General features: G+C 44.8%; 2 protein-coding genes across 3 annotated transcripts; one reads left to right on the forward strand and one right to left on the reverse strand.

The window, feature by feature from the left end:
• The first annotated feature begins 23,511 nt into the window (after positions 1-23,511).
• LOC137299309 (WD repeat-containing protein 48) lies at positions 23,512-152,589 on the forward strand. The gene is made up of 19 exons (XM_067967965.1): positions 23,512-23,585; positions 67,301-67,441; positions 76,867-76,945; positions 77,753-77,835; positions 79,189-79,318; positions 83,056-83,144; positions 83,695-83,796; positions 87,022-87,246; positions 89,043-89,117; positions 95,116-95,218; positions 100,571-100,668; positions 102,916-103,023; positions 109,142-109,238; positions 133,263-133,358; positions 139,318-139,423; positions 139,847-139,934; positions 141,385-141,461; positions 144,131-144,323; positions 146,719-152,589. The coding sequence occupies exons 1-19, from the start codon at positions 23,538-23,540 to the stop codon at positions 146,812-146,814; spliced, it is 2,034 nt and encodes a 677-aa protein (XP_067824066.1). The 5' UTR covers positions 23,512-23,537; the 3' UTR covers positions 146,815-152,589.
• A 22,479-nt stretch (positions 152,590-175,068) lies between these two features.
• Positions 175,069-243,436, reverse strand: LOC137334569 (centrosome-associated protein 350-like). Of its 2 annotated transcripts, XM_067999341.1 has the most exons (11): positions 243,171-243,436; positions 221,787-221,925; positions 203,024-203,171; positions 198,807-199,038; positions 198,564-198,652; positions 196,043-196,326; positions 188,783-188,944; positions 186,249-186,385; positions 183,542-183,648; positions 178,646-179,049; positions 175,069-175,392 (listed from the first exon to the last, which is right to left on the reverse strand). In XM_067999341.1, the coding sequence occupies exons 1-11, from the start codon at positions 243,277-243,279 to the stop codon at positions 175,386-175,388; spliced, it is 1,818 nt and encodes a 605-aa protein (XP_067855442.1). In that variant the 5' UTR covers positions 243,280-243,436; the 3' UTR covers positions 175,069-175,385. The 2 variants fall into 2 exon arrangements, with proteins under 2 accessions (XP_067855442.1, XP_067855451.1); XM_067999350.1 differs by lacking the exon at positions 188,783-188,944.
• Between the last annotated feature and the right edge of the window lie 357 nt (positions 243,437-243,793).

Raw genomic sequence — 243,793 nt, forward strand, 5'->3', positions numbered from 1 at the left:
ACAGCGCAGAGCGAGCGGGAGTTCAGTCAGTGAGCGGCGGGAGAGAGCGAGACCAGAGCGGGGATAAAAACAGCGCAGAGAGAGCGGGAGTTCAGTCGGTGAGGGGCGGGAGAGAGCGAGACCAGAGCGGGGATATAAACAGCGCGGAGAGAGCGGGAGTTCAGTCGGTGAGCGGCGGGAGAGAGCGAGACCAGAGCGGGGATAAAAATAGAGCGGAGAGAGCGAGAGTTCAGTCGGTGAGCGGCGGGAGAGAGCGAGAGTCCAGTCGGTGAGCGGCGGGAGAGAGCGAGACCAGAGCGGGGATAAAAACAGCGCGGAGAGAGCGAGAGTTCAGTCGGTGAGCGGCGGGAAAGAGCGAGACCAGAGCGGGGATAAAAACAGCGCGGAGAGAGCGGGAGTTCAGTCGGTGAGCGGCGGGAGAGAGCGAGACCAGAGCGGGGATAAAAATAGAGCGGAGAGAGCGAGAGTTCAGTCGATGAGCGGCGGGAGAGAGCGAGACCAGAGCGGGGATAAAAATAGAGCGGAGAGAGCGGGCGTTCAGTCGGTGAGCGGCGGGAAAGAGCGAGACCAGAGCGGGGATAAAAACAGCGCAGAGAGAGCGAGAGTTCAGTCGGTGAGCGGCGGGAGAGAGCGAGACCAGAGCGGGGATAAAAATAGCGCGGAGAGAGCGAGAGTTCAGTCGGTGAGCGGCGGGAAAGAGCGAGACCAGAGCAGGATAAAAACAGCGCAGAGAGAGCGGGAGTTCAGTCGGTGAGCGGCGGGAGAGAGCGAGACCAGAGCGGGGATATAAACAGCGCGGAGAGAGCGGGAGTTCAGTCGGTGAGCGGCGGGAAAGAGCGAGACCAGAGCGGGGATAAAAACAGCGCGGAGAGAGCGGGAGTTCAGTCGGTGAGCGGCGGGAAAGAGCGAGACCAGAGCGGGGATATAAACAGCGCGGAGAGAGCGAGAGTTCAGTCGGTGAGCGGCGGGAAAGAGCGAGACCAGAGCGGGGATATAAACAGCGCAGAGAGAGCGGGAGTTCAGTCGGTGAGCGGCGGGAAAGAGCGAGACCAGAGCGGGGATATAAACAGCGCAGAGAGAGCGGGAGTTCAGTCGGTGAGCGGCGGGAAAGAGCGAGACCAGAGCGGGGATATAAACAGCGCAGAGAGAGCGGGAGTTCAGTCGGTGAGCGGCGGGAAAGAGCGAGACCAGAGCGGGGATATAAACAGCGCAGAGAGAGCGAGAGTTCAGTCGGTGAGCGGCGGGAAAGAGCGAGACCAGAGCGGGGATAAAAACAGCGCGGAGAGAGCGGGAGTTCAGTCGGTGAGCGGCGGGAAAGAGCGAGACCAGAGCGGGGATAAAAACAGCGCGGAGAGAGCGGGAGTTCAGTCGGTGAGCGGCGGGAAAGAGCGAGACCAGAGCGGGGATAAAAATAGAGCGGAGAGAGCGAGAGTTCAGTCGGTGAGCGGCGGGAGAGAGCGAGAGACCAGTCGGTGAGCGTCGGGAGAGAGCGAGACCAGAGCGTGGATAAAAACAGCGCGGAGAGAGCAGGAGTTCAGTCGGTGAGCGGCGGGAAAGAGCGAGACCAGAGCGGGGATAAAAATAGAGCGGAGAGAGCGAGAGTTCAGTCGGTGAGCGGCGGGAGAGAGCGAGAGTCCAGTCGGTGAGCGGCGGGAGAGAGCGAGACCAGAGCGGGGATAAAAACAGCGCGGAGAGAGCGGGAGTTCAGTCGGTGAGCGGCGGGAGAGAGCGAGAGTCCAGTCGGTGAGCGGCGGGAGAGAGCGAGACCAGAGCGGGGATAAAAATAGAGCGGAGAGAGCGAGAGTTCAGTCGGTGAGCGGCGGGAGAGATCGAGAGTCCAGTCGGTGAGCGGCGGGAGAGAGCGAGACCAGAGCGGGGATAAAAACAGCGCGGAGAGAGCGAGAGTTCAGTCGGTGAGCGGCGGGAAAGAGCGAGACCAGAGCGGGGATAAAAACAGCGCGGAGAGAGCGGGAGTTCAGTCGGTGAGCGGCGGGAGAGAGCGAGACCAGAGCGGGGATAAATATAGAGCGGAGAGAGCGAGAGTTCAGTCGGTGAGCGGCGGGAGAGAGCGAGACCAGAGCGGGGATAAAAATAGAGCGGAGAGAGCGAGAGTTCAGTCGGTGAGCGGCGGGAGAGAGCGAGACCAGAGCGGGGATAAAAATAGAGCGGAGAGAGCGGGAGTTCAGTCGGTGAGCGGCGGGAAAGAGCGAGACCAGAGCGGGGATAAAAACAGCGCAGAGAGAGCGAGAGTTCAGTCGGTGAGCGGCGGGAGAGAGCGAGACCAGAGCGGGAATAAAAATAGCGCAGAGAGAGCGGGAGTTCAGTCGGTGAGCGGGGGGAGAGAGCGAGACCAGAGCGGGGATATAAACAGCGCGGAGAGAGCGGGAGTTCAGTCGGTGAGCGGCGGGAAAGAGCGAGACCAGAGCGGGGATAAAAACAGCGCGGAGAGAGCGGGAGTTCAGTCGGTGAGCGGCGGGAAAGAGCGAGACCAGAGCGGGGATATAAACAGCGCAGAGAGAGCGAGAGTTCAGTCGGTGAGCAGCGGGAAAGAGCGAGACCAGAGCGGGGATATAAACAGCGCAGAGAGAGCGGGAGTTCAGTCGGTGAGCGGCGGGAAAGAGCGAGACCAGAGCGGGGATATAAACAGCGCAGAGAGAGCGGGAGTTCAGTCGGTGAGCGGCGGGAAAGAGCGAGACCAGAGCGGGGATATAAACAGCGCAGAGAGAGCGAGAGTTCAGTCGGTGAGCAGCGGGAAAGAGCGAGACCAGAGCGGGGATAAAAACAGCGCGGAGAGAGCGGGAGTTCAGTCGGTGAGCGGCGGGAAAGAGCGAGACCAGAGCGGGGATAAAAACAGCGCGGAGAGAGCGAGAGTTCAGTCGGTGAGCGGCGGGAGAAAGCGAGACCAGAGCGGGGATATAAACAGCGCGGAGAGAGCGGGAGTTCAGTCGGTGAGCGGCGGGAGAAAGCGAGACCAGAGCGGGGATATAAACAGCGCGGAGAGAGCGGGAGTTCAGTCGGTGAGCGGCGGGAAAGAGCGAGACCAGAGCGGGGATATAAACAGCGCGGAGAGAGCCGGCGATCAGTCGGTGAGCGGCGGGAAAGAGCGAGACCAGAGCGGGGATAAAAACAGCGCGGAGAGAGCGGGAGTTCAGTCGGTGAGCGGCGGGAAAGAGCGAGACCAGAGCGGGGATAAAAACAGCGCGGAGAGAGCCGGAGTTCAGTCAGTGAGCGGCGGGAAAGAGCGAGACCAGAGCGGGGATATAAACAGCGCGGAGAGAGCGAGAGTTCAGTCGGTGAGCGGCGGGAAAGAGCGAGACCAGAGCGGGGATATAAACAGCGCGGAGAGAGCGAGAGTTCAGTCGGTGAGCGGCGGGAAAGAGCGAGACCAGAGCGGGGATATAAACAGCGCGGAGAGAGCGAGAGTTCAGTCGGTGAGCGGCGGGAAACAGCGAGACCAGAGCGGGGATATATACAGCGCGGAGAGAGCGGGAGTTCAGTCGGTGAGCGGCGGGAGAGAGCGAGACCAGAGCGGGGATAAAAACAGCGCGGAGAGAGCGGGAGTTCACTCGGTGAGCGGCGGGAAAGAGCGAGACCAGAGCGGGGATATAAACAGCGCGGAGAGAGCGGGAGTTCAGTCGGTGAGCGGCGGGAGAGAGCGAGACCAGAGCGGGGATATAAACAGCGCGGAGAGAGCGGGAGTTCAGTCGGTGAGCGGCGGGAGAGAGCGAGACCAGAGCGGGGATATAAACAGCGCAGAGAGAGCGGGAGTTCAGTCGATGAGCGGCGGGAGAGAGCGAGACCAGAGCGGGGATAAAAACAGCGCGGAGAGAGCGGGAGTTCAGTCGGTGAGCGGCGGGAGGGAGCGAGACCAGAGCGGGGATAAAAACAGCGCGGAGAGAGCGGGAGTTCAGTCGGTGAGCGGCGGGAAAGAGCGAGACCAGGGCGGGGATATAAACAGCGCGGAGAGAGCGGGAGTTCAGTCGGTGAGCGGCGGGACAGAGCGAGACCAGAGCGGGGATATAAACAGCGCGGAGGGAGCGAGAGTTCAGTCGGTGAGCGGCGGGCAAGAGCGAGACCAGAGCGGGGATATAAACAGCGCGGAGAGAGCGGGAGTTCAGTCGGTGAGCGGCGGGAAAGAGCGAGACCAGAGCAGGGATATAAACAGCGCGGAGAGAGCGGGAGTTCAGTCGGTGAGCGGCGGGAAAGAGTGAGACCAGAGCGGGGATATAAACAGCGCGGAGAGAGCGGCAGTTCAGTCGGTGAGCGGCGGGACAGAGCGAGACCAGAGCGGGGATATAAACAGCGCGGAGAGAGCGAGAGTTCAGTCGGTGAGCGGCGGCAAAGAGCGAGACCAGAGCGGGGATAAAAACAGCGCAGAGCGAGCGGGAGTTCAGTCGGTGAGCGGCGGGAAAGAACGAGACCAGAGCGGGGATAAAAACAGCGCGGAGAGAGCGGGAGTTCAGTCGGTGAGCGGCGGGAGAGAGCGAGACCAGAGCGGGGATATAAACAGCGCGGAGAGAGCGGGAGTTCAGTCGGTGAGCGGCGGGAAAGAGCGAGACCAGAGCGGGGATATAAACAGCGCGGAGAGAGCGGGAGTTCAGTCGGTGAGCGTCGGGACAGAGCGAGACCAGAGCGGGGATATAAACAGCGCGGAGAGAGCGGGAGTTCAGTCGGTGAGCGGCGGCAAAGAGCGAGACCAGAGCAGGGATATAAACAGCGCGGAGAGAGCGGGAGTTCAGTCGGTGAGCGGCGGGAAAGAGTGAGACCAGAGCGGGGATATAAACAGCGCGGAGAGAGCGGGAGTTCAGTCGGTGAGCGGCGGGACAGAGCGAGACCAGAGCGGGGATATAAACAGCGCGGAGAGAGCGAGAGTTCAGTCGGTGAGCGGCGGCAAAGAGCGAGACCAGAGCGGGGATAAAAACAGCGCAGAGCGAGCGGGAGTTCAGTCAGTGAGCGGCGGGAGAGAGCGAGACCACAGCGGGGATAAAAATAGCGCAGAGAGAGCGGGAGTTCAGTCGGTTAGCGGCGGGAAAGAGCGAGACCAGAGCGGGGATAAAAACAGCGCGGAGAGAGCGGGAGTTCAGTCGGTGAGCGGCGGGAAAGAGCGAGACCAGAGCGGGGATAAAAACAGCGCGGAGAGAGCCGGAGTTCAGTCAGTGAGCGGCGGGAAAGAGTGAGACCAGAGCGGGGATATAAACAGCGCGGAGAGAGCGAGAGTTCAGTCGGTGAGCGGCGGGAAAGAGCGAGACCAGAGCGGGGATATAAACAGCGCGGAGAGAGCGAGAGTTCAGTCGGTGAGCGGCGGGAAAGAGCGAGACCAGAGCGGGTTATTAACAGCGCGGAGAGAGCGAGAGTTCAGTCGGTGAGCGGCGGGAAACAGCGAGACCAGAGCGGGGATATATACAGCGCGGAGAGAGCGGGAGTTCAGTCGGTGAGCGGCGGGAGAGAGCGAGACCAGAGCGGGGATAAAAACAGCGCGGAGAGAGCGGGAGTTCACTCGGTGAGCGGCGGGAAAGAGCGAGACCAGAGCGGGGATATAAACAGCGCGGAGAGAGCGGGAGTTCAGTCGGTGAGCGGCGGGAGAGAGCGAGACCAGAGCGGGGATATAAACAGCGCGGAGAGAGCGGGAGTTCAGTCGGTGAGCGGCGGGAAAGAGCGAGACCAGAGCGGGGATATAAACAGCGCGGAGAGAGCGGGAGTTCAGTCGGTGAGCGTCGGGACAGAGCGAGACCAGAGCGGGGATATAAACAGCGCGGAGAGAGCGGGAGTTCAGTCGGTGAGCGGCGGCAAAGAGCGAGACCAGAGCAGGGATATAAACAGCGCGGAGAGAGCGGGAGTTCAGTCGGTGAGCGGCGGGAAAGAGTGAGACCAGAGCGGGGATATAAACAGCGCGGAGAGAGCGGGAGTTCAGTCGGTGAGCGGCGGGACAGAGCGAGACCAGAGCGGGGATATAAACAGCGCGGAGAGAGCGAGAGTTCAGTCGGTGAGCGGCGGCAAAGAGCGAGACCAGAGCGGGGATAAAAACAGCGCAGAGCGAGCGGGAGTTCAGTCAGTGAGCGGCGGGAGAGAGCGAGACCACAGCGGGGATAAAAATAGCGCAGAGAGAGCGGGAGTTCAGTCGGTTAGCGGCGGGAAAGAGCGAGACCAGAGCGGGGATAAAAACAGCGCGGAGAGAGCGGGAGTTCAGTCGGTGAGCGGCGGGAAAGAGCGAGACCAGAGCGGGGATAAAAACAGCGCGGAGAGAGCCGGAGTTCAGTCAGTGAGCGGCGGGAAAGAGTGAGACCAGAGCGGGGATATAAACAGCGCGGAGAGAGCGAGAGTTCAGTCGGTGAGCGGCGGGAAAGAGCGAGACCAGAGCGGGGATATAAACAGCGCGGAGAGAGCGAGAGTTCAGTCGGTGAGCGGCGGGAAAGAGCGAGACCAGAGCGGGGATATAAACAGCGCGGAGAGAGCGAGAGTTCAGTCGGTGAGCGGCGGGAAACAGCGAGACCAGAGCGGGGATATATACAGCGCGGAGAGAGCGGGAGTTCAGTCGGTGAGCGGCGGGAGAGAGCGAGACCAGAGCGGGGATAAAAACAGCGCGGAGAGAGCGGGAGTTCACTCGGTGAGCGGCGGGAAAGAGCGAGACCAGAGCGGGGATATAAACAGCGCGGAGAGAGCGGGAGTTCAGTCGGTGAGCGGCGGGAGAGAGCGAGACCAGAGCGGGGATATAAACAGCGCGGAGAGAGCGGGAGTTCAGTCGGTGAGCGGCGGGAGAGAGCGAGACCAGAGCGGGGATATAAACAGCGCAGAGAGAGCGGGAGTTCAGTCGATGAGCGGCGGGAGAGAGCGAGACCAGAGCGGGGATAAAAACAGCGCGGAGAGAGCGGGAGTTCAGTCGGTGAGCGGCGGGAAAGAGCGAGACCAGAGCGGGGATAAAAACAGCGCGGAGAGAGCCGGAGTTCAGTCAGTGAGCGGCGGGAAAGAGCGAGACCAGAGCGGGGATATAAACAGCGCGGAGAGAGCGAGAGTTCAGTCGGTGAGCGGCGGGAAAGAGCGAGACCAGAGCGGGGATATAAACAGCGCGGAGAGAGCGAGAGTTCAGTCGGTGAGCGGCGGGAAAGAGCGAGACCAGAGCGGGGATATAAACAGCGCGGAGAGAGCGAGAGTTCAGTCGGTGAGCGGCGGGAAACAGCGAGACCAGAGCGGGGATATATACAGCGCGGAGAGAGCGGGAGTTCAGTCGGTGAGCGGCGGGAGAGAGCGAGACCAGAGCGGGGATAAAAACAGCGCGGAGAGAGCGGGAGTTCACTCGGTGAGCGGCGGGAAAGAGCGAGACCAGAGCAGGGATATAAACAGCGCGGAGAGAGCGGGAGTTCAGTCGGTGAGCGGCGGGAGAGAGCGAGACCAGAGCGGGGATATAAACAGCGCGGAGAGAGCGGGAGTTCAGTCGGTGAGCGGCGGGAGAGAGCGAGACCAGAGCGGGGATATAAACAGCGCAGAGAGAGCGGGAGTTCAGTCGATGAGCGGCGGGAGAGAGCGAGACCAGAGCGGGGATAAAAACAGCGCGGAGAGAGCGGGAGTTCAGTCGGTGAGCGGCGGGAGGGAGCGAGACCAGAGCGGGGATAAAAACAGCGCGGAGAGAGCGGGAGTTCAGTCGGTGAGCGGCGGGAAAGAGCGAGACCAGGGCGGGGATATAAACAGCGCGGAGAGAGCGGGAGTTCAGTCGGTGAGCGGCGGGAAAGAGCGAGACCAGAGCGGGGATATAAACAGCGCGGAGAGAGCGAGAGTTCAGTCGGTGAGCGGCGGGCAAGAGCGAGACCAGAGCGGGGATATAAACAGCGCGGAGAGAGCGGGAGTTCAGTCGGTGAGCGGCGGGAGAGAGCGAGAGTCCAGTCGGTGAGCGGCGGGAGAGAGCGAGACCAGAGCGGGGATAAAAACAGCGCGGAGAGAGCGGGAGTTCAGTCGGTAAGCGGCGGGAGAGAGCGAGAGTCCAGTCGGTGAGCGGCGGGAGAGAGCGAGACCAGAGCGGGGATAAAAATAGAGCGGAGAGAGCGAGAGTTCAGTCGGTGAGCGGCGGGAGAGAGCGAGAGTCCAGTCGGTGAGCGGCGGGAGAGAGCGAGACCAGAGCGGGGATAAAAACAGCGCGGAGAGAGCGAGAGTTCAGTCGGTGAGCGGCGGGAAAGAGCGAGACCAGAGCGGGGATAAAAACAGCGCGGAGAGAGCGGGAGTTCAGTCGGTGAGCGGCGGGAGAGAGCGAGACCAGAGCGGGGATAAAAATAGAGCGGAGAGAGCGAGAGTTCAGTCGGTGAGCGGCGGGAGAGAGCGAGACCAGAGCGGGGATAAAAATAGAGCGGGAGTTCAGTCGGTGAGCGGCGGGAAAGAGCGAGACCAGAGCGGGGATAAAAACAGCGCAGAGAGAGCGAGAGTTCAGTCGGTGAGCGGCGGGAGAGAGCGAGACCAGAGCGGGGATAAAAATAGCGCGGAGAGAGCGAGAGTTCAGTCGGTGAGCGGCGGGAAAGAGCGAGACCAGAGCAGGATAAAAACAGCGCGGAGAGAGCGGGAGTTCAGTCGGTGAGCGGCGGGAGAGAGCGAGACCAGAGCGGGGATATAAACAGCGCGGAGAGAGCGGGAGTTCAGTCGGTGAGCGGCGGGAAAGAGCGAGACCAGAGCGGGGATAAAAACAGCGCGGAGAGAGCGGGAGTTCAGTCGGTGAGCGGCGGGAAAGAGCGAGACCAGAGCGGGGATATAAACAGCGCAGAGAGAGCGAGAGTTCAGTCGGTGAGCGGCGGGAAAGAGCGAGACCAGAGCGGGGATATAAACAGCGCAGAGAGAGCGGGAGTTCAGTCGGTGAGCGGCGGGAAAGAGCGAGACCAGAGCGGGGATATAAACAGCGCAGAGAGAGCGGGAGTTCAGTCGGTGAGCGGCGGGAAAGAGCGAGACCAGAGCGGGGATATGAACAGCGCAGAGAGAGCGGGAGTTCAGTCGGTGAGCGGCGGGAAAGAGCGAGACCAGAGCGGGGATATAAACAGCGCAGAGAGAGCGAGAGTTCAGTCGGTGAGCAGCGGGAAAGAGCGAGACCAGAGCGGGGATAAAAACAGCGCGGAGAGAGCGGGAGTTCAGTCGGTGAGCGGCGGGAAAGAGCGAGACCAGAGCGGGGATAAAAACAGCGCGGAGAGAGCGGGAGTTCAGTCGGTGAGCGGCGGGAAAGAGCGAGACCAGAGCGGGGATAAAAATAGAGCGGAGAGAGCGAGAGTTCAGTCGGTGAGCGGCGGGAGAGAGCGAGAGACCAGTCGGTGAGCGTCGGGAGAGAGCGAGACCAGAGCGTGGATAAAAACAGCGCGGAGAGAGCAGGAGTTCAGTCGGTGAGCGGCGGGAAAGAGCGAGACCAGAGCGGGGATAAAAATAGAGCGGAGAGAGCGAGAGTTCAGTCGGTGAGCGGCGGGAGAGAGCGAGAGTCCAGTCGGTGAGCGGCGGGAGAGAGCGAGACCAGAGCGGGGATAAAAACAGCGCGGAGAGAGCGGGAGTTCAGTCGGTGAGCGGCGGGAGAGAGCGAGAGTCCAGTCGGTGAGCGGCGGGAGAGAGCGAGACCAGAGCGGGGATAAAAATAGAGCGGAGAGAGCGAGAGTTCAGTCGGTGAGCGGCGGGAGAGATCGAGAGTCCAGTCGGTGAGCGGCGGGAGAGAGCGAGACCAGAGCGGGGATAAAAACAGCGCGGAGAGAGCGAGAGTTCAGTCGGTGAGCGGCGGGAAAGAGCGAGACCAGAGCGGGGATAAAAACAGCGCGGAGAGAGCGGGAGTTCAGTCGGTGAGCGGCGGGAGAGAGCGAGACCAGAGCGGGGATAAATATAGAGCGGAGAGAGCGAGAGTTCAGTCGGTGAGCGGCGGGAGAGAGCGAGACCAGAGCGGGGATAAAAATAGAGCGGAGAGAGCGAGAGTTCAGTCGGTGAGCGGCGGGAGAGAGCGAGACCAGAGCGGGGATAAAAACAGCGCAGAGAGAGCGAGAGTTCAGTCGGTGAGCGGCGGGACAGAGCGAGACCAGAGCGGGGATAAAAATAGCGCGGAGAGAGCGAGAGTTCAGTCGGTGAGCGGCGGGAAAGAGCGAGACCAGAGCAGGATAAAAACAGCGCGGAGAGAGCGGGAGTTCAGTCGGTGAGAGGGGGGAGAGAGCGAGACCAGAGCGGGGATATAAACAGCGCGGAGAGAGCGGGAGTTCAGTCGGTGAGCGGCGGGAAAGAGCGAGACCAGAGCGGGGATAAAAACAGCGCGGAGAGAGCGAGAGTTCAGTCGGTGAGCGGCGGGAAAGAGCGAGACCAGAGCAGGATAAAAACAGCGCGGAGAGAGCGGGAGTTCAGTCGGTGAGCGGGGGGAGAGAGCGAGACCAGAGCGGGGATATAAACAGCGCGGAGAGAGCGGGAGTTCAGTCGGTGAGCGGCGGGAAAGAGCGAGACCAGAGCGGGGATAAAAACAGCGCGGAGAGAGCGGGAGTTCAGTCGGTGAGCGGCGGGAAAGAGCGAGACCAGAGCGGGGATATAAACAGCGCAGAGAGAGCGGGAGTTCAGTCGGTGAGCGGCGGGAAAGAGCGAGACCAGAGCGGGGATATAAACAGCGCAGAGAGAGCGGGAGTTCAGTCGGTGAGCGGCGGGAAAGAGCGAGACCAGAGCGGGGATATAAACAGCGCAGAGAGAGCGAGAGTTCAGTCGGTGAGCAGCGGGAAAGAGCGAGACCAGAGCGGGGATAAAAACATCGCGGAGAGAGCGGGAGTTCAGTCGGTGAGCGGCGGGAAAGAGCGAGACCAGAGCGGGGATAAAAACAGCGCGGAGAGAGCGGGAGTTCAGTCGGTGAGCGGCGGGAGAAAGCGAGACCAGAGCGGGGATATAAACAGCGCGGAGAGAGCGGGAGTTCAGTCGGTGAGCGGCGGGAAAGAGCGAGACCAGAGCGGGGATATAAACAGCGCGGAGAGAGCCGGCGATCAGTCGGTGAGCGGCGGGAAAGAGCGAGACCAGAGCGGGGATAAAAACAGCGCGGAGAGAGCGGGAGTTCAGTCGGTGAGCGGCGGGAAAGAGCGAGACCAGAGCGGGGATAAAAACAGCGCGGAGAGAGCCGGAGTTCAGTCAGTGAGCGGCGGGAAAGAGCGAGACCAGAGCGGGGATATAAACAGCGCGGAGAGAGCGAGAGTTCAGTCGGTGAGCGGCGGGAAAGAGCGAGACCAGAGCGGGGATATAAACAGCGCGGAGAGAGCGAGAGTTCAGTCGGTGAGCGGCGGGAAAGAGCGAGACCAGAGCGGGGATATAAACAGCGCGGAGAGAGCGAGAGTTCAGTCGGTGAGCGGCGGGAAACAGCGAGACCAGAGCGGGGATATATACAGCGCGGAGAGAGCGGGAGTTCAGTCGGTGAGCGGCGGGAGAGAGCGAGACCAGAGCGGGGATAAAAACAGCGCGGAGAGAGCGGGAGTTCACTCGGTGAGCGGCGGGAAAGAGCGAGACCAGAGCGGGGATATAAACAGCGCGGAGAGAGCGGGAGTTCTGTCGGTGAGCGGCGGGAGAGAGCGAGACCAGAGCGGGGATATAAACAGCGCGGAGAGAGCGGGAGTTCAGTCGGTGAGCGGCGGGAGAGAGCGAGACCAGAGCGGGGATATAAACAGCGCAGAGAGAGCGGGAGTTCAGTCGATGAGCGGCGGGAGAGAGCGAGACCAGAGCGGGGATAAAAACAGCGCGGAGAGAGCGGGAGTTCAGTCGGTGAGCGGCGGGAGGGAGCGAGACCAGAGCGGGGATAAAAACAGCGCGGAGAGAGCGGGAGTTCAGTCGGTGAGCGGCGGGAAAGAGCGAGACCAGAGCGGGGATATAAACAGCGCAGAGGGAGCGGGAGTTCAGTCGGTGAGCGGCGGGAGAGAGCGAGACCAGAGCGGGGATAAAAACAGCGCGGAGAGAGCGGGAGTTCAGTCGGTGAGCGGCGGGAGAGAGCGAGACCAGAGCGGGGATAAAAACAGCGCGGAGAGAGCGGGAGTTCAGTCGGTGAGCGGCGGGAAAGAGCGAGATCAGAGCGGGGATATAAACAGCGCGGAGAGAGCGGGAGTTCAATCGGTGAGCGGCGGGACAGAGCGAGACCAGAGCGGGGATATAAACAGCGCGGAGAGAGCGAGAGTTCAGTCGGTGAGCGGCGGGCAAGAGCGAGACCAGAGCGGGGATATAAACAGCGCGGAGAGAGCGGGAGTTCCGTCGGTGAGCGGCGGGATAAAGCGAGACCAGAGCAGGGATATAAACAGCGCGGAGAGAGCGGGAGTTCAGTCGGTGAGCGGCGGGAAAGAATGAGATCAGAGCGGGGATATAAACAGCGCGGAGAGAGCGGGAGTTCAGTCGGTGAGCGGCGGGACAGAGCGAGACCAGAGCGGGGATATAAACAGCGCGGAGATAGCGAGAGTTCAGTCGGTGAGCGGCGGCAAAGAGCGAGACCAGAGCGGGGATAAAAACAGCGCAGAGCGAGCGGGAGTTCAGTCAGTGAGCGGCGGGAGAGAGCGAGACCAGAGCGGGGATAAAAATAGCGCAGAGAGAGCGGGAGTTCAGTCGGTGAGCGGCGGGAAAGAGCAAGACCAGAGCGGGGATAAAAGCAGCGCGGAGAGAGCGGGAGTTCAGTCGGTGAGCGGCGGGAGAGAGCGAGACCAGAGCGGGGATATAAACAGCGCCGAGAGAGCGGGAGTTCGGTCGGTGAGCGGCGGGAAAGAGCGAGACCAGAGCGGGGATATAAACAGCGCGGAGAGAGCGGGAGTTCAGTCGGTGAGCGTCGGGACAGAGCGAGACCAGAGCGGGGATATAAACAGCGCGGAGAGAGCGAGAGTTCAGTCGGTGAGCGGCGTTAAAGAGCGAGACCAGAGCGGGGATAAAAACAGCGCAGAGCGAGCGGGAGTTCAGTCAGTGAGCGGCGGGAGAGAGCGAGACCAGAGCGGGGATAAAAACAGCGCAGAGAGAGCGGGAGTTCAGTCGGTGAGCGGCGGGAAAGAGCGAGACCAGAGCGGGGATAAAAACAGCGCGGAGAGAGCGGGAGTTCAGTCGGTGAGCGGCGGGAGAGAGCGAGACCAGAGCGGGGATAAAAACAGCGCGGACAGAGCGGGAGTTCAGTAGGTGAGCGGCGGGAGAGAGCGAGACCAGAGCGGGGATATAAACAGCGCCGAGAGAGCGGGAGTTCAGTCGGTGAGCGGCGGGAAAGAGCGAGACCAGAGCGGGGATATAAACAGCGCGGAGAGAGCGGGAGTTCAGTCGGTGAGCGGCGGGAAAGAGCGAGACCAGAGCGGGGATAAAAACAGCGCAGAGCGAGCGGGAGTTCAGTCGGTGAGCGGCGGGACAGAGCGAGACCAGAGCGGGGATATAAACAGCGCGGAGAGAGCGGGAGTTCAGTCGGTGAGCGGCGGGACAGAGCGAGACCAGAGCGGGGATAAAAACAGCGCAGAGCGAGCGGGAGTTCAGTCGGTGAGCGGCGGGACAGAGCGAGACCAGAGCGGGGATAAAAACAGCGCAGAGCGAGCGGGAGTTCAGTCGGTGAGCGGCGGGACAGAGCGAGACCAGAGCGGGGATAAAAACAGCGCAGAGCGAGCGGGAGTTCAGTCGGTGAGCGGCGGGACAGAGCGAGACCAGAGCGGGGATAAAAACAGCGCAGAGCGAGCGGGAGTTCAGTCGGTGAGCGGCGGGACAGAGCGAGACCAGAGCTTACTCTGAGACCGACACTCTGAGACCAGCGGCAGAGTTCGGGGTGATGTCACCAGTCAGAAAGTGACGCGGCACAGGGGATGCAGCTGATTGGTGAGTAGGTTCAGGTGAGTATTTCTGCCGTTTTACTGTAAGTAAAGTAATAAGAAAGGGAAGATCTGCAGGTTTTATAGCAGGTAGTGTGCTTTTTTAGTGAACCTCGGCCCCGAGTATTTCAACGTAATTTAAAAGGGGTAACTAAGCTCAGGCAAGTCATGGCAACAGACCTCGCACCCGTGATATGCCCCTCCTGCAAGATGTGGGAAGTCATGGACACGACCAGTGTCCCTGCCGACCATGTGTGCAGGAAGTGTGTCCACCTGCAGCTACTGACCGATCGTATCTCGGAGCTGGAGCTGCGGGTGGATTCACTGTGGAGCATCCGCGATGCAGAGAAACTCGTGGATAGCACGATTCGCGAGTTGGTCACACCGCAGGTAAAGGGTATACAGGCAGGAAGTGAATGGGTGACCACCAGGAAGAGTAAGAGGTGCAGGCAGGTAGTGCAGGGGTCCCCTGTGGCCATCCCCCTCTCAAACAGATATGCCACTTTGGATGCTGTTGTGGGGGATGACTTATCAGGGGAAGGCAGCAGCAGCCAACTTCCTGGCACCACGGGTGGCTCTGCTGCACAGGCTGGGAGGAAAAAGAGTGGAAGAGCGATAGTGATAGGGGACTCAATTGTAAGGGGAATAGACAGGCGTTTCTGCGGCCGCAACCGAGACTCCCTGGTGCAAGGATCAAGGACGTCTCGGAGCGGCTACAGAACATTTTGGAGGATGAGGGCGAACAGCCAGCTGTCGTGGTGCACATTGGCACCAACGATTTCGGTAAAAAAGGGGATGAGGTCCTAAAAGCAGAATATAGGGAGTTAGGAGGTAAATTAAAAAATAGGACCTCAAAGGTAGTAATCTCAGGATTGCTGCCAGTGCCACGTGCTAGTCAGAGTAGAAATAGGAGGATATTTCAAATGAATACGTGGCTAGAGGAATGGTGCAAGGGGGAGGGATTCAAATTCCTGGGACACTGGAAACGGTTCTGGGGGAGGTGGGACCAGTACAAACCGGACGGTCTGCACCTGGGCAGGGCCGGGACCGCTGTCCTAGGAGGAGTGTTTGCTAGTGCTGTTGGGGAGGGTTTAAACTAAAGTGGCAGGGGGTTGGGAACCTGAGCAGGGAGACAGAGGAAAGCGTAACAGGAAGGGACAGAAGGTATGGAGTAACAGGTAAAGTGTTAAAAAAGGAAAAAGCAGGAACGAAGCGTCACAAAACAGATTTGAAAGTTCTTTATCTGAATGCACGTAGCATTCGTAACAAAATGGACGAGTTAACGGCACAAATAACTACGTATGGGTATGATCTTGTGGCCATTACAGAAACATGGCTGCAGGGTGACAACGACTGGGAATTAAATATGCCAGGGTATTTAACAATCAGGAAGGACAGGCAGGAAGGAAGGGGAGGTGGGGTGACTCTGTTAATAAAGAAAGGAATCACTGTAATACAGAGAAATGATATTGGGACAAAGGATCAGGATAATGAAACAGTTTGGGTAGAGATAAGGAATAATAAGGGGGAAAAAACACTAGTGGGCGTAGTATATAGGCCTCCTAATAGTTGCAACTCTGCTGGAAGAAGTATTAATCAGGAAATAGTCAGGGCATGTAATAAGGGAACAGCTATAATTATGGGGGATTTTAACTATCATATTAACTGGACAAATCAAATTGGGCAGAGCAGCCTTGAGGAAGAGTTCATTGAGTGCATCAGGGATGGATTTCTTGAGCAGTATGTAACTGATCCTACAAGGGGGCAGGCAACCCTGGACCTGGTCCTCTATAATGAGTCAGGATTAATTAATAATGTCCGAGTTAAGGATCCCCTTGGAACGAGCGACCACAACATGGTTGAATTCCATATCCAATTAGAGGGTGAGAAGGTTGATTCTCAAACAAGCGTACTGAGCTTGAATAAAGGAGACTATGATGGTATGAGAGCGGAATTGATTAAAGTGGATTGGGAAAATAGATTAAAGGGTAAGACGGCACATGAGCAGTGGTGTTCATTTAGGGAGTTATTTTACAACTTTCAAAATAAATATATTCCACTGAGGAAAAAAGGGTGTAAAAGAAATGACAGCCATCCGTGGCTAAGTAAAGAAATCAAGGATAGTATCCGACTAAAAACAAGGACATATAAGGTAGCCAAACTTAGTGGGAGGATAGAAGATTGGGAAGTCTTCAAAAGACAGCAAAAAGTAACTAAAGGATTGATTAAGAAAGGGAAGTTAGATTATGAAAAGAAATTAGCAAAAAATACAAAAACAGATAGCAAGAGTTTCTACAGTTATATAAAAAGAAAAAGGGTGGCTAAGGCAAACGTAGGTCCCTTAGAGGACAAGACCAGGAAATTAATGGTGGGAAACATGGAGATGGCAAAAATGCTGAACAAATATTTTGTTTCAGTCTTTACGGTAGAGGACACTAAGAATATCCCAACACTGGACAAACAGGGCACTCTACGGGGGGAGGAGCTAAATACGATTAAAATCACTCAGGAGATGGTACTCAGTAAAATAATGGGACTCAAAGCGGATAAATCCCCTGGACCTGATGGCTTCCATCCTAGGGTCTTGAGGGAAGTGGCAGTAGGGATTGTGGATGCTTTGGTGATAGTTTTCCAAAATTCCCTGGACTCAGGAGAGGTCCCGGCAGATTGGAAAACTGCGAATGTAACACCGTTATTTAAAAAGGGTAGTAGGCAGAAGGCTGGAAATTATAGACCAGTTAGCCTAACATCTGTGGTGGGTAAAATTTTGGAGTCTATTATTAAGGAGACAGTGACGGAACATTTAGATAAGCATAATTTAATAGGACAAAGTCAGCATGGCTTTATGAAGGGGAAGTCATGTCTGACAAATTTGCTTGAGTTCTTTGAGGATATAACGTACAGGGTGGATAAAGGGGAACCAGTGGACGTAGTGTATTTAGACTTCCAGAAGGCATTCGACAAGGTGCCACATAAAAGATTATTACTTAAGATAAAAAATCACGGGATTGGGGGTAATATTCTGGCATGGGTGGAGGATTAGTTATCGAACAGGAGGCAGAGAGTTGGGATAAATGGTTCATTCTCGGACTGGCAACCAGTAACCAGTGGTGTTCCACAGGGGTCGGTGCTGGGTCCCCAACTCTTTACAATCTATATTCACGATTTGGAGGAGGGGACCGAGTGCAACATATCAAAATTTGCAGATGATACAAAGATGGGAGGGAAAGTAGAGAGTGAGGAGAATATAAAAAACCTACAAGGGGATATAGACAGGCTGGGTGAGTGGGCGGAGATTTGGCAGATGCAATACAATATTGGAAAATGTGAGGTTATGCACTTTGGCAGGAAAAATCAGAGAGCAAGTTATTTTCTTAATGGCGAGAGACTAGAAAGTACTGCAGTACAAAGGGATCTGGGGGTCCTAGTGCAAGAAGATCAAAAAGTTAATATGCAGGTGCAGCAGGTGATCAAGAAGGCCAACGGAATGTTGGCTTTTATTGCTAGGGGGATAGAATATAAAAACAGGGAGGTATTGCTGCAGTTATATAAGGTATTGGTGAGACCGCACCTGGAATACTGCATACAGTTTTGGTGTCCACACTTAAGAAAAGACATACTTGCTCTCGAGGCAGTACAAAGAAGGTTCACTCGGTTGATCCCGGGGATGAGGGGGTGGACATATGAGGAGAGGTTGAGTAGATTGGGACTCTACTCATTGGAGTTCAGAAGAATGAGAGGCGATCTTATTGAAACATATAAGATTGTGAAGGGGCTTGATCGAGTGGATGCGGTAAGGATGTTCCCAAGGATGGGTGAGACTAGAACTAGGGGGCATAATCTTAGAATAAGGGGCTGCTCTTTCAAAACTGAGATGAGGAGAAACTTCTTCACTCAGAGGGTGGTAGGTCTGTGGAATTTGCTGCCCCAGGAAGCTGTGGAAGCTACATCACTAGATAAATTTAAAACAGAAATAGACAGTTTTCTAGAAGTAAAGGGAATTAGGGGTTATGGGGAGCGGGCAGGAAGTTGGACATGAAGCTGAGTTCGGATCGGTCAATGCCCTGTGGGTGGCGGAGAGGGCCCAGGGGCTGAGTGGCCGGGTCCTGCTCCTACTTCTTGTGTTCTTTAGATTTGTGGTTGGGATCAGATCAGCCATGATCTTATTGAATGGCGGCGCAGGCTCGAGGGGCCGATTGGCCTACTCCTGCTCCTATTTCTTATGTTCTTATGTTCTTATGTTTATAATAAACTCTAGCATTTTCCCTTCTAATGATGTTAGGCTAACTGGTCTGTAGTACCCTGTTTTCTCTCTTCCTCCTTTTTTAAATAGTGGGTTACATTTGCCACCCTCCAATCTGCAGGAACTGTTCCATAATCTATAGAATTTTGGATGATGACAACCAATGCATCCACTATTTCCATGGCTACCTCTTTTAGTACTCTGGGATGCAGATTATCAGGCCCTGGGGATTTATCGGCTTTCAGTCCCAATAATTTCTCCAGCACTATTTTTTTACTAATACTAATTTCCTGTAATTCCTCCTTCTCTCTCGTCCCTCTAGCATTTCTGGGAAGTTATTTGTGTCCTCTTCCGTGAAGACAGAACCAAAGTATTTGTTTAATTGCTCTGCCATTTCCTTGTTCCCCATTATAAATTCTCCCATTTCTGACTGTAAAGAACCTACATTTGTCTTCACTAATGTTTTTCTTTTTACATACTTGTAGAAGCTTTTACAGTCCACTTTTATGTTCCTTGCAAGTTTACCCTCATACTCTATTTTTCCCCTCTTAATCAGTCTCTTGGTCCTTTTTTGCTGAATTCTAAACTGCTCCCAATCCTCAAGCTTGCTGCTTTTTCTGGCAACTTTATATGACTCCTCTTTGGGTCTAATACTATCCTTAATTTCTTTTGTTGACCATGGTTGTGCTGCTTTTCCTTTTGTATTTTTGCACCAGAAAGGAATGTATATCTGTTGCAATTCATGCATTTGTTCTTTAAATGTTAGCCATTGCCTATCTACCATCATGCCTTTCAATGAAGCTCCCCAATCTATCATAGCAAACTCACTCCTCATACCTTCGTAGTTTCCTTTGTTTAGATATAGGACTCTAGTTTCAGTTTGGACTACTTCACTTTCCATCTTAAATGAAGAATTCTATCATGTTGTGGTCACTCTTCCCTAAAGGACCCCGCACAACAAGATTATTAATTAACCTCTTCTCTTTGCACAATACCCAGTCTAGGATAGCCTGTTCCTTAGTTGGCTCCTCAAGTACTGGTCTAATAAAAAATCTCGTACACACTCCAGGAATTCTTCCTCCACATTATTATTGCTAATTTCAGAACAGATCTAGCAGCTCAAAACTGGGCATCCATGAGGCGCTGTGTGCCATCAGCAGCAGCAGAAATGTATTCCAGCACAATCTGTAACCTCATGGCCTGGCATATTCCTCACTCTACCATTACCAACAAGCCAGGGGATCAACCCTGGTTCAATGAGGAGTGTAGAAGAGCATGCCAGGAGCAGCACCAGGCGTACCGAAAAATGAGGTGCCAACCTGGTGAAGCTACAACTCAGGACTACATGCATGCTAAACAGCGGAAGCAACATGCTATAGACAGAGCTAAGCGATTCCACAACCAACGGATCAGATCAAAGATCTGCAGTCCTGCCACATCCAGTCGTGAATGGTGGTGGACAATTAAACAACTAACGGGAGGAGGAGGCTCTGCAAACATCCCCATTCTCAATGATGGCGGAGTCCAGCACGTGAGTGCAAAAGACAAGGCTGAAGCATTTGCAACCATCTTCAGCCAGAAGTGCCGAGTGGATAATCCATCTCAGCCTCCTCCCGATATCCCCACCATCACGGAAGCCAGTCTTCGGCCAATTCAATTCACTCCACGTGATATCAAGAAACAGCTGAGTGCACTGGATACAACAAAGGCTATGGGCCCCGACAACATCCCAGCTGTAGTGCTGAAGACTTGTCTCCAGAACTAGCTGCGCCTCCAGCCAAGCTGTTCCAGTACAGCTACAACACTGGCATCCACCCGACAATGTGGAAAATTGCCCAGGTATGTCCTGTCCACAAAAAGCAGGACAAATCCAATCCGGCCAATTACCGCCCCATCAGTCTACTCTCAATCATCAGCAAAGTGATGGAAGGTGTCGTCGACAGTGCTATCAAGCGGGACTTACTCATCAATAACCTGCTCACCAATGCTCAGTTTGGGTTCCGCCAGGACCACTCGGCTCCAGACCTCATTACAGCCTTGGTCCAAACATGGACAAAAGAGCTGAATTCCAGAGGTGAGGTGAGAGTGACTGCCCTTGACATCAAGGCAGCATTTGACCGAGTGTGGCATCAAGGAGCCCTAGTAAAATTGAAGTCAATGGGAATCAGGGGGAAAACTCTCCAGTGGCTGGAGTCATACCTAGCACAAAGGAAGATGGTAGTGGTTGTTGGAGGCCAATCATCTCAGCCCCAGGACATTGCTGCAGGAGTTCCTCAGGGCAGTGTCCTGGGACCAACCGTCTTCAGCTGCTTCATCAATGACCTTCCCTCCATCATAAGGTCAGAAATGGGGATGTTCGCTGATGACTGCACAGTGTTCAGTTCCATTCGCAACCCCTCAAATAATGAAGCAGTCCGAGCCCGCATGCAGCAAGACCTGGACAACATCCAGGCTTGGGCTCATAAGTGGCAAGTAACATTCGCGCCAGATAAGTGCCAGGCAATGACCATCTCCAACAAGAGAGAGTCTAGCCACCTCCCCCTGACATTCAACGGCATTACCATCACCGAATCCCCCAACATCAACATCCTGGGGGTCACCATTGACCAGAAACTTAACTGGACCAGCCATATAAATACTGTGGCTACGAGAGCAGGTCAGAGGCTGGGTATTCTGCGGCGAGTGACTCACCTCCTGACTCCCCAAAGCCTTTCCACCATCTACAAGGCACAAGTCAGGAGTGTGATGGAGTACTCTCCACTTGCTTGGATGAGTGCAGCTCCAACAACACTCAAGAAGCTCGACACCATCCAAGATAAAGCAGCCCGCTTGATTGGCACCCCGTCCACTACACTAAACATTCACTCCCTTCACCACCGGCGCACTGTGGCTGCAGTGTGTACCATCCACAGGATGCACTGCAGCAACTCGCCAAGGCTTCTTCGACAGCACCTCCCAAACCCGCGACCTCTACCATCTAGAAGGACAAGAGCAGCAGGCACATGGGAACAACACCACCTGCACGTTCCCCTCCAAGTCACACACCATCCCGACTTGGAAATATATCGCCGTACCTTCATTGTCGCTGGGTCAAAATCCTGGAACTCCCTTCCTAACAGCACTGTGGGAGAACCGTCACCACACGGACTGCAGCGGTTCAAGAAGGCGGCTCACCACCACCTTCTCGAGGGCATTAGGGATGGGCAATAAATGCCGGCCTTGCCAGCGACGCCCACATCCCGTGAACGAATAAAAAAAAATTTAAAAAATTTGGTTTGGCCAGTCTATATGTAGATTAAAGTCACCCATGATTACTGTGGTACCCTTATCACATGCATCTCTAATTTCCTGTTTGATCCCATCCCCTACAATACCACTACTGTTTGGAGGCCTATAGACAACTCCCACCAGTGTTTTCTGCCCCTTGGTGCTTCTTAACTCCACCCAGATTGATTCTACATCATGATTTTCTGAGCCAATATCCTTTCTCACTACAGCTCTGATTTCATCCTTTACTAACAAAGCCACCCCATCTCCTTTTCCTTTCTGCCTGTCCTTCCTAAATATCAAATACCCTTGGATATTCAGTTCCCAGCCTTGGTCACCTGCAACCATGCCTCTGTAATTGAAATTATATCGTATCCATTTACATCTATTTGCGCTGTTAATTCATCTACCTTATTACAAATCCTTTGTGCATTCAGATACTGTCCTCTGGTTACCGACCCTTCTGCCCCTGGAAACAGTTTCCCTTTATGTACTCTATCAAAACCATTCATGATTTTGAACACCTCTATCAAATCTCCTCTTAACCTTCTCTGCTGTAAGGAGAACAATCCCAGCTTCTCCAGTCTCTCCACATAACTGAAGTCCCTTATCCCTGGCACCATTCTAGTAAATCTCTTCTGCACCCTCTCCAAGGCCTATGACATCCTTCTTAAAGTGTGGTGCACAGAATTGGCTACAATACTCTAACTGGAGCCTAACCAATGTTTTGTGATGTGGAACTTGCTACCACATGGAGTAACTGAGGTGACTAGCATAGATACATTTAAAGGGAACTAGCTAAGTACATGAGGAGGAAACGAATAGAAGGATGTGTTGCATTGAGTGTACAGCACAGATCAGGCCATTCGGCCCAACTGGTCTATGCCGGTGTTTATGTTCCACACAAGCCTCCTCCCTCCCAACTTCACCTACCGCTATCAGCATATCCTTCTATTCCTTTCTCTCTCATGTGTTTATCTAGCTTCCCCTTAAATGAATCTAAGCTACTTGCCTCAACTACTCCTTGTGGTAGCACGTTCCACATTCTTACCACTCTTTGGGTAAAGAGGTTTATTAGTGACTATCTCATATTTATTAGTGACTATCTCATATTGATGACCTCTAGTTTTGGACTCCGCCACAAGTAGAAACATTTTCTCTATGTCTACCCTATCAAACCCTTTCATTACCTTAAAGACCGCGCAACAATAGCCAGACAGGAGGGTTCCCTCCCAGTCGGGGAACACTTCAGCAGTCAACGACATTCAGCCACCGATCTTCGGGTAAGCGTTCTCCAAGGCGGCCTTCGAGACACACGACATCGCAAAATCGTCGAGCAGAAATTGATAGCCAAGTTCCGCACCCATGAGGACGGCCTCAACCGGGATCTTGGGTTCATGTCACGCTACACATAACCCCACCAGTGGAAAAAAAAGTTATCTGTTTTTAATACAACTGGTCATTCTCTCTCTTTCTCTTCCTTTTGGATGTTTCTCTCTCTCTCTCTCTCTGTCTTTGGTTCTGGCCGTTTGTATATTCAGTCGTCTAGTATCTAATGTCTCTCTGTCTGAACACTATTCAATTCCTTTGATTGCCTTAATAACGGGCAGTTGGAAAGATTATCTGTAATCACCAGGCATTGTTCTCTGTCTATATATGCGATAAATTTCAAGGAATCCCACACACACCTGACGAAGGAGAAAGCCTCCGAAAGCTTGTGATTTTCAAATAAAACTGTTGGACTATAACCTGGTGTTGTAATATTCCTTACATTTGTCCACCCCAGTCCATCACCGGCATCTCCACATCATGTCTATCAGGTCAGTCCTCAGCCTTCTCTTTTCTAGAGAAAAGAGCCCTAGCCTGTTCAGTCTTTCCTGATAGGTAGAACCTCTCAGTTCTGGTATCATCCTTGTGAATCTTTTTGGGGTTTTTTTTTAGAAGGATATTTGAATAAGGTTAGATGAAGTAAGGTAGGAGGAAGCTCGTGTGGAGCATAAATACCAGCATGGACCTGTTGGGCCGAATGGCTGTAGATTCTATTTAATTCTGTGTCAGGTCTGGTTCTGTATGAGTTACAGAGGTTGCACATCTGGCGAGGGTGGCAAGATGTTCATCTGCTGACTCCACCCCCCCCCCCCCCCCCAACCTTCATTAGTCCCGCCCCCTCCGCCCTCTCTGATTGGTGGATTCATACTCCACTCCTCACCCCCCCCCCATCCTTTGTCGTTACAGGAAATGACGTCGGGCTGTCAACATGCAAAATGGCGGCTCATCATCGGCAGAACACAGCGGCGCGAAGGAAAGTTCAGGTAAGGATGCGCCGCCTTCCCGGCCAGCCGCTTCCTCTCCCCCACATCCCCCCCCCCCCCCCCCTCCTCTCCCTGTCGGCTCGGACCCGACTCATTCTCCTTCCCGCTTCCACCACCTCGCGTCTGATCGCCCCGGCACTGGCTGCTCGCAGTCCCGCCGTCCGCCCCGCTCGCTCCTCCCCGGGGCCTCTTTGCAGCCTGTTTAAATTCAGCGCCTACAGTCACACCGTGCAGCCGCTGCCAGTGAGAGTGGCCGGGAGGAGGCGCGGGGGCTGAGGGCTCGACTCGCGCCATCCGTTTATCGGGTTTTAACGTTAAATTTTCATTAAAAGAAACGTATTTTTAAAAAATAAAACCCTCTCCTAAGCAATCTATAATTCCCCTTCTGACTTACTATTGGGAATTCTTTCAGCTCACTTACATTTTCTGATCCATTCATTGATCTCATTTATTTTGCAGTTTTGCAAAGTATGATAACTCTTGACTTGTGATCTTCAAATTTATGCTGCAGGAACTGTGCTGCAGTTATGTTTGCAAATTTTAAGACATTGTCAGCAGGCTCATGCTGTTGGGGGAGAAGACACACTTAAAGCTATGTTTTATACGCTTGTAATGCATCGCCTCAAATTACCTACAGCACTACCCCCACCATTGACAGTCCTGGAGTTGTTACTTTACTCTGGTCTTCTGCTCACAATGCCCTCTAAGGACGCAACTGAAGTTGTGTGTTTTTAGTTATGTGGCCCATGGTATGAAAAATTCATATGTCCAATATTATGCTCTACTGTAATCCTAATGGCACCATGTGCTGGAGGAATTTTTTTTTTGGTTTTGTATTTCAAAAGATCTGACACCCTCTCCAAAAAAGGCCAAATAATATGCAAAATGCTTGAATAACCCAGTGGTTTAATATAATGTGCAATCACAAATGTTGCTGTCTTTGGTCAACCTTTTATACAAAGGGTTGTTGGAATGATTTGCTGCAAAAAGTGGTTGAATCTGAGACTCTTTCATCTTTTAAGGAAAATTTGTACCAATCTTTGCAGCTGAGTAAGATACATGGCAATGGGGAGAGAGTCTTCCACTGATTAGTTTTAAATTGCTCTCACAAAGAGCCAGAATGGATGGGCCATATGGCCTCCTACTGTGCTGTAAACTTCTATAGTTCTTTTCCAGCTGCATGATATAGAGTTTTGTAAAGTTTGTACAATGATGTCTGGGTGACTGGTCTTTTGAGGCTGACCTAATGTGGGGACTAACTTTATGGTTTGCTTTTCTATCCACTTAAGTGATGATGTATAAAAATAATAGTTATTTTGTAGTGAGTTATAGGTTGCACAAGATCCTGTGGGTTCCAGTGACATTCAGAAATCCTTGAGCTCTTGTCAAGTGGTTTGTGATTTTATCTGTACCTATTGATTTTTGTTGCAGTCAAGAAAGCTGCTAACTGGACAGTGTTTCACATTCAGAAAAATCACTTTTGTACTATACGACCATAACTAGAACTTAAACTAGCATCTTTTAGGCAATCTAAATAGTGTAGATGGGAGCAGAAAGTTGCAAAGGAACATTGATGGATTAAGTGAGTGGGCAAAACTGCAGCAGATGAAGTTTAATGTGGGAAAATGTGAGGTCATCCACTTTGGACTGAAGATAGATCAGAGTATTTTCTAAATGGTGAGAAGCTAGGAACTGTGGATGAGCAGAGAGATCACTAAAAGCTAATTGACAGGTACAAAATATAATTAGAAAGGCTAATAGAATGTTGGTCTTTATCTCAAGGGGGCTGGAATACAAAGGGGTGGAAGTTATCACAGCTGTACAGAGCTCTAGTAAGGCCCCATCTGGAGTACTGCATTCAGTTCTGGGAACCGCACCTCAGGAAGGACATATTGGCCTTGGAGGGGGTGCAGTGCAGATTCACCAGAATTATACTGGGGCTAATAGGGTTAAATTTAAGAGGACAGGGTGCATCGACTAGGCTTGTATTCCCTTGAATATTAGAGCTAGGCTGTTCAGGGGTGATGTCAGAAAGTGCTTCTTCACACAAGGGGTAGTGGAAATTCCCCCCCTCTTTCCCCCCCCCCCCCCCCCCAGCAAAAAAAAGCTGCTAAGGCTAGAGATCAATTGAAAATTTCAAAACTGAGATTGCTAGATTTTTGTTAGGTAAGGGTTAGGGAACCAAGGCAGGTAGATGGAGTTAAGATACAGATCAGCCATGATCTAATTGAATGGCGAAACAGACTCGTGGGGCTGAATGGCCTAGTCCTGTTCCTATGTTCGTATCAAAACTATAGATCTCATTATGCACCTGTTTGTGACATTGTCCTTTATTAGCTGTGTGCCCTGTATTTTAACACCCCTAGGTTTAGGTACCGCTGCGATATCTGAAACTTTTGGAGTCTGAAAGTTTGTGGTAGCAGAATTTTCATCCACTGTTATAGTGGCAAAACTGTATATCACTACAGAAAACAGCCTTGCAGTAACCTACTTCTTGTGACATTGTATCACCTTGTTTTGTCAGTGTGCTGCTTGCACTACTCAGAATGCAGTGCTACTAATCCAGCACACGAAGATGCATGCAGTTTAGGAATGTGTTAATTGTGCCTTTGCTTTGTTTCTTTAAAAGAAGAAATCTGCATGGATTTAGAGGATGCATTTTGGAAAAAATTGTTAGGAGTAAAATTGCTGTTTTACTAATTTCCCACAGAGACAGCTTCAACACCTTGTTACACAAGAATACTAACATCTAATACAACAATGTGAATGAAGCCCAGTTTAAAAAGCTGAGGACATAAGATAGTTCACTGATGTAATTTATACAGTATTAAAGAGTGGAAAACTGGAAGGTCAATTTAAAAAGAGCACCCAACAACACTTATCTCGGGGTGTACTATTATTTTTCATCTTTCTGAAGTGAAGCACACTTTATTTATTTAGTTGGTTAAGGTAAAGATGGGTAAGTTTGGAAGATGTGACAATTATTGGAAAATGTGATTGTGATTAATTCTGTTGTGGAATGGTAATCAAATTAGGATCGAGGTTTTGTATGTTTTGCTTTGAATTTGCCAAAATATTATTGTTTAGTAAAAATTAATTGAGGTGGGAATGATTAGTGCAAACCTATTTCTGGCTGTTCAGCTAAATCAATGTATGGTACAATCAAGCTGCTGGCCTTTCTGTTGTTGTAAAAAAAATGTGTGCACTAACATGTGATTATACCGAAAACTGCTTTCTCTCAAAATGTCCCAGCTCTTCAAAGTTGTACTGTGAAATCCAGAATGCATAGAAAATGTTAGAATGTCATGTTATTGAGTTAGTACAGCTCTTCGATCCTGAACTGCGCTCCAAAAAGAAACTTCAAACCATAATGAGGAATTTGGACCAAGCTTAAAACTCTGGTGTTGCCTTAAAGATCATGGATAAGGTATATCAGTTACACAGGATGATCCTGTAAAATTTGTCAGGTAGCAACACACACACACACACACACACACTTTGAAGCTTAAGGAATTACAAAAAAAAAAGCACTCGGGATGGAATGGGCTCAAGTTTAATTCTTGTAAAAGATTTGTTAAGATAGGGTATGGATAAGAATTATGATGCTTCTCTGCAGTTTTTAATGGATCCGCTTGATTTTTTTCCCTCTTTAAATTCATTAAAACACTTTTAGCTGAAATAGGTTGCTGATAAATGGATGGACATTTTAGAATCATAGAAAGATTACAGCAGGGAAGGAAGCCATCCGGCCCATCGATTCCACACCAGCTCTATGCAAGAGCAATCCAGCTAGTCCCACTTCCCCGCCCTATCCCTGTAGCCCTGCAAATTTTTTTGCTTTCAAGTACTTATCCAGTTCCCTATGACGGCCATGATTGAATCTGCCTCCGCCACCCCCTCAGGAAGTGCATTCCAGAACATCACCACTCGCTGTGCAAAAATGTTTTTCCTGATATCACCTTTGGTTCTTTTGACAATCACCTTAAATCTATGCCCTCTGCTTCTTGACCCTTCCGCTAATGGGAACAGTTTCTCTCTATCTACTCTGTCTAGACCCTTCATGATTTTGAATACTTCTATCAAATCTCCTTGCAATCATTTCTGTTCCAAGGAGCACAACCCCAGCTTCTCCAGTCTATCCACGTAACTAAAGCCCCTCATCCCTGGAATCATTCTAGTAAATCTCTTCTGCACCCTTTCTAAGGCCTTCACACTTTTCCTAAAGTGCAATGCCCAAAACTGGACACAATACTCCAGTTGTGGCCGAACCAGTGTCTTATAAAGGTTCATCATGACTTCCTCACTTTTGTACTCTATGCCTTTATTTATAAAGCCCAGGATCCTGTGTGCTTTTTTAACCGCTTTCTCCACCAGCCCTACCACCTTCAACGACTTGTGCACATATACCACCAGATCTCTCTGTTCCTGTACCCCTTTTTAGAATTGTGCCCGTTAGTTTATATTTTCTCTCCTCGTTCTTCCTACCGAAATGTATCACTTCGCATTTTTTTGCATTAAATTTCATCTGCCACGTGTCCGCCCATGCCACCAGCCTGTCTATATCCTCTTGAAGTCTATCACTATCCTCCTCACTGTTCATTACCCATCCAAGTTTCATATCATCTACAAATTTTGAAATTGTGCCCTGTACACCGAAATCCAAGTCATTATTATATATCTAGACAAGCAGTGGTCCCAGCACCAACCCATGGGGAACACCACTGTACACCTCCCTCCAGTCCGAAAAACAATCGTTCACCACTACTCTGTTTCCTGTCACTTAGCCAATTCTGTATCCATGTTGCTACTGCTCCCTTTATTCCATGGGCCGCAATCTTGATGACAAGCCTACCATGCGATACCTCATCAAATGCCTTTTGAAAGTCCGTATTGACCTCATCTTTAGGGTACCATTTTTGGGTTCCATTATGAGGGTACGGTAGCATAGTGGTTATCTTACTGGACTAGTAATCCAGAGGCCTGGACTAATAATCTGGAGTTATGAGTTCAATTCCCACCACGGCAGCTGGGGAATTTAAGTTCAATTAATTAAATAAAATCTGGAATTTTAAAAAAACTAGTATCAGTAATAGTGGCCATGAAAATACTGGATTGTCGTAAAAACCCATCTGGTTCACTAATGCCCTTTAGAGAAGGAAACCTGCCGTCCTTACCCGGTCTAGCCTATATGTGACTCCAGACCCACAGCAATGTGGTTGATTCTTAATTGCCCTCTGAAATGGCCTAGCAAGCCACTCAGTTGTCAAGAAGGTGGCTCACCACCACCTTCTCAAGGGCAATTAAGGGATGGGCAATAAATGCCGGCCTTGCCAGCGAAGCCCACATCCTGTGAACGAATTTTTTTTTAAAATCTACCCCCTCTGTTACCTCATCAGAAAACTCTTTTCATATGTTCCAGTTTTGATGCAAATAGTATTTGTTGTACATGTTTATTTTTGCTTAGTCCTAAATAGTTTAAAAATACCACACTCATTGTTACTTGAGTCTTCCCAAGGTTTTGCTGCAGGAAGACTGGATGTTGGACAAGCAGTTTGACAGCACAGAGCCATTGGATGGGTCAAGCAAGGTGGTGGAAAGGTAGAGATGAGTGTCATTAAGCACACACGTGGAAGCTGACCCCCATGGCTTCGGACAGTGTTGGCAACATGTAGATAAGGAAGAGGAGGAGACTAAGAATGGATGCTTCTGGTGGGATGGGGGGGGGGGGGGGGGGACTAGAGGTGATGGTGTGGGGGTGGGGAGAGAAGCCATTGCTAGAGATGCTCTGGCTATGATGGGATAGTGAAGAGTAGAAGCAAGCAAGGGCAGTCCCATAAACCTGGACAAGGACAATAGAGGAGAAGTGTTGGAGGAAGATCATATGATCAACTGTGTCAAAAGTTGCAGAGAGATCAAGGAAGATGAGAATTATAATGCACCATAGTCACATTCAGAATGTTGTTTGTGACTTTGGTGCTTTGGGATGGGGGGCGCCTGATTGGAGGTATTCAAACAGGAAGTTGTAAAAGAGATCTGGAAGGGGCCAATGTGTTCAAGGACCTTGGAGATGAAAGGGAGGTTGGAGATGGGACAGTAGTTAGCGAGGACAGAGGCAAGTTTTATTTTTTGAAGAGGTGCTGATGAAGGTGGTTTTGAGAGCTAGGGGGACAGTGCCTGAGGAGACTGAACCATTTACAGTAATAACTAAAATGGTGAGGGGGGGGCAGGAAGGAAAGTTGGGTAATTGGGAGTTTAGTGAGAATGGGATCAAGGGAGAAGGAGATGGGTCTCGTGAATAAAATGAGGTTGGAGGGGAGATGGGTGAAAAATTGGAGAGATTGAGACCATTTGTTCAGCTGCCTCGTCTGCTCACCACCCCCCCCCCGCCCCCCAACCAGTCCTAGCTCTGAATCCACATCTTTCTCTAGTATCTCCCCTAATTTTATCTCCCCACACGTGCTCTCATCTTTTCTATGAGATCCACCTCCCGCTCCCTTGACTTCGTTCCCATTAAACTGCTGGCTCACATGCTAGCTGACCATGTAAATGGTTTCCTGTCCTTGGGTATTGTCCCCTTCCTTTCATCACCTCTCCTCAAAAAAAAAAAATCTAGCCTAAACCCTTACTTCCCATCTCGAACCTCTCAAGTTCTTGAACATGTTATCATCTCCCAAATCCGTGCCCATCTTTCCAGCAACTCCATGTTTAAATCTCTCCAATCAGATTTCTGTCTGGAGTTCTGCTGTTAGCACTTTAGTGAACCGTGTGCGTTACTGTAGACACCTCCAAAGATTTTGACAGAATCTGGCACTGTAGATCTAAATACTGTGAATTACCTTCCGATACCCTACCTCCAAACTATGTTCACGGCCATCCACCCTCCTCTTAAAATCGCTCCAACTGTTCGGTTATTGCCATATCCTGATTTTCCCCCTCCCCAACTTAAGTCATATTCCTTATGGTTCCTCCTTTTTCTCCAACTCTTCCTTTTTCTCCAACATTGTTCAGATTGCCTACCTGAATGGTAAAATTGCTAACTCTTTTATGTCCCCTGTGCACTTCAGTGGAACCCTGAAAAACATGCTTCTTTCACATAAGACTATTTTTGTGTCTTTCAAATCTAACCCATCAGCTGCCACCTCTTATTTTTGATGGCTAGGCCCTTTCACCTGTAGATAGTCTTACTTTCACTGTCTCTGTAACATCCGACGGACCTGTTACATCATCTCTGTTGCTAAGGCTGCCTCTTAGAATCTTGGTTTCCTTTTTTACGACAAACGCTTTTTATCTTCAACCATCAAATCTTTCTGAAGCCATGTCCCTCCGAAACTTGAATATCATATCCATATTTGGAGAGGCTCTTCTAGCGCACCTGCAGAAAAGGCTTATCTAATGGGGTATCCCACTTTCACCCCCACTATCTAAATTTTCTCAGTCCTTTATTGTGTTTATTTTAATTTTTATTGATATTTACTATGATCAATGTTTCTTTGAACTTTCATGTTCCTTCTAAGTTCCAAATACGCATTGTACACATTCTTCCTCTTCCCTACATCACCACTGTATTGAAATCAAGACTCGTCTCTCACTAACTTATTCTTTCCTAGGAACTACTTATTCTCAGGCTTTTAAAAACCCCGACTGGGCATCACCTAATTGCTAATTCCTGATTTATCCAGTCATTTTTCACTTTCTTTCACCTTGCTGGTGTACTACACTGAGTGCATTGGCGCTGTCAGTTTTAAAGAAAAACCTCAGATATTGAACCAAAAGTGAGCTTGAATGCGGAAAGTTTGGTTATTTGTTTTCTGAAATTGAGTCCCACATTATAGAAGAAGGGTTGAACATTGTAAATGTCATTTTGATTTAAATATTATCTAAGTTTTGCTTTGATGCACGTTGGAATCGAAACATAGGAGCAGGAGTAGACCCTTCGAGCCTGCACCGCCATTCAGTATGATCATGGCTGATCCTCTATCTCAATACCATATTCCCGCTCTCTCCCCATACCCCTTGATGCCTTCTGTGTCTAGAAATCTATTATCTGGCTCCTTCTTAAATATATTCAGTGACTTGGCCTCCACAGCCTTCTGTGGTAGAGAATTCCACAGGTTCACCACCCTCTGAGTGAAGAAATTTCTCCTCATCTCAGTCCTAAATGTCCTACCCTGTATCCTGAGACTGTGACCCCTTGTTCTAGACCCCCCCCACCAAGCCAGGGGAAACATCCTCCCTGCATCCAGTCTGTCTACCCCTGTCAGAATTTTATACGTTTCAATGAGATCCCCTCTCACTCTCCTAAACTCTAGTGAATACAGGCCTAGTCGACCCAATCTCTCCTCATACGGCAGTTCTGCCATCCCAGGAATCAGTCTGGTGAACCTTTGCTGCACACTCTCTATGACAAGTATATCCTTTCTTGGGTAAGGAGACCAAAAACTGCACACAATACTCCAGGTTTGGTCTCACCAAGGCCCTGTAAAACTGCTGTAAGACATCCTTTCTCCTGTACTCAAATCCTCTTGCAATGAAGGCCAACATACCATTTACCTTCCTAACTGCTTGCTGCACCTGCATGTTTCCTTTCAGTGACTGGTGTACAAGGACACCCAGGTCCCTTTGTACATCAACATTTCCTAATCTATCACCATTTAAATAATACTCTGCCTTTCAGTTTTTCCTTCCGAAGTTGATAACTTCAGATTTATCAACGTTATACTGCATCTGCCATGTATTTGTCCACTCACTCAACTTGTCTAAATCGCTATGAAGCCTCTTTGCATCCTCCTCACCACTCACAATCCCACCTAGTTTTGTATCGTCAGCAAACTTGGAAATATTACATTTAGTTCCCTCATCCAAATCATTGATATTTATTGTGAATAGCTAGGGCCCAAGCACTGGTCCCTGCGGTACCCCACTAGTCACTGCCTGCCACCCCGAAAAAGACCCATTTATTCCTACTCTCTCTTTCCTGTCTGTTAACCAATTTTCAATCCATGCCAGTATATTACCACCAATCCCACATGCTTTAATTTTGCACACTAGCCTCTTATGTGGGACTTTATCAAAGGCCTTCTGAAAATCCAAATAAACCAGATCCACTGGTTCTCCCTTATCTATCCTACCAGTTACATCCTCAAAAAACACCAGTAGGTTCGTCAAACATGATTTCCCTTTCATAAATTCACGTTGATTTTGTCTAATCCCATTGATATTTTCTAAGTTTCCTGTTATCACATCCTTTATATTAGACTCTAGCATTTTCCCTACTACTGTTATTAGGCTAACTGGTCTGTAGTTCCCTGTTTTCTCTCCCTTTTTTTAAATAGTGGGGTTACATTTGCCACCCTCCAATCTGCAAGAACTGTTCCATAATCTATAGAATTTTGGAAGATGATAACCAATGCATCCACTATTTCCATGGCTACCTCTTTTAGTACTCTGGGATGCAGATTATCAGGCCCTGGGGATTTATTGGCTTACAGTTCCATTAATTTCTCCAGCACTTTTTTTTTACTAATAATTTCCTTTAATTCCTCCTTCTCACTAGTCCCTTGGTTCCCTAGCATTTCTGGGAAGTTATTTGTGTCCTCTTCTGTGAAGACAGAACCAAAGTTTAATTGCTCTGCCATTTCCTTGTTCCCTATTATAAATTCTCCCATTTCTGGCTGTAAGGGACCTACATTTGTCTTCACTAACCTTTTTTAGTACATACTTGTAGAAGCTTTTACAGTCTGCTTTTATGTTCCTTGCAAGTTTACCCTCATACTCTATTTTCCCCCTCTTAATCAGTCCTTTTTTTGCTGAATTCTAAACTGCTCCCAATCTTCAGGCTTGCTACTTTTTCTGGCAACTTTATATGACTCCTCTTTGGATCTAATATTATCCTTAATTTCTTTTGTTAGCCATGGTTGTGCTGCTTTTCCTTTTGTGTTTTTGCACCAGAAAGGAATGTATAATTGTTGCAATTCATGCATTTGTTCCTTAAATGTTAGCCATTGCCTATCGACCGTCATGCCATTTTAATGAAGCTCCCCAGTTTATCATAGCCAACTCACTCCTCATACCTTCGTAGTTTCCTTTGTTTAGATTTAGGACCCTAGTTTTGGATTGGGCTCCTTCACTTTCCAACTTAATGAAGAATTCTTATCATGTTATGGTCACTCTTCCCTAAAGGACCCCGCACAACAAGATTATTAATTAACCCTTCTCATTGCACAATACCAATCTAGGATCGCCTGTTCCCTAGTTGGCTCCTCAAAGTACAGGTCTAAAAAACCATCTCGTATGCACTCCAGGAATTCTTCCTCCACAGTATTATTGTTGATTTGGTTTGGCCAGTCTATGTGTAGGTTAAAGTCACCCATGATTTCTGCAGTAGCCTTGTTACATGCATCTCTAATTTCCTGTTTGATGCTGTCCCCTGCATTACCACTACTGTTTGGAGGCCTACAGACAACTCCCACCAGTGTTTTCTGCCCCTTGGTGCTTCTTAACTCCATCTAGACTGATTCTACATCTTGATTTTCTGAGCCAATATCCTTTCTCTCTGCAGCTCTGATTTCATCCTTTACTAACAACACCACCCCACCTCCTTTTCCTTTTTGCCTTAATATATTAAAAATTCACTACCATGGAATTAAAAGCTTTCAGTAGCTCCATGATCAATAAAAAAAAAATTATGGGTATAATCTGCCATTTGACTTTGCAGAGGATTCACGTTGTAACAGTAAAGAAATGGTGTTTGGTCTTGGGTGTTTTGTGAGACATTTGACATATAGTTGAGCTGAGGTGTAATATCACTGTGAGGTCGCAACATCAGGAATAAAGATGTAACGTATTCCGTACACTGCAAATATCAATTTGACGCCTGTACCTGCTTTGAGAGTGATGTGAGCGGATAGCAATGTATTATACACAGCCTCTGTACAAGCAAAGCCGAGCTCAGAGTATCCATATTTAACGTGCGGGTGTACAGAACTTTACTCACTGGCATCTGCGAATTTTTAATGTTGAAGGGCTAACTGTTCTGTTGGATAATAAAAATGTAAATGTGGCCCAGTGGACCACCTGGCATCATTTCAGACTTTATAATTTTTGAAGTTTTAAGCAGTTTGCTTCACAAAGGTTTAGCTTTGAAATATAACTGTAACTGATTTGAAGTCAAAACAGTGTGAGACTACCTTTGATTGATTAGTTGCAGATTCTGTCAGCGCAATGTGAAAACTGTTAAAATAGTGCAACAACTGCAGGCCCTTCAGTTTAGAAATGTCAGTTTGACATTTTTTTGGAAACATTCTGTATTCATTACTGAATATTCAAAATTTGTTTTGAAAGTGGTGAGAATGTGGAACTTGCTACCATATGGAAGTGGTTGGGGCGAATAGCATATGTGCATTTAAGGGGAAGCTAGATAAATACATGAGGGAGAAAGGAATAGAAGGATATATTGATAGGGTGGGAGGAGACTCGCGTGGAGCATAAACACTGGCATAGACCTGTTGGGCCGAATGGCCTGTTTCTGTGCTGTAAATTCTGTGTGATGTGAATTGTCAATGTACATCAAAATAATTTACACCGTGCTCCTATACAAAAAAGTTTGTACATGTAATGGCATTCTGCAGCTTGCTGCGGTACTGTGGAGACCAAAACATTTTGAGTCCTGGATGAACCACCTACCATCGCCAAAGCTTCTAAGAGTGCAAAAATACTTTTGAATAATTTTATCCTTTAGAAATATCAAGAAATCGGAGGTGCCTTTCAGTTACTGAAAGGATAGGAAACAATCCTATCAGCACAATGTAGAGTATAACATGCAACTTACCAATAAAAATAAACAAGCGAGTGATTATTGGATGTGTAATTCCTAAGCCTGAAGGGCAGGTAAGTTGTATAGTATCAATGCAATTTTTTTTTAACATCCCATAATTGTGTCCTATGCTGCAGGTGGTTTACATCACACGTTCATTGATTTATTTTAATATATTTTAGGTTAATTTTTAAATCATGTTATGACAACATAGTAAGTGTCCTTCTGTGGATCTTTACACAGTGAAGAATAGTTAAGTGCTCCATTAATATGAAGTGTTTTTTAATGTAGCACTTGGTTGATGCATTGTAAAGTGGAAAATATAATGGTACCCTTTAAGAAGTGGATGATTTGTTGAAGGTTAAATCATTTTAATTCATTTACAAGCAAAAAATGGTAGGTGGAAGGATTCAAATGCTGTTTTTTGGGAGTCAGAATGCCAATTTTGGAAACAATCCACAAATTAATTTTCAGTTCATATAATTTAATATTGAAATTTGTACTTGTTTCACTAATTACACAATGCCGCAAGTAACATTAGTACCAATATGCTATGCTCCAACATAGGTGGCAGCAATGGGATCAACGAGGGAATGAGAGAGAAGTTGTATAGTATCAATGCAATTTTTTTTTAACATCCCATAATTCTGTGTAATGGGGGAATGAGAGAGAAGCTTTTTATTTCGAATATTCTGCATTAATTTCTTGGGCAGTCACAATATTTTTTGTACCTTGAAGTTTTTTTTACGTATAACTTTGCTTTGATTCTCACAATTTAGTTTTAATATTGTGCAATGCTCTGAATTCTTCACCACCTCAATCTGCTATCACCGGTAGTGACAAATCTAATGAGAAAATGCTGGAAATACTCAGCAAGTCAGGCAGCACCTGTGGAGAAAGAAATAGAGTTAATGTTTCAGGTCGATGACCTTTCGTCAGAACTGGAAGTAGTTAAAGATTTTACAGTTTTTAAGCAAGTACAGAGCCAAGCAAAGGGTGGGGGGGAGGAGAGGAAAGAACAAAAGGGAAGGTCTGTGTTTAGGGTGGAGGGCAGGAGTGATTAAATGATAAAAGGAATGATGGTGCAAGGCAAGGAGGGTGGTAATGGGACAAGTAAAGAAACAAAAGATGGGTCTAGAGGAGCTGCAAATGGCAACAGCACAACCATTACCACCCTCCTTGCCTTGCACCATCATCCCTATTGTCATTTAATCACTGCTGCCTATCACAGACCTTCCCTTTTGTTCTTTCCTCCTCCTCCCCCCCCCCGACTTTGCTTGGCTCTGTACTTGCTTAAAAACTGTTAAATCTTTAACTACTTCCAGTCCTGACGAAAGGTCATCGACCTGAAATGTTAACTGTTTCTTTCTCCACAGATGCTGCCTGACTTGCTGAGTATTTCCAGCATTTTCTGTTTCTTTTTTCAGATTTCCAGCATTTGTACTATTTTGCTTTGTAGCTAGGTAGCTCCCAGAAATAGCCCATGATTAGAAGGACACAATCTACAGCTTATACTGCAGTCTGTTTTTCATAATTTAAGCAGATGTAGTACAGAGATTCCACAAGCCCTCCAGTACATTTTGCAGAAATCCAAGAAACAACAAAAGTTATGTTAAACATAAAGGACATAAGAAATAGGAGCAGGAGTAGGCCACACGGCCCCTCGAGCCTGCTCCGCCATTCAATAAGATCACGGCTGATCTTCAACCTCAACTTCACTTTCCTGCCCTACCCCCATATCTCTTGATTCCCTTAGTGTCCAAAAATCTATCAATCTCAGTCTTGAATATACTCAATGACTGAGCATCCACAACCCTCTGGGGTAGGGAATTCCAAAGAGTCACCACCCTCTGAGTAAGAATTTTTTCCTCATCTCGGCCCTAAAATGGTCAGCCACTTATCTTGAGACTATGACTGCTAGTTCTAGACTCTCCAGCCAGGGGAAACAGCCTCTCAGCATCTACCCTGTCAAATCCTCTCAAAATTTTGTACGTTTCAATGCGATCACCTCTCATTCTTCTAAACTCTAGAGAATATAGGCCCATTCTTCTCAATCTCTCCTCATAGGACAACCCTCTTATCCCAGGAATCAATCTGGTGAACCTTCATTGCACCCCCTCTAAGGCAAGTATATCCTTCCTTAGATAAGGAGATCAAAACTGTACACAGGACTCCTGGTGTGGTCTCAGCAGAGCCCTATATAATTATAGCAAGACCTCCTTACTCTTATACTCCGACCCTCTTGCAATAAAGGCTAACATAGGATGATAGGAACAGGAGTAGGCCATTTAGCCCCTTGAGCCTGTTTCGCCATTCAATGAGATCATAGCTGACCTGTGACCTAACTCCGTATGCCCGCCTTGGCCTCATATCCCTTTTAGTTAACAAAATCTATCAATCTCAGATTTAAAATGAACAATTGAGCTAGCATCAACTGCCGTTTGCAAAACAGTTCCAAACTTCTACCACCCTTTGCATGTAGAAGTGTTTCCAACTTCACTCCTGAAAGCCCTAGCTCTGATTTTTAAGCTATGTCCCCTAGTTCCTAGACTCCCCAACCAGCGGAAATAGGGTAAATAGTTTCTCTCTATCAGTTCCCCTTAATATCTTGAAAACTCCAATCAAATCACCCCATAATCTTCTAAATTCCAGGGAATACAACCGTAGTTTGTGTGATCTCTCCTCATAATTTAACCCTTGGAGTCCAGGGTATCATTCTTGTAAATTTATGCTGCACTCCCTCCAAGGCCAATATATCCTTCCTAAGGTGCATTGCCCTGAACTGAACACAGTACTCCAGGTTTCATCTAACCAGGGCTTTGTATAGCTGTATCATAACTTCTACCCCCTTGTATTCTAGTCCTCTAGATATAAAGACCAGCATTCCATTAGCCCTTTTGATTATTTTCTGCACCTGTCCATGATATTTTAATGATCTATGTACATGGACCCCCACTGTTTCGAGCTTTTCCCCTTGGGTCCAAAGTGGATGACCTCACACTTGCCTACATTGAAATCTGTTTGCCACAGTTTTGCCCACTTCACTTAATCTGTTAATATCTCTTTGCCTTTTGCTATCCTAATTGCTGTACCTGCATGCGAACTTTGTGATTCAAGTACAAGGAGACCCAAATCCTTCTGAGTAACAACAATTCATAGTACTTCACCTTTTAACAAATATTCTGCTTTTCTATTCTTCCTACCATAGTGGATAATTTCACATTTCCCCACACTATATTCCATCTGCCACCTTGCCTACTCAGTTAACCTGTCTATATCCCTTTGCAGCCTCTTTGCATCCTCCTCACAGTTTACTTTCCCACCTAGCTTTGTATTGTCAGCAAACTTGGATACGTTAAGCCTGGTCCCCTCATCCAAGTCATTAATATAGATTGTAAATAGCTGAGGCTCAAGCACTGATCCTTGCGGCACTCCACTAGTTACAACCTGAAATTCATCCATTATTCCTACACTCTTTTCTGTCCGTTAACCAATCCTCAATCCATGCTAATATATTACCCCCAATCCTATGAGCCCTAATCTTGTGTAACAACCTCTTATATGGCACCTTATTGAATGCCTTTTGAAAATCCAAATATACTACATCCACCGGTTCCCCCCTTATCTACCCTGCTAGTTACACTCAGAAAACTCTAATAGATTTGTCAAACATGATTTCCCTTTCATAAAACAGTGTTGACTCTGCCTAATCATATGATTTTCTGAGTGCCCTGTTACGACATCTTAATAATAGATTCTAGCATTTTCCCTATTACTGATGTCAAGCTAACTGGCCTGTAGTTCCCCGTTCCCTCTCCCTGCTTTCATGAATAGCGGGGTTACATTTGCTACCTTCCAATCCACAGGGACAGTTCTAGAATCTAGGGAATTCTGGAAGATCAAAAACAATGCATCCACTATCTCTGCAGCCACCTCTTTTAAAACCTGAGGATGTAGGCCATCAGGTCCAGGGGATTTGTCGGCTTTTAGACTCATTAATTTCTCCAGTACTTTTTCTTTACTAATCTTAATTAATTTAAGTTCCTCACTTTCATTAGACCCTTGGTTCTCCACTGTTTTTTGTGTTTTCTACTGTGAAGACAGATACAAAATATTTGTTTAATGTCTCTGCCATTTCCTTATTCCCCATTAGAATTGCTCCTGTCTCAGCCTGTAAGGGACCCATGTTTACTTTTGCTAATCTCTACCTTTTTACATACTTGTAGAAGTTCTTACGATCTGTTTTTATATTTCTTTCTAGTTTACACTCATTCTATTTTCTCCCTCTTGGTCATCCTTTGCTGATCCTCAGGCTTACTACTTGTTTTGGCAACATTATAAGTCTCTTCTAAACTAATTCTATCCTTAACGTTTCTAGTTAGCCATGGTTAGATCACTTTTCCTGTGGAGTGCTTATTCCTCAAGGGAATGTATATTCGTTGAGAATTATGAATAATTTCACTAAATGTTTGCCATTGCTTATCTACCATCATATCTTTTAATTTAATTTCCCAATCTATCATAGCCAACTCGCCCCTCATACATACGTAATTGACTTTGTTTAAATTTAAGACTCTAGTTTTGGACTTAACTACATCACTCTCAAACTCAATATGAAATTCTATCATATTACGATCACTCTCCCCAGAGGATCCTTTATTATAAAATTACTAATTAATCCTGTCTCATTACACAACTTGATTAGAACACAACTAGAATCTTGATTAGACCACACTTGGAGTACTGTGAACAGTTCTGGTCTCCATATTATAAAAAGAATATAGAGGCAGTGGAGAAGGTGAAAAAAAGATTTACAAGGATGATACCAGAACAGAGAGGTTATACCTTATCAGGAAAGATTGAGCAGGCTGGGGCCCTTTTCTCTGGAAAAGAGAAGACTGAGGGGTGACCTGATAGAGGCCTTTTAAGATTATGAAAGGGTTTGATAGGATAGGCTTGGAGAAGATGTTTCCACTTGCGGGGGAGACCAGAACTAGGAGCGATAAATATGATCATAGAATTGTACAAATTTACACCACAGAAGGAGGCCATTTGGCCCATCGTCTGTGTTGACTGCAAAAGAGCTATCCAGCCTAATCCCACTTACCAGCTCTTGGTCTGTAGCCTTGTAGGTTATGGCACTTCAAGTGCATATCCAAGTATTTTTTAAATGCGATGTGGGTTTCTGCCTAGCCACCCTTTCAGGCAGAGTTCCAGACCCCCACCCCACCCTCTGGGTGAAAAAAAATTCTCCTCAACTCCCTTCTAATCCTTCTACCAATTACTTTAAATTTATGCCCCCTGGTTATTGACCTCTCTGCTAAGGGAAATAGGTCCTTCTTATCCACTCTATCTAGGCCCCTCATAATTTTTCACACCTCAATTCAATCTCTCCTCAGCTTTCTCTGTTCCGAAAAAAAAAACCAGCATATCCACCCTTGCCTCATAGCTAAAATTCTCCAGTCCTGGCAATATCCTCGTAAATCTCCTCTGTACCTTCTCTAGTGCAATGACACCTTTCCTGTAATGTGGTGACCAGAACTGTACGCAGTACTCGAGCTATGGCCTAACTAATGTTTTATACAGTTCTAGCATAACCTCCCTGCTCTTATATTCTATGCCACAGCTAATAAAGAAAATATCCGCCTTAACCACCTTATCTACCTCTAAGATAGTTACTCCAACAACTTGCATTTAAATAGTGCCTTTAACATAGTAAAATGTCTCAAGGCGCTTCACTGGAGTGTTATCAAACAAAATTTGACGCATCCAATCGGGATTTCAGGAGAAACATCTTTATCCAGAGAGTGGTTAGAATATGGAACTCGCTACCACAAGGAGTATTGAGGCGCCTAACATAGATGCATTTAAGGGGAAGCTAGATAAACATATGGGGGAGAAAGGAGTGGAAGGATATGCTGATAAGGTGAGATGAAGTAGGGCAGGAGAGGCTTGTGTGGAGCATAAACACGGCATGGACCTGTTGGGCTGAATGGCCTGTTTCTGGGAAATACATTCTATGTAATTAACTTTTGCAGATTTGAAAGCAAAGGTAACCGATGGTTTATATTTCTCTTGTCTGCAGGTTGCCTTAGTGAGCAGCAGCTGGGGGTATGGCACTTTGTATAAATAGCTAGAGTGTGTTTCTTAAACAAAAAAGAGAGGCTTCCTTACCCGCTTGTTTTCTTTGGCTCTGACCAGAAAATTAGGTTCTGCTGTCAGCTTTTAAAATAAAAATCCTGTGCACAACAAGACCCTTTCTTGCACCACCAAGATATCATGCGGTTCAAAAGAACTCTTTGTTGTGAGTCAAGTAGTATATAAAAATTAACTTTTCTCTGTAGTTTGTATTCTTGTCAACAACTGGAAATCCTTATATGAAATTTGCAGCAAAGCTTTCAGCTTCAATGAAAACATTAAAAAATTAATGAGGATGACAGCACCATGGTTTTTCAGTTCCCGCATAATGCATGACTATGCTGGGTGGATGATACCATAGAGCGGATACTTCAAAATGATATTCTGTGCTAACCTGTTGCACAGGCTTACGTTTATGCATGTTAATTTGACTAGAACAAATTGCCAATGTCACTTTAATATTAATATCTTTACAAATCTATGCTGAGGATAGGCTTAGCAGAAGGATTACAGTAAATATTTCTGTAGAGAATATGTATTTACTTGTGGTTAAAACTGTTTACATAATTTTAGAATTGCACGGCAAGTGTACTGTGAAAAACTTTTTTTTTCCCTTTTGTACTTCCCAAATATACAGTGTTCAGATACAAAACGTTAGTACTTTATACTTGGACCTACAGTGGGAAGAAAAAGCGCTTGGGTAATAAGCGATCTAGCAGCAGAGCTAATGAGCATTCAATAAAGAAAGAATGAATTGCATTTATACGGTGCCTTTCACGATCTCAGGACGTCCCAAAGCGCTTCACAGCCGATGAAGTACTTGTGAAGATTAGTCACTGTTGTAATGGGGGAAACGCAGAAGCCAAATTGCGCACAGCAAGGTCCCACAAACAGCAATGTGATAATGACCAGATAATTTGTTTTAGTGATGGTTGAAGGATAAATATTGGCCAGGACACCCAGGGAGAAATCGCCTGCTCTGGTGCCATGGGATCTTTTACGTCCACCTGAGAGGGCAGATGGGGCCTAGGTTTAACTTCTCCTCATCCGGAAGACAGCACCTCCGACAGTGCAGCACTCCCTCGGTACTGCATTGGAGTGTCAGCCTAGATTTTGTGCACAAATCTCTAGAGTGGGACTTGAACCCACTACCTTCTGACTCAGAGGCAAGATAAAGCTTTACAGTATTGAAATCTTGTTACAGCCCAAATCATTAGTATAGAGTTAAAGGGGGGGTGGGGGGGGGGGGGGAGAAGGGGAAATGCTAGTGGTACAAATAAATTGTTTTCATTTTTGGCACTCAACTAGGAATACTTGGTACCAGCACTGAAATATGGGGTATTTGGTACTAGCACTGAGGTACAGCCTGCGATCTTTTAACTATGTGCCTGAATCTCCAATCTCAGAGTTCCCTCCACATCTCCCTCCTCTCAACTGCATAAGTTTCCGTTCTTATGCCAGCCAGCCAGCCAGCGACCTTTTTTTTTTAATCGTTCATGGGATGTGGGTGTCGCTGGCAAGGCCAGCATTTATTGCCCATCCCTAAATGCCCTTGAGAAGGTGGTGGTGAGGCGCCTTCTTGAACTGCTGCAGTCCGTGTGGTGAAGGTTCTTCCACAGTGCTGTTAGGAGGGGAGTTCCAGGATTTTGACTCCGTTCCTTCATCGTCGCTGCGATATATTTTCAAGTCGGGATGGCGCGTGACTTGGAGGGGAATGTGCAGGTGATGTTGTTCCCATGTGCCTGCTGCCTTTGTCCTTCTGGGTGGTAGAGGTCACGGGTTTGGGAGGTGCTGTCGAAGAAGCCTTGGCGAGTTGCTGCAGTGCATCCTGTGGATGGTACACACTGCGGCCACAGTGCGCCGGTGGTGAAGGGAGTGAATGTTTAGGGTGGTGGATGGGGTGCCAATCAAGCGGGCTGCTTTGTCCTGGATGGTGTCGAGCTTCTTGAGTGTTGTTGGAGCTGCGCTCATCCAGGCAAGTGGAGAGTATTCCATCACACTCCTGACTTGTGCCTTGTAGATGGTGGAAAGGCTTTGGGGAGTCAGGTGGTGAGTCACTCGCCACAGAATACCCAGCCTCTGACCTGCTCTTGTAGCCACGGTATTTATATGGCTGGTCCAGTTAAGTTTCTGGTCAATGGTGACCCCCCCCCCCCCCTCCCCGGGATGTTGATGGTGGGAGATTTGGTGATGGTAATGCAGTTGAATGTCATGGGGAGGTGGTTAGTCTCTCTCTCTTGTTGGAGATGGTCATTGTCTGGCGCGAATGTTACTTCCCACTTATCAGCCCCAGCCTGGATGTTGTCCAGGTTATGCTGCATGTGGGCACGGATTGCTTCATGATCTGAGGGGTTGCGAATGGAACTGAACACTGCGCAATCATCAGCAAACATCCCCATTTATGACCTTATGATGGAGGGACGGTCATTGATGAAGCAGCTGAAGATGGTTGGGTCTAGGGCACTACCCTGAGGAACTCCTGTAGCAATGTCCTGGGGCTGAGATGATTGGCCTCCAACAACCACTACCATCTTCCTTTGTGCTAGTTATGACATCAGCCACTGGAGGTTTTCCCCCTGATTCCCATTGACTTCAATTTTACGAGTGCTCCTTGGTGTCACACTCGGTCAAATGCTGCCTTGATGTCCAGGGCAGTTGCAGTTACTCTCTCCTCACCTCTGGAATTCAGCTCTTTTGTCCATGTTTGGACCAAGGCTGTAATGAGGTCTGGAGTCGAGTGGTCCTGGTGGAACCCAAACTGAGCATCGGTGAGCAAGTTATTGGTGAGTAAGTGTTGCTTGATAGCACTGTCGACGACACCTTCCATCACTTTGCTGATGGTTGCGGGTAGACTGACGGTGCGGTAATTGGCCGGATTGGATTTGTCCTGCTTTTTGTGGACAGGACATACCTGGTCAATTTTCCCCATTGTCTGGTAGATGCCAGTGTTGTAGCTGTATTGGAACAGTTTGGCTGGAGGCGCGGCTAGTTTTGGAGCACAAGACTTCAGCAGTACAGCCGCGATGTTGTCGGGGCCCATAAGAACATAAGAAATAGGAGCAGGAGTAGGCCAATCGGCCCCTCGAGCCTGCTCCGCCATTCAATAAGATCATGGCTGATCTGATCCTAACCTCAAATCTAAATTCATGTCCAATTTCCTGCCCACTCCCTGTAACCCCTAATTCTCTTTACTTCTAGGAAACTGTCTATTTCTGTTTTAAATTTATTTAATGATGTAGCTTCCACAGCTTCCTGGGGCAGCAAATTCCACAGACCTACTACCCTCTGAGTGAAGAAGTTTCTCCTCATCTCAGTTTTGAAAGAGCAGCCCCTTATTCTAAGATTATGCCCCCTAATTCTAGTTTCACCCATCCTTGGGAACATCCTTACCGCATCCACCCGATCAAGCCCCTTCACAATCTTATATGTTTCAATAAGATCGCCTCTCATTCTTCTGAACTCCAATGAGTAGAGTCCCAATCTACTCAACCTCTCCTCATATGTCCACCCCCTCATCCCCGGGATTAACCGAGTGAACCTTCTTTGTACTGCCTCGAGAGCAAGTATGTCTTTTCTTAAGTATGGACACCAAAACTGTATGCAGTATTCCAGGTGCGGTCTCACCAATACCTTATATAACTGCAGCAATACCTCCCTGTTTTTATATTCTATCCCCCTAGCAATAAAAGCCAACATTCCGTTGGCCTTCTTGATCACCTGCTGCACCTGCATACTAACTTTTTGATTTTCTTGCACTAGGACCCCCAGATCCCTTTGTACTGCAGTACTTTCCAGTTTCTCGCCATTAAGATAATAACTTGCTCTCTGATTTTTCCTGCCAAAGTGCATAACCTCACATTTTCCAATATTGTATTGCATCTGCCAAATCTCCGCCCACTCACCCAGCCTGTCTATATCCCCTTGTAGGTTTTTTATGTCCTCCTCACTCTCTACTCTCCCTCCCATCTTTGTATCATCTGCAAACTTTGATATGTTACACTTGGTCCCCTCCTCCAAATCATTAATACAGATTGTAAAGAGTTGGGGACCCAGCACCGACCCCTGTGGAACACCACTGGCTACTGGTTGCCAGTCCGAGAATGAACCATTTATCCCAACTCTCTGCTTCCTGTTAGATAACCAATCCTCCACCCATGCCAGAATATTACCCCCAATCCAGTGATTCTTTATCTTGAGCAATAACCTTTTATGTGGCACCTTGTCGAATGCCTTCTGGAAGTCTAAATACACTACGTCCACCTGTTCCCCTTTATCCACCCTGTACGTTATGTCCTCAAAGAACTCAAGCAAATTTGTCAGACATGACTTCCCCTTCGTAAAGCCATGCTGACTTTGTCCTATTAAATTATGTTTATCCAAATGTTCCGTTACTGTCTCCTTAATAATAGACTCCAAAATTTTACCCACCACAGATGTTAGGCTAACTGGTCTATAATTTCCAGCCTTCTGCCTACTACCCTTTTTAAATAAGGGTGTTACATTAGCAGTTTTCCAATCTGCCGGGACCTTTGCCGAGTCCACAGAATTTTGGAAAATTATTACCAAAGCATCCACAATCCCTACTGCCACTTCCCTCAAGACCCTCGGATGGAAGCCATCAGGTCCAGGGGATTTGTCCGCCTTGAGTCCCATTAATTTACTGAGTACCAATTCCTTAGTGATTTTAATTGTATTTAGCTCCTCCCCCCCCCCTCGAGCCCCCTGTTTGTCCAGTGTTGGGTTATTCTTAGTGTCCTCTACCGTAAAGACTGAAACAAAATATATGTTCAGCATTTTTGCCATCTCCATGTTTCCCACCATTAATTTCCCAGTCTCATCCTCTAAGGGACCTACGTTTGCCTTAGCCACCCTTTTTCTTTTTATATAACTGTAGAAACTCTTGCTATCTGTTTTTATCTTTTTTTGCTAATTTATTTTCATAATCTATCTTCCCTTTCTTAATCAATCCTTTAGTTACTTTTTGCTGTCTTTTGAAGACTTCCCAATCTTCTATCCTCCCACTAAGTTTGGCTACCTTATATGTCCTTGTTTTTAGTCGGATACTATCCTTAACCTCTTTACTTAGCCACGGATGGCTGTCATTTCTTTTGCACCCTTTTTTCCTCAGTGGAACATTTTTTTTGAAAGTTGTAAAATAACTCCTTAAATGAACACCACTGTTCATGTACCGTCTTACCCTTTAAACTATTTTCCCAGTCCACTTTAATCAATTCCGCTCTCATACCATCATAGTCTCCTTTATTCAAGCTCAGTACGCTTGTTTGAGAACCAACCTTCTCGCCCTCTAATTGGATATGGAATGTAACCATGTTGTGGTCACTCATTCCAAGGGGATCCTTAACTAGGACATTATTAATTAATCCTGGCTCATCACACAGGACCAGGTCCAAGGTTGCTTGCCCCCTTGTAGGATCAGTTACATACTGCTCAAGAAATCCATCCCGAATACGCTCAATAAACTCTTCCTCAAGGCTGCCCTGCCCAATTTGATTTGTCCAGTTAATATGATAGTTAAAATCCCCCATAATTATAGCTGTTCCCTTATTACACACCCTGACTATTTCCTGATTAATACTTCTTCCAGCAGAGTTGCAACTATTAGGAGGCCTATATACTACGCCCACTAGTGTATTTTTCCCCTTATTATTCCTTATCTCTACCCAAACTGTTTCATTATCCTGATCCTTTGTCCCAATATCATTTCTCTGTATTACAGCGATTCCTTCCTTTATTAACATAGCCACCCCACCTCCCCTTCCTTCCTGCCTGTCCTTCCCGATTGTTAAATACCCTGGCATATTTAATTCCCAGTCGTTGTCACCCTGCAGCCATGTTTCTGTAATGGCCACAAGATCATACCCATATGTAGTTATTTGTGCCGTTAACTCGTCCATTTTGTTACGAATGCTACGTGCATTCAGATAAAGAACTTTCAAATTTGTTTTGAGACACTTAGTTCCTGCATTTTCCTTTTTTAACACTTTACCTTTCACTCCATACCTCCTGTCCCTTCCTGACACGCTTTCCTCTGTCTCCCTGCTCAGGTTCCCAACCCCCTGCCACAGCTTTGATGCTGGGTTAATCACCATACACCTTCTAGTTTTTATTTTATCTGTCGTGCCTGAAGTACACTTTCTTTCCGCTGCTCTACGCTTTTCCCTTTCACTTGTTCTTGAACAACTGTTTGTACTATTTGTATTGTCGATTTCCCCTGGTTCTTCCCCTCTCTTGCTGCTCTCAACTTTATTCCCTTTGCTGTATCCAGAGCACTTAGCAGTTTCTTGATATCACGTGGAGTGAAACAAATTGGCTGAAGACTGGCTTCTGTGATGGTGGGGATATTGGGAGGAGGCCGAGATGGATCATCCACTCGGGACTTCTGGCTGAAGATGGTTGCAAATGCTTCAGCCTTGTCTTTTGCACTCATGTGCTGGACTACGCCACCATTGAGGATGGGAATGTTTACAGAGCCTCCTCGTCCCGTTAATTGTTTAATTGTCCACCACCATTCAGGACTGCAGAGCTTTGATCTGATCCGTTGGTTGTGGAATCGCTTCACTGTCTATAGCATGTTGCTTCCACCTGAGTTGTAGCTTCACCAGGTTGGCACCTCATTTTTAGGTACGCCTGGTGTTGCTCCTGGCATGCTCTTCTACACTCCTTATTGAACCAGGGTTGATCCCCTAGCTTATTGGTCATGGTAGAGTGAGGAATATATCGTGCCATGAGGTTACAGATTGTGCTGGAATACAATTCTGCTGCTGCCGATGGCCCACCGCACCTCATGGATGCCCAGTTTCGTGCTGCTCGATCTGTTCTGAATCTATCCCATTTAGCAGGGTAATAGTGACACACAACACATTGGATGGTGTTCTCAGTGCGAAGACGGGACTTCATCTCCACGAGGACTGTGCGGTGGTAACTCCTACCAATACCTGTTATAGACAGATGCATCTGCGACAGGTAGATTGGTGAGGACAAGGTCAAGTAGTTTTCCCTCGTGTTGGTTCGCTCAACACCTGCCGCAGGCCCGGTCTGGCAGCTATGTCCTTCAGGACTAGGCCAGTTCGGAGTTAGAGTAGCAGTAAATGCCAGACTGTGGACAGCTTTGCACTGTAGTGTTGAAGCCAGTAGAAATTGAGTTGAGACTGCCCAAATTTATTCAACCTAAAACCTTCAAGGACACCAGAGAGGAGGTCAGCCTTGGCTGGATTCAAACCCAGGTCCCCAGAGGTGAACGGGTTAAGTTCTAAATCGTTGCATTTCCTCAGCCTACTCCCCACCTATACAATCTGCCACTGACAACAATGTAGAGATATCCATAGTCCATATACCAGATCATCCTGCCCGCCTGCCTGAAGCTTTAGACTATCACACATAGAGTAGTGTTGTAATGCCGTAGTGTCCGGGTACGGCAGCATAGTGGTTATGTTACTGGACTCACAATCCGGAGTCGTGAGTTCAAATCTTGTCACGGCAGCTGGGGAATTTAAATTCAATTAATTAAATAAAATCTGGAATTAAAATACTAATGTCAGTAATGGTGGCCGTGAAACTACCAGATTGTCGAAAAACGCATCTGGTTCACTAATTTCCTTCAGGAAAGGAAACCTGCTGTTCTTACCTGGTCTGGCCTATATGTGACTCCAGACCCACAGCAATGTGGTTGATTCTTAATCGCACTCTGAAATGGCCTAGCAAGCCACTCACGACACGACAAAGGCAAACCGAGCCCAGTCGACCCTGCAGAGTCCTCCTCACTAACATCTGGGGACTTGTGCCAAAATTGGGAGAGCTTAGCAACAGCCTGACGTAGTCACACTCTCAAAATCATATCTTTTAGCCAATGTCCCAGTCTCGTCCATCACCATCCCAGAGGTGGCGGTACAGTGATGTACAGTCAGGAGGGATTGGCCCTGGGAGTCCTCAACATTGACTCCGGACCCCATGACATCTCATGGCATCATGTCAAACATGGGTAAGGAAACCTTCTGCTGATTACCACCTACTGACCTCCCTCAGCTGATGAATCGGTCCTCCTCCATGTTTACCACCACTTGGAGGAAGCACTGAGGGTAGCAAGGGCACAGAATGTACTCTGGGTGGGGGACTTCAATGTCCATCGCCAAGAATAATTCGGTAGCACCACTACTGACCGAGCTGGCCGAGTTCCGAAGGACATAGCTGCCAGACTGGGCCTGCAGCAGGTGGTGAGCGAACCAACACAAGGAAAAAAATCGACTTGACCTCGTCCTCACCAGTCTACCTTTTGCAGATGCATCTGTCCATGACAGTATTGGTAGGAGTGACTGCTGCACAGTCCTTGTGGAGACGAAGTCACATTTTCACACTGAGGACACCACCCAGTCTGTTGTGTGGCACTACCACCGTGCTAAATGGGATAGATTCAGAACAGATCTAGCAGCCCAAAACCGAGCATCCATGAGGCGCTATGGGCCATCGGCAGCAGCAGAATTGTATTCCAGCACAATCTGTGACCTCATGGCCCAGCATATTCTTCACTCTCTCCATTACCAAGAAGCCACGGGATCAACCCTGGTTCAATGAGAAGTGTAAAAGAGCATGCCAGGAGCAACACCAGGCGTACCTAAAAATGAGGTGCCAACCTGGTGAAGCTACAACACAGGACTACATGCATGCCATAGACAGAGCTAAGCGATTCCACAACCAACAGATCAGATCAAAGTTCTGAAGTCCTGCCTCATCCAGTCGTGAATGGTGGCAGACAATTAAACAACGGAAGGAAGAGGCTCTGTGAACATCCCCATTCTCAATAATGGCAGAGTCCAGCACATGAGTGCAAAAGATGAGGCTGAAACGTTTGCAACCATCTTCAGCCAGAAGTGCCGAGTGAGTGCATTAGATACAGTAAAGGCTATGGGCCCGCCACAACATCCCGGCTGTAGTGCTGAAGACTTGTGCTCCAGAATGAGCCGTGCGTCTAGCCAAACTGTTCCAGTACAGCTACAGCACTGACATTACCCGACAATGTGGAAAATTGCCCAAGTATGTTCTGTCCACAAGAAGCAGGACAAATCCAATCCGGCCAATTACTGCCCCATCAGTCTACTCTTAATCATCAGCCAAGTGATGGAAGCTGTCGTCGACAGTGCTATCAAGCAACACTTACTCATCAATAACCTGCTCACCAATGCTCAGTTTGGGTTCCGCCAGGACCGCTTGGCTCCAGACCTCATTACAGCCCACGTCCAAACATGGACAAAAGAGCTGAATTCCAGATGTGAGGTGAGAGTAACTGCCCTTGACATCGAGGCAGCATTTGACCGAGTGTAGCACCAAGGAGCCCTGGTAAAATTGAAGTCATTGGGAATCGGGGGAAAATCTCCAGTGGCTGGAGTCATACAGAGTCACAAAGGAAGATGGTAGGAACAGGAGTAGGCCATTCAGCCCCTCATGCCTGTTCCACCATTTGATAAGATCATGGCTGATCTGTGATCCAGCTCCATATACCTGCCTTTGGCCCATATCCCTTAATACCTTTGGTTGCCAAAAAGCTATCTATCTCACATTTAAATTTAGCAATTGAGCTAGTATCAATTGCCATTTGCGGAAGAGAGTTCCAAACTTCTACCACCCTTTGTGTGCAGAAATGTTTTCTAATCTTGCACCTGAAAGGTCTGGCTCTAATTTTTAGACTGTGCCCCCTACTCCTAGAATCCCCAAACAGCGGAAATAGTTTCTCTCTATCCACCCTATCCGTTCCCCTTAATATCTTATAAACTTTGATCAGATCACCCCGTAACCTTCTAAACTCTAGAGAATACAGCCCCAATTTGTGTAATCTCTCCCCTCGTAACTTAATCCTTGAAGTTCGGGTAGTAGTTGTTGGAGGCCAATGATTTCAGCCCCAGGACATTGCTGCAGGAGTTCCTCAGGGCAGTGTCCTCGGCCCAACCATCTTCAGCTGCTTCATCAATGACCTTCCCACCATTTTGTGGTCAGAAATGGGGATGTTTGCTGATTGCACAGTGTTCAGTTCCATTCGCAACCCCTCAGATAATGAAGCAGTCCGTGCCTGCATGCAGGATGACTTGGACAACATCCAGGCTTGGGCTGATAAGTGGCAAGTGACATTCGTGCCAGACAAGTGCCAGGCAATGACCATCTCCAACAAGAGAGAGTCTAACCACCTCCCCATGACATTCAACGGCATTACCATCGCCGAATCCCCCGCCATCAACATCCTGAGGGTCACCATTGACCAGAAACTTAACTGGACCAGCCACGTAAATACTGTGGCTACAAGAGCAGGCCAGAGGCTGGGTATTCTGTGGCAAGTGACTCACCACCTGACTCTCCAAAGCCTTTCCACCATCTACAAGGCACAAGCCAGGAGTGTGATGGAATACTCTCTACTTGCCTGGATGAGTACAGCTCCAACAACACTCAAGATCGACACCATCCAGGACGAAGCAGCCCGCTTGATTGGTAGCCCATCCTCCACTCTAAACATTCACTCCTTTCACCACCGGCGCACCGTTGCTGTGGTGCGTACCATCTACAGGATGCACTGTAGCAACTCACCAAGGCTCATTCGACAGCACCTCCCAAACACACAACATCTACCACCTAGAAGGATAAGGGCAGCAGGCACATGGGAACAACACCATCTGCACGTTCTCCTCCAAGTCACACACCATCCTGACTTGGAAATATATCGCCGTTCCTTCATCGTCGCTGGGTCCAAATCCTGGAACTCCCTACCTAACAGCACTGTGGGAGAATCTTCACCCCACGGACTGCAGCGGTTCAAGGCGGCGGCTCACCACTACCTTCTCAAGGGCAATTAGGGATGGGCAATAAATGCTGGTCTTGCCAGTGATGCCCACATCTCATGAAGGAATAAAAAAAAAGTTTTTGAATATTTGTTCTTCCATTGCAGGGAGTTTGCTTTGAAGTCACATGATAGATACAAATGAGGAAGTTCCATCTTAGCTCGTCCATCTGGAAAGGCCCCTCAAGGATATCCTCTCTCTCCAGCACTGCAGTGTTCTCCTTAATCAACACTGCCACACACCCCACCCCTCCCCAACCTTCCTTTTTTTCCCTTCCCTATCTTTCCTGAACTCCTTGTATCCAGGAATATTTAGTACCCGATCCTGCCCTTTTTTGAGCCAGGTTTCCGTTATCGCCACTACATCATGTTCCCATGTGGCTATTTGCGCCTGCAGCTCACCAACCTTATTTACTATGCTTCGTGCGTTTATACACATGCACTCTAAACCTATCTTAGACCTTCTCGTATTCTCTCTATCTGATCCCACCTAAAACTGTACTATTTCTTACTCTAGTGCTGTCTGTCTCTCCCAATCCTTTGTGCACCTTGTTTCTCCTTTCTAATGCTATGTCCTGGTGCCCATCCTCCTGCTAAATTAGTTTAAACCCTCCCCAATAGCACTAGTGAACCTCCCTGCTAGGACATTGGTCCCCGCTATGTTGAGATGCATCCCATCCGTCTTGAACTGTGATATTAGATTTGAAACTCCAGCTTTAAATACTTTACAATCTGTCACTGCTGTGAGATTTTATATACACTAAGTACTGTGACTCAGTGCTTTACCTTTGTTGGTAAATGCTATTGCTGTATAAACTATTGCTTACTGATACAATAATGTAGACAGTATTGAATAATAGAGGGGAACGGTCTAGATTTAACAACTGTTTTCTAGCATCCAGTTTGTATTTGTTTTCAAATTTAAAAATCATTTTTAAACATTTTACCCCATTTTAGGTTCCCTGTTTTTCTCCCCTCGTCATCTCTTTTGCACAATCGTCCAGCTGAACAGGCAGCCAAGCAACTAACTCCCAGAGCTCTTGGGTGCATTAGTCTGTTTATTTTTCAGAGTGGGGTCTCGGTGCCCTAAAACAAGATAAATCAGCACTCTTATTTAGCAAGTGCAACTGGTGGTGGCAGAACTGCACTTTTGCCTTAATTAGCTACTGGAAGATGTGACAACTCCTGCTTTCTGTCCCTCCCCTGTGAGGAAGTATTTAGTCTTTGCACTGTGCCTGTGCTTGGCTGCACATCGAAGGATTGCTATATAGGTACAACCTTGAGCCCTACCATTCTGGTGTTCTAATATGCTGCACCATCGTGAAATCAATATCTATATACTTTTACTCAAATTGAGCCTTTGGTTTACCTGTCTGGCCATTTTACAGATCAGTTTGTATTTTTCCTTATCGTCCTTCACTGTGTTTGTTCATCTTCAGTGATTTTGTTGAGATAACAATCTAGACTTGGGCTTCTCCACAGCTGACACCAGTGCTGCTCTGTAAAGGAGATGTGCTTAAGGAGGGTGGGCAGTCTTTCTTTCTCCTTTTCCTCTCTTCCGCCCCAAAAAAAACTTCTGGAAAGTTTCAGTGGAGTAAGGAAAACAGTTACATCTAACGTTGGCCCTAGTTGAGTTACGGTGCCACGTTAAAGTTAACTTTCAGTGTTCAGGATCTGCTCATCAACTAAATAAGGGGACAATTACATCTACCTTAGGTTAACGTTATTTGATTTCTACCTTCTATTTTTTTTCTGCATTATACACCAGAGCCTTTGTGGCCTGATGCAGGTTTCCCCACCCCCCCCACCAACGGCAAACTCTTCATCTATCTATACCAAAGGATATTTTATTTTTATAGGATTTATTTCCTTTCATTCCTCCTTATTATCTTGTAATGCGAATCAATGTCGATAATAACAAAAATTGTTTCAAATTATAAAATACTTACGAAGAATATTGACAGGTTTTTTTTATTGTAAATAGTGGAAGCAGTTTGCTCTAATCATGGTGGTACTAAAACAAAAGTTGCTATCAAGAATGAGAAATCCTCGAGTAGTTAAAGACAGATTCTCTTGCGTTTAGGTTTGGCTTGATAAAACTAATCTAATATATAATGTGCATTGACCAAGGAATTTAGGTTATTCCTCAAGTCTTGATCCGAGAAAAGATTGCTGCACAGTCCAAATGCTCACTTGATTGTTAACCAAAAACCTACCTTTCATTTCCAGTATAAATTGTGTTTGCAGGTTTGGTTCTTTGGAAATGTCGCTGGTCCCGTTGATCAGACTCAGACGTTTCGTTGCAAAAAAAGAAGCCCTTTCCGATTCGAGTGTGTGCTTGGTGTTAGCTTGCATGTACCTTTTCTACTCTGTGCTGTCTGTTTATTGTCAGATGCTAGGTTGGCATTGGTATGCTGCCTCTGTGTCTGCGTAGCGTGAAGTTGGCAGCATTGTGTTGACATTTCCACGTAAAAATTTCAGGATGTGATTTTTGTTTTATTATCGTCCTTTCCTTCCTGTAGGATCTGTGTTGCTTCTGGCCAAGCCTGTTTCACTCTTCTTTGATTATCTTGATCTCAGTAGGATTTTAATACGGTACAAAAAAAATCACATACTTTATCAACTTGAACTGTGGAAAACACCTTGGAATACAATTATAGATTTTTTTTTCAAACTTGATTTGTGTTTGGAAGGAACACAGTATAAGTACTGGTGATGGTAGTGGTGGGAACAATTTGAGGTGATGAGCTAAGTATAACATACAGTGTATTGGGACAACATTAAAGTCTGTTGGCTTGGGTGCAATTTTTTCCTATTATGTATTGTTGCTAATGCACCAAAAAGATGAGTGACACTTCTATTTACATAAGTATCAGGATATTTGCAAGACTATTTTTACCATTGTACATTTACATAGAATCATAGAAAGTTACGGCACAGAAGGAGGCAATTCGGCCGATCGTTTCCGTGCCAGCCAAAAAAGAGCTATCCAGCTTAATCCCACTTTCCAGCACTTGTTCTGTAGCCCTGTAGGTTACAGCACTTCAAGTGCACATCCAAGTACTTTTTAAATGAGTCGAAGGTTTCTGCCTCTGCCACCCTTTCAGGCAGTGAGTTCCACTCAACTGGGTGAAAAAATTGCTCCTCAGCTCCCGTCTAATCCTTCTACCAATTACTTTAAATCTATGCCCCCTCGTCACTGACCCATCTGCTAAGGGAAATAGATCCTCCCTATCCACTCGACCTAGTCCCGTCATAATTTTATATATACCTCAATTAAATCTCCCTTCAGCCTCCTTTTGTTCCAAAGAAAACAATCCCAGCCTGTCCAATCTTTTCTCATAGCTAAAATTCTCCAGCGCTAGCAACATCCTCATAAATCTCCTCTGTGCCCTCTCTAGTGCAATCGCATCTTTCCTGTAATGTGGTGACCAGAACTTTACGTGGTACTCAAGCTGTGGCCTAACTGATGTTTTATACAGTTCTAGCATAACCTCCCTGCTCTTGTATTCTATGCCTCGGCTAATAAAGGAAAGTATTCCATATGCCTTCTTAACCACCTTATCTATCTGTCCTCCTACCTTTTAGGGATCTGTGAACATGCACACCAAGGTCCCTTCATTTCTCTACACCTCTCAGTATCTTCCCATTTATTGTGTACTCCCTTGCTTTGTTTGCCCTCCCCAAATGCATTACCTCACACTTCTCTGGATTGAATTCCATTTGCCACTTTTCTGCCCACCTGACCAGGCCATTGATATCTTCCTGCAGCCTACAGCTTTCCTCCTCACTATCAACCACATGGCCAATTTTTGTATCATCTGCAAACTTCTTGATCAAGCCCCCCACATACAAGTCCAAATTATTAATATGTACCACAAAAAGCAAGGGACCTAGTACTGAGCCTTGCAGGACCCCACTGGAAACGGCCTTCCAGTCGCAAAAGCACCCGTAAACAATTACCCTTTGCTTCCTGCCACTGAGCCGATTTTGGATCCAACTAGCCACTTTCCCTTGGATCCCATGGGCTTTTACTTTTACTGCTATGTGGGACCTTGTTAAAAGCCTTGCTAAAAATCCATGTACACTACATCAAACGTGCTACCCTCATCGACTCTCCTTGTTACCTCCTCAAAAATTCAATCAAGTTAGTCAGACACGACCTAACTTAACAAATGCTTGCAGGCTGTCCTTGATTACAGAAAATAGGAGCAAGAATAGGCTATTCGGGCCTGCTCCGCCATTCAAAATGATCATGGCTGATCGTCTAAATCAGTACCCTGTTCCTGCTTTTTCCCCATATCCCTTGATCCCGTTAGCATTAAGAAATATCTCTATATCCTTCTTGAATGTATCTAATGACTTGGCCTCCACTGCCTTCTGTGGTAGAGAATTCCACAGGTTCACCACCCTCTGAGTGAAGAAATTTGTCCTCATCTCGGTTCTAAATGGCATACCCCGTATCCTGAGACTGTGACCCCTATTTCTGGACTCCCCAGCCATCGGGAACATCCTCCCTGAATCTAGTCTGTCTAGTCCTGTTAGAATTTTATATGTTTTGATGAGATCACCTCTCGTTCCTCTAAACTCTAGTGAATATAGGCCTAGTCGACTCAATCTCTCCTCATACGTCAGTCCTGCCATCCCAGGAATCAGTCTGGTAAATCTTTGTTGCACTCCCTCCATGGCAAGAACATCCTTCCCCAGATAAGGAGACCAAAACTGCACACACTACCTCCAAATGTGGTCTCACCAAGGCCCTGTATAACTGCAGTAAGACATCCCTGCTCCTGTACTCAAATCCTCTTGCAATGAAGGCCGACATACCATTCGCCTTCCTAACTGCTTGCTGCACCTGAATGCTCGCTTCCAGCGACTGGTGTACAAGGACACCCAGGTCTCGTTGCACCTCCCCTTTTCCCAATCTATCACCATTCAGATAATCTGCCTTTCTGTTTTTACAACTAAAGTGGATAACCTCACATTTATGCACGTTATACTGCATCTGCCATGTTCTTGCCCACTCACCCAACTTGTCTAAATCACATTGGAGCCTCTTTGCATCCTCCTCACAGCTCACATTCCACCCCAGCTTTGTGTCGTCTGCAAACTTGGAAATGTTACATTTAGTTCCCTCATCCAAATCATTGATATATATTGTGAATAGCTGGGGCCCAAGCACTGATCCCTGCGGTTCCCCACTAGTCACTGCCTGCCACCCGGAAAAAGACCCGTTTATTCCTACTCTCTGTTTCCTGTCTGTCAACCAATTCTCAATATTCCTATGTGCTTTAATTTTGCACACTAACCTCTTGCGTGGGACCTTATCAAAAGCCTTCTGAAAATCCAAGTACACCATATCCACTGGTTCTCCCCTATCTATTCTACTAGTTACATCCTCAAAAAAACTCCAGTAGCTTTGTTAAGCATGATTTCCCTTTTATAAACCCATGCTGATTTTGTCCAATCCCGTTAATGCCTTCCAAGTGTTCTGTTATCACATCTTTTATAATAGACTCTAGCATTTTCCCCACTACATTAGGGTTAGGGTTAGGCTAACTAGTCTATAATTCCCTGTTTTTTTTTTCTCCCTCCAATTTTAAATAGTGGGGTTACATTTGCCACCCTCCAATCGGTAGGAACTGTTCCAGAGTCTATAGAATTTTGGAAGATGACCACCAATGCATCCACTATTTCCAGAGCCACTTCCTTTAGTTCTCTAGGATGTAGATTATCAGGCCCTGGGGATTTGTCAGCCTTTAGCCCCATTAATTTCCCTAGCACTTTTTTTTATTAATACTGATTTCCTTTAATTCCTCCCTCTCACTAGACCTTTGGTTCCCTAACATTTCTGGGAGGTTATTTGTGTCCTCCTTTGTGAAAATAGAACCAAAGTATGTGTTTAATTGTTCTGCCATTTCTTTGTTCCCCTTTGTAATTTCCCCCATTTCTGACTGTAAGGGACCGACATTTGTCTTCACTAATCTTTTTCTCTTGACATATTTATAGAAGCTATTACAGTCAGTTTTTATGTTCCCTGCTATGCTCCCTCTCACATTCTATTTTTTCCCTCTTCATCAATCTCTTTGTTCTCCTTTGCTGAATTTTAAACTGCTCCCAATCCTCAGGCTTGCTGCTTTTTCTGGCCATTTTATATGTCTCCTCTTTGGATCTAATACTATCCCTAATTTCTTTTGTAAGCCACGGTTGAGCCACCTTTCCTGTTTTATTTTTGCACCAGACAGAAATGAATAATTGTTGTAATTCCTGCACACGTTCTTTAAATATTAGCCATTGCCTATCCACCGTCATCCCTTTTTAGTAAAGTTCCCCAATCAACTTGCACCTCTTACTTTCGTAATTTCCTTTTTAGATTCAGGACCCTAGTTCCGGATTCAACTACTTCACTCTCCATCTTAATGAGGAATTCATCATGTTATGGTCGCTCTTCCCTAAGGGACCCCACACAATAAGATTGTAAATTAATCCTTTCTCATTGCGCAATACCCAGTCTAGGATCGCCTGTTCTCTAGTTGGTTCGTCAACGTATTGGTCTAGAAAACCATCACGTGTACACTCCAGGAATTCCTCCCCCACGGTATTATTGCTAATTTGGTTTGGCCAATCTATATGTAGATTAAAGTCACCCATGATTATAGTTGTACCCTTCTTGCATGCGTCTCTAATTTCCTGTTTAATGGCCTCCCCTACATCTCCACTACTGTTTGGGGGCCTATAGACAACCCCCACCAACGTTTTCTGCCTCTTGGTATTTCTTAGCTCCACCCATACAGATTCCACATCGTGATTTTCCGAGCCAATATCCTTCCTCACTATTGCATTGATTTCCTCCTTTACTAACAACGCTACCCCACCTCCTTTCCCTTTTTGCCTGTCCTTCCTAAATATTGAATATCCTTGGATGTTCAGTTCCCATCCTTGGTCACCCTGCAGCCATGTCTCCGTAATCGCAACTATATCATAACCGTTAATATTATCTGCGTTGTTAATTCATCTAGCTTATTGCGAATGCTCTGCGCATTAAGACACAATGCCTTTAGACTTGTCTTTTTAAGATTGCTAGTCATCTTAGTGCAAAATAAAACTATGACCCTATTTTTGTTTTTTGCCCTTGTTTTCTCTGCCTTCCACTATTGCTTCTTCCCTTTCTATCTTTTTTGTTTCTATCCTTGTTTTCCCCTCCTCTGTCTCCCTGCTCAAGTTCCCATCCCCCTGCCGTTCTAGTTTAAACCTTCCCCAACAGCACGAGCAAACACCCCGCGAGGTCATCGGCCCCGGTCCTGCTCGGGCATAACCCGTCCTGCTTCGACAGGTCCCACCTTCCCCAGAACTCGTCCCAATGTCCCAGGAATCTAAATCACTCCTGCCTACACCGTCCCTGCAGCCACGTATTCATCTGGTCTATTCTCCTGTTCCTATCCTCACTAGCACATGGCACCAGTGCCTTTCTAAATGACGATTTATGCTGTCCCTCAGAATCTATTCCAATAATTTGCCCACCACCGAGGTTAGACTGACTGGCCTATAATTACTTGGTCTGTCTCTCCGTTTTTAAAAAACGGTACAAGATTAGCAGTCCTCCAATCCTCCGGTGCCTCACCTGTAGCCAGGGAGGATTGGAAAACGATGGTCAGAGCCTCCACTATTTCCTCCCCTGCTTCTTCTAACAGCCTGGGGTATGTTTCATCCAGGCCTGGCGATTTCCCTACTTTCAAAGACCATCAGCAGCAGCAGAATTGTATTCCAGCACAATCTGTAACCTCATGGCCCGGCTAGCATGTGGCACCAGTGCCTTTCTAAATGACTATTTATGCTGTCCCTCCGAATCAATTCCAATAATTTGCCCACCACCGCGATTAGACTGACTGGCCTATAATTACTTGGTCTGTCTCTTTCTCCCTTTTTAAACAACGGTGCAACGTTAGCAGTCCTCCAATCCTCCGGTACCTCGCCTGTTGCCAGTGAGGTGGCCTTTACTCTGCCATTACCAACAAGCCAGGGGATCAACCTGGTTCAATGAAGAGTATAGAGGAGCATGCCAGGAGCAGCACCAGGCATACCTAAAAATGAGGTGCCAACCTGGTGAAGCTACAACTCAGGACTACATGCATGCTAAACAGCGGAAGCAACGTGCTATCGACAGCTAAGCGATTCCATAACCAATGGATCAGATCAAAGCTCTGCAGTCCTACCACATCCAGTCGTGAATGGTGGTGGACAATTAAACAACTAACGGGAGGAGGAGGCTCTGTAAACATCCCCATCCTAAATGAGTCCAGCACGTGAGTGCAAAAGACAAGGCTGAAGCGTTTGCAACCGTCTTAAGCCAGAAGTGCCGAGTGAATGATCCATCTCTGCCTCCTCCCGATATCCCCACCATCACAGAAGCCAGCCTTCAGCCAATTCAATTCACTCCACGTGATATCAAGAAACGGCTGAGTGCACTGGATACAGCAAAGGCTATGGGCCCCGACAACATCCCGGCTGTAGTGCTGAAGACTTGCGCTCTAGAACCAGCCACGCCTCTAGCCAAACGGTTCAGTACAGCTACAACACTGGCATCTACCCGACAATGCGGAAAATTGCCCAGGTATGTCCTGTCCACAAAAAGCAGGACAAATCCAATCCGGCCAATTACCACCCCATCAGTCTACTCTCGATCATCAGCAGAGTGATGGAAGGTGTCGTCGACAGTGCTATCAAGTGGCACTTACACACCAATAACCTACTCACCGATGCTCAGTTTGGGTTCTGCCAAGACAACTCTGCTCCAGACCTCATTACAGCCTTGGTCCAAACATGGACAAAAGAGCTGAATTCCAGAGGTGAGGTGAGAGACTGCCCTTGACATCCAGGCAGCATTTGACAGAGTGTGGCACCAAGGAGACCTAGTAAAATTGAAGTCAATGGGAATCGGGGGGGAAAACTCTCCAGTGGCTGGAGTCATACCTAGCACAAAGGAAGATGGTAGTGGTTGTTGGAGGCCAATCATCTCAGCCCCAGGACATTGCTGCAGGAGTTCCTCAGGGCAGTGTCCTAGGCCCAACCATCTTCAGCTGCTTCATCAATGACGTTCCCTCCATCATGAGATCAGAAATGGGGATCTTCGCTGATGATTGCACAATATCCAGTTTCATTTGCAACCCCTCAAATAATGAAGCAGTCCATGCCCGCATGCAACAAGACCTGGACAACGTCCAGGCTGGAGCTGATAAGTGGCAAGTAACATTCACGCCAAACAAGTGCCAGGCAATGACCATCTCCAATAAGAGAGAGTCTAACCACCTCCCCATGACATTCAACAGCATTACCATCGCCGAATCTCCCACCAACAACATCCTGGGGGTCACCATTGACCAGAAACTTAATTGGATCAGCCACATAAATACTATGGCTACAAGAACAGAGAGGCTGGGTATTCTGCGGCAAGTGACTCACCTTTGCTTCATCTAGAAGGCACAAGTCAGGAGTGTGATGGAATACTCTCCACTTGCCTGGATGAGCGCAGCTCCAACAACATTCAAGAAGCTCGACACCATCCAGGACAAAGCAGCCCGCTTGATTGGCACCCATCCACCAGCCTAAACATTCACTCCCTTCACCCCCGGCGCACAGTGGCTGCAGTGTATACCATCCACAGGATGCACTGCAGCAACTTGCCAAGGTTTCTTCGACAGCACCTCCCAAACCCGCTACCACCTAGAAGGACAAGGACAAGGGCGGCAGGCACATGGGAACAACACCACCTGCACGTTCCCCTCCAAGTCACACACCATCCTGACTTGGAAATATATCGCAGTTTCTTCATCGTCGCTGGGTTAAAATCCTGGAACTCCCTACCTAACAGCACTGTGGGAGAACCTTCACCACATGGACTGCAGCGGTTCAAGAAGGTGACTCACCACCACCTTCTCGAGGGCAATTAGGGATGGGCAATAAATGCTGGCCTTGCCAGCGACGCCCACAACCCATGAACGAATAATAAAAAAAAAATAGGATTTATAAGAAAATAGCTGGCAGATAGTCAATTAGATACTGCTCAGAAAGGAAATGGTTAGCTTTCAAAGTGGAATTTGCCAAATTGGAGAAGAGCAAACACTGGAGAGTTATCGGCAAGTAACGCTGAAATTATTACGATCATTTTTCCAACAGCAGTTTACGCTGAAATTTCTTATGCACCTAATTTGACTACAGAACGTAAAAAAGTGTTTTTTTTTAAAAAAGTGATATAAACGTAACCTTTAAATCAGGGGTTTTATTTGAATTGACAATGCACACATTTCTTCCACAAATGCACCATTCTAATTAGGAGCTGTAAGGTCAAGCTATGTTCCTAATGGTAGACATCAGAAATGTGTGGGGCAGCAAATCATTTACTATGGGATCCTTTCTAATTCATCTCTGAAATGATTTAGTACCAATTTATAAAGGAAAGTTGAGACCTCATTTTAAAGCTCCCCAGCCCTGTTGCTACATCCACCATTCTGACACTGTTCCAGTTGTGCTCTGAGAAGAGTAAGATATAATTGGTGTTACATCAAAATTGGCTTTGTTAAAGAAAAATAAAGACGACTGCTTGTTCGGTTTTCTTTTTCAGATGATCATGCTTTTCTTCCAAAGCTTCCCCCACCCTGGTGTATAAGTTACTTCATGGTTAAAATGCTGACGGGCTGACTTTTGCACACTCTCTGTAACCCAGCACCTGCCACTGCATCTCCCTTTTAAGTACCTGGACCAGATGTGCAGTATGAGAGATGCCTGTGATTTAAATGCTTCATTACCTTGTGTATGAATGGCTTTCTCATTGTTCAATTTTGCCAGACACCTTTTTAAAAAAAAAACTAATTTAAAACGAAACACAATTGATCCACACGATATGGTTTTATTGGATAATGTGGATTGGTTTCTACTTTGAAGAAACAATTTTGCTGCTTTAATCTGTCGGCAATTGCAAGAGCAATTCATTTATGTTTTTAATGTCTTCCACAGCACTACATAATATCATTCCAAAATAATGGAATTTGCACTTTTATTAACTTACGAATGTAGCAGGTAATTACAGCCTCTCCATTTAGAAAATGGTTGATTACTTGCTCTTGTGCACATTACCTTTTCCTAATAACATTAGTATATTGACTGATTTATTGCTACAACTTTACATTTCAACCCACAGAGCATCAACGCCTTTTATAAGGACTAGAAATGATCTTTGTGTAACTAGTTGCGTTTTGAAACTCTGCCATAAGCCGAGGCAGCTTTCAGTTGAATGTCCACTCCTGTTGGTCTGGACATACAATTGTCAAGTGCCATGGTTTGTGAATGTGTTGGCTGTGGACTCTAGCTCCTGCACTTCTAGGCACAAAGCAAATGAAGCTTAAGCCCTAGGAAACCATTTCTTTTGAGTATTAAGAACTTAGTACTGCAAGTGCCACATTTTCAGATAATGAACTTCAACGGCAAGAAAATAGAAAGATGCAAAGTTTAAGATGGCACATTTCAAAGGTTATGAAGAGAAATTGTAGTTTTTAATAGTGTACAGTGATCACCCATGTCTGTTTCAAGTTCGGATATTCTGTTCTTTGTAATGTTTGTGTAAACGTGAATGGAAAAATGAACATGCAGTGAACTACACTAAAAATTGCAAAATAATTCAATGCACTTGTATTTGTTAAGTCCAACAATTAAGTAGTGAAAAACCACAATTTGATCCTTCCCACACCTTAACTGACTGAGGTAAATCAGTTTCCTTGCTCTTAGATGCTTACCTACTTAGATGAAGTGTCTTGTGGGTTGGGAATAAGAGTGAGAAGGACATTCTGTATTGATTATGAAACTTCATATGCTTGAGACCACTCTGCCAATGCAACTGTGGAGCTGATAGTAATCTTACCTGACTTACACTCCTGCTTTCCCTTCCTCCTCTATAGGGGAACACTAAGCAGGATTCCCATTTTCCACCATGCTGTAAAGCAGGTGGTTAGTACATTAATGGACCGTGTTTCACATCTTACTCTAGCTCTGTAGATTCCTTGAATCGAAGCCATCCTAACGACAACCTGAGGGTCTGTCAGTGTCTGAAGGATTTCAGTTCACTATTCTAGCATTCATTATAAAATCTTTACATAGTTATTTATTCAGCTGTCATGATAGCTGACTAGTGAACAGGTTACACTTAATTGATTTGTTTTCTATTAATGGTTTTGTATACAATTTATATGATACTAGAGGCTGCTTAACAATTTTTTAAAGAAAACTATTCACAAGGTTTTGTTCTGAAAATTTGATCAGGCAAATATTTGCCTGAATCCTGAATGTTAAGTTAGTTTTGTCATAATCTACATAACTGATTATTGTGCAGAGCTGATTTACACCAAGATCAGGTGACTACGGGTCCCTTTTGCATCTAGAATTATGGGCGTATATTTACACCTATTTTGAATTAGCGTAATCGCAGGAAATTCACACCTTCCACTCCTTTTTCTCATGGGGCGGCGCCATGTTAATGAGCTGTGAACTCCATGGAAATTCAGGCGCAGTGCAAGAACTGCCGTAAGTCCCTTCCGCCAGAATTTCATTGATATTTACACTAGAAATTGGCATTATGCCGCAATTACACGTTTGTACGCAAACTTATAGGAAATTCCAGGTTGTAGTTTTAACTGAAACTTGATTATCTGTATCCCTGATGAGTTTATTGCATCCTTTCCAGTTAGCTGGTGATGTATCTAATACCTGTATTACTTAAAATTACAGTAGTACATAGTGAAAGGTCGATTTATGTGATTTTAGAAGTATAGAAAGTTACAATGGTATTGTAATTACTGATACAAATTTTAATACATTCTTATCTGAACGTGCTCATTGAGGATAGTATTTAATAAACTTAATAGTAACTTTATAGTAGTGCCAGGAAATGTGGTGTCCTGATTGGCTTGGTATTATATATGCTGGTGCGATGACTATGCTGTTAACTTAGTTCCTAGCTGTACAGATCATAAAAGCCTGTGTTTTTCATTTGCCACTCATTGCTGTAGAAACTGCAAGGTGGTAGCCAGAACAAAAGAAAACCTGTATATATGCTGTTGTTGTAACATCATCTGCAGGTATGGGGTCAGCTTCCATGTGTAGGCTGATGATATGAACTCTGCCTCTCCAAATGCCCTCAACGTAACAACCACCTCTGTTTCAGACTGCATGTCCAACATCAAGTTATGGATAAATCAAGAGTTCCTCCAACTAAATAATAGGAAGATCAAAACCATCATTTTCAGCCACTGTCATAAACTATGCTCCTTTTCCATTGACTCCAGCCTTTCTCTGACCACCCACTCAGGTTGAACCTGACTGTGTGCGAAAAGTTGGTATCCTCTTTGACCTAGAGCTGAACTTGAAACTGCACATCCTTTCCATCACCAAGACAGTTTATATCCAGCTCGGTAACATTGCTTGCTTCTGCCCCTACTGCTGCTGAAACAATTATCCATGCTTTGTCACCTCTAGACTTGATTTCTTCAAAGTATTCCTTGCCAGATTCTATGCTTTTGTTTTTACAAACACTGCAACAATTGTTCTAGTTGCTGGTGTAAAATATTGCCCAGCTTTGTATAAGAAGCAGTGATAAAGCAGGTTGGGAAGGTTAATATTTTCTAAACACACAGGTCAGAGTTTATCAGCCTTAAACTCCTTGTGAGCAGGCATTTTAGAAAGTTGTACAATACACTTTTATCCTCATTTTGAAAAAAAAGACTTGTATTTATACAGCACCTTTCACGCCCTCAGGATGTCCCAAAACGCTTTACAGCCAGTGAAGTACTTGTGAAGTGTGGTCACTGTTGTAATGTAAGAAACGCGACAGCCAATTTGCACACAGCAAGGTTCCACAAACAGCAATGTGACAAATGACCAACAATGGACAGATATTCTGTTTTGAGATCTGAGGAGGAGCTAGTGAGCTGTTTTTGTATGTGTGAATCATAATATTCGCACCTGTTCTGATACAGCAGCACTGCCAGTGCCTGGGCTGGTTTGACAGCAACTGATAAGAAGGGACTTGACTAATTTTGCTGAATATTTCAATATCAGTTGACAAGTGATCAAAATGCAACATAGATCAGATTCTGTAATTTTGCCATGTAATTGCCATGTTACAGAACAATGAAGCATTTGACATTGTGAATTGGCATGTGCCTATGTAGATTCAAAGTGCCCCCAATCCCTCTGCTCCTCTAACCCATTTAGACTCTTATTATCCAAGCAGTCAATGGCTGCCTTATTCTTCCTACCAAAATGTAATACCTCACACTTACCTGCATTGAAATTAATTTGCCAGTTACATGCCCATTCTGCAAGTTTATTAATGTCTTCCTGTATTTTGTCGCCGTCCTCCTCAGTTATTAACTATATCCCCCAATTCGGTGTCGTCCGCAAATTTTGAAATTGTACTTCCGATTGCTGAGTCCGATTCGTTTATGTAAATAGTAAACAACAGTGGTCCCAGCACTGATCCTTATGGAACACCACTTCTCACCTTTTGTCAGCCTAAGTAACTACATTTTACCCCTAAGGGGTTATCAATGGGGACAGGACAGTATTACTAACTGACGGATTTTAATGAGATTTTATATGTAAATAAATATCTTGCTACTGATTACCTGTTGCGATTAGCATTTTACAAATAGATTGAGTCTCCAACTTTTCCTAATTTTGCTTACAAGTAACCACCTTTCGCTTGTACATGAAATTAAAAAGCAAGGGTAGCTGCAGCTTTAATTCACCCCAAAAAGTTATATTTGCTTCTATAAACAATAGTCATTACAAAAATCAACCCCTACAACTTATTTCTTGTATCTTGTGCTGTGACGTGATTCTGTGTGGTAATATTGTTGATGGCTGACTTTTTTATTTCAGGTATCTTACGTTATTAGAGATGAAGTAGAGAAATATAATCGCAATGGAGTTAACGCACTTCAGCTAGATCCCACGTTAAACAGACTGTTTACAGCTGGTCGAGATTCGATTATCAGGATATGGAGCGTGAACCAGAACAAGGTGAAAAACTTAATCCAAGATATTTTTGTCTCTCACACCGTAACAGTATTACAACCTGCAATCTCAATATTTATTTCAGAATCTACAGTAGGAAAATGTCAGGGGCCCATTCAGTAATACAAAATGTAGATCATGTATAAACAGAATTCCCACTTAACAACATTTCTGTACCAAAATGCAAAGCACCTAAAGACTTTTTCATGAATCAATCTGAAATTACTAAACATTCGATCTTTCAGAATATGTCTGAACAGAATATCCGTGACCTCAGAAGTTTGTGGAAAATTCATTGTTCTGTCATTCAACATCAGAAACAATTGTATTTTTCAAAAGCTACCTAATAATAACTTCTGGTTATTAAAGGCTGATGAAAAGCTAAGTCTTTTCAGGGTCTTAGTTAAGTACACAGAAGTGTAGTGGTATTTGTCCTGGATAAGCAACCCATAGGTCAAATTTAACCATAAAATTGAATTCAGTAAATCTGGTCATTTGTGGGCTAATACCATTGTCCATAAAAGCTGTCGGATTGTCCTAAAAGTCCGACTGGTTCGCTAATGTCCTGCTCCACATTTCACTACTTCTACAGTTCTATCTCCCATCCTACATTCTCAATACTCCTGAAACTGCACTAAGCCAACATAAAGTGAAAATATAATCTTTTGTTTCTTTACTTGTACCATCTTGCCTTGTACTATCATCCCATGTCATTTAATCACTCCTGCCCTCCGCCCTATCACAGACCTTTCCCGTTGTTATTTCCTCCCCCCCCCCCCCCCCCAATTTTTCCTAGTTCTGTACTTACTTATAAACTGTTTAAATTTCTAAGCTCTTCCAGTTCTAATGAAAAGTCATCAACTTGAACCATTAACTCTGTTTCTCTCACCACAGATACTGCTTGACCTGAATATTTCTAGCATTTTCTGTTTATATTTCAGATTTCCAGCATATGCAGTATTTTGCTTTTGTGAAAATATAGTCTGGCCTACATTATGTGGTTGTCCAGTTTTACATAGAATTACATAAAATTTACAGCACCAAAACAGGCCATTCAGCCCAATGCCGGTGTTTATGCTCCACATGAGCCTCCTCCCACTCTATTTAATTCATCTCGCCCTATCAATATATCCTTTTCTTTTCTCCCTCGTGGACTGTAGCGGTTCAAGAAGGCGGCTTACTACCACCTTCTCAAGGGCAATTAGGGATAGGCAATAAATGCCGGCCTTGCCAGCAACATCCACATCCCATGAACGAATAAAAAAAATGCATTTATCTATCTTCCCCTTAAATGCATCTATGCTATTTGCCTCAACTACTCCTTGTGGTAGTGAGTTCCACATTCTCACCACTCTGAGTAAAGAAGATTCTCCTGAATTCTTTATTGGATTTATTAGTAACTATCTTGTATTTATGACCCCTAGTTTTGGATGCCCCCACAAGTGGAAACATCTTCTCTACATCTACCCTAGTTTACACTATGAAGTGGCCTAGCAAAGCACTCATTTGTACAAACAACTGCTAGGAGACCCATTGCTATCTTCTCGGGGCAACCAGGGATAATTATGGCCGAGCCAACGTTGCCCATAATCCTGAGAAATTAAAAAGAATTGCTGGATAAGTTGGTGTTGATCCATTAGTGAGTTGAATACTAGAATGCAGTCTAACGTGACCCGCCGAGATCACGTATGATTTACTTTGTGCTGCCTTTGTGTTCTCATATGATTGGCTATTAAACAGTTTGTGGTTTGAGGAGAAATATTTGATTATGTACTCTATATATGTAGAATGGGAGATGTGATCACTAAAGTAGTGAAGTGTGCACCATGACTTCCCCGTGGTGAATTCAGTCTTTGATTTTCAGTGAAGAAAGTACTGACTCATCGTAACTTGATGTCCGACAGTCTGACAGCACGGGGCAGTCATGGAATTGAGAGATTTGGTGGGGAAGCAGGGTTTTGTCAGCAAACCTATGGAAAGTGACCCCATGCATGTGACCCCATGCATGTGAGGGGCACCATTTAGCTGAGAAAAAGGAAGAGGCCAAAGGTAGATTCTGTGTGACTCCACAGGGGATGGTGCACAGAAGAGATGATTAAACCATTGCTGGTTGCATCTATATCGGCAGGAGTAGAACAATGCAAAGACAGTCCCATGGAGCTGGTCAACAAAGGAGAAATACTGGAGGAGGACAACAATGTGGAAAGATTGAAAGAGGATGAAGAGCGATAATGCAATATGATCACAGTCACAGGGCATATCATTTATGACTTTGACCAGGACAGTCTTAGTGCTGTGACATGGGTAGAAGTTAGACTGGAGCGATTTGAACAGGGGTTTTTTTGGAGAGTTCAGCACAGAGCTGGAAAGGAAAGACATTCTTGAGGACCTCAAAGAGGAAAGGTAGGTTTGCGATGGGTTGAGGATGTTTTTGTTTTTTTGAGTAGGATGGGGATGACACCAGTTTTGTTGGGGAGAGTGATGTTCATGGTTCTCTCCCTCAGATACCAATGTCAACTGGCTTTTGGGGGTTTTGAGTGATATGAGTTAGGCGTTCGGACAGGAGGAAATCAAGGCAGCAGGAAGTGGATCTCATGGAAGAGACTATTTTAGACCGGGTAAGGGAGAAACAAAGGGAGAACCTATCAAGTGGTGAAAGATCAAGGCTGGAATGGTTATGAAAGAACAGAAGAAACTGCTTGTGTAGCCTCCATCTTAAAGATACCAGACTGATTCCTAGGATGGCAGGACTGATGTATGAGGAGAGATTGGGTTGACTTGGCCTGTATTCACTCGCGTTTAGAAGAATGAGAGGGGATCTCATTGAAACATAAAATTCTGACAGGGCTAGACAGACTGGATGCAGGGGGGATGTTTTCCCCTGGTTGGGGGGTCCAAAATGAGGGGTCACAGGATACGAGATAGGACATTTAGGACTGAGATGAGGAGAAATTTCTTCACTCAGAGGGTGGTGAACCTGTGGAATTATCTACACCAGAAGGCTGTGGAGGCCAAGTCACTGAATATATTTAAAATGGAGCTAGATAGATTTCTAGACACAAAAGGCATCAAGGGGTATGGGGAGAGAACGGGAATATGGTATTGAGATAGAGGATCAGCCATGATCATATTGACTGGCGAAGCAGGCTCAAAGGGCCGAATGGCCTACTCCTGCTCCTATTTTCTATGTTTCTATACAGAAATCCATGACCTTGTTGCATTTGGTTTTGGAGGTGAGCGTGGAGGGTGAGCTAGGGTAGGTTATGATGTGGTAACAAAAATTTGAACCTTAGTGGATAGGGGTCTATGGTTGCCTCCATTCAATATTTAATGAACCGAACACTTATTTTGTCAAACCCAGCAGATACTCAAAGTTCCACATCCTATTGCAGCTGTTGCCTTGTCCTTAGTGATGTGTGGTTCCTATTGCTGTAGATATTTAGAACCAGCGAACCATAGAAAAGATACAGCACAGAAGGGGGCCATTTGGCCCATCGTGTCCGCGCCAGCTCGAAGAACAACCAGGTGCCCATTTTAGTTTCCACCTTCCAGCATCTGGTCTGTAGCCCTGCAGCTTACAGCACTTTAGGTGCAGGTCCAGGTACTTTTAAAAAGAGTTGAGGGTCCCTGCCTCTACCACCAATTCGGGCAAAGAATTCCATACACCCACCACCCTCTGGGTAAAAAAGTTTTCCCTCATGTCCCCTCTAATCCTTCTGCCAATCAGCTTAAATCTGTCCTTTTGGCAACCAAAGGTATTAAGGGATTTGGGCCAAAGGCAGGTATAAGGAGTTAAATCGCAGATCAGCCATGATCTTATCAAATGGCGGAGCAGGCACGAGGAGCTGAATGGCCTACTCTGCTCTTATGTTCCTATGTCCTCTAGTTCTTGAACTCTCCGCTAGGGGAAACAGTTGGTACTTGTCTACTCTACCTGGGCCCCTCATAATTTTGTACACCTCAATCAAGTCTCCCCTCAGCCTCCTCTGCTCCAAGGAAAATAACCCCAGCCTATCAAAGTTCTCCAGATTCAGGAACTGTCCCTCTAGATTGGAAAATTGCACATGTCACTCTGCTTTTTAAGAAAGGAGGGAGAGGGAAACCAGGGAATTATAGACCAGTTAGCCTAACATCTGTTGTGGGGAAAATGCTGGAGTCTATAATTAAGGATAGGGTGACTGAGCACCTCGAATTTTCAGTTAATCACAGAGAGCCAGCATGGATTTGTGAAAGGTAGGTCGTGCCTGACGAACCTGATTGAATTTTTTTGAAGAGGTGACTAAAGTAGTGGACAGGGGAATGTCAATGGATGTTATTTATATGGACTTCCAGAAGGCATTTGATAAGGTCCCACATAAGAGACTGTTAGCTAAGATAGAAGCCCACGGAATCGAGGGAAAAGTACGGACTTGGGCAGGAAGTTGGCTGAGCGAAAGGCGACAGAGAGTAGGGATAATAGGTAGGTGCTCACATTGGCAGGATGTGACTAGTGGAGTCCCGCAGGGATCTGTCTTGGGGCCTCAATTATTCACTATTTATTAACGACTTAGATGAAGGCATAGAAAGTCTCATATCTAAGTTTGCCGATGGCACAAAGATTGGTGGCATTGTAAGCAGTGTAGGTGAAAACATAAAATTACAAAGTGATATTGATAGATTAGGTGAATGGGCAAAACTGTGGCAAATGGAATTCAATGTAGACAAATGTGAGGTCATCCACTTTGGATCAAAAAAGGATAGAACAGGGTACTTTCTAAATGGTAAAAAGTTAAAAACAGTGGATGTCCAAAGGGACTTAGGGGTTCAGGTACATAGATCATTGAAGTGTCATGAACAGGTGCAGAAAATAATCAGTAACACTAATGGAATGCTGGCCTTTATGTCTAGAGGACTGGAGTACAAGGTGGCAGTAGTTATGCTGCAGCTATACAAACCCTGGTTAGACCGCACCTGGAGTACTGTGAGCAGTTCTGGGCATCGCACCTTCAGAAGGACATATTGGCCTTGGAGGGAGTGCAGCGTAGGTTTACTAGAATGATACCCGGACTTCAAGGGTTAAGTTACGAGGAGAGATTACACAAATTGGGGTCGAAGGTTAAGGGGTGATCTGATCGAAGTTTATAAGATATTAAGGGGAACAGATAGGGTGGATAGAGAGAAACTATTTCCGCTGGTTGGGGATTCTAGGAGTAGGGGGCACAGTCTAAAAATTAGAGCCAGACCTTTCAGGAGCGAGATTAGAAAACATTTCTACACACAAAGGGTAGTAGAAGTTTGGAACTCTCTTCTGCAAACGGCAATTGATACTAGCTCAATTGCTAAATTTAAATCTGAGATAGATAGCTTTTTGGCAACCAAAGGTATTAACGGATATGGGCCAAAGGCGGGTATATGGAGTTAGATCACAGATCAGCCATGATCTTATCAAATGGCGGAGCAGGCACGAGGGGCTGAAGGGCCTACTCCTGTTCCTATCCAATCTCCTTGTAACTGCAATTTTCAATCCCTGGCAACGTTCTTGTAAATCTTCTCTGCACTCTCTCCAGAGCAATTACGTCCTTCCTATAAAGTGGTGACCAGAACTGCGCACAATACTCCAGCTGTGGCCTTACCAGCCTTTTATACAGCTCCATCAATACATCCCTGCTTTTGTATTCTTACCTCGTCTAATAACGGAGAGCATTCCGTATGCCTTCTTCACAACCTTATCTGACTGTACTGCCACCTTCATGGACCTGTGCACATGCACTCCAAGGTCTCTCACTTCCTCTACCCCTCTCAATATATTCCCGTTTACTGCGTATTCCCTTTTACTGTTTGCCCTCCCTAATTGCATTACCTCACACTTCTCCGGGTTGAACTCCATTTGCCACATTTCTGCCCACTCCACCAACCCATTGATATCATCTTGAAGTCTATAGCTATCCTCTTCACTATCAACTACATGGCCAATTTTTGTGTCGTCTGCAGATTTGCCAATCATGCCCCCTACATTCAAGTCCAAATCATTAATATATACCACAAACAGCAATTTCTTGGATAATCCACAATTCATCATTTAATTTTTTTTACAACATCGTGTACAATATAGAAAATGGTAATTTACTGGCTCATGTAGTAACTAGTTTGCATTAGTTACATAACAGTGAGTGTTAAGCAACATTGGTAGGGTCACATTCGTTATGTTATGAATTAAGAATTGTTTCAGTAGTTTTTTTTAGAAAACAGGTTTGACATTGACTTTGAACACTTAGGTCTAGGAATCCAGATGATATCAGCTGCACTCACTATGCTCTCTTTCTTTTATGATGTCCATTCAGCTGAGTTCTATTAATTGCTTCCTTATTAAAGATAAACATGACAGTAAATGACATTATTTTGCAGAATATTCTGGTTTTGCATCTATAAGCACAGTATGATTGCTAGAATATGTGTGTGTGTCTGTGTGTCTCTGTGTGTCTCTGTGTGTGTCTCTGTGTGTGTCTCTGTGTGTGTGTCTCTGTGTGTGTGTCTCTGTGTGTGTGTGTCTCTGTGTGTGTGTGTGTCTCTGTGTGTGTGTGTGTGTCTCTGTGTGTGTGTGTGTGTCTCTGTGTGTGTGTGTGTGTCTCTGTGTGTGTGTGTGTGTCTCTGTGTGTGTGTGTGTGTCTCTGTGTGTGTGTGTGTGTCTCTGTGTGTGTGTGTGTGTGTTTTTATAAAGATGGGTTTACATTTCTGCTGTCTCTAAGTTATTAACCATTCTCAGATGAACAGGGTATGTGCTGATTCTTGGATGAACAGGATACAGTGCTGATATGAAACCAACCAGAGGAGGATGCTCAAGAGTGACCCTTGGTGGCTGTCCCTCCACTTTGTCCCAGGTCGGACGGAGATTCTCAAACTGGGAGGTGTGACTTGGTTATCGGAGGGGGCACGAGGAGGATGCTAGCTGTAACTCTAGATGACCAGTCAACAGTGTCTTGACCAGTCACTGAGTGGTGAGAATGTGGAACTTGCTACCACATGGAGTGGTTGAGGCAGATAGCATAGATGCAGTTGAGGGGAAGTTAGATAAGTACATGAGGGAGAAAAGAATAGAAGGATATGTTGATCGGGCGAGATGAAGTAAATAGAGTGGGAGGAGGCTTGTGTGGATCATAAATGGTGGTGTAGCCCAGTTGGGCTGAATGGCCTGTTTCTGTGCTATAAATTCTGTGTAATTTACTAACAGGTAATGCCTGCAATATGTATGTTTTCCATTGGTGGCACTGCAGCACTCCCCTTAACTCTCTGGCTGATTCCTGACTGCAGGTGATGCCTGAGTTTTGGAGAGAGCAAACAGTTCCAGCTAACAGGTATTTTCAATACTCGTTAGTTTAAATGTGTCACTTTCAGTTAAAAGGGAAAAAAAAGTTGCTTGCCTTCTGGTCTGTACCTCCTGTGCCACATATATTTATTTTTGGAAGTGCTCATGAGCCCTGGGGTCCTCGCTGCCACAGAGAAGTAAATAAATAAATAGCAGCATGTCTGTGTTCCCCCACCATGAGTCTGCTTCAAAGGTCTGTTAAAAGGTTCTTTGCCCTAAGTTCTGCAGCTCTGTGGTGCATCCATTTTCTTTTTTGTCCCTGCATCAAAGTCCTCATGAGCGCATGGGTTCTCCCCTGATCTATGGAGGGAATAAATAAATGACCCTCCTTTTTAAAAACTTGTCTAGGCATCAAAAATTACTTTATTGCTCAGTGGTCTGCACCTTTCTGGAAAGTTTATTGTGCCCTGCTTGGATTTTGTATTGCTGCTTGCTTAGCGACATCTTAAATTGAGAAATAAATTAATAAAAGCATCCGCACTTATCCGTTAAAAGAAATTAAACTTAATTTTACTTCCTCCCAAAGCAACCCAATGATTCATTACTCTGTTTCAACCCCAAACATCCTGACCACAGACCCATTCTACGGAGGACTCTTTCATCCTTCAACAGTCTTGCAGCCCTAACCCAAAGAGAAGAGAGGCCTGCAGTTTTGCTTTCAGTGAAGTTGCTGACACCGTCATAGTGGCCGGAAAATTCCTTGGATCTGCTCCCGCTTCGTTGGCCTTGCTTCACCATAAGTGCACCAGGAACCTCGTTTGCACGTGTAAAATGGGGTTTCCACCGCACTTCTGGCAAAGTAACATCAGCGAGGCGGGAGCAGATCTGAGGAATTTTCAGGCCTTTGAGTTCTAATATGATTGGACTTCATATTAAAACTCAAAAGCGTACAGGAGTAGAATTAAAACAGCTAAAGTATTCTGGGTTACCAATTGTATCTACATTAACATTGATTATGCACAAATACCGTTTCTTGGAAAGAGAGGGGCTCGCATGGGACATGAATCTCCAAAGCAAGGTTCATCGAAAAAAAAAGTTTGTGAACCTCTGCTGTAGGGAAATGGCTGGCACCTGCTTGTTGCTGCCTCCATGTATCAAGTGATTGGACAATTGGTGTGTAGGGGATTGCAAGTACAAACCCTTGTTTTCTCTCCTTGTTGGGTTGATGTTCTTAATGCACTTCTCCACCTGAAGTCTTATCGATCTGTGCAAATGATTGGGAGAAACTGTTATTCACATGTAATGTGACAATGTAGAAATTGGATCTCTCTACTATATATGGCCTATGCTATTCATGATTTGTACTTTAATTGGAAAGAGCACAATTGATATACATTCTAAAAAGAAATACTGTTTTTCTTACCCCTCCATCCCCACAGCACTGCTTGTTCCAGGCTACTGAGCACTGTTATTGGTAATAGAGTTGGAAATGTCAAGACGACCTCTTCAGGTTGAAGTACTGAGAATTAGGGAAAAATGTAGAATTCGCTGTGGATTTATAGTCAAGAGTTTGGAATAATAATGGGTCATTGGTGCATTCATCCCATAGGCCATTCATGAGACCATATGAATGAACTCTTGTATTCCATTCCAACTTCCATATCATCTATCTGTTAGCACTGTATTTTTACTGTAGCTATCAGTAACTGTGGAATTGGCTCTGTCCTGGTAGAACCTGAATTCTCCTGTTTAGCACCAAATCAGATTCTCAGGACCAGGAGAGCTCAGCATGCATGTCTTTTATATATGCATAAAGCTCTGCTCCCAGCCAGTAATTTTTAAATATATGCTTAGAATGAGGAATTGTCCAGACTCTAAACTTAAGTTGTTTTAAATGTTCCCAAAAGTGCCCTTGAGGCCCCAGGAAACCCTTACAGATTTTTTAAATTCCAACCATCAGTTGCCCAGTCCCAGGTTAATTTCACTTTTCTTGCAGCACAGGAGAGTTATACTCCATGTGGTATCAAACCCAGGCAGTATAAGGCTGCCTCCTCTTGGGGGCCTTCACTCTGGGATAGATTGGGTTTCAACTATGAAGTTACACTGCCACTTTTGTGTCACGCTAATAATTTCTATTTTTCTTTTTCAGCAAGATCCTTATATTGCCTCCATGGAGCACCACACTGACTGGGTGAATGATGTGGTATTATGCTGTAATGGAAAGACCTGTGAGTAACTCAGCTTTACTTCATTGAATCAGGGTTTTGTATAAGCAGATGTTTAACAGTAACCTCATCTACTAGCCCAGCCTGGTTCCCGGTGCACCTTTTATACTCCAGGCTGAGCAGCTTGTTACCGATGCTTTGTACCTCATGATTTTTTAAAAATCCAGGCTGCTTTTGGCCACTTGCTGTGGCGTCAACTTGTTACAGTGCTCAATTTTGCCAGTGGCCAATCCAGGTGCTCTTTGACCAGCCAATGTTGCTGGGTGGACCTTGTGGCAATACTGTTGTCATTCTTTCTGCTGCTTTAATGGTCCAGTGGGAGTGCTTCACCCCCCCCACCCACCCACCCAGAATTGTCTGTTACTAATATCTTGGCCACTTGTAATCTGTTTTTTATTCATTCTGGGGATTTGGATGTCACTGGCAAGGCCAACATCTATTGTCCATCCCTATTTGCCCTTGAGAAGGTGCTGGTGAGCCTTCTCCTTGAACTGCTGCAGTCCGTGTGGTGAAGATGCTCCCACAGTGCTGTTAGATAGGGAGTTCCAGGGTTTTGACCCAGCGAGCATTAAGGAACAGTAATATATTTCCAAGTCAGGATGGTGTGTGACTTGGAGGTGATGGTGTTCCCACGCACCAGATCATGCAGTCCCCGATGGATTGCTGGTCAACTGGCTGGTTCTAGTATGAATTCGTTTAGCAAAATGGCATTGTATAGTTCTTGACTACGTGATCCTCTTAAGAAGTGATTCTAACCTAAAAGTTATTTGCAAACATCTTCAGTGTTTAAAACTGCCTTTTATTTTGTAGTAATATCGGCTTCATCTGACACGACAGTGAAAGTGTGGAATGCTCATAAAGGATTTTGCATGTCCACGTTACGAACTCATAAGGTAACTTTTTTTGTAATGGGGAAAACTGCAACGTGCTGAGGAGAGAAATGTCATCTCATGCAAGAATGTGTTTTATTTGTGACAACATTTAATGCTTTTTAAAAAAAAAAAAATGCTGCTGCTTCAGTGGCGAACACTGGTCCGAATTGGTTGATGTGAAGGTGACCTGTTGGGTAAAAGAATTAATGAAGACCTCTTCCTCATGCTCTTATATTATGCATATGTTCTATTTCATCTTGTCTCAATTTTGAGAATGTAAGAATAAATTTAGCCAAACATCAAAAGCCAGAATTCTCCATTTGAAACCATTAACTCGGAGAATGAGAATTGAAATCCCTTGTTTTTAGTAAATTAGAGCTTAATTCATTGAAGTAAATAACCACCTCTATGGTTAATCGAGATGCTTCAGGGGATGTATCACAGAAATGCAGTTTTATTTAATTCTCTAACGAGCATTGGCTTGGCTTATTTGGTAGCCATGTTGACTCTTGAGTCAAAAGGTTATAGGTCCAATCAACATTCCAGGATTTAAGTATGTAATCTAGACTGACACAGTGCAGTTCTAGAACTAAGGGAGTTCTGCATTGTAGGAGATGTTTGTTGGATGAGATATCAAAACCAATGTCCTGTCTGCTTGTTCTGGTGGTTCAGGAGGACGTTAAAGATCCCATGCCATTTTTGAAGAAGAGCAGGGAATTTTCCTGATATCGTGACCAGCATTCCTCCTTCAACCAACCACTGGTCATTCAACTCATTTGCTGTTTGTGGAATCTTGCTGCGCGCAAATTAGCTGCAGTAGTTGCCTGCATAAGAATAGTAGCTGTACATCGAGAAAAGATTAATTGATTGTGAAGTACTTTGGGATAACCTGCAGCTCTATATTTGCAAGTTGCTTCTGTTTTCTTTTCTCATGGAATTGAATCTAAATGCTTGTAACCCAAAGAGTGTTTAGAGAATGACCTATTGGAATTAGTTTTAGTAATTTAAGATTTGTGCAATAAATGTACTTTCAACCAGTTGTAAGGTAGATGTAGTAAACTTCCATTTCTAATTTTTCCGTTGTGGAGCTGAGCCATGCAGACCAAGGAGGAGGAAAAGAATCTGCCTGATTTCCAACTCCTAATTGCCCTCTAGTAACCATTGCTAGATGGTATGGATGTTTGGTGACGACACTCAAATGTGATGCTTTCAATGCTGGATGGTCACTTTCTAGTCGCACACATGAAAATGATCACTTGCACAAGACACTGAAACTGTATTGCAATACCATGAGTCAGTGGCTTTAGAGAGGAGGGGAGAAAATTGGATAAAACTAAAAAAAAATTGAAACATTTTCTTTCTTTTTTTGTATAGGATTATGTGAAGGCGTTAGCTTATGCGAAAGATAAAGAGTTGGTGGCTTCAGCTGGGCTGGACAGACAGATTTTCCTCTGGGATGTAAATACTCTCACAGCACTGACTGCCTCAAACAACACTGTCACCAGTAAGTCCCTGATTATAAATGTAAGGGGTTGGTGGGGGGATAAGTATGGAATGTAGCACAAACCTTTAACACGGGAGATGCTTGGGAGGTTTATAAAGTAGTCAAGTTGTTTTGTGCTTTTTTTTAATTATTCTTGGGATGTGGGTGATGTTAGCAATGGTGCATTTATTGTCTATCCATAATTGCCCTGAAAATATAATAGAACTGAGTGGCTTACAAGGTCACTTCAGAAGACACAAAGTGTGGAACTAGTCATATGTAGGCCAGACTAGATAGGGGTGGCAGGCTGCTTTCTCTGAAGCACAGTAATCATGGGTGACATTAATCTGCATATAGACTGGCTAAATCAAATTAGCAATAATACTGTGGAGGATGAATTCCTGGAGTGTGTACGAGATGGTTTTTAGACCAGTACGTTGAGGAGCCAACCAGGGAACAGGCTATCCTAGATTGGGTATTGTGCAATGAGAAGGGGTTAATTAATAATCTTGTTGTGCGGGGTCCTTTAGGGAAGAGTGACCGTAACATGATAGAATTCTTCATTCAGATGGAAAGTGAAGTAGTCCAATCCGAAACTAGGGTCCTAAATCTAAACAAAGGAAACTATGAAGGTATGAGGAGTGAGTTGGCTATGATAGATTGGGAAGCTTCATTAAAAGACATGAAGGTGGATAAGCAATGGCTAACATTTAAGGAACGAATACACGAATTGCAACAATTATACATTCCTTTCTGGAACAAAAACACAAAAGGAAAAGCAGCCCAACCATGGCTAACAAAAGAAATTAAGGATAGTATTAGATCCAAAGAGGAGTCATATAAAGTTGCCAGAAAAAGTAGCAAGCCTGAGGATTGGGAGCAGTTTACAATTCAGCAAAAAAGGGCTAAGAGACTGATTAAGAGGGGAAAAATAGAGTATGAGAGCAAACTTGCAAGGAACATAAAAGACTGTAAAAGCTTCTACAAGTATGTAAAAAGAAAAAAGATTAGTAAAGACAAATGTAGGTTCCTTACAGTCAGAAATGGGAGAATTTATAATAGGGAACAAGGAAATGACAGAGCAATTAAACAAATACTTCGGTTCTGTCTTCACGGAAGAGGACACAAATAATGTCCCAGAAATGCTAGGGAACCAAGGGTCTAGTGAGAAGGAGGAATTACAGGAAATTAGTATTAGTAAAAAAAACTGCTGGAGAAATTAATGGGACTGAAAGCTGATAAATCCCCAGGGCCTGATGATCTGCATCCTAGAGTACTAAAAGAGGTAGCCATGGAAATAGTGGATGCATTAGTTGTCATCTTCCAAAATTCTATAGATTATGGAACAGTTCCTGCAGATTGGAGGGTGGCAAATGTAACCCCACTATTTAAAAAAAGGAGGGAGAGAAAACAGGGAACTACAGACCGTTTAACCTAACATCAGTAGTAGGTGAAATGCTATTGTCTATTATAAAGGATGTGATAACAGGACACTTAAAAAAAAAAAATCAGCGGGATTAGACAAAGTCAACATGGATTTATGAAAGGGAAATCATGTTTGACAAACCTACTGGAGTTTTTTGAGGATGTAACTGGTAGAATAGATAAGGGAGAACCAGTGGATGTGGTTTATTTGGATTTTCAGAAGGCCTTTGATAAAGTCCCACATAAGAGGTTAGTGTGCAAAATTAAAGCACATGGGATTGGTGGTAATATACTGGCATGGATTGAGAATTGGTTGACAGACAGGAAACAAAGAGTAGGACTAAATGGGTCTTTTTCGGGGTGGCAGGCAGTTACTAGTGGGGTACTGCAGGGATCAGTGCTTGGGCACCAGCTATTCACAATATATATCAATGTTTTGGATGAGGGAACCAAATATAGTATTTCCAAGTTTGCCGACGACAAAACTAGGTGGGATCATGAGTTGTGAGGAGGATGGCTTCAAGGTGATTTAAACAAGTTGAGTGAGTATAATGTGGATAATTGTGAAGTTATCCACTTCGCAAGGAAAAACAGAAAGGCAGAAATGGTGATAGATTGGGAAATGTTGATGTAGAAAGGGACCTGGGTGTCCTTGTACACGAGTCACTGAAAGCAAACATGCAGGTGCAGCAAGCAGTTAGGAAGGCAAATGGTATGTTGGCCCTCATTGCACGAGGATTTGAGTACAGGAGCAAGGATGTCTTACAGAAGTTATACAGGGCCTTGGTGAGACCACACCTGGAGTACTGTGTGCAGTTCTGGTCTCCTTACCTAAGAAAGGATATTCTTGCCATAGAGGGAGTGCAACAAAGGTTCTCCAGACTGATTCCTGGGATGGCAGGACTGTCTCATGAGGAGAGATTGGATCGACTCGGCCTGTATTCACTCGAGTTTAGAAGAATGAGAGGGGACCTCATTGAAACATATAAAATTCTGACAGGGCTAGACAGACTGGATGCAGGGAGGATGTTTCCCCTGGCTGAGAGGTCCAGAATGAGGGGTCACAGTCTCAGGATACGAGGTAGGACATTTTGGACTGAGATGAGGAGAAATTTCTTCACTCAGGGTGGTGAACCTGTGGAATTCTCTACCACAGAAGGCTGTGGAGGCCAAGTCACTGAATATATTTAAGAAGGAGCTCGATAGATTTCTAGACACAAAAGGCATCAAGAGGTATCGGGAGAGGGCGGGAAAATGGTTTTGAGATCGAGGATCAGCCATGATCATGAATGGCAGTGCAGGCTTGAAGGGCCTACTCCTGCTCCTATTTTCTATATTTCTACATTAGTGAACCAGTTGTGTTTTTATGACAATCTGGTAGCTTTAATTAAATTCTTTCTGATGCTGGATCATAAATTAGCAGAGTGAAGTATGTTGTGCATTGTTGTCACAAGAGTTCTAGTAAAATGTAATGGTGGTCTTGCAGGATTTTCATACTGTGTCCAGTTGAATTGCAAAAAACAACCAGTTGGATTGGATTTTGTCCCTCTAAGATAGAGATGCTCTGCATAGGGTACTTTGAGTTTATTTAACACTAGGATGAAGTACTGGAGTTGTAATTCCACTTTGGGATCAATTTGGGATGATCAATTCCAGTGTTAGGGATGAACATTAATAATGATTAGATTTGAGTGCATGTTCATCCATAATGTTGGAATTGATGAGCTGTTATGTAGACTGTTTGGGAGCTCAAACTGTGACAAAATAAAAGGATGAGAGTCGTTGGCTTCAATGTTTAACAGTTAGTTATGCCCATGAGGTGCAACATTTACCAAAGAGTGTTGGTAGCAATGCACTAAGTCTAATGACCACGTAGAGAAATTGGTAACCAGCTCAGAGTTTTTTGACTCTGGTCTGTATTAATTTTTGCAGTCTGCAAACACATTTTTCCATTGTAATGGAACCGTGTCATTGTAAACTGTTATTACCACCCCCCTGGTGCAACCTTTTTTGAATTTTTAGTCCCAGTGCAAGCTGTACTGCAGACTATCCACGAGCTCAAACCTTGACAAAATGAACTAAGAATGAAAGCCACTGTTTGCAGGGCTTTCTTATAATAATTAAATTTGCGTGTATGTTCACCCATAACATTGGAAATGAGTATAATATTGGTGTGGACAACCAGCAAAAAAGCATAGAGCTGCCTTTGCTCCTCTCCCCCTACCCTGTACTTTCAGGAATCTAATATCTTCCAAATGTACCGATCAAGAAGTGAAGACGTTGCAAAGAAAAACTATTTTACTGTTAAATACTTTTTTTAAAATCTGCAACAGCATCATCGTTGAGTGGGAACAAAGACTCCATTTATAGCCTTGCAATGAACCAGATGGGAACAGTAATCGTTTCTGGGTCTACTGAGAAGGTAAGTTGAGTTATGATGACAGCCGTGCTAGATTGGTTCCTGTAATTGAGAAGAAGACACTTCTTCGATTTTGGTGACCTACTTTCAAATGTGTTTGATGATTTACCTCATGGACTGTCAAGCAGCACGTGGACTTATTACTAAGGCACATGCCTTATGACTAACTATATAGTATTTTATGATTTTCATGTAATTGAAGCTTAGAAAACAAATTTGTACATTACATTTCACACCTTAAAAAGTTGTGCAAATGTCCCGATCGAGAAAATTAATATTTTCCGTTGAATTGTTTGCTAAATGCAAAAGAAACTAGTGGCCAGGATCAGCAGTGTTGTGGATTTCTTTTAAATTTGTTTAATCTACTATATAGTTTCTAAGACTTTCATGATGTAACTGCTATCTGATTGATTTTGATGATTTGCTTAAAGTTAGCTGATTGAGTTGATGACACTAAACAGTATTGGCGAATGTTGTTAGAAAAGGGATCTTGTCTGTTTAACAGCGGGTGCTGTTTGTCCCAATATACATAAACTAGTATGTTGGTTAACAGGTTCTGAGAGTGTGGGATCCCAGGACATGTGCAAAACTGATGAAACTTAAAGGTCACACAGATAATGTGAAAGCTCTACTGTTGAACAGAGATGGCACACAGGTAAATCACATTTCTTTTTGCTGTTCTAGGACTCAAAAGTCATTTTGCATTGTTTTATGTGTCAGCCTTGGTTCAGCAATAGGACTCTACCCTCAAGTCAGAAGATTGTGGGTTTAAGCCCCTCTACAAAGACCTCAACACAGTGGTGTTGGTTGAGGGTGCTATTAAAGTTCAAGTTCTTCTTGCTTTCGCCTCTCACTCACTTTCGCCTCTTGTTTTCTTTAACATTGGCTATCAAGTTACAATTGAGTTGCTTCATTTTTGAATCTGTTATGTAATATACAATGAACAGGATTATCAGGGTTTTGGAGGTAATGGATATTATATTTCTCCAGGGCATCTGTTTAATTGGTGATGATGGAACAAATAAGAACCAGTTACCTATGCCATCTCCCCAATAAATGTTACTGGTAAATAGTTTCCAAATTGTGCTGCTATTTCATTTTTTTAAAAATCTGTTTTACTCTAGATTTTTGCACTTCTGTGTTTCAAACACTTTTGTATGTGAACCTAATTCCCTATATCACAGTCAGTGTTTTTAGTTACCGAGGTAAAACTCGTAGCATGCCTAAGTAATGTACACAGAACCATTTGCAGATTATTTCAACTACGAGTTCGATCCCATGCCTTCATGGGATCCTCCTTGTCTTCAAATGGTAGCAGAAGAGCATTACAGTAAGCTTTGTCTTGAGCTTTAATTGCCATCCAAATTTAAATAATAGTAGAACAAGTGAATAAAAGCAGTAACACAACATTTTATTTTTCAGTAGTTAAACTTCGCTAGCTATTTGTGTCGTTAAAACAAATAATTTGCAACTGCTGTGCTAGACTGTGATGCAAGTAACTTCCTTATGTGGGGGTTCTTTTTCTTTTCCTCACCATCTATTTAAACTATCTGGCCTGATTAATTCTCCTCAAAGGTTTTAGGCTGAAATCCTGATTTAGGAAAGACTCAAACAAAACTCACTGGGACTCTGTGCATTTAAATAACTGTTGGTTAAATTCAAGAGGAGTTGTCAGTGAAAAATGTATTTGGGCAAATTGGACAAGATGTTTGTTTTTGAACTGAATGGCTTGGCTCCTCCCAAGGGTGCCTGTCTTCAGACAACCCAACTAATTGTTTCAAAAATTGTAACACAATGAGCTGGCACATTATGTGAGTGAATCTGGCTTTTAACCTCTTGTGTGTCCTAGAATTAAAGTAGCAAATACGAAGCTAAATCTTTGACAAAATGCTTCATTTTTGTCACTGCGGCATAATTGAAAACAGCTCAACATTAGGAATTCCCGTGTTACTGAAACATATTCCTTCACTGAGTTACTGATTTTAGCCATGGTGTTGTGGCAGGATGCCAACCAAAGGCCAACTGTTTTAAAGACAAAGCCTGGGAGTTGGGCAAATCTTCTACAAAATTGTCTTTATGAACTGTGTTTTTAAAAAAAACACATTTTAACATAGAAAGTATTTTTATATGGCTCCTGTGTTAAGGGTGAACTATAGCCTTGTATACGAAGAGTGTTGCAACTAACTGCATTGGAAACCAGCTTGATGGCAGAACGCGCAAGAGGTTAGAAGTTTGACTACACTTCTCAGCGAGTCACTTATTTTGAGCAGATTGGAAGAACGGAAGAGAGTAGGTGGTCTTACTCCTTCTTCCAGAAATACAAACTCAGTTTGCAGTATGCCATTGAGAGAGAGTCTTTCTGGATCAATCCATGATGATCACTATGTTGTCTTTATCGTTTTGGTGTCAGCCGTGGCTCAGTCGGTAGCACTCTCGCCTTTATCAGAAGGTTGTGGGTTCAAGTCACATCCAGAGACGTGACTTGAACCCACAATCTCCGTGCACCGCTCCCTCAGTACTGCACTGTCAGATGAGATGTTAAACCGAGCCTCCTCCTGCCTTCTCAGGTGGATGTAAAAGATCCCACGGCACTATTTTGAAGAGCAGGAGAATTCTCCCCGGTGTCCTGGCCAACATTTATCTCTCAACCAAATCACTAATAAACAGATTATCTGGTAATTATCCCATCGTTGTTTGTGGGATCTTGGTGTGTGCAAATTGGCTGCCACGTTTCCTATATTACAACAGTGACTACACTTCAAAAAGTTCTTCATTGGCTGTAAAGTGCTTTGGGATGTCCTGAGGTCATGAAAGGTGCTAGAGAAATGCAAGTTAATTCGTTCTTTCTTTAAATGGGTTTGTAAATGTTTGGAAGCTTTCTGTTATTAATGGGCAGTGTCCTAGGCCCAACCATCTTCAGCTGCTTCATCAATGACCTTCCCTCCATCATAAGGTCAGAAATGGGGATGTTTGCTGATGCTTGCACAGTATTCAGTTCTATTCGCAACCCCTCAGATAATGAAGCAGTCCATGCCCGCATGCAGCATGACCTGGACATCACCCAGACTTGGGCTGATAAGTGGCAAGTAACAATTGTGCCAGGCAATAACCATCTCTAACAAGAGAGAGTCTAACCACTTCCCCTTGACGTTCAACGGCATTACCATCGCCGAAACCCTACCATCAACATCCTGGGGTTACCATTGACCAGAAACTTAACTGGACCAGCCACATAAATACTGTGGCTGGGTATTCTGCAGTGAGTGACTCACCTCCTGACTTCCCCAAAGCCTTACCACCATCTAGAAAGCACAAGCCAGGAGTGTGATGGAATACTGTCCACTTGCCTGGATGAGTGCGGCTTCAACAACATTGAAGAAACTCGACACTATCCAGGACAAAGCAGCCTGCTTGATTGGCACCCCATCCACCACCCTAAACATTCACTCCCTTCACCACCGGTGCACCGTGGCTGAAGTGTGTACCATCCACAGGATGCACTGCAGCACCTCCCAAACCCGCAATCTCTCCCACCTGGAAGGACAAGAGCAGTAGGCACATGGGAACAGCATCACCTGCACGTTCCCCTCCAAGTCACACACCATCCCGACTTGGAAATATATCGCCGTTCCTTCATCGTCGCTGGGTCAAAATCCTGGAACTCCCTTCCTAACAGCACTGTGGGAGAACCTTCACCACACAGACTGCAGCAGTTCAAGAAGGCGGCTCACCACCACCTTCTCAAGGGCAATTAGGGATGGGCAATAAATGCTGGCCTTGCTAGCGACGCCCACATACCATGAACGAATAAAAAAATATATATAATGATGGCAGAGTTTAGCATTTGAAAGCATCTTTTTTCCATTTTTATCTCCATTAGTGTTTGTCTGGTAGTTCTGATGGAACCATCCGCCTGTGGTCATTGGGACAACAGAGGTGCATAGCAACATATAGGGTCCACGACGAAGGAGTTTGGGCACTGCAGGTCAACGAAGCCTTTACTCACGTCTACTCGGGAGGACGAGACAGAAAGATCTACTGCACAGACCTCCGGAATCCAGATATTAGAGTTCTGATCTGTGAGGAAAAAGCACCAGTTCTCAAGGTACAACCATAAAAATTGGCCACAATTTGTTCCAACACTGTGATGCTCATAAACTTTATTTTTCAAATTTTTACGTAAAGGTAGTGGCTGTACCATTGCCCTGGCTGAGATAAGCAAACTTGGCTCACAGCGTGGATCGAACCTGGAACTTTTCTGATTTGGATGGCTCAGCAATTCACTCGTCCAAGATTGTGTTTTTCATGTAACCCAAGTAATGTGTAACCCCAAACCCACACCTTTCCTCCCCCACACTCTACCACTACTGGTAGTTTCCCTCAAGCTCTTCTCCCCTAGTCTTTGCCGTCTCCCTGTCACTCCTCCTTTCCTCTCCATTGCCCTTCCTCTTCCCCTTCTTTCCCTTCCCCCTCCCCCCCCCCCCCCCCCCCCCATCCACCTCCATCTTCATCTTTCTTCTCCCCCCTCACCCCCCCATATCCAGTTATTTCCCTGGCTCTGCTTGACTGGAAGACAGCGCTTGTTCATAACTTCCTATGTACAATGAGAAATCAAGTAGCAAGTTATAAAAAATGTTCGAGAAACTTTGTTGGTCAAATACTTGAAGGGAAAAATTTACAGGGCTGCGGGGAAAGAGCGGGAGAGTGGGACTAATTAAACAGCTCTTTCAAAGAGCCGGCACAGGCACGATGGACCGAATGGCCGCCTCCTGTACTGTACCTACTATGATGATACAAGACCACAATCGGACCAAAGGCATAGCATTGAGAATAGTAACAGCAATCAGAATATTAGTAATAATAAACCACTATCCTGTGAACTGACAAATAGGAAGCAAAGTGACGTCGTCACAGTCAGCAGATGGCACGGAGCTGCCGGTGCCTTCGGTTCATCCCATGCCAATTGCAAAGCACTGGAGAATGATGAGAGGGAAGAAAGGCTCTGCAGCCTATTCAGGAAGGGTCCAATCTCACTCCAACCCAAGCAGTGTTTAAGGATAAAAAGAACAGACCAATCTGAAATAAAAACAGAAAATGCTGGAAATACAAAGCAGGTCTGTTACCATCTGAAAAAGAAAAAAAAAGTTTCTTTTGGGTGAAGATCCAGTTCTTGTGAAAGGTCTTCACCCAAAACATTAACCAATATTTACATAGAAGTTACATCACAGAAAGAGCTGTCTGGCTGAATCAGTCCATGGTATTTATATTACTTAATTCAAATTATTGGATAATTCAAATTTTTCTAAGGCTGTCAAACAACTTTGATCAGGTAATCATTATGCAATGGATAATGCATTTTGGGGGCAAACTCTTGTTCAGCTGCTTGGGGTCAGAATGTTCCAATATCATGTAGACCCTGATTGATAGTGAGTGTGCTGCTTCCACTCAGAGCTGCACGTGAACACGTTTTAAGAGAGATTAAAAGATTTAGATTAAATGGATGAAATGGTCGTGTTTTAAAATAGTTTTTGAATCCCTTTTCACAAAGGTGGGCTGAATCCATTTTTAACAAGATGCCTATCCGATTAGTTTGTGCAGTATTTGATCTACTGAAATACTAATCCTGGATCATGAGAGACCTTCATGAATGGCATTTCAAAATCCATGTATCCATACGTGGTGTTGGTCTTGCCCCAACCTGTATATCTATCATACGTAAGATCGGGGAACAAGGCTGTTTAAATCAACTTTAAAATCTGAAGCTGCCTGGAGTGTCGCTTTAATTTCTGCAAGAAAGTACCCAGCATGTTGGCTCTGACTTACTCTTGATTTTTGTTCTGCTAGTATTAACTAAACTTGTGCCTCCTTTTTAATTTCTCTGTATTTTAACTTAATTGGCAGATGGAGCTTGATCGATCAGCTGACCCTGCTCCAGCTATCTGGGTATCCACCACAAAATCTTCAGTGAATAAATGGGTAAATATGTTTGTGTTCATGCAGACTGCAGTTTAAGTATTTAATGTCATAGCTCAATCTATTAGTTGCTTTGTAAACTGCCATCATTTCTGTCAGTCGAGCATTTTATATGGAGCAATATATTACCATATTGATGCACATGTAAACAGCCCCACAAACTGGAGCACACTTTTTTTCTCTCCATCCCTCCTTTCCTCACTTCCCCCACCCCTTTGCCCAAATCTGAAGGAATCATTTAACAAACTGCGTGGGCCAAATGGCCTTTCCTATTGGTTTCTACCTTGTGAAAGGCCCCATCCCAATTCAAACTGATTTCTTGCTTTTAAAAAATGCAGCTTATATGCGAGTATGGTAGTCCACTAGCAGTGTAACAACAACTACTTGCATTTATATAGCACCTTTAACATAGTAAAACGTCCCAAGGCACTTCACAGGAGTGTTACCAAACGAAATCTGACACTTAGCCACATGGGATATTAGGACAGGTGTCCAAAAGGTTGGTCAGAGAGGTAGGTTTTAAGGAGCATCCTAAAGGAGGAGAGAGAGGTAGAGAGGCGGAGAGGTTTAGGGAGGTAATTCCAGAGCCAAGGGCTAAGGGAGGTAATTCCAGAGCCAAGGGCCAAGGCAGCTGAAGGCACCGCCGCCAATGGTGGAATGATTAAAATCAGGGATGTGCAAGAGGCACGAATTGGAGGAGTGTAGAGATCTGAGTTTTGGGCTGGAGGTTACAGAGATAGGGAGGGGTGAGGCCATGGAGGGATTTGAAAAGAAGGATGAGAATTTTAAAATCGAGGCGTTCCCAGACCGGGAGCCAATGTAGGTCAGTGAGCACAGGGGTGATGGGTGAACAGGATTTGGTGCGAGTTAGGATACGGCCCGCAGAGTTTTGGATGAGCTCAAGTTTACTGTTAGATATCTGCAATCTTAAACAGTCCCTTCTCCCTAAATTCAAATTATGTGCTCACTGATGAGGTTACAGTCTAATCTATGTGCTCATTTTAATTTAGGCTTTACCAAAACCAGCAATCTGGACCTAAAATTTTTTTGTTTTTAAAAAAAAATTCGCTCTTCAGGTCCTTTTCCTGTTCCTGGTTTTGGAAGAACTACCCCTGGAACAGTTTAACAAACTGCAGGAGGGGAAGTTGCTGCAGTGGTGGAAAAATATGCTGGCATCAGCCTCCTTGTCTTTCTGCCTAATTTGGGATTTTTAACTGCTTCAGCCTTAAATTGTCCTGTTCATGCGGCTGTTCTAAAATAGAGGAGGAGGAGAAAATATTTCTGAAAACTCTACACATCCCAATGTTCTGGGTGTATAACGATGTTGGTGCATGTACTAATATTTTAAAAAGTAAATCCCGCTCTTAGTTCTAAGAGGAGTGGGTCAACTTAAGGGGCAGCCAAGCGTGTTTAGTGGGGAGCGAAGTGCACAGAAGCAGTGTACTTAAATAGGTCCATACTGTGCCGCCTGACAGTATTTCGTGGTGTACTGGCTCTGCAAAAAGTTGGGTTTTCTCAACTCTGAACAGTCTAAATCTTTTTATAGAAGAAATGGAAGCCCAATTACCGGTATTTTTTTTTCTCTCCTTTCACCCCACCCCCATCATTTGATTCAAGTTTGTGATTATAGGCATTGTAGAACAGCATTCCCACCTCAGATGTACAGAACTTGTATGGATTTATGTTTTAAACAGTGAATTGCTGCTGTAGCATCATGACCCTGTGAGACAGTAAAGAATGGGCAGCCAAGCCAGTTTATCATCAAAAAAGTTTATTCAACAAGATAAACATTTCATAATTAATTTTCGAAAGTCCAAGGAGGTCTGGAGTTTCTCTTCTTTCTCCACCCCCTCCCTCCCTCCCAACCTGACCATCATTTTCCAATCCTCCCTGGCTACAGGCGAAGTGCCGGAGGATTGGAGGTCTGCTAACGTCGTACCGTTGTTTAAAAAGGGAGAGAGAGACAGACCGAGTAATTATAGGCCAGTCAGTCTAACCTCGGTGGTGGGCAAATTATTGGAATTGATTCTGAGGGACAGCATAAATTGTCGTTTAGAAAGGCACGGGTTAATCAAGGACAGCCAGCATGGATTTGTTAAGGGAAGGTCGTATCTGACTAATTTGATTGAATTTTTTGAGCAGGTAACAAGGAGGGTCGATGAGGGTAACTTGTTTGATATAGTGTATGTGGATTTTAGCAAGGCTTTTGACAAGGTCCCACATGGCAGACTGGGATCCAAGGGAAAGTGGCTAGTTGGATCCAAAATTGGCTCAGTGGCAGGAAGCAAAGGGTAATGGTTGACGGGTGTTTTTGCGACTGGAAGGCTGTTTCCAGTGGGGTCCTGCAAGGCTCAGTACTAGGTCCCTTGCTTTTTGTGGTATATATTAACGATTTGGACTTGAATGTGGGGGGCTTGATCAAGAAATTTGTAGATGATACAAAAATTGGCCATGTGGTTGATAATGAGGAGGAAAGCTGTAGACTGCAGGATGATATCAGTGGAATGGTCAGGTGGGCAGAAAAGTGGCAAATGGAATTCAATCCAGAGAAGTGTGAGGTAATGCATTTGGGAAGGGCAAACAAAGCAAGGCAACAATAAATGGGAGGATACTGAGAGGTGTAGAGGAACAAAGGGACCTTGGCTTGCATGTCCACAGATCCCTGAAGGTAACAGACAGGTAGATAAAGTGGTTAAGAAACCATACAGGATACTTTCCTTTTAGTCATAGAGTCATACAGCACGGATAGAGGCCCTTCGGCCCATCGTGTCCGCGCCGGCCATCAGCCCTGTCTACTCTAATCCCATATTCCAGCATTTGGTCCGTAGCCTTGTATGCTATGGCATTTCAAGTGCTCATCCAAATGCTTCTTGAATGTTGTGAGGGTTCCTGCCTCCACAACCCTTTCAGGCAGTGAGTTCCAGACTCCAACCACCCTCTGGGTGAAAAAGTTCTTTCTCAAATCCCCTCTAAACCTCCCGCCTTTTACCTTGAATCTATGTCCCCTTGTTATAGAACCCTCAACGAAGGGAAAAAGCTCCTTAGTATCCATCCTATCTGTGCCCCTCATAATTTTGTACACCTCAATCATGTCCCCCCTCAGCCTCCTCTGCTCCAAGGAAAACAAACCCAATCTTCCCAGTCTCTCTTCATAGCTGAAGCGCTCCAGCCCTGGTAACATCCTGGTGAATCTCCTCTGCACCCTCTCCAAAGCGATCACATCCTTCCTGTGGGGTGGCGACCAGAACTGCACACAGTACTCCAGCTGTGGCCTAACCAGTGTTTTATACAGCTCCATCATAACCTCCTTGCTCTTATATTCTATGCCTCGGCTAATAAAGGCAAGTATCCCATATGCCTTCTTTACCACCTTATCTACCTGTTCCGCCGCCTTCAGGGATCTGTGAACTTGCACACCAAGATCCCTCTGACCCTCTGTCTTGCCTAGGGTCCTCCCATTCATTGTGTATTCCCTTGCCTTGTTAGTCCCTCCAAAGTGCATCACCTCGCACTTTTCCGGGTTAAATTCCATTTGCCACTGTTCCGCCCATCTGACCAACCCATCTATATCGTCCTGCAGACTGAGGCTATCCTCCTCGCTATTTACCACCCTACCAATCTTTGTATCATCAGCGAACTTACTGATCATACCTTTTACATTCATATCCAAGTCATTAATGTAGACCACAAACAGCAAGGGACCCAGCACCGATCCCTGTGGTACCCCACTGGCCACAGGCTTCCAGTCACAAAAACAACCTTCGGCCATCACCCTCTGCCTTCTGCCACTAAGCCAGTTTTGTATCCAAAGTGCCAAGGCACCCTGGATTCCATGGGCTCGTACCTTCTTGACCAGTCTCCTGTGGGGGACTTTATCGAAGGCCTTACTGAAATCCATGTATACCACATCCACTGCGTTACCCTCATCCACACGCCTAGTCACCCCCTCAAAAAATTCAATCAAATTAGTCAGACATGATCTTCCCTTGACAAAGCCATGTTGACTATCCCTGATTAATCCTTGCTTCTCCAAGTGGAGCGGAGGCATAGAATATAAGAGCAGGGAGGTTATGCTAGAACTGCATAAAATGTTGGTTAGGCCACAGCTTGAGTACTGCATATAGTTCTGATCACCACATTACAGGAAAGATGTGGTTCCATGGAGAGGGTACAGAGGAGATTTACGAGCATGTTGCCAGGGCTGGAGAATTTTAGCTATGAGAAAAGGATTGGATAGGCTGGAGTTGTTTTTCTTTGGATCAAAGGAGGCTGAGGGGAGATTTAATTGAGGTATATAAAATTATGACTGGACTAGATAGAATGGGTAGGGAGGAACTATTTCCCTTAGAGGATGGGTCAGTGACCGGGGACATAGATTTAAAGTAATTGGTAGAAGGATTAGATGGGAGCTGAGGAGAATTTTTTTCACCCAGAGGGTGGTGGGGGTCTGGAACTCACTGCCTGAAAGGGTGGTAGAGGCAGAAACCCTCAACTCATTTAAAAAGTACTTGGATGTGCACTCGGTCCGTAGCCCGCTAGAAGTGCTGGAAAGTGGGATTAAGCTGGATAGCTCTTTTTCGGCCGGCATGGACACAATGGGTCGAATGACCTCCTTCTGTGCTGTAATTTTCTATGATTCTATGAACCCCCACCCTAGCAACTATGGTCCTTCAGCCAAGGGACTAGGTAAGCAAAACCCAGCTGATGACCTTATTGTTGAGTTGCTGCTAACGGAAGGCACTTGTCTGCCCAAGTCAATGCAGATATTGAGGGCCTGAGGCCCTAACAATTTTTACCCCACCAGTTTGTTGAGAACCGATGAAAGGTATTACTGATTTTGAATTGAACTTTCCGCCTGTGCTACAATGCTAACTTTCCCCTAGTGTTGGATAAACAGCTTGCCTGGAAGTAAATTTGATGTTTTGTGGATTAAATATTTAAACTTGGGGCCTAACACAGCCTTGTAAGCCGGTTAGTGTTTCTAAGTTTCATGGCTTGAAAAAGAGGAATATTAAAGGGTGTTGTAAGCAAGCAGGAGAGACTAGGTGGCATGGGAAGAAAAACCCCACAAAGACTCCCGGTGTAACATTTCATAATTTGAAGCTGGTATTTTTTTTGTAAATTGAACATAACATAAGAAATAGGAGCAGGAGTAGGCCATGTGGCCCCTCGAGCCAGCTCCGCCATTCAATCAGATCATGGCTGATCTTCGACCTCTTTCCACTTTCCCGCCCGATCCCCATATCCCTTGATTTCCTTAGAGTCCAAAAATCTATCGCTGTCAGTCTTGAATACGACCGAGCAGCCACAGCACTCGGGTAGAGAATTCCAAATATTCCCGACCCTCTGAATGAAGAAATTCCTCCTCCACCTCAGTCCTAAATGTCCAACCCCTTATCCTGAAACTATGTCCCCTAGTGCTAGACTCTCCAGCCAGGGGAAACATCCTCTCAGCATCTACCCTGTCAAGCCCCCTCAGAATCTTATATGTTTCAGTGAGGTCACCTCTCATTCTTCTAAACTCCAGAGAGTATAGGCCCATTCTACTCAATAAATTGAGACTCTGAGCATCTGGTAGCTCTGTCTTTAGTAATGTAATCAAGCTTCCTTTAGTAAGGAAATAAGAAAATACAAAATTACAGAAATAATAAGAGTTGCATTAAAATGGTACAATCTCAATCTGTATAATTCTGTGTACTCTTGTGAAAATAATGGATGGTTACTTGAAGAACTGCACAAGGAACATCAAATCTGAGTGATTCAGAAAGCATTGGATTATGGGACGTTGTCTAAAGTGTCATTACTTGGGAGCTGGTAAAATTATGAAACCTAGAAAGTGTCAAGACATGGAAAACCACTTAAAACCTTTGCTGCTATTTTTTTTTCTGACACTTCAGCTTTGATACAGCTTAGCCTATATTTGCATTTTAAAAATACACGCATAAATGAGGAAAACGTGTGTGTATGTGACTAACTAAAATCTTCGTAATTTGTTTTGCAGTCCATGAAGGGTATTCACAATTTCAGGGCATCTGGTGATTATGACAATGATTGCAGTGCCCCCTTAATTCCTCTTTGCACACAGCCGGAACAAGTAATTAAAGGTACGTGTTATTTACCTAGCGGTGTATTTCTTTATGACCGTACTGAATAAATGTTCCTGTGGTGGTGTTTGCTAAAAGTATCTTCTGATATTCATTGGCCTGTGTGGCCAAATGTAGCAAGGTAGTAAAAACAGAAAGAGCTGGAAGTAGTCAGGGTCAGGCAGCATCTGGGGTTTTTCCACAGATGTTGCCTAACCAACCGGCTGAGTATTTCCACCTCTTCCTAGTTTTATTTTCAGATTTTCAGCATCTACAGTATTTTGTTTTTTTGCTAACAAGATAGTCATTGGGAATGTGGGCCCTTAGTATTTTTATTCCCATGTCATCCTCTGTCCCTCCTCACCAGCTTTACCATCCTATGTATATTGGCAATAGTGCAGAATAAAAACCATAACATATCACTTACATGGCAAAACATTAGATTAATAAAAGGAAAAAGTATAATTTTCAGAAAACTAGATTTGGGGAATGGTATTTTTCCCAGTTTATTATGAACATAGTTTTAGCTGGAAATTGTGTGTCTAACACTGCCCATTCATAGCTGCACATCGGATTGATGGGCAAATAGCTTGCTATTGTTTTTTTAAAATCATAGGTTGTTTTATACATATTCATTTTATTATTTTAACTTAAAAATTAGCATTAATATATTTAAATGTTTATTTGAACAGACTGAATATTTAGACATATTTGGGTAAAATAATTGTTTATCTATTGTGAACTGTGTGTTATAGTCCAAGTGTCCTCGCAGTACATATCAATGTTTTATTGGATTTAGTACCTCTCGAAATGCATCAAATAATTTCCAACTGAATAAAAAGTTTTGGAAATATTCTGAGCAATGTTGTTTTCGTGTGTATGTGAATACAGCTGGTATCCAATCTTAAAGCATTACAACAATGGAGTTAAATTTTAAAAAAATCTGAAAGGTTAAATCTTGGGACAGTGCCACTCAATGTGATTTGGGGCTGTTTATGTCCTCCATTCCTCTCTATCTGTGATGGCCAGCAGACTTGCTGCATAGTATGCCTTTGGGCTGGCATTTACCAGCTGCCTCACCGTAGGATGTTGAGCAACCTGTGCTTCAGTACTGTTACATTTTTTTTTCTGAATCCAGCAAACGAATATTAGGAGATGTAATGAGGTCAGAGGACTACACCCATTGCCATAAAGTAAATGAAGGGCCCTTATTAAAGTAGAATATTTAATAATGGTACTACAGTTTTTATTTTTGCTGGTGCCTAGCCTCCACTAGGCAACCGCCCATAATAGTATGATTGAAATCACCATTTCTGTTTGTGGGGATACGCAGGGACAGATCTATATTCAGTCACTCTCTGGCGTGTTATGTTGCAATATTCCTGAGAGTGGCTGTTGAGCAAGGCATTGACTGGGGTGGTGACCCTTGACGAAAGTTGTTCTTTTTTTGATTTCCTCACCTTGATGGGGTGCATTTTTGCAGGCTCCAGTTGGCTTGTCGTTCCTCACCCAAGTGATCATTCTGACTGACTCCCGATGCTGAGTGTTGTCTGGCTGTTCGCCCACAGAGGGCATAACAGTCAACCGCGTTTGCGTCCTCACCCAATACCAGTGTACGCGTGATTCCAGCAGGGTTTGCTGCTTATTGATCAGAGATAGCAACTCTGGTCTACTCCTCCCCCCCCTCCCCCCCCAAACCTAATAGCATTGAGGTCAATTCTATTGTCACTGCTGTTGCCTCAGTTGAGATCAGTTATCTCAGCGCAGACTGGGGACCAAACCCAGAACAGTCTTGATCTGTACAGCTCAGCTATTCAGTGGATAAACTCACCAAGCCAAGAAGGGGAATGCTGTCAACAAATAGTAAATAAAATTGTTTAACGATGTTTTAAAATAGCTTGAAGTAATTTACAGTGAGTAGTCAAATGAATAACGAGTTGTTTGAATGTTGTAGGTATGTGTGCACAAAGTTTTCTCGTCGTTGTGAACCCAATTGAAACATTGTAGTGCGGTGTCTGCTGTTTTATTTAAAAACCAAAACTATACATCTTGGGGAAGCTAGAAGTTCCAGTGAAACTTAATGGTTTAATCCAAATTTAGTACATGTTTCTCATTCTGTGGAGATGGAAACATTGTAAATATCAGGTCCACTGTCCACAGTAATCAACTCTAGTTGGCTTATAATGAAGCAGAATTGATGTTTGCTATTGAACTTTGTGATCCAGTATGCCTGCTCCCCACCCCCACCCCTCCTTCCTTCCCCAGCTTTCATTGTTATGAAAAAAATACCTACCATAAGGTTTGGCTGTTTTGAAAGGTCACCTTCAGCAGTCTCAAACAGAAAGTTATCTGTGCCTCTTAAAAAGTTATGGTTTGGTCTTTCTCCCAACTTTTTTTACTTTTGTTTTCTCAGTGTAGAGGCAGCATCCGTACATAAACGTAGTCCTTTTATAAACCAAAACCTGCATCCTTATGGGTGCTAACTGGATAGCACAATATGGAACTCTCTCAACTATGGTATATCGCACTGGAAATCGCATGGAATGCCTACCTTTTTCTGCAGTCTACTCCAAAAGACAATAAAACCACAGTGTTAGGTTTTTGTATTCAGGATAATTAATAGTTAGATTTCATAGAATCATAGTATCGTAGTAGGTACAGCACAGGAGGAGGCCATTCGCCCCATCATGCCTGTGCTGGCTCTCTGAAAGAGCTATCCAATTAGTCCCATTCCCCTGCTCTTCCCCATAGCCGTGTAATTTTTTTCCCTTCAAGTATTTGTCCAATTCTCCTTTTTGAAAGTTACTATTGAATCTGCTTCCACCACTCTTTTTCAGGCAGTGCATTCCAGATCATTGCAACTCGCTGCGTGTAAAAAAAAATGTTTCCTCATGTCGCCCCAACTCTCTTGCTGATCATCTTAAGTCTGTGTCCTCTGGTTATCGACCCTTCTGCCACTGGAAACAGTTTCTCCTTATTTACTCTATCAAAACTGTTTGATTTTGACCACCTCTATTAAATCTCCCCTTAACCTTCTCTATTCTAAGGAGAACAACCCCAGCTTCTTCAGTGTCTCCACATAACTGAAGTCCCTTTTCCCTGGTACCATTCTAGTAAATCTCTTCTGCATCCTCTCTAAGGCCTTGACATCCTTCCTGAAGTGTGGTGCCCAGATTTATGTATTTGATATTACACAGAGGCAGAAAGGCACAGCAAGATACCAATGGTATAAATACTTAGGAATGTCCACCAGCTGAAAACGGAATTAAAACTGAGTAGCTATATTAATGTCTTTATGCCAAAAGAAGTCTTTTGAGTCACAAATTTTAATGTTAACATTAACTATCTTCGTATAACGCTTATCCCCAGCCATTAGATACACTAAGCTTGACTATAGCATTGCCCACTTTCCTATTCTCCGTAAAGGCACAGAGCTTGCTTCAGGTATTATCATCTAGTTCCTCTGCTTGGTAATTTCCCCTGGTGTAGCTCAGATGAAAACAGGCGAACATGCATAGAAAAGCAGCAGGGAACTTCTATAAAAATGCCTGGACTTATCTGTCACACTCAGAAGCAGCATCCTCTTTCTATGCAGCCCGTATCTGCCCAGTAATATATTTTGTAAGTTGCAGAGGCAACCCATTTTCTGCATTCGGATTTGATGTCGTCTTATGACGACACCATTGAATTGGATGAAGCTATTCTGTTTTATGCTGGAGTACATCCCCTACAACATTGCAAAGATGTGGCCAAACTATTGGTCTCCTACAAATCAAGACCAAAGCAATACAGTAAGAATTACTAATATTTAAGCCGGCACCTCTATGCCAGGAACTGCTGTATCGCCCCATTTTGTATCAACATGAAAAGTTCATGTAGGAAATTAGCTCTGAAATTTTACACGCTACCTCCTTAGCTTTAGAACCCTTTCCCAGATGTTGTTGCATATAATTCTGTGAGATTTAGTCATCACCTGCCAAATGGGACTTGGGCAACATTTACTCTGCCAAAGAGAAGCTCTGGGCTTGCCTGTTGCCATTGCAGCAGAATTGTTCTGGGACATTTGTGCTCTTAACAAATACCAAGATCGAATCTGAGCGACCTCTCTCCTTGGCTTCAGTTTGTGCTGTTATACCATCTACTGTGCCAAAGGAAGTGGTGTCTGGGAGAGGGGGAGGGGCCTACTTTCTGTCTAGGGTTTTTAATTAGCTCCTATCTTTGGAGACTAGTCTTCTAATTCAGTACATGGCCAAGTTTTGCTGCTTTGGGACATAAATTGTGGGCTATCTTTGAGGGCCAGTAGTACCCATCTTGACTACAGTTGACAAAAAGAGTGTGGCTGACTTTGTTAACCCTTAGTGCACCATGGAAAAGATAATTCATTCTTCAGCCCCCCTCTTGGTTTGATGTAAAATTGATTCAGTTATATCTATTGTGCCAGCATGTGTCAATCTTTAGTGTTCTGGCACTTGATTCAGTCTTCGGCTGGGAAGATTACTCCCAATCAGTGGCCAATTTTATCATTTGTGGGTAAGAAGGCAAATAAAATGCTTTAGAAAGGATGGTGGTGATGTAGACCAGCATTGTCCCAGGTTCAATGCAGGATCTTTCTGACCTCAGATAGGGTGGTGATAGGGTTGCTACAGTTGACTGCAGCACCTCTTAGGTTAGAGGAGGGGGGAAGGAAAAATCAGTTATAGTTCTTGGCTCTGATCACTGTCCAGTGAACCCTGCTGAGACTGTGTGCCCGTGCATGTGGATAGGATGATGGTCCAAATGTCATGCCTCCCAGCAGCAGAATAGCTGGCTGGCACACTCCCTGCATGGACTTGCAGTTAAAGAATTGCCAGGGGGCTGCTGGCATATACGGTATATCCAAGAATTGAGGAGAAGAGAAAATTGGAGGAAAAATTTTAAAAAGGTGACATTGTTATAATAAAGTATTTTCATCTGAAATTAGATGAACGCTTGACTGATAGGCGAAAGGGGAAAATTATGAGAAGAAATGAAGTGCGTAAAATAAGTTTCAGGTTTTGTATGAGATTATATTACAGTAATGATAACTTGTTATTTTCAGCATTGCATTTTACGGCTTGAAAATTGCAACAACAAAAAAAATAGCCAACACAGGGATTCTGGAATTTCCCTGGATCTGCAGCAGCCTAAGGGTTAAGTTAGCCGCTCTTGAAAAATATCTGAATCCTACGGATCAATTTTCAAAGATTTAACTTTTCAAGTACATATTAGCAAATACAAAGAAAGACTCTCGTCAGTAGTCTGCATGGAAATGCACCCTAATCTCCTCCACCACCACCTATTTTTAAAAAACTCTAATTACAAAATTCAATCTTGTTTTCTTCTTGTGTCCTCTAGGGGGTGCTAGTATCATCCAGTGTCATATACTGAATGATAAGAGGCACATAGTAACCAAAGATACAAACAACATTGTGGCATTCTGGGATGTGCTAAAGGTGAGTCCAGATTTAAGTCGGGGCTTTGCTTAGAGCGTGTTTGCAGCCTAATGGCTTTACCGTAAGAACAGATTATGAATAAACCTTCCCTCCTGCCCATCACCGTCAAATGCAATGGAAACGGCTTATAGTGGATTGGTCCATATTGACCTGATTTGTCCAATTTTGCCTGATCTGAGTTGTAACGGTTTGATGTGGGAATGGACATTAAGGTCGCTCCTTGGCTGCCTTCTGAGAAAAGTACCTATGTTGCTTTTAATGCATTTGGTTTGGGCACAGACACTGCTTGGTTCACCAAATTGTCTGGATAAACTGCATCTGCTACAAAGTGCTTAGTGTTCTCTCTCTCTCTCTATCAATGATGTTATCCAAGCTTTCACGTTTATACATGTTAGAGGTAGTATCTCACTGCCTGGGTGAATTATTGTTCTGTTGTTTGGAGGAAAAAAACTTTGTATTTTGAACCTGTTTCTGTTTTAAAATAAAATATCTGTGTCTGTTTAAAGGTTGGTGACTCAATCTGTGAAACATGGCACGGAGGAGTCACTGACTTAAATTACCTGGATATAAAAGCTGTTTACCCACTGATTTTTTTTTTAAAAAGCTCTATCTTTTGCTGAAGCTGCTCCCTCATACTTTCTGCACTCCAAACTTGATGAGTTAGTTGTTCCTCAGTGAGGTCACTGGCATTTGCCATTTGAACACAAGTATTCTGGTCCTAGAAAGGCGGGTTAAATTATTTTTAATCATAATTCAAGAGGTCTTTTGAAATTCTTTCTGTCTCACTTGCCACCCACAATCCACTCCCTGACCTCCAACAATGTCATTTTGAACTAATAGCCAGGATCCAGCAACATTAAATGATATGCTCATTGCAGTGACTGCATTTTAAGGAAGTTCTGTTTCATACAGGTTGGAGATTTTTGTGGTTGTGTGACGTAACTCATCTTGGAGATTGATTGTAACGTACTGCCTGTGACTGAAGTGATATTCAGTTTTATTCTGTAGGAAAATGGTATATACATTCTGTATTATAAACTGAATTGGGACTAATTTGCTATTTAAGAAGTTGTTAACAATAGTGTAATACATCAGGCTCGTGTGGAGCATAACCACCAGCATAGACCAGTTGGGCCGAATGGCCTGTTTCTGTGCCGTAAATTCTATGTAATTCTATGAAAAAAACACACAGCATTCCACACTATCTATTAGTCAAACTGAATGATACTGCTTATTTTTATTCAAAGTATTTCAAAAATTTGTTGAACAATAAATATAGATTAGCCATTCACTCCTTGCATTTTCATTCTGTTCATTTGATCATGAACAAGGCCAATGGTTTTCCATTTTTACAACGTAGTTGATGGAATGCGATCCCCAAAATGGTGGTTAAAAATCCTGGAATCTCCACCAATAGAAATGAACTTGACTTATTCAGTTACCGTAAACCAATGACCCTGAGAGCAGTTTCCATCAATATGTCTGTTTCATCAGTTACATTGTCCTTAGTGCTGCAGCTTTCTCTGAAATTTAGAGCGCTACCTGATATGCACCACACATAACTGTGCGTATGAAGGATAAAGCTAAAGTTTGGAGGAATGGAGAGAACAAATGCTTAACTAATGCAATGTCTGTTGACTAGAAGACCTACATCTGCCTTTTTCTCCCCCAGCGAAAATTAGCCTTTTTTCATGTAGCATTAATATTACGATCAATGAAAAAATAATATAATGCAATTCTCACCATCTCTGTGACCAGCAAACAATGGCAATGGAATAGAGTAGGACAGTGGGATTAGTTTTACAGTTGTACAGTTCTGTGGAAGAACCTGTGGGCATTAGAGAAAGCAATAATTTCATAATACAAACCCAGACTCCTCTTGCCATTGAACAGTGATTAAGAACAATATAAAGCAGTGACCTGACAGTTGATTTCTGTTTCCCCCTTAGAACATATTGTGTCAGAATGCTTCTATTTTGTGCAAGTTCCATTGTCGTAGGTAATCCAATTGAAGCTACTAAAATTTGGGCCGTTTCATCCTCTGCTTGCATATGATGGGCCCTGAGATCTGACACTAATCATCAGAGGAAAAGAAAATTGTTTCCTTTCTGAGTGACTTCAACCCAGAATTCAGAAAAGAAAAGACTATGATTCAATACACTGTGCCACCTAGCTCCCAGTGACTGCAGTAAAAGGACCTTTAAGTAGATATTAAAATGCTATAACAGCTCATACATTCCCTGACAGGCTTGCAAGGTGGAAGACCTTGGAAAAGTAGAATTTGATGAAGAAATCAAGAAACGGTTCAAAATGGTTTATGTGCCAAACTGGTTCTCAGTGGACCTGAAAACGGGGGTAAGTTTTGATCTTGTGTTTTCTAGTTGTGACAAAATCCCACTATATAAATTTTTGTTCATTGTTTGCTCTTGGGGTGTGAGTGCTGCCGGCAAGGTTTCAATTATTGCCCATCACTAGTTGCCCTGTGAAGGTGGTGTGCCTTCTCGTTGAACTGCTGTAGTCCTGGTGGTGTTACAACGGTCCTACAATGGTGTTGGGTAGGGAATTCCGGGATTTTAACCCAGTGACGATGAAGGAATGACGTTCTGTGGCCAAGTTAGCGTGGAACATTTTAGAAATGATCTTGGAAAAGAAATAACTAAGCATCTGGTGTATAAAGTGTAATGCTGCCAGAATGAGTATTACGCAGAGGTTAAGACTTAACCTGGTGGTGTATTTTCCATCTTCCTGAGGGCAGTTTTCTCAATATGATTGTTTCACAAGCCGCATTATGCTCAGTGCTGAAGCTTTCTAAGAAATTTAAAGCACTACCAAATATGCATCCAGACACAATTGTGCACATGAAGGCAAGTGATCAAAGTTTTGGCTGAATCGGGTGAACCATTTCTTAACTGGTGCATCATCTGTTGACCGAAAAACCTGCATCAGTCTTTTTTGTAGCGAAAGTAAGTCTAGTCTCTTCAGTCTTTCTTCTTAACTTAGTCCACTAAGACCTGGAGTGCTCTGGGTCACTCTTCTCTGAATCGTTTCTTGTGCATCTATATTCTTTTTGACATAGGCTGGCTGACTGACCTGCTGTGTATTTCCACTATTTTTATTTCAGATTACCAGAATTCAGGGTTGGATTTCCCCCCCCCCCCCCCCCCCCCCCCCACTCTTTTTTTATATTAAATTAAGACGCAATGGGATATCTGCTTGGAAACCGGTTTCTAAATTTGCACTGGTTGAGTTGCTGAAATGTTTTGGGAGATTATGTACGGTTTGTATCTGTCGAACTGGGCCGTTCTTCTGCCCATCCTCCCAGCTGGCTGTAGAGTGGCAATGCAGGCCTGCAGCAAAGATTCTCGTAGGTGAGAGCTTATAGAAGAGGAGGGAATAAAATAATATAAGTTTCAGTGTCCAGAAGTGGATGTTTCATTGGTAGAGAAGATTTTTTTTTAAATGTTCTTGACTTAAGGAATGAAGTAATAGTAAAACCATGAAATGCTTTAGACTGAAATGGCCTAATGTTCCTTAAGCCACAGTATAATTTTGTTTGTCAAACTGTTCACGTTGAGGTAGGTCATGTCATGTATGTGTTTTATTTTAAAGAATGGGAGCTGCTATTATATACTTTTATAAAGGGTGACTTTTGAAGGCTCTGTTTTGAAAAGTGCAGCAGTTCCAGCTCATTTACTTTGTAACTGAATCCAAGAACGTTCCACGTTAAATTTAGTTTGGCAAAAAGTCGGCTTAAGAAGAATATATTCCCATTTTATTTGAGAGTTGGAACTTTTCCTGAGTGTGTCCTTGTGCCAATTTTGAGATTTGTGGTTCTGAGAAAGCTCTATTGCTAATCTTCAGAATTTAATCTTTTCTAACTTTGCTCTTTATCTGTTTTTCTTCAGCTTTTTTTGTTTTCTAACTGCTAGTTTTCCAAGAGAGCTCCTTGATTTCATTTTCTGAAGTAGGTAATTGCTCTTGCAAGCCTTTTCGCTTCAGTTGCATTGACTGACAGGCCTTTAAGTGTGCCTGATGCCTTGTCTTCTGAAACAAGATTTCCTTATAAAAAGATCTGCCTGTTTAGCAGCCTGCAAATTCCTGGATTGTAGTGGTCCCAGAACTCTTAAGTAAATCTGTAGATAACCGATTTCCTTTGTGGCTAATTGTTCACTGAAATGCTTAGCTGTACATTTTAATTCAGTAGGTTTAGTAGCAATGGCATGGTGAGGTAATTATGTGACAAGAAAATGTAAGAAACTAATCTTAAAACTAATTTATATTAACTTGGCTGAGGGCAAATTACACATCTGAATCTATCCAGCATGTTATTAAGCAGTCAGAAATGTCTATCTGTAAACTAATTCAGATATGCATTCAACACTTTTTCTTACATTAAATGTTGCTACAACTTTATTGGAAAGTTATAATATTTTTTAAAAATTGATGGTGATTCCTTTCATGTCCATTTGTTCAAGAGATCTGGTCCGTAGAAATCACAAGACCACCAAAGCTCCTCCATCGCATTGATATTAGCTTCTTGATAACATCTTGTTTTACCAATGCTGCTTCTGTCATAGAGTCATAGAGTTATACAGCATGGATAGAGGCCCTTCGGCCCATCGTGTCCGCGCCGGCCATCAGCCCTGTCTACTCTAATCCCATATTCCAGCATTTGGTCCGTAGCCTTGTATGCTATGGCATTTCAAGTGCTCATCCAAATACTTCTTGAATGTTGTGAGGGTTCCTGCCTCCACAACCCTTTCAGGCAGTGAGTTCCAGACTCCAACCACCCTCTGGGTGAAAAAGTTCTTTCTCAAATCCCCTCTAAACCTCCCGCCTTTTACCTTGAATCTATGTCCCCTTGTTATAGAACCCTCAACGAAAGGAAAAAGCTCCTTAGTATCCATCCTATCTGTGCCCCTCATAATTTTGTACACCTCAATCATGTCCCCCCTCAGCCTCCTCTGCTCCAAGGAAAACAAACCCAATCTTCCCAGTCTCTCTTCATAGCTGAAGCGCTCCAGCCCTGGTAACATCCTGGTGAATCTCCTCTGCACCCTCTCCAAAGCGATCACATCCTTCCTGTAGTGTGGCGACCAGAACTGCACACAGTACTCCAGCTGTGGCCTAACCAGTGTTTTATACAGCTCCGTCATAACCTCCTTGCTCTTATATTCTATGCATCGGCTAATAAAGGCAAGTATCCCATATGCCTTCTTTACCACCTTATCTACCTGTTCCGCCGCCTTCAGGGATCTGTGAACTTGCACACCAAGATCCCTCTGACCCTCTGTCTTGCCTAGGGTCCTCCCATTCATTGTGTATTCCCTTGCCTTGTTAGTCCCTCCAAAGTGCATCACCTCGCACTTTTCCGGGTTAAATTCCATTTGCCACTGTTCCGCCCATCTGACCAACCCATCTATATCGTCCTGCAGACTGAGGCTATCCTCCTCGCTATTTACCACCCTACCAATTTTTGTATCATCAGCGAACTTACTGATCATACCTTTTACATTCATATCCAAGTCATTAATGTGGACCACAAACAGCAAGGGACCCAGCACCGATCCCTGTGGTACCCCACTGGCCACAGGCTTCCAGTCACAAAAACAACCTTCGACCATCACCCTCTGCCTTCTGCCACTAAGCCAGTTTTGTATCCAAAGTGCCAAGGCACCCTGGATTCCATGGGCTCGTACCTTCTTGACCAGTCTCCTGTGGGGGACTTTATCAAAGGCCTTACTGAAATCCATGTATACCACATCCACTGCGTTACCCTCATCCACACGCCTAGTCATCCAGTGGCCATGTTTGATACTACGCTTGAGCTATTCCCTTAAGAATTGGAGCTTTTTTTTGTTAACTGTGCTACTATGGACAGAGCTAAGCGATCCCACAACTAACGGATCAGATTAAAGCTCAAGTCCTGCCACATCCAGTCGTGAATGGTGGTGAACAATTAAATAACTAATGGGAGGAGGAGGCTCCATGAACATCCCCATCCTCAATGATGGCAGAGCCCAGTACGTGATTGCAAAAGACAAGACTGAAGCATTTCCAACCATCTTCAGTCAGAGGTGCCAAGTGGACGATCCACCTCGACCTCCTCCCGAGATCCTCACCATCACAGAAGCTAGTCTTCAGCCAATTCGATTCACTCCACGTGATACCAAGAAATGGCTGAGTGCACTAGATACAGCGAAGGCTATAGGCCCCGACAATATCCCGGCTGTGATGCTGAAGCCTTGTGCTCCAGAACTAGCCGCGCCTCTACCAAACTGTTCCAGTACAGCTACATCGTTGGTATCTACCCGACAAAGTGGAAATGTCCTGTCCACAAAAGCAGGACAAATCCAATCCGGCCAATTACTGCCCCGTCAGTCTACTCTCAACCATCAAAGTGATAGAAGTTGTCCCTTCCATCAAGCGGCACTTACTCACCAATAAACTGCTCACCGATGCTCGGTTTGGGTTCCGCTAGGACCACTCTGCTCCAGAACTCATTGCAGCCTTGGTTCAAACATGGACAAAAAAGGTGAGGTGAGAGTGACTGCCCTTGACATCAAGGCAGCATTTGACTGAGTGAGGCATCAAGGAGCCCTAGTAAAATTGAAGTCATTGGCAATCGGGGAAAACTCTCTAGTGGCTGGAGTCATACCTAGCACAAAGGAAGATGGTAGTGGTTGTTGGAGGCCAATCATCTCAGCCCCAGGACATCGCTGCAGGAGTTCCTCAGGGCAGCGTCCGAGGCCCAACCATCTTCAGCATCAATGACCTTCCCTCCATCATAAGGTCAGAATTGGGGATGTTCGCTGACGACTGCACAGCGTTCAGTTCCATTCGCAACCCCTCACATAATGAAGCAGTCCGTGCCGACGTGCAGCAAGACCTGGGCAACATCCAGGCTTGGGCTGATAAGTGGTAAGTAACACTCGCGCCAGACAAGTACCAGTCAATGACCATCTCCAACAAGAGAGAGCCTAACCACCTCCCCTTGACAGTCAGTGGCATTACCATCACCGAATCCCCCGCCATCAACATCCTGGGTGTCACCATTGACCAGAAACTTAACTGGACCAGCCACATAAATACTGTGGCTACAAGAGCAGGTCAGAAGCTGGGTATTCTGCAGCAAGTGACTCACCACCTGACTCCACAAAGCCTTTCCATCATCTACATGGCACAAGTAAGGAATGTGATGGAATACTCTCCACTTGCCTGGATGAGTGCAGCTCCAACAACACTCAAGAAGCTCGACACCATCCAGGACAAAGCAGCCTGCTTGATTGGCACCCCACCCACTACCGTAAACATTCACTCCCTCCACCACTGGCACAAGTGTGTACCATCTACAAAATGCACTGCAGCAACTCGCCAAGGCTTCTTCGACAGCACCTCCCAAACCCGTGACCTCTACCACCTAGAAGGACAAGGGCAGCAGACACTTGGGAACAACGCCACCTGCACGTTCCCCTCTAAGTCACTCACCGTCCTGATTTGGAAATATATCGTCGTTCCTTCTTCGTCACTGGGTCAAAATCCTGGAACTCCCTTCCTAACAGCACTGTGGGAGAACCTTCACCACACAGACTGCAGCGGCACAAGAAGACGGCTCACCACCTTGTCAAGGGCAATTAGGGATGGGCAACAAATGCTGGCCTTGCCAGCGACGTACACGTCCCATGAATGAATTTTTTTTAAATTTAAGACTGTCTCCACGTTGAACCTCTGTTCTCAGCCCTACTACCAGCCCCTCAGTCAGACTTTGACCTGGCACCCAACCTGCAAGAGATTACTTCATCCGCATCTGACCTGACGGCCCGGCCGTGGCCCTATCCAGCAACCTTCCTCGAGACTGATTTTACCCAGTGCCCAAACCAACTATCTTGCAGGGCCCCAGCCTGTTCCCTCCACCCGCACCCAGCCCAACACCTCCAACTCCACTCCAGTATAGAGAAAAGTGGAAGAGTATGGTTGATTGCAAGCATTGGTCTACATGATGTGTTTATGATAACCTAATCTGTGAGAATAAAGCTCATGCAGTTTAGGAGTGTCATTGGAGTCTCAAAAAATAAATTGCAACTTTGTAAATCATCTCAGTGATATTTGTTTTTAATTCATGTGGGAGCTTCATTCAGTTTCTCAGTCAGTGTTTCTATCAGGGCTGTATTCAGTGTAGATGTTGTTCGCCAACATATTCCAAGTCTTTGGGTTGTGATAAAGTTCAGACTACAAAGATTAATGATTATGGCGTCATTACTTTTAAGTTTATTGAGAAATAGTGTGCAATGGATTACCAGGAAAGCCTATGGCCAGGGAACATTATGAAGAAAAATGCCTAGACAGGAGATAACGAGCAAGATTGAAGTTTCGTTATCGGTGCTGCTCTGATAGCTGTAAAGCTGTACAGCTTTTCCATCTGCACAATTAGTCGTGTCTAAATTTGTGTTTGTGTTCTGTTTCCTTCTGGTAGATGTTGACAATTACTTTAGACGAGAGTGACTGTTTTGCTGCCTGGGTGTCAGCGAAGGATGCTGGATTTAGCAGTCCAGATGGATCCGACCCAAAACGTAAGTGGATAATGGTAGGGCTGAACTTGGGGTATTGTACGGTACCACTTTATCTCCAGTCTTTGACAGTCAGGATAAGAACTGGCTCTGGGATACTGCAAAGGGGATGTTGGGATGGTAAACCAATCTGCAGAGTGGAGTACTATCGCAGGGGAACAACTATAACATAGTATTGTGACAATGTTGTCCTCCATTCCAACAGTATTGCATAAAATGGACAGTGCTACTTTGAATACTTTTTCTTTTGAATTAAAGACCATTTGATCCAAACAACTCATCCTATTAGTTTGAATATTGCTTCAGCCCACATCTTTCCTCCATGGAACAGTTTGGGGCTTAATGGAACAAAACTGCAAATGTCAAGTTCCTGTTGAGGCGGATGAGGTCGGGGTTGGTGGGTGGTGGGTGGTGGGGGGTGTTGGGGGTGGAAGGAACACTACTTCAGTTTTGTGTCCCATCTTTGGGAACCCAAGCCAATATTAAACATACTTGTTTTTAAAATATAATGTAATAAATAGTATTTCTCTCTTATTTATCATGTTGTAACAAGTTTTATTAATTTTGTCTGTTTACTGCCCCCAATTCCTCTCCTTGCTGTTCTTAAATATTATTGACTTTTTGCATCTCTTGTCTAGCCTCCCATTTTTCAAGCTGACTGATGCTCTGTTCTGTCTGAAGCCTCTAGTTTCTTACTGGTAATTATTGGTCTCAATGAAGCATAGGCTGCTGATGGACAAGCTGCCTTACCTCCTGCTGCTACTTGCAAGTTGTAATCTACCTTGGGAAGCGTTTGTTTTCTAGTGCCGGTCTGCTATATGTATTTTGAACTATTTTAAACATGACTGCTTAAAAGGAAGAAAAAACTATAACTGGCAGGGGTCACAGATCAGCACAGGATCTCGAGCAAATTTCTGGCAATGCTCCAAATTACTCTTTAGATAGTTATATGCACAAAATTCAACTACAGATTGAATTCAGAAGTGGCAAGGCAACTTAGATTGAACTATTTTACACAGAGGGTGATAAATATGTTGAACAGACTGCCCGGGGAGGCAGTGGAGGTAGATGTTCGCAAATGCAGGAGGGAACTGGACAGATACTGAGCAAAGAAAGTGATTGAGGAGTTTGACAGAGTAGGTATTTTTTGAATTTTGGGACCAGCAGGAAGGGCTGTAATGTTCTCTGTACATGTCTTTCTCCCTATTTACTGAACTTCGAAAAGAATCTTTCTGTTGAAGTTTTTTTTTGCCATCCCCTTCTAAATTACATCCTCCTTCGAGAACATAATACAATGGTATGATGGTAGATAAGCAGTGGCAAACATTTTAAAAGATATTTTGAGTCACAACAAAAATATATTCATGTGAGGAGGAAAGACTCCACAAAAAGGGTGAAGCAACCATGGCTAACTAAGGAAGTCAAGGATGGTATCAGGTTAAAAGAAAAAGCATACAACGTGGCAAAGATTACTGGTAAGCCCGAAGATTGGCAAAACTTTAAAAACCAGCAAAGGATGACTAAAAGAATAATAAAGAGGGAGAAAATAAATTATTGAGAGTAAACTAGCAAGAAATATAAAAACTGACAGTAAAAGCTTCTACAAGTATATAAAAAGGAAGAGGGTAGCTAAAGTAAACATTGGTCCCTTAGAGGATGAGACTGGGGAAATAATTGAAAACAAGGAAATGGCAGTGGAATTGAACAGGTATTTTGTATCTGTCTTCACAGTAGAAGACACTAATAACATACCAATAATAGTAGAAAATCAAGGGGCAAAGGGGAGGGAGGAACTAAAAACAATCACTGTCGCTAGAGAAAAAGTACTAGGTAAACTAATGGGTCTAACTGATGGCTTGCATCAGAGGGTCTTAAAGGATGTGGCCACAGAGATAGTGGATGCATTGGTTGTAATCTTCCAGAATTCACTAGATTCTGGAAAGGTCCGAGCGGATTGGAAAACTGCAATCGTAACACCCCTATTCAAGAAGGGAATGAGGCAGAAAGCTAACTCTAGACCAGTTAGCCTAACCTCTGTCATTGGGAAAATGCTTGAATCTATTATTAAGGAAGTAGTAGCAGGACATTTGAAGACTCATAATACAATCAAGGAGAGTAAATATGATTTTATGAAGTGGAAATTGTGTCTGACAAATTTATTAGAGTTCTTTGAGGAAGTAACGAGCAGGGTGGATAAAGGAGCACCATTGGATTTCCAAAAGGCATTCGATAAGGTGCCACATAAAAGATTACTGCACAAGATAAGAGCCCATGATGTTGGGGGTAATATACTGGCATGGATAGAGGATTGGCTGACTAACAGGAAACAAAGAGTTGGGATAAAAGGGTCATTTTCAAAATGGCAGTCTAACTAGTGGGTTGCCGCAGGGATCAGTGCTGGGGCCTCAACTATTTACTATATATATATATATATATATGACTTGGATGAAGGAACAAAGTGTCTTGTGGCCAAATTTGCTGATGATACAAAGATAGGTGGAAAAGCAAGTTGCGATGAGGACACACAAAGTGTCTGCAAAGGAATATTGACAGGTTAAGTGAATGAGCAAAAAATTGGCAGATGGAATATAATGTGGGAAAATGTGAAGTCATCCACTTTGGGAGGAAAATTTAAAAAGCAAAATATTATTTGAATGGAGAAATACATCAAAATGCTGCAGTACAGAGGGATCTGGGTGTCCTCGTACATGAAACACAAAAACTCAACATACAGGTGCAGCAGATAATCCGGAAGGCAAACGGAATATTGGCCTTTAATTCTAGGGGGATGGAGTATAAAAGCAGGGAAGTCATGCTACAACTGTACAGGATGCTGGTGAGACCACACTTGGAGTACTGCATACAGTTCTGGTGCCCTTATTTAAGGAGGGACATACTTGCATTGGAGGCAGTTCAGAGAAGGTTCACTAGGTTGATTCCAGGTATGGAAGGGTTGTCTTATGAGGAAAGATTGAACAGGTTGGGTCTATACTCATTGGAGTTTAGAAGAATGAGAGGAGATCTTATTGAAACATACAAGATTCTGAGGGGACTCGATAGGGTAGATGCTGAGGGGATGTTACCCCTCATAGGGGAATCTAAAACTAGGGGGCATAGTCTCAGAATAAGTGGTCGCCCGTTTAAGACGGAAATGAGGAGGAATTTCTTCTCCCAGAGGGTCGTGAATCTTTGGAATTCTTTACCCCAAAAAGCTGTGCAGGCTGAGTCATTGAATACAGTCAAGGCTGAGTTAGACAAATTTTTGATCAGCAAGGGAGTCAAAGGATATGGGGAAAGGGTGGGAAAGTGGAGTTGAGGTAAAAATCAGATCAGCCATAATCTCATTAAATGGCAGAGCAGGCTCGAGGGGTCGAATGGCCTACTCCTGCTCCTATCTCTTATGGTCTTAGTTTACACAATTAGCAGCCAGTGACTTTTCTGGTAAAAGTCTACCTGAAAGTGAGATCTCTAAGCTCGCCATTACTCCCAGCATCCCATAAATCTCAGCATCTGTTAGAACTGTTGCAGATGTACATGCATTATAGTGGGAGTTATTATGTAACACTAACCCACAGCTCCCCAATAACCCAGATGGGTATTCGTGCTGGTGAGTAGCTTGAAGTGTGGCTCATTATCTATTAAACTAAACATGCTGCTTGGGATTGAATAATTTAAATTTGCCTTTTGGTTGTTTGCAATCATTAAACTACATCGCTTTGGTTCTACATTAAACTAGAGGGAGAATAGCCTGGAGAGCTGAAACCACAGTGAAGAACTGGACTTGCATAGGGCTTATATTAAAAAAAATTGTAACTCATTTATTTTGACGTGCCAATCCTATTCATTTTAATCTTGTTGTTGACCTTGTTCTTCAGTTACATTTTCCAGTATGTCCATCACACTAATTATCACAATCCTTTCTGGAGAGGATAGTTTGTTCTGGTTACTCAGCAACTTCACGAACGCATTGCTGCAAAATCATCTTTCCATTTTTTATTTTTAACACCAAACAGTGCCACGATTTTATAAGAACATAAGAAATTAGGAGCAGGAGTAGGCCATATGGCCCCTCGAGCCTGCTCCGCCATTCAGTAAGATCACGACTGATCTTCGACCTCAACTGCACTTTCCCGCCTAAACCCCATATCCCTTGATTCCCCTAGAGTCCAAAAATCTATCTATCTCAGTCGTGAATATACTCAACAACTCATCATCCACAGCCCTCTGGGGTCGAGAGTTCCAAATTTTCATGACCCTTTGAGTGAAGAAGTTCCTCCTCATCTCAGTCCTAAATGGCCAATCCCTTATCCTAAGAGTATGCCCCCTAGTTCTAGACTCTCCAGCCAGGGGAAACAGCCTCACAGCATCTACCGTGTCACATCCTCTCAGAATCTTACATATTTCAATGAGATCACCCCTCATTCTTCTAAACTCGAGAGTATAGGCCCATTCTACTCTATCTTTCCTCATAGGACAACCGTCTCACCCCAGGACTCAATCTAGTGAACCTTTGTTGCACCGCCTCCAAGGCAAATATACCCTTCCTTTGGTAAGGAGACCAAAACTCTACACAGTACTCCAAATGAGGTCTCACCAAAGCCCTGTACAATTGCAGCAAGACTTCATTACTCTTGTACTCCAACCCCCTTGCAATAAGGGCCAACGTACCATTTGCCTTCCTAATTGCCTGCTGTACCTGCATGTTAACTTTGTGTTTTGTGTACAAAGACAGCCAAATCCCTCTAAACACCAACATTTAATAGTTTCTCACCATTTTAAAAAATATTCTGATTTTCTATTCTTCCTACCAAAGTGAATAACCTCACATTTCCCCACATTATACTCCATCTGCCACCTTCTTGCCCACTCACTTAACCTGCCTATATCCCTTTGCAGACTCTTTGTGACCTCCTCACAGCTTAAAATCATAGAAAATTTACTGCACAGAAGGAGGCCATTCGGTCCATTGTGTCCGCACCGGCCGAAAACGAGCGCCCAGCCTAATCCCACTTTCCAGCACTGGTCCGCAGCCTTGTAGGTTGTGGCACTTCAGGTGCATATCCAAGTACTTTTTAAATGAGTTGAGGCTTTCTGCCTCGACTACCCTTTCAGGCATTGGAGTTCCAGACCCTTACCAATCCTCTGGGTGAAAAAATTTTTCCTCAGTTGCCTTCTAATCCTTCTACCAATTACTTTAAATCTATGCCCCCTGATTATTGACCTCTCTGCTAAGGGAAGTAGGTCCTTCCTGTCCACTCTATCTAGACCCCTCATAATTTTGTACACCTCAATTAAATCACCCCTCAGCCTCCTCTGTTCCAAAGAAAACAACCCCAGTCTATCCAATCTTTGCTCATAGCTAAAATTCTCCAGTCATGGCAACATCCTCTTAAATCTTCTCTGCACCTTCCTGTAATGTGGTGCTTTGTATCGTCAGCAAACTTAGATGAAGGGACCGAGTGTAATGTATCCAAGTCATTAATATAGATTGTAAATAGTTGAGGCCCAAGCACTGGTCCTTGTGGCACCCCACTAGTTACAGCCTGCCAACCTGAGAATGACCTGTTTATCCCTACTCTGTTTTCTGTCCGTTAACCAATCCTCTATCCGTGCTAATATATTACCCCCAACCCCATGAGCCCTAATCTTGTATAATAATCTTTGTGTGGCCCTTTATCAAATGCCTTTTGACAATCCAAATATACTTCATCCACTGGTTCTCCTTTATCTCACCTCGTAGTTACATCCTCAAAAACTCTAGATTTGTCAAACGTGATTTCCCTTTCATAAAACCATGTTGACTCTGCCTAATCATGTTTTGATTTTCTAAGTGCCCCATTACCACGTCCTTAATAATAAATTCCAGCATTTTCCTGACTACTGATGTCAGGCTAACTGGCCTGTAGTTCCCTGTTTTCTCTCTCCCTCCTTTCTTGAATACCACTGTTACATTTGCTGTCTTGCAATCCACTGGGACTGTTCCAGAATCTAGGAAATTCTGAAAGATCAAAACCAATGCATCCACTATCTCTGTAGCCACCTGTTTTAGAACCCTAGGATGTAGGCTATCAGGTCCAGGGAACTTGTCGGTTTTTAGTTCCATTAATATCCCCAGTACTTTTTCTTTAATATTTTTTGCTTTAAGTTCCTCACTCTTATTTGACCCTTGGTTCCCCACTATTTCTGGTATGTTTTTTATGTCTTCTACTGTGAAGACAGATACCAAATATTTGTTTAACGTCTCTGCCATTTCCTCATTCCCCATTATAATTTCTCCTGTCTCAGCCTCTAAGGGACCCACGTTTACTTTCATTACTCTCTTCCTTTTTACATACTTGTAGAAGCTCTTATAATCTGTTTTTATATTTCTTGCTAGTTTACTCTCATATTCAATTTTCTCCCTCATCAATTTTTTGGTCATCCTTTACTGGTTTCTAATACTCTCCCAATCCTCAGGCTTACTACTCTTGGCAACATTATAAGCCTCTTTTAATCCAATACTATCCTTCTTTAGTTAGCCATGGGTGGATCACTTTTCCCATGGAGTTTTTATTCCTCAATGGAATGTATATTCGTTGAGAGTTATGAAATAATTCTTTAAATGTTCGCCGTTGCTTATCTACTGTCATACCCTTCATTCTAATTTCCCAAACAACCTTAGCCAACTCGCTCCTCATACCTATGTAATTGGCTTTTTTTGAAGTTTAAGACTCTAGTTTCGGACTTAAGCATGTCAGAATTTCACATTGAGTTCAAGAGTATCATATGATCACTCTTCCCCCATGGGATCTCTTACTATGAAATTATTAATTAACCCTGTCATTATACAAGACAAGATCTAAAATAGCCTGTTCCCTGGTTGGTTCCACGACATACTGTTCGAGGAAAGCAACTCGAATGCATTCCATGAACTTGTCCTCAACTATTTTTGCCAATTTGATTTGCCCAGTCTATACGAAGAGTGAAGTCCCCCACGATAATTGCATTACTTTTGTTACAAGCTCCTCTTCTTTCTTGATTAATACTCTGTCCAACAGTATAACTACTGTTAGGGGGCCTATAAACTACTCCCACCAGTGTTTTCTGGCCTTGTTATTTCTTACCTCCACCCATACTGCATACTTCCTCATCTTCCAATGTCTCACCACTATCTTTATGTCATCCTTTATTTTCAGGGCTCCCCCCCAACCTTTTCCATTTTGTCTGTCTTTTTGAAAAGTGAATATTTAGCTCCCAACCATGGCCACCTTGCAACCATGTCTCCGTAATGGCTACTAGATCAAACCCATTTACCTCTTTGTGCCATTAATTCATCTACCTTGTTACGAATGCTTCGTGCATTCAGATAAACACCTTTTAATTTTAACTTTTTACTTTTTTTTTCGCTGATGCACTATCACTGTTAAACGCTCTATCCCTTCCTGACACACACTGCTTATCGTTACCCAAATCGCTACACTGCTCTAGGCCTTGACTTTCCTCTTTAGATTTATAGATTTACCCTTACCTGAACCCCCCCCCCCCAACCTCCTTTTTAGTTTAATGCCCCATCCACCACCCTAACATCAGTAGTGGGGAAAATGCTAGAGTCTATTGTAAAAGATGTGATAACCGAATACTTGGAGGGCATTAATGGGATTGGACAAAGTCAGCATGGATTTATGAAAGGGAAATCATGCTTAACAAATCTACTGGAGTTTTTTGAGGAGGTAACTAGTAGAATAGATAGGGGAGAACTAGTGGATGTGGTGTATTTGGATTATCAGAAGGCTTTTGATAAGGTACCACACAAGAGGTTAGTGTGCAAAATTAAAGCACATGGGGTTGTGGGAAATATACTGGCATGGATTGAGAATTGGTTGACAGATAGAAAACAGAGAGTAGGAATAATAGGGTCCTTTTCCGGGTGGCAGGCAGTGACTAGTGGGGCACCGCAGGAATCAGTGCTTGGGCCCCAGCTATTCACAATATATATCAATGATTTGGATGAGGGAACTAAATGGAACATTTCCAAGTTTGCAGACAACATAAAGCTGGGATGGAATGTGAGCTGTGAGGAGGATGCAAAGAGGCTCCAATGTGATTTAGACAAGTTGGGTGAGTGGGCAAGAACATGGCAGATGCAGTATAACGTGGATAAATATGAGGTTATCTGCTTTGGTTGTAAAAACAGAAAGGCAGATTATTATCTGAATGGTGATAGATTGGGAAAAGGGGAGGTGCAACAAGACCTGGGTGTCCTTGTACACCAGTCGCTGAAAGCAAGCATTCAGGTGCAGCAAGCAGTTAGGAAGGCGAATGGTATGTTGGTGTTCATTGCAAGAGGATTTGAGCACAGGAGCAGGGATGTCTTACTGCAGTTATACAGGGCCTTGGTGAGACCGCATCTGGAGTATTGTGTGCAGTTTTGGTCTCCTTATTGGAGGAAGGATGTCCTTGCCATGGAGGGAGTGCAACAAAGGTTTACCAGACTGATTCCTGGGATGGCAGGACTGACGTATGAGGAGAGATTGGGTCGACTAGGCCTATATTCACTAGAGTTTAGAAGAATGAGAGGTGATCTCATCGAAACATATAAAATTCTAACAGGATCAGACAGACTAGATGCAGGGAGAATGTTCTCGATGGCTGGGGAGTCCAGAACCAGGGATCAGAGTCTCAGGATACAGGGTATGCCATTTAGAACCGAGATGAGAAATTTATTCACAGTGTGATGAACCTGTGGAATTCTGTACCACAGAAGGCAGTGGAGGCCAAGTCATTAGATGTATTCAAGGAGATAGATATATTTCTTAATGCTAAAGGGATCAAGGGATATGGGGGAAAAAGCGGGAATAGGGTACTGAGTTAGACGATCAGCCATTATCATTTTGAATGGTGGAGGAGGTCCGAAGGACCGAAAGGCCTACTCTTGCTCCTATTTTCTATGTTTCACCCTAGTTATTCGATTCGGCAGAACAGTGGTCCCAGCCCGGTTTAAGTGGAGCCTGTCCCAACGTTTAACAATTAACCTAAGCTTAAGTGGTATTATTCTCGGTGAGTGGATAGCACTGGCAAAGATGCATTTATGTCCATCCCTGGTTACCCTGAGAAGGTGGTGGTCAGTCATCTCCTTGAACTGCTGCAGTTCTTGAGGTGATGGTGCTCCCACATTGGCGTTTAGTAGAGATTTCCAGGATATTGACCCAGCGACGATGAAGGAGCAGTGATATATGTCCTTGTCATGATGATGTGTGACTTGGAGAGGAACTCTGGTAATACTGTTTCACGACATTGCGCCTCTTATCCATTTTGGTGGTAGAGGTGGCAAGGGAGGGAGGTGGATGTTGAAATAACCTTGGTGAGTGGTATTGGAGGATGTCGGCCATAGTCGATGCATGGCTAGGGGAAACAATGAAGAAAGATGGGGAGAAATCAACTTTTAAAAAGAGGGATTCATACAAGTTTCTTGAACCTTAGAGTATTTCCTGCTGCTTTAATTGGGGATATAACATTGTAAAAACTTGACAACAAAAATGTGTCTTACCAGAATTATTTTGGATATATTCTATGATTTTGTAGAAAAATTGCTATTTGCCAGTGGCTGAGTTTGGATAGCATGTACGGGTTAAACTGATTAAAGAGACATGACATAATTGATCAGGAATCATTTCTGAATAAATCAACTTCCTCTAACAGCCCATTATATGCATTAAAGACCTCTCGCTGTCACATTGTGTGACATTTTCTTCAAGCTGTAATATAGGTTTTGTCACGAAAGAGATTAAAATAAAAACTCCACAATGCCCTAGTGGTCATCGTGTCAGCCATTACAGGGAGCCAAATAGTCGTAGAATAGAAAGAGCTACAGTCTGACGTACGCTGATGAGTGGGAAGCCGATTTCCCTGGTGTGATGGCTTTTATTAGCTGATTTCAAAAAGAAAATGTTTTTTTTGAAAGGTTAGCCTAATGTCATTGCATTGATGAAAAGTGTTAAAACCAGAGCCTCAAAGATATTTTTGGCAGCACAAAAGGCACTTAATTGTAATGTTCAAAAGACCTTTTGTCAATTTTCTTTTATGTGCAAGTAGTACTTTTATAGTCTGGTCAGCTGCTTATTATTTTTTAAAATCTGGATCCATGCCAGTCTTCTGCTTATAATATTGTGAATTCCAAGTTTCTGTTATGCTGTTTGCTTCATTCATTTCTGGATTTTGAATGATGACATTGCTTTCTTCCTATCCTCTTGCACCCTTCTCAGACAATAACTTTTTTTCAGACTGTTCATCTTCGTCTCTCACTTCCTAAATTATTGGCATGACCATCTTAGCCTTTGGATTGAAAAATTGCAAATGTCCCTCTGTTATTTAAGAAGGGAGGGAGGAAGAAACCAGGTAAATACAGGCCTGTCAGTTTGACATTAGTTGTGGAGAAGTTACTGGAATTTGGAGTGACTGAGCAATTGGACAAGTATGAGCTGATCAAAGAGAGTCAGCATGGATTTGTGAAGGGTAGGGCATGTCTGACTAATCTAGTTGAAATTTTTTGTGGAGAGCACTGGCATGGTGGATAGAGGAATGTCTATGGATGTTACATAGATAGAAAGAATTACAGAGAATGTACAGCACAGAAACAGGCCATTTGACCCAAGAGGTTCATGCCGGTGTTTATGCTCCACACAAGCCTCCTCCCTCCCTACTTCATCTAACCCTATCAGCACATCCTTCTATTGGATGTTCTCTGTATGGACTTTCAGAAGGCATTTAATAAGGTTCCGCGCAAGAGATTATTAGCAAAAATGAGAGCGCGTGGAATTGGAGGTAACCTTGTGACATAGGTTAGAAAATGGTTGAGAGGTAGGTGCAGAGAGTAGGGGTAAAAGACATCTACTCTGACTTGTGGTACGTGACAAGTGGTGTTCCCCAGGGATCTGTACTGGGGTCTCAGATTTTCACCATATATGTTATTGTATTACTGACTTGGATGAAAGTATGGAGAGTTATATATCCAACTTTGCAGATGACACTAAGTTAGGAGGAATATTGGCCCAGAACTTACTTACCTTGGACGCCGCTCTGTAATGGTGTCCGTCCCAACCGCCGTCAAATCCTTCGGAGCAAGTTCGTGAATGCGCACATGCACACTAAAACCTGGAAATCGCAAACTTGCTGCGATTGGTTCAACAGCGTTTTGACAGTCCCGAATTAAACAGCCAACCACGCCACAATCAGTACAATCAAACACAATCACCAAACAATCATAAACTTACCCATTTGCCCAGCTGGAATGAAGATACTTACGCCACAAGAAGGTATGCTTGAAAATACCAGCCCTTCCCCAATTTTTAAAAGTGCGGAGACTTATAATGACTGCAAAACAACAAAAATTATATTTTTAAAATGTGGAATGTCTAATTATTCCTATTTTAATATTTTTTGATCATTAAAACATTTTTAAAAATTTCTGCATGTTTCAGTACATTATAAATCATTTCCTTGCCTTTTTATAGTAAGGTATGTTATTATGTTAAATTTTTGTTTAGACTAACTTAGGGAATGTCACTTTAAATGAATGATTATTACTTGCCTGCTTGTGGACGGGGCATTCATTCCCACAGTCTTTGCATGTGCACATGGCCTGCGCTGATCTGAGCGCACCACTGGAGAAGATTTCAAAATTAAGTAAATGGACATTGTGGCCTACGCATATTTTTTATCCGCGGGATGTGCGGAGCGGCTTGCCATGCCGGCCGGAGCAATGTAAATAGGAGAAGGAAGTGAGTGGGGAGAATTCAATGTGGGGATGTATGAGGTCAATTATGTCTCGTGTCTTTAATCAGTTTAATCCGTTCGTGCTGTCCAAAATCAACCACAGGCAAACAACAATATTTCTACAAAATATCCACAAGAATTCTGGTAAGACACATTTTTGTTGTCAACCTATTATTATATTCCCAATTAAAGCAGAAGGGAATACTCTGAGGTTCAAGAAACTTCTATGAATCCCTCTTTTTTTAAAAGTTGATTGCTCCCCATCTTTCTTCATTGATTCCCCCAGCCATGCATCGACTATGGCCGACATCCTCCCAATACCATTCACCAAGGTTATTTCAACATCCACCTCCCTCCCTTGTCACCTCTACCACCAAAATGAATAAGAGGCGCAATGTCGTGGAACAGAATTACCATCAAGTTCCTCTCCAAGTCTCACATCATCATGACAAAGACATATATCACTATTGCTTCATCGTCACTGGGTCAATATCCTGGAAATCTCTACTAAACACCAATGTGGGAGTACCATCACCTCAAGAACTGCAGCAGTTCAAGGAGATGACTGACCACCACCTTCTCTGGGTCACCAGAGATAGGCAATAAATGCATCTTTGCCAGTGCTATCCACTTTGAATCTGAGAAAGACAAATTGGAATATTTTCTTTAATGGGAGATTAGAAACTGTAGAGGAGCAAAAGGATTTGGGAGTCCGGGTACTGACGTCACTAAAAGAGAGTGCAAAAAGTAATTACAAAGGTTAATGGAACGTTGAGCTTTGTTCCCAAGGGTTGGAATACAAAGGGGAGGAAGTGATGCTTCAGTTGTACAGAGCCTTGGTCAAACCCCATCTGAAGTACTCTGTTCAGTTGGGGGAATCACACTTCAGGAAGGATATATTGGCCTTGGAGGGGGCGCAACGCAGATTCACCAGAATGATGCCAGGGCATGAAGTGTTAAATTGAAGTTGCATTAACTTGGGTTGTATTCTCAAGTTTAAAAGGATGAGGGGTGAACTAATTGAGGTGCTTAAAATGATAAAAGGACTTGATAGAGTAGGCACAGAAAAACTATTTCCTCTGGTGAGGGAATCCAGTACATGGGAGCACAGTCTTAAGATTAGAGCTAGTCCATTCAGCAATGAAGTCAGGAAGCACTTTTTTCTCACAAACGGTAGTGGAAATGTGGAATTTTATCCCCCAAAATGCTTTGGATGCTGGGTCAATTGAAATTTTCAAGACTGAGATCGATGGAATTTTGTCAGGTAAGGGTATCGAGGGATGTGGATCAAAGGCAAGTAAATGGAGTTGAGGTACAGATCAACCATCATCTAATTGAATGGTGGAACAGGCTCGAGGGGCTGAATGGCCTACGCTTATTCCTTGTGTTTCTATGTATTGGATTACCTAATTGGCCATTGATTGACTTGGTTCTAACCTCCCACTGCCAGGCATGTTACATTGGAGCCAGCTAAATCCCAAAGAGACCCTGCTTACATTAGTGGCTTCAAGAAATCAACAGTTGGTGCAAAAACTGTACGCTGTTAGTTCGAAGGCTTTCCATCTGAATGAATTATGTATTCCCCAGCTCCCTGAGGCACTTAGAGAACTGATCAGCTGCCACCTCACAGTTCTGTTGTTCATGAGGGAGTTTCAAAACTACACTATCAAACTGAGGAGAATTCTTTCCAAGTAACCTTTAGAAAATATACAATAGCAGGAAACTGTTAAATTCCAAATTAGCAATTAGCTTTTTGTTGCCAGCAGGGGATGCCTGTGACATTTAACATATGAAGACTGAAATTGTTGCTCCAGAATAAGGAAGTTATTATAGTTTGTTTCAAGAATGGTGCGAATGAAGAAATGTCATGCAGTTCTGCCCGGATACGTTTTTTAGTTCTGCTTTTTCTAAATACTCCGCATTAACATTACAGAAAATCATTTTCTAAATGCAAAGCTGTAAAATACTATTTTTCAGCAGCCATATTTTTTTCTCATTATCCCAGAGGGAGTTGACTTCTTAAATAAAAGCAGACAATGCTGGAAATACTCAGCAAGTCAGGCAGCATCTGTAGAGAAAGAAGCAGAGTTAATGTTTCCGTTGGATGACCCTTCGTCAGAATTGGAAGAAGATTAAACTGTTTTTAAGCAAGTACAGAGTCAGGGAAAGGGAGGGGAGGAAAGAACAAAAGGGAAGGTCTGTGATAGGGTGGAGGGCAGGAGTGATTACAAAAGGGATGATGGTGCAAGGCAAAGGAGGGTGGTAATGGGACAAGTAAAGAAACAAAAGATGGGTCTAGAGGAGCTGTAACTGGAAACATCCGAACCATTACCAGCATTTGCTGTCTGAAAAAAATGGGAGCAGTAGTTATGATCTGAAGTTATTGAAATCAGTGTTGAAACCAGAAGGTTGTAACGTGCCAAATCGAAAGATGAGGTGCTGTTCCTTGAGCTTCCATTGAGCCTCATTGAAACAGTGTAAGAGACCAAGGACAGAGGTGTCAGAGTGGGAGTGGGACGGGGAATTAAAATGGGAAGCGACCGGCAGGTCAGGGTCACACTTGTGGACTGAGCGGAGGTGTTCAGCAAAGCGATTACCCAGTCTGCGTTTGGTCTCCCCAACAGTAGAGGAGACGTATTGTGAGCAGTGAATACATTATAGTAAATTGAAAGAAGTACAAGTAAATCGCTGTTTCACCTGGAAGGAGTGTTTGGGGCCCTGGTCAGTGGGAAGGGAGGAGGTGAAAGGGCAGGTGTTGCATCTCCTGTGCTCGCACTGGAAGGTGCCGTGGGGAGGAGGATGGATGTTGGGGGTTCTGGAAGATTGGACCAGGGTGTCGCGGAGGGAGCGGTCCCTTCAGAATGCTGAAAGGGGAGAGGAGGGGAGTGGAAGATGTGTTTGGTGGTGAGATTGCGCTGGAGGTGGTGTAAATGGCGGAGGATGATCCATTGAATGTGGAGGATGGTGGGGTGGAAGGTGAGGACAAGGGGGACCCTATCATGGCTCTGGGATGGAGGGGGAAGAGATGAGGACAGAGGTGCGGGAAATAGGGCGGATACGGACCAGGGCCCTGTCAGTTGCAGTGGAGGGGAATCCTCGGTTGAGGAAAAAGGAAGCCATATCAGAAGCACTGGTGTAGAAGGTGGCATCGTCAGAACAGATGCAACAGAGATGGAGAAACTGGGAGAATGGAATAGAGTCCTTACAGGAAGTGGGGTGGGAGGAAGTGTAATCAAGGTAGTTGTGGGAATTGTTGGGCTTATAGTATATATTGGTTGACAGCCTATTCCCAAAAATGGAGATAGTGAAGTCGAGGAAGGGAAAGGAAGAGTCAGGGATGTGAAGGCGAGGGAAGGGTGGAAATCGGATGCAAAGTTGATGAAATTTTCCAGTTCAGGGCAAGAGCAGGAAACGGCACCAATACAGTCATCAATGTACCAGAAAAAGAGATGAGGGAGGGGACCCGAGTAGGACTGGAACAATGAATGGTCCATGTATCCCCCACAAAAAGGCAAGCGTAGCTAGGACCCATACGGGTTCCCATAGCGACACCTTTTATTTGAAGGAGGGTGGACTTCTTGGGTTACGTTGGTTACATCCCACCCAAGACCAGTTCCTCATCTAAGAGTCTAAATAACACAGCCATTACCTGTCTCTTGTTATTGAATGTGCTCTGCATGTGGTGCTTAACAGTATGTCCTTGTATTGAAAAGGCATTTTCAAAAGACATTTAATAAGGTGCCACATAAAAGGTTGTTACGCAAGATAAGGGCTCATGGGGTTGGAGGTAATATATTAGCATGGATAGAGGATTGGTTAACAGTCAGAAAACAGAGAGTAGGAATAAACAGGTCATTTTCAAGTTGGCAGGCTGTAACTAGTGGAGTACCACAAGGATCAGTGCTTGGGCCACACAGCTATTTACAATCTATATCACTGACTTAGATGAAGGGACCGAGTGTAATGTATCCAAATTTGCTGACAATACAAAGTTAGATGGGAAAGTAAGCTGTGAGGAAGACAGAGGGGGAAAAATTGGATAAGGGTCAGTTCTGGGCGATGCCACCCCATGCCCAACGGCCGCTACGCAGGCAGCACATGAACTTCGTGCTGCCTGCTACTTACCCTGAAATCTCCGTGCAGCAAGCGCAGCCCTCGCTGCTGAGAGGCTGCACAAAGAATGAGGAAATGGGGCGTGGACAGCGCACGTCATCAACTGCCTGCACTACTTAAAGGTGCAGGCACATTTCCAATGGCAGAAACACAACCAAGGAGGAGAAGGGAGAATAGCATCATGAGTATCTGCACCAGCAAGAGAGCGGGCACCAAGATTCTCTGACGATGCTCTGGAGGCCCTGGTGGCAGGTGTGGACCAGAGGAGGGCAGCCATGTACCCGCAGGGTGGCCCGAGACCATCTAGACTACAGCTGCGTAGGCATTGGCAGGCAGTGGAACAGGAGGTGAATGTGAGGAGCATTGAACCACGCACGTGGGGGCAGTGCTGCAAGAAATTTAATGACTTGACATGAGTGGTCAAGGTGAGTGAATGCAAGTGTCAAGTGGCACATCCTACCAACTGCACCAATACTCCATGCACAACACCTCCCGTCACCCACCCACCAACAAACACTGCCATCCATGCGCAATGCTGCATCTCACCCGCACATAATACCACACTTGCAGGCCACACAACCACCACTCAAGTCTCTCGTACTGGTAGCTATTCGACCATGACAGGCACATCACCCACGCACCTTGCAGAACACTCACTGACACACTGTCCTCTGTCTTGCAAGAGAAGGTGGCGTATAACACCTGCCAGCAGGAGGGACCTGAGGCTGGACGGGCACGTCTACACGACCTCACCCCCCCCCCTAGAGAAGACGGTGCTGCAGATTATTGGGCGGGCCGTCGCTGCAGCTGTTACAACGTGCCGCGCTGGAGGTCCTGGTCAAGGGGGTCTCTGCATATCTAATGATCCTTCTTTTCCACATCTCCCTCCTCCCATAATCTTTTCTGACTCACGTGCTGCACACGCTGCCAGCATGCACATCTTATTTGCTCCTCTCCCCACTCCACAACTCAACCTGTTTCCCTGTGTCATTGCAGATACCCAAGAACACTTGGCACTTGAGGAGGAGGAGGAGGACGACACTGAATCCACACCTTCACTCAATCTGACACTTGCTTCCACCAGCTCAGAGACTGACACTGCGCGTCCTTTAGAGGTTAGGTTAGAGGAGGGATCTGCATGTGGTGAGACACCGAGCACAAGTGCGCAGGAGCCGCGGCGGAGGGAACGGATATCACAGGAGCCAACTCGCTGGAGGGCGAGGTCGCTCACTAGTTCTGCTGCAGAGGAGTCAGATGAGGACTTCGATGGGCCAGGCTACAGAAGACGGCTGATGGGCGCCCACCAACAAATGCTTGGGGCACTGGAAAGCCTACCAGAAAGCCTGTGCATAATGAGAAGGGGCATGGAAGAGTCCAGCTCCAACTTGGCACAAGGCTTTGCGCAGAGCTTGGAGCCCATCCTTTCCAACATGGAACGGGTGGTCACCTCCATCAGCAAACCTGTGGAACCCACCATGATGCAGCATCCATTGCAGCACAAACATCTGCCATCCTGCTAGCATTTCAGCTCAGACTGCTGCTTTTGTGGCTCTGGGGACCACTGTGGAACGGAGCTTCCAGGGCATCACAGCACTCCAGCAATCCGTTCTCCAGCCGATCACCAGGAGTGCTGAGGCACCGCCCCGGGAGCGTGGCAGTGGCGCCATGGCGGTCAGACCTGCTGTCCTCTCTCAGGACGACAGAATTCCTGCTCCCACTCCGCCAGTGCCCCTGTTATTGCCTGTCGGGCAGCCAGGCCAGACTGCTGCAACCCATGCTGAGATGGTGCAGTCTGAAACTGGGCCCTCCAGGCCCAGAGCTGCTCAAGGTCATCCTCCAAGGCCGTCTGGGCGTTCCTCCATTGAAAGCCAGCAGCCTTCCACCACCCATGCTCCAGCCACTGGGGAAGCATCTCGTAGGAGCACTAGGATAGGTAAAGGCACACGGACAACAGGCACTAAGGGAAATGCACAAGGGTGAATAGTTCTGTTATGCTTGTATATTTTCATTTATTAATCCATAAATGAGAGTTTGATTTTTGCATTTGGTGGTTTTTATTCATGCAATGAGCTGAGAGGGACACCAATGTGTAATCTGATGGAGGGCAATTTGTTTGTCTTGTGGGAGGGGAAAGGTGGGGAATGTAGGACTATTGGTGAGTTGGGGGATGTAGTTCCAATTATTGATAGTGGGCACGAATCAGGCGAGCACGCACAGCCCTTGCAGACAAGGCATGTGGTTCCTGCTGCAACCTTGTGTCTTCCTCCACCTCCTCTTCCTGCTCCTCCGCCTCTTCCTCCTCAGCCTCCTCCTCCACCTCTGGCTCAGAATCTTCTGCAGTAATTGGTGGCAAAGGCTGGTCCCTCATGATGGCGAGGTAGTGTAGCATGCAGCAGACCACCACAAATCTGCCCACCTGCTCGGGAGTACTGCAGGTTTCCTCCAGACCGGTCTAGGCAGCGGAAGCATTGTTTGAGGAGGCCTATGGTGTGCTCCACGATGTTGTGTGTGGCAGCATGGGTCTCATTATAGGCCTGCTGTGCACGTGTGCGTGGATTCCTAACCGGTGTCATGAGCCACGTCGTGAGGGGATAGCACTTGTCGCCCAGTAGCCAGCCTTTGACTTGCTGAGTCAGATGAAAGATAGCTGGCACGTTGGACTGCCGTATGACTAAGGCGTCGTGACTGCTCCCAGGGTAGTGGGCATCGACCTCCAAGATGCGATGCGTGTGGTCGCACACCAGCTGCACGCTGAGGGAGTGGAAGCCCTTTCGGTTGACGAAGACAGCCGAGTTGATGTGCGGGGCACACAGGGCAATGTGTGTGCAGTCCATGGCACCCTGCACTATGGGGAAGCCAGCAATGCAGGCGAACCCCCAATGCTTGCTCGTTCTGATCGTCTCTGTCGAGAAGGAAGGAGATGAACCTATTCCTCATGGAGGTCACAGATGCACTGTACCACCTTATGCAGCAGTGCACTGCATACTGCGAGATGTTGCTCGTCACCAGCAGAGCCTGAAATGCTCCTGAGCAGTAGAAATTCAGTGCCACTGTGGCCTTCACAGCCACAGGCAACGCTGTCCTCGCCCTGCCCTGAGGCTGCAGTTGTGGCCGCACCAGTTGACAGATTTCAGTGACTGCTTCCTTGGTGAACCTCAGGCGTCAGATGCAATCCTCCTCGGTCATCTTGAGGTAAGAGAATTTATCCCTGAAGGCCCTCGTTGGGTAGGGCCTCCTGCTCAGTGCCCTGTGCCTCCTCGTACTCCGTCTCCTCACAGCTTGACCTGCTGGGCGTGGTCTCTCTGCATGCTCAATGTCCAATGGGAGCCCTAGCAGAGCGTCCATGTTGGCAGGAATGTTATTCCATCAGGGTTGTAACTTTCCGACCCCATAAGGCAATACCTGCCAAAGCACTCTCAAAAGTAGTGTAGGAACTCTAAGAATAGAGAGCTTTAAAAAACATTTTCTACTCCTCCAGCAGCCAGAAGCAATAATCCAGCAACTAACCTGCAACACCTGCATGGCCCTTTAAATAGCGCTGGTAGGAGGTCCTTCAGGCACTGTAAGAAACGTTTAGATGGTCGGGGGTTGAGTTGAGCATTAAGATCCAAAATTGTGTCTATCACTTTAAATCTGTGTTGCACGCTGATTGCAGCCATTTTCTCCCTACTTTACATGCTTCCAGCATTCGGGATTAGCGCATGTGCTAACTTCTATACCAAGATGGCGATTGACGCACGTCACAGGAAACGTGCATGCGCATCCAAGACACCATCTTGGATGTCTGAGGGGCCATGTAGCGCCGAAACAACGGGCACTACACAGCCCAATTTAACGCCCAGAGTCTGCAAAGAGATATAGACAGGTTAAGTGAGTGGGCAAGAAGGTGGCAGATGGAATATAATGTCAAGAAATGTGAGGTTATTCATTTTGATAGGAAGAATAGAAAAACAGAATATTTTTTAAATGGTGAGAAACTATTAAATGTTGGTGTTCAGGGAGACACAGGTGACCTGGTACAAGAAACACAAAAAGCTAGCATGCAGGTACAGCAAGCAATTAGGAAAGCAAATGGCATGTTGGCCTTTATTGCAAGAGGGTTGGAGTACAAGAGTAAGGAAGTCTTACTACAGTTGTACGGGGCTTTGGTGAAACCTCACCTGGAGTACTGCGTTTAGTTTTGGTCTCCTTATCTAAGGAAGGATATACTTGCCGTAGAAGCGGTGCAACGAAGGTTCATTAGATTAATTCCTGGGATGAGAGAGTTGTCCTATGAAGAGAGGTTGAGTAAAATGGGCCTATATTCTGGAATTTAGAAGAATGAGAAGGGATCTTATTGGAACATATAAGATTCTGACAGGGCTTGACAGGGTGGAGGCTGAGAGGTTGTTTCCCCTGGCTGTAGAGTCTAGAACTGGAGGGCATAGTTGCAGGATAAGGGTTTGGCCATTTAAGACTGAAATGAGGAGGAATTTATTCGCTCAGGATTGTGAATCTTTGGAATTCTCTACCCCAGAGGGCTGTGGATGCTGAGTCATTGAATATATTCAAGGCTGAGATAGATACATTTTTGGACTCTAGGGGAATCAAGGGATATGGGGATCAGGCAGGAAAGTGGAGTTGAGGTCGAAGATCAGCCATGATCTGATTGAATGGCGGAGCAGGCTCAAGTGGCTGTATGGACTACACCTGCTCCTATTTCTTATGTTCTTCTCTTGAGCGCTTTCAAAGATGTCATACTTTTCAATGGGTGTTTGTCTGATGTAAATTTGAAAGGTAATGATCTATGTTTGATTCTGTGGCTTGTTTAAGAAAGCTGCATGCTATGAAATTGTAAATTGAGCATCTGCCAGGCTTGACATATCAGCTCCTCTTAACTCGTACCCTTTAGACTGCCATTATCCTACTGGTGTGATGTGCAGTTTGCAGCCTAGAATGATACTGCTGGCTGCACGTGACCCTGCATTGCACTCTCACAATTTAGAAGGGAACTTTACATGAGTATACTTGTATGCATGCGCCGAGCTGCGCTCCCCAGGCCCATAATTTATTAGCATGACGGTGGGAGCATCCTGACATTAAAAAGATGCCATACTCAGTTTAAGAAAATAAGTTCTGCGTGGGGGTTGGGAGGGTGGTGTGCACTTAAACTTGGCTTTGCACCGTGCTGGAGTTTGACTGCACCCTCTGTACAGATACCTACTGGAGGTGGTCTAGCAACTACTCAGTTCCATATTTTCAGAAGTCAGATCAACCTGACTCCCAACTTGTGCTGCAACTTTTCCATCAGTGCCATCTGAAACCAGTTCATATTAACACAAAAATGGCAGTGTAATAGCAGCGTTAATTATAAACGACCTAACTCTGAAGTGTGGAGAAGCAAATCTGATTTGCTTTCTGTTGGGTTTGAGTTCAGAAGTTCACCGACAATGCCAGTCTGTTTGAAAAATAATTGATACTTCTGGCAGAATGCAAGCAATTCATTGTTTGACCTAAGACGTTAATTACCTAGGATATTTTTTTTCTTCTTGGGCTATTTCTACAGATTAGTTTTTAAAAAGGTTTCTCCTTTTGCTTTCAGAGTTGGCAGTGTGCTATAGAATGTGCTAATGAACTGGTGAATGCAGGATTTGTAAACCTGCCAGAGATGCAGTGGGATTTTTTTTATTATTATTCATTCTCAGGATGTGGGCGTCACTGGCAAGGCCTGCATTTATTGCCCATCCCTAGCTGCCCTGAGAAGGTGGTGGGCCGCCTTCTTGAAATGCTTTTCTTTGTAGAAATTTGTTGAATTGAGTGGCTTGCTTGGCCACGTCAGAGGGCAGTTATGAGTCAGCCAGGTGGAGTTGGAGTGGAGTCACAAATAGGCCAGATTGGGTAAGGATGGCAGGTTTCCTTCCCTAAAGGACATTTGTGAACTAGTTGGGTTTTTATGACAATCTGACAGATTCATGATCACAGTTACTGATATTTAAAGGTTAAACTGAATTTAAATTCTCTAACTGCTATGGTGGGAATTTAACTCGCATTCTCTGGATTACTTGTTCAGTAACATGACCATGACACCACGGTACCCATGGCATTTTTTAATATTATGACAACCAAGTTTCTATTACATACCACTGTAGTTATTTATTCCCTTGAAAGTTTGCATCAAAAGATTAAATGGTGAGTATAACCTGGGAAATTTTAAAGTGGAACCGTCGTCACGTTAAAAAAAACAAATCTTATTTCATTACATATGTCAGACACAATGGTGAGAGAATTTTTCAAACAAAAGGTTTAGAATACGGATTGCATTACCATAAGTAGCTATTGAAGCCAAGTTAGGAATTAGAAATATATCGAAGGATATGAGAAAGGAACATGGAAATGGGATTAAGGTAAATAGCTCCTATGTGAAACTAGGCCAAATGGGCTCCTCAGGCACTGAAACTTCTCTGATTCTGTGCAAATGGCATTGAAACATGCTGTCATTTCACTTGCCTGTAACATGGCTGAAGATAATACAAGGCTGTACCAGCTTCTGCCCTTCCAAGCAAAATGAAATTACCAAAAACTTTCTCATTACCAAACTATTCCGGCAGAAATGACCATATTGCAATAGGTCCTAGCAGTTGTAACTTTACCGAGTTCTGCTGCTGCTCCTGTGGATGGTGGGCATTTGTTTTCAATGTGTCTATTCTGTAGAGAGTTGGACAACGTGTTTCTCCTCCATTTGTTTTAAGTTATGGAAAAGGTTTAGTGTAACCTCCAGTTAGACTAAATTGTTTTAAACGAGAAGGTAATTAAACTGCGTGGGGAAGGCACAGATCTGCTGGGGCCAGCAAAGATTTATTGCCTGCTATTAGAATGTGAAGATCAAGTTCTTGCTTAATTTAATGTCATGCTACAGAAAATAATCATGGTAATTGTGTGCGTCAGAAGCTGAATTGCCAGAGGTGTCGGTGCATTTGGCATCCAGTCAATTCAATCCCTGGAAATTAATTGGAATGCAAGTGAATCAGCTTTTCACCATATATTACTGACTTGGATGCAGGATCAGAGAGTTGAATATCCAAGTTTGCAGATGACGCTAAATTAGGCACAGTAAGCTGTGCGAGTCAGGAAGTTACAAAGGGACATAGACAATCTTAAGTGAGTGGGCGAAACTATGGCAGATGGAATTCAATGTGGGGAAGTGTGAGGTTATCCACTTTGGATCTGAGAAAGACAAATCTGAATATTTTCTTAATGGTGAGAGACTAGAAACTGTGGAGAACAAAGGGATTTGGGTGCCTGTGTACACAAATCACGAAAATCTAGTGCACAGGAACAAAAAGTAGTCAAAAAGGCTAATGGAATGTTGGCCTTTATCTCCAGGGGGTTGGAAACAAAAGAGAGGACGTGATGCTTCAGTTGCACAGAGCCTTGGTCAGACCCCATCTGCGTTCAGTTTTGAGCACCACACCTCAAGAAAAATATATTGGTCTTGGAAGAGGTTCAGTGCAGATTTGCCAGAATTATGCAATGTCTTAATGGGTTAAATTATAAGCACGGGTTGCATAAATGTGACTTGCATTTCCTTGAATTTAGATGGTTGAGGGGTGATCTAATCGAAGTCTTTAAAATGATAACGGGATTCGATAGGGTAAATACAGAGAAACTATTTCATCTGGTGCAGGCATCCAGAACAAGAAGACATAATAAAATTAGAGCTAGGCCATTTAGGAGTGAAATCAGGAAGCACATTTTCACTGAAATGGTAGTAGAAATCTGGAACTCGCTGTCCCAAAAGGCTGTGAATGGTAGGTCAACTGAAATTTTCAAGACTGAGATTGATAGATACTTGTTGGTTGAGGTATCAAGGGATATGGATCAAAGACAGGTAAATGAAGTTGAGATACAGATCAGCCATGATGTAATTGAATGACTGAATAGGCTCGAGAGGCAGAATGGCCTACTCAAGTTCCTGTGAATCTTTTCCAGCATTTATGCAAGGGAGAAGTATATTTTTAAGATACTGTGAAAAGTGTAGATGTCCTAGAGACCAGCTAAATGGAACACAATGGTCTTTTCTATTCCTGAGTTCTGATTATGGTCTTGATCTTAAAAGCACCCAGATATATCTTGATTTTTTTTTTATTAGCCATTTTGATTAAACTGACTGCTTCCATGTTACAGTTAACCTCGGAGGACTGTTGCTTCAGGCTTTGTTGGAGTATTGGCCAAGAACACACATCATTCCTATGGATGAAGATGAAAATGAAATGAATATGGGTCAGTATTTCATATCAAAATTGGTCATGTTAAGGGCAGATTAATGTAGAATTTGTTCAAAAATTGAAGAAATTGATATCTTATACCTCTGTCCTATCTTAGGTGATGGCAAAATATTATACAACTATGGCAACTTGAGATTAAAAGATGATATTACAATTGGAAGCAGATTAATGCAGGATAGAAAAAAAGAACTTGCGTTTACATAGTTTAAGTGAATGAGACTATAATACAGTTCACAGGGATAGAGCACATGCTTTTGCGGTGTCAAACAACAGTAACTGCTTGCATCTCACATAGTGCACCTCGCACGCAAGAAGACATCTTAAAATACTTCACTCCAAGGAGGAAGAGAGCACTGGCGATGAGCAGGAGGGGGAAACAGGGATAACGGAGACGGTTAGTGATGGGACAGAAAGCACGCTGGAAGGGTTTGAGCTTGAGCAAGATTTTGAAAGCAGTTAAGATCCAAATGTAAAGGAGGAGCTGATACATAACCCTTCCTTCAAAAGTAGAAATGGGAGCAAAAAAACTAACAAAGAAGCAAATACTTTACTTTTTGTTCCTTGTGTTCTTAACTCAATGGCTAATAGTCCAAGTTGATAAATGGAAGCTCTTTTTTCACTTCTTGTAGATCGATCTGGTATTCTGTAGTTGTGCTTAGCTATGTGATTTCTACCAGTGATTATTTCCTTTCTTGGGTTGCTTTTCACAGGTTGCCAATAGCAGCCTTGCATGGAGTTTCAGTGAAGGGCAGAAACCAGTACGTTACATTGGCCTAGAATTTGCTGTCAAAATAGCAGTGAGGTTAATGGCGCTCACCGTTATTTATGCGCGAATCGCACAGCAACGTCAGGCGTGGGACAGATGCGCTGTTAAACACGGAAATCTGGAAGTTGCTGTGCGAGTTGCACCGCTCCGCCGTTAGCTCCACGAAAGCGGCATCTCGCTGTCAGGCTCACCATTGAAATGCATTGAACGACGTGAAGTTTCTGTACTTGCATGGTAGATAGGGACTAAACTCGCCATAGAAAGTTAGGGCTGGCCCTTTTCAGACTATGTACCCTTTTTAATGGTGTGATAAGTGTTAATTACTGCCAAACAACCTCTCTGACACTGGAAGTTAACTATTACAAATGTGGAGTCTCATTCCTTCAGGTTTTAATTATTGGAGATTTTTTTAAAATTAAAATTAAACATTTTGTTATTACTTTTACATTCTGTCTCTTATTTTTTCTCTCACTCAATCCAATCTTTCTTTCCCTCTCTTTATTTCTCTTTCCCAACCTGATCTGACATTGAATTCACTATTCCTACTTACACTTCCTGGTTCGGACTCTGCTGTTCATTTCACTGTCCTTCAATCTGATTGGTTAAGGAAATACCCATTTGGTTGCCCGTTCACACAGATCCCAGATGCCCTGTAGAGGGCGCCGAGCCCTTTCATAAGAACATTAGAAATAGGAGCAGGAGTAGGCCATATGGCCCCTCGAGCCTGCTCCGCCGCTCAATCAGATCAAGGCTGATCTTCAACCCCAACTCCACTTTCCTGCCCAATCCCCATACCCCTTGATTCCAAAAATCTATCGATCTCAGCCTTGAAAATATTCAATGACTGAGCATCCACAGCCCTCTGGGGTAGAGAATTCCAAAGATTCACAACCCTCTGAGTGAAGAAATTCCTCCTCATCTCAGTCCTAAATGGCCGACCCCTTATCCTGAGACTATGCCCCTTTCCATCTCGCACTCCCAGCAACTTCCAGTGTAAGAACTCACGGAAATTAAACCGGCAATGGCAAGTCTTAACTAACAGCGGGCACAGTTCATTGATCAGCTGCAGCAAATTCTCGCTCGTTATGTTAAAGTTATCTGTTCAGCCATGATCTAATTGAATGGCGGAACAGGCTCGAGGAACTGAATGGCCTATTCCTGTTCCTATGTTTTGAGTGGAGTTGAGTTTTATAAAATTGCCTGAGCATTAGGAACAAATAGGTTCTTTCTGACTGAATGCTATGCGTTCAAACTTGATTGTCCTTGTAAGGTGCTCTTAGCATGTGATGTCAGTGGCATTAATGAATCTGGGCACCAATTTTTCAAAGCTGAAAAGGCGTATATGGCTCGAACAGCAACATAAAACGCAAAGAGTAGTGATATTAGACTCTGCTGTACAATACCAAAGATTGAGTGCAGTAAAGGAAATGACCAACAAACTCTATTTAGTAATATGTTACAGTTGTCATCCCCTTTGTTATAGTTCTCTATAAAGATCTTAAATGTTTAAAACTGGGGAGGGTAGAACTTCTAATCAGCTAAGTTCATGTGCAAAAGCTTAACGCTCTCGTACTACATTCCTGCGTACATTACTTTTTCACAGGTATTAAGTCAGTTGTCTGAGCACGTTGGCGTTCTTGGCTGATCCGAAGTTCTGACTTGGGCTGTTTGATTATACTATACTGGAGTTGAAAGGCTTGTATGATTGAGACACAATGACGTCAGACTAAATACGAAAGTGTTATAGATCGTTTATTTCTTATCGGCAGAGGTTGTTGAATTCGCTTAGGCTGTTGAATTGTCTCATCAAGCATGATTTTTGTTTAAATGGTGATGAACTATGTCAATTGCCTCCAAATAAATGGTGACGCTACGGGAACCCATATGGATCCCAGCTATGCCTGCCTTTTTGTGGGATACGTGGAACATTCCATGTTCCAGTCCTACTCGGGTCCCCTCCTCCACCTTTTTTTTCCCCCGGTACATTGATGACTCTATCCGTGCCATTTCCTGCTGTCTCCCTGAATGGGACAATTTCATCAACTTTGCTTCTAATTTCCACCCTTCCCTCGCTTTCACATGGTCCGTCTCTGACTCTTCCCTTCCCTTCCTCGACTTCAGTATTTCCATTTCTGGGAATAGGCTGTCAACCAACATCTACTATAAGCCCACCAATTCCCACAACTACCTCAATTACACTTCCTCCCACCCTGCTTCGTGTAAGGACTGTATTCCCTTCTCCCAGTTTCTCTGTCTCCGTCGCATCTGTTCTGATGATGCCACCTTCCACACCAGTGTTTCCGATATGTCTTCCTTTTTCTTCAACCAAGGATTCCCCTCCACTCTAGTTGACAGGGCCCTCGACCGTATCTGTCCCATTTCCTGTACTCCCACCCTCACCCCTTCCCCTCCCTCCCAGAACCATGATAACGGTCCCCCTTGTCCTCACCTTCCATCCCACCAGCTCCATATTCAACATATCCTCTGCCACCTCCCGCGCAGTGCCACCATCAAACACATCTTCCCTTCCCCTCCCCTCCCAGCATTCTGAAGAGACCGCTCTGTCCGATCCACTCTGATCCACACTTCCATCACCCCCAACGCCCGCTGTCCTTCCCACGCCATCTTCCCGTGCGAACGTAGGAGATGCTACACCTGCCCTTTCACCTCCTCCCTTCCCACCGTCCAGGACCGTAAACACTCCTTCCAGGTGAAGCAGCGATTTACTTGTACTTTCAATTTGGTATACTGTATTCACTACTATGATGCCATCCCCTCTACACTGGGGAGACCAAACGCAGATTGGCTGATCACTTTGCTGAACACCTCCGCTCAGTCCGCAAGCGTGACTCTGACCTACAACACTGGCATCTACCCGACAATGTGGAAAATTGCCCAGGTATGTCCTGTCCACAAAAAGCAGGACAAATCCAATCCGGCCATTTACCACCCCATCAGTCTACTCTCAATCATCAGCAAAGTGATGGAAGGTGTCGTCAACAGTGCTATCAAGCGGCACTTACTCACCAATAACCTACTCACCGATGCTCAGTTTGGGTTCCGCCAAGACCACTCGGCTCCAGACCTCATTACAGCCTTGGTCCAAACATGGACAAAAGAGCTGAATTCCAGAGGTGAGGAGAGAGTGACTGCCCTTGACATCAAGGCAGCATTTGACCAAGTGTGGCACCAAGGAGCACTAGTAAAATTGAAGTCAATGGGAATCGGGGAAAACTCTCCAGTGACTGGAGTCATACCTAACACAAACGAAGATGGTAGTGGTTGTTGGAGGCCAACCATCTCAGCCCCAGGGCATTGCTGCAGGAATTCCTCAGGGCAGTGTCCTAGGCCTAACCATCTTCAGCTCCTTCATCAATAACCTTCCCTCCATCATAAGGTCAGAAATGGGGATGTTCGCTGATGATTGCACAGTGTTCAGTTCCATTCGCAACCCCTCAGATAATGAAGCAGTCCGTGCCCGCATGCAGCAAGACCTGGACAACACCCAGGCTTGGGTTCATAAGTGGCAAGTAACATTCGCGCCAGGCAATGACTTCTCCAACAAGAGAGGGTCTAACCACCTCCCCATGACATTCAATGGCATTACCATCGCCGATTCCCCCACCATCAACATCCCAGGGGTCATCATTGACCAGAAACTTAACTGGACCAGCCATATAAATACTGTGGTTACAAGAGCAGGTCAGAGGCTGGGTATTCTGCGGCGAGAGACTCACCTCCTGACTCCCCAAAGCCTTTCCACCATCTACAAGGCACAAGTCAGGAGTGTGATGGAATACTCTCCACTTGCCTGGATGAGTCCAGCTCCAACAACACTCAAGAAGCTCGACACCATCCAGGACAAAACAGCCCGCTTGATTGGCACCCCATCCACCAGCCTAAACATTCACTCCCTTCACCACCAGCGCACAGTGGCTGCAGTGTGTACCATCCACAGGATGCACTGCAGCAACTCGCCAAGGCTTCTTCGACAGCACCTCCCAAACCTGCGACCTCTGCCACCTAGAAGGACAAGAGCAGCAGGCACATGGGAACAACACCACCTGCACGTTCCCCTCCAAGTCACACACCATCCCGACTTGGAAATATTTCGCTGTTCCTTCATCGTCGCTGGGTCAAAATCCTGGAACTCCCTTCCTAACAGCACTGTGGGAGAACCTTCGCGGACTGCAGCGGTTCAAGAAGGCGGCTCACCACCACCTTCTCGAGGGCAATTAGGGATGGGCAATAAATGCCGGCCTTGCCAGCGACGCTCACATCCCATGAGCAAATTTTAAAAACCTGCCAGTCACTTGCCATTTTAATTCTCCGTCCCGCTCCCACTCTGACCTCTCTGTCCTTGGCCTCTTACACTGTTCCAATGAAGCTCAACGGAAGCTCGAGGAACAGCACCTCATCTTTCGTTTAGGCACTTTACAACCTTCCAGACTCAACACTGATTTCAGTGACTTCATATCATAACCACTGCTCCCATTTTTTCAGATAGCAAGTGCTGGTAATGGCTCTGCTGTTGCCATTTATAGCTCCTCTAGACCCAGCTTTTGTTTTTTTTACTTGTCCCTTTACCATCCCCTTTACCTTGCACCATCATTCCTTTTGTCATTTAATCACTCCTGCCCTCCACCCTATCAGAGACCTTCTCTTTTGTTCTTTCCTCTCTTTTCCCCCCCCCCCCCCCCGCCCCCCACCACCTCTACTTGCAAAACTGCTAAATCTTCAACTTCTTTCAGTTCTGATGAAAGGTCTTCGACCTGAAACCTTAACTGTTTCTTTCTCCACAGCATCGCTTCTCGGCCTTTTGGCTAAGATCAAGTGGTCAAGTGGGGGAAGGCAACCATTTGGAGCCTTCCTGCCATTGTATGCCGGGGGGATGCAGTCAGGGAGAAATCCCCTCGGGCAGAGTGTAGAGCTTTGGCTTGTAGAGCTTTGACTTGATGTAATGTCACTGCAAGGAATCTGGAATGAATCTGTAAGGCAATAAGGCACCCCAGAGTGTCAGGAAAAAAAAAGTTTCTTTCTCCACAGATGCTGCCTGACTTGCTGAGTATTTCCAGCATTTTCTGTTTTTTTTCAGATTTCCAGCATCCGCAGTATTTTGCTTTTGATTTTTGTCAATTTAAAGGTTGATTTTTCTAGAGCAAAAATTAGATTTTTTTTTTTGTTTCAGTTAATGGTGAGCAAGAGAACCGAATACAGAAAGGCAATGGGTATTTCCAAGTGCCACCACACACTCCAGTCATATTTGGCGAGGCAGGGGGTCGCACTCTCTTCAGGTATTGTATAACACCGTATATTCTAAGTTTCCTGTGGCCAGTAGCAAAATAAACTTTACAGGGGTTTCAATGTGTGTCTTTAGGAACTAGGTTGCCTGAGCTGTGGATCTGAGCTCCACTAACTTAATTTAGACTGGGGAATCAAACCTGGGAAACCTACATTGCAACTGCTAAAAGGAATTAAACATTAATTCTGGCAGTGAAAGTGGAGAGGAATGAACTAATCTTGGTTTATACCACAGATTCAAGTCCACCTACGGTACCTCTTTTTTTTCTTATTCCCCAAATTCTTGAATATTCCATTTTCAAAGCTGTGGTCAACATCTTTTTTCCCCCCCCCCCCCACCCTTCTATCTTTTCACTACCCCTCTTCCTAAATCAAACAGCAAAGACAGTAGCATTTTATTAAATTCTTCTTTGCAGGCTTTTGTGTCGGGATGCAGGGGGTGAAACCGAATCCATGCTTCTGAATGAAACTGTGCCTCAATGGGTTATCGACATCACTGTGGACGTAAGTAACTTTATCTGATTCGGGTCTCCCACCAGCACAGAAACGTTCTTGACATCTCAGAACTTCGAATAAGTGTGCAGCATATTTATTTGATCTTCAAAATTGTTGCACTACAATGCATTGTTTAGTGATGCCTTATTAAATTAGCGGTGAGCAGCTAAAAGTGATTTCTTCCAAAATTCAGCAGAGTTCAGTAGCAGTACCGCTGAGGACATGACAAGAAATTGGAGCCCAGAATCTGCATGAAGGTTCCCTTGGGTTGTATAACAGTAAACGCTATTATTGTGGGTGTGAGATGATTTTTTTTTTTGTGTGTGTGTGTGTGTGGACAAGAACAAAAAAAATTCACATCACAGCATATAAAAGATAGTGAGCATCCTGTTAAAAACACACAAATTTTCAGGATTATTAACAGGCTCCGGTGGGGGTGGGGGGGGGTCGGGCTTTTTGCAAAATTGCTGGTTCCATGGCGACCCACGGCCTTGGTACCCGTGGCTATTTCTTCGTGCTAGGCTATCAACTGTGGAGGGCATCACAACCAATCTAGAGCCTGTCCGTGACTGAGGTTTGCGTGTATTCTGGGAGGGGTTACTGGATAGCGATCAGAACCAGCAATACTAGCTGGCTTGTTTGGTTTTTTTTTAAGCTTTTCCTAGCCCCCACGGGTGCTGAGGCAAGTTGCACTGCTCCAGGTGCTGCTTAAGCTGAGCTCCACTTGCTTAACGTAGACTGCGGAATCAAACCTGGGATCATTTTCGTCTGTATGGTTCAATGCATTTGACCGCTTGGCATCTGGAGGGGCAGGAGAGCGCTCACTATTACCATTGGCTGCTAAATTCCATCTTTTTTTAAACTACCGTCCCATGGTATTTCAACCTTTCATGAACCGTTTGACGAGATCGACTGTCATCATCGCAAACTTCAATTAGGTCACCTCGGAATCTCTTTTGCAAGGAGATTAAACCCAATTTTTTTTTAAAACCTTTCCTAGTTCCTTGTGTCTCTGGTACCTGGCATCATTCTGGTTCCTTGCCTCTGTTCCCTCTCAAAGGCAATTACATCCTTCCTAGATAGATTAGATAACCAGAACTGTGTACAGTTCTGGTCTTGTGCAGCCTCTTTTGACTTGCTTTTTCCCCCCCACCCCCCTTAATTAAAAAAAAAACTGTTGTCTGAGATGTTTTTATTTTCCAGTTTAAAAATGGAATGATGCAGAAGCTCTTACACAGCAGCCAAAATAATAAGATGGAAAATTTGGTTGTGCTGATTCTGAATGGGAATCCTCAACAATAGAAGAACGCTACTTTTTAAACACACACAGTTCAATAAATAATTCCTACAGGATGCCTGACTTTTTTTTCCCCTTTAGTTTCTTGGTCCAGATTTTCTTGTGACTGTGGTGGCTCTGGCCTCTCTGCACTGCTCTTATTTTTTTGCTCTTCCTTTGCAGAAAAACATGCCCAAATTCAACAAAATCCCGTTCTACCTCCAGCCTCATTCTTCTTCAGGAGCAAAGACGCTTAAGAAGTAAGTAGACCTAATTAAAGGGCTCTCCAGAACGATACTCATTTCCCTAAGCAGATAATTTGCCCCCGCTACAGAGATGAGAACAACGACCTCTTTTTCTTCATCTTTGGATCTTTTGTTGTTTGTACTTCAATTAAAATAGAGAAAATGCAAATGAAGGTTTAAAACTGTTGGGTTCGTGCAGTGAGCATTGTGTTTAAGGTATCAAAGGGAGACATTTTGTAAAGTAATACTGTACTGATTGCAAATCTGGTGTTATAAAGATCTGCTGTTCTTGGTCCTAATTTATTTAATCTTTCAGTGTGTAATGTGACTATTTTAAAGTGATTGAGAAACTGGTTACAAAAGATTACTGTTAGCATAACTGAAATGTTTCCTTTGAAAGTGTTTCTGGGGACCCAAAAAATGTCGACGTGCTTTGCGTTGCTCTGTTGCTACTCTGGCCTGATATCAGCAGGCAGTTCAGGCAAATCAGTGTCTTTTAAAAAAAAACCTGGCAATCAGTGTCATGAAGCCGTACTGCATCCTTGGTTAGAAAGGACTGTCTGGAATGAGAACTGGCCACCAGGCATGCTCCACCCAGAGTCCATGGATGACCATTCTCTCATGGGCTCTATTCCCCATCGCACTAACTTTCTTCCCTGAGCACTGTCTAAAAATAAAGTCAGACAATGTTATTAATATCTCTCTAATTCTCAATCACCCCTGTAAAGACCTGTATGATTGTGGAGTTTGTGTATCTCTGATGTTTATAAAACCTGTTTCTTTCACTAAACGTCACTGCCTGGTGGCTGTGCTGGTAGTACATGATGTTTGTGCAAGTCACAAGTGCTGTAAAAGTTAGAAAGCGAGAGGTAAAGAAAAGCTTATTAAACCTATTATACATCCGTAGCCATTCACCTGTATGATTGAAAATGTGTCTGAAGACAAATCCAGCAGCCCAATTGCCAAGCACAGTGTCGTAGATTGAAAGTCCCCGTTCTCAGCCAGGCTATCTGGAGGAGGCAAAGTGCTTCTCCCGAAGGAGGAAGGGCGAGACAAGCTCTACTGATCTTCCATCTCTATTAGTGACTGCTGTCACCAGTTAATATCCAATTGTACTAGTCCAGTTTTGACTACTTCAGCCTCGAGGGGCTGAATGGCCTACTTCTGTTCCTATGTTCAGCATATGCTATTGCAGTCTGCTTTAATTTATAAAAAAACCTTTGCTGCCCTGCAAAAGGGGAGCATAGGAGCGGGAGCAGGCCACTCGGCTCGTTGAACCTGCTTCGCTGTTTTGTTAGCTGTGTTAGCTCTTTGTTTAATCCCAATTGCCCGCTTTTTCTAATACCACTTCCTTCCCAAGTAAATACCCATCATTCTTTTAAACATCTCAGTTGGTCCTGTACCCATGGCTGCCTGGGCCAGAATTTGTCACATTCCCACAGCCCTTTTTGTGAGAATTTTATTTTTCTGGATTCACTCTCATATAAATTACATTTTTTTAAAAATGTTATTCTTGAGGATGGGGACGTCGCTGGTAAGACCACATTTATTGCCCAACCTTAGTTGCCCTGAGAAGGCAGCGGTGGGCCTTCTCCTTGAACTACCAGTTGTTTTACAACTGAGTGGCTTGCTAGGGCACATCAGATGGGATTAAGAGTCAATCATGTATAAGTTAAATCCATGTAAAAGGCTCATAACAGCCAATGAATATTTTTATTCAGATATATCTGCAGCTGTTCCAGGTAAACTTAAACTGCTAATTCTGATTCCAGCGACCCAAAGCAACTCGTATGCACTCCTGTGCTATAACATTTCTCGTGTAAATTTAATACTGATCCCAAGAACAAAATGTTCTCAATAATCTGGTCCTTCATGCTGAGCTCACAAAATACAGGCAGTGCTTTGCCAAATTCCACCTAGAAAGAGCAGCAGCAGTTTAGAAATACAATCGCGTTTATGTCTGTTTTTCTTTTGATTTGAATTTCTGAACCATTGGTGAAGCAGGCCTTAGTTCAGGATCTGAGAACTGATCAGTTTAATCTGAAAGCTTCTAATAATTCCGATTTGAAGTATAAACCTTTGGCCAACTTGATTCTGTATTTCTGTACAGCAACGTGGCCTCTAGCCGGAGTGTTTTATTTGTTCTCTGGATGTGAGCCACGCTGGCAAGGCCTCATTTATTGCCCATCCCTAGCTGCCCAGAATCTGCTTCCACTGCCACCACTGTGTGTCGTAAGCAAGAGTGACTGAGGGGTGAATGTTTTTTGCATTGTTGTAAATAAATATTGTTCCATATCTCATTTGATACCACAAATCAATATGGCTGTTAAGCACTCTACAGCTCTTAGGACATAAATGCGAGTTTAAAAAAAAAACTTGATGAAATAAAAACAAAATACTGGAATGGCAGCAGATCCCTCAGCATCTGAAAGAAAACGGTGGGCTAAAGTTTTGGGTGGGGTCTGTTGTTGGGGTGGGGGCCTAAAGTATTAAATGTTCTTTCTCCTTTAGATACTGACAGATCTGTGAATTTAGGGTTTTGTTTTTAATTTGATTTCCAGCACCCGTGACCTTTTCGTCGCTTCACTTGTTTTATTAATAAGTTAAGTTCTACCACCAGCAGCATTCAGAGCAGCACTTTGCAGCTGCGCTTACTGACTCTCCAACTCTTAACCGTTTTCCAGAGATCGTTTGTCGGCCAGTGACATGCTACAGGTTCGAAAGGTGATGGAGCACGTTTACGAGAAGATAATCAACCTGGACAACGAATCGCAAACGACAAGCTCCTCAAACAATGAGAAACCCGGAGAGCAGGACAAAGAAGAAGATATTGCTGTGCTGGCGGAGGAGAAGATTGAACTACTTTGTCAAGATCAGGTTAGCTTGATCCCTAATCTGTGCCCTGTTAGTTAGTCTCAGCCAAGGCAATAGTTGGGGTGCTACAAGGTATCAGCCATGGCTCAGTTGGTAGCACTCTCGCCTTCGAGTCAGGCGGCCATGGATTCAAGCAGCACTTAAGAGACTTGAGCACATGATCTAGGCTGATACTACAGTGCAGTAATGAGGGAGTGCTGCACTGTTGGAGGTACAGTCTTTCGGATGAGACATTAAACTGAAACCCCGTCTGCCCCCTTGGGTGGATGCAAGAGATCCCATGGCACTATTTTGAAGAGCAGGGGAGTTCTCTCGCTGTCCTGATCAATATTAATGTCATCCAATACCTAAATCAGATTATCATTTATTTCATTGCTGTTTGTGGGACCTTTCTGTGTGCAAATTGGCTGCCACGTTTCCTACATTACAATAGTGACAGCATTTCAAAAGTACTTAATTGGCTGTAAAGCACTTTGGGACATCGTGAAAGGCGCTGTATAAATGCAAGTTCTTTTCTTACATTTGACTTCCAGGCCCCTTGCACTAGAAAGGAGGGAAAAAATGATCTTGGGTTCCTGTTCCTCGTCGGTGACCCCTGCTGGGAAATACATGCATGTTGACATTAGATGAAGAAACAGGCTGGGTTGTGATATTCTTTCCTCCTCCCCCTTCTATGGCAGCATTCACTGAGCACATAGATGAAGAATGACCATTTCAACATGGCGCTGGGGGGAATGTCTCTTGACACTCTGCTAAAGTTCGAGCTGAGGCACATTATTGGGGCAGAGTTGAGGGAGCTTTACTCTGCATCTGATCCTGGGAGTGCTCGATCTTGACATGGTGTACTTGAAATGGGAAATTTTTCCATTCTCCAATTGCTAACATCCCTCAACTTAACCAGCACAAAACTCACAACTTGCTGCTCCTTGGCAATTTCCAGGTTGCATCTTGAACCTGATAACTGGAGGCACTTCAGCAGCTTGTTCTCCAGTCTGACTGTACTTGGAACGTTGTGTCCTATAGAGAAAGATGGTTGGCTCATATTGTATCTGTCACTGTACCTGCCTGGAGATAGCAGAGACAGTCAGAATGTAGACAGTAGTGAGATTATCACACCCAAAGGGTGATCTGAAAAGGGTGGTATATACCTTTTTTTAAAAACGAAACAGATCATAAAGTTATTCCTCACTTCTTTTAAAGTGGTATAATGTATATGAATAATTGTACTTCATATTTTGCTTGTTTTCTGTGTAGTCTTGATGCTGAATTATAACCTGATGTTGCACAGTCCGAGTGACTGATCACAGTATTATGATTTTGAGAACTGTGATTTAAAGAAAAAATAGTTTGGTTATATCTCAAAATTGGCACATGGTCCTATGGCTGTACTTTTATCGGATCTGGACAACAGGGTATCTATTGTACCGTACCATAGGAACAGGAGTAGGCCATTCAGCCCCTCGTGCCTGCTCCGCCATTTGATAAGATCATGGCTGATCTGTGATCTAACTCCATATACCTGCCTTTGGCCCATATCCCTTAATACCTTTGGTTGCCAAAAAGCTATCTATCTCTGATTTAAATTTAGCAATTGAGCTAGTATCAATTGCCATTTGTGGAAGAGAGTTCCAAACTTCTACCACCCTTTGTGTATAGAAATGTTTTCTAATCTCGCTCCTGAAAGGTCTGGCTCTAATTTTTAGACTGTGCCCCCAACTCCTAGAATCCCCAACCAGCGGAAATAGTTTCTCTCTATCCACCCTATCTGTTCCCCTTAACATCTTATAAACTTCGATCAGATCACTCCTTAACCTTCGAAACTCTAGAGAATACAACCCCAATTTGTGTAATCTCTCCTCGTAACTTAACCCTTGAAGTCCGGGTAATGTCAGCTTTTTCTTATTTGTTCTTGGGATGGGACTTGGGTGGGTAATTTGGGACTGACACAGTGCAGTACAGAGAGAATGCTGAGTTGTCAAAAAGGTGCTGTCCTATCTGCCTGCTTCTGTGGATCAGATGGAAATTAAAGATCCCTGAGCCCTATTGGTGGAAAGGAGGCCAATATTCCTCTATCAATCACCGAAAAACTGATCACTTGCTGTTAGTGGGATGTTGGCACGGAATGGTTGCCATGTTTGCTCACATTAGTGTTTACACGTGGAGAGTAATTCATCGTGTGAAGTGCTTTGAGATGTTTCTTTTGCAAGGGTGCTACATAAAAGCAGTACTATTATTTCCTCATAAGAGGTTGAGTGTGTACAATGAATGACTGAAAACCACAGGTGATTCTACGTTGATCATCTTGCCCTGTGCTTGTGATTTACTTGGTGATTTTAATTGTGTTGTAGCATCGTCAAATGTTTTGATTCTCAACACCTCCTTTCAAACCTAACTACAGGTGCTTGATCCAAACATGGACCTGCGGACAGTGAAGCATTTCATCTGGAAGAGTGGAGGGGACCTGACGCTTCATTATCGACAGAAGTCGACGTGATGTCTAATCAAGAACGACAGAGAGCTCGACTCCCAGAAGCCAATAGTTTAATTGTGAACTTTCCTCTCCGCGCCTAATTTCATTTCCTGTACTGGGTGAAAAGAGTAGTAACAGTGCCCCACGCACCGCTCTGTGTTAGACCCAGCTCGCTGATCGATTTAATCCAGTATGGAGAAAGTGTCAAACTATATGGAAAATTCTAATGCTATATAATATAGGAAGATTGCAGAATGTAAATTGAATTTAATCCCAGTGCACTGTCTTAATTTGAATGGGCAGGGCACAGATTATTGTAGATTTATATTGTGGCGGGGAATACACTGTGCAGTGTACAAAGCATAGATAAATGATCCAGGTAATGGACATAACCGCCTCCTCCAGTAGGTGTCCTTTATTTGTTTCTAACTCACTGTCGCCTTCTACCCAGACAGGTCTCCTGCATGGGCACCACGCTAGCTGCTGCAGTCACCTTACTACACGTGATCCGTCACTGCGAAGTGCTGTGTTTCCATACATTCCAGAATTTTCTTTTAGATGGCACTTAAATGTCGACAGATCTTGTTGGCTCATTTGGGAAATGGGGCGGGCGACCGGAAATCGTAAGGGAATGTGCAAAGAGCAGATTCATTGCTAGTGTTGAAACCGAACGGTGTCCCCAGGTACCGGTTCCATGCGTTTATTATTTGTTGAATCGTACCCCAGATTGTCTGTTCTCACTATTTTAAACTAACTTAGTGATGCTACGTTTGTCAGTTAATCTAGCAGAAGAGAGATGCATCAGAGGGGACCTTGTAGAGATACTTTAATGGGAAAGAGAACAATATCTGGGTAGCAGGACAAGAGGGCTCAAGTTCAGGGTTATGGGGGCAAGTTCAAGACAGATGGAAGGAAGTATTTCTTTACATGGAGAATGATCACCAGCTGGGATGGGTTGTCAGAGAGTGATTGAAGCCAGGATAATAGAAATGGCAGGATGCTATAACAGGAGAATGGTAGGATTGATATGCTAAAAGAATGAAATCAAATGGGCTGAAGAGCCACCTTGATTCAAATCCTATCTTGAGAAGCTTGTTGTAAATAAGATACTTTTTTATTCAGCCGACTATTAAATGACACGATTTTTTTTAACACTTTTTGTTTTAAAAAGCTTTCGAGACTTTGTAGTTGATTACAAAACTTTTTTTTTGGATGCTACAGATCCAGAGTTGAAACATTAAGGCTTGAATAAAGTAATATTTAAACCAATGTGGTACTTTCAATCTAATACACTGTAAATACACAGAACAGGCAGGATACCCTTGGAGCTGTTAGTGATGTCTTGTACCCAAACCTCAGTTCATGTTTTATATTGTAAATTTTAGCTGTTGGGTGCAGCCGATGAATCATAAAACTTTCCAATTTGCGAAATCAGGTTGCACGTTTTCTAAATTAATGTAAAACTAAAGGACAGTTAATTCTGCAGAGGCAGGTTATTGCCATTTTTGAGCATTGATCCATTTTGTGCCCGTCGGATCTTGCTGTCGTCTCCCTCTACCCGTTGAGCTGTGCAGACCAGCTCATTTCTGTATTGAAACAAAGAGTTATGTGCACTTGTAGAAATGGCAATCGAGGCTCTTCACATTTCTTGTACCAGAGTACCTCGTAAAGAAACATCTAACCCTGAAATTAAAGAAAGCGAAATCATCGCGAATATATCCGAGACAGCAAAAGACCTTTGATACAAAAGGGCTGGTTGAGAATTGACTCTCCTGAGCTGTCATTTTGTTTCTTCCACAAGGATGCAGTGTTGCATAGGAATGTGGGAAAGCTGCTCTCGCATCAGTCTTGTAGGGGTCCTTGCACTTTTGGTTCTTGACCTGCAGAGCTTGCACACCCAACAGTAAACTTAACGGATTTGCTAAGGTCTACCACCTCGGAGGGGCCTTTTTTTTTGCTGGGTGTTCAGAGCGACTGGTCTGGGTTGCCGCTGGGTGCACAAGACTTGCCTGTCACTAACCTGCTGCGCTGGCCCTCCTTTAAGGTCGATGTGAAAGCAGCTTGAGGCTCTGGGCGAGTCTCACCGGTGTAGAGAGCCTTTCCCGGTTTTACTGTTTCTTTGTGCCTCTGCTTGTTGGAGAACCAACAGCCGTGGCTCAGTGAGTAGCGCACTCGCCTTTGAGTCAGAAGGCCATGGGTTCAAGTCCCACTCCAGAGGCTTGAGCACAAAATCTACACTGACACTCCAGTGCGGTGCTGAGGGAGGGCTGCACTGTCGGAGGTGCCGTCCTTCAGATGAGACATTAAACCCGAGGCTCCGTCTGCCCTCTCAGATGGGCGTAAAAGATCCCATTGCATTATTTCGAAGAAGAGCTGGGGAGTTCTCCCCAGTCCAACATTTATCCCTCAACCAACATCACTAAAAACACATTATATAAGAATATCACATTGCTCTTTGTGGGACCTTACTGTGTGCAAATTGGTTGCCGCGTTTCCTATATCAGTCACTACGCTTCAAAAGCACTTAATTGGCTGTAAAGCGCTTTGGGATGTCCGGGGGTGAAAGGCGCTATATAAATGCAAGTCTTTCTTTCAATACAAAGAGACACTTGTTTTCCACACCTTTTTGTTTTCTGGACCTCCAAAAAGTTGGATCCCAGATGTGAAACACGGGATGTTTGGGTTCATATCCTTTTATAATATGCTGTTCCACCACTGGAAGGAGTACTGTACCACACTCCTGCTTCTGTTGGCACACTGGATGTAAAAATGCCTTTAGTTCCCATATTCTGCTTGGTGTGTCAGTGTTGAAACTGCCAGTTGTTATCTGTTCAGCTACTAGGAACCTTTTAATTTCAAGTTGTTTTAAATATTGAGCACCATTTAGCATATACCCTGGAGTGACTTAATTTAGCAATGAAGAACTTCCCAATTCCAATTGTAACATCCAGGGTACCAGAGATTGAGCCTTGAGTGTTTCACAGAACAGTCCCATGAATGAGGCTGTTCAGCCACGTGGCCAGTTTTCTTTTACACCCTTTCCGTCTCGTAATATTTACTTTATACTGGAATAGAGCTTGTGTGTTTCTGCTCAGTGTGACGTGCAGAACAGCACTTTTTTGGATGTGGTGTCGCTAGCAAGACCGGCATTTATTGTCCCTCCCTATTTGCCCTTGAGAAGGTGGTGGTGAGCCTCCTTCTTGAACTGCTGCAATCCATGTGGTGAAGGTTCTCCCATGGTGCTGTTAGGTAGGGAATTCTAAGATTTTGACCCAGCGACGATGTAGGAACGGCGATATATTTCCAAGTCGGGATGGTGGGGGACTTGGAGGTGATGGTGTTCCCATGCACTTGCTGCCCTTCTAGGTGGTGGAGGCTGTGGGTTTGGGAGATGCTGTCGAGAAGGATGGTTTAGATTATCGACGGCGGATGGTTTAGATTATCGACAAAGGATGCTTAAAGTTAAGATTAAAATTCTGAAACATCACTGTTCCGGATTCAGGAAGTATAACATTGTTTGACGTTACTGCCTGAAAGGGTGGTAGAGGCAGAAACCCTCAACTCATTTAAAAAGTACTTGGATGTGCACTTGAAGTGCCGTAACCTACAAGGCTATGGACCAAGTGCTGGAAAGTGTGATTAAGCTGGATAGCTCTTTATCGGCCAGCATGGACACGATGGGACGAATGGCCTCCTTCTGTGCCGTAACTGTCTATGATTCTGATTTTTCGATGAAGTGCAACATGTAATAATCTCTCCTAAAATCTTCCGTCTCCTGTGTTACCAGGGCAATAAAGGACCCCTGACAGTGCAGGAGAGTCAATTCTCACCTGCCTTTTGGGTCAAAGGGCCTTCTGCTGTCCCAGGAATACCTTATTTGCAGTAAAGGAGCAGCGGGATCCCGAAGCGCGATGATTTTGGGTTCTCTCAGACACAGTTCCTGATGGACACAAGTCCACAGCACAAAACTGGCAATCTCAGTCGGAGAAGCCATCAGAATGGTAGGTTTGTGACTTTTTTAAAAAAAAACTTAGACTAGTGTAATACTGGGTACATTTCCTGAAGTTGGGAGCTTGAGGCAAAGTACAAAGAGCTTTACTCTGCATTCATCCCGTGCTGTACCTGACCTATGAGTGTTTAATGCTGACACTTAAGTGCAAAAGATGTAAACGTGTTCCATTTCCCAGGTATTTTGAGAGCACTTTTTAAAAAAAAAAATCACCAAATATGTTGTGATTCTTTTACCAACAATTGCTAATTTTACATCTTTGTTAATCTGTTTTTTAAATTAATTTCAAGCAGAATTGGGCTAGAGGCAGCATTTTGAATCTAGGCCACCTATGCAGGCTGCAGCTGCACACTCCCTGCCTACCTGCAAACTGACCCAGTTTCACAGCAGGTAGGACAGTGACCAGATGTATTAAGTTTGTTGTTGCATTTGTCACTGGGCTTGATTTCCGTGCGGAGATGGAGGAGGAAGGCAGCATTACGATTCATTTTAAATTATTTGTTTTAATTAAGAATTCCAGCTTGACACTTAACTAATGTAACTTAGGCCCGTTACAGTGTATTTTACTGGAGCCTGCCATGCTTGACAGTGGGGGAAAAAGAGTTTGGCAAGTCTTGCTTTACTTGTTCAGTTTTCAGTAATAACTACTCCACCTGCTGTTTGCCACTATTACAATCCCGTCCGTGAGAGCTGAGAGCAGTTTTGTTATTGACATTTTCAAGTAATTGTCAGGAGATTAAAATGAAAAAACGTTGAGTGCTGGGAGCCCTGAACTTAAAGCAGAAAATGCTGGCAATACACCGCAATTAAATCACTGTCAGCATCTGAAAGGAAAAGGATGGATCACAGTTTGGGGCAGGGCCCTTTTATCAGAACTGGCCTGTACTAATCAGGATTTCCACCTCAAACATTAACCTGTTTCTTTCTCCCCCCCCCCCCCCCCCCCCCCCTCCTTTCTTCAGGTGCTTACTGTGACCTGTGAATTTCCTGCTTTTATTCTAAGTAACAAAAGAAACTATTATGATTGGGCAACTACAATTACAGATGTAATAACTCAAAATGCTGCCAATCTCAGCATCTGACAGGTTAGGGTAGAGACCCTTGAGAACTGAATCGCTACCCAAATCAATTATCCGTGATTATTATTATTTTCCAGACACTTATGGGTCTTCTATATGTATTTCCAGAATTTTGTTTAACTTCAGATTTGCGGTTTTTATTTTAACCTCCCCCTCCCCTTACCAACGGTTGTATGTTTTTTCTCCCCGTAAAACTAGTACTGGTGAGGTACAATCTATTAGAGTGCTTGGCAGAGACTTGCACTATTGACTGTGGTCGTCATATTTATTACCAGTACCTATTCACGCAATGAATCATCTCCCAACGACCATCTGTAGATGTTAATTTAGTGAAACGCTAGTATAATTTGGTTTTTGCACATCCTCCTCCGGGGACTATTTGGTTCAAATGGGATCAGCCAAAAATAATTGTTAAAAGTCCATTTGCTTTGCCATGTTGCTGTATTTCATCCATGCTGCAGTGTTATCTCGTGTAATGCAAGCCCTTTTCAGCGTACTGCTGCATTTGCCCATATGTGGCACTCTTCGTCCTCCTCCTCCTTCACCTTCCCGCCAGCCTTGCATTGCATCGCTGGCCAATTAACTGGGCTCATCAAAGCGGACTGATCAAAAGCACATTTAATTGGAAGCCTGGCAAAATGGTGCAATGCCAGAAGAGTGACATGTGCAAATTTCCACAACGTGTTAAATAAATAACTTTTGTTTAAAATGTTTTAAGACTTCTGAATTTGATGGATATTTTTACTGTTTAGTGTGCGTGTTTTTTCTTTGGTGGGGGGAGAAAGGGACGTGGTTCTCGAGCTGATAAAATTGAAAGGTGCTCTTCTCGCAACAATACAAATTTACAAAAAAAATTACATTACAGAAAGAAAAGCCATATAAGTCAAGGATCTGGTTTCCCTTTAGGTGTGGTGAGGTAGGATCACAAAGAAGAGCAGTCTGACCTGTCTAGCCTCATTTTTGGATTATTTATAGGCTCAGAACCCACATCAAGGGGAAGATTATTTTTGCCGTACTAAATTTTATCACAGAAGCTGTGCATCACCTTATACATTTCCTGGTATGACCAAAGTTCAGCCGCAGTCTAAACTGTGCATCTCGATGTAATGACGTTTCCTTCCACAGATTTAATATCTAAACAATCGATCACTTACAGGGCTTTTTTTTTCTGTTGGAATGGGTAGCCGTCGGTAATGTGGTTCCATTATGAGTGAAGCACACTCACCACTTGGAAGGTTGTGGGTTCAAGCCTGTTCCACTTCCGAGTGCATAAAATGGACTGGCACTCCAAGCTCGAGCTTGAGCATAAACGCCGGCATAGACCAGTTGGGCCGAATGGCATGTTTCTGTGCTGTTTACTCTATGTAACTCCAGCATAGTACTGAGGGAGTGCTGTATCGTCAGAGATCCTTTACAAGAGATGTTAAACCAAGACCTCAGAGTCCATAGCCATTTGAAGAAAAGCAAGGCATTCTCCTAGTTTTCCTGGCCAACAGGTTGGCAGGTCATTCTTATTGCTGTTGATGGGATTTTGCTTTGTGCAAAATAGCTGCTGTTTGCCAATGTAACCATCCCTGTAGTTCGAAGCAATTTATTGTACCTGAACTATTTAGCGTCAGAGGTGTGATAAGGTGCTATATAAATGCAAGCCAGTTTGCAAGTGGTAAAATTTTTGGTCTCCATAGAAAATGGCCGGAATTGTGCCCCCCCCCCCAAAAAAAAACATTGGTTAAAAATCCCAGAATTCCATGTAAAAACAACACTTATTTAGTCTCTGTAAATCTGTGGCCCTGATTATAGAGGATAGCAGCCCCATGACCATACAAAATCAACGGGCAGAAAAAGACCAGCTGGTCTATAAAGCCTGCCCCCGCCCCCCCCCCCCCCCCCCCCAACAGAGTTGTGATGCCTGGAGTATCAGGATTAGGCCCCCATTCCCTCCAGCACATATACCCACCTGCCCAACGTCAATCACATAATCTCTGGCCAACTGGAAAAATAAATCCCTTCAGTATATTATAGGCATGACCACAGTTTTTACCATTTTGTTGTAGAGGGACAGAACTGCAGAATGCTATCCCCAAAACACCGCTTGTAATAAGTTGCTGGAAACCTCTAGTCCTGATTATGGGTACTAGATCCAGGATTTTGTTTTTCAATTTCTTGGCTCATGTCACAAATAGATTATGCATACAATTCTTTCGTCTATTACTATGCTTTGGTTTGTGACATTCCTGGCTTTAGCAGCACCTGCAAAATATTAATTTGGTTCAAAAACCAGTCTATATGAAGAGGTTGAATGGTAATTGATGAACTTGACATTATAGACTTTGAAGTAAAAAAGCAATTTTTTTTTTATTATTAACATACTATCTTGCCTGGTATGTATTAGATCAGTGATGCTTGTTACTATGGGTCACAATCCAAAAGTTGGCCCCTGGAAGAATTTTCTTGGGAAACGAACTTTGCAAATTCTATATTGCCCCATATAGAAAGGCAGTAGCTCATCTTCATGTAGTTGGTACCTGGTAGACTGAATGCTATTAAATTCACATTGACAAGAACATCATGTTGAGCACTTGACTGCGGTTGCATGAAGTTAATTCAAAAAGAAATTAAATGGCACTCACCAGAAGCAGAAAATTCCTTACACTCTTTGCTTTGTTAAATAGACGTACAATATGGAATGTACTTGTTTCAGCTTCCCGTTTATAGGAAAGAAGGCCACCTTCGTGTTTTTTGCTTCAGTGTTCTGGCTCCTGAAAGTTTAAACCCTTGAAACCAGAACGGCATCTTAATTGTTAATGTAGAACAAGCGGACAGAAGTGCAAACTAGTTAAAGGCAGATTAGGACTGATGTGAGGAAGTTCTTCACGCATTGAGCAACACATGAAATGGAACTCCAGGTCACTGGAGATTGGGAAGAAGTCCTAATCCAGGTAGTTATGGGAGTCTGTAGAAACCCCATTGCCAGAGATAGACAAGTCCAGGAAGAGATCTGATGAGTCAGATAGAGTATGTGAAGGTGGGGGGGTGGGTGGAAACTGGAAGCAAAGTTAATGAAATTCTGAAGATCAGAGGAGGAAGTAACACTAACAGTCATCAATGTAATGAAGGAAGAGGTGAGCGAGGGAGCCCGAGTAGGATTTGAATAGTGTTTTTAAATCCTAGATAAAGATGGGGGCATAGCTGGTACTATAACAAGGGGACATAGATTCAAGGTAAAAGGCGGGAGGTTTAGAGGGGATTTGAGAAAGAACTTTTTCACCCAGAGGGTGGTTGGAGTCTGGAACTCACTGCCTGAAAGGGTTGTGGAAGCAGGAACCCTCACAACATTCAAGAAGCATTTGGATGAGCACTTGAAATGCCATAGCATACAAGGCTACGGACCAAATGCTGGAATATGGGATTAGAGTAGACAGGGCTGATGGCCGGCGCGGACACGATGGGCCGAAGGGCCTCTATCCGTGCTGTATAACTCTATGACTCTATCACTCTATGTGGTACATTACTACCAACTATGGTCTGACAAGTACATAACCTCTGAAGACTTAGAATGCTGGGATTTATAGACAGAACAGTAGAATACTATCAGCTTTTTTAATTGCTTCACCAGACATTTAGTGATGAGCCTACTATTAAGAAATTAAAGGTCAGAGCAAGAAAAAGTCTTTTAGCTCATCAGGCCTGCTTCATAACAACATAAGAAATAGGACCAGGCGTAGGCCATATGGCCACTTGAGCCTGCTCCGCCATTCAATCAGATCATGGCTGATCTTCGACCTCAACTCCACTTTCCCACCCAATCCCCATATCCCTTGATTCCCCTACAGTCCAAAAATCTATCTATTTCAGCCTTGAATATACTCAACATCCACAGCCCCCTGGGGTAGAGAATTCTAAAGATTCACAACCCTGGAGTGAAGAAATTCCTCCTCATCTCAGTCTTAAATGGCCGACCCCTTCTCCTGAGACTATGCCCCCTAGTTCTAGACTCTCCAGCCAGGGGAAACAACCTCTCAGCATCTACCCTGTCAAGCCCCCTCAGAATCTTGTACGTTTCAATGAGATCACCTCTCATTCTTCTAAACTTCAGAGAATATAGTCCCATTCTACTCAATCTCCTCTCATAGGACAACCCTCATCCCAGGAATCAATCTAGTGAACCTTCGTTGCACCGCCTCGAAGGCAAGTATATCCTTCCTTAGATAAGGAGACCAAAACTGTACACAGTACTCCAGGTGAGGTCTCACCAAAGCTGTTTACAATTGTAGTAAGACTTCCTTACTCTTGTACTCCAACCCCCTCCAATAAAGGCCAATATGCTATTGGCTTTCCTAATTGCTTGCTGTACCTGCATGCTAACTGTGTTTCTTGTACAAGGACATCCAAATCTCTCAACACCAACATTTAATAGTTTCTCACCATTTAAAAAATATTCTGTTTTCTATTCTTTATTATACTCCATCTGCCACCTTCTTGCCCACTCACATAACCTGTCTTCATCCCTTTGCAGACTGTGTCCTCCTCACAGCTTACTTTCCCACCTAGCTTTGTATCGTCAGCAAACGGTCCCTGCAACTAAGTTATTAATATAGATTGTAAATAGCTGAGGCCCGAGCACTGATCCTTGCAGCACTCCACTAGTTGTAGCCTGCCAACCTGAAAATAACCCGTTTATCCCTACTCTGTTTTCTGTCTGTTAACCAATCCTCTATCCATGCTAATATATTACCCCAACCCCATGAGCCCTTGAGTAACAACCTTTTTTGTGGCACCTTTTGAAAATCTAAATATACTACATCCACTGGTTCCCCTTTACCCCTTTACTGCTAGTTACATCCTCAAAAAACTAACAGATTTGTCAAACACGATTTCCCTTTCATAAAACCGTGTTGACTCTGCCAAATCATATTATGATTTTCTAAGTTCCCTGTTACCAATTCTTTAATAATGGATTCCAGCATTTTCCTGACAACTGATGTCAGGCTAATTGGCCTGTAGTTCCCTGTTTTCTCTCTTCCCTCCTTTCTTGAACAGCAGGGTTACAGTTCCTACCTTCCAATCCGCTGGGACCGTTCTAGAATCTAGAACCCCAGGATTTAGGCCATCAGGTCCGGGGATTTATTGGCTTTTAGTCCCATTAATTTCTCAAGTACTTTTTCTCTAGTGATATTAATTATTTTAAGTTCCTCACTCTCATTAGCTCCTTGGTTCCCTGCTATTTCTGATATGTTTTTTGTGTCTTCTGCTGTGAAGATAGATACCAAATATTTGTTTAACATCTCTGCCTTTTCCTGATTCCCCATTATAATTTCTCCTGTCTCAGCCTCTCAGGGACCAACGTTTACTTTTGCTACTCTCTTCCTTTTTACATACTTGCAGAAGCTCTTACAATCCATTTTTATATTTCTTGCTAGTTTACTTTCATATTCTATTTTCTCCCTTTGTATCAATTTTTTGGTCATCCTTAGCTGGTTTCTAATCCTCAGGCCTACTACTCTTTGCAACATTATAGGCCAATTCTTTTAATCTAATACTATCCTTAACTTCTTTAGTTAGCCACAGAAGGATCACTTTTCCCGTGGAGTTTTTATTTCTCAATGGAATGTTTTTGTTGAGAATATTGAAATATTTCTTTAAATGTTTGCCATTGCTTATCTACCGTCATACCTGCTCCAGGGGATCCTTTACTGTGAGATTACTAATTAACCCTGTCCCGTTACACAGTACAAGATCTAAAATAGCCTGTTCCCTGGTTGGTTTCATGATGTTTTGTTCTGGGAAACTGTCTCAAATACATTCCATGAACTCATCCTCCAGACTACCTTTGCCAATTTGATTTGTCCAGTCTATATGAAGATTAAAGTCCCCCACGATTATTGCATTACCTTGTTACAAGCTCCTCATTTCTTGATGAATACTATGTCCAATGCTATAGCTACTGTTTGGTGGGAGTAATTTATAGGCCCCCTGTGTTTTCTGTCCCATGTTATTTCTTATTTCCACTCATACTGATCCTACTTCCTTATCCTCTGAGCTAAGATCCTTTCTCACCACTGTCCTTATGTCATCCTTTATTATCAGGGCTACCGCCCCCCCGACCCCTGCTTTTCCATTCTGCCTGTCTTTTTTAAAAGTCGAGTACCTTTAAATATTTAGTTCCCAACCTTGATCACTTTGCAACCATGTCTCTGTAATGGTTATTAGATCAAACCCATTTATCTCTATTTGCACCACTAATTCGTCTATCTTGTTACAAATGCTCCGTGCATTCAGATAAAGTGCCTTTAATTTTAACTTTTTACCATTTTTCCCTGCCTTGACCTTATTCGCAGATGCACTATTACCGTTAAACTTTCTGTCCCTTCCCGCCTCAGTCTGCTTATCTTCACCCAAATCGCTACACTGCTCTGTTCTCTTGCTTTCTAAATTTCCCCTCACCTGACCCCCACCCCCCCACTTTTAGTTTAAAGCCCTATCTACAGCCCTAGTTATTCGATTCGCCAGGACACTGGCACCAGCCTGGTTTAAGTGGAGCCCGTCATCTAGACCCCGTGTGTGATTATTCTTCATGGATTTCCCCACCACCACCAAAACACCACCACCTGCTGACCTGTTACTTTAAGGAGCACTTACTTACTCATTCTCCCATGGGAGGGGAAAAGAACAGCAGTGCTGTTAATATCTTCATAATCCTCAATACTCTTAACCCCCAATACTGCTCCATCTTTTTAAAGGCATCAACTGACCTGAACCAGGTACCTTTGGGAGTCTGTTCGACATGCCCACTATTCTGTGATGGGGGGAACGTTTATTTTCTAGTTTCTAACATTGCTTGGGAATTTTACAGCTGTAGAACGTTTCATCTGTAAATGGACTTTCAGTAGAAATAAAAAGGACAAATTGCTTCTGATTATAACCATGATTAATGAATACTAAAGTACTTCATTGGTTGTAAAGTGCTTTGGGACATCCTGAGGTCGTGAAAGGCGGTTTATAAATGCAAGTCTTTCTGATATGTTTATGAATATGGAATGTTTTTAAAAATATTCAGCTCTATCAGAGGAAGTAAAAGCATATGCATCTAATGGGAAGAAGGTAATCACTGGAGTGCCTCAGGGATCATTGTTGTTTATCAATAATCTGAAAGTGCGGACAGAAACAAAGCACTGACACGAGGAGCAACTAGGAACAAGTAGACCAAGTACGTAGAGATGTGGATCAATTGGGGTAAAGGTGGGGGGGGGGAGAGGGGGTTGGTTGACGAGTGCCAGATGTTTAATGTGGACAAATGCCAGATAAGATTGGGGCAGGAGAATGCGGGGTTTAAGATGAACAGACTACGTGAGACAACATAGAAGAGGTATTTAGGGGTACTGATGGATAGCTTTTTGAAAAGATCAGCCTATTGTAAAACAGCAGTAAAGAAGGTAAACCAGATACTAGGGTGTACAGTTACAGTGACAGAACACAAGTCCCGGGGGTGTTGTGTTAGTAGAGCAATAATTTGGCCCCACTTCAAGTACTATATATGGTTCTGGTGATCAAACTATAATGGGGAAATTCTGGCTTTAAAAAGGTTACAGAGAAGGGCATTTAAACATATTAGTGATTAGGCAGCTTAACTAGCAATGAGAGGCTGCAAAAATGGGAATATTTACACAATAGAAGACAAGATTCAGGGAGCCCTTATTGAAGTTTTCAAGATTCTTGGAGGTATAGATTACTCCCAAATCCGTTTCTAAGTCCCTCTGTGCTGATTCAGTTACATAGGAACAGGAGTAGGCCATTCAGCCCCTCGTGCCTGCTCCGCCATTTGATAAGATAGAATCATAGAAGTTTACAACATGGAAACAGGCCCTTCGGCCCAACATGTCCATGTCGCCCAGTTTATACCACTAAGCTAGTCCCAATTTCCTGCGCTTGGCCCATATCCCTCTATACCCATCTTACCCATGTTACTGTCCAAATGCTTTTTAAAAGACAAAATTGTACCCGCCTCTACTACTGCCTCTGGCAGCTCGTTCCAGACACTCACCACCCTTTGAGTGAAAAAATTGCCCCTCTGAACCCTTTTGTATCTCTCCCCTCTCACCTTAAATCTATGCCCCCTCGTAATAGACTCCCCTATCTTTGGGAAAAGATTTTGACTATCTACCTTATCTATGCCCCTCATTATTTTATAGACTTCTATAAGATCACCCCTAAACCTCCTATTCTCCAGGGAAAAAAGTCTCAGTCTATCCAACCTCTCCCTATAAGTCAAACCATCAAGTCCCGGTAATAGTCCCAGCATGGTCCTGGTGTAGTCTGTCCCAACGGAACAACTCTGTTTTCCCAGTACTGGTGCCAGTGCCCCAGGAATTGAAACCCACTTCTCCCACACCAATCTTTGAGCCATGCATTCATCTCCCTGATCCTATTGACCCTATGCCAATTTGCTCATGGCTCAGGTAATAATCCAGAGATTATTACCTTTGTGGTTTTCCTTTTTAATTTAGTCCCTTGCTGCTCAAACTCTCTCAGCAGAACCTTTTTCTTAGTCCTACCTATGTCGTTGGTACCTACGTAGAGCACGACAACTGGATCCCCCCCCCACCTCCCACTCTAAGTTCTTCTCCAGCCCGGAGGAGATGTCCTTAGCCCTGGCACCCGGTAGGCAACATAACCTTCAGGAATGATGCTCCTGGCTGCAGAGAACAGTGTCTATCCCCCTAACTGTACTATCGCCTACGACAACCATCTTCCTTTTTACTCCACCCACTTGAACGGCTTCCTGTAACACGGTGCCGTGGGCAGTTTGCTCGTCCTCCCTGCAGTCCTCGCACTTGTCCACAAGAGTTGCAAGAACCTCAAATCTGTTGGACAAGCGCGGGGACTGGGGCTCCTGCAATACTACCTCCTGGATCCCCATACCTGCCTCACTCGCAGTCACACCCTCCTGACCCTGACCACGTGTCAATTCTAAACTATTTAATCTAAGGGATGTGGCTGCCTCCTGGAGCAAAAGGTCCAGGTAGCTTTCTCCTTCCCTGAAGTTTCGCAATGTCCACAGCTCGGACTCCAGCACCTCAACTCAGAGCCGAAGTTCCTTGAGCCGCAGACACTTACTGCAGATGTAATCGCCCTGGACAAAAATGTCCACAAGCTCCCACATATTGCAGCAGCAACATATCTCCTGTTCTCCCATTATTTTATTTATTCAATTAATTAATTTAGTGTTAATCAAATTATTTACCTCGTTTAATTAGATTAATTAAATTTAGTTCAGTTTTTAAAATTTTGTTATATGCTATATGTTAACTTAAAGCTCAGCCCACAGTCACTACCAATCACTTTCCCAAATCCCACATCCTCCAATCTGCACGCCAGACCTCACCAATCTGCCAATCTGAGTTGGTACCAGGCCTGCGAAAGTGCGTCCACCAACGTTCTCTGCTGATGCACTAGAGACCTTGTTGCAAGAGGTGGACAGAAGGAAGGACATCCTATATCCGCAGGGGGTGGGGGGGGTGGGTGGGGAAGAGGCCCTCCAGACAGGGGAGGCAGCAGGGGATGAAGTCAATGCCAGACACACAGCATCATTGAACATGGATGCAGTGCAGGAAGAAGTTCAATGCTTTGACATGAGCGGTCAAGGTGAGTGAGGTCAACTGTCAAGTGGCATCTCCTACCAACTGCACCAGGCACTACACCCCCCATCCCCCACATACCGATAAACTCTTTCCATCAGTACTCAACTCTTCCCATCAGTACTCAACTCTTCCAATCAGATGCTTCCTCTCACCGTTACACATTACCACTGTTTCAAGCCACCCACCCACAAATCAGAGGCCACACACACTGGCAGCTATTCAACCATGACAGGCACATCAGCCAGGCACACGTCCCGCTTTCCTGCAGGAGAAGGTGGTGCATATCAAGAGGTAGCAAGTGGCAGTAGCATTTAGCCCCTTGAGCCTGTTCCACCATTCAATGAGATCATAGTGGACCTGTGACCTAACTCCATATACCCGCCTTAGCCCCATATCCCTTAATACACTTGGTTCACAGACATTTAACCTCTGCTAATGTTGGTCAGGAAATGCTTGGTGCTTCATGATGACACTGGGGTGCCACAAAGTGGCCCAAGCAGTTGTACTGACATTCCTCATTTGAAGGCCATAAACTATGAAAAAAAGAACCTTGCTAGCCCAGTGGAACACTGCATCTTCTATACACAGACAGTGGGAAAATAGCTACATTGCAGATATTACTCATTACAATCAGAAGCCATCTTTAACATTAACCAGGACAGGTACATCTGTTCTGAAAGACAGCAATTCTAACGTTGCTGAACGAAGGTGTAAGATGAAATGAAGCGGTCTCAACCAATTGTTTTGCTAATATTAAATGGCATAACTTTATCAAATATGATTTTGCAGTGATAATTTGATGTCATAAAGTACAGGAAACCAACAGCCAATCAAAATGTGTGTTAATCATTTGCTACTTTAAATAAAGCTGAAAATGCTGCAAATGTACAACCGGTGAATCAGCATCAGAAAGCAGAAGAACAGTTCTGATAACAGATACCATCCAAAATATTAACCTTTCCTTCTCTTTCAGATACTGATTGATCTGCTGTGTACTTCCATCATTTTTTGTTTTTATTTCAGATTTCCAACATTTGCAATTTTTCTTTTTATCTCAGATACTTTAATGTAATTGATTAAATTCCCTATTGCATCATAATTAACCTCTAATAAATAAAATACAACTCACATGATTCTAGAACTAATTCAGTGACAATATTGTTAGCTAATTATATATTTTGTTCATAGAATCATACAGCAGAGACAGAGGCCATTCGGCCCATCATGCCTGTGCCAGCTCTTTTGAAAGAGATATCCAATTAGTCCCAGCCCCCCTACTCTTTCCCCATAGCCCTGCAAATTTTCCTTTTCATGTATATATCCAGTTCCCTTTTGAAAGTTACTACTGAATCTCCTTCCACCACCCTTTCAGTCAGTGAATTCCAGATCATAATAACTCGGAGTGCAAAATAAATTGTCCTCATCTTCGCTCTGGTTCTTTTTATTGAACTATCAGATTATTTCCCTCATAATTTTGTGTTTTCTGAAATCCAGTACCTACAGTAATCATGTTAGCTTTCATAATTTGTCCTAAACAATTGAACATGTAGCATAGTGATAAAGAAAGAAATTCCCAAGTGTGTTTTGCAAATGCCTCCAGGATAAAAAACAGCCAATGGCCGTGGTGTTTATTCACTGCACAGGAACCATTTATTGCCTTGACACACTGGGGCTCCTACATTTATTGCTTAATTCCATCAATTATTGATATGATTAATTTAAAGTTCGTAAGTATTAAATCTTCATAAAAGTGGCAGAACATCTTAGATAAATGTGTGTTCAATGTGTTGCACAGTAAGAAGCACAATAAGCAATAGATCATGGCTGATCTGTGATCTAACTCCATACACCCGCCTTTGGCCCATATCCCTTAATACCTTTGATTGCCAAAAAGCTATCTATCTCAGATTTAAATTTAGCAATTGAGCTAGTATCAATTGCCGTTTGCAGAAGAGAGTTCCAAACTTCTACCACCCTTTGTGTGTAGAAATGTTTTCTAATCTCGTAACTTAACCCTTGAAGTCCGGGTATCATTCTAGTAAACCTACGCTGCACTCCCTCCAAGGCCAATATGTCCTTCCGAAGGTGCGGTGCCCAGAACTGCTCACAGTACTCCAGGTGCGGTCTAACCAGGGTTTTGTATAGCTGCAGCATAACTTCTGCCCCCTTGTACTCTAGTCCTCTAGATATAAAGGCCAGCATTCCATTAGCCTTATTGATTATTTTCTGCACCTATTCATGACACTTCAATGATCTATGTACCTGAACCCCTAAGTCCCTTTGGACATCCACTGTTTTTAACTTTTTACCATTTAGAAAGTACCCTGTTCTATCCTTTTTTGATCCAAAGTAGATGACCTCACATTTGTCTACATTGAATTCCATTTGCCACAGTTTTGCCCATTCACCTAATCTATCAATATCGCTTTGTAATTTTATGTTTTCATCTACACTGCTTACAATGCCACCAATCTTTGTGTCATCGGCAAACTTAGATATGAGACTTTCTATGCCTTCATCTAAGTCCTTAATAAATATTGTGAATAATTGAGGCCCCAAGACAGATCCCTGCGGGACTCCACTAGTCACATCCTGCCAATGTGAGTACCTACCCATTATCCCTACTCTCTGTCGCCTTTCGCTCAGCCAACTTCCTAACCAAGTCCGTACTTTTCCCTCGATTCCATGGGCTTCTATCTTAGCTAACAGTCTCTTATGTGGGACCTTATCAAATGCCTTCTGGAAGTCCATATAAATAACATCCATTGACATTCCCCTGACCACTACTTTAGTCACCTCTTCAAAAAATTCAATCAGGTTTGTCAGGCACGACCTACCTTTCACAAATCCATGCTGGCTCTTTCTGATTAACTGAAAATTCTCGAGGTGTTCAGTCACCCTATCCTTAATTATAGACGCCAGCATTTTCCCCACAACAGATGTTCGGCTAACTGGTCTATAATTCCCTGGTTTCCCCCTCTCTTAAAAAGCGGAGTGACGTGCAATTTTCTAATCTAGAGGGACAGTTCCTGAATCTAGAGAACTTTGAAAGATTATAGTTAGGGCATCTGCAATGTGCTCACCTACTTCCTTTAAATCCTTGGGATGGAAACCATCTGGTCCTGGGGATTTGTCACTCTTTTTAGTGCTATTATTTTCTTCATTACTGTTGCTTTACTTATGTTAATTTTATCGAATTCCTGTCCCCGATTCAATATTAGTTTTCTTGGGATTTCCGGCATGCTATCCTCTTTTTCTACTGTAAATACTGACGCAAAATAATTGTTCAACGTGTCCGCCATTTCCCCATTGTCAATGACAATATCCCCACTTTCAGTTTTTAAGGGGCCAACACTGCTCCTGACCACCCTCTTTTTCCTAATATAACTATAAAAGTTTGCCGTATTGGTTTTGATATCCCTTGCAAGTTTCTTTTCAATACTCTCTTTTTGTAGCTGTTACTATCTGTTTTGTGACCCTTTGTTGATCTTTGTATCTTTCCCATTTGCCAGGATCTGTGCCATTTTTTGCCTTTTTGTATGCCCTTTCCTTATGTCTTATACTGTCCCTTACCTCTTTAGTTGTCCATGGCTGTTTTTTTTTGGCAAGTAGAGTTCTTGCCCCTCAGGGGTATAAACCGATTCTGTATCATGTTAAATGTTTCTTTAAACATTTCCCACTGATCATCAGTCGTTTTACCCATTAACAGATTTGCCCAGTTTACTGTGGACAGTCTCTGTCTCATCCCATTGTCTTGGCTTTACCCAAGTCTAGAACCTTAGCAGCTGATTCACTTTTTTCCCTTTCAAACACTACATTGAACTCGATCATGTTATGATCGCTATTGGATAGATGTTCACGCACAGTTAAGCTGTTAACTAAATCTGGTTCATTACGCATTACTAAATCTAGTATGGCTTGCCCCCTTGTTGCCTCTAGGACATACTGCTGTAGAAAACTATCCCGGACGCACTCCAGAAATTCACTACCTTTCTGACAGTTGCTAGTCTGCTTTTCCCAATCTATGTGAAGGTTAAAGTCCCCCATTAAGACCACTATGCCTTTCTTACACGGTTGTCTAATCTCTGCATTTATACAATCTAGCACTTCAGTTCCACTCATTGTTTGTTTATATTTTTTTGTTTACGTTGTCACATTTTTTGACTAGTGAGCACTGTTTATCGGTGTTTGCAATTACATTACCAATCTCAATCCTAATGCAAATTTATGCTACACCCTCTGACTCTACTGTTCTCGTTATTTTAGTGGAATCAGCAAATTTGACAAGTTTCCATTTCATTATCTGGATTATTGATGTAGATTCGAAACAAGTGGTTCAAGTTGACCCCTGTGGGCTCCACTCAATACATCCCTCCATTGTAACATTGTAAACCTCGAACTGTAGAAGATTACAGCACTGAAGGAGCCTTTTTAGTCCACCTTGTCTGTGCCTGCTCTTTGCTGGAGCAAACCAAAACTAATCCCACCGTCCTGCTAACTCCCTAGAGCCATGTATATTTCTCTTTTTACTGATCTATTTGTGAACTACTGTTTTTAATCTTTCGAGAGTCTCTTATACTTCCTCCTAACATTCCGATCACTCTCAACTTCTTTCCTTATTTTCTCATTCTCTCATTTTTATCATTCCTATAGGCCATCTTTTTCAATTTTACTTAGTTTCTAACTTATTTATCCACAACATCCTGAAACTTAAAGGGGTATCTCTTTTTTCAATGGTATATATTTATTCTGCACCTTTGCAATCTCCTTTTTAAAAAAAGGTATCCTATTATTGGACCCTGCAGTCTGATCATAGTAGGTACCAATTTCTCTTTCCACCTCAGCTAGCTCACTCCTCATCTTTCCAAAATTTGCCCTGTGCCAATCTCTTGCCCTTGGTTTTGGTGGTAATTTTTCCCCCCTTGTTTGGAGGTTAATCCTTATTACTGTCGCTGCTCCCCAGATGCTTACCCATAACTAACTCATCTCCCTGATCCGTTTCATTTCTCGTAACTCAATCTAGAAATGCTTAGGGCACGAGCCATCAGGTGCTCTGTGACTAATCCAGTGGGTTCTGCTAATTTTTTGGGAACCAATTTCTTTTATACAATTATTCTCTATCCATTGTTCGATATCTACCTCTAGTACATCTACATTCTCACTTCCATTATCATTTGTAAAAACTGATGCAAAATATTTAATCTTTCTGCCATATCTTCATCCTCCACAATTAAACTCCCTCCTTCACCCCTGAGCAAGTCTGCCCTTTTTAATGATTCATTTACTATTTTATTTGCTTATAAAAGCCCTTTTATATTATCTGCCAGCTTTTTTTAGTCTTTCTAATCTCCATTTTCACCTCCCTACTACACTTTCTATATTTCTTAAGATTATCTTTTGTATTGTTGGCCCTAACTTTATTATATGTCTCCTTTTTAAGTTTGTTTAGTTTTAATTTCTCTATTCATGGAACTCTATTCGTGAGCAACCCCATTTTCACCTTGTAGGAATATATTTTGGACACTATCACGTATTTGAAGATTTCCCATTGCTGATCCATCATCCTGATTTTTCTGTCCAGTTAATTTGGACCAGATCTCCTCTTATCTCACTGAACTTTGCCTTTTTCCAGTCACCACCCTTATCTTTGACTCTTCATTATCCTTTTTTATTTCTACATTGAACCTAATTATATGGTGGTCACTTTTTACCAGTTGTTCTCCTAATCCCATCAGTTATTTGTCCCACTTCATTTCCCAAAACTAAATCAAGCAATGCTTTTTTTCAGTGTTAGAACATACTAATCTAGGAAGCAGACCTGGGTGCATTCTAAAAAGTTTTCCCCATTTTGACCACACGCAGTACCATTATTCCAGTCCATCTAGGGATAATTAAAACCATCTACTGCTTCTATTTACAACAACTTTATTAATCTGTCTCTTCCACCAGTCTCAAACCTAGGCTACCCCAGCCTCCTGCCATATTAGCTTAAGTCCTCGCCCACAGCTCTATTTCCTCCCTCTTTACAGACATTGGTGCTGTTTCAGTTCAGCTGAAGCCAATCATTTGTTCCAGAACTCGCTCCAGTGTCCCAAGAATGTGGAACCTTCCCTCCAGCACTAGCCCTGCATCCACACGTTGGCCATTCTCATCTTCCTCTCCTTAATCTGTCCAGCACATGGCACAGGAAGCAATCATAGAATCATAGAAGTTTACAACATGGAAACAGGCCCTTCGGCCCAACATGTCCATGTCGCCCAGTTTATACCACTAAGCTAGTCCCAATTGCCTGCACTTGGCCCATATCCCTCTATACCCATCTTACCCATGTAACTGTCCAAATGCTTTTTAAAAGACAAAATTGTACCCGCCTCTACTACTGCCTCTGGCAGCTCGTTCCAGACACTCACCACCCTTTGAGTGAAAAAATTGCCCCCCTGGACCCTTTTGTATCTCTCCCCTCTCACCTTAAATCTATGACCCCTCGTTATAGACTCCCCTACCTTTGGGAAAAGATTTTGACTATCTACCTTATCTATACCCCTCATTATTTTATAGACTTGTATAAGATCACCCCTCAACCTCCTACTCTCCAGGGAAAAAAGTCCCAGTCTGTCTAACCTCTCCTTATAAGTCAAACCATCAAGTCCCGGCAGCATCCTAGTAAATCTTTTCTGCACTCTTTCTAGTTTAATAATATCCTTTCTGGAGGTTACCAGCAGTTGAGGACTTGTTTTTCAATCTTGTGCCTAAATCCTTAAAACTTCCTCTGCATGATCGCAAACAAACTTTTATTTATCATTGATTCCAACATGGGCCATGACTCTTGGCTACTTCCCTCCCTTTCCAGAAGTCTTCCAACCCAGGACTAATCTCCTGCACCCTGGCGCCAAGGAGGCAACATACAATCAGGACTCCTGGTCGCAAAAAAAAGGCTATCTATAATCCCTGACTAGAATCTCCCACTACTACGGCTCTCCTTATAGTCTACCTGCTTCCTACCAAACCCCCCTCCCCAACTTAGAGCACTAATTTGTTGAGAACCACCCTCCTAAGAGTCACTGTCCACCTCGTTCTTCTCCAACACTGGACAGTCCCAGTAACCTTGGGGTTCCCAGCACTTTTAGACCTGCTGCCCCTGCACATCCTTGCTTTAGTATATCATTAGTCCTACAAAAATTCAATAACAACTTTGTGTTATCCTCATTGGTATATAACTCTAGTAAACTTTATCCTCTCGCTCCATTTCATCACCACTCTTACCTTTTAAAGAACCAACTTCCTCCAACTTCTTTCCTTACTGGTACTGGCAGAATGTTTTAGTATTTTGCTCAACATCTTTTTCTATCCTCACCTCTGGCGCCCTTTTGGAAACTCTAGTTTAGGAACATAGGAACAGGAGTAGGCCATTTAGCCCCTCGAGCCTCTTCCACTACATCTTTCTTCGATTTGCACTCAGTGTCATCCTCCTTCCCACCTGTTAGTTTTTTTCTCATTCCCTTTTAAGTTCTGCTTTTCAGACCTTTTTTTTTCCTGGTCTTTAGAGGTCATGATTGCCAGATAATTTGAGATAAGTCTTGACACCTGTTGAGTTTATTCTTTTATGCATTTCCTTTTTTTAAAAAAAAATGTTAGGCTTAACTAAACTGATAAGAAAACTATACCTTCAAGTCATTTAATTTCTTATTAAAAAGTTGAAAGTCTTTAGAGCTGACTTGACTGTCAATATTAAAGCCCTTCAACTTTTCTGAATGTTCCGATGGGACCTTTGTTGTGGGGGAGACCTGTCATCTATTTGCAACACTATCCTCTTTGATCGTGAAATCTTGAAAATCGTTACCAGTGAACTTGAGTCAACTGACAAATGTGTCCGGAATCTACAAGCTAGTATGTTTTGCAAAGTTTCTGTTCTTGAGCTGGATGTTTCATCACAATGTTTTGTGTGTCTGTGTGTGACCTGAGAGCTCAATGCCACTTGCTCCACCCCAATGAATGTTGGCCGCCACCTTGGCATATGGAATCAGAAAGTTACGGCACAGAAGAAGGCCATTGGGCCCATTGTGTCCGTGGCAGCCGAGAAAGAGCTATCCAGCTTAATCCCACTTTCCAGCACTTGGTCCGTAGCCCTGTAGGTTATGGCACTTCAAGTGTACATCCAAGTCTGAGTTGAGGGTTTCTGCCTCTACCACCCTTTCAGGCAGTGAGTACCAAATCCCTACCACCCTCTGGGTGGAAACATTTCTCCTTGGCTCCCCTCTAATCCTTCTACCAATTACTTTAAATCTATGCCCCCTGGCCACTGACCCCTCTGCTAAGGGAAATTGGTCCTCCCTATCCACTCTATCTAGTCCTATCATAATTTTATACACCTCAATTAAATCTCCCCTCAGCCTCATTTGTTCCAAAGAAAACAACCCCAGCCTATTCCAATCGTTTCTCGTAGCTAAAATTCCTCTGGATTTACGAGGCCCTGGCAACATCCTCGTAAATCTCCTCTGTACCCTCTCTTAGTGCAATCACATCTTTCCTGTAAGGTGGTGACCAGAATATATTCTCTGATTTAACAAAGATAAGAGTACATCAGTAAAGTTCAGGAACTTGTAGAGACACTGTCAAAAGCTGGGGTCAGAGGAAAGGACAGACTGACTGAATGATAGTCAGCTACGAATATTAAAATGAGAAAAATGTAAGAAAAGGAGTGGAAGATAAAACAGAATGACTAAGATAAAGACACTGAACTGGAAAATGGGAAAGAACCAGCAAAATATCTACAGGAAGTTGCAATTTTTTTCTGTCAACGAGCAACACCGTAGGAGAGTCAGTAATATATATTTGTCACCCTTTTTTAAAACCAGTTTGTGGTTATAAATTTGCCACTTACATTTCTTGGATTTTGCAGCATTTCCCGAGCGATTCCCAGCCCCGGGGAGTGTGCATTCTATGAAGATCAGCACAATGTTGCCTGCACGTTCTCCTGTACAGCATATTGAAAGCGAAAACTTAAGAAACTTCTGCTGAACATATGGGCTATGGGCACATAGAAGGATCAGCGTTCTCAAAATACTTTGTTGCTGGGCTGCAGTACTGGACGTCTAGCCGACATCATGCTGTACGCCTGAACTCTGGGAGCAGGAGCTTGTACTGTTACTTGTTGGTTCAACCTAAAAATAATTTGATGTGGAGATGCCGGTGATGGACTGGGGTTAACAATTGTAAACAATTTTACAACACCAAGTTATAGTCCAACGATTTTATTTTTAATCCCACAAGCTTTCGGGGGCTTTCCCCTTCCTCAGGCGGCTTCCACACCGCCTGAGGAAGGGGAAAGCCCCCGAAAGCTTGTGGGATTAAAAATAAAATCGTTGGACTATAACTTGGTGTTGTAAAATTGTTTACAATTAAAAATAATTTGGCATTGTAGTAATCAATTAAATAAATAAAATAGTTATGACAGGGCAGGAGATGTGTTGCAGCTGCAATATTTGGGAGCTACTGGACAGTCTTGTCCAGGGCGACTACATCTGCGGTAAATGTCTGCAGTTCGAGGAACTTCGGCTCCGAGTTGAGGAGCTGGAGTCCAAGCTGCAGACATTGCGATACATCAGGGAGGGAGAAAGTTACCTGGACACTTTGATCCAGGAGGCAGTCACACCCCGAGACTAAATACTGTAGAAGTGGCACGTGGTCAGAGACAGGAGGGTGTGACTGCGAGTGAGGCAGGTACGGGGATCCAGGAGGTAGCATTGCAGGAGCGTCAGCCTCTGCACTTGTCCAATAGATACGAGGTTCTTGCAGCCCTCCTGGACGAGTGCAGGGAGGATGAGGAAACTGGCCATGGCACCGTGGTTCAGGGGGCCATTCAAGTGGGGGGAGTAAAAAGGAATGTGGTTGTAGTAGGCGACAGTATAGTTAGAGGGATAGACACAGTTCTCTGCCGCCAAGAGCGAAAGTCCCGAAGATTGTGTTGCCTTCCCGGTGCCAGGGTTAAGGACATCTCCTCAGGGCTGGAGAGGAACTTGGAGTGGGAGGTGGAGGATCCAGTTGTCGTGGTCCAAGTTGGTACCAATGACATAGGTAGGACTAAGAGGTTCTGCGGAGGGAATTTGAGCAGCTAGGGACTAAATTAAAAAGCAGAACCACAAAGGTGGTAATCTCCAGATTATTACCTGAGCCACGAGCAAATTGGCACAGGGTAAATCAGATCAGAGGGATGAATGCGTGGCTCAAAGATTGGTGTGAGAGAAGTGGGTTTTGATTCATGGGGCACTGGCACCTGTACTGGGGAAAGAGGGAGCTGTTCCGTTGGGACGGGCTTCACCTGAACCATGCTGTGACCAGTGTTCTGGCAAACCGAATAACTAGGGCGGTAGAGAAGGCTTTAAACTAAATAGAGGGGGGGAGGGCTCAGGTGGGGCAAAGTTTAGATTGATAAAGAGAAAAGACAAGGAAGTAGTACAGGAAAGTGATGGGGGTAATGATAAACAGTGTGTGTCCGGAAGGGACAGAGTGTACAAACAAGAGTGCACCAGCAAATGGGGCCGGGGTAGGAAAGAATGGTAAAAAGACAAAGTTAAAAGTTCTTTATCTGAACGTGCAGCATTCATAATAAGATAGATGAATTGACGGCACAAATAGACACAAATGGGTATGATCTCGTGGCCATTACAGAGTCGTGGTTGCAAGGTGACCAAGGTTGGGAGCTAAATATTCAGGGTTATTTAACATTTCGTAAGGATAGGAAAAAAGGTAAAGGTGGTGGGGTAGCTCTGTTAATAAAGGTTGAAATTGGTATAATAGTGAGAAATGATCTTGCTCAGAAGATCAAGATGTCGAATCAATTTGGGTGGAGGTAAGAAATAGCAAGGGAAAGAAATCACTGGTGGGAGTAGTATATAGGCCCCCTAACAGTAGCTACACTGTAGGGCAAAATATAAATCAGGAAATAAGGGGGGCTTGTAAAAAAGGAAATGGGTGATTTTAACTTCCACATAGATTGAATAAATCAAATTGGCAAAAATAGCCCTGAGGAGGAGTTCATAGAGTGTATTAGGGACTGTTTCTTAGACCAATACGTTGGGGAACCAACCAGGGAACAGGCCATTTTGGATCTGGTAATGGGTAATGAAACAGGATTAATTAATGATCTCAAAGTAAAGGATCCCTTGGGAAGCTGTGATCATAAACTGAATGTGAAATTCTACCATGCGAGCGAGGATCTCAAGTCTGAAACTACTGTATTAAACTTAAATAAGGGCAATTATAAAGGAATGAGGGCGGAATTGGCTAAAGTGGACTGGGTAAACAGATTAGATGGTATGATGGTGGATAAGCAATGGCAAACAATTAAAAAGATATTTTATGACTTGCAACAAAAATATATCCCTGTGAGGAGGAAAGACTCCACAAAAAGGGTGAACCAACCATGGCAAACTAAGGAAGTAAAAGATGACATCAGATTAAAAGGAAAAGCAACTACATGGCAAAGATTACTGGTAAGCTTGAAGATTGGGAAAACTTTAAAAACCAGCAAAGGATGACTAAAAGAATAATAGAGGGAGAAAATAAATTGAGAGTAAACTAGCAAGAAATATAAAAACTGCCAGTAAAAGCTTCTACAAGTATATAAAAAGGAAGAGGGTAACTAAAGTAAACATTGGTCCCTTAGAGGATGAGACTGGGGAAATAATAATGGAAAACAAGGAAATGGCAGAGGAATTGAACAGATATTTTGTATCTGTCTTCACACTAGAAGACACTAATAACATACCAATAATAGTAGAAAATCAAGGGGCAAAGGGGAGGGAGAAACTAAAAACAATCACTATCACTAGAGAAAAAGTACTAGGTAAACTAATGGGTCTAAAGGCTGACAAGTCCCCTGGACCTGATGGCTTGCATTCGAGGGACTTAAAGGAAGTGGCTGCAGAGATAGTGGATGCATTGGTTGTAATCTTCCAGAATTCACTAGATTCTGGAAAGGTCCCAGTGGATTGGAAAACTGCAATTGTAACATCCCTATTCAAGAAGGGAGTGAGACAGAAAGCAGGTAACTATAGACCAGTTAGCCTAACATCTGTCATTGGGAAAATGCTAGAATCCATTATTAAGGAAGTAGTAGCAGGACATATGGAGACTCATAATACAATCAAGGAGAGTCAACATGATTTTATGAAGAGGAAATCGTGTCTGACAAATTTATTAGAGTTCTTTGAGGAAGTAACGAGCAGGGTGGATAAAGGGGAACCAATAGATGCAGTATATTTGGATTTCCAAAAGGCATTCGATAAGGTGCCACATAAAAGGTTACTGCACAAGATAAGAGCTCATGGTGTTGGGGGTTATATACTGGCATGGATAGAGGATTGGCTAACTAACAGAAAACAAAGAGTCGGGATAAAAGGGTCATTTTCAAAATGGCAATCTGTAACTAGTGGGGTGCCGCAGGGATCGGTGCTGGGGCCTCAACTATTTACAATATATATCAATGACTTGGATGAAGGAACAGAGTGTATTGTGGCCAAATTTGCTGCTGATACAAAGATAGATGGAAAAGTAAGTTGCGAGGAGGACGCAAAGGGATATTGACAGGTTAAGCAAATGGGCAAAAATTTGGCAGATGGTAAATAATGTGGGAAAATGTGAAGTCATCCACTTTGGGAGGAAAAATAAAAAAGCAAAATATTATTTGAATGGAGAAATACTACAAAATGCTGTGGTACAGAGGGATCTGGGTGTCCTCATACATGAAATACAAAAAGTCAATATACAGGTGCAGCAGCTAATCCGTAAGGCAAACGGAATATTGGCCTTTATTTCTAGGGGGGATGGAGTATAAAAGCAGGGAAGTCATGCTACAACTGTACAGGGTGCTGGTGAGACAACATCTGGAGTACTGCATACAGTTCTGGTACCCTTATTTAAGGAAGGACATACTTGCATTGGAGGCAGTTCAGAGAAGGTTCACTAGGTTGATTCCGGATATGGAAGGGTTGTCTTATGAGGAAAGATTGAACAGGTTGGATCTGTACTCATTGGAGTTTAGAAGAATGAGAGGAGATCTTATTGAAACATATAAGATTCTGAGGGGACTCGATAGGGTAGATGCTGAGAGGATGTTACCTCTCATGGGGGAATCTAAAACTAGGGGGCATAGTCTCAGAATAAGGGGTCGCCCGTTTAAGATGGAAATGAGGAGGAATTTCTTCTCCCAGAGGGTCATGAATCTTTGGAATTCTTTACCCCAAAAAGTTGTGGAGGCTGAGTCATTGAATACATTCAAGGCTGAGTCAGACAAATTTTCGATCAGCAAGGGAGTCAAAGGATATGGGGAAAAGGGTGGGAAAGTGGAGTTGAGGTAAAAATCAGATCAGCCATGATCTCATTAAATGGCAGAGCAGGCTCGAGGGGCCGAATGGCCTACTCCTGCTCCTATCTCTTATGATCTTATGGTAAACTGGAAAATGGCCCAGCGGTTTTCACTCCTACAAAGTGATTAGTGCAGCGATAGCGTAAATCAGTGCTGCACCGGTATCAAACGCGCAGAAGTTCAGTCTGATTTCAGTGCAGGTTTTATTTAATACAGGTTTGTACCAACAATATTAAATGCTATAGTAAACCGAGACAGTGTGGCTATCAAAGCTACCCAGTTCTGGATTACAGCAGTCTTGGTATTGTCAGTGCAGGTTCACTAATGCTACTTGCAAGACCCCCACCAGTAAGTCCACTGTTTGTTCTGAATCGTGCTGCCCAAGAAGCAAGGCCAACGGGATGCTGTGAGAAACAGCGATTCCACCAATCTTCTGTTCGATGAAAGCATTGTTCCCTTCAGACTGACAGCTCTTCTGTGCTGAGAGTGTCGGTTCTCCATTGTCAGCGCCTGTAGGAAGAGCAAGACCGATGGTAAAAGTAGCATTGCTTTTCAGTACCTCCCATCAACTCGTTCACTGCTGAAGATGCACCGTGTCATCAATCTCCATCTGCTCCCTGCTCCAGGGAACGGTGCTGTTCACTTATTTCTCTTGCCTTTTTATTTCAGCTGCCCTAGCTCATGTAACCTACAATTGTACACCCAAGAGAACTGGCAAGCAACCTATGGCCAGGCCTTGACTAATATTACTGTTGTGAACAATTTTACAACACCAAGTTATAGTCCAGCAATTTTATTTTAAATTCACAAGCTTTCAGAGATTTTCTCCTTCCTCAGGCAAATGTTTCAAGAGCTCCTTGAAGCCTACGCATTTATACATATAGAACAATACATGGTGTTTACAGACTGCCCCTGCAACTGCCCATTGCCAAGGCAATCACCGTGTTCAGACAGAGAGGTGTCACCTGCAGAACCCCCGAATACACATTCAACAAAAAAACAAACAGGGAAAAAAAACAGAGAAAAAAAAACACAGAGAGAGGCAGAAACATCCGGAAGGCAGAGAGAGCCAGCAAATGACCCATTATATTAAAAACAGATAACATTTGTTCGATGGTGGGGTAACGTGTAGCGTGACATGAACCCAAGATCCCGGTTGAGGCCGTCCTCATGGGTGCGGAACTTGGCTATCAATTTCTGCTCGACGATTTTGCGTTGTCGTGTGTCTCGAAGGCCGCCTTGGAGTACACTTATCCGAAGGTCGGTGGATGAATGTCCATGACTGCTGAAGTGTTCCCCGACTGGGAGGGAACCCTCCTGTTTGGCGATTGTTGCGCGGTGTCCGTTCATCCGTTGTCGCAGCGTCTGCATGGTCTCGCCAATGTACCATGCTCTGGGGCATCCTTTCCTGCAACGTATGAGGTAGACAACGTTGGCCGAGTCACAGGAGTATGAACCATGCACCTGGTGGGTGGTGTCCTCTCGTGTGATGGTGGTATCTGTGTCGATGATCTGGCATGTCTTGCAGAGGTTACCGTGGCAGGGTTGTGTGGCGTTGTGGACGCTGTTCTCTTGAAAGCTAGGTAGTTTGCTGCGAACGATGGTCTGTTTGAGGTTGGGTGGCTGTTTAAAGGCGAGTAGTGGAGGTGTGGGGATGGCCATAGCGAGGTGTTTGTCCTCATTGATGACATGTTGAAGGCTGCGGAGAACATGGCGTAGTTTCTCCGCTCCGGGGAAGTACTGGACGACAAAGGGTACTCTGTTGGTTGCGTCCCGTGTTAGTCTCCTGAGGAGGTCTATGCGATTTTTTGCTGTGGCCCGTCGGAACTGTCGATCGATGAGTCGAGCGTCATATCCCGTTCTTACTAGGGCGTCTTTCAGCGTCTGTAGGTGTCCATCGCGTTCCTCCTCGTCTGAGCAGACCCTGTGTATTCGCAGGGCCTGTCCATAGGGGATGGTCTCTTTGACGTGGTTAGGGTGGAAGCTGGAAAAGTGGAGCATTGTGAGGTTGTCCGTGGGCTTGCGGTAGAGTGAGGTGCAGAGGTGCGAGCGTCCACAACGCCACACAACCCTGCCACGGTAACCTCTGCAAGACATGCCAGATCATCGACACAGATACCACCATCACACGAGAGGACACCACCCACCAGGTGCATGGTTCATACTCCTGTGACTCGGCCAACGTTGTCTACCTCATACGTTGCAGGAAAGGATGCCCCAGAGCATGGTACATTGGCGAGACCATGCAGACGCTGCGACAACGGATGAACGGACACCGCGCAACAATCGCCAAACAGGAGGGTTCCCTCCCAGTCGGGGAACACTTCAGCAGTCATGGACATTCATCCACCGACCTTCGGGTAAGCGTACTCCAAGGCGGCCTTCGAGACACACGACAACGCAAAATCGTCGAGCAGAAATTGATAGCCAAGTTCCGCACCCATGAGGACGGCCTCAACCGGGATCTTGGGTTCATGTCACGCTACACGTTACCCCACCATCGAACAAATGTTATCTGTTTTTAATATAATGGGTCATTTGCTGGCTCTCTCTGCCTTCCGGATGTTTCTGCCTCTCTCTGTGTTTTTTTTTCTCTGTTTTTTTTCCCTGTTTGTTTTTTTGTTGAATGTGTATTCGGGGGTTCTGCAGGTGACACCTCTCTGTCTGAACACGGTGATTGCCTTGGCAACGGGCAGTTGCAGGGGCAGTCTGTAAACACCATGTATTGTTCTATATGTATAAATGCGTAGGCTTCAAGGAGCTCTTGAAACATTTGCCTGAGGAAGGAGAAAATCTCCGAAAGCTTGTGAATTTAAAATAAAATTGCTGGACTATAACTTGGTGTTGTAAAATTGTTTACAATTGTCAACCCCAGTCCATCACCGGCATCTCCACATCATAATATTACTGTGTTAGTGTGGAAGCAAGATATTGGATAATTCTCCCTCTCCACCTGGACACAAAACAGCCGAGCCATATGGGTGTAGGTTGCAAGTGTGGCTTTCATGCTAGCAAGATGTAGGGAAAGAAGGGGAAAATATTGTAATTTTGACTCAATTGATAGTACTCTTAACTCTGGGGCAGAAGGTTGTGGGTTCAAGTCCCATACTGGTCCCTGAGTGCACAATCTTAGACTAACACTTCAGTACTGAAGTTTTGTCTACCTGCCATGTCACTATTTTGTGTCAGCCGTAGCTCAGTTGGTAGCACTCTCGCCTCCGAGTCACAAAGTTTTGGGTACAAGTCCCACGCCAGAGACTTGAACATGTAATCTAGGCTGACATTCCAGTGCATTACTGAGGGAGTGCTGCACTAGCGGAAGTGCCGGCTTTTGAAATTGAGGCCCCGTCTGCCCTCTCACGTGGAAGTAAAAGATCCCACGTCACTATTTTGAAGAAAAGCAGGAGAGTTCTCCCTGGTGTCCTGGCCAACATTTAGCCCTCAACCAACACCACAAAATAAAACAGATTATCTGGTCATTTTTTCATTGCTGTTTATGGGAGCTTACTGTGTGCAAATTGGCTGCCACGTTTCCCTATATTACATCAGTGACTATTGCTTCAAAAGTACTTAATTGGCTGTAAATCGCTTGGGCATAACCTGAGGTTGCGAAAGGCGTTATATAAGAGATATTTCTTTCTATACAAAGAGCAGGGAGTTCTGGCCAATATTCCTCCTTTAACCCCCCCTTCTCCCCACAAAATAGATTAATTGAAAGTTGTAACATTTACTATGGTAGGTTTAGCAGAGCCATTGAACCCACCTCAAAACTTTCCTGGGGCTCGCTCTAATCGATGCATGAACCGGTCTGTACTGGGTGAGGTCGGGAGGTAGACTTGCGGTAATAGTGGAAGCCCGGTTGTTAATTTTTGGCTGCAGGGAGGAGCCTGATTCCTTCTCCGTCCTCCCATTACTGTCGCTCCATCCTTCCTGAGAGGGGATCACACTCGGGTCAGAAGTCCTTGAGGAATGAAATGCTCCCGACTTCCTCAGCGATCTCTTGGTTGGATTAGGATCCTTGGGTGCATGCTGCTTTTTCTTCCTGGAGTTAGCTTGATGGCTGTGCTCTCCTCGGGCCCCAGAATTGTTGGTCGAAGAGGAGTGGGGTCCGAGGGAGTGCCGATGTTGCATTGAGCTCAAGGCTGGAGGTGAAATGGATTTCTTTGGCTGTAGCAGAGTAAAGTTTGAATGAGTTTCATTCTTTTTCCTCTCTAGCAAAGTGCACCACAAACATATAAAGCCAATTGTAAAGCATTGCTCTGTACCCATCCACTGTGGTGCTGTTCATAATGACAATGATCTCTGGTCTGTACTGAATCAGCTGCTATCAGCCTGGGCGGCAGTAGAATCACCACAAAAGACCTCAGTATCTCTGGGCAGGGAAGAGAAAATTAAGCTGGGGTACTTGCTCTTGATTGCTATCCCATTGACGCCTCCCCTACTGCTATGGTCAAACAGCCTCCCAACACATCAGGGTACGGTAGCATAGTGGTTATGTTACTGGACTAATAATCCAGAGTCATGCGTTCAAATCCTGCCATAGCAGCTGGGGAATTTAAATTCAATTAATCAAATAAAATCTGGAATTAAAATACTAGTATCAGTAATGGTGGCCATGAAACTACCAGATTGTCATAAAAACCCATCTGGTTCACTACTGTCCTTCAGGGAAGGAAACCTGCCGTCCTTACCCAGCCTGGCCTATGTGTGACTCCAGACCCACAGCAATGTGGTTGATTCTTAATGGCCGAGCAAGACACTCAGTTGTAAAATCTCGCTTAAAAAAAAAGTCGTAATAAGAATAAAACCGGTCGGACCACTAGGCACCGGACACCACAATAGCAAACCAAGCCCAGTTGACCCTGCAAAGTCCTCCTCACTAATAGCTGGGGACTTGTGCCAAAATTGGGAGAGCTGTCCCACAGACTAGTCAAGCAACAGCCTGACATAGCCATACTCACAGAATCATACCTTTCAGCCAACGTCCCAGACTCATCCATCACCATCCCTGGGTATGTCCTGTCCCACGGGCAGGACAGACCCACCAGAGGTGGCGGTACAGTGATATACAGTCAGGAGGGAGTGGCCCTGGGAGTCCTCAACATTGACTCTGGACCCCATGAAATCTCATGGCATCAGGTCAAACATGGGCAAGGAAACCTCCTGCTGATTACCACCTACCGTCCTCCCTCAGCTGATGAATCAGTCCTCCTCCATGTTGAACATCACTTGGAGGAAGCACAGAGGGTAGCAAGGGGACAGAATGTACTTTGGGTGGGGGACTTCAATGTCCATCACCAAGAGTGGCTCGGTAGCACCACTACTGACCGAGCTGGCCGAGTCCTGAAGGACATAAGAAATAGGAGCAGGAGTAGACCAATCGGCCCCTCGAGCCTGCTCCGCCATTCAATAAGATCATGGCTGATCTGATCCTAATCTCAAATCTAAATTCATGTCCAATTTCCTACCCGCTCCCTGTAACCCCTAATTCCCTTTACTTCTAGGAAACTGTCTATTTCTGTTTTAATTTAATGATGTAGCTTCCACAGCTTCCTGGGGCAGCAAATTCCACAGACCTACCACCCTCTGAGTGAAGAAGTTCCTCCTCATCTCAGTTTTGAAAGAGCAGCCCCTTATTCTAAGATTATGCCCCCTAATTCTAGTTTCACCCATCCTTGGGAACATCCTTACCGCATCCACCCGATCAAGCCCCTTCACAATCTTATATGTTTCAATAAGATCGCCTCTCATTCTTCTGAACTCCAATGAGTAGAGTCCCAATCTACTCAACCTCTCCTCATATGTCCACCCCCTCATCCCCGGGATTAACCGAGTGAACCTTCTTTGTACTGCCTCGAGAGCAAGTATGTCTTTTCTTAAGTATGGACACCAAAACTGTATGCAGTATTTCAGGTGCGGTCTCACCAATACCTTATATAACTGCAGCAATACCTCCCTGTTTTTATATTCTATCCCCCTAGCAATAAAAGCCAACATTCCGTTGGCCTTCTTGATCACCTGACATAGCTGCTAGACTGGGCCTGCGGCAGGTGGTGAGCGAACCAACAGGAGGGAAAAACTTACTTGACCTTGTCCTCACCAATTTACCTATCGCAAATGCATCTGTCCATGACAGTATTGGTAGGAGTGACCACCGCACAGACCTCGTACGAAGTCTCGTCTTCGCACTGAGGACACCATCCAACGTGTTGTGCGGCACTACCACCGTGCTAAATGGGATAGATTCAGAACAGATCTAGCAGCTCAAAACTGGGCATCCATGAAGTGCTGTGGGCCATCAGCAGCAGCAGAATTGTTTTCCAGCACAATCTGTAACCTCATGGCCCGGCATATTCCTCACTCTACCATTACCAACAAGCCAGGGGATCAACCCTGGTTCAGTGAGGAGTGTAGAAGAGCATGTGAGGAGCAGCACCAAGCATACCTAAAAATGAGGTGCCAACTTGCTGAAGCTACAACTCAGCACTACATGCATGCTAAACAGCGGAAGCAACATGCTACAGACAGAGCTAAGCGATTCCACAACCAACGGATCAGATCAAAGCTCTGCAGTCCTGCCACATCCAGTCGTGAATGGTTGTGGACAATTAAACAACTAATGGGAGGAGAAGGCTCTGTAAACATCCCCATCCTCAATGATGGTGGATTCCAGCACGTGAGTGCAAAAGACAAGGCTGAAGCGTTTGCAACCATCTTCAGCCAGAAGTGCCGAGTGGATGATCCATCTCGGCCTCCTCCTGATATCCCCACCATCACAGAAGCCAGTCTTCAGCCAATTCGATTCACTCCACGTGATATCAAGAAACTGCTGAGTGCACTGGATACAGCAAAGGCTATGGGCCCCAACAACATCCTGGCTGTAGTGCTGAAGACTTGTGCTCCAGAACTAGCTGCGCCTCCAGCCAAGCTGTTCCAGTACAACTGCAACACTGGCACCAACAATGTGGATATTTGCCCAGTTACGACCTGTCCACAAAAAGCAGGACAAATGCAATCCGGCCAATTACCGCCCCATCAGTCTACTCTCAATCATAAGCAAAGTGATGGAAGGTGTCGTCGACAGTGCTATCAAGCGGCACTTACTCACCGATGCTCAGTTTGGGTTCCGCCAGGACCTCTCGGCTCCAGACCTCATTACAGCCTTGGTCCAAACATGGACAAAAGAGCTGAATTCCAGAGGTGAAGTGAGAGTGACTGCCTTTGACATCAAGGCAGCATTTGACCGAGTGTGGCACCAAGGAGCCCTAGTAAAATTGAAGACAATGGGAATCAGGGGGAAAACTCCCCAGTGGCTGGAGTCATACCTAGCACAAAGGAAGATGGTAGTGGTTGTTGGTGGCCAATCATCTTAGCCCCAGGACATTGCTGCAGGAATTCCTCAGGGCAGTGTCCTAGGCCCAACCATCTTCAGCTGCTTCATCAATGACCTTCCCTCCATATAAGGTCAGAAATGGGGATGTTCGCTGATGATTGCACAGTGTTCAGTTCCATTTGCAACCCCTCAGATAATGAAGCAGTCCGAGCCCATTTACAGCAAGACCTGGACAACATCCAGGCTTGGGCTGATAAGTGGCAAGTAACATTCGCACCAGACAAGTGCCAGGCAATGACCATCTCCAACAAGAGAGACTCTAACCATCTCCCCTTGAAATTTAACAGCATTACCATCGCCGAATCCCCTACCATCAACATCCTGGGGGTCACCACTGACCAGAAACTTAACTGCACCAGCCATATAAATACTGTGGCTACAAGAGCAGGTCAGAGGCTGGGTATTCTGCAGCGAGTGACTCACCTCCTGACTCCCCAAAGCCTTTCCACCATCTACAAGGCACAAGTCAGGAGTGTGATGGAATACTTTCCATTTGTCTGGATGAGTGCAGCTCTAACAACACAAGAAGCTCGACACCATCCAGGACAAAGCAGCCCACTTGATTGGCACCCCATCCACCACCCTAAACATTCACTCCCTTCACCACCAGCGCACTGTGGCTGCAGTGTGTACCATCCACAGGATGCACTGCAGAAACTCGCCAAGGCTTCTTCGACAGCACATCCCAAACCTGCGATCTCTACCACCCAGAAGGAAAAGAGCAGCAGGCATATGGGAGCAACACCACCTGCACGTTCCCCTCCAAGTCACACACCATCCTGACTTGGAAATATATCGCCGTTCCTTCATCGTCGCTGGGTCAAAATCCTGGAACTCCCTTCCTAACAGCACTGTGGGAGAACCTTCACCACACGGACTGTAGTGGTTCAAGAAGGCGGCTCACCACCGCCTTCTCAAGGGCAATTAGGGATGGGCAATAAATGCTGACCTCGCCAGCGACGCCCACATCCCATGAACGAATAAAAAGAAAATTGTCCCCCCTCCCCCATCACTGCTCCTTTAGTGGCAAAGACTTTATCCACCGTGGCCCCACACGCGAGAACACTCCCCTAAACCCCTTCCTCTCCCTGACTCCCCAACCTCGTGGATCGTACCTTTGGTTACCCCTTCTCATAATCGCTAAGTCTCGAAATATTTCAGCCTCCGTGAAGTGCTGTATTATGTTAACGATGCTATATATATGGAAGTTATGTTGTTATCTAGTTGTGAGTCAAAGCTTGATGCTCTCATTTCTTCCTATCTTACCTTTTTATTTATAACATAAAATATCTCGTGCACCGGAACAAAAATGGCAAAGTTCTCATAACACTGGAAGTATTTCTTTCCTTCAAACGTGCCGTCATGCTGTCCACCTGCAATCCGAACAGATATTGAGGAACGTTACAGCAGGCAAGATTGCTGCACGTATTCTGCATGCATTTCCTGTTTTAATAACAACAGGCAATGTTGGTACAATTTTAAAGGGGGTGCAGGAACAGAGAGACACAGGGGTGTATGTACACAAATCTTTGAAGGTGGCAAGACAAGTTGAGAAGGCTGTTAAAAAGGTATACGGGATCCTGGGCTTTATAAACAGGCATAGAGTACAAAATCATGGAAGTTATGCTAAACTAATATGGTTAGCTGGGGTATAGTGTCCAATTCTGGGCACCGCACATGAGGAAGGATGTCAAGGCCTTAGAGAGGGTGCAGAGGAGATTTACTAGAATGGTGCCAGGGATGAGGGACTTCAATTATGTGGAGAGATTGGAGAAGCTGGGGTTGATCTCCTTAGAACAGACAAAGTTAAGGGAGATTTAATGGAGGTGTTCAAAATCATGAAGGGTTTTGATAGAGTAAATAAGGAAAAACTGTTTCCACTGGCAGGAGGGTCGGTAACCAGAGGACACAGACTTAAGGTGATCAGCAAAAGAGCCAGAGGCGACTTGAGGAGAATTTTTATTTTTATGCAGCGAGTTGTTATGATCTGGAAAGCACTACCTGAAAGGGCGGTGGAAGCAAATTCAATAGTAACTTTCAAAAGGGAATTGGATAAATACTTGAAGGGAAGAAAATTACAGAGCTATGGGGAAAGAGCAGGGGAGTGGGACTAATTGGATAGCTCTTTCAAAAGAACCGGCACTGGCACGATGGGCCGAATGGCCTCCTTCTGTGCTGTATGATTCTATAATTGCAGTAACAATTCTGCACCAAACCCAAAACTGGAGTAATTGCAAACTTTTCTCCCCCTTACTTTTGAGAATATTACGAATTAGAGCTCGTCATCACAATTGAGCAGAAAATCAGCGAACGAAGTGGGGGGGGGGAGCGGGGGGAAGAAATGTATATTTTGAATGTTTACCAATACTCAAGACAATTGATTCGGAAGCCATCTTAAATATAAACCCAGAGGGTGTTCCAAACGGAAAAACCAAGGAACAATAATTTCAGATGTTACAGGCTCAGCTGGAGGAGAGGGCACAAGTTGAGGAATGTGAAGGGCGAGTTTAGGATAGTCGGAATGACTGCCAGGAAGAGTGGCTGAGATTACAACACAGGCTTCAGCATCACCGAGCATTCAGCCCATTAAGTCTCCACATGAGCCACCTAGTCTAATCCCACTCTTCCACTTGCTGCCAATACCCTCTACTATTCCTCTTTTTCAAAATCATGAAAGGTCTAGACAGAATAGATAGAGAGAAACTGTTCCCATTGGCAGAAGGGTCAAGAACCAGAGGACATAGATTTAAGGTGATTGGCAAAGGAACCAAAGTAACATGAGGAAAAACTTTTTTACACAGCAAGTGGTTAAGATCTGGAATGCACTGCCTGAGGGGGTGGTGGAGGCAGATTCAATCATGGCCTTCAAAGGGGAACTGGATAAGTACTTGAAAGGAAAAAATTTGCAGGGCTACGCGGATAGGGCGGGGGAGTGGGACTAGTTGGATTGCTCTTGCATAGAGCCAGCACGGACTCAATAGGCCGAATGGCCTCCTTCCATGCAGTAACCTTTGTATGATTCTATGATTTAGATGACTAATGTCCTTTTTAAAAAATAATTTTTAGACATTGCTTCAAACATGATCTGCGTCAAAGAATTCCACATTCTAACCACCCACTGTGTACAGAATTTTTTTCTAACTTCTCCATTAATGTCTTGTGGATTTTCTTAAAGTTGTGCCCTCTTAGTACTGTATCACTGACTAATGGAAACAATCCATTTACCTTTACACCATCATAATCTTGAAGCCCTCCATCAGTTCAACCCTTATCCTTCTCAGCTTTAAAGAAAAGAACCCCCATACCTCAGTCTGTCTTTCTACTCCTAATGCTTCAACGCTGCAAAACATCCTACTGAATTTTCCCTTTCCATTGCATTTATGTCCTTCCTATAACAGGGTGGCCCAAAACTACACACAATGAAGAAAACAGCTAGACACAGCAAGAGGAAGTCAGTAGGGTTGGCTGTAAGGATGAGATCAAATGGACCCAAGAGTCTCCTTCATCTCACGACATGGATGGCACAGTATTGTACTGCACTGGAACCCCAACGAGCCATGCTAATGGACGGAGGAGATGGATTGGCAAAGATGAGATCCCCACACGATGAGTCCTCAATCTCAAGTGTAACGCTGTAGAGGGGGGTGTAGAGTGGAGGCCAGGCACTTCCCCACAAGAAAGGATGGCTCATTGCAGGTGGAGTCTCCCTGAGGAGCATTCTTGTACCTCTTGCAGCCAGTTCATGAGTGGCATTGACAGTAACCTGATAGCATGTAGCCCGTCTGTCCTCTCAGGTGCTGTGTGGCGCAGAGAGACCCAAGCAGAGGAATGGAGAAATGGAAAAGAATTTTAAAAAACAAAATAGGTTAGAAAAGTGAAGCATGTGTGAATTGGGAGGTGACCTAATAGAAGCCATTTTAAGTTTAAGTACGGATTCAAGATTTCTTCCATTTGGTGAAGATAATATACTTACTTGGCTCGTCCAGCTCAACTCCTACAAAGACTGCATTGGCCATTCCTGAATTGTCCAAATGGCCAACATAGCGGGCAGTGCCTGACTTGTTGCCATTTACAATCACATAATCGTTTATGTTAATGGGAAGTTTCTGTCTGTGGAAGGATCAGAAGGAAAGTTACATACATAGAGTTGCATAGAGACTACAGCACAGAAACAAGCCATTCAGCCCAACTGGTATATGCCAGCATTTGTGCTCCACACGAGCATCCTCCCACCCTACTTCATACAACCCTATCAACATATATTTTTTTCTCCCTCGTGTATTTATCTACCTTCCCCTTAAAGGCATCTATGCTATTCGCCTCAACTACTCCTTGTTGTAGCGAGTTCCACATTCTAACCACTCTCTAAGTAAAGAAGTTTCTCCTGAATTGCTTACTGAATTTATTGATGACTATCTTATATGGATGACCTCGAGTTTTGGTCTCCCCCACAAGTGGAAACATTTTCTCTACGTCTACCCTTTCAAACCCTTTCATAATCTTAAAGGCCTCTATCAGGTCACCCAGTCTTCTCTTTTCTAAAGAAAAGAGCCCCAGCCTGTTCAGCCTTTCCTGATAAGTATATCCTCTCTGTTCTGGTACCATCCTTGTGAATCTTTTTTGTACCTTCTCCAGTGCCTCTATATAGGAAAGATTGTCCTGTAGGCACCATCCCACTGAACAGGATGTTTCTTCAATATAAAATTGTCAGAGCAAGAGAAGGCCATTCAGTCCATCAGTTCACTCCGTCATCCAGAAGCAGGATCAGATCTTTTCCCAGCTCATATTTCTTTGCTGAATTCAGGAATTGATCCAATTCCCCTTTGAATACTTTGGACAAATGCACCGGGCCTGGTGAGCCAGCACCCCCGCCCCCCCCGCACCGGGCCTGGCGAGCCGGCACCCCCCCACGCCGGGAAACATTCCCAGTATTTATATTCTCTGATTTTCCGGTCCTGGTTTCATACCACTTTAAAACACTTTATGCTTGACACAGTGGAAGTCAAAAGCTCCCGCTACTCTGCCCGAAGCCCATGCATCAAAGCCCCAATCTCAATACAGCACCAGTGCGACATTTCCACTCCTACCATCTCCACGGTGTCTCTGAGTGAGATGGTCAGTGTCAAACATAGTGGTAAGTTTTCTGCTGCAGGCTCGCACCCGCCAAGAACTGGGCTGAGACTATCCAAACTCATTTCACTTCGGACCCTTTCATTTGGGTCTCTTCCGCCAGCGGCACTTGATGCTAGCTCAATTGTTAATTTTAAATCGGAGATTGATAGATTTTTGTTAACCAAAAGGTATTGAGGGACATGGGGCTAAGGCGGGTACATGGAGTTAGGTCACAGATCAGCCGTGATCTCAACGAATGGCTGAACAGGCTCGAGGGGCTAAATGACCTGCTCCTGCTCCTATGTTCCTAAGTAGCAGACAGCGAGGTCTCTATCTTATCAGTCTGAGCTAGATTCAAACCCAGATCCCAGAGGTGAAAGGAGAGTATGTGAACCCACTGCATCACCCAATGCTCATTAAGCCTCAGCCGGATCACCAGATCAGCCTATTTATTCTGCAAGTGCTCTTTTCAGTAATCCTTACAAGTGATTGGCGAACGTTTTTTCATTTGTTTCCAGGTCACCAGCACATGGCGTCAATGTGATGTAAGTGACACATGGGCCTTTAAGTTCATTGGTACCACATTCGTTTTACAGGCATAAAATGGACACCTAAACGTAAACCATAGGTTCCAGTCAAGGGGGAGTAAAATCGGGCAGAGTGTAAAACGGGCGTCCAATCCGATCCCGTTAGTTTCGCGCCAGGCGGGTTAGGTTACAATTACCCCCTCAAGTGTCGCTATTTATATCTCCATACTCTTGTCACAATAACGGGCCTTTCCTTAACCTCAGATGAGCATTCCCCATTGAACCAGTGTAATATTTTCCGGCCACCCATGTGGCTTCTCTGAGTGAGCAGCCAATTGAATTCCAATTACTGGCATCTCTTTGCTGCAAAAACCAAACCCATTAGGAACTGCACTAAAAGTGCCAAAATTCATTCAATGCAAGACCCAAACAGCCAGCACAGAGAGAGAGCTTTGCGTCTTCAATCTCAGGATGTGGGCTAAGCTGGCAGGCAGCCTTTATTGCCCGTCCCTAGCTGCCCTGAGAAGGTGTGTTGGGCCGCCTTCTTCCATCCCTTATGAGGACAGTGCTTTCACAAGGGCATTATGTAGGAATTTGACCCAGTCACCAATGCTGCACAACCAGTCAAAAGGAGGTGCAAGAAAGCAGGATGGCGTGACCTGCTTTCTCCATGAGAATGAGCCTAGCCTCTATTCAATACCTCCCTATAATAGCCGAGATTAGCAAGCCATTGCGTAGGGAGTCACCTCCATCCACTCCCTGGCACAACATGTTGGTTGTAGCATCTTTCTGACTCGCAACTAACCCATGAAAAGTAATTCATGAAAGGATTACTTGAAAAAGAGTGGACAAAAAACACAAAACTCACCTCTGCAAGTGCAGCAACGGTTTGACCTCTTTGTCATGGCCATTTCGACCATTCGTCAGTGTGTAGTTACTAAAGAAGGAGACACAGCTGGAGCACCGGCAGCCGACCATAGGGAAAGGGAAGACGGAGGAACTTAAAGTGGCATCGACCAGAAAGTCAGGACTAAAGCAGAAGAGAAGAGAAGAGAACCGCACTCAGCAACAATGAAGTCAAATCGCACAATACCAAAGATCAAATCAGAGGCCGTCGCAATCCTACTTACAGGAAAGCATCATGTCCAGAATTGTAACTGATCTCCTGGTACAACAAACATGTCAACAATGTTCACCAACCCAATGTTACCATGCCGACATCTTTTCAGTCAGCATTTTTTTTTAATATACATCTCAATCCAATGCATTATATTACCAGTATATATCCAGTAAATGTCTGCTTCACCTTCCCTTTTCTTCTTGAAAAAGAGTGGACAAAAAACACAAAACTCACCTCTGCAAGTAACATAAGTAAAGCAACAGTAATGAAGAAAATGATAGCACTAAAGAGTGACAAATCCCCAGGACCAGATGGTTTCCATCCCAGGGTTTTAAAGGAAGTAGGTGAGCACATTGCGGATGCCCTAACTATAATCTTTCAAAGTTCTCTAGATTCAGGAACTGTCCCTCTAGATTGGAAAATTGCACGTCACTCCGCTTTTTAAGAAAGGAGAGGGAAACCGGGGAATTATAGACCAGTTAGCCTAACATCTGTTGTGGGGAAAATGCTGGAGTCTATAATTAAGGATAGGGTGACTGAACACCTCAAGAATTTTCAGTTAATCAGAGAGAGCCAGCATGGATTTGTGAAAGGTAGGTCGTGCCTGACAAACCTGATTGAATTTTTTGAAGAGTTGTCTAAAGTAGTGGACAGGGGAATGTCAATGGATGTTATTTATATGGACTTCCAGAAGGCATTTGATAAGGTCCCACATAAGAGACTGTTAGCTAAGATAGAAGCCCATGGAATCGAGGGAAAAGTACGGACTTGGTTAGGAAGTTGGCTGAGCGAAAAGTGACAGAGAGTAGGGATAATGGGAAGGTACTCAATTGGCAGGATATGACTAGTGGAGTCCCGCAGGGATCTGTCTTGGGGCCTCAATTATTTAATATTTATTAAACACTTAGATGAAGGCATAGAAAGTCTCATATCTAAGTTTGCCGATGACACAAAGATTGGTGGCATTGTAAGCAGTGTAGATGAAAACATAAAATTACAAAGCGATATTGATAGATTAGGTGAATGGGCAAAACTTTGGCAAATGGAATTCAATGTAGACAAATGTGAGGTCATCCACTTTGGATCAAAAAAGGATAGAACAGGGTACTTTCTAAATGGTAAAAAGTTAAAAACAATGGATGTCCAAATGGACCTAGGGGTACTGGTACATAGATCATTGAAGTGTCATGAACAGGTACAGAAAATAATCAATAAGGCTAACGGAATACTGGCCTTTATATCTAGAGGACTAGAGTACAAGGGGGCAGAAGTTATGCTGCAGCTATACAAAACCCTGGTTAGACCGCACCTGGAGAACTGTGAGCACCTTCGGAAGGACATATTGGCCTTGGAGGGAGTGCAGCGTAGGTTTACTAGAATGATACCCAGACTTCAAGGGTTAAGTTACGAGGAGAGATTACACAAATTGGGGTTGTATTCTCTGGAGTTTCGAAGGTTAAGGGGTGATCTGATCGAAGTTAAGAGATATTAAGGGGAACAGATAGGGTGGATAGAGAGAAACTATTTCCGCTGGTTGGGGATTCTAGGTGTAGGGGGCACAGTCTAAAAATTAGAGCCAGACCTTTCAGGAGTGAGATTAGAAAACATTTCTGCACACAAAGGATGGTAGAAGTTTGGATGTCTCTTCCGCAAACGGTAGTTGATACTAGCTCAATTGCCAAATTTAAATCTGAGATAGATAGCTTTTTGGCAACCAAAGTTATTAAGGGATATGGGCCAAAGGCAGGTATATGGAGTTAGATCACAGATCAGCCATGATCTTATCAAATGGCAGAGCAGGCATGGCCTACTCCTGTTCCTATGTTCTCCTTTCAATGCTATTGATTCTTCCCTTCATTGTCATTTATTTGCCACTCTTCCCTCTCCCCATTCATTTACACTTCATTGGCATCCATTTCTCCCTTGCATTTCCCTTGAATTGCCATCCATCCACCCCTCCCTTCTCTCCCTCTTCACTGTCATCCATTCTCCCCTCCGTTCCCTCTCCTCCACTGCCATCCATTCTACCCTCCCTTCCCTGTCCTCCACATTGCAATCCATCCTCCCCTCCCTCTCCTCCATTGCCATCCATCCTCCCCTCCCTTCTCTCTCCTCCACTGCCTGCCATCCTCTCTACCCTTCCCTCTTTTCACTGCTATCTATGTCCTCCCTCCTTTCTCTCTCTCCTCAGTGTTGTTGAGTACTGTTGCAAAGTAATCCCAGCTGCTGCATTATGTAGGCAGAAACTTCTGTTCTGATGAGAATTCCTGCCTATAGTGTGCAGCAGTGGAAATCACTTTACAACAGGAGTCGAGGTGCATCAGTAAAAGGGTTTTGCCAACAAATGCTGACACGCTGACTTGGCTCTTAAAACGCTGACTGGATGTGAATATACAACATTTATAAACCCAACCTCATGTTCCACACCACACAGTCCTCACTGCAAGACATCAGTCCTGAGGGAGTCTGAAAAACGCAGTTACTAATTTTATTGGATCTGTTTTACGTGGCATCTGAGTTTCCAATCGCAATTAAACGCAAAATTAGCTGAGCATGTCTCCTTTAAATAAACCGTTTAACCAATAACTCCAGACTGTTGCCTCCTCGGGTGCATGTCCGTGCAAAATTATTTTCTGAAGACCTTGTTATCTTGACACCTGACAGATGTTCAGCTCCAGTGATCAGGATCTAATGCCTCAATCCTGGAGTGTGATTGATTGTATCTGTTTATAAATACATAGCCTGCTGTTACTGCCAGAGATACAGGCACGCTCCCATCAATTTAAACAAAAATCTCTATCACCATCTGTCTTGTTCGGTTTTAAAATAGAAAAGTGAACACGGTTACATCTTAAGGTATCAACAGTTCATAGGATTGTCCTGGTTACACCAGCAAAATACACATAGCGATTCCCAGGTTATCGAAGGATTACATCAACCTGGCAACCAGCCACTCAAGTCAACCAGTAATGGAAACTGCATTAACAGAGACCAACAGTGGAGCTATTCCTCCCGCTCAGCCTTGTGATCAGTCGGCATGGTAATCCTCTGTCTGACACAGCCATCCCTCCAGAACCTCACCTAAGTGCCCATTCTTCATACAAGAGCCTGGGGTAATGTGTGCCCATCACTAAACTCTTCATCACACAGACACAGATCCTCTCTTCAACTGGTGTGTACACACACACACACACACACACGATGCGGGCGCACGCGCGCGCACACACACATACATAGGTGCGGGCGCGTACACGTGTATAGGCGGGCGTGTGCGCACACACGTATGGGCGCGCGCACACACACACACACACACACAGGTGCGGGCACGCGTGCGCACACACACAGATGTGGGGGCGCACGCACACACACACAGATGTGGGGGTGGGGGCGTATGCACATACACACACACACACACACACACACAGATGTGGGGGCGCACGCACGCACACACACACACACACACACACACACACACACACGGTGCGGGCGCACGCATTTAAAAAAGAAATGAAGCTCGGCAGACAAGAAAGTTGGTGGGTTAGAATATAAACACACAGGCCCTGATTTTAACACCCCCCACGCCCGGCCAGTCACTTATCCACTATGATCCCACGGCCTTCCCGCTGTGTCCCGATCTTAACCTGTTCTTTTGAGCAAGCGAGTGGGACACCCGCAGGAAGGAAGCGGGGTCCTGAGCAAGCACATTCTGAGTTGTGATCAATGTGTTGAAGGGTGAGGAATCTTTGTACCTCTGCACTCACGGAGATACGTACAGGTGAGGGAGGCCATTCTGCACATCTGGCTCATCATTGCATGGCAGCCTGTGGTCTTCCCATCGCAGCTTCTCTTGAATGACTCGGAAGTATTTTGTCTCGGGGTACGGATCACGCTTTGTGTGGAGAAGTACTTCCTGACCTCAGACTAGTTTGTACCTACGTTCCTTGTCCTACAATCATTGTTTAACTTAGTTCAACTGCTCTACTCCAAATAACAAGAGGAACTATGGCTCAACACTGACTTCTCCCTCTGCAATTTCATTTTTGTAACTAGCGTGATATTAATAACCACAGTGGTACATACAAATACTTTTACACACTTAATCAACACTGCTTTTTAAATGAGGTTTCAAGAGAACAACCAGCTGTGCTTTTACCAGGATTTAATTGTAAGTCTGCTTTAAATTTAGTCCTTACATCCAAATGAGTTACCTCCTGAAATAAAGCCCAATCCAATTTTTTTCTTGTCCCCTAGGTTTCCCCTTCTCCCACCAGGACAGGCCTCACACACCGCACTTTGAAAACCATTTCTAATGGCATCACTTTCACAGCGTCATGAAAAAAACCTTCACCCTCTTTCTGCATTCGTGCTGACTCCAGGCTCATATGTACCTCGTGCCCCTCTGCTGTTCAGATTTAACTGGGATGTCCGAATTCCTGCAAGTGAATTTAAATCCTGTCCCAACCTCAAAGTGGTATTTCTAAACTTTAAAATCTCCTCCAAATCTAAAACTGTCGGTCCTGGGACTTTAATTGTAAGCTTTCCCGGATCTGAGTCAGAAGGTTGTGAGTTCAAGCCCCACTCCAGGACTATATTTTTTAATATACAGTTAATCACTATACGCTGAAGCGTTTGCAACCATCTTCAGCCAGAAGTGCCGAGCGGATGATCCATCTCAGCCTCCTCCCGATATCCCCACCTTCACAGAAGCCAGTCTTCAGCCAATTCGATTCACTCCACGTGATATCAAGAAACGGCTGAGTGCACTGGATACAGCAAAGGCTATGGGCCCCGACAACATCCCGGCTGTAATTCTGAAGACTTGTGCTCCAGAACTAGCCGCGCCTCTAGCCAAACTGTTCCAGTACAGCTACAATACTAGCATCTACCAGACAATGTGGAAAATTGCCCAGGTATGTCCTGTCCACAAAAAGCAGGACAAATCCAATCTGGCCAATTACCGCCCCATCAGTCTACTCTCAATCATCAGCAAAGTGATGGAAGGTGTCGTTGACAGTGCTATCAAGCGGCACTTACTCACCAATAACCTGCTCACCGATGCTCAGTTTGGCTTCCGCCAGGACCACTAGGCTCCAGACCTCATTACAGCCTTGGTCCAAACATGGACAAAAGAGCTGAATTCCAGAGATGAGGTGAGAGTGACTGCTCTTGACATCAAGGCAGCATTTGACCGAGTGTGGCACCAAGGAGCCCTCGTAAAATTGAAGTCAATGGAAATCAGGGGGAAAACTCTCCAGCGGCTGGAGTCATACCTAGCACAAAGGAAGATGGTAGTGGTTGTTGGAGGCCAATCATCTCAGCCCCAGGACATTGCTGCAGGAGTTCCTCAGGACAGTGTCCTAGGCCCAACCATCTTCAGCTGCTTCATCAATGACCTTCCCTCCATCATAAGGTCAGAAATGGGGATGTTCGCTGATGATTGCACAGTGTTCAGTTCCATTCGCAACCCCTCAGAAAATGAAGCAGTCCGTGCCCGCATGCAGCAAGACCTGGACAACATCCAGGCTTGGGATGATAAGTGGCAAGTAACATTCGCGCCAGACCAGTGCCAGGCAATGACCATCTCCAACAAGAGAGAGTCTAACCACCTCCCCTTGACATTCAACGACATTACCATTGCCGAATCCCCCACCATCAACATCCTGGGGGTCACCATTGACCAGAAACTTAACTGGACCAGCCACATAAATACTGTGGCTACAAGAGCAGGTCAGAAGCTGGGTATTCTGCGGCGAGTGACTCACCTCCTAACTCCCCAAAGCCTTTCCACCATCTACAAGACAATCTCCTTGTTTACAGACTATACAAAAATAACAGATAGCAATTAATCTTTCTCGCATTACGCAACTTCCAAATTTCCTTATTGGCTGTAAACCACTTTGGGACATCCTGAGGCTGTGAAAAGTGCTATACAAATGCAAGTCTTTCTTTCTTTCTAATGAGGAACTATGCAACCAGATTCACATCTTTTAGGTAATAGGTAGCAAGTGCAGTTCGATGTGTATTGGTCTAAAATAATTAGTTTGGAATCAAAAACCTAAAGAGGCATTATGTATTAAATGGAGCAAAAGGTACAGTGCACAGATCGGAAGAGATCAAGGGGCTATATAGTAAATAAATTCATGAAAATGACAGTGAAGTACTTCACAGCAGCAAAAAAACACAAAAGGACAGAACTCTATGCTAAGGGCTCTGCTGCGGTATCAGGCTGGTTCAAAAGATCACAGCTGGCACCAATTCAAGCTAAAGAGAAATTTGGAAACATATTTCTGGCCAAATAAGTTGCCCAAAAAAGTTCCTTATGTCAGATAATTGGGCAGTATTCCCCCCCCCACCCCTCCATCTAAATAAAGAACTTTTCTATAGCGCCTTTCACATCCTCAGGACTCAGAAGTCCTTTTGAAGTGTGGTCTCTGTTGTACTGGAGGGGAACGCAGCAGCCAATTTGTGCAATGCCCATGGTTGTCCGTCCATTAATCATGGGCAGGACGAAACACAATTTCCCGCCAGCAGCATGATCTCAGAACATCGCCCCTGGAATGTGTGTGGGTCTACAGAACATAATCACCTTTGGGGGTTCCGATATAATCCAAAAAGAAATCAAAACACAAAGACGCCAAAGGAGATAGTTCTTCTGGAAGCGTGAAGACAGCAAAAGTCATCTCCGGGGCACTGGAGTGACCCCTAGGGCTCATGGTGGACTACCATGCGGGGTAAGAGGGCACAGGTTCAGGGACGTCTTTATACGGAGAGTGATTAATGGCTGGAATGGGTCGCCAGGAAAGATGATTGAGATGCTGTAATGAAAAGATTGTAGAGGGTTTGTGTTCTGGGAGGACGAAGGATCTTCTGAACTGACCTCGAGTGTATAGGACGCCTTCTGTGGTTCCTTTATGTCAGCCTTTCAAGTCTCACAGGTAGAAATATTGAGCATCAGCGTGCCAAGCGCATAAACAGAAGAAACTAAAATGCACTTCTCCCTCCACCTACCTTCTTGCCTTTGGTGCGTCATCATGGGTTGTAGATTGTAACTGTCCCTTCTTTGTTGGAAGTTTGCAGTTAATTGAGAGTTTTCTCAGCCTCCCCTGGTCTGTTGTATTTGTCTTCTCTCTGAGGCATTGTTCTTCTATGTAACTGGCTAGCCCTGTGTCCTGACCGAAGGCCTGACTGACACATCGGCAAGCAGTGGAGGTTGGTCCTGTGTCACATGGCCTAGAGTCATCACGTTCATGGTACATGTATCCCATTGACAGAATCTCCTGTGGCTGTTGTTTCTGCAAATTCAAAGATTACACCAATTTAGTTGATGTGTTTTATTTCTCACCTGAAAGTATTGATATCCTTGCTAGGATTTGGTTCCAGGCAATGGTCACCCTCTGGTGCAGGAAAGAACGAACGAACGAACTTGCATTTATATACAGCGGCCTTCACGACCTCAGGACGTCCCCAAGTCCTTTACGGCCAATTAAGTACTTTTGAAGTGTAGTCACTGTTGTAATGTGAGAACAACCAATGGTCAATGGGAGGGAGTGGGGGGGAGGGAAAGAGACCAGAGTATATATTGTCCCACCCAAAAATGTTTTCTGGATTTGCTTATGTCCCCCTCCACATCCTCTGCTCCAAATCCCAGAACTATCCTACGTTCTGCCCTAAAGCCTTTATATGTGATTGCAGCCCTGCACTCCAGCACCTTGCCCAAGGGTCCAGTATTCACGTGTGACCCTTGGCAATGAGTATCACTAAGCTGTTCAACTGTGGAATATATCACAGCTGAACCCCGTCCTATCTATCCACACGCACACACACGCACGCACGCACACGCACGCACACGTACACACACGCACACACACGCACACTTCCAGTAGGGTTTAGAGGATGTCTATCTGAAATGAGAGCCCTAAGCAATTTCTTCTTCCCCAATCCAGGGCACTGTTGCCAACTGTAATTCCACGATCAACACTCTCCTCTAGACCAGCTAAGGATAGGCCCAGGGATTGGATTACACAAATTTTGTTTACAAATGACCTCATACAGACTAAAGCAATTGACATAAATATCAAATTCAATCCATAAGCCTCTGAATAAGGCAGCAATAACCTGCTTCCTTTAGATCATAATTTATAATCTCATCATTGGAATAAAGCCCAGCGTCCCTGTGCCGGCTCTATGAAAGAGCAATCCAATTAGTCCCACTCCCCTGCTCTTTCCCCATAGCCCTGTAAATTTTTCCTTTTCAAGTATTTATCCAATTCCCTTTCGAATCTGCTTCTACCGCCCTTTCAGGCAGTGCGTTCCAGATAATGACAACTTGCTGCTTAAAAAAAATTCTCCTCATCTCCCCCCTAGCTTTTTTGCCAATTACCTTAAATCTGTGTCCTCAGGTTACTGACCTTCCTGCCACTGGAAACAGTTTCTCCCTATCTACTGTATAAAAACACCTCATGACTTTGAACACCTCTATTAAATCTCCCCTTAACCTTCTCTGCTGTAAGGAGAACAATCCCAACAACTCCAATCTCTCCACATAACTGAAGTCCCTCATCCCTGGTACCAATCTAGTAAATCTCCTCTGCACCCTCTCTAAGCCTTGACATCCTTCCTAAAGTGTGGTGCCCAGAATTGGACACGATACTCCAGCTGAGGCCTAACCAGTGACTTCCTTGCTTTTGTACTCTATACCTCCATTTATAAAGCCAAGGATCCTGTTTGTTTTTTTAACTGTTTTATCAACTTGTCCTGCCACCTTTAAAGATTTGTGTATGTGAAACCCTCAGGTCTCTCGGTTCCTGCACCCCCTTTAAAATTGTACCATTTAGTTTATTTTGCCTCTCCTCATTTTTCCTTCCAAAATATATCACTTCACACTTCTCTGCGTTTTCAGTTGCCATGTGTCTGCCCATTTCACCAGTCTGTCTATGTCCTCTTGAAGTCTGATACCATCCTTCACACTGTTTACTACATTTCCAAGCTTTGTGTCATCTGCAAACTTTGAAATTATGCCCTTTATACCCAAGTCCAGGTCATTAATACATTTCAAAAAGAGCAGTGGTCCTAATACTGACCCCTGGGGAACATCACTGCACACTTCCCTCCAGTCTAAAAAACAACTGTTCACCACTACTCTCTGCTTTCTGTCCCTTAGCCAATTTTGTATACATGTTGCCTTTAATCCCACGGGCTTCAATTTTGCTAACAAGTCTATTACGTGGCACTTTATCAATCGCCTTTTGAAGGTCCATATACACATCATCCGCACTACCCTCATCAACACTCTCCGTTATTTCATCAAAGAATTAAATCAAGTTAGTCAAACGCGATTTGCCTTTAACAAATCCATGTTGACATCATTTATTAACCCATGTTCTTCCAAGTGACAATTAATTTTTTTCTTTTTTTTAAATTTTGTGTAGACATCGGGAGAGTGCTTTTTGTTCATAGTGCTGCCCTGGACTTCCCACCCCCCCGCCCTTCACTGTTTGTTCAAAAATGAGAAAACATCCTCGCTGTTTACCTCGCTCTGCCTTAGACGATCGCGCAGAAGTTCAATCTGCTGCCAGGCGTCCCCCAAATCGTCGGTCAGTTTGGAATTTAATAGCAGTGCTGAAAAGGGGTAAGAGTAAAATCAGCCACAGAAGCCACAGGCTGCTCATTTATTCCCACCGTTCTTTTTAAAAATAAATCAGTCCCAATGATAACTGTTTAAATAAAAAACAGACCGGTGGGCATCCATTAACATTGCTCTTCTTGTACGTACTTTCCATTAGCTGTTCCTCGCACCTCTTCTGCATAAGGAGCTTGGGACACTCCTCTGGGACCTCTCGGGACATTGTAGACTTGTCCCTTTGGACCGGCTCCTGTGATGACTCCACACTCTGTGATGCGGTGACGGGTTTGGCCAGTACTTCCTCATCTAGTTGGTGAGGTATCCTGGGAGATTCGTGAATCACAAACTGCTGTTTCTCTTTACAACTTAAAGGTTCTGTTGTCTGCATAGAGTAGGAGGGGGGGGGGGATGCGGTGGGGGGAGAAAAACACACGCGCAATTTTAAAGGCGAATTGAAATTTATACGCTCCGCTGTCACGACCACCTTTTCTTACGGTGTCACCCGACCCCAACCCCTTCCACAGTCCTGCTGAATAGGAAAGGATTATGTGGAACACTGGGAGAAGTCGAATGCAGACACCACAGCTCAATCACTGTAGCCAGGAAAGTAGCCATGTGACAAGTCTCCGCAGGGTAAAGTGGTTCTGCCCTGCAGTTGATGATACCACAGAGATCAACAACAACAACTTGCATTTACGTAGCGCCTTTAACGTAGTAAAACGCCCCAAGGCGCTGCACAGGAGTGATTATCAAACAAAATTTGACACTGAGCCACATAAAGAGATATTAGGACAGGTGACCAAAAGCTTGGTCAAAGAGGTAGGTTTTAAGGAGCGTCTTCAAGGAGGCGAGAGAGGTAGAGAGGTTTATGGAGAGAATTCCACAGCTTAAGGCCTGGGCAGCTAATGGCATGGCCGCCCAATGGTGGAGTGATGGAAATTGGGGGCAAGAGGTCAGAATTGGAGGAGCGCAGAGATTTCGGAGGTATATCTCCTCTGTGTGCAAAGTTAAAGGAAAATCCTTTCCAAAACTGCCATTATAAACCAATCCTCCTTTAACCTTACACATAGAGAACAGTACATATGTAAGTCTCTTGGCGGTTGTGTTTAAAACAGTCTGAACAGATCCGTAGCATAAGTGTCACCCAGCCCGTAGTCCTCAAAAGCCCCTTTTATTTCCATCTCTTCCGAGAGGGCTGACTCACGGTTCCATTAGCGCCTCCAATACCTTGCCCAAATGGCCATTTGTCATTTGTGGTCCTGGACACGAAGGTGCAGAAATTCGTCCTGGGCGGGTAGCGCAAAACGGGCGGCATGGCATCGACCGCCCGACATACGCCCCGCCCGATATACGCCCCGCCCGATATTCGCTTCCACTGACTTCACTGCAACTGAATATCGGGTGCAGCGGATAACAGGTGGCCCGTGCGATGCCGCCCGTTTCTTGCCCTGCCGCCCAAGGACAAATTTCTACCCCTTTCTACGTGTTCAACTGTGACAGGGATCACAGCCGATCTCCTACCCCTGTTCTCACCCATCTCACGCACACGCACACACGCTGGGGACTCTGCAGCAAGGCTACAAACAAGCACGCCTCACTGACTTCTCAAGTCCAGATAGGGTGACATGCACAGGCGCACATGCACACACGTTATCAGAGGGGGCAAAGGACTAACGCCACAGGCAACTGAAAGGTGGCTTTTTTCCATCTACTCCAGCTAGCATGTTATTTGGTAATGAGGTGGGTGAGGCTGTGAAAAAATAAAAACTGGTTCTTGTATTAAGTAAAAAGTTGGCACCTCATCAGGGACAGCCAGTTTGGTTGGAATCCTTCCCCTGCCTAATCCGTGCTGCCATCGCCAATTAAAGAGCTGTTTGTGCCCTGTGAAGCAGGTCTTATTTGTTATTAATATAAAGCCCCAGGCATGAGCCCTGTCTGGGGATCAGTAGTATCAGAACAAACCAAAGGAGCAACGGCAACTAACGAAAGCAAAGCGGTGACAGCCGTGGCTCAGTGGGTAGCACTCTCGCCTCTGAGTCAGACGGTTCTGGGTTCAAGCCCCACTCCAGAGTCTCGAGCACAAAATCTAGGCTGACGCTCCAGTGCAGTACTGAGGAAGTGCTGCATTGTCGGAGGTGCTGCATTGCCGGAGGTGCCGACCTTTGGATGAGATGTTAAATCAAGGCCCCGTCTGCCCTCTCAGGTGGATGTAATAGCACTATTTTGAAGAAGAGCTGGCCAATATTTATCCCTCAACCAACATCACCAGAACAGATTACCTGCTCATTATCACATTGGGAGAAAGACCAAATGGGTCTGCCCCATCAGTATCTATGTGCTCAGTATTTCCTGCCCATGTTGTTAACAGTGTTTGTGGGAGCTTGCTGTGCGCAAATTGGCTGCCACATTTCCTACTTTGCAACAGTGACTACACTTCAAAAGTACTTTATTGGCTTTGAAGTGCTTTGGGATGTCCTGAGGTCGAAAGACACTTTATAAATGCAAGGTTCTTTTCTTTCATTGCCTATTTTGCCTGAGGGTTATTATCACCCTTCTCCCTGTTCGGTGACACCGGGCAAAGTAGGGTTGAGATCAGGTACTTGACGCAGTAATGGATCAGACCTGCAGTTCTCTGCTCCATGTTTGTATCCCAGTGTCCCACAGCACTGTGCTATGAATTATCCCGTGTAACACACCGGTGGAAATAATTATCATGACCCATCCTCCATGTAACACAGCAATGATAAAAGAGGAGTAAAGATTCCCTCTGGTCTCTGCATGTCTTAAGTTATAGAGATCTGCAGTGGTGTCTGCCTCATCGACACTGTTAACAACATGGGCAGGAAGTACTGAGCACATAGATACTGATGGGGCGGACCATTTGGTCTCTCTCGGTTAATTTACGTGGGAAAGAACCTCCATCGTGGCGTCCGCTTCTTGAACAAATCCAATATTTTCGCTTCTACTAATCTACCAACAAGTCCAACTGCAGGTCACTCATTGTGGTCAGAGGCCAGGAGGCAGAGTTACCATTTAAATGTCGGCGTGCTAGGAGGAGCAGAGTGTGCTCCCGTCGGCAGCTGTTGCTCTGCCTCACCCTTCCGGTGCGGGTGATATTCCTAACTTTGATCCCAGATGGCGGTAACCATTTCCAAACGGACTGTTCCTGAGATCGGCATGTACTCGCCCATACATTTCAACACTGACACCAACCAGCCTGACACAACAACAGCGAGAGATGTGCGTCATAGATGAACCAGAACAAATTTTAAATGAGATCTGCAGTGGTGTCTGCCTCATCGTCACTGTAAACAACACGGGCAGGAAATACTGACCGCATACATACCGCCAATAAAACGGCAGCCACGCCCACCAATGGAATTTACATTCCCACCAGGCGATGCTGCCTCCTGAAGACACTATTATCAACAAAACAAAACACGCACACCTCTTTAGATGGGGCTCATTATCCCGACACAACAATGTCATCTCATTTACCTCATGGGTACGGGAGCGTAGTGGTCACGTTACTGGACTAATAATAAAAAGAGCGCGAGTTCAAATCCCGCCATAGTAATTTGAGGCATGACGTGTGGTGAGTGTAACATGCTGCAGAGGAAAAAGGTGACTTTGGACCTATGGTTCCCAAAGTTCTCGACCACTGGGGTTTTCCTCGAGGCATGTCTCGGTCTGTAGTAGACTAATTGATAGAGATTGATTGCCAAGGTTAGTCAACAATTCTATTATTGTTGTACTATGCGACTATCAGGATGGTAGAAGGCGAACTAGATGGACTTTGGTTTTTTTTCTCGTCTAGCAATTCCTATGTCCCTATGAGTTTGAGAATTTGAATTCAGTTTAAAACAAAATCTGGAAATAAAAAGCTGGTATCAGTAAAAAAAGTGAACCGTGAAGCTATCGAATTGTCGTAACTGGTTCACTAATGTCCTTTAGGGAACGAAGCCCGCCGTCCTTACCCGGTCTGATTCCAGTCCCATACCAACGTGATTGACTCTCTTAACAGCCCTCCAAAGTGGCCTAGCAAGCCACTCAGTTGTGTCAAACCATTACAAAGAATAAACTAGATGGACTGCAGCGGTTCGAGAGGAGGCCCACCGCCACCGCCACCACCTTCTCAGGGCAACCGGGGATGGGCAATAAATGCCGGCCTTGCCAGCGACGCCCACATCCCAAGTTTAAAAGTCAGTGCTGTGAGAACAGGTGTAAAGGACATTCAGATGTCTTACTCTGTTCACTCAGCCTTCAACCCTCGATCACACGCCAATCAACTTTTTGTTAAGGCAGGGGGTAAGTCCCAGATTGGCAAGCATCAGTCCTCAGTTGGGGCGAGGCTGGGGGTTTCCTACCTGTATGACGGACTGGACACACGAAGAAGGGCTGCTGCGGCCGCTGGAGTTGGTTTGAGTGCTGGCTGCGGACTGATTGCAGTGTGTCCGTGACATGCTCAGAAGGCGATGGATCTCCAGTTGCTGGGCTTTGATGGTTCGCTCTAACCTGGAAAGGAAAAAGTTATCAATTACTTTATACAATCAAATATTTTTTGCATGCACCGTAACGAAAGCTTAAGTCTGGTAAATTCAAAGTTGGTAAATCAGAGTAAGATTTCCTCGGTCGCTGTGTGTTAGCAACATCGTAAACAAAGCAGGAGGACTTCTTATCTGCGATAGTTCTAGTGAAATCATAGAATCATAGAAGTTACAACATGGAAACAGGCCCTTCGGCCCAACATGTCCATGTCGCCCAGTTTATACCACTAAGCTAGTCCCAATTGCCTGCACTTGGCCCATATCCCTCGATACCCATCTTCCCCATGTAACTGTCCAAATGCTTTTTAAAAGACAAAATTGTACCCGCCTCTACTACTGCCTCTGGCAGCTCGTTCCAGACACTCACCACCCTTTGAGTGAAAAAATTGCCCCTCTGGATCCTTTTGTATCTCTCCCCTCTCACCTTAAATCTGTGCCCCCTCGTTATAGACTCCCCTACCTTTGGGAAAAGATTTTGACTATCGACCTTATCTATGCCCCTCATTATTTTATAGACTTCTATAAGATCACCCCTTAACCTCCTACTCTCCAGGGAAAAATGTCCCAGTCTGTCTAACCTCTCCCTGTAAGTCAAACCATCAAGTCCCGGTAGCATCCTAGTAAATCTTTTCTGCACTCTTTCTAGTTTAATAATATCCTTTCTATAATAGGGTGACCAGAACTGTACACAGTACTCCAAGTGTGGCCTCACCAATGCCCTGTACAACTTCAACAAGACATCCCAACTCCTGCATTCAATGTTCTGACCAATGAAACCAAGCATGCTGAATGCCTTCTTCACCACCCTATCCACCTGTGACTCCACTTTCAAGGAGCTATGAACCTGTACTCCTAGATCTCTTTGTTCTATAACTCTCCCCAACGCCCTACCATTAACGGAGTAGGTCCTGGCCCGATTCGATCTACCAAAATGCATCACCTCACATTTATCTAAATTAAACTCCATCTGCCATTCATCGGCCCACTGGCCCAATTTATCAAGATCCCGTTGCAATCCTAGATAACCTTCTTCACTGTCCACAATGCCACCAATCTTGGTGTCATCTGCAAACTTACTAACCATGCCTCCTAAATTCTCATCCAAATCATTAATATAAATAACAAATAACAGCGGACCCAGCACCGATCCCTGAGGCACACCGCTGGACACAGGCATCCAGTTTGAAAAACAACCCTCCACAACCACCCTCTGTCTTCTGTCGTCAAGCCAATTTTGTATCCAATTGGCTACCTCACCTTGGATCCCATGAGATTTAACCTTATGTAACAACCTACCATGCGGTACCTTGTCAAATGCTTTGCTGAAGTCCATGTAGACCACGTCTACTGCACAGCCCTCATCTATCTTCTTGGTTACCCCTTCAAAAAACTCAATCAAATTCGTGAGACATGATTTTCCTCTCACAAAACCATGCTGACTGTTCCTAATTAGTCCCTGCCTCTCCAAATGCCTGTAGATCCTGTCCCTCAGAATACCCTCTAACAACTTACCCACTACAGATGTCAGGCTCACTGGTCTGTAATTCCCAGGCTTTTCCCTGCCGCCCTTCTTAAACAAAGGCACAACATTTGCTACCCTCCAATCTTCAGGCACCTCACCTGTAGCGGTGGATGATTCAAATATCTCTGCTAGGGGACCCGCAATTTCCTCCCGAACCTCCCACAACGTCCTGGGATACATTTCATCAGGTCCCGGAGATTTATCTACCTTGATGCGCGTTAAGACTTCCAGCACCTCCCTCTCTGTAATATGTACACTCCTCAAGACATCACTATTTATTTCCCCATGTTCCCTAACATCCATGCCTTTCTCAACCGTAAATACCGATGTGAAATATTCATTCAGGATCTCACCCATCTCTTGTGGTTCCGCACATAGATGACCTTGTTGATCCTTAAGAGGCCCTACTCTCTCCCTAGTTACCCTTTTGCCCTTTATGTATTTGTAGAAGCTCTTTGGATTCACCTTTGCCTGATCTGCCAAAGCAATCTCATATCCCCTTTTTGCCCTCCTGATTTCTCTCTTAACTCTACTCCGGCAATCTCTATACTCTTCAAGGGATCCACTTGATCCCAACTGCCTATGCATGTCATATGCCTCCTTCTTCTTTTTGACTAGTGCCTCAATCTCCCGAGTCATCCAAGGTTCCCTACTTCTACCAGCCTTGCCCTTCACTTTATAAGGAATGTGCTTACCCTGAACCCTGGTTAACACACTTTTGAAAGCCTCCCACTTACCAGACGTCCCTTTGCCTGCCAACAGACTCTCCCAATCAACTTCTGAAAGTTCCTGTCTAATACCATCAAAATTGGCCTTTCCCCAATTTAGAATTTTAACTTTTGGGCCAGACCTATCCTTCTCCATAGCTATCTTAAAACTAATGGAATTATGATCACTGGTCCCAAAGTGATCCCTCACTAACACTTCTGTCACCTGCCCTTCCTTATTTCCCAAGAGGAGGTCAAGTTTTGCCCCCTCTCTAGTCGGGCCATCCACATACTGAATGAGAAATTCCTCCTGAATACACTCAACAAATTTCTCTCCATCCAAGCCCCTAATGCTATGGCTGTCCCAGTCAATGTTGGGAAAGTTAAAGTCCCCGACTATTACCACCCTATTTTTCTTGCAGCTGTCTGTAATCTCCTTACATATTTGCTCCTCAATTTCCCGTTGACTATTTGGGGGTCTGTAGTACAATCCTATCAAAGTGATCTCTCCCTTCTTATTTTTCAGTTCTACCCATATGGACTCAGTGGGCGAACCCTCGGATATATCCCCTCTCACTACTGCCGTGATGTTCTCCCTAATCAAGAACGCAACTCCCCCTCCTCTCTTACCTCCTGCTCTATCTTTCCTATAGCATCTGTACCCTGGAACATTGAGCTGCCAGTCCTGCCCCTCCCTTAGCCATGTTTCAGTAATAGCTATAACATCCCAGTCCCATGTACCCATCCATGCCCTGAGTTCATCTGCCTTGCCCATCAGACTTCTTGCATTGAAATAAATGCAGTTTAATCTAGACTTCCCTTGGTCTCTGCCCTGCTTTCTCAGACCATCTGTCCGGTCATGTTCTGTACACTCTCCCTTACTGCCTTTTGTTTCTGTCACCACTTTATTTCCCACTGACTTCCTGCATCGGTGCCCATCCCCCTGCCACATTAGTTTAAACCCTCCCCAACAGCACTGGCAAACACTCCCCCTAGGACATTGGTTCCAGTCCTGCCCAGATGCAGACCGTCCAATTTGTACTGGTCCCACCTCCCCCAGAACCGGTTCCAATGGCCCAGGAATTTGAATCCCTCCAGCTTGCACCATCTCTCAAGCCACGTATTCATCTTAGCTATCCTGTCATTCCTACTCTGACTAACCCGTGGCACTGGTAGCAATCCTGAGATTACTACCTTTGAGGTCCTACTCTTTAGTTTAACTCCTAACTCCCTAAATTCAGCTTGTAGGACCTCATCCTGTTTTTTACCTATATCGTTGGTGCCTATATGCACCACGACAACTGGCTGTTCACCCTCCCCCTCCAGAATGTCCTGCAGCCGCTCCGAGACATCCTTGACCCTTGCACCAGGGAGGCAACATACCATCCTGGAGTCTCGGTTGCGTCCGCAGAAACGCCTGTCTATTCCCCTTACAATCGAGTCCCCTATCACTATAGCTCTGCCACTCTTTTTCCTGCCCTCCTGTGCAGCAGAGCCAGCCACGGTGCCATGAACCTGGCCACTGCCACCTTCCCGTAATCGTAAATAAGTTGTAAAAAAAATGTTTCCAACTTTGCAGGAAACATTCTTCCTGAACCTCTATAACAACACACAGTGACCAGAGAGAATCTTCCTCAACACCGACCCACAGTGACCAGAGAGAATCTTCATCAACATCAACAACACACAGTGACCAGAGGAAATCTTCCTCAACATCGACAACACACAGTGACCAGAGAGAATCTTCCTCAACATCGACAACACACAGTGACCAGAGAGAATCTTCCTCAACAACAACACACAGTGACCAGAGAGAATCTTCATCAACATCAACAACACAGTGACCAGAGGAAATCTTCCTCAACAAAAACACACAGTGACCAGAGAGAATCTTCCTCAACATCGACAACACACAGTGACCAGAGGGAATCTTCCTCAACAACAACACACAGTGACCAGAGGGAATCTTCCTCAACAACAACACACAGTGACCAGAGAGAATCTTCCTCAACACCGACAACACACAGTGACCAGAGAGAATCTTCCTCAACACCGACAACACAGTGACCAGAGAGAATCTTCCTCAACATTGACAACACACAGTGACCAGAGGGAATCTTCCTCAACATCAACAACACACAGTGACCAGAGGGAATCTTCCTCAACATCAACAACACACAGTGACCAGAGGGAATCTTCCTCAACACCGACCCACAGTGACCAGAGGGAATCTTCCTCAACACCGACCCACAGTGACCAGAGAGAATCTTCATCAACATCAACAACACACAGTGACCAGAGGGAATCTTCCTCAACACCGACCCACAGTGACCAGAGGGAATCTTCCTCAACACCGACAACACACAGTGACCAGAGAGAATCTTCCTCAACACCGACAACACACAGTGACCAGAGAGAATCTTCCTCAACATCGACAACACACAGTGACCAGAGGGAATCCTCCTCAACAACAACACAGTGACCAGAGAGATTCTTCCTCAACATCGACAACACACAGTGACCAGAGAGAATCTTCCTCAACATCAACAACACAGTGACCAGAGAGAATCTTCCTCAACATTGACAACACACAGTGACCAGAGGGAATCCTCCTCAACAACAACAGTGACCAGAGAGATTCTTCCTCAACATCGACAACACACAGTGACCAGAGAGAATCTTCCTCAACATCAACAACAACAGTGACCAGAGAGATTCTTCCTCAACACCGACCCACAGTGACCAGAGAGAATCTTCCTCAACATCAACAACAACACAGTGACCAGAGAGAATCTTCCTCAACATCAACAACACACAGTGACCAGTGGGAATCTTCCTCAACACCGACCCACAGTGACCAGAGAGAATCTTCCTCAACATCGACAACACACAGTGACCAGAGGGAATCTTCCTCAACATCAACAACACACAGTGACCAGAGGGAATCTTCCTCAACATCAACAACACACAGTGACCAGAGGGAATCTTCCTCAACATCAACAACACACAGTGACCAGAGGGAATCTTCCTCAACATCAACAACACACAGTGACCAGTGGGAATCTTCCTCAACAACAACAGTGACCAGAGAGAATCTTCCTCAACATCGACCCACAGTGACCAGAGAGAATCTTCCTCAACATCGACAACACACAGTGACCAGAGGGAATCTTCCTCAATATCAACAACACACAGTGACCAGAGGGAATCTTCTAGAACATTTACGGCACCAACACACAGTGACCGGGGCAATTTTCCAGAAAGCTTACAACAATGACACAAATAAATTGGACGGAATATTCCGAAACATTTACGGCAACAACACACAGTGATCAGAGGCAATGCAGAAATCATTTTATGACAGAAATTAATCATTTTTGTCTATGATGCATCATGTTTTTGGCTCCATCTCTTCCCCCCCAAACCCCGACCCACCATCACGTTACTTCCGAGATTAAAAAACAGGTTCACTCCCAGAAAATGGCCCAGCTTGTTTTGATCCACAATAGTCTCAGAACAGACATCATGGGACGTTTTTCTACACTGAAGGTGCTGTATTAATGCAAGTAATTGGGTTTTTTTTACAAATAAAAGGTGGTCCAGCGAGGTGTGCTCCCACCCGGTAAGGGATACCTCGCAGTGGCTGGAAAGGAACTTGGAAAGTGAGGGGGGAGAACCAGTTGTTGTGATCCGTGTTGCAACCAATGACATAGGAAAGAACAGGGTGGAAGTCCAATGGAGTTGAGGCAATCGGCCCGATATTCATGTCTTCAAATAGGCGAGCTGCCCATGGAAACTCGCCTAAATTATTGAAATGAGGTTGAGGCCTACCTCAGGCCTCCCGGATGGGGCCCACGCTGCCTGTGCAGCGTGGATTCTGGACCAAAGAACAGATCCAGAAGAATTTCTAACCCCAATATGTTTTATAACCGACAGGGGAACAGACCTCACTAGATTTAGTGATAAGTAACAAACAAGGATTAGTTAACAACTTGTTGGTAAGGGAACATCTTGCAAATACTGAAACATACAAGATTCATATTGAAAGATTCTTATTGAAACGTACAAGATTCTGAGGGGACCTCGATAGGGTAGATGCTGAGAGGATGTCACCCCTCATGGGGGAATCTAAAACTAGGGGGCACAGTCTCAGAATAAGGGGTCGCCCGTTTAAGACGCAAATGAGGAGGAATTTCTTCTCCCAGAGGGTCGTGAATTTTTGGAATTCTTTATCCCAAAAAGCGGTGGAGGCTGAGTCATTGAATACATTCAAGGCTGAGTTAGACAAATTTTTGATCAGCAAGGGAGTCAAAGGATATGGGAAAAGGGCGGGAAAGTGGAGTTGAGGTAAAAATCAGATCAGCCGTGATCTCATTAAATGGCGGAGCAGGCTCGAGAGGCCGAATGGCCTACTCCTGCTCCTATCTCTTATGGTCATATAATTATGATTGAATTTGATATTTGAACTGAGAGGGAAAAGGGAGTCACAAACCAAGGTTTTAAATTTAAGCAAGGCAAACTTCGAAAGGATGAGAAATAAACTGACCACAGATGTTTTGAGGAGGTCACTAACGTCGATGGATGTTGTCTATTTGGAGCTTCAGAGACATTTGATGGGGTTACTCACAAACATTAGTAGCAAAAATAAGTAACTTTGTGACATGGGTCAGTAATTGGTTGGGATATAGGAGACAGTGAATAAGGATAAAGAGAATAAAGAATAAAGAATGTACCTCATTGAAACATATAAAATTCTTAGAGGGCTTGACAGGGTACATGCTGAGAGGCTGGAGAGTCTAGAACTACAGGTCACAATCTCAAGATAAGGGGTCGGCCATTTAGGACCAAGATAAGGAAAAATTCCTTCACTCAGAGGGTTGTGAATCCTTGGAATTCTCTACCCCACAAGGCTGTGGGTGCTCAGTCGTTGAGTATATTCAAGACTGAGATCGACAGATTTTTGGACTCTAAGGGAATCAAGGGATATGGGGATCGGGCGGGAAAGTGGAGTCGAGGCCGAAGATCAGCCATGATCTTATTGATGGCCCGACTAGAGAGGGGGCAAAACTTGACCTCCTCTTGGGAAATAAGGAAGGGCAGGTGACAGAAGTGTTGGTGAGGGATCACTTTGGGACAAGTGATCATAATTCCATTAGTTTTAAGATAGCTATGGAGAAGGATAGGTCTGGCCCAAAAGTTAAAATTCTAAATTGGGGAAAGGCCAATTTTGATGGTATTAGACAGGAACTTTCAGAAGTTGATTGGGAGAGTCTGTTGGCAGGCAAAGGGACGTCTGGTAAGTGGGAGGCTTTCAAAAGTGTGTTAACCAGGGTTCAGGGTAAGCACATTCCTTATAAAGTGAAGGGCAAGGCTGGTAGAAGTAGGGAACCTTGGATGACTCGGGAGATTGAGGCACTAGTCAAAAAGAAGAAGGAGGCATATGACATGCATAGGCAGCTGAGATCAAGTGGATCCCTTGAAGAGTATAGAGATTGCCGGAGTAGAGTTAAGAGAGAAATAAGGAGGGCAAAAAGGGGATATGAGATTGCTTTGGCAGATCAGGCAAAGGTGAATCCAAAGAGCTTCTACAAATACATAAAGGGCAAAAGGGTAACTAGGGAGAGAGTAGGGCCTCTTAAGGATCAACAAGGTCATCTATGTGCGGAACCACAAGAGATGGGTGAGATCCTGAATGAATATTTCACATCGGTATTTACGGTTGAGAAAGGCATGGATGTTAGGGAACTTGGGGAAATAAATAGTGATGTCTTGAGGAGTGTACATATTACAGAGAGGGAGGTGCTGGAAGTCTTAACGCGCATCAAGGTAGATAAATCTCCGGGACCTGATGAAATGTATCCCAGGACGTTATGGGAGGTTAGGGAGGAAATTGATTTTTGAAGGGGTAACCAAGAAGATAGATGAGGGCTGTGCAGTAGACGTGGTCTACATGGACTTCAGCAAAGCATTTGACAAGGTACCGCATGGTAGGTTGTTACATAAGGTTAAATCTCATGGGATCCAAGGTGAGGTAGCCAATTGGATACAAAATTGGCTTGACGACAGAAGACAGAGGGTGGTTGTGGAGGGTTGTTTTTCAAACTGGATGCCTGTGTCCAGCGGTGTGCCTCAGGGATCGGTGCTGGGTTCGCTGTTATTTGTTATTTATATTAATGATTTGGATGAGAATTTAGGAGGCATGGTTAGTAAGTTTGCAGATGACACCAAGATTGGTGGCATTGTGGACAGGGAAGAAGGTTATCTGGGATTGCAACGGGATCTTGATAAATTGGGCCAGTGGGCCGATGAATGGCAGATGGAGTTTAATTTAGATAAATGTGAGGTGATGCATTTTGGTAGATCGAATCGGGCCAGGACCTACTCCGTTAATGGTAGGGCGTTGGGGAGAGTTATAGAACAAAGAGATCTAGGAGTACAGATTCATAGCTCCTTGAAAGTGGAGTCACAGGTGGATAGGGTGGTGAAGAAGGCATTCGGCATGCTTGGTTTCATTGGTCAGAACACTGAATGCAGGAGTTGGGATGTCTTGTTGAAGTTGTACAGGGCATTGGTGAGGCCACACTTGGAGTACTGTGTACAGTTCTGGTCACTCTATTATAGAAAGGATATTATTAAACTAGAAAGAGTGCAGAAAAGATTTACTAGGATGCTACCGGGACTTGATGGTTTGACTTACAGGGAGAGGTTAGACAGACTGGGACTTTTTTCCCTGGAGAGTAGGAGGTTAAGGGGTGATCTTATAGAAGTCTATAAAATAATGAGGGGCATAGATAAGGTCGACAGTCAAAATCTTTTCCCAAAGGTAGGGGAGTCTATAACGAGGGGGCATAGATTTAAGGTGAGAGGGGAGATACAAAAGGGTCCAGAGGGGCAATTTTTTCACTCAAAGGGTGGTGAGTGTCTGGAACGAGCTGCCAGAGGCAGTAGTAGAGGCGGGTACAATTTTGTCTTTTAAAAAGTGTTAGCGTGGATTGAGAAGTTAGCTGCGGTGCTGCGGAGTGTCCAGTCTTCTCCCAAAGCTTTGTCCAAATAAACTGCATGTTGAATCTTTAAGTCTGACTCCGAGTGGTGATTTTTTCCCACAACAAAAGCATTTGGACAGTTACATGGGTAAGATGGGTATAGAGGGATATGGGCCAAGTGCAGGCAATTGGGACTAGCTTAGTGGTATAAACTGGGCGACATGGACATGTTGGGCCGAAGGGCCTGTTTCCATGTTGTAACTTCTATGATTCTATGATTCTATGAATGGTCAAGCAGGCTCGAGGGGCCGTATGGCCTGCTCCTGCTCCTTTTACTTATGTTCTTATGTCATCCACATTCCCAAGAACAAAAGTTTCTTGGGAATGTGGGTGACATAAGAACATAAGTACGACGAAGCTGATACTTGGAATGGAGCGCAAGGGTAGCGATGAGAATCACAAACGTAAAAGCTCTGTGTCCGACCACCTCGAAATGAGATCAATCAGTTTAATATTATATACACTCCTCCTTATCTCGTTAAAACATGGGTTAACTGAGGAGCAGCGCTGCTGGTATCTATGGAGACAGCCGTGGGCTCAGCCAGCCTGTTCTCCCAACCGAGAACAAAGTAGATTCGGGGAATAAATGTGGTTGGTGGGAGGAGGAGCTTTTGATATAAAGGTTTGATGACAGCTTTCTTGAATTTTTTTTTAAATCCTTGCTTGACCTCCCGCTTCAATGAAAGGCACAACCACCAAGAAGTGATGTCTTTCAAGCATTCTTCAGTATATAGAATCATAGAAAGGTTACAGCACAGAAGGAGGCCATTCAGCCCCTCAAGCTCGTGCCAGCTCTCTGAAAGAGCAATCCAGCTAGTCGCACTTCCCCACCCTTTCCCCGTAGCTCTGCAGTTTTTTTCCTTTCAAGTACTTATCCAATTCCCTTTTGAAGGCCAGGATTGAATCTGCCTCCACCACCCCCTCAGGCAGTGCATTCCAGATCCTAACCACTCACTGTGTAAAAAAGTTTTTCCTCATATCGCTTTTGGTTCTTTTGCCAGTCACCTTAAATCTGTGTCTTCTGGTTCTCGCCCTTCCGCCAATGGGAACAGCTTCTCTCTATCTACTCCGTCTAGACCCCTCATGATTTTGAACACCTCTATCAAATCTCCTCTCAACCTTCTCTGCTCTAAGGAGAACAACCTCTTCTTCTCCAGTCTATCCATGTGACTGAAGTCCCTCATCCCTGGATATGGCTCTAAGTTAACAGCAGAGGGGACTCCCTCAATGGATTTACCAGGTGAATGAATCACCTGGTGTTGGTCTGCATAGGTCAGTGCCACAAGGTCCCACATTGGCATATACGGCCAAAGTAGCAACAGGCTGATCAGTGTTCCTGAGCTGGAAGGGTTGGGGAAAGAAATTAGCCAAGATTCCCACTCTTTATCCAGTTGAGTAACCTTCTGACACATAGAAAGAATGGCCATTTAGGCATTTGTTGCCAGTGGTACTGCTCTCCGGCTTGAGTCAGCATCATCAGGAAATTAGAGTGGGAAAAAGTGCAAGTTTCAACACAAACTAAATTCCACGTGTTTTGGAAAAGGAAATCAAAATGCCTGAGTCGTGGGCACTGGTGTTCGAACCCCTCCCAACCCCCTACCTTCCAACGGAGCTAGGAAACATCTGTAGGACCTTTTTCAATCAGAGCGAGTGATGCATAGGATCCACTCAACTCTGGAGATGCTCCAGACCCCGTCCAGAAGGCAGCGCTTCATTCAGGAGAAGGTATAGGCCAACACAAAAAGGAAAAGTGGAGAGTAATACTCCTCCCAAGGAACTGCAAAGAACAATCCAACCCAACAAACACCCTAGCGCACAGCACAAAATAATCCAGATGTTCCCGCCTAGCTTCTTGCGCTCTTCCCTCCCCTCCATGACCAACGCAACCAAAACAACTACGTCCTCAATAAATGCAGCAATACACAGAATGACATAGAGTCTACAGCACAGAAACAGGCCATTCGGCCCACTGATCCATGCCGCTGTTTATGCTCCACACGAGCCTCCTCCCACCCTACTTCATCTAACCCTATCAGCATATCCTTCTATTCCTTTCTCCCTCATGGACTTATCTAGCTTTCCCTTAATTGCATCCATGCTATTCGCCTCAACCACTCCCATGTGGTAGCGAGTTCCACATTCTAACCACTCTCTGGACGCATACAAATATGAACAACTGTGCCAACAGACTGAGTATATTAATCACGCTACTGCAAGCAGCGTCTGAACACAACAACAAATCCATCAAAATGAAAACAGGTGCAAAACTATGAAAAACAAGAACTTATCTCCAAATCAACAGATAGAAAAAAAAATCTTAGGAAGCCACAGGAATGCAGTTCCAACTTGGGAAATGTCATTTTGAAAGTGTCAGTGAACACTAGGAAGGTTCCAACAGACTGGGAAGAGGCAAATGTATTTCCCAAATTCAAGAAGGGTGAAAGGCAACTACAAACACACTATCAGCACCTCAATAATTGAAAAACTAATGGAATTAATAATCAAAAGCAAAATGAAAGAGTGCCCGCATGATGATAGGTCAATAAATGACAGTCATACCAAACTCTCAGACTTTTTTAAGCAGGTAACATTCCAAATTGATGCTAGAAAATCATACAACAGAGTCTACCTAGACTTCCAAAAAAGCCTTTGATAAAGTACCCACTTAATTGACTCCTTTTCAGACTAAGGTCAGTGGGTGCTGCAGGTAGGACAGGGACGTGAATTAGTAACTGGTTAACGAGAAGGAAGCGAGGTTGAAATGAAAGGAGATATTGATTGGGTGGCTCCAATGATCTATGCCGGACCTTAACTGTTCCTGATGTACTTAAGTAAGTTGGAATCATAGTATCATCGCAAGCTAGTTACATTCGCTGCTAATACTTGCTAGGGAGAAGGGTGGATGAGTGGAGATAACGCAATGAATGAAGATCTCACAATTATAACTCACTAGGATTTTCACATAGACAGATCAGTGGCAAATGGATAAGTGCAAAGCAATGGATGTCTAAGTAGGAGCCTTGTGTACTCCATGGAAGGGATAGAACTTGTCATGGGAAAGTCAAAAAAGACCTAGGAATATGAGTTGACTCATCCCTCATCATAACCAATAGAGAAGTGGTAAAATAAAAGGACATGGTGATGGGCTATATATTGCCAAATCAGTTGAGCTAAAGCTCCCAGTAGTCCTGCTGAAGCTAAGTGCGTGCCCTGGTTTTTTTTTTATTCGTTCATGGGATGTGGGCGTCGCTGGCAAGTCCAGCATTTATTGCCCATCCCTAATTTCCCTTGAGAAGGTGGTGGTGAGCCGCTGCAGTCTGTGTGGTGAAGGTTCTCCCACAGTGCTGCTAGGAAAGGAGTTCCAGGATTTTGACCCAGCGACGATGAAGGAACGGCGATATATTTCCAAGTGGGGATGTTGTGTGACTTGGAGGGGAACGTGCAGGTGGTGTTGTTCCCATGTGCCTGCTGTCCTTGTCCTTCTAGGTGGTAGAGGTCACGGGTTTGGGAGGTGCTGTCGAAGAAGCCTTGGCGAGTTGCTGCAGTGCATCCTGTGGATGGGACACACTGCAGCCATTGTGCGCTGGTGGTGAAGGGAGTGAATGTTTAGGGTGGTGGATGGGGTGCCAATCAAGCGGGCTGCTTTGTCCTGGATGGTGTCGAGCTTCTTGAGTATTGTTGGAGCTGCACTCATCCAGGCAAGTGGAGAGTATTCCATCACACTCCTGACTTGTGCCTTGTAGATGGTGGAAAAGCTTTGGGGAGTCAGGAGGTGAGTCACTCGCCGCAGAATACCCAGCCTCTGATCTGGTCTTGTAGCCACAGTATTTATATGGCTGGTCCAGTTAAGTTTCTGGTCAATGGTGACCCCCAGGATGTTGATGGTGGGGGATTCGGCAATAGTAATGCCATTGAATGTCAAGGGGAGGTGGTTAGACTCTCTCTTGTTGGAGATGGTCATTGCCTGGCACTTGTCTGGCGCGTATGTTACTTGCTACTTATGAGCCCAAGCCTGGATGTTGTCCAGGTCTTGCTGCATGCGGGCACGGACTGCTTCATTATCTGAGGGGTTGCGAATGGAACTGAACACTGCAATCATCAGTGAACATCCCCATTTCTGACCTTATGAAGGAGGGAAGGTCATTGATGAAGCAGCTGAAGATGGTTGGGCCCAGGACACTGCCTTGAGGAATTCCTGCAGCAACGTCCTGGGGCTGAGATGATTGGCCTCCAACAACCACTACCATCTTCCTTTGTGCTAGGTATGACTCCAGCCATTGGAGAGTTTTTCTCCTGATTCCCACTGACTTCAATTTTACCAGGGCTCCTTGGTGACACACTCGGTCAAATGCTGTCTTGATGTCAAGGGCAGTCACTCTCACCTCACCTCTGGAATTCAGCTCTTTTGTCCATGTTTGGACCAAGGCTGTAATGAGGTCTGGAGCCGAGTGGTCCTGGCGGAATCCAAACTGAGCATCGGTGAGCAGGTTATTGGTGAGTAAGTGCCGCTTGATAGCACTGTCGACAACACCTTCCATCACTTTGCTGATGATTGAGAGTAGACTGATGGGGCGGTAATTGGCCGGATTGGATTTGTCCTGCTTTTTGTGGACAGGACATACCTGGGCAATTTTCCACATTGTCAGGTAGATACCAGTGTTGTAGCTGTACTGGAACAGTTTGGCTAGAGGCACGGCTAGTTCTGGAGCACAAGTCTTCAGCACTACAGCCGGGTTGTTGTCAGGGCCCATAGCCTTTGCTGTATCCAGTGCACTCAGCCGTTTCTTGATATCACGTGGAGTGAATCGAATTGGCCGAAGACTGGCTTCTGTGATGGTGGGGATATCGGGAGGAGGCCGAGGTGGATCATCCGCTCGGCACTTCTGGCTGAAGATGGTTGCAAACGCTTCAGCCTTGTCTTTTGCACTCACGTGCTGGACTCTGCCATCATTGAGGATGGGGATGTTCACAGAGCCTCCTCCTCCCGTTAGTTGTTTAATTGTCCACCACCATTCACGACTGAATGTGGCAGGACTGCAGAGCTTTGATCTGATCTGTTGGTTGTGGAATCGCTTAGCTCTGTCTATAGCATGTTGCTTCCGCTGTTTAGCACGCATGTAGTCCTGAGTTGTAGCTTCACCAGGTTGGCACCTCATTTTTAGGTACGCCTGGTGCTGCTCCTGGCATGCTCTTCTACACTCCTCATTGAACCAGGGTTGATCCCCTGGCTTGTTGGTAATGGTAGAGTGAGGAATATGCCGGGCCATGAGGTTACTGCGACATTATTGAGCCATCAAGGCCATAGAGGCTGATGCCTGGAGTCAAAAGAAGAACTTGATAAACTAGCACTTTCCAACCTTGAAAAAAGACATCTTAGACAGGCATAATACAGGTATATAAGATAGTTAATGGGATAGAGAATGTAAACCCAGAACAATACTCTCAGATATGCAAGGACAGGCAGGGCAAGAGGGCACAGCTTCCAGGTTGTGAAGGCCAGATTTAAGAGAGACATCAGGAAGTATATCTTTACATAGTAGGTGATGAATGGCTGCAACAGTTTGCCAGTAAACGTAGTTCAGATCAGGATACTGGACTCATTTAAAAAAAACTCTGTAATGGGGAGATGATAGGGTTGGTACTCCAGAGGGTGGGGAACCAGATGGCTTGAAGGTCCTACATCATCTGAGCTGATCTTGTGACATGATAATCCTCCCCAAATTGCCTATTTAGCTATTGTTATAGCTGCTGATGATTCAATGTACTCTGTAAAATCTAACTTCAGGAACTGAATACAGGAACAACGCTGATACCGCACATCAGGAACATGCAGTGCTCATTAAGAAGCTTTTATAGGATCACGCCACAGGTGAGATAAGTCAATGTTAGCCTGAAGGTTCTCTTCATCAGCAGATATTCACTCTCCGCCACTCAATAAACATCATTTTTATATGTGTCTTTCGTTGAGCAGTCACTCAAGCTTACGTACGGTTTACACGCACCCTGGAGACAAGTTAGGTTCCTACTGCCATTCAACAACAACTTGCATTTATATAGCACCTTTAATGTAGTGAAACGTCCCAAGGCGCTTCACAGGAGCAATTATCCAAGAAAATTTGACACCGAGCCACATAAGATGATATTCGGACAGATGACCAAAAATCACTCACATATGGAGGCTACAGGTGACTTTGCCTGCAGCCTATCAATGAAGGATTGAATTCATGTCCCCTGGAATTCAAGCTAGCGTCTCACTGAGGTCACCATGTGACATGCTTCTCTATAAAATCTGAACAACTCTTTATAAATCTCTTCTGACTCAAAAGAAAAGTTAGTTATTTTAAGTTAAATATTAACAAGGGAGCTTGGTGTTACACTGTTACTAATCGTATTGCATTGCCTCTGTTTCAACAGTTTCCTCAACTGTCCCATCCTAAATGAACACAGCCGCAGTCTGAGGTACACAGTTCAACAAGGTTCAGGTTTGATATCTGGTCTGTGCGACGTTAGCTGACTCTTTAAGTGTCCCCAGATTAGACAGAAGGGGAAAATAAAAAATCAGCCAGGGTTCCTATTCCTAGTTGCCATCCAATGACACCTTCTGAAAATTTCACGAAGGTGTATTATTGGGTATTAATGGTAGTATGGTGCTCTCCATTCCTCCCCTTCTCCCACTTGAACAGCCCACAAAGGCTCGCTGCCTATTCACACATGAAGAACGTTCATTTGGGCAGGTATCAGAGAGTTGACAGTCAAACTGTGCCCCTGTCATGATGCTCGATCTTATGACTCAATCTTAGTTAAACTTGTACTTTTTTAAAAAAATAGCCAAATTGGTATATCTGTATTAAAAAAAGTACATCTACTATATGGTTTGTCTGTCACATGTCACACAAATTTCTATCAGGCCTAGATTTCATATTCATAACGTGAATAAGGTGTCAGACATGGCTCAGTTTGTACAACTCTTGTATCCGAGTCAGAAGTTTGTGGGTTCAAGTCCCACTCCAGAGACTTGAGTACATAATCTAGGCTGACACTTCAGTGCAGCACTGGGGGAGTGCTGCACTGTTGGAGGTGCCACCTTTCGGATGAGATGTTAAGCCGAGGCCCCGTCTGTCCTCTCAGGTGGGATCTTGCTGTGCGCAGATTGGCTGCAGCTATTCCTACATTACAACAGTGACTACACTTCAAAAGTACTTCATTGCCTGTGAAGCGCTTTGGGACGTCCTGAGGTCATGATAGGCGCTATAAAAATTCAAGTCTTTCTTTTCCTAACATGGCAACATATCAAAATTGAACGAGTAGACAATGTACCAAATCAGCAAGTAACGAGCAGGAAGGAAAATGACTTACCATGAAGTTCAAAAACCTAAAATTAAAAACTGACAGTCAGCATAAAAAAGGCAAGCCAACCAAATCAGTGAAAATCTTTTTTGTAAATCTTTTCCACTGCCATCTTGAAGTCTCACTAGCTGGGAAATTTAGTGCTGGAAAAGAGTTGGAACGTTAAATCAACAACAACTTGCATTTATATCATAGAAGTTACAACATGGAAACAGGCCCTTCGGCCCAACATGTCCATGTCGCCCAGTTTATACCACTAAGCTAGTCCCAATTGCCTGCACTTGGCCCATATCCCTCGATACCCATCTTACCCATGTAACTGTCCAAATGCTTTTTAAAAGACAAAATTGTACCCGCCTCTACTACTGCCTCTGGCAGCTCGTTCCAGACACTCACCACCCTTTGAGTGAAAAAATTGCCCCTCTGGATCCTTTTGTATCTCTCCCCTCTCACCTTAAATCTGTGCCCCCTCGTTATAGACTCCCCTACCTTTGGGAAAAGATTTTGACTATCGACCTTATCTATGCCCCTCATTATTTTATAGACTTCTATAAGATCACCCCTTAACCTCCTACTCTCCAGGGAATAAAGTCCCAGTCTGTCTAACCTCTCCCTGTAAGTCAAACCATCAAGTCCCGGTAGCATCCTAGTAAATCTTTTCTGCACTCTTTCTAGTTTAATAATATCCTTTCTATAATAGGGTGACCAGAACTGTACACAGTACTCCAAGTGTGGCCTCACCAATGCCCTGTACAACTTCAACAAGACATCCCAACTTTAACGTAGTAAAAACGTCCCAAGACACTTCGCAGGAGCGATTATCAAACAACATTTGAAACCAAGCCGAGATATTAGGACAGGTGACCAAAAGCTTAGTCAAAGAGGTAAGGAGCATCTTAAAGGAAGAGAGGTTCAGAGAGGGAATTCCAGAGCTTAGGGCCTAGGCAGCTGAAGGCACGGCTGCCAAAAAGGACATTCTAGCTACATAAAACTTTGAGAGAAGCTTGCAATTGACAGCAAGACTACACATTCACAGAGCGTGCCATGACTTGCAGTACGTAAGCCTGCTCCTCCTGCATTCCTCTAAATTGATGGGAAAATACTGTAGGTGAAAACCCACAGAGAAGTAATTGGGTAATTTAAACTTTTTCGTCTAAAGTATCAAAAAAAGATAAAGCATGAACTCCAACTTTTTCTGAGATAACTCTGAAAGCAAAGGAAGGTGTATCGTACATACTTGTTGATCTGCCATAAATAGTCAAAAAGTACAGTACTTGAGCTGAACACAGCTAAGCTGAGAAAACCGGGCGAGTGGAGAAGAAGCAGGTCTTTATATTTCTAATGTATTCTGAATGGTTACAACAATTGCCTTTTACTTATGTTCATACAGAGATCTCAAAAAAAAAGTTATTGTGCACACATACAAGACAGCAAGATCTGGGAGGTCTGTACCACTATTAAAGTTTGGAGGGAGGTTCTAAATAAAAATCCTAATTTAAACATGTATATTTAAGTACAACATTTCGGTAACACTGAGTACTGGTGCTGACCTCTTAAAGAAAGAAAAGAAAAAGGGAAGGAAGACTGACTTGCATTTATACACAGCGCCTTTCACAGCCTGAGGACATCCCCAACTGCTTTATATCTTTTTTTTTGAAGTGTAGTCATTATTGTAATGTGCATCGCCGCCCCTTTGCAAAAGTATAACCTCTGACTATTAGCATAGCTAGGAGAGATTGACTGGTATAAATAAAACAAAGTTACATATTTCAGTTAGTGATATAAGAGTATATTAATATGTTGTAAGGCTGCAGTCCGAGGTCAAAATAAACACAGGTTTCCTAGTAACGAGCTAGGTTACGGACTCGTGTGGAACATAAATGCCGGCATAGACCAGTGGGGCCGAATGGCCTGTTTCTGTGCTGTAGACTCTGTGTAATAGCCTCCTTTGTCCTGCTACTCACCTCCACTTGATCTTCAGGAGACTGGCAACATCAGCGCAGAGAGGGACGACACCCTTCCGGGAACTTCTGATGACAAACGCCACCGCTTTTGATGCAATTTCTTTATCTTCGTCCCTGCCGTCTATTTCCGAACCACTTCCTGGAACAACAGATTTTAGAAACAGGAAGGACTTTAGTAACAACCCAGGTACTTCAGGCTCGCAGGAGACAGAATCACCAAACTACAAATCCCAGACAAAGGTGGGGGGGGGGTGGGGAAGGGGGGAAAGATGTCAAGTCTCGTCACCTGATCAGAGTTGGGTCTAAAAAGTTCCACAAGATGTGATTGTCAAAAGTTAACGAAAGAACTTCCATTTCTGTAGCGCCTTTCACGACCTCAATACGTCCCAAAGCACTTTACAGCCAATTAAGTGTAAATTGTATCCATATGATTTATATCAATTCACTTATAGCCATTTAAGTGTTAATTGTGTTCGGGTGGTGGGTATCAATTGAGAACTCTCTTGTATCCATTTATATGAGAGCCTATCTAGGGGGTGCACAGTGGGAATGTGAATAAAGCTCTGTGAATAAAGGCTTGGAAGCAACTGAAGATCAGGCTCTAGTATTCTATTCTTCACCATCCAGTTTATTACATTAAGTACTGTTGTCACTCTTGTAATGTAGGAAACACAGCAGCCAATTTGCACACAGCAAGGTCCCACAAACTGCAGTGTAATAATGACCAGACAATCTGTTTTTAGGTGTTGGTTGAGGGATAAATATTGGCCAGCACACCTGGGAGAACTCCCTTGTTCTTCCTCGAAATAGTGCCATGGGATCTTTTACGTCCACCTGAGGAGGCAGACGGGACCTCGGTTTAACGTCTCATCCAAAGGGTGGCACCTCTGGCAGTGCAGCACTCCCTCAGCACTGCACTGGAGTGTCAACCTAGATTTTGTGCTCAAGTCTCTGGAGTGAGACTTGAATCCATGGCCTTCTGACTCAGAGGCGAGTGTACTACCCACTGAGCCACGGCTATCTCAAACATTGCATCCAACATGCAAATCAAATGAATAGCCAGTTAATCCTTGTTGGTTGGAGAGGATTGGGAGGCTACCTAATGCCATGTTATCTTTTACAGTACCCAACCAGGTGGACTGGGCCTTGGTTTAACATCACATCGGAAAGAAGGCACCTCTGTCAGCGTAGCACTCCCTCAGTACAGCACTGAAGTGTCAGCCTAGATTATGTGCTCAAGTCCTAGAGTGGGACTTGAATCTAGGATCCTCTGATCTGCAAGAATGCTCCTACTGAGTTAAGCTGACATTAGCATAAATATCACAGGATTTCTTCTCGGAGTTTTCTCCCTTCCTACCCTGTAGGCATTGTCTTTTGCTGAGGTACAGTTCCATGGGTGTCAGAAAGCCTCTGGTACCTTGCGCAAATAGTCCTTCATCACATATGAGCCTAGGCAGTGAGTGTTGGGCTTAATTAAGTCCTCAGATGGCATCAATACAGATGTGTTTTCCAGCAGGCCTGCTATATAGCAATCAGCTGATGTTTCACCCCCTTCCCAAGGCACCAGCCGAGCTCAGTGGTAGAACTCTTGAGGGAATGCTGCACTTTTGGAGGTGCCGTCTTTCGGATGAGACATTAAACTCCAGCACCGTCTGCCCTCTCAGGTGGAGATAAAAGATCCCAAGGCACTATTTCGAAGAAGAGCATGGGGGTTCTCCCCGGTGTCCTGACCAATATTTATTCCTCAAACCAACATCACTAAAAAAGATTATTTTTTTTTATTCGTTCATGGGATGTGGGCATCACTGGCAAGGCCAGCATTTATTGCCCATCCCTAATTGCCCTTGAGAAGGTGGTGGTGAGCCGCCTTCTTGAACCGCTGCAGTCCGTGTGGTGAAGGTTCTCCCACAGTGCTGTTAGGAAGGGAGTTCCAGGATTTTGACCCAGCGACGATGAAGGAACGGCGATATATTTCCAAGTCGAGATGGTGTGTGACTTGGAGGGGAACGTGCAGGTGGTGTTGTTCCCATGTGCCTGCTGCTCTTGTCCTTCTAGGTGGTGTTGGTCGCTGGTTTGGGAGGTGCTGCAGTGCATCCTGTGGATGGTACACACTGCAGCCACAATGCGCCGGTGGTGAAGGGAGTGAATGTTTAGGGTGGTGGATGGGGTGCCAATCAAGCGGGCTGCTTTGTCCTGGATGGTGTCGAGCTTCTTGAGTGTTGCTGGAGCTGCACTCATCCAGGCAAGTGGAGAGTATTCCATCACACTCCTGACTTGTGCCTTGTAGATGGTGGAAAGGCTTTGGGGAATCAGGAGGTGAGTCACTCACCACAGAATACCCAGCCTCTGACCTGCTCTTGTAGCCACAGTTTTTATGTGGCTGGTCCAGTTAAGTTTCTGGTCAATGGTGACCCCCAGGATGTTGATGGTGGGGGATTCGGCAATAGTAATGCCGTTGAATGTCAAGGGGAGGTGGTTAGACTCTCTCTTGTTGGAGATGGTCATTGCCTGGCACTTGTCTGGCGTGAATGTTACTTGCCACTTATCAGCCCAAGCCTGGATGTTGTCCAGGTCCTGCTGCGTGCAGGCTCGGACTGCTTCATTATCTGAGGGGTTGCGAATGGAACTGAACACTGCAATCATCAGCGAACATCCCCATTTCTGACCTTATGATGGTGGGAAGGTCATTGATGAAGCAGCTGAAGATGGTTGGGCCTAGGACACTGCCCTGAGGAACTCCTGCAGCAATGCCCTGGGGCTGATTTGATTGGCCTCCAACAACCACTACCATCTTGCTTTGTGCTAGGTATGACTTCAGCCACTGGAGAGTTTTCCCCCTGATTCCCATTGACTTCAATTTTACGAGGGCTCCTTGGTGCCACACTCGGTCAAATGCTGCCTTGATGTCAAGTGCAGTCACTCTCACCTCACCTCTGGAATTCAGTTCTTTTGTCCATGTTTGGACCAAGGCTGTAATGAGGTCTGGAGCCGAGTGGTCCTGGCGGAACCCAAACTGAACATCGGTGAGCAGGTTATTGGTGAGTAAGTGCCGCTTGATAGCACTGTCGACGACACCTTCCATCACTTTGCTGATGATTGAGAGTAGACTGATGGGGCAGTAATTGGCCGGATTGGATTTGTCCTGCTTTTTGTGGACAGGACATACCTGGGCAATTTTCCACATTGTCGGGGAGATGCCAGTGTTGTAGCTGTACTGGAACAGCTATAACATTGGCATCTACCCGATTTATCTCATTGCTGTTTGTCGGACCTTGCTGTTTGCAAATTTTCTATCGCATTTCCCACTTTTGACTACACTTCAGGACTGCTTCATTACCCGTGAAGTGTTTTGGGACATCCTGAGGTTATGAAATATGCTATATAAATGCAAGTTCTTCCTAGAAGCCAACTGGACTGCGGTGGAAGGGTGAAATCAGTTAAGTCAGGAATCGAACCTCTGATCTGGGCCTCTGGTTCTTGTAGTTCAGTACAACACCACACCCTGTAGTTACCACATGGACTGCAGCGGTTCAAGGCGGCAGCTCACCACCATTTCTCAAGGGCAATTAGGGATGGGCAATAAATGCTGGCCTCGCCAATGAAGTCCACATCCCATGAACGAATAAAAAAAAAGGTATCAGGTGAGCTGTAAATATAACATTTTTGGTCAATTTTTATCATTCAGGAGTTAAGTTGACCTATTACTTTAAGCATGCCACAGAATATCCATGTCCCTCTCTGCATATGTCCTGCTATCTCCTCAATTCCTTTGTGGGAAACTCAGGTTCTATCTGTTAGCTCATTGTCCACCAGAGACTGAACCAGAGGTACTCCTAGTTTGTGCAGCTCAAATGCCATCCACACAGTACGTATGCACACTCGGGACATGGGAGCAGAAATAGGCCATTCCAGCTCCTCGAGCTTGTTCCGCCATTCAGTGAGATCATGGCTGATGTGTATCTTAGTTCCATTTCCCCGCCTTTGCTCCATATCCCTTGATACCCTTACCTAACAAAAATCTATCCATCTCCATCTTGAAAGCTCCAATTGTCCCCCAGCATCCACAGCCTTTTGGGGGAGGGAATTCCAGATTTCCACTACCCTTTGTGTGAAGAAGTGCTTCCTGATTTCCCTCCTGAATGGCCTAGCTCTAATTTTAAGGTTATGCCCCCTCGTTCTTGATTAGTTTCTCTGTATTTTTTCCTATCAAATACTTTTAACATTTTAAACACCTCAATCAGATCACCCCTGTACTCAATGGAATACAGGCAAGTTTATGCAAATTGTCCTCATAATTTTAACCCTCTAAGCCCGGTATCATTCTGGTGAATCTGCACCGCACCCCTCCAAGGCCAATATAATCCTTCCTGAGGTGCTGTGTCTAAAAAGTCATCAGGAGAACCTGCTATGACCCAGTTCCTATTTAAAGCAGTCTGTTCTCAGCCAGCAAGCTGTCCAAGGTTTGTCGAGTACAACAAGTCAATTGTGTTTTCAATCCTGTCTTTGAGCACCAGACCAGTTATTCCCAAAATAGTCATAAACCACAGGACTGCTTACCGCACCTGTAGATGCTGGCAGTTTGAGGCCAAGATGTAATATTGTCAGGGCAACAGAGAGCGACAGCTGTTCACTACGTCTAAGATCGACAAAGGGTATTCCAGAAACCATCTGCTGCTGAAACCCTCACCCATGCCTTTGTTACCTCCAGACTCGAATATTCCAATACTCTCCTGGCTGGCCTCCCATCTTCCACCCTCCATAAACTTCAGCTCATCCAAAACTCTGCTCCCATATCCTAACTCGCACCAAGTCCTGTTCACCCATCACCCCTGTGCTCGCTGACCTACATTGGCTCCGGGTCCTGGAATGCCTTCGTTTTGAAATTCTCATCCTTGTTTTCAAATCCCTCCATGGCCTCACCCCTCCCTATCTCTGGAAGCCCCTACAGCCCTCCACCCCTCCGAGATCGCTGCGCTCCTCCCATTCTTGCCTCTTGCGCATCCCCAATTTTAATCGCTTCACAATTGACGGCCGTGCCTTCAGCTGTCTAGGCCCTAATTCCCTCCTTCCTTCTCTCTCCTCCTTTACATCGCTCCTTAAAACCTATCTCTTTAACCAAGCTTTTGGTCATTTGTCCTAATATCTCATTGTGTGGCTCGGAGTCCAAATTTTGCTTGACAATCATTCCCGTGAGGCACCTTGGGATGTTTTACTATGTTAAAAGTGTTATATAAATGTAAGTGCTTGTTGTTGTTATTGTTGCATGTCAAATGGAAAGATACTCAATCTTCAAACTCAGAAATGTAGTAAACAATGAGGAGGATAGTAATAAACTTCAGGAGAACATCGACTGGTGAAATGGGCAGACACATGACAGATGAAATTTAACGCAGAGAAGTGTGAAGTGATATATTTACATGGGAAGAAATGAGAGGAGGCAATATAAACTAAATGGTACAATTTAAAAGGGGGTGCAGGAACAGAGCAATTTGGGGATGTATGTACACACATCTTTGAAGGTGGCAGGACAAGTTGAGAAGGCTGTTAAAAAAGCAAATGGGATCCTGGGCTTTATAAATAGAGGCAAATAGTACAAAAGCAAGGAAGTTATACTAAACCTTTATAAATCACTGGTCAGGCCTCAGCTGGAGTATTGTGTTCAATTCTGGGCACCACACTTTAGGAAGGATGTCAAGGCCTTAGAGAGGGTGCAGAAGAGATTTACTGGAATGGTACCAGGGATGAGGGACTTCAGTTATGTGGAGAGACTGGAGAAGCTGGGGTTCTGCTTAAAATAGAGACGGTTAAGGGGAGATTTGATAAGAGGCGTTCAAAATCATGAACAGGTTTTGATAGAGTAAATAAGGAGAAACTGTTTCCAGTGGCAGAAGGGTCGGTAACCAGAGGACACAGATTTAAGGTGATTGGCAAAAAAAAGAGGCGACATGAGGAAAAAAATTTTTACGCAACGAGTTGTTATGATCTGGAATGCACTGCCTGAAAGGGCGGTGGAAGCAGATTCAATAATAACTTTCAAAAGGGAATTGGATAAATATTTGAAGGGAAAAAAATTGCAGGGCTATGGGGAAAGAGCAGGGGAATGGGACTAAATGGATAGCTCTTTCAAAAAGCCGGCACAGGGACGATGGGCCAAATGGCCTCCTTCTGTGCTGTATCATTCTATGATTAACAGGATTCAATGGTGAAAGCACATATAGGTTTGAAAAAACAAGCAAAATGACCTGTTCTTTCCAAAGGATGGAAACCAGCCATCCTGATTTTCAGAGTTAAAGCCACCATCTCTGAACCATGCACACTGATAGGCCCCAGATTACACCAATTGTCAGAGTCGGACTCAGCGTCTCGGTTTGGGAAGGGAAAAATCAGCCATGGTTCCTGCTCCTGATTGTTATCCAGCAACCCCATATGTGTGGATATGATGGGGTTTCATCGTGAGACTCCTGCCAAGCATCCCCCTCCCCCACAGCAGTATGGGAGCATTGACTATCAAAGCTCGCTCATGAAAAAGGGCCACTTGGGTTAGCTGCCAGAGGACAACTACAGCCTGTGGAACCGCAGCCCAGGAAAAGACCTTCAGGAAAGGAGGGTATGGGGAGAAAACGAGCATGAAAATAATTCTCTCAAAGCTGATATCATCAGGAGAACTGGCTTGAAGAAACTAATATTCGACAAGCAAGTGACCAGAAGTGGATGCAATCATAGAATCATAGAAGTTTACAACATGGAAACAGGCCCTTCGGCCCAACATGTCCATGTCGCCCAGTTTATACCACTAAGCTAGTCCCAATTGCCTGCACTTGGCCCATATCCCTCTATACCCATCTTACCCATGTAACTGTCCAAATGCTTTTTAAAAGACAAAATTGTACCCGCCTCTACTACTGCCTCTGGCAGCTCGTTCCAGACACTCACCACCCTTTGAGTGAAAAAATTGCCCCTCTGGACCCTTTTGTATCTCTCCCCTCTCACCTTAAATCTATGTCCCCTCGTTATAGACTCCCCTACCTTTGGGAAAAGATTTTCACTATCTACCTTATCTATGCCCCTCATTATTTTATAGACTTCTATAAGATCACCCCTTAACCTCCTACTCTCCAGGGAAAAAAGTCCCAGTCTATCTAACCTCTCCCTATAAGTCAAACCATCAAGTCCCGGTAGCATCCTAGTAAATCTTTTCTGCACTCTTTCTAGTTTAATAATATCCTTTCTATAATAGGGTGACCAGAACTGTACACAGTATTCCAAGTGTGGCCTTACTAATGTCTTGTACAACTTCAACAAGACATCCCAACTCCTGTATTCAATGTTCTGACCAATGAAACCAAGCATGCCGAATGCCTTCTTCACCACCCTATCCACCTGTGACTCCACTTTCAAGGAGCTATGAACCTGTACTCCTAGATCTCTTTGTTCTATAACTCTCCCCAACGCCCTATCATTAATGGAGTAGGTCCTGGCCCGATTCGATCTACCAAAATGCATCACCTCACATTTATCTAAATTAAACTCCATCTGCCATTCATCGGCCCACTAGCCCAATTTATCAAGATCCCGTTGCAATCCTAGATAACCTTCTTCACTGTCCACAATGCCACCAATCTTGGTGTCATCTGCAAACTTACTAACCATGCCTCCTAAATTCTCATCCAAATCATTAATACAAATAACAAATAACAGCGGACCCAGCACCGATCCCTGAGGCACACCGCTGGTCACAGGCCTCCAGTTTGAAAAACAACCCTCTACAACCACCCTCTGTCTTCTGTCGTCAAGCCAATTTTGTATCCAATTGTTACCTCTAGCGATTGTTTGATCAATTCAACAACAAATTCAGCTCCCCCATCTTACGGAGCTAAAAAATAAAGACTCACATTTGCATAGAGCCTTATCACAATGTTGAAACTCACCTCAGAGTGCTTCACACAGTGAATTATTTTTGAAGTTAGGTGACTGTGTTTACATAGACAGATCAGGCAGCCATTGCTGTACCAGCAAGATCCCATCGCCAACAATGACCACTTCATCTGGGTTCTCCTTTTGGTGGCGTTTGTTGAGGAAGAAATATCGGTCAGGGCCCTGGGAGAACACCTGCTCTTCTGGTGGTGCCATGAAGTCTTTAAAATCCATTTTAAGAGGCAGTCGGGGCCTCAGTTTAACGTCTCGTCCCAAGAGATGGGACCCTGCCGTGGATCTTTACATCTACCAGATGAACAAAGACCCCGGCGGCTGCTCTAACACCTCATCTGAAAGACAGTGCAACTCTTCCCTCAACGCTGCCCTGAAGTGTCAGCCCAGATTGTGAGTTCAAGTCCCGGGGGTGGAACTGCTTACTAATTCATTCAAACTCATTTCACACAGTGACGTCATATTTAAATATAATAATTTTTTTAAAAATAAAATCAATAAAATCAGACGGAAGGAAACAACGATGCTTTCCAGCGGTTTGATTGCTCAGCAGGGTTCTGACAGTGAGATCTGATTAGCATTATAGAATCATAGAAAGGTTACATTAATTAAAGATTCTGGAGTTACCGCCTCTGATATCAGAGTAAAAAATCCTTTCAATTTTTGGAGTTTGGAAGCAATTTACTGATGTCACTAAAATAATAAAAGCCAGGTTAGCGTATGTGGGTCAGCAACTTAACTCTCTCTTTTAACAGGAAATATCACCACTTGCTGCAGTGTCGCATAAATTTTCACATGCTGTGCTTTATTTTGTTAAATTCCTCCTTTGATTTTAAATGGCCAATTAAAAATGTGTTACTTTTTGAGGAACATAGGCCAAGGCCCACAGCACAAGGGCACCCCCAGGGTTGGAAAGCAGGGAAGATGCAGTACATTAGGAATTAGTGGTGAGCGGCATCGAGCTTGGGTTTTAAAAGCCTGTAGATTGTAGGAGGAAGGAAAGACTAAGGGAGATAAGGAGTTCCGAGGTGCAATTATACAACTCCCAACTGTTACGCAGAATTACATAGAATGTACAGCACAGAAACAGGCCATTCGGCCCAACAGGTCCATGCCGGTGTTTATGCTTCACATGAGCCTCCTCCCTCCCTGCGTCATCTAACCCTATTCCTTTCTCCCTCATGTGTTTATCTAGCTTCCCCTTAAATGCATCTATGCTAGTCGCCTCAACTACTCCTTGTGGTGGCAAGTTCTACATTCTTACCACACTCTGGGTAAAGAAGTTTGGACTTATTAGTGACTATCTGATTATTTATGGCCCCTAGTTCTGGTCACCCCCATAAATGGAAACATCTTCTCAACGTCTACCCTATCACAGCCTTTCATGTTCTTAAAGATCTCTATTAGATCACCCCTCAGTCTTTTTTCTAGAGAAAAGAGCTTCAGCCTGTTCAATCTTTGCTGTTAGGTAGAACCTCTCAGTTCTGGTATCATCCTCGTGAATCTTTTTTGCACCTTCTTCAGTGCCTCTATATCCTTTTTATAATATGGAGGCCAGGACTGTGCACAATACTCCAAGTGTGGTCTAATCAAGGTTTTATACAAGTTTAACATAGCTCCTTCGAGAGATCGGACCGCGGGGTGGGGGGAGGGAGGGAGAGATCGGACCGCGGGGTGGGGCGGGGCAAGGGAGAGATCAGACCGTGGGGAGGGGGGGCAAGTTTGCTTGAGGGACCCGGGGGAAATACTCCTGCTCCTCCTGGCCCACAAGCAGTGCTGGAAAAACACTTCCCTGTTGGATCCAGCAGTTCTCGCCTCCCTTTAACTGCTGGGTTTCCTGAGCCCCAGGAAACCCGTGCTGGAGGTGTTAACGCCAAATCAATGACAAAATCTGAGGCACAGAGCCTCATTAACATATTATAACCACCATCCCGCCTCTCGAGAGCAGGTTACTCGGCCGACCCCCAACCCACCGCGGTTAAACTGGGCAGGTTGGGGTCGGGTTCGCGGCAGGTTGGGGTCGGGTTCCCCATTTTTAACAACATAACACCCCACACGCCCCACCCCCACCACTGTCCCGTCCATCCTGGGGGCTTAAAGTTACCCCCTTGGAATGGAAATCTTGCATGTAAACAATTGTTTGTAACAAGGTACTTGCAGGCTTTGGCCAGCAGGTGGTTCTGTGGAACAGGTGTTTAAAGTTTCTCTCCCAACTCCATTGCCTTCTTGCATATAAAAAAAGGGCTGTAGAGTGACACCACTATTCCTGGCCAGAATGGTGATGATTGGGTAATTTCCCTGTCAATCACACCAGTAAGTGACTGGGATCGATTTTACGCACATATTACGTAACTATCCTCCACTCACTGCATTTTGCTGGCGAAATAATCCTGTGTTTATCAGGAGACTCTGTTTAACTTGCCTGGATGAGTGCAGCTCCAACAACACTCAAGAAGTTCGACGCCATCCAAGATAAAGCAGCCCGCTTGATTGGCACCCCATCCACCACCCTAAACATTCACTCCCTTCACCACCGGCGCACTGTGGCTGCAGTGTGTACCATCCACAGGATGCACTGCAGCAACTCGCCAAGGCTTCTTCGACAGCACCTCCCAAACCCGCGACCTCTACCACCTAGAAGGACAAGAGCAGCAGGCACATGGGAACAACACAACCTGCACATTCCCCTCCAAGTCACACATCATCCCGACTTGGAAATATATCGCTGTTCCTTCATCATCGCTGGGTCAAAATCCTGGAACTCCCTTCCTAACAGCACTGTGGGAGAACCTTCACCACACGGACTGCAGTGGTTCAAGAAGGTGGCTCACCACTGCCTTCTCAAGGGTAATTAGGGATGGGCAATAAATGCCGGCCTCGCCAGCAATGCCCACATCCCATGAACGAATAAAAAAAAGACTCTGCTGAGTAAATAGACCCTGTTTGCTGTGCGATAGACTCTGCGTTAAGTCCCACGGTAAATCCCGCCCGCCGCCAACTCATTGGCTAACACAAAGGTGTCAATACTCACTCCAATAAAAAAAGATACTGACCATGAGCAACAATCAATTCACAAATATATTTGAGGAAATAAATGCAAGCCACAGAACTAAGATTGTCACCTTTTTCAGATCCCATGGATGGAGTAGCAGGGTGGGATTCCGATTTGAGGTCTGATATCTGCTTTGCTGCTGAAGAAAGTTCACTGAATCCTTTACTAACTGCTGCTGCAACATCACAAGACACTGACCTAAGTGGGAAAAACTGACTTCCATTAGAAAAGAATCAGCAAACTTTTGATGTCCATTTTCATTCAATTTCCAGTTCCTGGCCAAGATTTCGGGCTCAAATTACATCAGCTCCTGGGTGTATTGTGCAAGAAACTCTTCGGGAATTGCTCCACCCGTCATCGTCACCACTGCTTCCAGAATATTCCACTGGGAATATATCCCCGAGATATTAGCAGGCACGTTATAATTAGATGCAAATAACAGGACTCATCATGCGATGTATTACCCATCATTTTCACCTTAGTCGGGCTCAAGGGATACCTTTAGATATTGATTTATTTTTAAATTTCAAAGCATAGGACTTGGATCACCTCACAGTCAATTCAACTCCCTCTAGAGTACTTAAAATTCAAATCCTCCTCTGTCAGCCTTGACTGGGTGGTAACACTCTCACCTCTGCTTTAGATTCTATGTAATCGTCCTGGCATCATCAACCACATACTGACAACAAATAAAATACAAGAAAAAACAACTGTCCCACATAGATATACACTCCTCATATAACTGTCCCACATAGATATACACTCCTCATAGAACTGTCCCCCATAGATATACAACTCCTCATATAACTATCCCCCATAGATATACAACTCCTCATATAACTGTCCCACATCAAAATACACTCCTCAAATAACTATCCCCCATAGATATACACTCCTCATATAACTATCCCCATAGATATACAACTTCTCATATAACTATCCCCATAGATATACAACTCCTCATATAACTGTCCCCATAGATATACAACTTCTCATATAACTGTCCCCCATAGATATACACTCCCAATATAACTTTCCCCCATAGATATACACTCTGATATTACTGTCCCCCATAGATATACACTCCTCATATAACTGTCCCCCATAGATATACACTCCTCATATAACTATCCCCATAGATATACAACTCCTCATATAATTGTCCCCCATAGATATACACTCCCAATATAACTTTCCCCCATAGATATACACTCTGATATTACTGTCCCCCAAAAGTATATACAAATCGCTCTTTCTTGCTGCCTCTGTACTACTTCCTTACACAATCATTAACAGTAAAGGGTTAAAACCAGCTTCCAAAAACCCTTTCTCATCTCATTGTGGTCTTTTGTTGCGGGTTCCTGCTGTTCACGAGCCGTCATCACGCTATAGAAGTGTTGATAGATAGAGTCTCAGCTATTCACACCGTCTTCTGTATATCCTGTGCTAGAATCCCTTCCTGCACTACACCAGAGGACAGTACTGCAGAACTCACAGGTTTAATGACAATTCCCAACGGAGAACTAGTTGAGCAAGTGGAAGCTGATAGCTTGTTCCAGTTTCTTCTTCTTTCCTGCTGTCCATTTGTCAGGGTTTACTACTAGTCATCAATAATAATAATAATAATAATACTGCATTATATGGCATCTAACCTGCGTACAAGCCTTAAAGTGCATAATTAGCTCCTTCTTAAAAATGTAGTGGTGGCAATTATACAGGCCAGGGTTGCCAACCTTCCAGGACTGACCAGGAGTCTCCAGGAATTAAAGATTAATCTCCTGGACAATGCTGCGAGCAACCCCGAGAGAAAAGTCATAGGGGCATAAAAAGAATTGTGTGGTTTTTTTCATTTTCTTTGAAAGATTTTTGTTTATTAGTTATAAAAACATTGGAGGTGCAAAAAAAAGCTGTTTGACTGGACAAGATGTGGAGATGCCGGTGATGGACTGGGGTTGACAATTGTAAACAATTTTACAACACCAAGTTATAGTCCAGCAATTTTATTTTAAATTCACAAGCTTTCGGAGGCTTCCCCCTTCACATCGTTCACCTGACGAAGGGGGAAGCCTCCGAAAGCTTGTGAATTTAAAATAAAATTGCTGGACTATAACTTGGTGTTGTAAAATTGTTTACAATTGACTGGACAAGGAGGTTGGAGTCGGGAGGTCATGTGATGAAACCTCCAGGAATACGTCCAACCAGAGTTGGCAACCCTAACCTAGGCAAACATGGCTGCCATTCTGCCATCAACAGCCCACAAACAGCAAAGAGGTGAACGGCCAGCTAGTCTGTTTTTTGATAACGTTGGTTTAGAGAAGAAATGTTGGCCATGACACTGGGGGGGAGGGGGGGCACAGTGGGGGTGGGGAACTCCCTGCTTTTGATACTTCACTAGAAATTTCTTCTTTCTTTCTCCCACTTCACCCAAGTCTCCATCAAATCCCGCTCTGAACTCCACTGTGAGGAGGTGTGTACGAGTAGCCTGGGATCACAATCCCTCCTAGGGATATACTTTTTTGTTTCACTAGTGGAAATTCTTCAAAGTCTGGCCCTCATTCTTTGCCCACTGCTGGCACGTCAACAGAAGTTAAGTCATACAACAGGCAACCAGAGCAGGCTGCACCCTACCCAAAAACAACAACTGTCAAATCCCTAATGTCACAACCAGAACCCACCAGGTGCTAACACAGTGGGTATGCACAGCAGTACACACCAATGCCACAGCCACAACCCTGGTACATCAGCCACGCTCACTCACCACGTAGGAAACACAGCAGCCAATTTGTGCACGGCAAGGACCCGCAAACAGCAATGTGACAATGGCCAGATAATCTGTTTGAGTGATGTTGGCTGAGGGATCAATATTGGCCAGGACACCGGGGAGGACTCCCCTTCGAAATAATGCCGTGGGATCCTTTACAAATACCCAATAGGGCAGACGGGGCCTCGGTTTAACATCTCATCCAAAAGATGGTACCTCTGACAATGCAGCACTCCCTCAGTACTGTACTCATGTGTCAGCCTAGATTTTGTGCTCAAGTTTCTGGAGTGGGACTTGAACCCACAACCTTCTGACTTAGTGCTACCAACTGATCAACAGCTGACATGTTTGTGAATGTAAATGTATGGCAATGTATCGTAACCAAAGGTCAATTGACATTAAAAAAAATTCTCAACAAAAATAAAGGCCTTTAAAAATTGTGCAGTGGGATAGTGGCGTATGAACAGATGACATATTTGTATGACATTTCTCACTTTCCTATTTTAAGAGAGGCAGGAATCCTTTTACAATAAACACCTTGATACCACAATTGAAAAGTGGCAAGAGGAACTGGAGACAAACTTCATAAACTGCTATCTTTCTGTGTATTTTCACTACCAAAAAGTTTATAAAACATTACTTTTGCTCTACACTTCATCAATTCCACCCCCCTGCTTTTTCTCTCTATCATTCCTTAGTCGCTCTCTCCCTTTTCCATAGTCACTGGTTTAATTTTTATTTGACATTATTATTTCTGATTTTACTTTAAAAATATAAATTTGCCTGCTTCCTATTGGTCCGTCAAGCTTTGCTCTATTCTGGAGCTGGGACCTGTATCTTCCTAAATGTGGTCCCTGACTGGTTGAGAAGTAATCCCAAAACGGCTGGCTTTGTAGTCAATCCAGACATGGTCGCACTTCTCGAGCCACCAGGCCAGGATTGGCTATCTTCTACGGTCATCTTTGGGGAAGCTGAAAGCACCTGACAAAGGGAAGCAGGAGCAGCAGAACAAGTTACCTTGATTTTAAGAGTGTTTGCTGTGGGCACTGAGGACACATGAACATTCCTGAACCATCTGCAATAAGCATTGGTTGCAACAACAACAACAACAAAAAGGCCGTAATTTTGGAAACACAGAAAAGTAGAAAATAGGAGCAGGAGTAAGCCATTCGGCCCCTCGAGCCTGCCCCGCCATTCAATGTGATCATGGCTGATCCTCTATCTCAATACCATATTCCTGCTCTTTCCCCATGCCCCTTGATGCCTTCTGTGTCTAGAAATCAATCTAGCTCCTTCTTAAATATATGCTTCCAGGGAGGAGAAGAGAAAAGTGGAGGAGAGAACTGATGTAGGGAAAAGAGAGAGAAGGACAAAAATGAAGTTCCCCAGTGCTTAGAACTGACATTTAACTTGATCTGGTCACGGGCCTGCCAAAGATCTAAACTTAAGTTAACTGCAGTCCTGCGAGTTTGCCAAATAAATCCTGTGGTCTTGGTTCTGGGCACTGATCCACATTTAATAGGGCAGATCACTGTACATTGTGCATTGCTGTGACACTAAATGTGCACAATCGCTGGAGCTGAACCAGCAGGCACTTCAGCTTCAGGTGTTGGGCCAGTGGGTAACCTCACACCTCTTGAGTTTCACACCAGCGACGGCACAACTGCATGAAGCCAACTTTTTAAAAAACTCATTTAGAAGTTTATAGAGTTCCCAGGGGGCTCCGCCTTTAGCTTTCTAGTGTTAACAAAGAGCCAAGAGGCTGGCAGTCAGCCCGTCAAGCGTTTCTGTTTACCCATTCTGGTTAGCAGAATGCACAGTGTGTGTGCATCCCTGCTTTTCTCCAACTTCACACTGGGAATGCAAGAGGAGCGGGAAGTGCAGGAGCCACCTATACAATGCACTGATCGAAGGCCCAGGGAACAACTTACATAGAGCACTGGTCAGATGCTCAGGGACCTAGAGAGGAACACGTGTCAGCCGTGGCTAAGTATGTAGCACACTCTCGCCTCTGCGTCAGAAGTTGTGGGTTCATGTCCCATTCCAGAGACTTGAGCACAAATCTAGGCTGACGCTCGAGTGCAGTTCTGAGGGAGTGCTGCACTGCCGGAGGTGCTATCTTTCGGAGGTGACGTTAAACCAAGGCCCCATCTGCCCTCTCAGGTGGATGTAAAAGATCCCAAGGCACTATTCGAAGAAGGGCAGGGGAGTTCTTCCTGGTGTCCTGGCCAATATTTATCCCTCAACCAACATCACACAAAAAAACAGATTATCTGGTCATTATCACGTTGCTGTTTGTGGGACCTTGCAATTTGGCTGCCACGTTTCCTACATTACAACAGTGACTACACTTCAAAAGTACTTCATTGGTGTAAAGTGTTTTAGGACGTCCTAAGGTGGTGAAAGGCGCGATATAAATGCATGCTTTTCTTTCTCATACACCACTCGGATCAGCTGTCCAGGTGTCTGGGGAACAAAGGAGCACAAATGTCTTCTACAGCGCCCTAAACTTCTCGAGCAGTGGACCATGTGTGATTACATCACTCATGAATTGAACAGAGTCATCAATAAATATGCGATGCGGGCACATCTCGTGCAAGTGCCAAGGTTCACCCACTGGGAACTTGAAACCACAACCTTCTGACTCAGATGCCAGAGTGCTACCCACTGAGCCACAGCTGAAGTTTCAATTGTGTTTTTTCTCCCCTCCCATCTTCCTCTGAAAGTGCTGACTTCTCCACTGAGATAAAATTCTACAGGTGCCATTCACCTTCCAGTACCTCACTCAAGTGGCCATTATTCACTCGTGAACACTTACAATGAGTGGCCATCAAGCTGTGCTGGAGATCACAGCCGAACCCAACCCATTCCACGTCCAGTATCCACGCACATATCAGCCGTGGCTCAGTGGGTAGCACTCTCGCCTCTGAGTCAGATAGTTGTGGGGTTCAAGTCCCACTTCCAGGCACTTGAGCACATAATCTAGGCTGACACTCCAGTGCAGTAATGAGGGAGTGCTGCACTGTCACAGGTGCCGTCTTTCGGATGAGACGTTAAACCAAGGCCCCGTCTGCCCTCCCAGGTGGACGGAGAGGATCCTGTGGCAATATTTTGCAGTAAGAGCAGGGGAGTTCTCCCCAGTGTCCTAGCCGATGAATATCCCTCAACCAACATCACTAAAATAGATGATATGGTCATTTGTCTAGTGCTGTTTGTGGGAGCTCGCTGTGCGCAATTTGGCCCTACTTTATAAATGCAAGTGCAGCCCAGGTTTCTGACAGAAGCAGAACGTAGGTGCAACAAGGCTACATGCTACAACCAGAGTTATCAAACATACCACTGGCATCTTGGAAGAGCAGCTCAGATTCTGAACTGATTGGCAACAGCTTTACTGTACAATCCCACACTCCCACTTCCCAGGACGTGTAGGTCAATGGGAAGGTGGGGTCAGATAAACCTGACCTCATGGGGACACAGTCAGCTGTCTCACCTAAAGGTTGATGCCACTAATACTTTGGCTCACAATGATTTTTTTTAAACAAATCAAATTAAAAGGTTAATATTAGGCAGTGGGGGGTAGAAATCACAACAGAAATGTCATGCAATTCTAACCCAATCCCCCCCCTCATTCCCCTCAGGTTACCAGAAGAATTGTTGTTTGCTGTACGCCCCATACTTCCAAGTTGATGACCAGGGTGGCAAAGGTGCTGCACAGTAAGAGGGTGGAAATGCCATTGAGGTATTAGCATTGCCTCAGTCGCACTATTTTTAAACAACCAAAGCAACCGTGCAAACCGTCTTGTCCTACACTTCCATAAATTAGCTCTTCAAATGCCATCTTATGCTGGACTCCTGCTCTATTGTGCACATGAAAGTTAAACACTCAGCGCAGTATTCGAGTGTGAGTGTTGGCAGCTTGAGTTGGTACTGTGCTGCCCCTTGGTGATTGTACTTTGTTTCAGATATGTGACATCTCCACTACCGCCCCTTCTGAGTGATTCCTTAGAAGGAATAAGTGGCTAGCGTCAGGGTTGCCTTAACAGCCTCCTAGGATTCTGATAGCCCTAGACCTCCCTGGGCTATGCAGTGCGATGGCCTGTATGCCAGGCAGCCACAATCAGGACTAGTGGTTTTAAGCTACCTCCTTCTATCTGATGCATCAGGTATGTCTGAGAGGTATGGGGTACCCATCTGTCTCTTTAAATGTGTACCTCCTCTCCTTACAGAAAAGCATGCAGTACTGTGTACAGTACTGGAGTACTGTGTACAGTTTTGGTCTTCTTACCTAAAGAAGGATATACGCCTTAGAGGCAGTGCAATGAAGGTTCACTAGATTGATTCCTAGGATGAGAGGGTTGTCCTATGAGGAGAGATTGAGAAGAATGAACCTATATTCTTTGGAGTTTAGAAGAATGAAACATATAAAATTCTTAGAGGCCTTGACGGAGTAGATGCAGAAAGGCTGTTTCCCCCAGCTGGAGAGTCTAGCACTAGGGGGCATGGTCACAGGATAAGGGGTGGGTAAGTTAGGACTGAGATGAGGAGGAATTTCTTCACTCAGAGGGTGGTGAACCTTTGGAATTCTCTACCCCAGAGAGCTGTGGATGCTGAGTCGTTGAGTGTATTCAAGACTGCGATCGATAGATTTCTGGACTCTAGGGGGATCAAGGGATATGGGGATCAGGCGGGAAAGTGAAGTGAGGTCGAAGATCAGCCATACTCTTGTTAAATGGCGGAGCAGGCTCGAGGGGCCATATCGCCTACTCCTGCTCCTATTTCTTATGTTCTTATGCAGTTCCTGGCTAATCAAATTAGCTTTTCCCAGTCGGTACTTTTCCTACATTACAACAGTGACTACACTTCAAAAGTACTTCATTGGCTGTAAAGTGCTTTGGGACGTTCTGAGGTCGTGAAAGACGCTGTATAAATGCAAGTTCTTTCTTTAACTCTCCAGGAATTGTCTTCCCACGGCTATTTAAGATGCTTAATTGGTTTATCATTGGAGCTCACAGCTGATTGCTACTCCTTTCCAATTTGCTGACCCACTGTGCAGCTGAGAATTCGCACAGTTTTATCCACTGTCGGAAAAACAGCAGTATCGTGGGTAAACCAACAGGAGGGAGTTCTCCCGGAAACTTTTAGTGGCCCACAGTTTACTGCATGAACAGCAATTTCTAGGCTCATGTGAGGAAAGTTGTTTGCACAATTTGAAACAAAAAATTGCATTTATAGTACCTTGTGTCTCTCGGAAATAACCTCTTAAATTCTTCATGCACACTGAATGACTTTGAAGTCAAGTAACGTTACGTAGGCAAATGTAATAGCCATTTTGCACACTGCAAGATCTCACAAATGACAATGAGATGAATGAGCAGTTAATCCACTTTTGCTGGTGTTGGTTAAGAGGGAAAAATTGGCTATGACACCAGGAAAGCTCCTAAAATAGGATCTTTAATATCCATCCGACAGGGCCCCAGCTTAACGTCTCATTTGAAGGATCATTAAACTGAAGCCCCAGTTTAAGCCGTAACGGTTAATTCTAAAGTGGTTGCGAGCGAGAGAGAGAAAAAAAATCACCTGCTACGTCCTCTTTTTTAAAAAAAACCCTGCAGCCACAAACAAATTCCCTAAATATTAATCATCTGTTCACAACCATGACAACAGTTGATCCAATAAGCATGTACCCCATGTGCGATGGCATCACTATCTATGGCATCATGATGTCACTTCACATTGTGTTAATCTGTGAACAAGTCTGGCATTTTTATCAAAACACTTATTAATTGGCCTGGAGTCCTACTGAAGCACCATTAATGCCACACAGACTAGGATTAACTAACTCAACACGGATCAGGGATAAAACCTGAAATTTCCATGGTCTGTAAACTGGAGATGGTCAATTGAAACATTTTCAATCATAATTTTAAGTTTACGGCATAAACTGAAAACATGTCAGATACCATCTAAATATGGCACTTACCCAACAGACTGACATCAATTTCACAATACACCATAATACACACCTTGTTTGCAATAAATATCTAATGGGTGACTGACAGATCCTCTAATTAAAGCTTCTTATAATCATCAAAAATTGTCAGTAAAAAACAATTTTCGACTTTACTTATGATTAGCGACAAGAGTCCTGTCCAGTTTGAATTGCCTTTCAAGGGCCACTTGAAACATCTTACAGTGAAGGTGCAGCACGTCCATCCCATAATATGAGATTGGCTCACTAGTCATCACTATTATAATTATATGTAGGACAGAATTTCCCAAAGGCTCAGTGGTTAAGTGCGTGGTCAGTATGGAACTGAGCTTCCCGGGCCAAGGAAACTCCTACTGGTCTGTGCCGAGTTAGTTGACCTTACCCAGGTCAGCAGTAGCAACACTACAGTTGAGTTCAGTATTCCCAAGCCAGGGAAAGTGGAAATAAAAAATGAATTGGCTCGAATTTCCATTCTTGATTATTAAACTCCTGCTAGGTATTCTGCATTTGCGTGAGAACGCCAGGTGAGGAGAGAATTGGACTCAAATCTGATGCTCTCCATGGTCAAATAGCCATCTGACGCTCACTCCCTAGGCTCACCATAAAGAATGGGCACTTGGACGATGCACCTTGGGAACTTAGCGCACCTAGCAGAGCAAGCTAGAAAACTGGAGTGGAAATTTTTTAAATAATGATATATAGTACGTGATATAATTGAAGCAAATCAGTGAACCAATTATTCAACTTTGCAAAACCAAGTGAAAAGCATTATCTTCATTGCACTGTGCACCACAGTAATGACCATTGGGGTGCACAGTGCTTTTAAATACTTTTAAAACCCAATTGGAACCCAATCAATCTCCAAATAAACCAGACTTTAGATCAGTTGAGTCAAATGCATATGGTAAAGTCAGAACAATGAAGCTGTTCCTCAGTAAACCTACACCTCACCACCGGTCACTCTGCACACCAGCTCAATGTATTCATGACAATCGACAATCCCAAACAATGCTTTTTAGACCATAGCCAAGGGCCCCCAAACAGAACATTAAAAACAACTATCCTGAAAACTTTCTCTAATGTTATGGCAAGAGAAGGAAAAGGGACCAAGGCTCCCTGATGATTCTTAGACCTTATTCAGTAGCTAAGCTGTACAGACCAGGATGGTGCCAGGTGCGATTACCAGCTCTATGCTGAGTTAACGGATCCCACCAGAGGGGAGGTGGTACAATCAGCCTTAGCACGCCTAAGAAGGGGGTAAAGGCAAGAGTTTGCACTCCTAATCGATAATCAGCGACTCCTGATTGAAAGCGCAGGTCTGAGTGCTGGGTGATCACGCCAGGATCAGGACGGGGATGGGGACGGGGATCTGCTCTGGGGTCGAACTGGACTTCAATGCCCACTGAGGTGGGATACCTGCCAATAACACTCACTGCTGGGCACGGCACAGGACTAACAGTAACTTGGGCAAGGGTACTTGAGGGCACCTGTGCAATCAATACCCCAGCAAAGAGTCAAGAAGAGGAGAGAAAAACTGAAGAAAGAAAATGGACAATTGGAAGAAAAAAATACACACACATAAAGCGAACACCCAAGGTAAATAAACCAAATTAGCGCCGGTTAACAGGCGCAGAGTTTCGGGTGAACTTTTCCTACCGATGTTTAATGCCGATAAAGTGCTGCTATTGTCCCACGATCTCATCCAAGTGTTGGATCCGGCGCTTTCACTCAGAGATGGGCTGTTGTCGCCTCCGCTGTTTTCCATTACCCTCTTTCCCCCCCCAGTAATGGTGTGGGTCCGGCGGGGAGGGGTGAGGGAAGGAGGGGAGGCTTAAATCTCGGCCGCTGCCATTAGGGTGAGGATGAGCAAAGTTTAGAGATAAGCGTCAGCCATGTTCTGTTGTGTTGTGATCTGATCTGATGTGATGTGGTGGCGGATATGGAGAGGAGAGGAGAGCCGGGAGTGACGTGCTGAACTTCGGCACACCCTGCAGGCGGATAACACACCTGAGAGCTGGACACCTGCCTCAGCCGAGCCAAGGCAACTAAAACCAAACCAGGCATTAGAAGGGGAGCATTTCATTGCCAAGAGGCGAGTCGAAGAATTAAATTCAATAGGTTGGAAAATGTAAGAAAAAACATTTTTTATTTGGGGTAACAGCATTCATAAAACGATACAGCACAGAAGGAGGCCATTTGGCCCATCGTGCCCGTGCTGGCTCTTTGAACGAGCTGTTGCTTTATTCCGAAAGCTTGTGAATTTAAAATAAAATTGCTGG

This window comes from Heptranchias perlo, chromosome 2, assembly GCF_035084215.1.
Source record: "Heptranchias perlo isolate sHepPer1 chromosome 2, sHepPer1.hap1, whole genome shotgun sequence".
Lineage (NCBI taxonomy): Eukaryota > Metazoa > Chordata > Chondrichthyes > Hexanchiformes > Hexanchidae > Heptranchias > Heptranchias perlo.

Coding starts and splice junctions, on each gene's coding strand:
- LOC137299309 (XM_067967965.1), top strand. CDS start 23,538: ATGGCGGCTCATCATCGGCAGAACACAGCGGCGCGAAGGAAAGTTCAG. Junction 77,836..79,188: donor CCACGTTACGAACTCATAAG/GTAACTTTTTTT, acceptor TTTTTTGTATAG/GATTATGTGAAGGCGTTAGC. Junction 144,324..146,718: donor AACTACTTTGTCAAGATCAG/GTTAGCTTGATC, acceptor ACCTAACTACAG/GTGCTTGATCCAAACATGGA.
- LOC137334569 (XM_067999341.1), bottom strand. CDS start 243,279: ATGGAAAACAGCGGAGGCGACAACAGCCCATCTCTGAGTGAAAGCGCC. Junction 198,653..198,806: donor CGAGGAACAGCTAATGGAAA/GTACGTACAAGA, acceptor ACCCCTTTTCAG/CACTGCTATTAAATTCCAAA. Junction 196,327..198,563: donor ATCGTCTAAGGCAGAGCGAG/GTAAACAGCGAG, acceptor TTGAATTTGCAG/AAACAACAGCCACAGGAGAT.